This window comes from Callithrix jacchus, chromosome 18 (genome assembly GCF_049354715.1).
Source record: "Callithrix jacchus isolate 240 chromosome 18, calJac240_pri, whole genome shotgun sequence".
NCBI lineage: Eukaryota > Metazoa > Chordata > Mammalia > Primates > Cebidae > Callithrix > Callithrix jacchus.
Window position 1 is genome coordinate 16533628 of NC_133519.1, and position 268528 is coordinate 16802155.

The 268528-nt window shown below is 49.4% G+C and overlaps 12 protein-coding genes, 1 non-coding gene and 3 pseudogenes across 39 annotated transcripts; 7 read left to right on the forward strand and 9 right to left on the reverse strand.

Moving 5' to 3' along the window:
• Positions 1-8469: 8469 nt before the first annotated feature.
• Positions 8470-39646, forward strand: SEMA4A (semaphorin 4A). Of its 11 annotated transcripts, XM_054247614.2 has the most exons (17): positions 8470-8527; positions 9939-10056; positions 14540-14657; positions 16193-16360; positions 18066-18226; positions 19638-19700; positions 19960-20058; positions 20290-20395; positions 21916-22032; positions 22436-22560; positions 22722-22894; positions 24763-24913; positions 34885-35065; positions 36815-36933; positions 37081-37238; positions 37556-37656; positions 38320-39646. In XM_054247614.2, the coding sequence occupies exons 3-17, from the start codon at positions 14627-14629 to the stop codon at positions 38910-38912; spliced, it is 2346 nt and encodes a 781-aa protein (XP_054103589.1). In that variant the 5' UTR covers positions 8470-8527; positions 9939-10056; positions 14540-14626; the 3' UTR covers positions 38913-39646. The 11 variants fall into 11 exon arrangements, with proteins under 11 accessions (XP_054103589.1, XP_035135474.1, XP_035135479.1 ...); XM_035279583.3 differs by lacking the exon at positions 14540-14657; XM_035279581.3 differs by lacking the exons at positions 8470-8527; positions 9939-10056 and adding an exon at positions 11358-11473.
• Positions 39647-46160: 6514 nt separating this feature from the next.
• On the reverse strand, positions 46161-46305 carry LOC118149356 (small nucleolar RNA SNORA26; annotated as a pseudogene).
• A 1317-nt stretch (positions 46306-47622) lies between these two features.
• SLC25A44 (solute carrier family 25 member 44) lies at positions 47623-69037 on the forward strand. 6 transcript variants are annotated; one of them, XR_013529428.1, is made up of 5 exons: positions 47623-47770; positions 51955-53923; positions 62525-62601; positions 63856-63983; positions 66441-69037. XR_013529428.1 is itself a non-coding variant. In XM_035279046.3 (4 exons), the coding sequence occupies exons 2-4, from the start codon at positions 53188-53190 to the stop codon at positions 66630-66632; spliced, it is 1056 nt and encodes a 351-aa protein (XP_035134937.1). In that variant the 5' UTR covers positions 47623-47770; positions 51955-53187; the 3' UTR covers positions 66633-69037. The 6 variants fall into 6 exon arrangements, 4 of the variants coding, with proteins under 4 accessions (XP_035134937.1, XP_078212109.1, XP_035134936.1 ...); XR_013529429.1 differs by having other exon boundaries at positions 53286-53923; XM_035279046.3 differs by lacking the exon at positions 62525-62601.
• A 202-nt stretch (positions 69038-69239) lies between these two features.
• PMF1 (polyamine modulated factor 1) lies at positions 69240-96718 on the forward strand. Of its 2 annotated transcripts, none has more exons than XM_002760094.6 (5): positions 69240-69414; positions 86941-87046; positions 88896-88996; positions 91803-91998; positions 96228-96718. In XM_002760094.6, exons 1-5 carry the CDS (start codon positions 69257-69259, stop codon positions 96279-96281), a joined length of 615 nt encoding a protein of 204 aa, XP_002760140.2. In that variant the 5' UTR covers positions 69240-69256; the 3' UTR covers positions 96282-96718. The 2 variants fall into 2 exon arrangements, with proteins under 2 accessions (XP_002760140.2, XP_008982843.1); XM_008984595.5 differs by having other exon boundaries at positions 91864-91998.
• Positions 96719-98601: 1883 nt separating this feature from the next.
• BGLAP (bone gamma-carboxyglutamate protein) lies at positions 98602-100006 on the forward strand. Of its 2 annotated transcripts, XM_035279048.3 has the most exons (5): positions 98602-98660; positions 98917-99063; positions 99281-99319; positions 99481-99550; positions 99724-100006. In XM_035279048.3, the coding sequence occupies exons 2-5, from the start codon at positions 99000-99002 to the stop codon at positions 99851-99853; spliced, it is 303 nt and encodes a 100-aa protein (XP_035134939.2). In that variant the 5' UTR covers positions 98602-98660; positions 98917-98999; the 3' UTR covers positions 99854-100006. The 2 variants fall into 2 exon arrangements, with proteins under 2 accessions (XP_035134939.2, XP_054103428.2); XM_054247453.2 differs by having other exon boundaries at positions 98602-99063.
• A 92-nt stretch (positions 100007-100098) lies between these two features.
• PAQR6 (progestin and adipoQ receptor family member 6) lies at positions 100099-104736 on the reverse strand. Of its 5 annotated transcripts, none has more exons than XM_078355979.1 (8): positions 104638-104736; positions 103413-103488; positions 102855-102982; positions 102514-102719; positions 102247-102373; positions 101799-101895; positions 101419-101569; positions 100099-101067 (listed from the first exon to the last, which is right to left on the reverse strand). In XM_078355979.1, exons 2-8 carry the CDS (start codon positions 103461-103463, stop codon positions 100793-100795), a joined length of 1035 nt encoding a protein of 344 aa, XP_078212105.1. In that variant the 5' UTR covers positions 103464-103488; positions 104638-104736; the 3' UTR covers positions 100099-100792. The 5 variants fall into 5 exon arrangements, with proteins under 5 accessions (XP_078212105.1, XP_078212104.1, XP_078212106.1 ...); XM_078355978.1 differs by having other exon boundaries at positions 101419-101683; XM_078355980.1 differs by having other exon boundaries at positions 104588-104736.
• Positions 104737-105599: 863 nt separating this feature from the next.
• On the reverse strand, positions 105600-149380 carry SMG5 (SMG5 nonsense mediated mRNA decay factor). Of its 3 annotated transcripts, XM_035279042.2 has the most exons (23): positions 149276-149380; positions 142859-143013; positions 135771-135869; positions 134770-134893; positions 134285-134441; positions 131152-131241; positions 129923-130012; positions 129179-129257; positions 124032-124157; positions 123857-123925; positions 123235-123443; positions 122314-122451; positions 121554-122153; positions 119683-119858; positions 117907-117982; positions 117027-117202; positions 114958-115116; positions 109785-109844; positions 109257-109416; positions 108741-108831; positions 107756-107830; positions 107226-107364; positions 105600-107048 (listed from the first exon to the last, which is right to left on the reverse strand). In XM_035279042.2, exons 2-23 carry the CDS (start codon positions 142900-142902, stop codon positions 106965-106967), a joined length of 3021 nt encoding a protein of 1006 aa, XP_035134933.1. In that variant the 5' UTR covers positions 142903-143013; positions 149276-149380; the 3' UTR covers positions 105600-106964. The 3 variants fall into 3 exon arrangements, with proteins under 3 accessions (XP_035134933.1, XP_035134934.1, XP_008982846.1); XM_035279043.3 differs by lacking the exon at positions 142859-143013; XM_008984598.3 differs by lacking the exons at positions 142859-143013; positions 149276-149380 and adding an exon at positions 139800-140018.
• TMEM79 (transmembrane protein 79) lies at positions 142192-150291 on the forward strand. Its single transcript, XM_002760098.6, has 4 exons — positions 142192-142300; positions 143096-143895; positions 144156-144369; positions 149258-150291. Exons 2-4 carry the CDS (start codon positions 143139-143141, stop codon positions 149469-149471), a joined length of 1185 nt encoding a protein of 394 aa, XP_002760144.2. The 5' UTR covers positions 142192-142300; positions 143096-143138; the 3' UTR covers positions 149472-150291.
• A 946-nt stretch (positions 150292-151237) lies between these two features.
• On the reverse strand, positions 151238-154568 carry GLMP (glycosylated lysosomal membrane protein). Its single transcript, XM_008984601.3, has 6 exons — positions 154417-154568; positions 153655-153912; positions 153272-153472; positions 152904-153125; positions 151887-152143; positions 151238-151774 (listed from the first exon to the last, which is right to left on the reverse strand). The coding sequence occupies exons 1-6, from the start codon at positions 154534-154536 to the stop codon at positions 151609-151611; spliced, it is 1224 nt and encodes a 407-aa protein (XP_008982849.2). The 5' UTR covers positions 154537-154568; the 3' UTR covers positions 151238-151608.
• A 1433-nt stretch (positions 154569-156001) lies between these two features.
• Positions 156002-156108, reverse strand: LOC118149301 (U6 spliceosomal RNA). Its single transcript, XR_004736691.1, has one exon. It is a non-coding gene; the product is annotated as a U6 spliceosomal RNA (small nuclear RNA).
• A 5396-nt stretch (positions 156109-161504) lies between these two features.
• Positions 161505-166326, reverse strand: VHLL (VHL like). Its single transcript, XM_035280312.1, is given in 6 exon segments — positions 161505-161736; positions 161738-161821; positions 161823-161854; positions 161857-161911; positions 161913-162003; positions 166317-166326. Coding segments are annotated over 6 exon segments (423 nt in total). The 3' UTR covers positions 161505-161585.
• A 3944-nt stretch (positions 166327-170270) lies between these two features.
• Positions 170271-193748, reverse strand: CCT3 (chaperonin containing TCP1 subunit 3). 2 transcript variants are annotated; one of them, XM_002760099.7, is made up of 14 exons: positions 193600-193748; positions 191186-191247; positions 189333-189383; positions 189179-189241; positions 188017-188113; positions 183218-183335; positions 180551-180737; positions 178462-178611; positions 176705-176837; positions 176456-176537; positions 172991-173171; positions 171906-172151; positions 171527-171658; positions 170271-170605 (listed from the first exon to the last, which is right to left on the reverse strand). In XM_002760099.7, the coding sequence occupies exons 1-14, from the start codon at positions 193628-193630 to the stop codon at positions 170501-170503; spliced, it is 1638 nt and encodes a 545-aa protein (XP_002760145.1). In that variant the 5' UTR covers positions 193631-193748; the 3' UTR covers positions 170271-170500. The 2 variants fall into 2 exon arrangements, with proteins under 2 accessions (XP_002760145.1, XP_017821846.1); XM_017966357.4 differs by having other exon boundaries at positions 191145-191247.
• Positions 193749-193976: 228 nt separating this feature from the next.
• Positions 193977-206895, forward strand: TSACC (TSSK6 activating cochaperone). Of its 3 annotated transcripts, none has more exons than XM_035279053.3 (4): positions 193977-194191; positions 195314-195370; positions 202268-202396; positions 206668-206895. In XM_035279053.3, exons 1-4 carry the CDS (start codon positions 194161-194163, stop codon positions 206880-206882), a joined length of 432 nt encoding a protein of 143 aa, XP_035134944.1. In that variant the 5' UTR covers positions 193977-194160; the 3' UTR covers positions 206883-206895. The 3 variants fall into 3 exon arrangements, with proteins under 3 accessions (XP_035134944.1, XP_035134945.1, XP_017821847.1); XM_035279054.3 differs by having other exon boundaries at positions 206679-206895; XM_017966358.4 differs by having other exon boundaries at positions 193977-194040.
• A 27101-nt stretch (positions 206896-233996) lies between these two features.
• On the forward strand, positions 233997-251202 carry RHBG (Rh family B glycoprotein). Its single transcript, XM_035279052.3, has 10 exons — positions 233997-234221; positions 243834-244020; positions 244527-244677; positions 244785-244932; positions 247154-247320; positions 247929-248066; positions 248192-248325; positions 248882-249003; positions 250572-250645; positions 250763-251202. Exons 1-10 carry the CDS (start codon positions 234035-234037, stop codon positions 250829-250831), a joined length of 1377 nt encoding a protein of 458 aa, XP_035134943.3. The 5' UTR covers positions 233997-234034; the 3' UTR covers positions 250832-251202.
• On the reverse strand, positions 241707-241828 carry LOC118149292 (5S ribosomal RNA; annotated as a pseudogene).
• An 11484-nt stretch (positions 251203-262686) lies between the features above and the next one.
• LOC100406176 (ribosomal protein S27 pseudogene) lies at positions 262687-263041 on the reverse strand (annotated as a pseudogene).
• Between the last annotated feature and the right edge of the window lie 5487 nt (positions 263042-268528).

Genomic DNA, 268528 nt, shown 5'->3' on the forward strand with positions numbered 1-268528 from the left:
CGGTGGTAGCTGAGGGAAAGGCTTTGATAGAAGCATCACTACCCGCTGCGTGGCTCTCCCAGTGAAAGTCCTTCAGAGAAGCGGAGCCTGAAGAAGGGCGTCTGCTAACCAACTTCCCTTACCCACCAGCAGTTACTGAGTGCCTTCTCCGTGCTGGGCCCTGAGCGAAGCCTGAATCTAAGACATATGATATAGACCCAGTCTGAGGATGGTGACCTTATCAGGACGTAGGGACAAGGACACCCCGGGGAGGAGGGAACAGAAACTACAGGAGAGGGCAGAGGAGAGGAGCAGTTAATGTCCCTTTGTGCCACGTTGCGCTCAGTTTGGGGGATTGGTAAATGAACAAGACAAGATGGCCAGTGTCCTCAGGGAAAGTACACCCCGGTGGGAGTCAGAAAACAAACTGTCGACAAAGGGAGGTGTCCGGACAAGTAGCCTCAGGGTGCTCGAACCTGGGGGCCAGACTGAGGGAGGGGTCCCAAACAGGAAAAATGAATTCTATAAGCCAGCCTTTCTCTGGCCCTTCCTAGTTTCCAAAGCATTTCTTCAACATCTCATTTGGCCTTCATTCTTTCTTGAGAGGTAGGTATTGGCTTCTAGGCCACTGGAACTCAGGCCTCTCAGCTCGAAGGTGGCACAGTTCCCAAGATTCTGGAAGTTTATTTATGTTCCCTGGGCAGAGCTGAGCCTGCCATCAGGAGTCAGTGAGAAAAGGGCATGTCTGGCTAGGGTCATGGGAAAACGTGAGAAAGCAGAATGACTGAGAGCAGAAGGGCCCCTGGGGTCATGCTGGACACTCCTGATTACACCATGGGCTGAGACCCCACCGTGCCTTTGGGGAAGGGAGGTTCAGAGGAGGAAGGTAGGCCGGGCGCAGTGGCTCAGGCCTGTAATCCCAGCACTTTGGGAGGCCAAGGTGGGTGGATCACAAGGTCAGGAGCTGGAGACCATCCTGGCTAACAGGATGAAATCCCATCTCTACTAAAAATATAAAAAATTAGCTGGGCGTAGTGGCATGCACCTATAGTCCCGGCTACTCAGAAGGCAGGAGAATCATTTGAACCCAGGAGGCAGAGGTTGCAGTGAGCCAAGATCACGCCACTGCACTCCACTTGGGCGACAGAGGAAGACTCCGTGTCAAAAAAAAAAAAAAAAAAAAAAAGGAAGATTTGAGGAAGGGGTCCCTGTTTGGGTTGGGCAGTTTCAAAGAAGGAAACCCTTCCTCTCCTAGGCCTCAGCAAAGACCCTGAGGCCCCACAGATATGGGGTCTTAGATGTCAGCGAAGGAGTCGCGTGTCTCAAAGCGAAGACGCCCTCCTGCAGTTCCTGAGCTGGGGGCCTGGGGGCGCCAGAGCCCCATCACGGCGGGCGAGGCGCCTGCACATCCTGGGTGGGGGTCCTTCGCTGCTCGCTGAACCCTGGTGGGCTGACTGCGCAGGCACTGTGGGCTGGGGAACGCTGGGGGCAGTAGGCGACGTTCCCAGCTCTTGAGGAAGAGGGCTGAGGGCACAGGGCCGCACGCAAACACTGCCCCACAATCTGGCAGCACGGCGGGGGCGGCAGCCGGGGACTCAGCAGTTAAGGCGTCCGCACACGTGGTCACCTCACATGATGCTCACAGCACAAGTCAGCACCCAGCAGCCACATTTCATTATGTTTAAAAAAAAAAAAAAAATGTTGTTAAAATGTAATACATGCTTGGCCTTGGGCGGTGGCGCGCAAGCCGGTAGTCCCAGCGACTCCTGGCCTGAGGCGGGAGGATTGTTTGGGCCCAGGAGTTCGAGGACAGCCTGGGCAACAACAACAGCAAAATACATATCATATAGTAAATTTCAAAACACAGGTAAGGGCCACGCGCGGTGGCTCACGCCTCTAATCCCAGCACTTTGGGAGGCTGAGACCGGCAGATCACCTGAGGTCAGGAGTTGGAGACCAGCCTGTCCAAGTGGCAAAGCCCCATCTCTACTAAAAATATAAAAATTAGGCTGGTGTGGTCATGCATGCCTGTAATCCCAGCTATTCGGGAGGCTGAGGCAGGAGGACTGCTTGAATTGGGTAGCAGAGGTTGCAGTGAGCCAAGCACGCGACACACTGCAGCCTGGGTGACAGAGAGAGACTCCCTCTCAAAAAAAAAAAAAAAAAAAAAAAGTAAATATATGTTGCCCAGGGCATTAAAAAAATTTGTTTTAGGCCGGGTGTGGTGGCTCAAGCCTGTAATCCCAGCACTTTGGGAAGACGAGGCGGGCGGATCACGAGGTCAAGAGATCGAGACCATCCTGGCCAACATGGTGAAACCCCGTCTCTACTAAAAATACAACAATTAGCTGGGTGTGGTGTTGCGCACCTGTAGTCCCAGCTGCTCAGAAGGCTGAGGCAGGAGAATTGCTTGAAGCCGGGAGGCAGAGGTTGCACTGAGCCGTGATTGTGCCACTGCACTCCAGCCTGGTGGCTGGTGACAGAGTGAGACTCTGTCTCAAAAAAAAAAAAAAAAAAAAATTTAATAAATTTTTTTAAATAAAATAATTTTTTAAAATCCCTTTCCTTCTTTTTCGTTTGTGTGTGTGTGTGTGTGTGTGTGTGTGTGTGTGTGTGTGTTTTTGAGACTCTTGCTCTGTCACCTAGGCTAGAGTGCAGTGTCTCGATCTTGGCTCACTGAAGCCTCCTCTGCCCAGGTTCAAGCAATTCTCCTGCCTCAGCCGCCTGAGTAGCTGCCATTACAGGCACACGCCACCATGCCTGCCTAATTTTTGGCATTTTTGTTAGAGACGGGGTTTTGCATGTTGTTAGTCTCAAACTCCTGGCCTCAAGTGATCTGCCCAACTCGGCCTCCCAAAATGTTGGGATTACAGGTGTGAGCCACCACACCTGGCCTGAAAAGATTATCTTTTTCTTTTCTTTATTTTTGAGATAGAATCTCATTCTGTTGCCCAGGCTGGAGTGCAGTGGCCTCACAGATCCCAGGTCACTGCAACCTCTACTTCCTAGGTTGCAATGATTCTCGTGCCTCAGACTCCAAAGTAGCTGGGACAGGACATGTACCACCACACCTGGCTTTTCCTTTTTCTTTTTTTTTTTTTTTTGTATTTTTAGTAGAGATGGGGTTTCGCAATGTTGCCCAGGCTGGTCTCAAACTCGGCTTCAAGCAATCCACTGGCTTTGGCCTCCCAAAGCACTGGGATTACAGGCATGAGCCACTGAGCCCAGCAAGATTATGTTCTTCATGTTGCATTTTTGTTTATTTATTTTTTGTGAGTTTTTTTAGAGTTGGAAGCTCACTATGTTGCCCAGGCTGGTCCTGAACTCCTGGGCTCAGGCGGTCCTCCTGCTTCAGCCTCCTGAGTAGCTAGGACTACAGGCACCCCAGCTTCATATCAGTCCTTAAGATTAGGAGAAGGCCAGGTGTGGTGGCTCACACCTGCAATCCCAGCACTTTAGAAGGCCAAGGAGAGTGGACTGCTTGAGTCCAGGAGTTTGAGACCAGCCGGGGTAACATAGTGAGACCCTGTCTCTATTAAATTTAAAATAATAATAATAAAATAAAAGGTTAAGAGAGAAAGCTCTCACTTGTATCTATCTATAGCTATTAGACCATATGATCTGCAGACATTTTATAAAGGTTTATCATATAAACATAACCCCTTCAGCTTTATTAAGGTATAATTGATAAAAGTTGTATATATTTACAGTATTATACAATATGATGTTTTGATATATATGTTGTGAAATTATGAAATCAAACTAATATATCCATCACCTCACATACTTCTTTTGTGATGAGGACATTTAAGTGTAGTATTTTAGCAATTTTCCATATGAACTACATAATTACTAACTGCAGGCACCTCGCTGTGCATGCTGTACTCCAGAATTCACTCATCCTGCCTAACTAAAACTACAACCTTTTGGTCACTATCTCCCCATCCCCACCTCCGACATACTTTTGTTTTTGGAGACAGAGTCTTACCCAGGCTGGAGTGCGGTGGTGCAATCAGGGCTTACTGTAACCTCCGCCTCCTAGGTTCAAGCGATTCTTGTGCCTTAACCTCCTGAATAGTTGGGATTATGGGTGTGAGCCACCACTCCTGGCCTCCTCCCAATTTTTTTTTTTTTTTTTTTTTTTTTTTTTAAGGAGAGTCTCATTCTATCACCTAGACTGGAATGCAGTGGTGTGATCTCGGCTCACTGCAACCTCCACCTCCTAGGTTCAAGCGATTCTTGTGCCTTAATCTCCTGAATAGTTGGGATTATAGGTGTGAGCCACCACTCCTGGCCTCCTCCCAATTTTTTTTTTTTAAAGGGGAGTCTCATTCTATCACCTAGACTGGAACGCAGTGGTGTGATCTCGGCTCACTGCAACCTCCTCCTCCTAGGTTCAAGCGATTCTTGTGTCTAAGCCTTTCCAGTTGCTTTGGCCATAAATCCTGGAGTCATTGTTAACTTCCCCTGTCCTCTCATACCTCACATTCAGTCCATTAGCAAAACTCCATCTTTAAAATGTATCTGGAATCCGGCCAGGCACAGTGGCTCACGCTTGTAATCCCAGGACTTTGGGAGGCCAAGGTGGGTGGATCACCTGAGGTCAGGAGTTCAAGACCAGCCTAGCCAACATGGTGAAATCTCTAAAAATACAAAAATTAGCCAGCTACGGTGGAGCGTTCCTGTAATCCCAGCTACTCAGGAGACCGAAGCAGGAGAATCACATGAACCTGGGAGGCAGAGGTTGCAGTGAGCTGAGATCGTGCCTCTGCACTCCAGCCTGGGTGACAGAGTGAGACTCCACCTCACAATAATAAAATAAAATAAGATAAATACAATAAAATAGTCTGGAATCCAGGCCATTCGCATCACCACTGCCGCCACTACCATCCTCAGTTGTCTGGATTACTTAGTTTCATAACTGGTCTCCTGCCTTTGCTCTGTGTGGTTTATTCTCTGCACAGCAGCAGAATGATCCTTGACCAGTTTGGTCACTGTGGTTCACGCCTGTAATCCCAGCACTTTGGGAGGCCGAGGCGGGCGGATCACGAGGTCAAGAGATCGAGACCATCCTGGCCAACATGGTGAAACCCTGTCTCTACTAAAAAAAATACAAAAAAATTAGCTGGGCATGGTGGCACGCACCTGTAGTCCCAGCTACTCAGGAGGCTGAGGCAGAAGGATTGCTTGAACCCGGGACACGGAGGTTGCAGTGAGCCGAGGTCGTGCCACTGCACTCCAGCCTGGCGCCTGGTGATGGAGTGAGACTCTGTCTCAAAAAAAACCCCAGTGTGGTCACTCCTCTGCTCAAATCCCTGAGTCTTCCCAAAGCATGAAAATGTCAAAGCCAGAGTCCTCACAGTGGCATACAAAGCTGCGCCTGATGACCCCGCCCACCTCATCTGTCACTCTTCTCCCTTGTTCTCTCCCCACTGGAGCTACCATGGCTGCCTAGGTATTCCCAGAACACACCACGCACACACCTGCCTCGGCACCTCTGAACTAATGGTTCCCTCCGCCTGGACCATTTTTTCCTATCAAATATCTGAATGTCTTGTTTTCACTCTTTCTTCAGATCTCTATTCAAATGTCACTGTCCAGTAAAGCCTTCCCTGACCAAATTAGATTATGTATTTTATTTTAGTTTTTGAGGTAGGGGCTTACACTGTCACCCAGGCTGAGTGTAGTGGCATGATCATGACTCACTACAGCCTTGACCTCACAGGATTTAAACAATCCTATCCTGCCTTGGCCTCCCAAAGTGCTAGGATAACAGGCATAAGCCACCATGCCCACAGCCCTCTCACCATTTTTTTTTTTTTAAGATGGAGTCTCACTCTGTCATCCAGGATGGAGTGCAGTGATGCAATCTGGCTCACTGCAACCTCTGCCTCCCAAGTTTAAGTGATTCTCATGCCTCAGCCTCCTGAGTAGCTGGGATTACAGGCATCCACCTCCATGCCTGGTTAATCTTTGTATTTTTAGTAGAGACAGGGTTTCACCATGTTGACCAGGCTGGTCTTGAACTCCTGGCCTCAAGTGATCCACCTGCCTTGGCCTCCCAAAGTGCTGGGGTTACACCACCATGCCCAGCCCCCTGATGAAATTTTCTAAGAGTAGCATCCTCCTCATCCAGAGTTTTACCACCTTCCAGCCACTCCTTCTGCTTTATTTTTCTCCAGGACATTTAATTGAACATACATTGCACTTGTGTGTTTATGTCTTCCACCAAAATGCATGCACCTGAGGGACAGGTCTTTTGTTGCTTTTTTTCATGCTGTGTCCCTGGTACCTAGTGCAGTGCCTGGCTATATTGTAGGTGCTTTGTAAGTATTTATTTATTTATTTATTTAAATTTTGAGTTTCTTTATTTGGGTGCCAGCGATTGATTCCAAATAAACCTTTTTTACAAAAGGGATATAAAGTGGTTCATGGTAACATATGAAATATAACAGGACAACAGGTAGTTGAGAAAGTAAAATGAGAAAATCACGTTAGGAGACATAAACTAGACCCAGGAATGAGGCTGGCACATTTATAATTTGGTGCTGATGCTATCGTCTGATAGGGGATGTTGCTTATACTATTGCTCTGAGGGAGCACATCTTAAGTATTTTCAAATAAAGATGTGAAGTTCGAGGTAGGTATTTTTCCAGTGTTCTAACTTTTCTAGAATTAGGTTAATAAGCTTTTGTCGTGCCTTTAACTTTTGTTACATAGAGATTTAAAGAAAAAGAAAGCAGTACCTCAGTATGTACTGCATCCTTCCTTTCATCAGCCACCCTTTTATTTCCCTTCCATTCTTAATTTGGCTTTCTTCCTTCCCTGTCTGCCTTCTGCACTTTGTACGTATTTCAAGTAAATGCCTAGACTCAGAAATGGAATCGCTCAATGTGAGCACATTTTTTTTTTAATTTTTGTTTGTTTGTTTTGAGACGGAGTCTTGCTCTTTCGCCCAGGCTGGAGTGCAATGGCATGACCTAGGCTCACTACAACCTCCGCCTCCCAGGTTCAAGTGAGTCTCCTCTCTCAGCCTCCCGAGCAGCTGGGATTATAGGTGCACACCACCACACCCGGCTACTTTATTTATTTATTTTTTTTTTTGAGACAAGTTCTCACCATGTCGTCCAGGCTGGAGTACAGTGGCTATTCACAGGCTTGATCATAGCACACAGCAGCCTTGCGTTCCTGGCAGCATCCCAAGTAGCTGGAACCGCAGGCAAGCGCAGCCACCAAGCCCAGCTATGGGAGCACTTTTGCAGAACCTGAGACCTATCGCCAAGTATCATCCAAGAGACTGGAACTAATTTTCACTTTCACCACTAGTGGGCAGCTTATTACCATTCTCATTTTAATCAAGGTGGCGGAGAACCAGGGAGGGAAGAGGTTTACCCCAAGTCACCCAGGACTCCAGATCCTCAGAAAATACCGTGGCAACTCAGGATACTGTGGGAGGACCCAGGAGGGCCTTGCAGAGGAAAGGGTTGTTTGGGCATGTGGAAATGAGAACTATCCTGGAAGAGTACATCTTCCAGGTGGGAGATCCAGCACCAGCAGAAACGTGGAGAAAGGCCGAGTCCAGGCTGACTGGGGAAAAGCACCCCCCCAATCCTCCTGCACTAAAGGATTGAGAGGGGTCTACAGTACCCTGTGGGGAGCGTGAAATTAATTCCAGGGCCCTGGGAAGTCAGGGAGCATTGGGAGTAGAGGAGTGATATGAGAATTGAGGTTCTATCTTCCGTTTCTATTTATTTGTCCCTCTCTTCTGCCGTGGGCTTCTCTCAGCTGCCCCAGACCCTCCTGGCGTAACTAAGTCATTTTCCTTTTCCATATCACAATCCCGACAGCTCATCAGAGGGAGCAGGTGAGCCAGGGTCCTCCGCAGAGCCTCGGTGCCCCCTTGTTCTGTGTCCAGAGGGGCAGAGAAAATAAGACTTGGAGAGGCAACTGGGAGGGAAGGTGCTGCCTACACCCACTGACTGACTCTGGCGTGCTGGCCTCCCCCCGCCTTCGGGGGCCAGGACTCAGGCCCTTTCACTCCTTGGGCTGATTCTCCGTGCCTAGTACCAGGCAGTGCCAGCTGGCAGCTCTCACCGGAGACTGAGGTGGCACGCATATGGAGGGAGGAGGGGAGGAAGTGGGCAGGGGCCCAAAGGGAACAAGGGCCAGGATCCGAGGAGGTGGAGTCAGAAGCTGGGTGGCCAGCATGGGGGTCTCATGGGATGAGGAAAAATCGAGGCAAAGAACCTTGGGGGCTTCCAGGGGAGGAGGGGAGGTATCAGGTGGTCCCCACTCTGGCTCCCCTGCCCCTGGAAAGTCCAGTCCTCTCCCCACCACCTACTTTCCTCTACACTCAACCCCTTAAGCTGCCCCTGGCTAATTCTCCTTGGTCCCTTTAAGAGCTGCCTGGGAACTGGGGCACTGGAGGGGGCTGGCAGGGTCCCTACCCCCTCCCTGCCATGCCTGCCCCAGCTCCACCCCCTGTCCGGTGCAGACTCTGCTGGAAGTCTTGGACGCCTGGGTTAGGGTCTCCACTTCTGGGCTGGGGGTAAGGCTTAAACGTGGTGGGAAGTGGGACTGTGGTCCCTGGTGTGGGAGGGAGGGGTGGGATGCCAGGACCCTGGGACTATGGACATGGAGTGTCTGTGTGTCAACTCCAATGGACAATGCAGGGGGTGGTCCTCTGGCCTCAAATCGGGGAGAGGCAGCCTCAGGGATCTCGAGGAGCATATCCTAAGGAGCAGGATGCCTGGGTCTCCTCCCTCCACTCCCCCATATCATTTCCCCAAGACCATTTTCTAAATTCCGTCAGCTGTGCCTTGCTCCCCTGCAATCAAAGACACAGCGCCCCCAACACCCCATCTTTCCACGGGTAGGGAAATTGAGGCTAGACAAACTAGAGGAAATAGAATTATGTATACTACAGCAGGAGAAATAGAGATTAGCTTGTGGAAAGGCTCTCTCTCCCCTCTCCACTACACAGAACTGCAAACAGGAGGCCTGGGTGTCCAGCTGACATCAGCGAGTTTCTAACTGTGGCTATGGCCACCACCCTAGACTATGTCCCAACTCTCTCATCAAGACCATTTAGGTCTTTCTGGAAGTTTGGACTCTCATATGGCAAGGCCAAGGGAGGTCCCTGAAGTCTGGCTGGGTGACCTGGATTGAAGTGGGGCCAGGTGGGATCTGTAGGCTCCCGCATTCCCTTGGGTTATTTCAGAAATGCAGCTCCTTCCTTCTCTGCTACAGAGACTGGGTCCAATTCCCCTAAAAGGGAAGAATATAGGGGCAGGGACCCAAGGATGTTCAATGGGGGTGTGAGGGCTTCCTGCTTCCTTCCTGTTACCACACTAGTTCAGGGTCCTCTACACCCCACCATCTTAATCTCAATTTCTCCCCATGCTGCCATGTGTCTCAGTCCGAGGGGAGAGAGGCCTGGACAAGCAGGCCCTCTCTGAGTCCCCACGGCCAAGGTGCAGAGGGGCAGTGAGGTGGAGGGTCAGGAAGCAGTGGGGACATGGTGTCCCTGCTCAGGGTCCACTTCTGCTTTGAGTGCATGCCATGCCCTTCTTGCCTCGCCCCAAGGCTAATGCTCAACCACCACTCCAACTGAGACCTAAAGAGGAACCAGTCTTGGTCCATAAAACCCTCTACCCGGGGCAGATACCGGCACATTCATTTCCTTCCTCTTATAGTTACTATGAAGCCTGCTGGAGCCAAGCTGCTCCCAGGTGGGCTGAAAAGCCATTATTTTACCAAGGTGAGGCAGAGAGGGCAAGTGCCCTGCCCGGCTCACACAGCAGGCTACAGGCCTCCAGGCCTGGGACCCAAGACCCTTGTCCCAGAATCATGGTGCCTTTTCTAGTGCCCCTGCCAACTGAGAGAGGAAAGCCTGGAAGGGACTTTTTTTTCTTTTTCTTTTTTTTGTTTTGTAACGGAGTTTCTCTCTTGTTGCCCAGGCTGGAGTGCAATGGTGTGATCTCAGCTCACCGCAACCTCCACCTCCAGGGTTCTAGCGATTCTCCTGCCTCAGCCTCGCAAGTAGCTGCAATTACAGGCCTGCACCAGCACGCCCAGGTAATTTTGTGTTTTTAGTAGAGTTGGGGCTTTTCCATGTTGGTCACGCTGGTCTCGAACTCCCAATCTCAGGTGATCTGCCCGCCTTGGCCTTCCAAAGTGAGGCTGTGAGCCACCACGCCAGGCCTGAAGGGGCTTTCTCAACTCCTCATTTTACCAACGAACTTAGGGCCCAGTGGAGACAGAAGGGAGCTCTAGTAACAAGGCTGTTTAGGATCAGGGCTGTGAGAGGGCACAGGCTCGGCCCCCAGAAAGGCGCCACACAAACCTCTGCCTGCCTGTGCTCCTCCCCAAAGGGGAAAGAATCCAACTCAGTCTTCTTTCTCTATGCCCATCTAGTCTAGACTCTTGGAAAGTCCTCTGAAGTCTGCCCCCTACCCTTCCTCCTCCAGCACAAACCTTTCCCTCTTTTTTTTTTTTTTTTTGAGACGGAGTTTCGCTGTTGTTACCCAGGCTGGAGTGCAATGGCACAATCTCGGCTCACCGCAACCTCCGCCCCCTGGGTTCAGGCAATTCTCCTGCCTCAGCCTCCTGAGTAGCTGAAACTACAGGCACGCGCCACCATGCCCAGCTAATTTTTTGTATTTTTAGTAGAGACGGGGTTTCACCATGTTGACCAGGATGGTCTCGATCTCTTGACCTCGTGATCCACCCGCCTCGGCCTCCCAAAGTGCTGGGATTACAGGCTTGAGCCACTGCGCCCGGCCACCTTTCCCTTTTAATTAGTCTTGGAGGGTGTTAGCTAGAGAGGCTTCTGGGGCAGCCACCTTCTTCTCAGGCAGCTTAGGAAGGAAAGGCAGAACCTGAACGCGGCGTGGCTCCCCTCCCTCAGAAGTCAGGAAACTGATAGGAGAGGGCTCCTTGGGCTTCTTGACAGAGTCTGTCCCTTGGCTCATCTGCACAGATATTTGTGAGTTCATTCGTATCCTCATTGGCAATCTGAATTTGCATGGGGTCGGGCTGTGTTTCCCCGGCATATACACAGTTCCCAGGAAAGAGGGAAACGCAGAGGAAGTGGCCCTAAAGGGGAATTGGCCCCATCTGACCCCCGTGAACCCAGCTGGGGACATCTGTATCATGGTGCCTGCTGAGGGTGGGTAAGGGAGCTGAGCGGGGACGGGGGCCACTGTACCCCCCTTTCACCTCCTCCCACATCTGGAGCCCCTCCTCCTCCACACGTGTGAATCCAGGAACCACAGAAGGTGGGGCGCAGTGGGACACGGGTAGGAGGAGGAAGAATATGGGGAGATTCTAGTCCCTCCCACTTAGAGATGCTGTCGCCATGGTGACTGAGGACCAGTGAGGCAGGATGGGGTTGAGGATGGGAGTGGGGGTGTGGCAGGGGCTGAGGCACTGGGAGACCGGAAAGCCTGGCATTCCAGAGGGAGGGAAACGCAGCGGCATCCCCAAGCTCCAGGTAAGGGAGCGGGAGAAGTGACAGACAGTTCTGAAGGGAGAGGGCGGGGCCACTGTCTGGTGCCGGCTCTGCCCTAAGGAGGGGACAGACAGAGGGGTCGGGCCATTGTGTGTGATACTCAGCGCAGCCTTCCAGCGCTAGTCAGACTGGAGGAGGGGTCCTAGGAAGCTCTGGGTAAGGGGTTAGGAGGGACTGAGCTGGCGGGAGGCAAAATGCTGGGAGACTGTGGGTGGGAAGAGGTGGAGGGACACTGGGGGTGTAGAGGCTTGGGGACGTCCCTAGTGCCTACACACGCTAGGCACTCAATACATACAAGTTGACTTGACTTGCTTGTGATCATAACAAGAAGGCAGATCAGGGCCAGGGCAGGTGGAGCTAAGTCTGGGCAGCCAGGAAGTAATGCTCCCCAGGACTGGGCTCTTCCGTGGGCTGCCCCTGAGGCTGAAAGGGAGAAGGAGGCGGGGGAAACTGGACCTGCCAGATCCTTGGTGAAGCCAGCAGTGGCTTCTCTCCTGGCTCCAGGAGCCGCTCCTTTAGTAAGGCGTCCGTGCTCTGCAGGGGCTCTGGAGAGACTGAGCCCCTGGGGCTGGTTGAAGCTTAGAGGTAGCATGGAGTAGGGGCGGGAAGCAACTTCTTCTCCCCTCCCACCTCCACATTTAGACCTTTCCTCTGCACAATAAAACCTGTCAGGAAGGGGCTACCGTTGGATGCTATGTAGAGGCTGCAGGGGAAGAGCTGGATCCTGGCAGGGTAGAGCGTGAACTCAGTGTTGTCATGGCAGGACCCAAGGCTGAGCTCCAGGGCTTGGGGAGAAATGGGCTAGTGGAGGTGGGGGGAGGGGGCGGTGGCGGTGGCTCACACCTGTAATTCCAGCACTTTGGGAGGCCGAGGTGGGTGGATTACCTGAAGTCAGGACTTCGAGACCAGCCTGACCAACATGGTGAAACCCCCATCTCTACTTAAAATACAAAAATTAGCTGGGTATGGTGGTGGGCGCCTATAGTCCCAGCTACTGGGGAGGCTGAGACAGGGGAGTTGCTTGAATCGGGAAGGCGGGGGTTGCAGTGAGTCGAGACTGCACCACTGCACTCTAGCCTGGGTGACAGAGCAAGACTCCGTCTCAAAAAAAAAAAAAAAAAAAAAGAAAGAAAGAAAGAAAGAAAGAAAGAAAGAAATGGGCTGGGGAACCCTCAGATTGGTGCTATGAAAATGGCACAGCCCCTGTGGGTGGGTCCCTGAACGCCTGACCCCTTCCCACTGTCACCCTACCTGACCCGCTGCCTGACGCCAACCCCAACCAAGGACTTCCTCTTCTTGGCCTTGGTTTCCTCATTTGCATGGCTGTCAGGAGGGCTTCTCTGATGCTGTGTGCAGGACCTGATATGTAATCTGTGGGGCCCAGTGCAAAATAAAAATATAGAGCCCCTTGTTTAAGTATTATGAGGACTTTCAACAGGGCAACAGCAGAGCATTAAAGCAAGCGTGGTCCTTCTGAGCACAGGCCTCCTGTGGCTGCACAGGTCTTGTACCCGTGAAGCCAGCCCTAGCTGGGGCCCTGCCAGCTGAAGCAAGGGAGATGGCAGTGGGGCCTGGGGTCTGACTGCAGAGGCTCTGGTGTGAGGGGTGCACTGCTGGGGGCAGGTGCTCTTCCATTTAGGCTCTTTTTGACCAGGAGGCCTTTGCAGAGGCAGGGGGGTGGTACTTCACAGCTTTCCATCAGGGAGGTTTCTGTTACCTCTGAAATGATTTATTGACCCAAATAAATGTGCTCAGAAGGGCCACGCTTGGAGTCAGGCACGGTGGCTTATATCTGTAATCCCAGCACTTTGGGAGGCCAAGGCGGGCAGATCACTTGAGGTCAGGAGTTTGAGACCAGCCTGGCCAGCATGGTGAGCATAGTGAAATCCCATCTCTGTTAAAAATACAAAAAAATTAGCTGGGCTTGTTGGCACATGCTTGTCTGTGGTACCAGCTACCTGGGAGGCTGGGGCGGCAGAATGGCTTGAACCTGGGAGGCAGAGGTTGGAGTGAGCCGAGATCGCAGCATTGCATTCCAGCCTTCATTCCAGCAGACGACAGAGAAAGACTCTGTCTCGAAAAAAAAAAAAAGAAGAAGAAGAAGGGCCACGCTTGGTTTAATGCTCTGCTGTTGCCCTGTTGAAAGTCATCCTCAGAAATCACCCTGGAGATCTTGCTTCTTAACATAGTGTAAAGCTCACCACCCTCCCAGCCCAACCTTGCCTTTTCTATCCAAGTGGCTTAGAACTGTTTACTAGACGGGGGCAGGAGGGACGATTGAGGGGCCAGGATTCTGTAGAGTCTATGTAGCTAAGACATTTGCTATTGAATGAGGCTGATCTGAATTTAACTTGGCTTCCTGTGTAACCTCCCTTCTTTATCTGTAACGTGGGATTTTGGTGGTACCTAGCTGCTAAAATTGTTGAGAGGACTGAAGCCTGAGAGTGTGAACTATTCATATTGGCTAGAGGGGCTGGAAGAGGACGTCTGGAGCTGGGACAATTCCGGATGTCTAGAGGAAGAACTGGGGGCAGGACATGGAGCCTGCCACTTCCAGGATGGTGGGAATAGGGCAGCGGGCTGGGAGTGTAGGGCTGGAACTCTCTCAGCCTCCCGTATCAGAACTCCTCCCAGTGACCCAAATAAGCCAATCTGTTTAAGCAGGGAGGCCCAGGGGCAGATTGGCTTCCCAAATCTGAGCTGGGGGTTGGGGAGACACAGAAGGTAGGGTCTGAGTAGACGGGGAAGCTGGAAGGGCCCTGGCAACCAGTCTCTGGGAGAGTCTGGGGGAGTCCTAGGCAAGTCTTGACAGAAATGATTGTCAGGAGGGTTCTGTCTGAGACCAACCCCTGGGGAAACAGAGAGATGAAAGAAGGCTGAGTAGCTCAGATGAGTAGAATGAGCTGTAACATCCCCGGAGTTGGCTGGTGCTGTAGCAGGAGGGATGGAAGTTACACTACAGGAAGGACTTTCCATAATGTCACATGGAAGTGGATTATTTATTAGAGGTGGATTAACCCTGGGATGTCTGTGCTCTTTAACCTGCAGTCAGCTGACCGTGTTGAGTGGGCAGGAACCTACCCACTTTGTAGGCCATGGAGTTCTTGGCGTCAGATGCCTCATTAACTCTGCATTATGAGGCTCCCCCTGGAGCTTTTGGGGAGAGGTGAGCAGCCAGCTACCTTTGGGGGACGGGTGCCTCCGAAGTATGGTCAGTGATAATGAGTTCAGATGGGAAACGTTCTGGGCTTCCTACTGGCCTGATGCCAAACAGTGATGGAAATCACACTACAAGGGGGACTTCCTCAGCAAAATCACAGATAAGAGCCTAATACAATTCTTTTATTTTTTCAAAAGATTATGGCCCAGTTGAGAGTGGGAGGTTTAAAGGTTAGACCACTGCAGGGACTTTCCAGTAGGTAGGAGTGGAGAGACCCCACCTTGTGGGTAAGTGAAAAGAGGAATGTGTCATGTCCCCTATCTGTGAAATCTGAAGCAAGAGGAGAAACCGCTGCTAGGCTGGTTAGACTGGCTGAGACATGATGGAGAGGCAGGGAAATCGCTGAAATGACCTAGAAGGGCCTCTTAAACTCTCTGGATGGACTGAGCAAGAGAAGGGAGAGGTGTGTCTCTTGTGAGGAGGGTGAACCTCTTTTTATTCCCTCCCAATCCACCAACTTCCGCCCAAGCCAGGATCTGTCACAACTCGAGAGGTGGAAATTCCGGTTTCCCTGGCCCAGAGCTTCCAGTGCTGGCTTTGGCATGATGGGCACCTGGAGGGCTGCACTCCCGTTCCAGCCAGGCTGAGCTTTCTGTCCCGTGCCTCTGGGGCCTGGGAACCCCCCTTCTTCTTTCTCCTGAATGGCACCCCCGCCCTAGAATCCAGACACCAGGTTATCCACTGTGTCTGGTTCAAGGGTATGTGAGGTGAGATGGGTGGCTTGGGGTGGGTGGTCTTGGGGAAGATTATGTAGAGAGGCCCAGGGAGGCAGACAACAGGAACAAGAGACAAGGGGGCCGGGGAGCTGCAGAGGCTGGGGGCCGGCCAGCCACCCCGCCCAGGCTGCTCCCCGGGAAATGCTGATAGCCAGCTTGGCGGGATGGACTCTGGCCTCACTGGAAGAATCGGGCCAGGCAGGCCTGAGTCTCAAAGACCCTGAGCCCAGCTGGGGCGGATGGGGGAGGTTAGAGCAGGCCAATGCAAACCTGGTCTGCCCACCTGGGTCAGAGCTGAGTATGAGGCACAAAGTGTCAACAGATCTGAAAGTGACAGGAGAGTAAGGTCTGAGGAATTTGTATTTTGGGTACGGGAACCTGCTTCCCAAAACGTCCCTTGCCCAGAGCCAGGCAACGATTTGGGCTTGGGCTGTGAGAAGAGGGAAGGCAAAGGAGGAAAGGCAGGAAAGACTTGAGAGTAAGGCAAGAAAAGGCAGAGCAGAACTGTTGGTGAGAAGACAGCAGAACAGGCAGGATGGGGGACACCTGGGCTCCTACCCAGAGGGGACAATGAGGTGACAGGCTGAGGATGATGAAAGTGAGACTTTCTTAGGGCCCTTCCAGATAGGGAACCTTCCCTGCCCTGTTGTCCACCCCCCACCAACATACACACACTTCTGCTGCCTGGGGCTTTGTGATTGGTCCCCAGGGGGGATGTGGTAAGGACAGCTCACCCAGCAAGTGCCCGGGTGCCTGTTTCCCCAGAGCTCCCTGGTGACAGCCTGTGGCTGAGCATGGCCCTCCCAGCCCTGGGCCTGGACCCCTGGAGCCTCCTGGGCCTTTTCCTCTTCCAACTGCTCCAGCTGCTGCTGCCGATGACGACCGCGGGGGGAGGCGGGCAGGGGCCCACACCCAGGGTCAGATACTATGCAGGTAAGTGTCGGACCGCAGGAAGTATGGGGATAGCAATGCAGAGCTGGAGGGGGGTGGAGGAAGGAGAGAGGAACAGAGGAGGGGAGAAATGGACATGGAGAAACAGAGACACAGAGAGAGATGCCAGGGAGAAACAGAGGGCTTCAGAGAGAGAGACACAGTCAGAAATAGAAGTCCAAATGGAAAGAAAAGCCACTCAGACTGAGGAAAATAGGGGGCCATGCATGGGGCCAGGGCACCGCTTCTTCCAGTTCTCCAAAGTTGGTGATTTTTCTTTTCTTCCTTAAATATTGCTGTCACCAAGCTGGGCACCTCAAATCCCTAACTGCTTTCACACTCCCAGGTTCCCCAAAGTGAAGGCCCATGCTAGAAGGCCATGTGTAGACCCAGTGACCCGGGATATGCCACACCCATGCTAACCGCATAGATCGCACTGGACCATACCATGTCCAGGACCGCAGGGTGGCCGGTCAGAGAATGGGCCCTGGAACACACACACACAAGCACAGCTTGGCTGGGTTCTTACCAAGACTGTGGAGGCTGCTGGCCCCCTCATCTCCAGGGAGAAGATTCTGGAAAGGACATAGATCATAGATGCTGCAGGATTTATAGGTGGCTGGGCCTGGCTGTGTCTTTAGCATCTTTCTGGGGCAATTGGTAAAGGAAATGTATGTTGCCCATTGATGGGGAGACCTCCTCTGTGCTGGATGCCAGGCGTACGAACATATGAGCCTCAGCCCCTGCCCTCAGGTGTTCACAGTCACAAGGGGGAAGCACATGAGCAATCAGACCATGAATACAGGGTTATCTGTTCAGTAACTGAGGGGTTTATGCAGCTCTGGGAGAGGCCTGTCCTCCAAGAGATGCTCGTCCCTGAGGCCGGCCCTTCCAGCCTGCAACTGCACCATATTCCGCAACTCCTCCCCTCTGTCCTGTGTAAGATTCCCTGAGCCTGCAAAGGTATCAATTAGTTAGTCAGCCTTCTAACTAATGCAACAGTGCAAGTACTAATGAGAGAGGATCTGAGGAGCTTCTTCCTCCTTGCTGATGCGCCAGTGGGACAGGAACATACACCCCCACCCACCCCACCATACTAAGGCCATGGAGAGGACCTAGGTGAGCCTCCCACATCTGGCTCACCATCCCTGCCCAGGTGACATCCAGGCATGCCCACATGGATCTTTGAAGAAAAATGTTTCCTCTCTGTTCATGGTGATTCTACTGGTGGGAATTTCCTTTAACAGAAGAGGAAGAAAGCAGGGGTGGTTGGGTGGGTGGCAAGAGCGACCCTCTGACACACAGCCTCCTGTCTGCATGGAGCTTTCCTGCTTGTGGCTGCCAACACTTTTCTGTCTGTCTGTCTACCTGCTGCTCCCCCTCCTAGTGAGGACCAAGGTGTCCTCCCCATGGCAGCCCTCCCTGTCCCAGGCCTGGAAGAGCATCCATTGTGCCTCACTTTATTTCCTGTCCCCATTACCCTGTCTCTGGCTGCCTCTCTCTACTGTGGGCTCAGAACACAAAGCTCTTGTGGCTGCCAGCACGGTGGGCTGAAGGGGCGAGCTGCTGGTGGAAGAGAGTGGGTCTAGTTGCCAAGACCTGGGGAGCACACTCAGGCAACCCTTCCCCTTCCCCCACTTTTATCTCAGGAGTCAGCTGCCTGCTCACCAACCACTCATCACCCTCTCCTTCTCACCACCTCCAACAGGAGATGAACGTAGGGCACTGAGCTTCTTCCACCAGAAGGGCCTCCAGGATTTTGACACTCTGCTCCTGAGTGATGATGGAAATGCTCTCTATGTGGGGGCTCGAGAAGCCATTCTGGCCTTGGATATCCAGGATCCAGGGGTGCTCAGTCTAAAGAACATGGTGAGGAGTGTGGGCTGGGAGTGAGGAGGGGATCAGCAGCTGCCCTGGGCTGGGGTGCCTATTAGTGCATAACCGCTCAATTGCTCTTATCTGGAATCAGCAATTCTCTTTATATGTATATCTTGACAATATAACAGACAGGAAATATTATTGTGGCCTCATGTCTTTTTTTTGAGACAGAGTCTCACTCTGTCACCCAGGCTGCAGTGCAGTGGCATGATCTTGGCTCACTGCAACCTCTGCCTCCTGGGTTCAAGTGATTCTCCTGCCTCAGTCTCCCAAGTAGCTGAGACTACAGGCGCATGCCACCATGCCCAGCTAATTTTTTGTATTTTTAGTAGAGATGGGGTTTTACCATGTTAGCCAGGATGCTCTTGATCTCCTGACTTCGTGATCTGCCCGCCTCGTCCTCTCAAAGTGCTGGATTACAGGTGTGAGCCACTGCGCCCGGCAGATTGAATAATATTGATTGCAAAAATGATCGATATGCAAATCACTGATATATTTAAAAAAACACTGACTCAAATTATATCAATAATTTGATATCCACTCACTAGTAGAAATCACTGATGCTTCTGTGTTTAATAGGGTAATAAAGTTACCCCATTAATGGGAACAGCGTGAGGAAGGAAGGAAGAAAGGGAGAGGCGGCGCTAGCAATATACCGACCACCTCCATGGTTCGTGTGTCCTGATGTGTAGTCTGCTGATCACCTGCATACATGAGATGCTGGCTAAAAACGCAGATTCTCAGGCTGGGTGCGGTGGCTCACGCCTGTAATCCCAGCACTTTGGGCGGACAAGGCAGGCAGATCACGAGGTCAGGAGTTCAAGACCAGCCTGGCCAACATAGTGAAACCCCATCTCTACTAAAAATACAAAAATTAGCCAAGCATGGTGGTAGGTGCCTGTAGTCCCAGCTACTCGGGAGGCTGAAGCAGGAGAATTGCTTGAACCCGGGTCAAAAAAAAAAAAAAAAAGCAGATTCTCTAAGGTGTGACCCAGGAACCAACATTTTAAACAAGTCCCCCAGGAAATGTGTGGTTTTACAACTGCTGCCATGTATAGCATGCTTCGTCTTAGGTGTTTTGTATATGCCACCTGGTTGTGTCTACTACCAGTAACCTATGAAATTGACCACAATCTCTCAGTCAGGAAATGGCCAAGTCTAGATTTAAACTTGGGTCCGTCTGTTTCCTCAGGCTGTGTTCAACCATGGAGCTATGTCTGATATCAGTATCATCCGAGTAATAGCCATCGTCACAAACTGGTGTTATTCCTGCCCATCAGCATGTCACTAACCACCATGCCTGCTGGTGATTTCACATTAGAGTAGAGAAGGGAGGCAAGTCACAGCTAGAACTGAAGACCTTATTTCTTTAAATCTCGCCCTCCCAACTCCCCACTTTCAGATACCATGGCCCGCCAGTGACGGAAAGAAGAGTGAATGTGCCTTTAAGAAGAAGAACAATGAGGTAAGTGGAGATGGGGGAGTGGGGGCTCCGGGTAGAGAGCCCTGGCATCCCTAGACCATCCCAGATGACCTCAGGTTGAGCGGCAGTGAAGGGTGCTTGTTTGCATGGTTATCTCCTGGATTCTGTTCTATGGAGAGAGACAGGGACTGCCCCCGCATTACCCAGCCTTTCTCCTCACTAGGAAGTGAGGGGGCAGCCTCTGGGGGCCCAGGAATTTCAGGCAAGTGGCCTGGAGACCTGAATGCTCTGTCTCCTTCAGACACAGTGTTTCAACTTCATCCGTGTCCTGGTTTCTTACAACGCCACCCATCTCTACACCTGCGGCACCTTCGCCTTCAGCCCTGCTTGTACCTTCGTTGTGAGTTCTCTGGGGTCCAGCACTTAGTCCCCAAGCATCTCTTCTCACATCAACCCCCGCCTTTCCTCTGCAGCTCTGGAAAACTCTGCCCTTCCAGATGCAGGACCCTCATGAACATCCTGGCCCCAGACCAATTTCCCTCTATGTCCCACTCCCTTCCTTCCTCAAGCCCCTAATTTTCCAGATGTGAGACCTTGGCGTTCTGGCCCTCCAGCCTCTTTCCCCATTTAGGAACTTCAAGGTTCCTACCTGTTGCCCATCTTGGAGGACAAGGTCACAGAGGGAAAAGGCCAAAGCCCTTTTGACCCTGCTCACAAGCATACAGCTGTCTTGGTGGGTGAGTATCAGGTGTCGCAGTTTGTCCCGACATCTGCTTTCTCCAGTCACACTGTGAAATACAGAATGTTACAGAGTTTTCCAAAAGGCAGGGGAAGCTGGGTGTGGTGATGCGTGCCTATAGTCCCAGTCATTTGGAAGCTGAGGTGGAAGGATTGCTCGAACTCAGGGATTTGAGTCTAGCCTGGGTAACACAGTGAGATCATCTTTTAAAAAAAAAAGGCCTCGGTGGCTCACACCTGTAATCCTAGTAGTTTGGGAAGCTGAGGTGAGTGGATCACGTAACTGCAGGAGTTCGAGACCAGCCTGGTCAACATGGTGAAACCCCATCTCTACTAAAAATACAAAAATTAACCAGGTGTGGTGGTGTGCGCCTGTTGTCTCAGCTACTCAGGAGGCTGAGGCACAAGAATCACTTGAACCCAGGAGGTGGAGGTTGCAGTGAGCTGAGATCTCACCACTGCACTCCAGCCTGGGAAACAAAGCAAGATTCCGTCTCAAAACAAAACAAAAGAAGAAAGGCAGGGGAAAGAGAGAGAGGGAAGCCAGAAGCCCCAGAGCACAAGATCGAGGGAGAATTAGGCACCCCAGCCACGAGCTCCTGCTGAAATTGCCACAAAAGAGGTGGAGAGAGATGCACGTGGAGGGACACAGAAGCACGAGGGTCCAGGATGTGTGAACACTTCTTCTGGTGCACGAGGCATTGTGTTGGGTAGTATAGGAATTATAAACAAGAAATTAGGCTGGATGCAGTGGCTCACAGCTGAAATCTCAGCACTTTAGGAGGCCGAGGTGGGTGGATCACTTGAGCCCAGATGTTTGAGATCAGCTTAGGCAACACAGCATAGTGAGACCTCGTCTCTACTAAAAAAAACAAAAAGTACAACAACAAAATTAGCCGTTCAAGTGCCTGTGATCCCAGCTACTTGGGAGGCTAAGGTGGGAGGATCACTTGAGAAGGTCAAGGTTATGGTGAGCTGTGATGGCATCACTGCACTCCAGCCTGGATGTGAGCAAGACCCTATGCACTAGACCTATGTCTCTGCACTACTGGTCACCACCTATCACAGACTTCCCACCTGGCTTCCTGGAGGAGATGGCCTTCGGGTTTTCAGCTGGGCCTTGAAAGATAGGTAGACAGATGGCAGGGAAGGCATTCCAGGGAGAGAAGAGTAGGACTCAAGCTGTGGAAGTGGAAAACACAGTCACCTTCCAGGATCAATAGCGGTTCTACTTGGCCAGTGGTTCAGCTAGGTATGTGAGTGAGTAGCCACAGAAAGGCTGGAAAAATGCCCAAACACGGAGAGCCACACAGGATGGCCATTTCCCGTGGTGAGAGGAAGCTAAGAGGCGTGCTTGGTGAGGGGGCGGAGCTGGGCTTTGGGGCTCCCCAGGAAGGCGCAGAACTGATGCAGGGCCCCCCCGAGACTGATATGGATGCCAACCCCATTCAGAGGCAGGTCTGTGGAGGGCAGAGGAGCCCTTCAGCCCATCAGTTCTCTCTTCTGTCCCCGACTCTAGATGGGATGCTCTATTCTGGCACCATGAACAACTTCCTGGGCAGTGAGCCCATCCTGATGCGCACACTGGGATCCCAGCCTGTCCTCAAGACCGACACCTTCCTCCGCTGGCTGCATCGTAAGGACCTGACCCCCGCTGGCCCCTTTCCTGAGTCCCAGAGACCTGGCACTGCGATTGCTAATTCGTTCAACTCTCATTTATGGAGGGTACAACGTGTGCATTACTGTTAGGCGCAGGGGATACATAGCAGGGAAGACCAAGCTCCGGTCCTCTTGAAGCTTTCGTCTTACGGAAATACATTAAATAAGTACCAGTCTCCTGTAGTGGATATAAAAAAAAAAAATAGAAGTACCAGTCATCCCACCCCGCCATCGCTACCCCTCGACAAGCTGTGGGACCCGAGCTTGGTCCCAGGACAAGCTGTCCTGCCCTCCAGGCCAACCCAAGGGTTACCACCACCCAGGCAAACCCAGGGCATCCAGGGGCTCAGTCCCTAAGCCCAGCTGCCTCTCCCCCGCAGCCGACGCCTCCTTCGTGGCAGCCATCCCTTCGACCCAGTTCGTCTACTTCTTCTTCGAGGAGACAGCCAGCGAGTTTGACTTCTTTGAGAGGCTCCACACATCCCGGGTGGCTCGAGTCTGCAAGGTAGGCAGCCTGGGCGGGAGGCGGGGCTAACTTGAGGAGAGCCAATAGGGAGATGGCAGGGGTGGGACTGAGTGTTGAGCGCCCAATGAGAGCGGGGAGCGGGGAGCGGGGCGGGGACTCGCGGGTCTGGGGGCGCTCTCTGACTCTCCCTGTGCTCCCAGAACGACGTAGGCGGCGAAAAGCTGCTGCAGAAGAAGTGGACCACCTTCCTGAAGGCCCAGCTACTCTGCACCCAGCCGGGGCAGCTGCCCTTCAACGTCATCCGCCACGCGGTCCTGCTGCCCGCCGATTCTCTCACAGCTCCCCACATCTACGCAGTCTTCACCTCCCAGTGGTGAGCAGCAGGGCAGGACCATGGGGGCTGGACACGGGACCTGACGCCAGGAAGGCCCCAGCTGGTGAGCGGAGGCAGGAATTGACATGAGCCAGCGCCTGTTCCAGCACTTTCACATAGGAAGGCATTAAATCTTCACCACCCCTCAGGAATTTGACTCATGCCCTTTTTGTAGATGGGAAAAATAAGGCTCAGAGAGGTTCTGACTAGTTTATATTCTGCCTAGTTCCAAAAGGGATAGGAAGCATTTTACAAAAAGCAAATATTAAAATCAATACAATAGATGAAGAAATGGGAATAAAGGAAGAGTATGAGACGCTAGGGATAAGTGCAACACACTACAAATGCTTGTCATGGTCGGGCGCGGTGCTCAGGCCTGTAATTCCAGCACTTTGGGACGCTGAAGTGGGCGAATCACGAGGTCAAGAGATCAAGAACATCTTAGCCAAAATGGTGAAACCCCGTCTCTACTAAAAATACAAAAATTAGCTGGTCATGGTGGTGCGCCCCTCTTAATCCCAGCTACACGAGAGGCTGAGGCAGAAGAATCACTTGAACCCAGGACATGGAGGTTGCAGTGAGGCAAGATCGTGCCACTGCACTCCAGCCTGGCGACAGACAGAGACTCTGTCTCGATAGAAAGAAAAAAGAAATGCTTGTCATAAGATGTAGTAGTATAGGCCCTGGATGCCCGCCACTTTTTTTTTTTTTTTTTTTTGAGACAGTCTTGCTCTGTCGCCAGGCTGGAGTGTAGTGGTGCAATCTCAGCTCACTGCAACCTTCACCTCCAACCTTCACCTCCTGGGTTCAAACGATTCTTCTGCTTCAGCCTCTGGAGTAACTAGGATTACAGGCACCCGCCACCATGCCCAGCTACTTTTTTGTATTTTGTATTTTTAGTAGAGATGAGGTTTCACCATGTTGGTCAGGTTGGTCTCAAACTCCTGACCTCGTGATCTGCCCATCTTGGCCTCCCAAAGTGCTGGGACCCTGCCTGGCCACTAACCACAAATTTAGCTCTGCACGTCCTTTTTTTTTGAGACAAGTCTGGCTACATCACCCAGGCTAGAGTGCAGTGGCACCATCTTGCCTCACTGCAACCTCTGCCTCCTGGGTTCAAGCAATTCTCCACCTCCCTGCACTCCCTAATGGCCAGGGCAGAGAAACACCATCTGTATCATACGATAAAAATAAAGCCATTGCTTGAAGGTCAAGAAAGTTTAACCAATTTGTCCAAGGTGCCCCAGCCATGGTCTGGCACCATGGTGTTTAGGTACCTGCTGACAATGTATCAGGTCCCGAAGGTATCTGGGGTAAGTGGGGTCTGGTGTCCACAGGATCCAGAACTGAGAGCCTGGTATATACAATAGTCAGGTTCAAGAGAGCAGGATAAACAGACCTCCGGTCTCCACAGTCCAGGCTGAGGGATTAAAAACAGTCTGGTAGTCAGGCATTGGTCGGTTCTCTGAGGACCAGGCATCTAAGAGACTCAGAGGAAGAGAGCTTTGTGTGGAGCCAGGCTAGAGCCGGTTACACTGCCCCTCCGATGGGTGCAGCCCAGTCTAGGCAGGACAGGCAGGGGCCACCCCCAGGGCCTGAGCCCTAATTAATTCTCATTAAGGATGATCAGACTTCAGATCCCAAGATGGGCGTAGAGCCAGGCCCTCAGCCAGAGTCAGGGAATTCCATTCCATGGGGCTCCCTTGGTCCTTATCACATAGCAAGGGGAAGGAGTGGTAGTTGGAGTTTGGCCCAGCTCTCCACACTCTTGCCTGCTGGGCTTTTTCACTGGGGGTGGGTCAAGGCTGGAGAGAGAGCTGCCTGGCATGGCAGAGACTAGAGACAATGTTCCCTCTGGCTGTCTCTAGGCAGGTTGGCGGGACCAGGAACTCTGCGGTTTGTGCCTTCTCTCTTATGGACATCGAACGTGTCTTTGAGGGGAAATACAAAGAGTTGAACAAAGAAACTTCCCGCTGGACTACTTACAGGGGCCCTGAGACCAACCCCCGGCCGGGCAGCGTGAGTACTACCCCCATACTGAGCACAGTCCAAACACATAATGTGCCTGAAAAAGCACCTATCATGGCAGAGTAAATGCCCAATAAATGTTAGTGCTCCCCACCCCACCAGTCTTGTCTGCCTAGACATACACCTGGTACGCTGCCTATAGTCCACGTGTCCAGCACCTTCTTATATACAGAGCAGTTGCTAGAGCCATCTCCCTCCACCAAGGCTAAGTACACACCAAATATCTGGGTATATCACTGTGGAAACAATGGGCTGTGTGCCAAGTACTGTCTCGGGCATTGCCACCTGCATTAACTATTTAACTTTTTTTAAAAAAATCAGAGGCCAGGCCAGGCGTGGTGGCTCACACCGGCACTTTGGGAGGCCGAGGCAGGTGGAACACTTAAAGTAGGGAGTTGGACACCAGCCTAGCCAACATAGTGAAACCCCATCTCTACTGAAAATACAGAAATTAGCTGAACATGGTGGCACACGCCTGTAATTCCAGCTACTGGGAGGCTGAGGCAGGAGAATCTCTTGAACCTGGGAGGCAGAGGTTGCAGTGAGCAGAGATCGCCCCACTGCACGCCAGTCTCAGCCTGGGGGATAGAGTGAGACTCAGTCTCAAAAAAAAAAAAAAAAAAAAAAAATCAGAGGCCAGGCATGGTGGCTCATGCCTATAATCCCAGGACTTTGGGAGGCTGAGACGGGAAGTTCACTTGGGGCTAGGAGTTTGAGACCAGCCTGGGCAACATTGTAAGACTCTATCTCTGCCAAAAAAAATTTACCTGGGCATGGTGCCATGTGCCTGTAGTCAGCTACTCAAGAGGCTGAGTTGGGAGGATCACTTGAGCCTGGGAGCTCAAGGCTGCAGTGAGCTGTGATCACGAGAATGTACTCCAGCCTGGGTGACCAGAGCAAGATGCTGTCTCTCAAAAAGTTTTAAAATTAAAAAAAAAAAAAGAAAAATCACAGCCTGGGCAATTTGGTAAGAACCCCATCTCTACAAAAGAAAACAAAATCAGAGCTGTTATATGCGCATGATTTGAAGAATCAAATAGATCTACAAGGTTGTTCACAAAAAGCAGTCATATTTCCCATCCTCCCCTTCTCTCCAACCGTGTTCAACCCTTTTTAGCTGGTTATTTTTTCATATTTATCTCAAAATCTCTAAGTAACTGGAGCCTTTATTGCTACTTATTGATGTTTCAGTTTCTGATTGTATCTGCTGACTTCCCATTCTAGAAGGTGAGGGTTTAACTGTTCCCCAACCCCCACCTCCACCCAATGGTGTGCTAGGGCTGGGTTGCAGCAGCTAGCAAGAACTGTTTTTGCATATCTTCCCCCCCTCCCCGACCCCCCAGGGAGTTTCGCTCTTGTTACCCAGGCTGGAGTGCAATGGCGCGATCTCAGCTCACCGCAACCTCCACCTCCTGGGTTCAGGCAATTCTCCTGCCTCAGCCTCCTGAGTAGCTGGGATTACAGGCACGTGCCACCCTGCCCGGCTAATTTTTTGTATTTTTAGTAGAGACAGGTTTTCACCATGTTGACCAGGATGGTCTCTATCTCTTGACCTCGTGATCCACCCGCCTCTGCCTCCCAAAGTGCTGGAATTACAGGCGTGAGCCACCGCGCCCAGCCCTGCATATCTTTTTCCAAATTCACGTTCAGTGATATGACATTGGTAACTTGAAATTAGCCATGGTGGAAGTATACGCCACAGAAATCAGCAAACAATGCAAATCGGGCTTTCTAACCCTCTTCCACAAAAGCTGACTTGGACCAACATACAGTAATTAGAACCACCCCCAGTCTCCCAGTGTAGTTTTCCAGTAATTTTGGTTGAATTAATATTTATATTATACCCCAAAACCTAAAATGCAATAAAAAAGAATAAAAAAAATAAAATTAAAAAAAATATATTTATATTATGACTCTTCTAATTCACAGCTAAACCAGGTAGTAAGCCATGATTACTTATCCTTTTTTTTTCTCCCCGCCCCTATTACTTACCCTTTTTTTTTTTTTTTTTTTTTTTGAGATGGAGTTTCGCTCCTTTTACCCAGGCTGGAGTGCAATGGTGCGATCTCGGCTCACCGCAACCTCCACCTCCTGGGTTCAGGCAATTCTCCTGCCTCAGCCTCCCGAGTAGCTGGGACTACAGGCACGCGCCACCATGCCCAGCTAATTTTTTGTATATTTAGTAGAGACGGGGTTTCACCATATTAACCAGGATGGTCTCGATCTCTTGACCTCGTGATCCACCCGCCTCGGCCTCCCAAAGTGCTGGGATTACAGGCTTGAGCCACCGCGCCTGGCCTACTTACCCTTTTTGCATAGTTTTGTTTGTCCTGGAGTTAATAATTATCTTGACTTTTTGCTTGCTTTGTTTTCTAAGCTCCTATCTTTATTTATTTATTTATTTTTGAAACAGAGTCTCACTCTGTCGTCCAAGCTGTAATGCAATGGTGCAATCTTGGCTCACTACAACCTCCACCTCCCGGGTTCAAGGGATTCTCCTGCCTCAGCCTCCGGAGGATCTGGAATTATAGGTGTGCACCACCACACCCAGCTAATTTCTGTAATTTTAGTAGAGATGAGGTTTCATCATTTTGGCCAGGCTGGTCTTGAACTCCTGACCTCAAGTGATCTCCTACCTCGGCCTCCCAAAGTGCTGGGATTACAGGCATGAGCCACCGTGCCTGGCCTAAACTTTTATCTTTAATCAACCCCAAACTCTTCCTAAATTATCTGAATTTCTTCTGAAGACAGACTATTAGCTTTTCTAACAGTTTCATCTTCCTGGAGAGCCTTACTGTCTGCTCCAGTCTAGACTGGTGCCCTCTACTCCCCAAGCACAGATGCCATCCTGGAATCCCCCTTCCTCATCATCCTGGGGATTCCCTTTGCCTCTTTCCTGTGACAGATCTCGTGTTTCTTGCATCCCATGGCTTCCTCTTTTTTTTTTTCTCTTTTCTTTTTAACTATCTTATTTTAGTGGAAGTTATCCTTTGTAGATTCCTGGAAAAAGATACACGGCAGGTAAAAAATTTTAAGACCTTGAGTGTCTGAAACTGTATTCTACTTTCCCATTTGATAGTTTGGCTAGGTACACGTACTTCTAGAATAGATATACGTTTCTTTCAAACTTTGAAGGCCTTGCTCTATTATCCTCTGGCTTCCAGAGCTGCTGTCGAGAAGTCCAAAGTTATTCTGATCCCTAGCCCTCTGAATGTACCTGTTTTTATTTCACTGGAATCTTCTTTTTTTTTAAGATGGGGTTTCACCATGTTGGTCAGGCTGGTCTCAAACTCCCAACCTCAGGTGATCTGCCCGCCTCGGCCTCCCAAAGTGCTGGGATTACAGGCATGAGCCACCGCACCCAGCCTTTTTTTTAAAAAAAATACTGCTCCTTGTGGAGCAGGGCTACCCTGTAGGCAGTGTGTCCAGTAGCCCACACTGGAATCTTGCAGGAATTTTTTCTTTGTCCTTGGGTTCTGAAATTTCATGGTGTGTTTTGCTGGAACACTACTCATTTTTTTGTGCTGGTTGCTCAATGGGCCACTTCAGCCTGGAAATTAGTTCTTGTAGTTTTTTCAGTTCTGAGACGTTTTCTTGAACAGTATCTTCCTATCTTCTTTTTTCTTTTGAGACAGAGTCTCACTCTTACCCAGGCTGGAGCACTGCTGCAACCTTCCCCTCCTGGGTTCTGGTGATTCTCCCACCTCAGCCTCCCGAGCAGCTGGGACTACAGTTGCGCACCACTATTCCTGCCTAATTTTTTTTTTTGAGACAGAGCCTCGCTGTGTTATTCCTCATGTCTCTCTTAGGCTGGAGTGCAGGGGCTTGATCTCGGCTGGCTCACTGCAACCTCCGCCTCCCTGGTTCAAGCGATTTTCCTGTCTCAGCCTCCTGAGTAGCTGGGACTACAGGCGTGCACCACCATGCCCAGCTAATTTTTGTATTTTTCGTAGAGACAGGGTTTCACTATGTTACTGCAGCTGGTCTCAAACCCCTGATCTCAGGTGGTCTACCCACCTTGGCCTCCCAAAGTGCTGGGATTACAGGCATAAGCCACTGGCCGGCCTTTTTTTGTATTTTTAGTAGAGACTGGGTTTCACTATGTTGCCCAGGCTGCTCTTGAATTCCTCAACTCAAACAATACACCTGCTTTAGCCTCCTAAAGTGCTGGGATTACAGGCCCGGCCCTATCTTCTTTTTATTCAGCAAATATGTTTTGAGGACACATGCTACTATTCTGAGCAGGGAATATAGAAGTGAGCAAAATGGATGAAAGTCCCTTCCCTCATGGGGCTTACATTCCAATGGAGTGTTTCCTCATTTCTTTCTGGACCTCCTAGCCTGGTCCTCTTACTTTTTTAAAGCTTTTCCTATTGTCCAAGTCTTTGGTTGTGTTCTATTTTTTTGGAAGAGTGTCTCAACTTTGTCTTCCAATCTTTCTGTCAGATTTTCATTTCTGACAGTGAAAGAAAAAAGAAAGAAGTGCCGGCTTGGTGGCTCATGCCTATAATCTCAGCACTTTGGAAGGCTGAGATGTGTGGATCACCTGAGGTGAGGAGTTCAAGACCAGCCTAACCAACATGGCAAAAGCCAATCCCTACTAAAAATATAGAAATTAGCCAGGTGTGGTGGTGCACCCCTGTAGTCCCAGCTACTTGGGAGGCTGAGACTGGAGAATCACTTGATCCCAGGAGGCGGAGGTTGCAGTGAGCTGGGATCATGCCACTATACTCCAGTCTGGGTGACAGAGTGAGACTCCATCTCAAAAAAAAAAGAAAGAAAGAAAAATATTTTTTATTTCTGCCAAACAGCCTTAGCCTCCCGGGTTTAAGTGATCCTCCTACCCCAGCCTCCCGAGTAACTAGGACCACAGGCACCCACCACCACACCCAGTTAGTTTTTTAATATTTTGTAGAGTCAGGCTCTCAGACTCCTGGGTTCAAACAATCCTCCTGCCTCGGTCTTTCAAAGTCCTGGGATCACAGGTGTGAGCCACCATGCCTCACGTGGGATTATATAGATTAAAAGAAATTTAAGACCAGGTGCAGTGGTTCAAGCCTGCAATTTCAGCACTTTGGGAGGGTAAGGTGGGAGGATTGCTTGAGCCTGGGAGTTTGAGAGCAACCCAGGCAACATAGCAAATCCCCATCTCTACAAAATATTAAAAAATTAGCTGGGTGTTGTGCCATGTGCCTATAGTCCTAGCTACTTAGGAGGGTGAGGTAGGAGGATCACTTGAGCCTGGGAGGTTGAGACTGCACACCATTGTACTCCAGCCTGGGCAACAGAATGAGACCCTGTTTCAAAAAAAAAAAAAAAATGGCAGGGCGCAGTGGGCCAGGCCTATAATCCCAGCACTTTGGGAGACTGAGGCGGGTGGATCACGGGGTCAAGAGATCGAGATCATCCTGATCAACAAGGTGAAACCCCATCTCTACTAAAAATACAAAAATTAGCTGGGCATGGTGGTGCACGCCTGTAATCCCAGCTACTCAGGAGGCTAAGGCAGGAGAATTGCCTGAACCCAGGAGGCGGAGGTTGCAGTGAGCCGGGATCGCGCCATTGCACTGCAGCCTGGGTAACAACAGCGAGACTCCATCTGAAAAAAAAAAGAAAAAAATTTATATAATCCCTTTCCATCTTCTATTTTTCTCTTGCAATTTGTTTGTCATTTAGAGTCTTCCACCGCCTGGACCTTGATGATTGCATCTCTGTAGTGTAGTTTAAGTATTTCCTGAAAATTGTTTAGTAGTTGGATCTAGAGACTTACTCAGATTCAGGTTTGGTTCGGGGGAGAGGCAGGATTACTTCATCATGGTTGTGTGCTCTTTTTTCTGGATGCCTGGTGGCCCTCTTTGTGTGAAGGAAAGACTCTTCTTCGGCAGCATTCTGTTCCTGTTTCATGGGTGCACTATTTTCACATATCTCTCTTAGGATAGTAATGATGGATTTCTGTGAAGTTTTCTTCTTTCTGGTTCATTTCTGGCTGGGCTGTTTGGCGGGAATCTTCAATGTCAGTATCTTTACTATATCTTAGGTCATTAAGTCTTTCCTCTTAGACCTTCAGTCAGTTTCCCAGAGCAGCTGAGATCGTGTCACTGCACTCCACTGAGGTCAGACCGATCTCAGTGGTGACAAAGCAGAGACCCTATTGCCAAGCCTTAGTTATGGACATGGACCTCCAAATGGCTTCAAGGTCCCCCATGGTTAAATATGAGTAGACATCCAAGGACTACCAGACGTGAGTAAAACCACCAACATGAAAGAAAGAAACCAAAATAAAGAAATAGCAAAAAAAAAAAAGAAGAACCAACAAAAACCTAAGAGGAAACACAAATGAATCAAAAAGAAGAAAACGTCACAGAAATCCATCATGACTATCCTAAGAGAGATATGTGAAAATCTGGTCTTCTGCTTGGAGGCCAATGATCTGACTTCTGGTGTCTGGGAGCCACGGGAAGAGGGATGGGTTTGGGAAAGAGTCTCATGGTGTCGTGTACCTACCTGCATTCCCTCCCTCTGCTTTCAGGATGGTGTCCCCATCAACTGGGCCTGCTGTCCTCCATCCAGAAACCCTCTGTTTTACTCTCTCTGGCAGATAAACCTCCAGTCTTGGGCCAGAATGTGGAAGGGGCAGTCATCCAGCTCCGTGGAGTTGGGGGAGGATCTGCCTGTTCCTTAAACAGACTTTCAAATAATCTTCCTTATTTAGCCTCCCCATTAACCTCACTTCCAGAGGTGGCTGGGGTTACTAATTCATGAACGTTCAATCCTGCCTTCTAAATGTTTTGGGGCCTCCTCCAGGGCTGGCTTGAGAAGATTCTTGTCTCTTTCTCTCTCTCTCTTTCCCCGTTAAGTCTTTTCTGTTTGTTCATTCATTTTCCAGTTTCCAAAATGCCAATGCTTTTGCACTTCTCTCTTGTTCTCCCCATCCCTGTAGGTTTATGTCTTTTTAAAAATTATCTTTGAAGGCCAGGCGCAGTGGCTCATGCCTGTAATCCCAGCACTTTGGGAGGCCGAGGTGGGTGGATCACGAGGTCAAGAGATCGAGACCATCCTGGTCAACATGGTGAAACCCCGTCTCTACTACAAATACAAAAAATTAGCTGGGCATGGTGGCGCGTGCCTGTAATCCCAGCTACTCAGGAGGCTGAGGCAGGAGAATTGCCCGAACCCAGGAGGTGGAGGTTGCGGTGAGCCGAGATCACGCCATTGCACTCCAGCCTGGGTAACAAGAGTGAAACTCCATCTCAGAAAAAAAAAAAAAAATTCCCTTTGGGTCAGGTGTGGTAGCTGATGCCTGTTATCCCAGCATTTTGGGAGGCTGAAGTGGGAGGATAACTTGAGCCCAGGAATTGGAGGCCAGCTTGGGTAACATAGTGAGACCCCATCTCTACAAATAATAAAAAATTATCTGGGGCCAGGAATGGTGGCTCACACATGTAATCTCATAACTTTGGGAGGCAGATCACTTGATGATCACTTGAGGTCAGGAGTTCGAGACCACCTTGGCCAACACGGTAAAACCTTGTCTTTACTAAAAATACAAAACTTAGCTGGGCATGGTGGCTCACAGCTGTAATCCCAGCTACTTGGGAGGCTGAGGCAGAAGAATCACTTGATTCTCCAGGCAGAGGTTGCAGTGAGCCGAGATTGTGCCACTGCACTCCGGCCTGGGCAACAGAGCAAGACTCTGTCTCAAAAAAGAAAAAAAAATGTAGCCAGGCATGGTGGCACAGACCTGTGGTTCCAGCTTCTCAGGTGGCTAAGGTAAGAGGATCGCTTGAGCCAGGAGGTCGAGGCTGCAGTGAACCAAGATCATGCCCCTGCACTGAGTGACAGAGACCCTGTTTCAAAAAACAATTAAAAAAAAAAAATTAAAAACCCCTTTGACCTGTAATCTTAGCATTTTGGGAGGCCAAGGTAAGAGATCCCCTTGAGGCCAGGAGTTTGAGACCAGCCTGGGCAACACAGCAAGAACCTGTCTCTATTTGTAAAAACAAAAAACCCTGTGGGAAAACATGCGAGTAGGCGCATGTGCTCATTCCTGCATCAAAATGAGATGTAGATGTTATTGCCTTATTCCTTGCAGATGAGGAAGTTGAAGGTCAGAGAGGTGAGATAGCTTGTCTAAGGACACAGCTTAGAGGTGACAGAGTTGTGCTCTTGGAGAACGAGGATCCTGACTGAAGATCAGGACACAGGTGTCCCAGAGCCACAGCATGCTCGTATTAGCAGGGCCTTTAGAGAACAGCTGGTCCAACCCCCTCATTTTATGGGTGAGAAAAAGGAGGCTCAGAATGGAGAAGGGATTCTCCCAGAGTCATGCAGCAAGTTCGTGCAAAACCGTGATGAGAAATGCTCCGTGCTACACCACCCCTTTCTGTGACATTCATTCAGTCATTGACTCAGCAAACATTCATTGAGCACCAACTGTGTGCCAGATCCTGTGCTATGCCTGGAAATATAGCCATGAGTAAAACTTGGTCCTTTAAAAAAAAAATTTTTTTTTTGAGACAGTTTCACTCAGTTGCCCAGGCTAGAGTGCAGTGGCGCAATCTCAAGTTACTGCAACCTCCACCTCCCGTGTTCAAGTGATTCTCATGCCTCAGCCTCCCAAGTAGCTGGGATTATAGGCACCTGCCACCATGCGCAGCTAATTTTCTATTTTTTATTTTTTTGAGATGGAGTCTCCCTTTGTTGTCCAGGCTGGAGTGCAGTTGGCATGATCTCTGCTCATCTCAAACTCTGCCTCTCGGGTTCAAGTAACTCTCCTGCCTCAGCTTCCCAAGCAGTAGGGAATACAGGCACTTGCCACCACGCCCAGCTAATTTTTTTTTTTTTTTTTTGAGACGGAGTTTCGCTCTTGTTACCCAGGCTGGAGTGCGATGGCACGATCTCGGCTCACCACAACCTCTACCTCCTGGGTTCAAGCAATTCTCCTGTCTCAGCCTCCCGAGTAGCTGGGACTACAGGTGCTCGTCACCATGCCCAGCTAATTTTTGTATTTTTAGTAGAGACGGGGTTTCACCATGTTGACCAGGATGATCTTGATCTCCTGACCTTGTCATCCACCCTCCTCGGCCTCCCAAAGTGCTGGGATTATAGGCGTGAGCCACCACGCCTATAATTTTTGTATTTTTAATAGAGACAGGATTTCACTGTGTTGGCCAGACTGGTCTCGAACTCCTGACCTCATGATCCACCTGCCTCACCCTCCCAAAGTGCTGGGATTACAGGCATGAGCCATTGCGCCCAGGCTGTATTTTTGTTTTTTGAGACAGAGTCTCTCTGTTGCCTGGGCTGGAGTGCAGTGGCACTATCTTGGCTCACTGCAACCTCTGCCTCCTGGGTTCAAGTGATTCTCCTGCCTCAGCCTGCTGAGTAGCTGGGATTACAGGCGTGTCACCATGCTCGGCTAATTTTTGTAGTTTTGGTAGAGATGGGGTTTCACTGTGTTGGCCAGGCTGGTCTCAAACTTCTGACCTCAGGCGATCTGCCTGCCTAGGCCGGATCCTAAAGTGCTGGGATTACAGGTGTGAGCCACTGTGCCTGGCCATAAAACTTGGTCCTTGCCTATAAAGGTCCTTTGTCCTGCTTCCTGCCGGCTGCCAGGCCTCCCTGCTGGAGGTGCTAAGGAAGAGCAGACAGTTTTTTGAGTTTGCTCAAAACATTTGCTGCCTGCTTGCTCCGTGCCAAGCACTGCGTGAGTTATTTTTCATGTATTAGTGCATTTCATTTTCCCAGCGAGCCTACGGAAAGGTCCCCACTTCACAGCTGAGGACCCTCAAGCATGCAGAGGCTGGGAGGCACAGCTAGGCAGCTCCAGAGTCGGAGCTTTTACCACTGCCCTGAGATAAGGACTGCCATGAAGGAGGGGGCGAAGGAGGAGAGCAGGTGTGGTGGGGGGGTGAGCTGAGGGAAGTGGGGAGCCAGCCTGATCTGCCTCCTTCCTCCTTTAGTGCTCGGTGGGCCCCTCTTCCGATAAGGCCTTGACCTTCATGAAGGACCATTTCCTGATGGATGAGCAGGTGGTGGGGACGCCCCTGCTGGTGAAGTCTGGCGTGGAGTATACACGGCTTGCCGTGGAGACAGCCCAAGACCTTGATGGGCACAGCCACCTTGTCATGTACCTGGGCACCAGTGAGTTCCGGGACATCCCTCAGAAGACCAGAGTAGGGGCTACCCCCAGGTTGGGGAGGGAAACTCTTGAGTTCATTCACTTATTCAACAACTGTTTACCGAGCACCTGCTGTGTTCCTGGCATTCTGCTAGGCTCTGAAAATACAGCAGAGAAGCAAACAGTATACTTCCTACCCCTTCTGAGCTTTGTGTGGTGAGGGAGGCAGACAGGGAGGTCTTTGGTGGCCTTATCAAGAACTGTGTGTCTTACAGGGGAAGGTATGTTAGAAGAATGAAAGGGGAGTGGGTGGAGGGAGCTGAAAACTGCACATGTAGAGATCACTCCTACAGGAAGCTTGGCTGAGAAGGGAGAGAGGGAGGTGGTGACTGGAGCAGGGAGTGGGGCCCAGCCAGGGTTCTTGGTTTTGGATTTTCCCCTCCTTGCCCCCAGGGTTCTTGTTTTCTCCTCCTTGCCCCCTTGGCCTCTTACTTAGACAGAAAGGACTAAGCATCTAGTAGACCGGGGGATGGTGAAGAGATGGGTAGAAGAAGGGATAAGTGGCAGGTAAAGTTGTGGAGGGCCAGAGACCAGGACATACATAGAGCTGGGTAGCTGCGGGTGGCGGAGGGACCGCGCCTGAGCTGGGCTGGGAGTGAAGTTGTAGCAGCAGGGTGTGACTTGGTGAGCGTGTAGGCTCTGGGAGACGAGAAGCCAAGAGAGATCTTATCTGAAGGCTTTTGTATTCTCTATAAAGGAGGAGGACACAAGGTCATGAGCTTGGAGTGAGGGGGCAGGAAAGGTGGGAGGTTTGAAGAGAGAGGGGTAGATTCAAATAGCCATTGTGGACCAGGAGCAGTGGCTCACACCTCTAATCCCAGCACTTTGGGATGCTGAGGGAGGCAGGAGAATCACTTGAACCCAGGAGGTGGAGGTTGCAGTGAGCCAAGATGGTGCCACTGCCCTCCAGCCTGGGCAACAAGAACAAAACTCTGTCTGAAACAAAAAACAGCCATCGTTGAGAGAGGGAGAGAGAGTCAGTGCAGAATGCGGCAAGACTGCCCGGCGTATGAAGGGCCTGGCTGAGGAGGGTAACCCTGAAGGCCAGTGGAAGACACCTGCCAATTCATTCATTCCTTCAGGCCATATTACTAGTCACTGTTATCAGCTGTGCATGTATTGGGTCTACAGCAGAAAACAAAACAGTCAAAAATCTCAGTCTTTATGGAGTGGGTGGAGATAGACAATAGCATCCTGAATAAGTAAATGACATGACACATGAGATTTGAGTCAAGTAGAGGTGTGTGCGGGGAATCAGGAATGCCAGGTGGGGAGATTGCTCCTGTTAAAAGGGTGGTCAGGTAGACCTCACTGAGGTGCTTGATGGAAGTGAAGGAGGCTGGTGATGTGATTTCTGTAGCTGACTGTGAACAATCCATTGACGTTACTCACTAGCTTGGGGCCAGCCGGTGATGGGATTTTCTCCCAGCTGCCCACTACTTCATGCCTATGGAGAAATAGACGGTTGGGTTTCTCCAGGGACAAAGTTTTGTCAGGGAGTTGCGAAGGAAGGACAGGGGTCCAAGTGATTTTAACCATGTATGAGACCTGCCACCTCCATGGCACAGAGGAAGGTGAATGGTCTGGCTGACCTGTGCCCAGTACACATCACCCTTAGAAGGAGGGTTCTTATAGCTGGGGAGGCCATGTGAAGTTGGGAAGGGATCTGTGGATCAGGTGAGATGACTTCCACTCTCTCTGTCTCCCCATAGCCACGGGGTCCCTCCACAAGGCTGTGGTGAGTGGGGACAGCAGTGCTCATCTGGTGGAAGAGATTCAGCTGTTCCCTGACCCTGAACCTGTTCTCAACCTGCAGCTGGCCCCCACCCAGGTGGGAAGAAGGGACCTGACCGTCAACTGGCCTTCCAGTGGGGCTGGCCTTGGGGGCCTGTTGGGCTGGCTCCCTGGCCTGCACCAGGGTGCTGGGACTTTGCCAGATGTGGCTGGGGCTCCCTGATAATCTCCGTCTCTCCTCCAGGGTGCAGTGTTTGTGGGCTTCTCAGGAGGTGTCTGGAGGGTGCCCCGAGCCAACTGTAGTATCTATGAGAGCTGTGTGGACTGTGTCCTTGCCCGGGACCCCCACTGTGCCTGGGAACCTGAGTCCCGAACCTGTTGCCTCCTGTCTGCCCCCAACCTGTGAGTGCCAGTCCTGGATGGTCCTGACAATGGCCAGCCAGGACCCTTCTTCACCAGCTTCTGCTACTGTTCTTCCTCTCTCCAGGGGCTACTGACACATTCACTCCGAGAGTCCTCCCATCCCGCAGTGGGTTCCTCCAGGGATGGAATTTGGCCAGGCAGTTTTGAAGCTGCCCTGGCCATCCTGGGTTCCTGCCCTCTCTGTTCCTAGTCTCCCCCAGCCTACCTTCTTCCCTACTGCACTTCCTCCCTTCCTCCTTCCTCTTCCCACTTCTGGCTCTTTCAAGGGATAATTTTTGCTTTCTCTGCCATCGTAGGAATTCCTGGAAGCAGGACATGGAGCACGGGAACCCAGGGTGGGCATGTGCCAGTGGCCCTGTGGGCAGGAGCCTCCGGCCTCAGAGCCTCCCGCAAATCAGTGAGTGTGGGACCAGGGGAGGTGCAGAGGCGCTGGAAGACTTTTAGGTAGGGGTGGGCATTCCTGCTCCAGTTGGGACAGATTTGGGTCCTGGCTATAGGGAAGAGGGATAGGAACTCTGAGCTAGAGGCCAAGCTGGGATTCAGGATTGAGGTTACAGTTGCTTTCGGTGTCAGAGTTGGAGTTAGATGGACTAGGGCTTAGTTTGGGGTCCAGACTGGAGATTAAGGAGGGGTGAAATTTGAGTATGGAAGTTGGAGATAAAAGCTGGGGTCCAGGCCAGGCTCTGTGGCTCACTCCTGTAATCCCAGTACTTTGGTAGGCTGAGGCGGGACTCCCTTCTACCATCACTTGAGCTCATGAGTTTGAGATCAGCCTGGCTAACATGTGTAAAACCCCATCTCTACAAAAAATACAAAAATTAACCAGGAGTGGAGACACATGCCTATAGTACCAGCTGCTTGGGAGGCTGGGGTGGAAAGATGGCTTGAGTCCAGGAGGCAGAAGTTGCAGTGAGCTGAGATCATGCCACTGTACTCCAGCCTGGGCAATAGAGCCAGACCCTTCCTCAATTAAAAAAAAAAGGGTTGGGGTCCAAAGACAGGTCCTGTCTTCATCCTCCACCCCTCCCTTAATCCTTTTGCTCCTTTCCTTCTCCTGCAGTTAAAGAAGTCCTGGCTGTCCCCAACTCCATCCTGGAGCTCCCCTGTCCTCACCTGTCAGCCTTGGCCTCTTACTATTGGAGTCATGGCCCAGCTGCAGTCCCAGAAGCCTCTTCCACGATCTACAATGGCTCTCTCTTGCTGATACTGCAGGATGGGGTTGGGGGTCTCTACCAGTGCTGGGCCACTGAGAATGGCTTCTCATACCCTGTGGTCTCCTACTGGGTAGACAGCCAGGACCAGCCCCTGGCCCTGGATCCTGAACTGGCAGGCATCCCCCGGGAGCACGTGGAGGTCCCGTTGACCAGGGTCAGTGGTGGGGCCGCCCTGGCTGCCCAGCGGTCCTACTGGCCCCACTTTGTCACTGTCACTGTCCTCCTCGCCTTAGTGCTTTCAGTAGCCCTCATCATCCTCTTGGCCTCCCCATTAGGAGCGCTCCGGGCTCGGGGCAAGGTTCAGGGCTGTGGGAACCTGCCCCCTGGGGAGAGGGCCCTGTTGAGCAGAAGGCAACACCTCCAGTCTCCCAAGGAATGCCGGACCTCTGCCAGTGATGTAGACATTGATAGCAACTGCCTAGGCACTGTGGTGGCTTAACTCTAGGCACAGGCTGGGGCTGCAGGACAGGCACCTGGCCATGCTGGCTGGGTGGCCCAGCACAGCCCTGACTAGGATGAGAGTAGCACAAAAGGCCACCTTCCTCCCCCGAGAGGAGCTTCGGCTACCCCTCATCACCGATGGCACTCAGCAGGGACATGCACAGCAGTCTGCCTCCTCTGTGGGACTCCCTTCTGCCAAGCACATGAGCTCTCTGGCAGAGTGGGGGCTACAGACCTGCTCCTGTGCTGATACTGAAGAACCTGGAGAGGATCCTTCAGTTCTGGCCGTTCCAGGGACCCTCCAGAGACAGTGTTCCAAGAGACCCTAAGAAGCCTGCCTGTCCCAGGACCCAGTGGTAATAAACACCAAACATCTAAAGAACCATATGCCAGGCCACTCCTGGAAACTCCACTCTGAAGCTGCCACTTTGGACACCAACACTCCCCTCTCCTAAGGTCATGCCGGGATCTGCTCCCTCCTGCTTCCCTTACCGGTCATGCACCTCGGATTCCCAAGAAGTCTTTGCTGAAGTATGACTACCTTCCTTCTTGCTTCAGTTGGGGCAGACTGTGATCCCTTCTGCCTGGCAGAATGGCAGGGGTAATCTGAGCCTGTTCACTCCTTTACCCTACCTGATCCCTTGACCTCTCCCCCTCCCTTTTCCTTTGTTTTGGGATTCAGAAAACTGTTTGTCAGAGACTGTTTATTTTTTATTAAAAAGACAAAGCTTATGTATGACGGGTGCTGTGTTTGTTGGAGCAGAGTGCTCTGGCAGAGAATTGCTGGGATGTGTCGAGGGAACAAGCCCTCCAAGCACATCAATGGGGAGAAGGACTAGGTTTGTGGGGGGATTGTTCTCTGTGACTCCAGACTACGTCCTCTGCTCTGCCAGCTCCCCACCCAGAACCAGCCCACAGCCCTTTCCTCCACTCTGAGCATTGCTGGAGGGTGCTGAAAATTTTGCCTTTTGGGCCAACCGCAGGTTGGTGTTGACCAGGCTCAGCTTGTATCTGTCTGCTAGACAAGCGACACCTCATCCATCACTGACTCCCCTGCTTCGGCCCCCACAGTTGCTGTCCACAGCCCTCCCACACTTCTCGTGACTCCAGCTCAGCCTGATTCCTCACTGCAGCAGTTGGCTTCAATTCTTGGTAGACAAATTTATAGAAAGACTGTGCATCCACCTCCACCCTGGCCACATCCTTCTCCATATCTGATGATGCTCTGTCCACACCTCCACACCACCTTCCCCCTCTCCCCTCTGTCACAAAGGCACAGGTCCCTCTTCCACCAAGACCCATCAGCACATCTGTGCCCCCATCATTGCTAGCGATCTGTTCTCTCAGCATCTGAACCCCAGCATCCCCACTGGCTTTACCCACTTCCTCATCTTTCATCTCCCCCTCCCACCTACAGGTGTAATCAGGTGTTCTCAACATAAAAACACAACAAAACAGGCTGGGCGTGGCAGCTAACCCCTGTAATCCAAGCACGTTGGAGGCCAAGGTGGGTGGATCACCTGAGGTCGGGAGTTCAAGATCAGCCTGACCAATATGGTGAAACCCCGTCTTTTTTTTTTTTTTTTAAGATGGGGTTTCACCATATGGCCAGGCTGGTCTTGAACTCCTGACCTCAGGTGATCCACCCACCTCGGCCTCCCAAAGTGCTAGGATTACAGGTGTGAGCTACCGTGCCCAGCCTTAACCCCATCTTTAAAACAACAACAACAACAAAAAAAACCACACACACACACACACACACAACAAAACAATAATCTTTTCCCAAACTCTGTCCATTCATGTCACCCCCACTCAGTCTCTCTTTCCTGGTACCACCAAACATGGGAGCAGGTCTGCTCTGGCTGCCCCCACCTCCCTGCAGTGTCGCATGAGCTTGCTCTAATCCCCTGAGTTCTGGTTTCTTTCCCCGCCTTTTTGCTCAAATGGCTCTCTCCAAGGCTACCCATAAGCCCCTAATGCCAAATTCCATCTTGGTGTTTGTATAGTCCTCACACATTGGCCACCCATTCTCACAATTTTCTTCTATGGGTTCTTAAGCTTTTTAAAATTTAAATTGTGGTTAAAAAAACACATACTATGCAATGTACCCCCTTAGCCATTAAAAAAATGAAAAATAAATGAGGGCAAGGCATGGTGGTTCATGCTTGTAATCCCAGCACTTTGGGATGCTGAGGCAGGCAGATTACCTGAGGTCAGGAGTTCAAGACTAGCCTGGGCAACATGATGAAACCCCATCTCTACTAAAAATACAAAATTAGCTGGGCATGGTGGCACACGCCTGTGATCCCAGCTACTTGGGAGGCTGAGGCAGGAGAATCACTTGAACCTGGGAGGCAGAGGCTGCAGTGACCCAAGATTGCACCACTATATATGTATGTGTGTGTTTGTGTGTGTGTGTGTGTGTGTGTGTGTGCGTGACAGAGTCCCACTCTGTCACCCAGGCTGGAGTGCAGTGGCACAATCTTAGCTCACTGCAGCCTCTGCCTCCCAGGTTCAAGCGATTCTCCTGCCTCAGCCTCCCGAGTAGCTGGGATTACAGGTGCCTGACACCATGCCCGGATAATTTTTTGTGTGTTTTTAGTAGAGATGGGGTTTCACCAAGTTGGTCAGGCTGGTCTTGAACTCCTGACCTCAGATGATCCACCTGCCTTGGCCTCTCAAAGTGCTAGGATTACAGGGGTGAGCTGCCATGCCCAGCCGACAGGCTAATTTTTGTATTTTTAGTAGAGACAGGATTTTGCCACATTGGCCAAGCTGGTCTCAAACTCCCAGCCTCAGGTGATTTGCCCGCCTTGGCCTGCCAAAGTGCTGGGATTACAGGTATGAGCCACTGCGCCCGGCCTAACAAGTATATATATATATATATTTAAATTAGAGACGGAGTATCACTCTTTCACCCAGTCTGGAGTGCAATGGTGTGATCCTAGCTCACTGTAGCCTCATGCTCCTGGGCTTAATGGGTTCTCCTGTCTCAGCCTCCTGAGTAGCTAGGACTACAGGCACATGCCACCATACCTGGCTATTTTTTTTTTTTTGAGATAGAGTCTCAACTCTGTTGCCAGGCTTGAGTGCAGTGGCATGATCTCCACTCACTGCAATCTCTGCCTCCTTGGTTCAAGCAATTCTCCTGCCTCAGCCTCCTGAGTTGCTGGTATTACAGGCACATGCCACCATGTCCAGCTAATTTCTGTTTTTAGTAGAGATGGGGTTTCACCATGGTGGCCAGGATGGTCTCAATCTCCTGACCTTGTGATCCGCCCACATTGGCTTCCTAAGGTGCTAGGTTTACAAGCGTGAACCACCGCACCCGGCATTTTTTCTTTTTTTTCTTTGTAGAGATGGGGTTTGATATGTTGCCCAGGCTGTCTCAAACTCCTGGCCTCAAGCAACACCCTGTCTCAGCCTCCCTAAATCCTGGGATTATAGGCATGAGCCACCATGCCCAGCCCTCTTAGCCATCTCTCCCAAAAAGAAAAGCAAACAAACCCATATATATATATATGTATGTGTGTATATATATATGTATATATATGTGTGTATATATATGTATATATATGTGTGTATATATATATGGTTTTTTTTTTGAGACGGAGTTTCACTGTTGTTACTCAGACTGGAGTGCAATGGCACAATCTTGGCTCACCGCAACCTCCACCTTCTGGGTTCAAGCAATTCTCCTGCCTCAGCCTCCCAAGTAGCAGGGACTACAGGCACGCGCCACCATGCCCAGCTAATTTTTGTATTTTTAGTAGAGACGGGGTTTCACGACCGGGTGCGGTGGCTCAAGCCTGTAATCCCAGCACTTTGGGAGGCCGAGGCGGGTGGATCACGAGGTCGACAGATCGAGACCATCCTGGTCAACATGGTGAAACCCTGTCTCTACTAAAAATACAAAAAATTAGCTGGGCATGGTGGCGTGTGCCTGTAATCCCTGCTACTCAGGAGGCTGAGGCAGGAGAATTGCCTGAACCCAGGAGGCGGAGGTTGCGGTGAGCCGAGATCGTGCCATTGCACTCCAGCCTGGGTAACAAGAGCGAAACTCCATTTCAAAAAAAAAAAGAAAAAAAAAGAGACGGGGTTTCACCTTGTTGACCAGGATGGTCTCGATCTCCTGACCTCGTGATCTACCCGCCTCGGCCTCCCAAAGTGCTGGGATTATAGGCGTGAGCCACTGCGCCCGGCTGATATATATTTTATACATAATATAGATAACATTATACACACACACACACACACACACACACACACATATATTAGCCAGGCATGGTAGGTAGCCCATGCCTTTGGACCTAGCTACTCAGGATGCTGAGGTGGGAGGATTATTTCCGCCCAGGAATTTGAGGCTGCAGTGAACTATGATCATGCCACTGCAAGCCATCCTGGGCAAGAGAGCAATCCCCTGTCTCTAATAATAATAAGTAAAATAAAATATATTTACTATTCATTAAGTGGAAGTGGATCATCACAAATGTTGGCTGAGTAGGCTGAGGAGGAGGAGAAAGAGGAGGGGGTTGGTCTTGCTGTCTCGGGCAGAAAGGTGGTAGAAAATCTGCTTAAAAGTGAACTTATGCAATTCAGACTCATGTTGGTCAGGTTCAGGGCACATTAGATGGTGATGTACTATAGGAAAAAAATGGCTCTGGGGAAAGCAGTTTGGGAGTGGGAAGGGTGTCTACAATTTTTTATTTTTATTTTTTTTGAGACAAGGTCTCGCTCTGTCACCCAGGCTGGAGTGCAGTGGCTTGACTGTAGCTCACTGCACCCTCAGTCTCCTGGGCTCAAGTGAGCTTCCTGCTTAGTCTCCCAAATAGGTGGGACTATAGGCGTGTGCTACCATGCCTGGCTGATTTTTTCATTTTTTGTAGAGACAGGATCTTACTATGTTACCCAGGCTGGTCTTGAACTCCTGGACTTAAGCAATTAAGCATGAGCCACAGTGCCTACCCCCTCCTTTTTTTTTTTTTTTTTTTTTTTCAGAGAGTGGGGGGGTCTCACTATGTATCCAGGCTGGTCTTGAAGCAATCCTCCCACCTCAGCCTCCCAAAGTGGATATATATTTAAGATACAGCTAATGGGCTGGGCACGGTGGCTCATGCCTATAATCCCATCATTTGGGAGGCTGAGGTGGGTGGATCACGAGGTCAAGAGATCAAGGCCATCCTGGTCAACATGGTGAAACCCTGTCTCTACTGAAAATACAAAAATTAGCTGGGCATGGTGGCGCATGCCTGTAGTCCCAGCTACTTGGGAGGCTGAGGCAGAAGAATTGCTTGAACCCAGGAGGCGGAGGTTGCGGTGAGCTGAGACTGCGCCATTGCACTCCAGCCTGGGTAACAAGAGTGAAACTCTGTCTCAAAAAAAAAAAAAAAAAGATACAGCTAATGGTATTTGATGATACATTGCACATGGTGTGTGAGAAAAAGAGACCAGCCAAAGGGTGACTCCCATATTTTTATCCTAGTCAAATGGAAGATGGTGTTGCTAATGAACTGAGATGAAGACAGCAGGTAGCTGAGATTTGGGAGAACAGGAGTTCCAATGATGCTATCAGTTCAGGTTCTCCGAAGAGCGTGGTGGTGGGTGCCTGTAATCCCAGCTACTAGGGAAGCTGAAGCAGAATAGCTTGAACCTGGGAGGCGGAGGTTGCAGTGAGGCGAGATTGTGCCACTGCACTCCAGCCTGGGTGACAAAGCAAGATTCTGTTACAAAAAAAAAAAAAAAAAGTAGGCCCGTAGGTCTGGCATGGTGGCTCACGCCTGCAATCCCAGCACTTTGGGAGGCTGAGGTGGGTGGATCACCTGAGGTCAGGAGTTCGAGACTAGCCTAGCTAACCTGGTGAAACCCCATCTCTATGAAAAATACAAAAGTTAGCCAGGCTTGGTGGCAGGGACCCGTAATCCCAACTGCTCGGGAGGCTGAGGCAGGAAAATCACTTGAACCCAGAGGCGAAGATTGCAGTGAGCCCAGATGATCCTATTGCCCCCCAGCCTGGTGACAGAGGGAGACTCCATCTCAAAAATAATAATAATAAAAATAAAAATAAAATAAAAATAGTAGGCTGGGTATGGTGGCTCACACCTGTAATCCCAGCATTTTGGTAGGCCTAGGTGGGTGGATCATGAGGTCAGGAGTTCAAGATCAGCCTGGCCAACATGGGTGAAAACCCATCTCTACTAAAAATACAAAAATTAACTGGGCATGGTGGCAGGCACCTATAATCCCAGCTACTTGGGAGGCTGAGGCAGGAAAATTGCTTGAACCCAGGAGGCGAAGATTGCAGTGAGCCAAGGTTCTGTCACTGCACTCCAGCCTGGGTAACAGAGCAAAACTCCGTCTCAATAAATAAATAAATAAATAAAATGAAATAAATAAAAATAGTAAAATACACACAACATAAACTTTGTTATTAACATTAATACATACACAATATTGTGCAACTATCACCACTATCTAGTTCTGGAACATTTTCATTGCCTAAAAGGAAACCCTGGACCCGGTAGTCACTTTCCATCCCCTCCCTCAGTCTCCACAGACTCTGGCAATCATCTATCCACTAATCTGCTTTTTGTTTCTATAGATTTGTCTATTTTGGTTATTTCAAATAAATAGGATTACATAATACGTGGCCTTTGTATCCAGTTTATTTCACTTAGCTTAATGGTTGCAAGTTTCGTCTGTGTTGTAGCATATATTCATTCCTTTTTATTGCTTAATACTATTCCACTGTGTAAATATACCACATTTTGTTTACCCATTCGGCTGATGGACACTTGGGTTGTTTCTACCTTTGGCAATTGTGAATAGTGCTGCTAAAAATAAACATTTGCGTATGAGCTTTTGTTTGAATATCTGTTTAAAATTGTTTTGGGTGTATATCCAGGAGTAAAAGTGCTGAGTCAATGCTAATTTTATGTTTAGCTTATTGAGGATCTGCCAATGTTTTCCACAGCAGCTGTACCATCTTACATTCCCACCAGCAATATCTGAGGGCTCCAATTTCTCCACATCCTTATCAATGCTCATTTTCTGTCTTTTGTTTGTTTTAATTTTAGCCATCCTAGTGGGTATAAAGTGATATTTTATCAACTTGGTTTTGATTTGCATCGCCTTAATGGCTAATGATGTTGAGCATCTTTTCATGTGCTTCTTTTCGTGTGCATTTGTATATCTTCTTTGCAGAAAGGTCTATTCAAGTCTTTTGCCCATTTTTCTTTCCTTTTATTTCACCTGTGACTATAGACAGGATCCAAAGAGGAGTTTTCCAGTCTCCTCCCTGAGTTTAATGGAGACTAACTTTACCCCTCTGTGTTTTTTTTAATTTGGTTGTCTTTTTGCTGTTGAGTTGTAGAGATAGCAACTGTGAAAGGAACTGACTCTCCAGCCCAAGCCTTCTAGCACCTCATTTAAAGTGCTCCTCCTCTCCTTTTAAGTCTATATACAGGCAAATAGCTTCAAAAGCTGGGAGAGGCCCTTGATGACATTTTCTTGAGACAAAGCAAGACTCCGGGTCAAAAAACAAACAAACAAATTAAAAAAGGAGGCCCGGCATGGTGGCTCAGGTGTGAAATCCCAGCACTTTCGGAGGCTGGGCTAGTCTCCAACTTCTGACTTCCAGGTTGTCCCTGACTCCTGCAGTTTTTTGCGTTTCCAAATCTCAAAATTGGCTATGTATCCTCAGTTCTTCTGCACTTTGGCCTCTACTATTTTGGCTCTATTAATAATGAGAAAAGTGGCCAGAGCGGTGGCTCATGCCTGTCATCCCGCCACTTTGGGAAACTCAGTCTGCAGCATCGCTTGAGCCCAGGAGTTCAGGTTACAATAAGCTATGATGTTGTCACTGCACTCCAGCCTGGGTGATAGAGTGAGACTTTGACTCTAAAAAACAAAAAAGACGAAAGAAGAACAAGTTACACGAAAATTCATACAGGCCGGGCGTGGTGGCTCACGCCTGTAATCCAAGCACTTTGGAGGCCAAGGCGGGCGGATCACCTGAGGTCGGGAGTTCAAGACCAGCCTGACCAACATGGTGAAACCCCGTCTTAAAAAAAAAGAAAAATTCATACATTAGATTTGTTCATTTTTTTTTGAGAGAGTCTCGCTCTATCGCTGTGCAGATCTCAGATCACTGCAACCTCTGCCTCCCGGGTTCAAGCGATTCTCGTGCCTCAGCCATCGGGTAGCTGGGATTACGGGCGCGCGCCATCACTCCTGGTTAATTTATTTCGTATTTTTAGTAGAGACGGGGGTTTCGCCAAGGCGGCCAGGCTGCTCTCGAACTTCTGACTTCAGGTGATCCGCCCGCCTCGGCCTCCCAAAATTCTGGGATTACAGGCGTGAGCCACGCCACTGCGCACATTCTTGATTTGAATATGAAGGTTCCAACACCCCCAAACACAAGGTGACACCATTTACAACTGGATCTTCACGAAGCGTCTGGTGATTCAATTTCTGCCAATTAGAAAGAGCAAAAGCACCACACGCAGGCGCCTTAACGCTGAGGGCATAACGAAGGTAAAGAAGGCGTGGCTACTGCCCAAATCCAAGATGGCCGCCAGGAGGCAGTCTGTTCTCGGAAGGGCCGCCCATCCTCGCTCCTGGGGAGGCTCAAAGGCTCAAACACCATTGGTGGAATCGCCGACTGTTCATCCTCGGGGGGCGGTATTGAAGGAGTCCAAATTTCCGGTTCCGGTAGTACCGGGAGCCGAGTCGAGATGGAGGAAGATGCGACCGGCGGACGGCATTCACTGGGAACGGCCGATAGAGTGGGGGCTGCGGCCTAGAGGTCCGGGCTTGGAGTTTGCCTCAGACGCGGTGAAGCCGCCGGAGTCTGAGAAGGTAAGAAGCCACCGGCTCGGGGTGCCTGACAACTCAGGTCTCTGAGGATCTGCACTTGTCAATGAGGCAAAGGATATCTACGGTGCCATGCAGTTTGGGGAGTAAAGGACAACTCCAGTGAGGCATCTCTTCCTGGCAGAGGAGCATGAGATTAGCTGACAGCGGAGGAAGAAGCACGGCAAGGTGCATGTTCGAAGACCCAGAGTGCAGGGGTGGGGTGGGGGGCCAGAACAGAGGCTGCATAAAGGGGTTGTCCCATGGAGTACATGGAGAGGATTGTCATGTGGTGTCTGTGATGAGGGATCACGTGGATACCTACGGCAGACCAAAGGAAAGATGGGAATCTCACCATGTCCGAGGTAGGGAGGAGATTATCTCGAAGGAGAGGTCGGAGGCATCCCCAGGGACCTCCCTTAGGGAAATGTATATTCAGTAGGACAAGAGGGCAAACACGTAAATATATTCATGTTCATGTGGTAAATAGCTCCCAGGATTTAGATGCAATAGGGAGAACAGAAGGAATAGAGAATGTTGGTCTCTACTCTCCCTGTTTCCAGCCGAGAAGTGGGGACCCATGGGTGTCTTGTCAGGAGTTGTAGAAGATGATTTGATTAGAAAAGGTATGAATCGATCAAGTGGTCATCATTTGTGCTCAGTTCCAGTGACAAGTTAGGATGGAGTCAGAGCGCTCCTAACCTAGCCATTAATGGTCCCAGAGTCCTGGAGTAGTTGTTATAATTCTTATAATACTGACAATCCTTAATATTTAAAGCAGTGCTTTAAATATTCTTATTCAGCAGGTCTGGGTACACTCTGAAATTCTGTATTTCTTTCTTTCTTTTTTTTTTTTTTTGAGATGGAGTCTTGCTCTGTCACCCAGGCTGGAGTGCAATGGCATGGTCTCGGCTTACTACAACCTCCACCTCCTGGGTTCGAGCAATTCTCCTGCCTCAACCTCCTGAGTAGCTGGGATTACAGGTGTGTGCCACCATGCCTGGCTAATTTTTGTATTTTTAGTAGAGATGGGATTTTACTGTGTTTGCCAGGCTGGTCTTGAACTCCTGACCTCGTGATCCGCCCACCTCGTCCTCGCAAAGTGTTGGGATTACAGGCGTGAGCCACTGTGCCGGCTGAAATTCTGTATTTCTTTTTTTTTTTGAGACGGAGTTTCGCTCTTGTTACCCAGGCTGGAGTGCAATGGCGCGATCTTGGCTCACCGCAACCTCCACCTCCTGGGTTCAGGCAATTCTTCTGCCTCAGCTTCCTGAGTAGCTGGGATTACAGGCACGTGCCACCGTGCCCAGCTAATTTTTTGTATTTTTGGTAGAGACGGGGTTTCACCATGTTGACCAGGATGGTCTCGATTTCTTGACCTCATGATCCACCCGCCTCGGCCTCCCAAAGTGCTGGGATTACAGGCTTGAGCCACTGTGCCCGGCCTGAAATTCTGTATTTCTAACAGATTCCCAGGTGATGTCCATGCTGTTAGTCTGTGGCACTTGATGTCCATGCGATAGTCTTCCTTGGGTAGCAAGGAATTAGAGCATCACTGTCCGGTAGAACTTTTTGTAATGGTAATGCTTTCTGTTAACAAAATGCCTCCACAATTGTTAACTCATATAAGTTGCACCACAACTCGTATACAACATTGATAGGCTTTATTAGCCTGATTCAACAGATAAGGAAACTGAATTTCGGTGAAGTGACTTGGTTCCAGTTTTACAGTAATGAGTAATGGGAGTGAAACTCAAACATGGATCTTCTGATTGCTGATATTCTTCCCGTTGTATGACCTTGCCTTCCAGGTGACACTTACTTCTCTTGAGCCAGAATCTTATCCCAGAACCTAGTGAATAGTCCCATGTGAATTTTCTTGTACAAGGAGAGTAGAGGTGGGGAGGAGGACGCATATGCCCCTGGGCCAATTTGTCCTTTTCCATTGGTAGGGTCTATAGTGGGAGCTCTGCCTTTAATATATCACTTGATGACTTCAAGACATAGTGCTCACCAATTCTGGGTCACCTGTTAGGTTCCCAGAGAAAGCACTTCAACATTTGTGCCTGAGCAGTGTGAAAAAGTGGAAGAAAATCCAGAATTGGAGCCATGCACATGAGGGTCTGAGAAAAAGCCATGAAGAAGTTGGGCTGACCGAATAGGGAGAAGGGAAGGCTGAAGGAACTTTGCATACAGGTATCTGCAAAGAGGATTTTTCAGCGGGTAAAACAAGAAGAATGGGATTGATGTTTCCGCAAGAAGTTTGGAAGTTACGTAACAAAGAGCAGGCTGAGATCCCACCTTTTAGGAGCAGCCTGCCCCTTTTGAAGGGGTAAAGGGAGTGGGTGCAGTGCCCTCTCTCCTTCTGTTGCATGACTCTTGGATAGGAGTTACCTGCCTCAGAAAGTCCTCACTTCCTTGTGGGAGTTTAAAATAGATTAGCATATGTGAGAAATGGAGGCGAGCGGGGAAATTGGATCCTGCCTTAGGATTTCTCATCAGGAGATGCTGGTACTTGGTGGTTCAGCTTGATAAACTGAGAAGGTGCCATGAAGCCAAGTCCTGGAACAGAACCCCTGGTTGCTCTGTGTTTTAGTTGCTCTGACCCTCTGCCCTGCAGAGCACGCATTTCGCATGTGCCTGGCAGGAGGCCCTCCTGCTTGAGTCCTGCTGTGTTTGTCTTGTGTTGACAACGTGACTGCTCAGTCACTAAGTTTGGTCACTCCACAGACACACTAGGAAAGCAGAGGCAGCTCTTGGTTTCTGTGGAACCGAGCTGCAAGAAGTCTCCGAGCATCTGCATGGCCAGGAGCTTACGCTTAATCGTTGAGTGACCTGCAGTGATAAGGGCATTAATTTTGCCTCCCAGAGGTGGGAATGACTTGGCTTTAAACAGTGATTTGTGTTAGAATTCTTCAGATCCCATGGGGTAGAAGGCATGGTGGAGTAGAGGAGAAATCTTGGCTCATATCTGCCTTTCCATTGACCTGTTATGTGACCTTGGGCCTGTTAGGGTAAATGTATCTGATCCTCCATTTCCTCATTTATCAGAAGTGTCTAACTGTACACAAGTTAAATTGTGAGGATGACATGAGGTAGTAGTCAGTCAATCCTAGTGTTTCTCCGTATCTTCTCACCAGTGTTGGAAATATGATCTTGCAGCCCTGGATGGTAGCCCCTCTGGGGCAGGAGAGGCAGTGACCACCTTTTGAAGGGCTCAAAGGAGAATATTGTCCCACAGGACTTAGTGGGTCCCCGAGGCTGAGACTGGGGAGGAAGGCCACCTTTGCCTACAGCAAGTGGCATATCATTGTTCTAGGGGTTCTCTTGAGGCAGAACTTTGCCTCTAGCTCGATTTCCACAGCCTAGAATTTCCAATTTTTCTAATCCAGTTGACTTCTGTCTCCTCTTTTCCAAGCCATTGTCTTCTCCCTTTCACTATCTACGTGGATTATCCTTTGTTCAAAGGGCTTTGTCCTGTAGGAAGCCTGTGCGGGTTATGTGCCCCTCCCTCATTCCTTACCTTGAAGCGGAGGTTTTCCCTCAACTCTCAAGTATTCAGTTTGCACTGCAGGTTGTCCCTATTTCAATGAAAGTGATATTGCCCAGCTCAGGGAATCCTGAAAAGCTGCCCTTGCTTCCTTGGTAAACCAAAGGTGGTTCTCATGGAATAAAAGCTACCTGAAACCTGAGTTGGGACCTTTGCTTGGGGAAGGGGGTTGAGGATGGACTCTGATTAGATGCTTGGCACGAGGTTTACCACTGGAATTGCTAGTGTAGAATGTTTCAGCCCCCTAGAGTTGTCCCTGTGATGTGGCCACCTCCTTTCTCAGCTGTTGGGATTTCTCTTTAAGTCTGGGGAGCCCCTGCTTCCCACTTCCTGGGATTTATCTTCCCACTGTCCCTTTCTGGCTGAAAATTTCTAGTATCTTACCGAACAGCGGTGGGCTACACTGGAGCACATCGTATTACCACATGTAAGTATGTTTAATAAATGATATCCTATGGTTTGACATTTCCAAAATGTGAAGCTCCTGATTTTATATAGTTTTTAAGTTAGTAAGCTTGCTAGTTTTGTTTGAAATTCTAGGCATTGGATACACTTAACATGAGGGCTACATGTGCATTAACATGCTCTGGTTTCCATCCCTTTCTATGTTTTTCTTTTCTTTATTTTCTGTGTCTCCCAGGCTGGAATGCAGTGGTGTGATCACGACTCACTGCAGCCTCAACATCCCAGGCTCAAGCGATCTTCCCACCTCAGCCTCCCAAGTAGCTGGGACCACAGATGCATGCCCCTATGCTTATTTTTATATACTGTTGAGATGGGGTCTCCCTATGTTGCCTAGGCTGGTCTTGAACTCCTGGGCTGAGGTGATCCTCCCACCTTGGCCTCCCAAAGTGTTGGGAGTATAGGCATGAGCCACCGCGTCCGGCCTTTCCCTCTGTATCTTGTGTCTATTCTCCAGAGCAATATGGTGTCTCCTTGAACAGACGGTTTCTTGAAGTCAGAGTCTATCTTCTCTGTCACTTCTCCGCCTTCATTGTCTAAGACTGAGTTTGTGGTTTATGTGCTTAGAGTTAAAAGCCTGGGGTCCAATGTGTCCTGTACTCTGTAGTTCTCCAGACTCTTCAGGGAAACTACTGAGCTCTCAGGTGGTTCTTTTCTGTTTTTCTCAGAGTGAGTTATCTAATAACCAAAGAGGACTCTGCCCTTTGGCCTGTTCCTGACTTTCTAGCTCCTTTTGCTGGAGGAGAGGGAGGTGATGGGGGGTGCCCTGTGCTGTGAAAGCCCCACTTGCCCTCTTCCCTACACTTTCTTCCAATGCAGATGGGAGAAAATATCATATAAATGTAGTAAGTATGGATCAGGGGAGCTCTGAGGGGCCAGCAAGGGAAACCAGAGACAAAATGAGTTGGCTGGTAGGTGGCGATCACAGGAACCCTGCTGACTGCAGGGCCAAAGGTGGTGCCTCCTCAGTGGGCCCAGGAGCATCAAAACTGAAACAGTCCCTTTCAACCTTCAGGAGCCCCCTAAATGTAACTTACTGACATCTCATTCACCTGCCTAAAGGCCCTGCTTCCTGCCAGGTATTTAGTTGTCCATAGCATCCTGAGCTCTGCCTGGGTGAGCCAGACAAAAAGAATACTCCCTGGCCAGGGTGGTGACACCAGGGCCTAGACAGAGGCAGAGAGTCAGGATAGAAGATCCTGTAAGCTGGGGTAGGGAGCTGAGGAGGGCATGGAGCCAGGAGAATCACTGAAGTGAGGGACAGTTTCTAGGGGAGGGAACCTGAGTAAGGAATGCCTGGCCAAGGACAGAGAAGGGGACATTCTCCTGATCTATAAAGGAAGATTCAAGTGGGGATTGACAGAGCCAGGCTGGGTAGAGTCCAAGCTTTGGGCAGGTGACTGTCCAGGAGATGAGGCCTGAGAATGGGGCTTCAGAGCCCAGCCAGAAGGGGAAAGCACAAAGTTCCAGCCTCCTTCCTCTCATCCCTCCATGCTGCTCGACTCCCAGGTCTTCAGACACCATGGAGGACAAACGAAACATCCAGATCATCGAGTGGGAACACCTGGACAAGAAGAAGTTCTACGTGTTTGGTGTGGCAATGACAATGATGATCCGTGTCAGCGTCTACCCATTCACCCTCATCCGCACCCGGTTGCAAGTGCAGAAGGGGAAGAGCCTCTACCATGGGACTTTTGATGCCTTCATCAAGATCCTGCGAGCAGATGGTATCACTGGCCTCTACCGGGGGTTCCTGGTCAATACCTTCACCCTCATCTCTGGCCAGTGTTATGTCACCACTTATGAGCTCACCCGGAAGTTTGTAGCTGACTATAGCCAGAGCAACACAGTCAAATCACTGGTGGCTGGTGGCTCAGCCTCCCTTGTGGCCCAGAGCATCACAGTGCCCATTGATGTAGTCTCCCAACACCTGATGATGCAGCGCAAGGGTGAGAAAATGGGCCGCTTTCAGGTGCGGGGGAACCTAGAGGGACAAGGTATAGTTGCCTTTGGCCAAACCAAGGACATCATCAAGCAGATCCTGCGGGCTGATGGACTGCGTGGCTTCTATCGAGGCTACGTGGCTTCACTGCTTACCTATATCCCCAACAGTGCCGTCTGGTGGCCCTTCTATCACTTCTACGCAGGTAAGCAGGGGCCAGGACAGTGGGGAGGAAGGTGGGATTTCTAATCGGGTTGGTGCATGTTAGAGTGGAGGTGAGATTTAATGGGGGAATGGGACATTCATTCAGCAAATGTTTGAATCCAGGAGGATTTAAAGCTGCATGAAACATGGTTCTTACTTTCAAGGAGCTTCCAATGTAGTGGGGGAATGGAAAGACTAAAACGGTGTGCAGCATATGCTCTGTGTGCTTTGGAGTCACTGGAAGGTGGGGGAGGACAAAAGCCGTGTTTGGGATTTGAAGATGAATCTGATGGCTAATAGTAAGCTTTTGAGGTGGATGTTTTTCCTCAGCATTTTTTTCTTTTTTTTCTGAGACAGAGTCTCACTCTGTTGCCCAGGCTGGAGGGCAGTGGCACAATCTTGGGTCACTGAAACCTCCGTTTCCTGGGTTCAAGCAATTCTCTGCCTCAGCCTCCCGAGTAACTGGGATTACAGATACCTGCCACCACACCCGGCTAAATTTTGTATTTTTAGTAGAGATGGGGTTTCACCATCTTGGCCAGGCTGGTCTTAACTCCAGACCTCGTAATCCATCTGCTTTGGCCTCCTAAAGTGCTGAGATTACAGGCGTGAGCCACTCTGCGTGCGACCGGCCCAGCATTTTTTTTTTTTTTAGACCGAGTTTTGCTCTTGTTACCCAGGCTGGAATGCAGTGGCGCGATCTCGGCTCACCACAACCTCCGCCTCCTGGGTTCAGGCAATTCTTCTGCCTCAGCCTCCTGAGTAGCTGGGATTACAGGCACGCGCCACCATGCCCAGCTAATTTTTTGTATTTTTAGTAGAGACGGGGTTTCACCATGTTGACCACGATGGTCTCGATCTCTTGACCTCGTGACCCACCCGCCTCAGCCTCCCAAAGTGCTGGGATTACAGGCTTGAGCCATTGCACCCGGCCCGCATTTTTTTTTTTTTTTCTGAGACAGAGTCTCACTCTGTCACCAGGCTGGAGTGCAGTGGTGAGATCTTGGTTTGCAACCTCCATCTCCTGCATTCAAGAGATTCTTGTGCCTCAGCCTCCTGAGTAGCCGAGACTATAGGTGTGTGCCACCATGCTTGGCTAATTTTTGTATTTTTAGTAGAGATGTTATTTCACTATGTTGATCAGGCTGGTCTTGAACTCCTGACCTCATGATCTGCCCACGTCGGCCTCCCAAAATGCTGGGATTATTGCCATGAGACACTGGTCCCTCAGCATCGTTAAATTCAAGGTGTGGCCGGGCGTGGCGGCTCACTCCTGTAATCTCAGCACTTTGGGAGGCTAAGGTGGGTGGATCACCTGAGGTCAGGAGTTCAAGACCAGCCTGGCCAACATGGTGAGACCCTGTCTTAAAAAAAAAAAAAAAAAAAAATTTTAAATTAAATAAATAAATAAATAAATTCAAGGTGTGATATAACCTTGAACCTCTCTACTCCTATAATGTATCTTTGTTCATAAGACATTTTACTTTTTACGTATTTCCTATTTCATAGAAATGGGGTTACTGAGTCAAAGATAACATTTTTGAGGGCTTTTGTAAACATACTGCCAGACTGCCTTCTTAAAGGGCAAGAGCAGGACTTGTGTGTACCTGCTACCCTGGACATCCATCCATAGCTTTGAGTAACTACGAAACTCCCATGAGGGCAGCCTACGTTTGCAGCCTCCATAAGCCCAGCTGTTGGCTCCTAATCCTTGGTAGTGGGCATTCTGTCCTACCCCACTGGAAACTTTTCTGACCAAAATTTTGATGTCTTCTTAACCTGTAATGATTTCGGTTTTTTTGTGGCTCTGTACTTTCCTGGTGCTTCTTTTGTTTTTCTGATTATTGCTGCTGCTGCTGACTCTTCTTCCTTCTTCTTTCTTCTTTTTTTTTGAGACGGAGTTTCACTCTTGTTACCCAGTCTGGAGTGCAGTGGCGCAATCTCGGCTCACCGCAACCTCCACCTCCCAGGTTCAAGTGATCGTCCAGCCTCAGCCTCCCAAGTAGCTGGGATTACAGGCATGAGCCACCACGCCTGGCTAATTTTGTATTCTTAGTAGAGGTTCTCCATGTTAGTCAGGCTGGTCTCCAACCCCCAGTCTCAGGTGATCTACCTGCCTTGGCCTTCCAGAGTGCTGGGATTACAGGTGTGAGCCACCGCGCCCTGCCCCCACCTTTTTTTTTTTTTTTTTGAGACGGAGTTTCGCTTTTGTCGCCCAAGCTGAAGCGCAGTGGTGTGATCCTGGCTCACTGCAACCTCTGCCTCCTGGGTTCAAGCTGTTCTCCTGCCTCAGCCTTCAGAGTAGCTGAGATTGTGCCTGCCACCACACCCCAGCTGATTTTTGTATTTTCAGTAGAGGCAGGGTTTCTCATGTTGGCCCGGCTGGTCTCGAAACCTTGAACTCAGGTGATCCTCCTGCCTCAGCCTCTCAAAGTGCTGGGATTACAGGTGTGAGCCACTGCGCCCAGCCTTTCTTTTTTTTTTGCTAGCTCTATTACTTCTGTTTAGCACAGTGTTTCCGCTGGGGTATTTGTTAAAAGTCAGGTTCCGGCCGGGTGCAGTGGCTCACGCCTGTAATCCTAGCACTTTGGGAGGCCGAGGTGGTTGGATCACCTGAGGTCAGGAGTTCAAGACCAGCCTGGCCATCATGGTGAAACCCCATCTTTTTTTTAAAAAAAGGGTATGTGTATATATATATATATACATCTATAGACATATATATATATAGTTGTATATATATATATAAAGTCAGGTTCCTGGATTCTACCCTTTAATGTTAAAAAAGCTTCTCAGGAAATGTGGGCATTTTCTCTGGAGGCGTCTTTAGCCTTCTCTCCTCACTTGACTGTATTCACAATTAGAGCTGCATTTTTCCGATGTGTCCATCATCTCTACTTCCATTCTTATACCAACCTGTTGAGAGCTCTGCACAGACATTCTGACTGTGGGACTTCTCCATCTAGACGATCTACTTATGTCTAAAACTTTCTGAATTAACTAGTCCTCATCCTGAGCTGGCTCTCTTTTCTTACTTACTTTCATCTGTCAGTGGCCTTGTTATTCTCCAGATCACCGAGACTGAAGCCTTAGGATTGTGCTTGACCACTCCTTCTTTCTTGTCCCCATATCTAGTCCTGGTGACTGCAGAATTTCTTTCCCAACTTTTATTCCTACTGCCTTCCCTGACGGGAAAACCCTTCCCAGAGGGCCTCTGTTACCTTCCTCCCAGACTGCTGCATCAGCCTTGTAGCTGTTCCCTCCTAAGTTCTCTTTCTTCTCGTCTAATGACATACATGTCTAATGGACTGATCTTTTCAACTCTAGTTGTCATGTTCAGTGGCTTCCACTGCTTACTGAATAAAATCCAAACTCTTCAGCCTGGCTTCAGCCTCCCTTAACAGTGAAATCTCTTACTTCTCCCCTAGGCATATGCAGTCCGTTCTGAGGCCTGAGCAGGTGGTGCACAGTTCCTCAACCGTACATCACCTCTCCTACCACGGTGCCGAAATGCCCCCCAGGTTCATTTACCGTTGGTGCAGTCATGACTTACCTTAAGTGCTCTTTTTTTTTTTTTTGGAGACAGAGTACGCTCTTGTTACCCAGGCTGGAGTGCAATGGCGCGATCTTGGCTCACCGCAACCTCCGCCTCCTGGGTTCAGGCAATTCTCCTGCCTCAGCCTCCTGAGTAGCTGGGATTACAGGCACGTGCCACCGTGCCCAGCTAATTTTTTGTATTTTTAGTAGAGACAGGGTTTCACCATGTTGACCAGGATGGTCTCGATCTCTTGACCTTGCAATCCACCCGCCTTGGCCTCCCAAAGTGCTGGGATTACAGGCTTGAGCCACCACGCCCGGCCTTTTTTTTTTTTTTTGAGACGGAGTTTCGCTCTTGTTACCCAGGCTGGAGTGCAATGGTGTGATCTCAGCTCACTGCAACCTCTGCCTCCTGGGTTCAAGCAATTCTCCTGCGTCAGCCTCCCGAGTAGCTGGGACTACAGGCGCGCACCACCATGCTTGGCTAATTTTTGTATTTTTAGTAGAGACGGGGTTTCACCATGTTGACCAGGATGGTCTCGACCTCTTGACCTTGTGATCCACCCGCCTCGGCCTCCCAAAGTGCTGGGATTATAGGCGTGAGCCACTGCGCCCAGCCTTAAGTGCTCTTTGTTGCCTCCTCTTCCTTCCTCTCCATGTAACCCTTAACCCAGAAGTGATCTTTCCCCCTTTTCATCCCCACAGCGTTGAATCTTAAGGCAGTTATACATTTGCCTTGATGTTATTTGTGTGTTCCTTTCCTCTACTACATGGAAAGGTTCTTGGAAAGGGGAGGAAGGTAACATTTATTGAATGCCCACATGTGCCAGGGCTCTGTGTAAGGGCTTATATATCTCATAATTCCAGTCTCACAATAACCCTGCGATGTAAGTGTTCTATAAGAATAGGGACCATGTCTGCTTTTGTTCACTATTGTACCTCCCAACACCTGACTTAAGGTCTGGTAAACCTTAACTGCTTGGTAAATATTTTTGAATTAATAGACTGGTTCTTGCCACTCCCTTTTGCTTAAACTCTGCCAGTACTGGCTTACTGGCATCTAGAATAAAATCAATTTTCCTTTCCACTGTCTATACCTCTCCATTGATCTGACTCCTGTCTGCTTTTCCAGCCTCACTTTGTGCCACTCTTCTCTCCCTCACTGCTCTTTCCTCAGTTCCTGGTACACATCAAGCTCTGATCTTACCTCAAGGCCTTTGCAGATAATGTTCTCTGCCCAGACACCCTTACCCCTGTTCTTTATGTGGCTGGCTCCTTCTCATCCTTCAGGCTTCAACTTACATGTCATCTTTACAAAAAGGACTTTATCCTATTGGAAAGAGGGCTCTTTCTGTTTATATATATTTTAGTACCTTGTTTTCTTTTTAGTACTTGTCATAATTTGCAGGTATTTTACCCTCAACTCCTAGCTCTTTAGTTAGAATATGATGAGTTCCATGAAAGCATCTCCCTGGCCACATCTCTGTTGTATGTCTGGTACTTGTCACGGTGCCTGGCATCTAGTATTAAGTAAATTCTCATTTAGATCATTAAATACTTGTCCAAGGTCAAGCCAGTCTTGGCCAAGAGGGACTTAAACCAAGTCAGCCTGGATTCATCTTTTGCCTGGTAGACAAGAGATTCTTCAGTGTTTCTTGAATGAATAACGGAGAAGAATGAAAGATGTGGAGTTCGTTCGAGCTTTGTTTTCTTTTCTTTTTTTTTAAATAGAGACGGGGTTTCACCATGTTGGCCAGGCTGGTCTCGAACTCCTGACCTCAAGCAATCTACCTGCCTCGGCCTCGAAAAGTGCTGGGATTATAGGCGTGAGCCACCGCACCTGACCAGTTTGTTTGTTTTGAGACAGAGTCCTGCTCTGTCATGTAGACTCTAGAGTGCAGTGGCATGATCTTGGCTCATTGCAGCCTTGAACTCCTGGGTTCAAGCAATTCTCGTGCTTCAGCCTCCGGAGCAGCTGGGACTATAGGAATGGGGACGATGTTTGTTTTTGTTCACTATTGTACCTCCCAACACCTGGCCGCAACCTCACTCATCTAATTTTTTGTATTTTTAATAGAGACAGAGTTTCACCATGTTGGCCAGGCTGTTCTTGAACTCCTAACCTCAAGTGATCCACATGCTTCGGCCTCCCAAAGTGCTGGGATTACAGGCACGAGTCAATGTGCCTGGCCTAACATGAAGTTATTTCTACCACTTTCTTGCCTTTGTGTTTCATCCTCTCCCCAAGGCCCAGGAAAATGGCATATGTACATGATTAACATTGGAATCTGGATCCTGCTGTAGCTTGCAGGCCTGGAGGCCAGTATACACAGGCCCAAGGAGGCAGGCAATGCCAGTTCATATGCTACAGTTTTTTTTTTTTTTTTTTTGAGATGGAGTCATACTCTGTCGCCAGGCTGGAGTGCAGTGGTGCAATCTCAGCTCACTGCAACCTCCGCCTGGGTTCAAGCGATTCTCCCGCCTCAGCCTCCCAAGTAGCTGGGACCACAGGCGCATGCCACCACGCCCGGCTAGTTTTTATATTTTTATTAGAGACAGGGTTTCACCATGGCCAGGATGGTCTCGCTCTCTTGACCTCGTGATCCGCCCGCCTCAGCCTCCCAAAGTGCTGGGATTACAGGCTTGAGCCACCGTGCCCGGTCTATTTTTGTCTTAATATTTTTTTCTTTTCTTTCTTTTTTTTTTTTTTTTTTTGAGATGGAGTTTTGCTCTGTTGCCAGGCTGGAGTGCAGTGGCACAATCTCGGCTCATTGCAATCTCCACCTCCTGGGTTCAAGCGATTCTCCCGCCTCAGCCTCCCAAGTAGCTGGGACCACAGGCATGTGCCACCAAGCCTGGCTAATTTTTGTATTTTTAGTAGAGACGGGGTTTCACCACGTTGGCCAGGATGGTCTCAATCTCTTGACCTCGTGATCTGCCCGCCTCGGCCTCCCAAAGTGCTGGGATTACAGGCATGAGCCACCGCGCCCGGCTAATTTTTTTTTTCAAATGGAGTTTCCCTCTTGTTGCTCAGGCTGGAGTACAATGATGTGGTCTTGGTTCACTGCTATCTTTGCCTCCTGGGTTTGAGCAGTTCACCTGCCTCAGCCTCCCAAGTAGCTGGGATTACAGGCACCTGCAACCACACCTGGCCAATTTTTTTTGTATTTTTAGTAGAGATGGGGTTTCACCATGTTGGCCAAGCTGGTCTTGAATTCCTGAGCTTAGGTGATCACTCACTTCACGCTCCCAAAGGCCTGAGCCACTGTTTAATGATTGCAAAATGCCTTTTCTTGGGAGAAACAGGACACATGTGAGGCGGAACCACCAATTCACTTTGTTCTGTTTGTACGCTGATTCTGGGGAAGAAAGTAGTTAGAACTGGGGGAGAGGTGGTTCTGGTAAGGCTTAAGGAATTCTGCCATGCCTGCTGGGACTTGGAAGCTCTCACTTCTGCCCTGCTAGCCTCCACCTCCCTGCTTCTCCCTGGCCACAAACTACTAAAAGTAGGAGCATGAGGAGAAAATTCTTTTTTTTTTTTTTTTTGAGACAGAGTTTCATTCTTGTTACCCAGGCTGGAGTGCAATGGCGCGATCTTGGCTCACCGCAACCTCCGCCTCCTGGGTTCAAGCAATTCTCCTGCCTCAGCCTCCTGAGTAGCTGGGACTACAGGCACGCGCCACTATGCCCAGCTAATTTTTTATATTTTTAGTAGAGACGGGGTTTCACCATATTGACCAGGATGGTCTCGATCTCTTGACCTCGTGATCCACCCACCTCGGCCTCCCAAAGTGCTGGGATTACAGGCACGCGCCACCGCGCCCGGCCGAGAAAATTCTTAAAGGTATGACAACTGAACTATGGAAGAGAAAATCCTAAGTGACTTACTTCTTGAATCTCATCTATTGCTCCTTCCCTCACTCATACTGCTCCAGGATACTGGACTTGCTGCAGGGAATACTTTCTGTCTGCTCGCGCCTCAGGGCCCTTGCATAGGACATTATCTCTTGCTTTGAAAGCTCTGTGCATAGATCCATATGGCTTGTGCTGTCTTCTTCAGGTCTTTGCTTGGACTTGACCTTCTTGGAATGGGCTTTCATCCTTTATCCCTGCAAGATCTGAGAAAATAAATAAATAAAATGACAACCCCTTACCCTCCGCCCTTGGTCTCCCTATCTGCCTTTCCTGCTTTATTTTTATCTATAGCACATACCTGCCGGCACAGCTATGTATTTGCTTTTTCTTTGTTAACGTCTCCTCATATTAGAATATAAATTTCCTAAGCGCAGGAATTTGAGGCTCTTGTATTCACAGTTAAATCCTCAGGACCCAAGATGACCCACTCATCGTAGTTACTCAATAAGTCTTTGTTAAATAAATGAATGAACGCTTGTCTTTGACCTCCAGAGAGAGAAAAAATAAAATGCAATTGCAGGTAGACCTCTCAGTGGTACTGGGATGGGTGACTCTGGGTACCATTCTATCTTCATTAGCATTTTGAAAGATGAATTTTTCTTTCTTGATACAGGCTGGAGAAAAGTGCTCATTGTAGGATGTGACTATTTTTATTTTTGATTTTTATTTTTGAGATGGAGTTTCGCTGTTGTTACCCAGACTGGAGTGCAATGGCGTGATCTCGGCTCACCGCAACCTCCGCCTCCTGGGTTCAGGCAATTCTCCTGCCTCAGCCTCCCGAGTAACTGGGACTACAGGCACGTGCCACCATGCCCAGCTAATTTTTGTATTTTTAGTAGAGGCGGGGTTTCACCATGTTGACCAGGATGGTCTTGATCTCTTGACCTCGTGATCCACCTGCCTCAGCCTCCCAAAGTGCTGGAATTATAGGCATGAGCCATCGCGCCCGGCCTGGATGTGACTATTTTTAATATTAATTGTTTTTATTTTTTAAAACATGAACATGGTTTAAAATTCAAAAGTTAAAAAAGGGTATGTAGTATGCAATGAAAAGGCTCCTCACTCACCACAGTCACCTCGTTCCCTTCTATAGAGACAGTCAGTGTCACTGGTTTTTATTTTATTTTTTATTTTTTATTTTTCTTTGAGACAGGGTCTTACTCTGCTTGCCCAGGCTGGAGTGCAGTGGCATGATCATGGCTCACTGTAGTCTCTACTTCCAGGACTCAGGTGATCCTCTAACCTCATCCTCCCAAGTTGCTGTGAATACAGGCCTGTACCACCATGCCCGGCTAATTTTTGTATTATTGGTAGAGGGGGGGTGTCACCATGTTGTCCAGTCTGGTCTCAAACTCCTGGGCTCAACTGATCTACTGATCTGGGCCTCCCAAAGTGCTAGGATTACAGGCGTGAGCCACCACCACCTGGCCATGTCACTGGTTTCTAATGGATCCTACCAGAGTTACTCATATAGTTACTCATATAGAAGCAAATATTTACATTATGCTTTTCTAGCCTCTGAGTTAGGAGAAACAGAGCAAAGAGGCATAAGGCTTTTACATCAGGAAGGATTTTCTGCTCATCAGATGAAAGGAGTCAGCAAGCAAAGAGATCTGAAATCCCCCTCTCCAAGGAATTTTGTTCTGTTTAAATGGATGATGTTGGCTAGGTGCAATGGCTCACACCTGTAATTCCAACACTTTCGGAGTCTGAGACAGGAGGATTGCTTGAGTTCAGGAGTTCAAGACCAGCCTGGACAACAGGGTGAAATCTGTCTCTACAAAACTTTTTTTTTTTTTTTGAGAGTCTTGCTCTGTCACCCAGGCTGGAGTGCAGAGATGCAACCTTGGCTCACTGCAACCTCCACCTCCTGGGTTCAAGTGATCCTCCTTCCTCAGCCTCCCCAGTAGCTGGGACTACAGGCATGTGCCACCACACCTGGCTAATTTTTTGTATTTTTAGCAGAGATGGGGTTTCATTGCGTTAGCCAGGATGGTCTCAATCTCCTGACCTCGTGATCCGCCAGCCTCGGCCTCCCAAAGTGCTGGTATTGCATGCACGCACCACTGTGCCCGGCCTACAAAACATTTTTTTAAAAATTAGCTAGGCATGGTGGCACAAGCCTATAGACCCAGCTACTGGGGAGGCTGAGGTGGGAGGATGGCGTGAGCCCGGGAGATTGAGGCTACAGTGAGCCATGATCACACCACCGCACTCCAACCTGGGTGACACAATGAGACCCTCTCTAAAAAAAAAATCAAAATAAATGGGTGGTGTCACCAAGATGACTTCTGGAAAGAGCCTGAGACTTAGAATTTTTTGAAGGAAACAGAGAAAAGAAAAGCCAGGAGTTAGGTGTGTAAGGTGGCAAAGGGCGGAGGGTTTGTCCGGGTTAGGAAAGCTACCCGGTAGAAGCAGCAAGCGCAGTAAGGGCAGACCAGTGGTACCTTGTGTCTTGAGGCATTGTCTTTCCCTGGATTCCAGAGCAGCTCTCCTACCTGTGTCCTAAGGAGTGCCCTCACATTGTCTTTCAAGCCATCTCGGGACCCCTGGCTGCAGCCACTGCCTCCATCCTCACCAATCCCATGGATGTCATACGAACCCGTGTGCAGGTAAGACTGGCCACTTCCCTCACCCTTCTCCTGGAGAAGCCATTAGAAGCATGACCTTTGAGCCCTCCAGTGTTGCCCTGACCTCTTTGTGTCCTAGCCCCCTAGTCCAGTCAGTCTTCTCCTGAACATCTAAGCCCCTTCTGTGTGCTTAGCATCTACAGAAGCCATCCCATGGCTGGGCGTGGTGGCTCACGCCTATAATCCCAGCACTTTGGGAGGCCGAGGCAGTCAGATCACCTGAGCTCAGGAGTTCAAGACAAGTCTGGCCAACATGGTGAAACCCCGTCTCTACTAAAAATAAAAAATTAGCTGGGTGTGGTGGTGGGCGCCTGTAGTCCTAGCTACTCAGGAGGCTGAGGCAGGAGAATCACTTGAACCTGGAGGCAGAGGTTGCAGTGAGCCGAGATCGTCCCACTGCACTCCACCCTGGGTGACTGAAAAAAAAAAGTTAGCCTAGCCCTTAAAGTACCTGGAATGCTTCTGGCTCTGTCAACCACCTTACATACCTCTCCTCTATCACATGCCCGTGCCATAGCCTGTCAACGACTCTTTCCTTTGCAGCTTTGTAGTTATAAGAAATATTGATTTCAGTTAATTCGTAAGTCTGTCTGGTTTTTCCACTAGGCAGTAAGTTCTCTACGGATTATGAGGGTGACTGTTCTTAAATGGCTTTCACAGATTGTATGGTGTGGGTGCAGCAAAACCACCCTTAGTAATGCTTGTCTTCAGTCAGCTCAAAGACAGTTACATAGCCCCTAGATCAAGGAAATAGAATCTGAATGATGATATACAATGTGCAAATAGTAGGTATTGCCATATAAATTTTTTTTTTTTTTTTTTGAGATGGAGTTTTGCTCTTGTCACCCAGCCTGGAGTGCAGTGGTACGATCTTGGCTCACTGCAACCTCCGCCTCCTGGGTTCAAGCCATTTTCCTGCCTAAGTTTCCGAAGTAGCTGGGATTACAGGTGCCCTCCACCATGCCCAGCTAATTTTTGTGTTTTTGGTAGAGATGGGGTTTCACCATGTTGGCCAGGCTGGTCTCCAACTCCTGACCTCAGGTGATCCACCCGCCTCGGCCTCCCAAGGTGCTAGGATTATAGGCGTGAGACACTGTGCCTGGCCTCCGTATAAAGTTTTATATCTGATTCGCAGAGAATCAGACATAGTGGAGAATCAAAGATGTACAAGAGAGTGAAGTCACTGGGTTATGGTGAGGGGAGGAGGGAAGGAAAATAAGTTTAACAGGTTGGGGATAAAATCAGCTTCCCTAGTACCAGGATGTTGGGAAGGAGATAGGTTATAAATACAGGTATTTTTGTCCCTAGGAAAGAGTGCCCCCCTCCATTTGAAAATGAATACACTGGCATCTGGTTGGTTTGCAAATAATAAAGTGCACAGGGTCAGTCCTCATTTTTTCCTGAGCCTTGTTCTGAGTGTTCTAGGAGGAGATCCAAGGGAAAGGACAGGTCTCTACTTTGAGGAGCTTCCAGGCTGGAAAGACCCAGAGGCATAGCTGAAAAAGTCCTTGACATGGCTGTGGATAAAGTGGAAGGGTTATGGAAGCAGAGATGGTCACATGAGAGAGTACTGGAGAGGAAGAAGGGGAGTGTAGAGGAGGTGCTGAAGGAGGCAGGGTAGAAGAGGGAGATGTTCTTAGCCATGGCTGGGATATCTTGTGAAGGTCGTACCATATAAGGGGAGGTATGAACAAGGAGTGCGTCTGTCCTGTATTGGCCGAGGGACTGAGGGCTGGTTTCTAAAGGTATAGTTTGGGGTGGGAGTGTGTGTTTGGGACTGCTAAGAAAGAAGAGAGAAGTGATTCCTGCCTGGCCGGGCTTTCACTGTGATAGGGAAGATGCCTATATTCGTTCATGGGTTGTGTGAAGAAAGATGGCAGCGATGGAGAGGAAGAATCTAGCTCTGGGGCTTCAAGGGATTGAGATGATCAGAATCAAAATCATAGACTAGCACAGCTACAGAGGTTCTTAGAGAGGATTTAACCCAGCCTCCCTGACACCAAAGAGCACATCCAGTCCAGAGATTCATGGCTACATAGCTTATCTCATGATATCAGCGATAGCTAACATTGATTGTACATTTACTGTCTGCCACCACTTTTGTTAGTATTTATGAATATTATTTTCTTTCTTGCTTATCACAACCTTGTGGTGCAGGTACTGTTATCACTGTTTTATATTTGAGGAAATTGGAGCACAAAGAGTTAAGTAAATTACCCAAGGTTATGTTGTTAGTAGGCTGGGGAGCAGAATTCAAACTCTGGCAGTCTGGCCCCAGGACTCATACTAAATCACTGTGCTGTACCGTCCCTCACAAGCAGAGTCCACTCCTTCCAACACCCAAATTGGTTCTCTGCACTTTAGCCAAAGACAGAGGGAGATTGAGCAGAAGGGCTCTGACTATAGGCAATGGCCCCTCCACTGTGTTGACTTTTCCAGGTTGAGGGCAAGAACTCCATCATCCTGACCTTCAGACAGCTGATGGCAGAAGAAGGGCCTTGGGGCCTCATGAAGGGCCTCTCGGCCAGAATTATCTCAGCCACACCTTCCACCATTGTCATTGTGGTGGGTTACGAGAGCCTCAAGAAACTCAGCCTCCGACCTGAGCTGGTGGACTCGAGACACTGGTAACCATCGGTGGGGAGAGAAGCCTGCTGTTTTCTACACTATTGTGGGTCAGGGACAGAGTGGAGAGGACAGCACCGTCTCCAAATGCCCCCACCACACACCCGGCCCTGCCCTGGGCCAGGTGGCCTATCTGGGATAGGGATAGAGACTTTGAACTGCTCTTGCTGACGAGGCTCCATGCCTGGATCCCTTGCCCCCACTATTTAAAATTATCTTCTGAGCTGGGCTCCCTCACTCAGTCCCTGTATTCGATACTGGCCTAAAGACCCCACCTTCCACCCTACCAGCCCTTCTGGCTTCCCCCTCCATCTGTGTCCCTGCGACCCTGAGAAGAGCTGTACATAGAGCTTGCTTACTACCACTGGTTCTTCCTCTTGGGCTTTCAGCCCAGACTCCAAGCTGCTGCTATCACCCCTCTCGCCCTTCATCTCTTAGCCTTTCTTATTTTTATTTTGGGACTGAGCTGCCCGCTAGAGGACTCTGCTTTTCCCTGCACTTGGGGCTACGGTACCAGGCACTTATTTGCACAAGGAGCAGGAGCAGCAAAAATCTCTGGTTCTCCAGAGCACTCTTCCTCTCTTTGGAGGGGTTATTAGATTGGGGAGAAATGTTGATACTTTATTTTGTGTGTGCGTGTTTGTGTTTTTTAACATCTGTGAACCGGGCTACTAGTCCTGCTAAAGCGCCAATCCTGCTGTCAGAGCCCACCCCTTCCTAAGACAGGTAGAAAAATGTAATGTAGCATTTTCCTCAATCCAGTTCCCTGTCCCTTCAGTCTCAGGAGCCCTAGGAGAGTCTAAGCTGGGGTGTCCCCTAGCCCAGAGGACTCCCATGGTGGGCACACTTCAAAGTGGATCAGGCTGTCTTGGGTGCACTGGACTTGGAGCACCCAAGTCTACTTTTCTCAGGTTGAGAAAGTAGTTGATAGAGAAGACAGCAGGAGGGCATGTGTTCCCGAGCACATCCACCCAGGCCAGCTAGATCCTGGATAGAGCACATCCATCCAGGCCAAACCTAGGAGAGGGCAGTAGAGATTCCCTGCCCCGGGCAGCCATGACATACATGTCCCCAATCACTCAGACTCTTGGCAACAAATGATGTCTCACAATGGGGATCTCTAAGTTCTACATCGCTGGATGTAAAGTATCCCAGTCATGGTACCCTGTGGAGGGATGCTAGAAGAACATAAAGAGCAGTTCAGGAAGTCACCCGATACCAGGACCACTGCATCTACCAGCCTGATACTGCCAAGATTACCTGATGCTTTCCTCAGGAGATAGGAGAGGAGTGCTCCTTCTTCCCTGCCTCATCCTCCCTACTGCTACTCCTTCCAAGCCTGTGATGCAGGTAGAGAGGTGCAGCAAATAGACAAGAAGGCATGTCAAACCCTGCATTTCTACCTGAGACATTTGGCTTGGATGGTCCTCCAAACCCTATTGGTCCCACCCCCTGGGAAAGGCCATGGTGCCAATTTGAAAGGTGCTAGCTACCTGAAGCCTTGATATTTCTTATGGCTGCTGCACATTCTTCCACCTTGGCCAGAACAGGTTCTGAAAACCGTTTCTCTACCTTCACTACCACCACTGCCCATCTCGATCTCTGAGGGTTTTCCCCTTTCACTTGATTTTATTTCCCCCTGCACCTTGTGAAGAGAGTCCTCCAATTTCTGTCCAGGAATGGAATGTTCACATCCAAAGGGTTGGACCCACTCATCATTCTGAATCTTCCTGCCCCTCCTCACCTCTTTACCCTGAGAACCACAAATATAATGGAGCAGTGGGCCCCTCCCATCTCTTTAAGCTCATTCTAAGGAAGCCTCTGGAAGTTGGTTTTTGTCAGCTTCCTTCCTCCCCTAGAGACTGGTCCCAGTCCTTCCCCCTCCCTGGCACAGTGGGGAAAGTGTCAGTAGGGAAAGTGTCACCGACAGGAGGTAGGATCCTGCCGCTGGCGTCTTAGTGTGTTTCTCCCCCGAGACTTTCCTTCTGTCTTGTCTTGTGCAGTATTTTACAGCCTTTCATATGTCTGTCGTTCTGTTTCTCACACACACGCAGTTTTAAGGGTGATGTGTATAATTAAAAGGACCCTTGGCCCATACTTTCCTAATTCTTTAGGGATTGGGATTGGGTTTGACTGAAATATGTTTTGGTGGGGATGGGACGACGGACTTCCATTCTCCCTGGAGTCCAAAACAGAATCTTGGTTGTATTGGTTGGTAACTAAAACTAAAACTCTGGAAGACTGGCCAAGGCGGGAAAACTGGTGGGAGCATTGAGGAACAAGGGAATGAAAAGGCAGACTCTCTGAACATTTGATAAAATGGACTCCTGTGAACATTAACAGTGAATATTCACTGTTGCACTGTACGAAGTCTCTGAAATGTAATTAAAAGTTTTTATTGCGCCCCCCGAGCTTTGGCTTGCGCGTGTTTTTCGGGTCGCGTACATCCCAACGCGCACAGCCACGCCTACCCGCGTCCCTCAGCCTCCGGCAACTTCCCAACCCCCGCCCCGCTCGGTGACAGACATTCTGCCGCTTCCAATCGGAGGCGCTCGTTGTGGGAATGGCCAATCGGAGGCTTCGGAGGACGGGGAGGCCGGACCAGTTAGACTTGGCGGTTCAACTTCAACATGGCCGAAGCAAGCAGCGCCAATCTAAGCGGCTGTGAGGAAAAACGGCATGAGGAGTCGTCTCCGGAATCTGTGCCACCCGGCACTACCATTTCGAGGGTGAAGCTCCTTGACACCATGGTGGACACTTTTCTTCAGAAGCTGGTCGCCGCCGGGAGGTAAAGTGGAGGAGCCGCAGTAGGAGGGTTTGTCCGCGAGATCAGGACGGCCGCTAACCGGCGTGCGATCACGTGGGTCTGCGGCGGGGGCGGGCAGTCGGATCAGAAGACCCTGTCAAATCCTGAGCCGGAAGTGTCAGGGTATTCACGCACCGATAACCTGTAGCGGACCGGGATAGCTACCTACTCCTTCCAGGAAGCCCCGTTTTCACTAAAACCTAAGGTGATTGGGAGGAAAGATAGAGCCTTTGCAAATTAGAGCAGGGTTTGTTTTATTTTATTTATTTATTTATTTTTTTGAGACAGGGCCTTGCGCTGTCGCTCAGGCTGGAGTGCAGTGGCGTGATCACTGCAGCCTCGACCTCCTGGGCTCAAGCGATCTTCCCGCCCCAGCCTCCCAAGAAACCGGGACTACAGGCTCGGGCTACCGCGCCCGGCTACAGATCATGGTTTAAATCCCGGCCCACGACTATGTGAGCAAGACATAAGCCCCCTGTCCCTCGTCGGCTTCTCATCAGTCAAGTGGCAACCATAGTATCACTTTTGAGAATGAAATGAGTAAATACACCTAAGGCGCCTGGGACAGGACCTGCCACTAGAAAGATTTGTTATCTATTATGGGAATATCTTCTTCACTGGGAGATTGCCGGGACTAAATGTATTACCATAAAAAGAAACATTTTTCCTGTCTCGACTTCTACATAATGTATCTGATTCAAGAGTTTTGCCCATGATCCCACCACCCCAGCACATCAGCGTTGAAATGCTTCCAGGAGTTTGGTGCCCTGACCACAGCCTCTCCTCCTGGAGCCCTCGCTGTTCCCACTTCCCCATTCTTTGGCTTCACGAGGACTCCCATCTTTCCCAGTCCATCCCTCCTGGGTTCAGTACTTTACTACGCGTTTTCATCTTTCTTTTCACTCATGACTCGTCACATATTTGAGTACCTTTTCTGTGTCAGGTGCTCGGGATACCATAAGGCAGACAGGCCTCTGTCTTTTTCGAGCTTGCATTCAATGGGCAGAGGCACCAACAACTTCATCACACAGCCTGGTAAGATAAGGCCAGCACAGTGACTCATGCCTGTAATCCCAGTGCTTTGGGAGGCTGAGGCAGGAGAATCATTTGAGCCCGGGAGTTTGAGGCTTCTGTGAGTTACAATAGCCCCATTGCATTTCAGCCTAGGTGACGGAGCAAGACCCTGCCTTTAAAAAAGAAAGAAAAAAAAAAATAGGATGGGCCCCCATCTCTAGAGTGCCCATTCTGAGAGGTGACATTTTAGCTGAAACTTGAAGAATGAGAAAGAACCATTTTTTCTTTTCTTTTCTTTTTTTTTTTTTTTTTTTTTGAGGCAGAGTCTAACTCTGTTGCCCAGGCTGGAGTGTAGTGGCTTGATCTCTGCTCACTGCAACTTCCACCTCCCAGGTGATTCTCCTGCCTCAGCCTCCCAAATAGCTGGGATTACAGGAGCCTGCCACCACACCCAACTAATTTTTGTATTTTCAGCAGGGACAGGGTTTCACCGTGTTGCCCAGGCTGGTCTCAAACTCCAGAGCTCAAGCGATCTACCTACCTTGGCCTCCCGAAGTGCCGGGATTACAGGCATGAGCCACCATGCCTAGCTGGAACCAGCTTTTTGAAGCATTTCAGAAAGAGTATGTAGGCAAAGGGGACAGCTTGTGCAAAGTCTCTGAGGTGATCAGATATTCCAGGAACTGGCGGAAACCTTGGCTACAGCATAGTCATCAGAGTAAAATGAGATGAGGCTGGAGAGGCAGGTGACAGCCTTATGCAGGGCCTAGTTCGCCATAATAATGAATTTGATAAACTAATTTATAATTACTTTTATGAACCAGTCATGGCACATCATCATATGTCCCGGCAAGTTCCCGACCTCGTTTATTTTTCCCTACTCATTCTTGCCCTTGTTTGTCTCCCCTCCCATAGTCTCCACTTACTCTTGGTTATATGTTCCCCATTTTTAAAATTTTATTTTATTTCTTTTAGAGATGAGATCTAGCTTTGTTGCCCAAACTGGTCTCAAACTCAGAGGCTTAAGTGATTCTCCCACCTTGGCCTCCAAAAGTGCTGGGATTACAGGCATGAGCCACCATGCACAGCTTATTTATTTATGAGCAGAGTCTTGCTTTGTTGCTGAGGCTGGAGTGTAGTGGCGCAATCTTGGCTCATTGCAACCTCTGCCTCCCAGGTTCAAGTGATTATCCTGCCTCAGCCTCCCGAGTAGCTGGGATTACAGGCGTGTACCACCACACCCAGCTAATTTTTGTATATTTAGTAGAGATGGGGATTTGACCATGTTGGCCAAGCTGGTCTCAAACCCCTGACCTCAGGTGATCCACCCCACTCAGCCATTTATTTATAATACAAATATTTATTGACCATTGACAGTGTCCCAGGGTTTGTTCTAGTTGTTGGACGTCTAGCACTGATCAAGATGGACAAGGTTCCAATCTTCATGGAGTAGACATTCTAGTACTGTTAAAAAAAAAAAAAAAAAAAAAGTAAAATTGAGCCTGGCACGGTGGCTCGCACCTGTAATCCCAACACTTTGGGAGGTGGAGGCAGGTGGATTACTTGAGGTCAGAAGTTCAAGACCAGCCTGGCCAAGATGGCAAAACCCCATCTCTACTACAAATACAAAAATTAGCTGGACCTGGTGGCACACCTCTGTAATCCCCACTACTCGGGAGGCTGAAGCAGGAGAATTGCTTGAACCTAGGAGGCAGAGGTTGCAGTGAGCCAAAGTCTCACCACTACACTCCAGCCTGGGCAACAGAACAAGACTCTGTCTCAAAAAATAAATAAAATAAGGTGGGGAGGGATAGCCTGGGGAGAAAAGCCAAATGTGGGTGAAGGGGAGAAGAAAAGAAAGCACACTGCCATGTGTGTACCTACGCAACTGTCTTGCATGCTCTGCTCATGTACCCCAAAACCTATAATCCAATAAAAAATTAAAAAAAAATAATAATAAATAAATAAATAAAATAGAATCAGGGTAAAGGAATAGAGAGCAGTGGGGAAGAGGAGTCAGGGTGAGGAGGAGGGTAAGGAAGTGGCATTTGACTGTATCCTTGTAAAATGTGTTATATTTTTGTCTATGTATGTTTTAAATGTATATGAGTGACATTGTGCCATATATGCCTTTTTTACTCAACAACATTGTTTTCAAGATCTAACCATGTCAGGCCAAGTGTGATGGCTCACGCTTGTAATTCCAGCACTTTGGGATGCCGAGGCAGGCTGATTACTTGAGGTCAGGAGTTCGAGACCAGCCTGGCCAACATGGTGAAACTCTATGTCTACTAAAAATATAAAAATTAGCTGGGTGTCATGACACCCACCAGTAATCCCAGCTATTCAGGAGGCTGAGGCAGGAGAATCACTTGAACCCAGGAGGCAGAGGTTGCAGTGAAGTGAGATTGTGTCACAGCACTCCAGCCTGGACAACAGAGCGAGTCTCCACCTCGAAAAATAAATAAAATAAGGTGGGGAGGGATAGCCTGGGGAAAAAAAGAAAAGAAAAGAAAATAGATCTAACCATGTCGTAAAAGTGCACATGGCTCATAGCTTAGTGCTGCATGTCGGTCCTTGATATGCTTCCACCACTTAGCCATTTCCTGTCACTGACTCCTGGTTGCCTCCAGCTCCTCATCCATAAATTCTTCCAGGGTGAATGTCCTTACATATTTCCTCATGAGCTAGTACTGGAATTTCTCTGAGACATATAACTGGGAGAGGGATCACTAGATCCTAGAGTTTACGCCTACTTGTGTTCCGTCAGATTACTTTCCAGAAAAGCTGTTCTTGTCCCCTACATCCTCAACATTGATGGGTTTTTATCATTCTAGTATTTGTCATTCTGCCAGGTATGAAAGGGGTGTCTCATTTTAATTTGTATGTCCCTGATTCCTTGAAGATTGGGGATTTCTTCATGTACTTAGTCATTTTGGCTTCCTCCTCTGAGAACTGCCAGCTCATTTCCTCCAGCCTTTGATTTTCAGATTTTTTTTAAAATGGGGGGTTTTACTTGTTGATGTACTGGAGTTCCTAGTATAGAGGAAATATCTGTCTCTTGGTTGCTAACTTTGTTGATGGTGTCCTTTGAGTAACAGAAGCCTTTTTTGTGTGTGATTTTTTGAAACTGAGTCTCACTCTGTCAGCCAGTCTGGAGTGTGGTGGTGCAATCTTATCTCACTGCAACCCCCACACCGGGTTCAAGCGATTTTCCTGCCTCAGCCTCCCAAGTAGCTGGGACTACAGGCACGTGCCACCACACTGGCTAATTTTTTTGCATTTTTAGTAGAAATGGGGTTTCACTGTGTTAGCCAGGATGGTCTCAATATCCTGACCTTGTGATCTGCCCACGTCGGCCTCCCAAAGTGCTGGGATTACAGGCGTGAGCCACGGTTCCCAGCCAGAAGTCTTTAATTAAATCAAAAGCAGCACACATTTTAACTGTTTCCACTTTCCCCCAAGAGGATGATGCAGAAGGGAAATGCACTTATCCCTGCAGACCCTTCATGAGCTGTATGGATCCTCGTGACTCTCGTTCTCTCAGCCTCTTTTTTTTGTTGTTTTTTGTTTGTTTGTTTGTTTGTTTTTTTCTTGAGACGGAGTTTCCCTCTTGTTACCCAGGCTCGAGTGCAATGGTGCGATCTCGGCTCACCGCAACCTCTGCCTCCTGGGTTCAGGCAATTCTCCTGTCTCAGCCTCCTGAGTAGCTGGGATTACAGGCACCCGCCACCATGCCCAGCTAATTTTTTGTATTTGTAGTAGAGACGGGGTTTCACCATGTTGACCAGGATGGTCTCGATTTCTTGACCTCGTGATCCACCCGCCTCGGCCTCCCAAAGTGCTGGGATTACAGGCGTGAGCCACCGTGCCCGGCTCAGCCTCTTGACTAACTCAAAGAGATATTTAAAAAATGCCAGATACTGCCTAATCCATTTATTTTTTTATCCTAATTTTCATTTAATTACTTCCATTCTTTTTTTTTCACCTTATGATTTGTGCTTTTAGGGTCTTACTTTATTTTTATTGTTTTTTAATTGTTTGAGATGGAGTCTCACTGTGTCACCCAGGCTGCAGTGCAGTGGCGTGATCTCGGCTCACTGCAGCCTCCTCCTCCCAGGTTCAAGCAGTTCTTGTGCCTCAGCCTCCTAAGTAGTTGGGACTACAGGTGCACACCACCAACCCCGGCTTATTTTTGTATTTTTAGTAGAGACGGGGTTTTACCATTTTGACCAGGCTGGTCCCAAAATCCTGACCTCAGGAGATCCGCCTGCCTCCACCTCCCAAAGTGCTGGGATTATAGGCGTGATGAGCCACCGCGCCTGGCCAATATTTTTTAAATCTTTAACCTACTTGCTTTCCTTGTAGTCTTTAACACTGTCAACCACTTCTCTGTTCTTCAGATTTCTCCCTTGGCTTCCGACATCATTCTCTGCCCCTTTACCTCACTAGCTGCTCCTTCCTGGCTCCTCTTCCTCCTCCTGTCCTTTAAACGTGTGAATGTTGCCTTCTCCTTACTTCACCCCCTCATCCCATCTGATGTCTCGCTGCTGCAGAAGGCCTTGGTGACTGTCCCTTGTTTCTCACCAGGGCTCCTAGGCCGTGCCTACCTCATGTGCCCTGCTGCAGTCATACTCAGTCATACTGCCCTCCTTATTGCCTGGACCTTCAAGTGCTTTCCTGCCTTTTTTTTTCGAGATGGAGTCTCACTCTGTCACCCAGGCTGGAGTGCAGTGGTATGATCTTGGCTCACTGCAACCTCTGCCTCCCAGGTTCAAGCACTTCTCTGCCTCAGCCTCCCATGTAGCTGGGATTACAGGCGCCTGCCACCATGCCCGGCTAATTTTTGTATTTTTGGTAGAGACAGGGTTTCACCATCTTGGCCAGGCTGGTTTCGAACTCCCGACCTTGTGATCTACCTGCCTCAACCTCCCAAAGTGCTCGAATTACAGGCATGAGCCACCACACCTGGCAGTTAATACAGACTTTTAAGATGTATGCAAATACTTGACTCTTCCCCAGCCCCAAGCCATTAAGTTAAAAGCCTTTATAGTCCTCAGTCCCAAGAATGAAGTACTTATACCTGCGACTGGAGTCTGAACATAGTTAATGAGAGTTTATTCACATTTTTGTTATCCAAAGGGATATTTTAAGCCCCAGATAGAATTTCCCTGCAGTTAAGCATATTTACCATATGCATGTCAGTTTGAGAGGGTAGATTTTATGAAGCACCCCAAAGTGATGAAAGATTATTGGCCACGCTGGGCTTTCAGATCCCGTGGATCCACACCCTGCTGTCTTCCTTTAAGACATCTTCCTTTAAGGTATCTTGTCTTGGCTGAGGCAAAGACTCCCCAGTACGTTCTCTCTCAGGCTTCAGAGCAGAGAAACATGGCCCTGTTGGAGCCTACCCTTTGTAACCTCTGTTCTCTGGAAATGAAGAGTACTTTTCTATCCCTATGGCCTCCTGAGCCATGTGAAAACCATTCTCCCGTTGAGCTAAAGCAAGCAGACAAGGGTGCTTCCTTTTTGTGTTTTGTTACAAACCGAAAGGCACCAGGAGAGTCAGTCGGTTAGAGGCATCGTTAGTGGGGCTCAGAATGTGGACTATTCAGAGAGAAGCTGGGTCTGCTACAGCTGCTTACAGCACCCTGGCAGCTGTGCCGCATGTGCTGGTTTATGGGGGCTAAGGGAGCAAGAGACCTTTGACAGTTCCTTTTTTTTTTTCTTGAGACAGAGTCTCGTTCTGTCATGCAGGCTGGAGTGCAGTGGCTTGATCTCTACTCACTGCAACCTCCACTCCTGGGATCAAGCAATTCTCCTGCCTCAGCCTCCCAAGTAGCTGGGATTATAGGCGTTCGCCACCACGCCTGGCTAATTTGGTGTTTTTAGTAGAGATGGGGTTTCTCTGTGTTGGTCAGGCTGGTCTTGAACTCCCGACTTCAGGTGATCCACCCGCCTTGGCCTCCCAAAGTGCTGGGATTACAGGTGTGAGCCACTGTGCCTGGCCAACAGTTCTTTAACTCTTAGATGCCATACTTAGAGATGGCCTTGTGGTCCAGTCTTCTGGCCTGGGATATGCCGCACGTGGTAAGACACGTAAAGTGACTTAAAGTCTACCTCTGACAGTGACCAAGAGCAGAAAGCTAACTGCATTTGTAATGAACTCATCGAGTTTTAAACTAGTGGCGAAGACTGTTGGTGTTCATAGGAAATAGTTCGTCACAGGAAAAAAGGGTGGTTTAATATATAAACTATTCTGCCTGTAAATGCCTCAGAAATATCTCATCCTCTCTGAATGTGCAGGCGACGTGTGCTACTGGTGGTGATTTGTTTCTGAAGGGTGGGCATGAGTCATCAGACTGTGGTGTGTGGCTCCAGGCCTGGCATGCTCATACTCTCTCCTCCGCATGTTTCCAGACCATCCACCTCTTTCTGTCCCTGCCGTTTCTGCCTTGCTCTGGGCTGTTGTCATCTCAGCTGTGCTTCCTGAGTCCACCCCCACACAGCAGCCGAGTGTGCGTCCTAAGGTGTAGATCTGTTCATATCACATCTCTGCTTCAGACCCTTTTCTAGCTCCTCTCACCATGATACATCCACGCTCTAGACTCTGTGTCTGGCCCGGCATGGAGGCCACCACAGCCAGATAGCCTGGATTGAGTCCACCTGGCTCCATCACATGCTGGTTGTGTGTGACCTTGGGCAGGCTTCTCTCTGCCTCAGCTTCCTCGTCTGAAAGATAGGGGTGATGATGATAGAACCCATCTCATAAGGTCATGGTAAGGATTCAATGAGTCATGTAGAGTCCATAGACAGGTGCTGGCACTAGGCAGTCCTTGGTTTCCGGTTATTACTTCATCTTCACACACATGCACATATATGCACACACACACACACACACACACACACACACCCCGCCCTTCAGCTACACTGCCTGAGCTTACTACATGCTGCTCTTCTCCTGTCCTGTAGCCAGCTCCTGCTTCTTTCTCTGACATTGCTTCCTGTAGGGGGCCTTCCCTGAGCCCTTGCTAGGACCCCATGCTGTCTCGTACTCATTTTCCTGAAGGCTGATCTGCAATGCCTTTGACGGCAGGAATTGTACTGTTTCCTTTGGGTTTGTACCACCGAACTTGGCCTGGTACCTGGTCGGTGCTCAGTAAGTGTGTTCAATGAATACAATTATCCTGCTGGCTTTTTTTTTTTTTTTTTTTTTGAGACAGAGTCTTGCTCCGTTGTTGAGCTCAGCTCACTGCAACCTCCGCCTTCTGGGTTCAGGCAGTGCTCCTGTCTCAGCCTCCCGAGTAGCTGGGACTACAGGCGCGCACCACCATGCCCAGCTAATTTTTTTTTTTTTTTTTTTGAGACGGAGTTTTGCTCTTGTTACCCAGGCTGGAGTGCAATGGCGCCATCTCGGCTCACCGCAGTCTCCGCCTCCTGGGTTCAGGCAATTCTCCTGCCTCAGCCTCCTGAGCAGCTGGGATTACAGGCACGCGCCACCGTGCCCAGCTAATTTTTTGTAATTTTAGTAGAGACGGGGTTTCACCATGTTGACCAAGATGGTCTCGATCTGTTGACCTCGTGATCCACCCGCCTCGGCCTCCCAAAGTGCTGGGATTACAGGCTTGAGCCACCGTGCCCGGCCCCTGCTGGCATTTTTTATTGTCATGCTAGTATTTATCAAACCACAAGGCTTTCTCTATCTTTTTCAGGAAAAGTATCCCAATTTCAGATTTTTAAAGTTTTACAGCAGTTTCCAAAGGAAGAAGCTGAACAATAAAAGGTTAAGTTAGTCCAAGAGACCAAATCTGGCCGGGCATGGTGGCTCAAGCCTGTAATCCCAGCACTTTGGGAGGCCGAGGCGGGTGGATCACAAGGTCAAGAGTTCTAGACCATTCTGGTCAACATGGTGAAACCCCCATCTCTACTAAAAATACAAAAAATTAGCTGGGCATGGTGGCGCGTGCCTGTAATCCCAGCTACTCAGGAGGCTGAGGCAGGAGAATTGCCTGAACCCAGGAGGCGGAGGTTGCGGTGAGCTGAGATTGCACCATTGCACTCCATCCTGGGTAACAAGAGGAAAACTCTGTCTCGAAAAAAAAAAAAGAGAGACCAAATAACCTAAAGATATAATTAAGATTAATTTTAAGTATTTATTTATTTATTTATTTTTTGAGACGGAGTTTTGCTCTTGTTACCCAGGCTGGAGTACAATGGCGCCATCTCAGCTCACCGCAACCTCTGCCTCCTGGGGTCAGGCAATTCTCCTGCCTCAGCCTACTGAGTAGCTGGGATTACAGGCATGCGCCACCATGCCCAGCTAATTTTTTGTATTTTTAGTAGAGACGGGGTTTCACCATGTTGACCAGGATAGTCTCGATCTCTTGACCTCGTGATCCACCTGCCTTGGCCTCCCAAAGTGCTGGGATTACAGGCATGAGCCACTGCGCCCGGCCTTAAATATTTATTTTTAATGGACACATTATAATTGTACTTATTTACAGGGTGCATATCAATGTTGTATAATGATCCAGTCGGGGTAATTAGCATGTCCTCTCATGGGTTGATCATTTCTTTGTGTTGAGAACCTTCACAAGCCTCTCTTCTAGCTGTTTTACTGTTAAGCGCAGTCACTTTACTGTGTAACACCAGAACCTGTCCCTCCTATCTAATTGTAACTTTGTACCTGTTGAAAGACTAATTTTTAAAGGCAAACTTTTTTTTTTTTTTTTTTTTGAGACAGAGTCTCACCCTGTCACCCAGGCTGTAATGCAGTGGTGCCATCTGGCTCACTGCAACTTCCGCCTCCCAGGATCAAGCAGTTCTCCTGCCTTAGCCTCCCGAGTAGCTAGGACTACAGGCATGTGCCACCACACCCAGCTAATTTTTTGTGTTTTTTAGCAGAGACAGGGTTTCACCGTGTTAGCCAGGATGATCTTGATGATCTCTTGACTTTGTGATTCACCCGCCTCAGCCTCCCAAAGTGCTGGGATTATAGGCATAAGCCACCACACCCAGCCAGGAAAATCTTTTTTTTTTTTTAAAGATGGGGTTTCACCATGTTGGTCAGGCTGGTCTTGAACTCCTGACCTCAGGTGATCCATCCGCCTTGGCCTCCAAAGTACTTTGATTACAGGCGTGAGCCACCGCGCCTGGCCCAGGAAAATCTTTTTTTTTTTTTTTTTTGCTAATCAGTTTGAGCTTATGAGGTTAGCCTTGAACTGATGACCTTGCCTTCGAGAGCGCCATGACCTCCGGTGGGAGCCACTTTGGACCCCGGAAAATCTTTTAATACAGCCATCCATCTTGAATCACTGGCCTGGAGATTTTCCTCTTATTTTTGTTGAGACATTTCTCTACTGCTTCTTTCCTCCTCTCCCTTTCTCAGTCCTGGGGCTGCCTAGTGTACACAGGACTACAACAGAGAAAAAGGCCAAATGGAGACACTTTTTTTTTCCTTTTTGAGTCAAAAGTCTCGCTCTGTCGCCCAGGTTTGAGTGCAGTGGCGCGATTTTGGCTCACTGCACACTCTGCCTCCTGGGTTTAAGCGATTCTCCTGCCTCAGCCTCCGTAGTAGCTGGGATTACAGGTGCCCGCCACCACACCCAGGTAATTTTTGTGTTTTTGGGAGAGATGGGGTTTCGCTGTGTTGGCCAGGCTGTTCTGGAACTCCAGACTTCAGGTAATCCACCCAACTAAGCCTTCCAAAGTACTGAGATTACAGGTGTGAACCACCGCGCCCGGATGAGAAGCATTTCTTAATGAAAAGGACAGCTGTATAGTTGGTGAATAGAGGATAAAGAGCAGGAATTTCTGTCACTCCAGTCCCCAGCCTTTTTTTTTTTTTTTTTTTTAATTTTTAAATTTTCAGTAGTTTTTGGGGAACAGGTGGTGTTCGGTTACATGGATGAGTTCTCTAGTGGTGATTTCTGAGAGTTTGATGCACCCATCACCCGAGCAGTGTACAATGTAGCCAATTGGTAGTCTTTTATCCCTCACCCCCCTCCCACCCTTTCCCCCCAGTCCCCAAAGTCCATCGTACCATTCTTCTGCCTTTGTGTCCCCAGCTTCTATTTATTTTTGTTCTCAGCCTTCCTGGCCCTAAACTCCTTCACTGGGACTGAAGTGCTGGTCCCCTCCTGCCCTCTGGTGGACAACCTGTGAAACAGGCCTTCAGTTGGGCTGCGTGTAGGTTACCCCCGGGGAGGAAGGCGAGCCCTGGCTCCTTTTTTGGCTCCCTTAGCACTGTCTACCATTTTTATCTTTCCATGTTGCCCTGCACAATTATCTGCATATGTAAACCAACAGAGAAACGACCAGAGCCTGATTCTGTACGTAAATATTTTGAAGTCAAATTTATTTACATTTATTTGTTTATTTATTTTTGAGATAGAGTCTCTTTGTGTCTCCCAGGCTGGAGTGGAGTGGCACGATCTCCGCTCACTGCAGTCTCCACCTCCTGGGTTCAAGTGATTCTTCTGTCTCGGCCTCCGAAGTAGCTGGGATTACAGGCGTGTACCACTACATCTGGCTAATTTTTGTATTTTCAGTAGAGATAGGGTTTCACCTTATTGGCCAGGCTGGTCCCAAACTCCTGACCTCAATTGATCCCCCCTCGCCGCCTTCAGCCTTCCAAAGTGCTGGGATTACAGGCATGAGCCACTGTGCCTAGCCAATTTTTTTTTTTGAGACAGAGTTTCACTCTTGTTGCCCAAGCTGGGAGTGCAATGGTGCGATCTGGAGGCTCCTGCCTCAGCCTCCCTAGTAGCTGGGATTACAGGCACCCACCACCACACCCAGCTAATTTTTGTGTTTTTGGTAGAGATGGGATTTACTGCAATATCTGGAGGTGAGCCTCCCAGGTTCAAGTGATTCTCCTGCCTCAGCCTCCCAAGTATCTGGGATTACAGGCATGCACCACTACACCCGGCTAATTTTGTATTTTTAGTAGAGATGTGGTTTCTCTATGTTGGTCAGACTGGTCTCAAACTCCCAACCTCAGGTGATCCGCCTGCCACAGCCTTCCAAAGTCCTGGGATTACTGGTGTGAGCCACTGTGCCCGGCCTCAATTTATTTATTTAGTGGAGACAGGGTCTCATTATGCTGTCTAGGCTGATCTTGAACTCCTGGACTCTAGGGATCCCCCGCCTTGGCCTCCAAAGAAAAAACAACAGGTTAAAATCAGAGTTAATATAGTCATCTCAGTTTTGAAACTCAGTAAATGTGGTTTTTAAAAGTTACTTTCGGCCAGGCGCGGTGGCTCACACTTGTAATCCCAGCACTTTGGGAGGCTGAGGCGGGTGGACCACAAGGTCAAGAGATCGAGCCCATCCTGGTCAACATGGTGAAACCCCGTCTCTACTAAAAATACAAAAAATTAGCTGGGCATGGTGGTGCGCACCTGTAGTCCCAGCTACTCGGGAGGCTGAGGCAGGAGAATTGCCTGAACCTAGGAGGCGGAGGCTGTGGTGAGCCGAGATTGCGCCATTGCACTCCAGCCTGGGTAACGAGCGAAACTCTGCCTCAAAAAAAAAAAAAAGTTACTTTCATTTCTGATAAATTTAGCCTTTGTGGGGCCATAGTTTGGCCTTTTCTCTCTAGCGGGAACAAATCCTGTCAGCTGGTTTTTACCCTGCTGGGTTGGTTTCTGCACATGCAGTTGCCACAAGCCTCGTTAACTGGCACCTGCCCTCCACCAGGGAGGAGACTTCTTGGCTCTGGGGAGCCATGTTACTGACCATACCTCGGAGGGGCAATGAGGACTGTTATTTTGAGATAAGAATAATTGTAGCTAACATAGAGCATCAGTATTCTGGGCACTGTACTGAGGACTTTATATATTTTACCTCACTTAATCCGCACAGTAATTTTTTGAGGCCTAGATGGTTATTATCTCCATTTGACAGAGGAGGAAACTGAGGCCTATAGAGGTAAAGCAGTTGTCTGAAGTCACTAGCTGATGAATGGTAGAGGTGGGATTTGAACCCAGGCAAAATGACAGCCAGTCTGTCCAGAAAACCGGTAAAGTTACCCAGTATGCCCTGGGTAGCTGGGTGGCCTCTTTTATACCCTTGGAAGCCAGGGCCAAGAGACCGTCCCATCATGGGGTGAAGAGGGGCCTTGACAGAGAGGTTGCAAAGGAGGCTCCTGGGGAAGGACTCCTCTTCCCAGGCATTTCAGGTCCTGGGATCCAGGGCTCCAGGGTGGGCAGCCCAGGCTTCACCTTAGTCCCAGTTACTCAGTCTATGGAGTGTCTTACATGCTGTTGTGGATTTAACACAGTTCTGGGGACCCTGGAGATCCCAGCAGCATTGCAGAGGCATTCCTGTCCACAAGGATATTATAATTTGCATAAGAAGATAAAATTTGATACTTGGGGCAACTGGTCATGATTTAAAAAATTTGTTTGGCTGGGTCCGGTGGTCCACACCTGTAATCTCAGCACTTTGGGAGGCCGAGGTGGGTGGATCACCTGAGGTCAGAAGTTCTAGACAAGTCTGGCCATCATGGTGAACCCTCATCTCTACTGAAAATACAAAATTTAGCTGGGCCTGGTGGTAGGTGCCTGTAATCCCAGCTACTCAGGAGACTGAGGCACGAGAATTACTTGAACCTGGTGGGTGGAGGGTATAATGAGCTGAAATCACAGCACTGCACTCCAGCCTGGGCAACAAATTGAGACTACCAATGTTTTTCAGATGGAGTCTGGCTCTGTTGGCCAGGCTGGAGTGCAGTAGCGTGGCCTTGGCTCACTACAACCTCGCCTCCCGGGTTCAAGCGATTCTCCTGCCTCAGTCTCCCGAGTAGCTAGGATTACAGGTGTGTGCCCCCATGCCCAGCTAATTTTTGTATTTTTAGTAGAGACAGGGTTTTACCATGTTGGTCAGGCTGGTCTTGTGATCTGCCCACCTCAGCCTCCCAAAGTGCTGGGATTATAAGCGTGAGCCACTGTGCCTGGCCAAAAAAAAAAAAAAAAAAAAAATTTAATTTTTTTTTTTTTTTGAGACAGGGTCTCCAACTCCTGGGCTCAAGTGATCCTCTTGCCTCAACCTCACAAAGTGCTGAGATTACAGGCATGAGCCACTGCACCTGACCATGGAATTTTTTTTAATTTTTATTTTGAGACAGAGTTTCGCTCTTATTGTCCAGACTGGAGTGCAATGGTGTGATCTCAGCTCACTGCAACCTCTGCCTCCTGGGTTCAAGTGATTCTCTTGCTTCAGCCTCCCAGGTAGCTGGGATTACAGGCACGAGCAACCATGCCTGGCTAATTTTGTATTTTTAGTAGAGATGTAGTTTTACCAGGTTGGTCAGGCTGGTCTCAAACTCCTGACCTCAGGTGATCCATCTGTCGTAGCCTCCAAATCCTAGTGCTGGGCTCACCAGGTGTGAGCCACTGCACCTGGTGAGTTTTTTTTTTTTTTTTTTTTTTAATGTATCACTTTCCTACTACTCGCTGAGTATATTTTTCAGAAAATCTACAAGGGCATTCAAAATGTTCCCAGTCTGCATTGGCTCTCAAGGAAGACGTCGCCTTCCTCCTGTTCTCGCCACCGTTGGTGCCAATCTGGCTGCCTTTCTCCTTGGTTAAGCCACATTGTCCTGTTGGCATATATTTCATCATGTGTCTTTGTATGCACGTGTGTATTTCTGTGGTCCTTCACTTTTATTGAGTTATCACACCATGAAGGAGACTGCAGAAGACTTCACAGGCAGCACTGGAGGTCAGAATTTACTTCACCCCTGCCCTGGGCCCTATCCAATCTCAGCTGCCTGAGCTGAAGAGAGAAGCCTCCAGCTCAGACCCTCCGCCTGCTGTGTAGATTAGGAGGAGGAACAGGATCTCCCATATCTAAGCCAAACCTGTTTCAAGCCACAATTACCCGGTTTCGACTCCAGCCCCGCTTGGTCAGGCATCATGTGTTCCTCCCGGTAGCCACAAACTGTGTGGCTAGTTGGGCCGGCAGCAAAACAAGATGTCTGTGAGTCTGCTGAGGGTTGAAGGAATGCCCATCATCTATTCTGTATACATTATTGTTTTTTAGGTACCTAAGTTTAGCTTCCAGGGTGTACTCACATGGAATGTGTACCACTGTGAAGGTGAGAGACTGCCACCCCGACCCGGAAGTGTATTGGTAGTTGCTTACAACCAGCTCTCTGAAAAAGAGAGCCCCAGTTTGCAGTGTTTGCCAATTTCCAAGGTATAAATACTCCTAAGCCACCAACATGGCATCACTATACACAGAGTTGAGAAAAGCTGGGCAGCAGCATACCTTGATCCAGTATTTGAAACAGAGATGATACATACAAATTGCCAAGAGCAGAGTAAAAGATGGTAGAATGGTTAGGAAGTGGTATGTTTGGAGGTTTTAGGACCTTTGTTTTCAAGATAATTTATTGTCAGTTTATGTAATTTAATTCTTAATAATGTCTGTTTCACACTTGGCCCAGAGTTCCCAGAAACTTGGCCGTTCTCTCTTGCAGGCTACCATGAGCCAGCTCCAGTTACCGCTGCTCTTAGTCTCCATGTTTCCAGAAACATGGTTTCGGGGTGGGTTTGGTGAGGAGGCTTAAAAAGCTATGAGACAGGGAGGACCCAGCAGTGACTCCTGGCTGGGGGTGGGGCTCTGCATTGGCGGTCAGGGCCCTAATGCCCTGTTTACCCAGTGGCCCACCAGCCTGATCCTCACAGCCAAGGAGCACGCTGACCTATAGTAGAGGATCAGTGTGAGCTTTTGTGTGTTTGAGACTCTTCCTTGGCTCAGACACTTTCTGCAAGTCACTTGAACAGGGCTTCCTCTGACCACACCTGCTCCCAATTTAAACATCCTCGTGATACACTGTTAGCCCTATGACTCTGACCTTTTTCTTTTAAATCACTCTCCACAAGTGATGATGATCACATACATGTGAGTTTCTGCATCTCTGCCATCTCTCCTTCTCTTCCTCCTCCCAGAAGCTCCGGGAGGACCGTGTCAGTCTCATCTACCCTGAATACCCAGTTCCTGGTGGGCAATCAGCATATAGCAGACACTCAGTGAATATTTGTTGAAGGGGAAGGGCCTGAGAGAGTGGACAGAGAAACAGACACGGGAGAGGGAGAAAACAGCGGGAGGGAGAAAAAGAATTTAACGTGAGTTTCTTTGTCCAAGAGGAATAAGCTGTTGGGAATATACTGAATACCCTTTGATCCTTCCAGCTGCAAGGGATTTATCAGTGAGGAGCTCTCAGCTGCTAGCTGAGACCTCATTTAAAATCAGGCTTGGCTGGGCATGATGGCTCACCCCTAGACTCCCAGCACTTTGGGAGGCTGAGGCAGGAGGATTGTTTGAGCCCAGGAGTTTTTTTGAGACCAGTCTGGGCAACACAGTGAGACCCCGACTCTACAGAAAAATAAAAATAAAAGAATTAGCTGGTCATGATGGCGAGCACCTGTAGTCCTAGCTACTCAGGAGGCTGAGGCAGGAGGATACCCTGAGCCCAGGAGTTGGAGTTGAAGGTGGCAGTGAGCTCTGATTGTGTCACTGCACTCCAGCCTGGGTGATGGAGTGAGATCCTGTCTCAAAAAGAAAAATAGAAAATCAGGCTTCAGGCTGGGTGCAGTGGCTCACACCTGCAATCCTAGCACTTTGGAAGGCCAAGGCAGGTGGATCACCTGAGGTCAGGAGTTTGAGACCAGCCTGGCCAACATGGTGAAACCCCATCTCTACTAAAAATACAAAAATCAGCCGGGTGTGGTGGGGGCACCTGTAATCCCAGCTACTTGGGAGGCTGAGGCAGGAGAATTGCTTGAACCTGGGAGATGGATGTTGCAGTGAGCCGAGATTGCACTCCGGCACTCCAGCCTGGGTGACAGAGTGGGAGTCTGCCTTAAAAAAAAAAAAGAAAAAGAAAATCAGGCTTCAACAGTAAGAGAAATATATTACCTTGTGTAACAAGAAGCCCCAAAGTAGAGCGGCTGCAGCTTGGTGTGAACTCTGCCCTCAGCCCAGGGGCTCATGGCTGCCAAACAGCATCTCGGGTGTATAGTGACATCCTGCTGAGAGCCCCGGTTGCTTTCTATGCAGCTCTTTTTAGGAGTAAGCCAATCTTTCCCAGATGTCACATGCCCTGTCCTAATTCAAGTCCTTCAGGGGCACTGGAATGACCAGAGGCTCTCAAAGTGCGGTCCCCAGACCGGCACCATCAGCTTCACTGGGGAGCTTGTTAGAAACTGTGGAAGGGGTGAGAAGTAATCTTTAAGGGAGAAACACTTAGACTCACCTGGGGCTCTCCTAAGAGGGAGTGGGGATGCTGATAGGGCATTGATGGGGTTGACCCATCCTCAACAACTCATGCTTAGATGAGAGACTTGTATCCATTGCCTTTAACCAGGGCTATGAGTGGACAGAGCTCAGAGTCCTGTGATGCGAAGCAGCGGTTCGCAGGCAGGCAGGCTGATGGCCGGCGATATGCGTGGCCCTCCTCACCTGTGCTTCTCTCTTTCCCGCCAGCTATCAGAGATTCACCGACTGTTACAAGCGCTTCTACCAGTTGCAGCCTGAGATGACACAGCGGATCTATGACAAGTTTATAGCTCAATTGCAGACATCTATCCGGGTGAGTGGCAGGAAGCCCAGCAGGTGCTGTTGACTTGGGCTCTGTCTCCAGATTATCAGTCCCCTGAGGGCAGGGCCCCACCCTCTGCCCCTCTGTCTCCTCAGCCCCTAGAGCTGTCCAAAGAATTTGTTTAACTTCAGTTTCTTTGTCCAAGAGGAATAAGCTGTTGGGAATATACTGGATACCCTTTGATCCTTCCAGCTGCAAGGGATTTATCAGTGAGGAGCTCTCAGCTGCTAGCTGAGACCTCATTTAAAATCAGGCTTGGCTGGGCATGATGGCTCACCCCTAGACTCCCAGCACTTTGGGAGGCTGAGGCAGGAGGATTGTTTGAGCCCAGGAGTTTTTTTGAGACCAGTCTGGGCAACACAGTGAGACCCCGACTCTACAGAAAAATAAAAATAAAAGAATTAGCTGGTCATGATGGTGAGCTGTAATCCCAGCTACTGGGTACCCAGCAGGCTGCAGCACCCATCATCCCTCCCTCCAAATGATGCAGGTACCTTAGACGCAGCCTTCACTCACTGTCCTGTATTGTAATTATGTGTTTTATGTTGTCTGCCCTCTAGATCATGCAGACTCAGCAAGGGCTGATGGGGTCTTTTTATTTTTAAGTCAAGATCTTGCTCTATCACCCAGGCTTCAGTATAGTGGCATAATCATAGCTCCCTGGAGCCTCACTCTCTGGGCTCAAGCGATTCTCCCACCTTGGCCTCCCAAAGTCCTGGGATTACATGAACTACCAGCCTACAGGCTCTTTTAAAAAATATTTCCCACTTTAGGTTGGTATAGTGGTCTAAATTTTTAATTTATTTTCACCGGACGCGGTGGCTCACGCCTATAATCCCAGCACTTTGGGAGGCCGAGGCGGGTGGATCACAAGGTCAAGAGATCGAGACCATCCTGGTCAACAAGGTGAAACCCCGTCTCTACTAAAAATACAAAAACTAGCTGGGCATGATGGTGCGCGCCTGTAATCCCAGCTACTCGGGAGGCTGAGGCAGGAGAATTGCTTGAACCCAGGAGGCAGAGGTTGTGGTGAGCCGAGATTGCGCCATTGCACTCCAACCTGGGTAACAAGAGCGAAACTCCATCTCAAAAAAAACAAACAAACAAATTTTTTAAAATTTATTTTCTTGAGGCAGAGCCTCGCTCTGTTGCCCAGGCTATAGTGCAGTGGTATGATCTCAGCTCACTACAGCCTTTGCCTCCCAGGTTCAAGTGATTCTTGTGCCTCAGCCTCCCAAGTAGCTGGGATTACAGGCTCATGCCACCACGCCCAGCTAATTTTCTTTTTCTTTTTTTTTTTTTTAGCAGAGACAGGGTTTCACCACGTTAGCCAAGCTGCGCCCAGCCTATTTTCTTAATTGTAAAAGCCACATGTAGAAAAGTTGGAACGTTAAGGAAAACATAAAGACCCAGAACAAAGGCTGGATACGATGGCTCACGCCTGTAATTCCAGCACTTTGGGAGACTGAGGTGGGTGGATTATGAAGTCAGGCGTTTAAGACCAGCCTGGCAAACGTGGTGAAACCCCATCTCCACTAAAAGTACAAAACTTAGCTGGGCATGGTGGCACACACCTGTAATCCCAGCTACTGGGGAGTCTGAGACAGGAGACTCGCTTGAACCCAGGAGGCAGAGGTTGCAGTGAGCTGAGGTCATACCACTGCACTCTAGCCTACCCAGGCTAGAGTCACCCACAGAGCAAGACTCCTTCTCAAAAACAAAAAAAAAAGACACAGAACAGAAATCAGCCAAAATCTTACCAAGTGCTGTTAGCATTTTAGCATATTTTTCCCATGAGCTCGTCTAGTGTCATTACAGCTCTTTCCTCCTCTGTCTTAAGGAGGAAATCTCTGAAATCAAAGAGGAAGGGAACCTGGAAGCTGTCTTGAATGCCTTGGATAACATTGTGGAAGAAGGCAAAGACCGCAAGGAGCCGGCCTGGTGAGAGCGGGGCAGGGAGGTGAGAAGGCATGGAAAAGAGGCAGCAATTCAGCTTTTTTTCCCCTAGAGTCAGGGTCTCACTATGTTGTCCAGGCTCGTCACAAACTCGTGGCCTTAAAGCTGTCCTCCCACCTTGACCTCTGGGATTACAGGCTTGAGCCACAACTCCTGGCCAATTCAGCTTCTGGAAGGAGACTTTAAGACTGACCTAAGCAGGGAGTGGTGACTCACGATGCTTGTAATCCAGTTCCTCAGGGTGCTGAGGTGGGAGGGATCATTTGATACCAGGAGTTCAAGAGTTCAGGACCAACCTGGGCAATATAATGAGACCCTGCCTTTAAAAAATTTTTTTAGCCGGTGGCGGTGGCTCAAGCCTGTAATCCCAGCACTTTGGGAGGCCGAGGTGGGTGGATCCCGAGGTCAAGAGATCCAGACCATCCTGGTCAACATGGTGAAACACTGTCTCTACTAAAAATACAAAAAATTAGCTGGGCATAGTAGCGCGTGCCTGTAATCCCAGCTACTCAGGAGGCTGAGGCAGAATTGCCTGAACCCAGGAGGCGGAGGTTGCGGTGAGCCGAGATTGCGCCATTGCACTCCAGCCTGGGTAACAAGAGCGAAACTCTGTCTCAAAAAAAAAAAAATTTTTTTTTAAAGGCTGACCCCATGTTCACCATATCCATGAGACTCTGGGCTTGTTGCCCCTGAGAGAAAACCTTTTGACAGGGACAAGTAGAGCAGACACCAAACAGTAACCAAAAACAGCTGTACCACACAGTTCCCTTCAGGGTAGGAGAGGCCCAGGTAAACCATGTTATCCAGGGGATAAGGGAGGAATGGGGCCAGACCGAAGAAGCCTTCCTGAGGGAGCTCATTTAAGGACCTGTTGGGCCTGTGGGAGAAAGGGGTAGGGGGGTGAGTGGAGGCAGAATCCTGAGGTTTGCAGTCACAATGTACATCTTCCAGGTGTAGATGAGGCTGGCCGGGCAACTGGTTTTTATTCATTTATTCATTCAGCAGGTATTTAGGGAACACCTACTATCTGCTTGATGCTGTTTATTTATTTATTTATTTTTGAGACAGAGTCTTGCTCTATCACCCAGGTTGGGGTACAGTGGCATGATCTTGGGTCGCTGCAACCTCCACCTTCTGGGTTCAAGCGATTCTCCTGTCTCACCTCCCTAGTAGCTGGGATGATAGGTGTGCACTACCACGCCCGGCTGATTTTTGTATTTTTAGTAGACATGGTTGGCAAGACTGCTCTCAAACTCCTGACCTCAGATGATCCACCTGCCTTGGCCTCTCAAAGTGCTGGGATTACAGGTGTGAGCCACCACTCCTGGCCTCAATACTGTTTTAGATGCCACAGACTTAGCAGTGAACAAGAAATACCGCTTTCCTGGAGCTGACATTTCAGTGGCAGCCGGCTGCCTGATACACCAAGTATAAGGTGGAGAAGTGGGGCCTTGGATGAGCAGTGGAGAGCAGGGGCCAGCAAGACCCCAGCAGCTGAGCCCCTGCCTCCTGCAACCCTCCCTCCCTTAGTAGGATCCTAGGCCAGAGGGAATAGAAATCTTTTTTGTAATATCCAACTTTTTTTTTTTTGAGACAGAGTTTTGCTCTTGTTACCCAGAGTGGAGTGCAATGGCACGATCTCCGCTCACCACAACCTCCGCCTCCTGGGTTCAAGCAATTCTCCTGCCTCAGCCTCCCGAGTAGCTGGGACTACAGGCGTGCACCATCATGCCCAGCTAATTTTTGTATTTTTAGTAGAGACGGGGGTTTCACCTTGTTGACCAGGATGGTCTCGATCTCTTGACCTCGTGATCCACCCGCCTCGGCCTCCCAAAGTGCTGGGATTATAGGCGTGAACCACCACGTCTGGCCGGTAATATCTAATTTTTTAAAATGCTTTGTGACCTTAATACTTAAGAGAATTAAGCTTCACAACTGAAAAAGAATTTTTTTTTTGTTTTTTTGAGACGGAGTCTCACTCTGTTGGCCAGGCCAGGCTGGAGTGCAGTGGTGCGATCTCAGCTCACTGCAACCTCTGCCTCCTGGGTTCAAGCAATTCTCCTGCCTCAGCCTCCCGAGTAGCTGGGATTGCGGCGCCAGCCACCATGCCTGGCTAATCTTTGTATTTTTAGTAGAGATGGGGTTTCACCATGTTGGCCAGGCCGGTTGCAAATACCCAACCTCAGGTGATCCACCCGCCTCGGCCTCCGAAAGTGCTGGCATTTCAATGATGCCCAGCCATTGAAAAAGAATTTTTAAAGAACTCACAGTGCCTGCAGCCCTTGTGTAATCTTGCCTCCTCACTCAGACTTGACTTTATCTTCCCACATCAGCCGACACTTCTGGGGCCTCCCACAGTCTGGGCCCTCCCTCAGGAGCCACCCTCAACCTCTCCAGCTCAGTCTAATGGACTGGGTGCACCAGCAGGGCACATGGTCACAAGGACAGAGGCAGGGGATAGAAAGTCACCTCTAGCCCTGAAGTGTTATAAATGGGGGCGTGTCTGTGGAAGAGAGGAGGGGAATGTGGGGCATGGTCGGGAAGGCTAAGATAGGGGCTGAAGTGAGAAGGGGAGAGGGTGGACCCCTAAGCATTGAAACCCAGGGACAGGAAGTGAGCATTCCTATGGGGAACAGGTCTTGGGAAGTGAGAGGGACCACAGGAGAGACCTTGGAAGCCAGCCCAAGTTGGGACAAGGTGGGCATGTCACCGAGTGGCCAGAATTTGAACCCTCTTCCACGAGGGCATTCCGCCTCCCTCCTGATTCCTCTTGCCCCCTGTGGCCCTCCAGGCGCCCCAGCGGGATCCCAGAGAAGGATCTGCACAGTGCTATGGCACCCTACTACCTGCAGCAACGGGACACCCTGCGGCGCCACGTGCAGAAACAGGAGGCTGAGAACTGGCAGCTGGCAGATGCCATCCTGGCAGGGCGGAGGGAGCTGGAGGAGCTGCAGCTACAGGTCCAGGCCCGGCAGCAGGCCTGGCAGGTCAGTATCCAGCCTCTTCCTCTTCCTCTTCCTTCTCTAATGAGCCCTCCGAGATCCCCAAATTGGTGGTTTCCTCCCTTCCAACACAAGGGACCCCCACAGGGAGTAGGAGAGCTTGCCCCCTGGGGATAGCCACCCATTACCTGTCCTTGAGCATGTGTAGTGGTCTCTGCCAGCCTCAGCAGACAGGCTTCCCCAGATCCTCCACCAGGTACAGGTTCCCCTGATGGAGGAGGTGAGGACACAGACCCAGCAAGGGCAGGTGACTCACCCACGGTAACAGCACCTCCATGTCAGATTTGGAGTTAAACCTGGTGGTCATTCTACTGCTTCATATCACCACTGCCCAACATATATATATATTAAAACGGGTTCGCTGGGCACGGTGGCTCACACCTGTAATCCCAGCACTTTGGGAGGCTGAGGCAGGTGGATCACGAGGTCAGGAGTTCAAGACCAGCCTGGCCAAGATGGTGAAACCCCATCTCTACTAAAAATACAAAAACAACAGGGTGTGGTGGCAGGCATCTATAATCCCAGCTACTTGGGAGGCAGAGGCAGAGAAGTGCTTGAACCTGAGAGGTGGAGGTTGCAGTGAGCTGAGACTATGCCACTGTACTCCAGCCTGGGTGACAAAGCCAGGCTCCATCTCAAAAAAAAAAACCCAAAAAACCGTATGTGTGGTAGGGGGTTGGGTAGAGAACAAGAATAGAGGATGGGGCAGTATGTTTTTAAGTTGATACATACTATTTTACATATTTAGGAAGTACATGTGATATTTTGCTACATGCACAGAATATGCAGTGATCAGGTCAGGGTATTTGAGGTGTTCATCCTTTGGGTATTATTTGTGTGCTGGGAACAATTCAAGACCTCTCTTCTAACCACTTTGTTTTCGGTTTTGTTCTGAGGTGGGGCTCTCACTATGTTGCCCTGGCCAGTCTCGAACTCCTGACCTCAAGCAGTCCTCCTGTCTCAGCTTCGTGAATAGCTGGGATTACAGGTGCTCATCACTGCACCAGGCTCTTCTTAGCAACTTTGAAATATATAGTACATTGTCACCTTACTCTGCTGTTGAACGATAGAATTGACAACTGTTACCTACCTGTATGTTTATACATTTAACTACCTCTCTTCATCTCCCACCTCTTCTCCCAGCCTCTGTTAATCATCATTCTACTCTCTACCTTTATGAGATCAACTTTCCTCTGCATCCTCACCTGCATGTTGTTTTTTGTCTTTTTAGTAATAGCCATTTTAGTTCGGGTGGGGTGGCTCACACGTTTAATCCCAGCACTTTGGGAGGCTGAGGCAGGCAGATCATGAAGTCAGGAGTTCGAGACCAGCCTGGCCAACTTAGTGACACCCATCTCTAAAAACACAAAAATCAGCTGGGGAGGCTGAGGCAGGAGAATCGCTTGAACCTGGGAGGCAGAGGTTGCAGTGAGTTGAGACCACACCATTGTACTCCGGCCCAGGTGACAGAGTGAGACTCTGTCTCAAACAAAAATGAAAATAAAATAAATAATTTTAATAGCATTCTAGGCTGGGTGCAGTGGCTCACACCTGTAATCCTAGCTCTTTGGGAGGATCATTTGAGCCCAGCCTAGGCAACATTGGGAGGCTGTACAGTAATAATAATAATAATAATGTTAGCCAGGCATGTTGGTGCACACCTGCAGTCCCAACTGCTCGTGAGGCTGAGGCAGGAGGATCACCTGAGCCCAGAAGATTGAAGCTGTAGTGAGGCATGATTGTGTCACTGCACTCCAGCCTAGGTGACAGACCAAGACACTTTCAAAAAAAAAAGAAGTAGCCATTCTAACTGGGCTAAGTTTGGATCTCATTGCATTTTGTTTTTTGTTTTTCTGAGATGGAGTCTCGCTGTTTCTCCCAGGCTAGAGTGCAGTGGTGCAATTGTGGCTCACTGCAACCTCCACCTCACGGGTTCAAGCAATTCTCCTACCCCAGCCTCCTGAGTAGCTGGGATTACAGGCACCCGCCACCATGCCCAGCTGATTTTTGTATTTGTAGTAGAGATGGGGACATGGGGACTCACCATGTTGGCCAAGCTGGTCTTGAACTTCTGACCTCAAATGATCCACCTGCCTCGGCCTCCCAAAGTACTGGTATTACAGACGTGAGCCACCTCACCCGGCCCAAAAATGTTCTATTTTAACTTTTTTTTTTTTTGAGACAGTCTTACTCCGTTACCCAGGTTGGAGTGCAGTGGTGTGATCTGGGCTCACTGAAACCTCCGCCTCCTTGGTTCAAGTGATTCTCCTGCCTTAGCCTCCCAAGTAGCTGGGATTACAGGCACCTGCTGTCACACCTGGCTAATTTTTGTATTTTGAGTAGAGACGGAGACCGTGTTGGCCAGGCTGGTCTCGAACTCTTGGCCTCAAGTGATCCACCTGCCTCGGCTTCCCAAAGTGCTGGGATTACCCACACTGTATGTTCTTGACGCCTTTGTGGCAATCAGTTGACCATAAGTATATGGATTTATTTCTGAGTCTGTATTCTGTTACACCATCGGTTCTGTGTCTGTTTTTATACCAGTACCATGCTGTTTTGGTTACTATAGACTTGTATGATTTGAAGTCAGGTAGTGAGATGCCTCCAGCTTTGTTCTTTGTGTTAAGGATTATTCTGGCTGTCTGCCATTGCCCCAAATTTAGATAATGTGTATATTAGAATGACTTGTAGAACCTTCACACATCTAACACACATTCTCCATACAACAACTGTGTCCTTTAAGGCTGAATTTAACTTTTGAAAGTGGCCTGACGTCACTTGTGGCCACATTGGGTGAAGAAGATGATGATGATCAGGCTGGGTGATGCAGTGGCAGCTTGGCTGCACTGCGATGAGACAGATTTTCCTATTGGCTCAGAGTGCATTTCCAAGAGAAGCTTTCTAGTAGGGCTCTGTCGGACTCTCTCCATCCATCATGTCAGTCTCCAACTTATATCTACTTATAGCCTCTTGACAGCCCCAACCCCTCATATTCCTGAGGGGTACAGATCCCCAAAATTTATGCCTCCTTGATCTCCCTGGTCTTCTCTTCCCAAGACCAGTTAGCTGCAGCCTAAAGGCCCTTCCTGGGGCTCAGCTCTCCCCACTCCCTCCGCTCTCCCCACGTCACAGAATGGCCTGGGGGGACTGGGCAGCAGGCATGAAAGTGGTAGTGACTGTGGCCCCCCCAACCTGGTGCCATCTTGCAGAGCAGGCCCCATGGCTCCAAATTGTGTAACTTGAGCACTTGCAGAGCCCCCTGCTGGGTCCTCAGGCAAGGCGCTGCTCCACCATTGCCACTCAGTCACCACGAGGCCATGGGTCACTCCTGTCTCTGGGTCCTGGCTTCCAAACTGGCCAGATAATGATCCCAGGGCCTCACCAGCTCTGAAATTCAATGCTATCATAAGAGGAACAAAGCCCCCTGCTCTTAAAAGCCATGCCAACCAGGCACGATGGCTCATGCCTGTAATCCCAGCACTTTGGGAGGCTAGGTGGGCAGATCACCTGAGCTTGGGAGTTTGAGACCAGCCTGACCAACATGGTGAAACCCTATCTCGCCTAAAAATACAAAAATTAGCCAGGTGTGGTGGCAGGTACCTGTAATCCCAGCTACTTAGGAGGCTGAGGCAGGAGAATTGCCTGAGCTTGGGAGGCAGAGGTTGCAGTGAGCCCAGACAGTTCCACTGCACTCCAGCCTGGGCAACAAAGTGAGACTCTGTATCCCAAAAAAAAAAGTCACACCCCACCAGTTCCAGCCACAGACCCTTACATTGTCTGACATGGGCCTATGGATTGAGTGTTCAGTGCTGAGACCTGAGTGGCCACTTCACAGAGCTGTGTTTTTCTCAGTTTCTATGCCTAGAACTGAACTGAAAGTTTACTTAATTCAAGAACGTTTCTCTGCTGGAAAGCTCTGTTGAGGTTAGAGGATCAAAAGGCCACTTTGGGGACCCTTGCTGAAGATGTGCTCTGCTCTGGGGATTCTCAGCCTAGGTGGTCACAGAACCCAGCTTGCCATAAATACCTGCCCAGTGGTGGGGACTTCCTAATGTGCCTTCGTCCTAACCCGCCCTGTGGGGCCCATGACTTGATCCATGGACTCCATCCATATTGTGCTGGGGGAAACCCCGGCCTGGAGTCAGGGGCAGTGGAGGGCAAGGATTTGGGTTTTCTCATATTCCAGTTTGTCTCTTGTCTCCCATTGATTTCAGACTCTACACAGAGAACAGAAGGAGCTGGTTGCTGTGCTGAGGGAGCCTGAGTGAGGAGACAGCCAGGCCCAGAAGCAAAGGGCAGTCAAGGTCAAGAGCCTGTGGTCCAGCATGCCTGGCCTGGGCAGGCTGCCTCTGAGAATGGCTGAAATGGTGCCCAGTCCCTCAGCAGTGATGGCATTTGGTGGAGGACTAGGCCAGAGCAAGCCTCACTGCCACTGTGCCTTTGGGGCACCCTTGGGGTTAGAAACACACACCCCCTTCAGATTCCTGTGTCTTCTACCTGGATCATTCTTGGCCATGCTTTCTCCTCTTGGTTCAGGTCAGCTCTGCCCCTCCGCCCACTCTTGCTGGCTTCTGAGCCCTTTTCCCTGGGCCTGGCTTGGAGAATCTGTTTTCAATCTCCACTGATTGCCCCCTTGCTGGCCAGCCCAGGGCCCTTACCATGTTCTCCCCACATCCGTAAATAAACTTCCTCTACCACACTGTAATCTGTGAGGATGCCTCCTCTGCCTGGGCCTCTTGGGCCAAGATCTGCTCTTGGCTCCCAAATGCTGGCTCCAGTCAGGCTTCAGCTGTGGTCCTCTGGGAACCTCCAGGCTGGGGCAGGTTGGCAAAGAGCTTACTAGACCATCATGTGCAGAGAGCAGCAGAGCCCCTTGTACAAAAACCAGGACCCCCAGGTTCCCTTTGGCCAAGATGAGCTGCCAAAGAGCTGTCACTATTGTCATCTTCCAAGAACCACTATTGGCCGGGTGCAGTGGCTCATGCCTGAAATCCCAGCACTTTGGGAGGCCAAGGCGGGTGGATCACCTGAGGTCAGGAGTTCGAGACCAGTCTCACCAACATGGGTGAAGCTCTGTCTCTATTAAAAATACAGAAATTAGCTGGGTGTGGTGGCACGCATCTGTAATCCTAGCTACTCGGGAGGCTGAGGCAGGAGAATCGCTTGAACTCGGGAGGTGGAGGTTGCAGTGAGCTGAGATCACGCCACCGCACTCCAGCCTGGGCGGCAGAGCGAGACTCCGTCTCAGAAAGAAATCGCTGGGCGTGTTGTTTCTCTTGCTACTTCCACTTCACTCTTCACCCAGAGTAGCCAAAGGCAGGGCGCTTTCTGGATCGACCAGGGGGGAAAGGGGTTGGTTGTGGCTGGGGGCAGAATTTTCCCTACTGAGGGTCTTGGTGAGGTCTGCTGGAGGCACACTGGGGACACAGGTGGCTGCCGCTTCCCACCTCCCTCCTACAAACAGTACTCGGCTCTGTCTCCCTCTGCTCGCCTTGTCACCATGGAGCTGTGGCATTCACGCATCCAGACGCCCTGCTCCTGTCGGCTGCCCCAGCAGGTGCTCTGTTTTTTCGTCAGGTTGGGCAGCTGGTCTCACGCCCTGGTTGGTGGGCAGGTGAGTGAGGACACAGGTTACAAAGGGGAAGGTGTCAGAGCCGGGCACGGTGGCTCACGCCTGTAATCCCAGCACTTTGGGAGGCCAAGGCGGGTGGATCACGAGGTCAAAAGATCGAGACCATCCTGGTCAACATGGTGAAACCCGTCTCTACTAAAAATACAAAAAATTAGCTGGGCATGGTGGTGCGCGCCTGTAGTCCCAGCTACTCGGGAGGCTGAGGCAGGAGAATTGCCTGACCCCAGGAGGCGGAGGTTGCGGTGAGCCGAGATTGCACCAGTGCACTCCAGCCTGGGTAACAAGAGCGAAACTCCATCTCAAAAAAAAGAAAAAAGAAAGGGGAAGGTGCTAGGTCACTCCTCCCTCTCTGGGCTGACCTGAGGCAGTGGAGGCGTTTTCACGCTGGAATGTTCTGTCCCGTAGAGGACATGCCTTCCTGTCACTTACAGGAGTGCTGCAGGTCCCTCCTGCAGGGTAGTTAACACTGTGGAGGCTGCAGGGGCAGAAGGAGAATCGGGGTGGGGGGCGGTGGTCAGGAGGTGGGAGGCACACTCTATCTCTGTGCTCCTCACCGGCCCTGCCACCCTGTCTGCTAAGGACATGGGGAAGGGGTCCCCACCTCAGTGAGTGCCCTGCCTCCCTGCCCTGTGCCTTTGTGTACCTGACAGTCACAGCCACCCAGTCTGTCCCAGAGATGAACCAGCTGACCTCATCTCCTGCCCGGCCCTACCTCCGTTGGCTTTGGCTCTTGTCTCTGTGCTGCCTGACCCTTTCTCCTGTCTGGAGCCATCGAGCTGCGCCCACAGCAGGCTGCCTTTGGCATCTCATGGGGTGAACGAGGGCACTGTGAGGCATTCCCTCCCTGGGTTTGGCTCCTGCCCACAGGACCAACAGTAGAAATCACGGGCTGTCAGACAGCTGGAGCCCAGCTCTGCTTGAACCTATTTTAGGTCTCTGAGCCCCTCTTCCTCTCTAGACTCTTCCCTAGAGCTCAGCCAGTGCTCAACCTGAGGCTGGGGGTCTCCGAGGAAGAGTGAGTCAGGGTTGGGGGGTCTGGGGCTGCCCCCTGGGGAAGCGGCCAGAGGCAGTGTTGAGAGCCGGGCGGTCTCTGATTGTGGCTCACCCTCCATCACTCCTAGGGGCTCCTGGCCCAGCAGCCACAGCTCCCAACCACAACATCCGTTGGGGCTTGGCCTACGGAGCTAGGGCGGATGACCCCCAAATAGCCCTGGCAGATTCCCCCTAGACCCACCCGAACCATGGTCAGGCGTGCCCCTCCTCATCTCCAGGGCATGGCCCAGAGGGTATAAACAGTGCTGGAGGGTGCCGGGGGCAGGCCAGCCGAGCCCTGAGCAGCAGCTGCCGAGCCGCCATGAGAGCCCTCACACTGCTCCCCGTGCTGGCCCTGGCCGCACTTTGCATCGCTGGCCAGGCAGGTGAGTGTCCCCACCTCCCCTCAGGCCGCACTGCAGTGGCCCACCTCTTCTCACCCCATGGGCTGGCAGTCCCTGTTGCAGGCTCAAGCCATTTGTCCTAGCTGTGCCCTTGCAGAGGGAGAGGAGGGAAGAACACGCTGCCTGAGATGCAGGGGAAGGAGGACGAGGGCCCTAGGGGCAAGCGGGGTTCAGAGGACCATGCTCCCTTCCTTTGCAGGTGCGAAGCCCAGCAATGCAGAGTCCAGCAAAGGTGCAGGTATGAGGTTGGGCCCGGCAGGGGCTCCTGAACCCTCCCCTCTCACCCTGGTCCCTCAGTCTCATTCCCCCACTCCTGTCAGGCTGTCAGGAAGGCCACCCTGCTCCCTACCTTGTCCCCCAAACCCAGAGCCACCTGATGCTTGCCCCTTTGCCCCACAGCCTTTGTGTCCAAGCAGGAGGGCAGCGAGGTGGTGAAGAGACCCAGGCGCTACCTGTATCAATGGCTGGGGTGAGAGAAAAGGCGGTGCTGGGCCATGGGGGAGCTATAGCAGCGGGTGGCCTCTGGGCCGCGGTGGGGGTACAGGCAGCCTGCCCTGGTGGGGACCCTGGAGCCCCATGTATAGTGAGAGGAGGGATGGGCATTTTGCACGGGGGCTGATGCCACCATGTTGGGTGTCTCAGAGTCCCACCCCCTTACCCGGATCCCCTGGAGCCCAGGAGGGAGGTGTGTGAGCTCAACCCGGACTGTGATGAGCTGGCTGACCACATCGGCTTCCAGGAGGCCTATCGGCGCTTCTACGGCCCGGTCTAGGGTGTCGCCCTGCTGGCCCGGCCGGTGACCCCAGCTCTGCTCCTCTCCAGGCCCCCTTCTTCCCCTCCCCCTTGCCCTGACCCCCTGGCCCTGGGGATGTGGGGTCCCCATCATCCCAGCTGCTCCCAAATAAACTCCAGAAGAGGAATCTGAGGGCCTGTGAATCTGTCCAGTTTATGGAGTGTGGGAGGGAGGTGTCAGGAGGATGGGGCTGAGGAGGTTTTACCTTCTTCAGTTCTAGAAAGTGCTTTCCAAAGTTTTATTTTTTAATTTGTACCTGCCTTGTTCCAGAAGTCATTGACGGTGGCTTCCTAGGATGCCTAGGAAGTCTAACTAGAGATCCCCCTCTAGCCTAGCACCCTCCTCCCCACACCTCAGTCCACTGAACCATCCATGATGCACCCAGATAGGCCCACCCCCAAAAGCCTGGTCACCTTGAGTACACAGTTGTGTCCAGGACAGACTCATCTCCACAGGCAAATAGCTGCTGGCAAACTGGCATTACCTGGCTTGCAGGCATGGAGGCCAAGTGTGTTCCCTCCTGGCCTGGTTAGCAAGAAGCATTCAGGGTAGCCGGAGGTTAGTCATGTTAGTTCTTCCCTGTGCTGAGCAGAGACTTCCAGGAGCACCAGAAACAGAGCCAGACAAAAGGGCCCAAACACTCCCAACCTCTCACAGAGTAGGGAGGCATCTTCAGCCTGGACACGAACCCGCCTCCCCTCTCAGACCCTCAGCACTTCCCTCAGTCCCATCAAGAGCCCCTCATGGTCCCTCACACTGCCGGTCCCCACAGATATTCCTCCTCTCCTCTGCCCTCTGTCCTCTGCCCTCTGTCCTCAGCCACTGTTGGTTCCAGGCTGAGATGCGTCCCTACCTGATGAGACCTGGGTCTGGGCTCCTCCCCAGAACTGGGGCCTGGCCTCTGCCCCCTCCAGGGCCTCACTGTTGTTTGGCCTGGGTACCCCCCTCCAGTGGGCCACCCTGCAACAGAGGGCATGTACTAGGGGCCCGAAGCAGGGTGACTGTGAATGCAGCAATGATGAGTACGTTCCCGGCTACCACCAAGACCAGTGTGGCCACTGTGCCCGCCAGGCCCAGGGTGGCTTCCTGTGTGGCCAGCCAGGCTCTGCGAGATCCCATATCAGCCAGCACTGCCTCCAGCTGGAAGTGGGTACCCAGCACTGCACAGATGTGGAATAGCTGGTGGCTGTGGCCTGTGGAGATGATGGGCAGGTCAGAGCCACACCTTTCCCAGGGCAGGTCACCCTGTCCACTGGGCCTGCTCCTCCCCTATAAATTCCCAGAGGGACTGACAGGAGTGAAAGGGCATTTGTGCGTGCGGCCCCCAGCACACAAGCTATTAGTTTGCTACCTGAGAAGTGGCAGGTGGAGGACCCTGAGGACTCTTCCAGTGATGCTCACTTGTTATGGGAAGACAGGGAAGTCCCTCTCCTGTAATTTGCCTCCATGCTGGGGTTGTGATACCCATTTACCCAGTTCATTCTGTGCCCTGGGAAGCCATCAGCCCCTGCCCTTTCCTGGGCTGGGCCAGGCATTGCTCTTACCAATGTAGTCAAAGCGTCCTGGTGCCAGCCTTTCGGGCAGGTGGGAGGCGAAGAGGAAGCCAGTAAGCAGTGCGCAGAAGAGGTGGTAGCCATGGCTGGTGCTCAGGGCCTCCTGCCCACAGCTGTGGCCCCTGCCCCAGCACAGCCCAAGCTGGCAGAGGAAAAGCAAGGCTGGTGGGGAGGGCTCCGGAGCAGAAATATGGGTGTGTGTCGGGGTCTGGTGAGGATGCAGCGCAGGTGGGCACAGCTGGGCGGGTGGCTGGGCCTGAAGAGAGGTGGCTGGGCTGAGGCAGGGACTGAGGGGGCAGGGCTGGAAATGGGCACCTTGAGGGTCAGGACAGGAAAGCAGGAGTCTGGGCAGGGGCCCCAGGCCTCCTTACCCGATAGAAGAGAGGTAGGTTGTCGAACAGGAAGGGATAGGTGAAGGCTGCTGTGCGGAGGACCTTACTGAGCCCAGGGCTTTCCAGCTCCAGGAAACTGGGAGGTGGGAGGAAAAGGCTGGTCACCATCCCTGTGCTCAGAGTAGGGGTCAGAGAAAGGCAAGGGCTCCTTGGGCCAAGTTGGAATATCAGCGCAGCCTGCGGCTAAGAAAACCCTTAGGGCACACGACTTGCGGTGTAAAGGACCACATCTGTCTGTGGGGATAAAGACACCTTTTATGGAGGCTTGAGATTTGAAGGAGACAGCATGGGTATGAGCATATAGGGTCTGACAGGAAGTCCTCAGTACAGGGTCCTGATGTCACCCATGCTGTTCAAGAGCAGTGTGGTATGTCCTCTCCTGTGCCTCCGCCTTCCCCGTCCCCACTGGAGGGGCCTGGGAACCCACCGGGAGTAGCAGGAGAGGCCGGTGCACAGGAAGGAGTTGAGTGCGGCGGAGGGTACAAAGAACTGGTGCAGGGGTCCGTGCAACCAGGAGGCCGGCATGGAGTAGGCGGCGTAGGGGAAGGCGCAGCCTGCGGTGAGGTGGGGGCGTGCAGCTGAGGCCCGAGGGGCGCGCCCCTCCCTCCAGCGTCCCAACCCTCGCCCCGCGCCGCCCCGCCCCGCCCCGCCCCGGGATGCCCAGACCCCGCGCTCCTGCGCCTGCCCGACTTACCCAGGCTGTAGAGGCTGAGCGCACCGTAGTCCAGGAAGTAGCAGATGTGGCGCGCGCGGGGCGACATGGAGCTGAAGGTGTGCGCGCAGCACGACGCGAAGGGGTAGAGGCAGGCGGGCAGCAGGAAGACCAGCAGCGGCCAGTGGTACGGCTCCGCGCGGAAGCCAGGGCCGCCCGCCAGCGCCAGGAGCCGCCACAGGAAGTACCTGCGGCGGGCGCGTGCTCAGGCCGCCGCGGACCCCCGCGACTGCCGCTGCAGCCCGTGGGTCTGGACAGTCCCTGCCCGCCTGGGTACCCCCTTTGAGCTGAAGGTCGCGGACTGGGGCAGAGCCTCCCCTCACCAAGTGGGCAGGAAGTGAGTCCAGATGTTGACCGTCTCGTTGGTCATCTGGAAGGAGCTGAGGACACAGTCCAAAGCCGAGCTGGTGGGGCGGCGGTAGCCAGACATGATGCCATCTTCCCAGAACACCTGGGGTAGTGGTGGGAAAGGAGAGGAGTCACTGTGCCCGGACCCTCTCCCTTCATTTGAGATCTCTGGAAGCAGGGTCAAAGCAGATGGGCTGGAGATCAACCTGGCCCCCAAGCCAAACTAAATCTGATCCGCTCTTACCACAGGTTCCAGTGCCCACAAATCAGATGGGAAACCGAAGAGGCCGATTGGGGCGGGGTGGGGTGGGGTGGGGGTACAGCACACCGACAGGGCGCTCTGGGGGAGGGGACTCAGGATGGAGGGCCACAGCTTGTTCCTCAGAGAACAGAGGAAGAGTCTCACATTGGAATGGGAGGGTAAGAGTTTGCCTGCAGGAGGGGCTGCCCCAGTAGCTAAAAGAGAAGCATCTCTGCCCCTAGTCAGTCCTCTAGGAGTGGGGGTTGGTGGGTCAGTGGGTGGAGCCCCTCACCCTGGGGACCTGGTGGACTCGAAGAAGTTGGGGCAGCTTGAGACTGAGCATGGTGGCCTGGCACCTCCACGTTGACCTGGAGACAGAGTCGGGGTAGGGGATCAGATATTTGCCCCCATCCACAGGCCCTTTCACCTGGGTTCAGCCCCAGGATGGGCTGCGTGTGTGGGAGGCACTTGGCACCCTCCCCTCCTGGAAATGCTTCCTTCAGCCCGGGGAGGCTGGTCTAGCTTCCCCAGCCGTCGCACCTCTTAACTCCATCCCCTGCCCCTGTGCTCCTTGGGGTATTCAGTCCCCACACTGAGGGGCTAGGCCTCAGCCCAGCATGGAGTGGTGGGTCCTCCCAGCTGGGAGGCTGCCTCAAATAGTGATCCAGCCCCCCAGGCCCCAGTTTTTATCTCGGGGAGAATCCTGATTTGAGGCCAGCACAGAGACAGCCCGAGTACTACACCCCACCCCACCAGAATGCACTTCAGCCCACAGCACCGGGCTGAGCAGAGATTCTAAGCTTGGCACTCAGAATCCCTGGAGAAGCCAGGGACTACACTTGGGCCTCGGCAGTGTTTTGGGGTCCCTGCCTCTTCTGAGCCCCCTATCCCTGAGCCCCAGACCTGTGCGCTGCCTCCGGGCGGCGTGGCTCTGCTGCCCCACCCGCCTCTCCTGGCACATTCCTTGGCACAAGTGGAGGGGCTGGGCCAGCTGGGCAGGAGGAGCTGCCCCAGAAGGAGGAATAGGACACTCCCCCAGGCCAAAACTTTGCAGCAACTCTATAGCCTGGCCCCTCCTCTTCCTGCCACCAGCTTTGCGCATCCGTGTTTGTGTCGCATGCACTCTGGGGCTTACACCAGCAGTCACTCCCCCAGCCTCTGCCCCTGGGAAGGGTGCTGGGGACCCTACTGGGCAGGAGGCAAACTTGGCCCTAGTCCCTACACCCCAGCAGAACAAAGATGGATGAGGGCCTCCCAGGGTATCCCTTGTCTGCTCTCACAAGTGGGATGGGGGATGTCTCCCCTACCCAGAGTGCTGCCCATCTCTCTGGGGGAGTGAGAAATTCGCTGGGGTCTAGCTTCCCTCCCGGTGCCTTCCCTTAGCAGTAGGGTTTGGAGAGCTCCGGAGTGGGGTGTGTGCAGTTGCTATGGAAATGGGGGAGGGACTGCTGGAGCAAGGTGTTTTACCTCTATTTCCCCAGGAGAGGTGTGTCAGAGCCCCAGGTGAGCTTCCTTACCCAGAGCTTGGTGGGTGCTCCTAAGCTGATGGGTCAGCAGGCCCAGGGCTCCACGGGCGGAGTCCAAGGCTGCTGCCAGCCAGGCTGATGAAGGAGAGTGGCCAGGCAGGCGGGCCAGGCCTGGGCGGGGAGTGGGGAGACAAAGGGGAGCCAGGGAACAATCCCAGCCTTGTCCAGGCTCCAGGGAGCAGCACAGGGTGGCCCAGCCCCATTAGCAGGCAGCTCACTCTGCCGCCTGCACACAGCTAGCTCCTCCAGCACAACCTAAACTCCCTGTGCTCAGGCTGGCTAGAACAGGCTAGGGGACCAAGCCAGGACGTGGCCGTGGTGCTGTAGAGTCCACCCAGAGAGGTGTTCCCCTCTTCTTGGTTCTCCCAGCAGCTGAGGACAGCTTTGCCTTAGGCTGGCAGAGGAACCCAAATCCCCGAATTCTGACCAGATTTCAGAAGCCATCTCACCACGCTTTGCTGCCTCTTAGCATCTAGTGCGGGGTAAGGCTCAGAGCCAACTGCCTTTGGTAACTGTTGGTTCTCTCATGGCGGACTTGCCAAGCTTATCACCTCCCCACCTCCAACCTGAATACGATTTGAGGTGCCAATCCTTGCAGGACAGGCATTGACTCAGGCTGGTTTCAAGGCTCACCTCCCCAGGCCCTTGAGGAAGAGACAGTGGGGGGCAGGGGATCAAGATATCAGGTGTCATTCCTTCTCCTGGTGATAGCAAACCAACTGCAGGCTGCGCTATTTGCTGGCAAGAGATTTCCACCTATGGCCCTTGCAAAGGCACACCTCAGGGACAGGGTCTACAGAGAACCATCTCCAGGGCTCTCACTCAAATTGTCTGCTTCTTGTTCTGTTCCGTCCACTTCAAAGAAGTCTTTCCAAAGTGCATTTCAGGATGCCCTCTTCAATGTCCCATCTCCCAGTAAAACTTCCATACAGAGAGGCACCAGGAGACAGGGATTGGGCTTGGGGGTTTATTAAGTGATGCTTTAGTCTCAGTCTCTGCCAGCAACTGGGGTTGGGGTGACCCCACTCACCCCAGGATTTCCCAGACTTGCTGTTTTAGAGGAAAGAGGCAGGAAGCCAGCTATCCTCCAAGCCACAGCTTGGGAAGGCAGGCTAGTACTGGGGTGGGGGCAGCAGAGCTGAGACCCTCCAACCCCAGCCCCCAGCCTGTGCTATCCTCCCAGCCTGAGGGGGAGGAGCCGAGGCAATCCTGGCCACAGCCTCCCACACACGACCCTGCTCTTGGTGCGCCATTCACTGCCCTGAGCTATTCATGATCTCTGCTCCCACATATTCACCTCGACACTCCCAAAGCCAGCCCCTCACCCAGCCCCTCCAAGTCTTTAGTCCTGGGAGGGCAAAAGCGGGGACAGGGGACCCCTGACTGAGCAGTTTCAAGGGGCCTCTTCTTTCTGCTGCTCACTGAATGCCAGCCCCTTGTCTTCAGCCCTCCCTTAGATAGGAAGCGGGGTGGTGGCCTCGGACTGCACCCCCTTTCTTCTCTGTCATCTCATTCTGTCCTAGCACAGCAGCCAAGAGAACAAAGCACAGTGCCTGTAGAATTGGTAGGCACAGGAGCCCATGCTGGCACAGGCCAGACTGCCTGCAGCCCTAGGTGGAGCCTGCTCCCTGCCCTGGAAGCTAGGCAGAGGAAGACAGAAAGCAGAAGTGGGGCAATGGGATGTGCGGCCCCTGTGGCAGGAGGAGCACACGAACCCTGACCCTGCTCCTCGGTGCTGGCCACTCCAGGTCTCGCTTCTGTAAGAGCCCGTGGCTGGCTACAGAGCTGCCCAGCCCCCATAAAGGGGGCTGAAAGGAGTATGGGTGGTCCTTAAGGAGGGGAAGGGTCTGCAGAGAACCACTCAGATACCAGCTATTACCCAGCTCTTTCCACAAGACCTGGAGGGTCCAAACTTCTGGCCCCAACCACCCTGTATCTTGGGTGAGGAAGAAGGGCCCTCTTCTGCTGTTCCTTCCCCTCAGAAATCCAAGAACCCACTCCAGTGAAATGCAGGTACCCGTGCCTGCCACCTGCCCCTGGGGACAGCAGGGGGCTGAGGCAAGAAGGCTGGCCAGGGGCCCACAGGACTCTCCTGCTCGAAGCACTTTCCTCGCTTTCCTAACGTCTTGGCAACAAAGGGACCCCACCCTCCCAGCTGGCTCCTGGGCCCTCCCTGCAGCCTCTGAGCAGCTAGGCCTCCCTCCTGTGTGCGTGCATGAGTCTGCGTGTGGTGGGGTGACTGCAGGTGCTAGTCCTGGCTGCCAGGGAGGGCAGGAGAGATCTGGAGTCAGCCCCACTGCAGGGCCTGGGGGTGAGTCTCAACCAATCTCCTTCCACTGCTTGTAGAAGTCCAGAACATTCTTGATGTCAACGCTGGCATGGGCAGCGGCCTGCAGGGCTGCCTGTGGAAGGGGAAGAGGAAAGATGGAGAGGGCCTGACCTCCTGAACTGAGGAGCAAGTCATTGGGGGGCTGGGGAGGGAGTGATGGGAGAGAAAAAGGCAGCTATGTGGAGGGTCTGGGGACAGAATCTACCTCATCCCTATTCCACGCCATCCCCCCACCCCACCCATGACCCACCTGCATGGGGCCTGAAAGCACGCTGGGGTTGTCCAGTGGAAGGCCTGTGATGATGGTCACCATGCCACTTGGGTCCTCCTCACCTGTTCCCTGGGCCACAGTCAGCTGTTTGCAGCTGTCCAGGATCTTATAGAGAGTCCTGGGGATGGGGACCAGAGGGGAAGATGGGTCATGACCCAGCATTAGCACAGCCCACCAGGGGACAGGGGCAGCTGGGGTCTGGAAGGGCAGCAAGCAGCAGTGGGCCCTGGAAGCTGGCCCTGAAGGAGACACTATGGGGAACAGGCAAAGGTACACTGAAGGAAAATACCAGCCTGAGCATTGCAAGGCCCGAAGAGGCTGCCCCATCTACAAAGCTCAGATGCTGGGGCAACTTTGAACTCTCGAAAGGTGAGGCCTGCAGGAGGGCCCTGGCAGGCTACGTGTGGAGCCTCAGAATTCTCCAGCCCTGCCTGTTCTCCCTGGGAATGCTTGCGGAGGAGCAAGGCGGGTGGCCTGACTGAGGTTCTAGGGGTGAGTTGAAATGTTACCAGGCATCTGCATCCTGCCTCTTCAGCTTATGCCGCTCAAAGCTCTTTCCCACCTCTTTCTGGCAGCGAATGTACCTGCAAAGGAGACGTGCGAGTGGAAGTCAGGAGCAAAGGCCAGGCAGGGCCTTACACAAAGCAGGCCGTTGTGGCTCTGGGGGCCTAGTTCTGCAGGCGGGGCAGGAAACTCGTCTCCCCCCACACAGCTCTGTTAAAAACAGTTTCCAAGTGGCTTCCTGGCTGCTTTTCCTCCTGATAACAATTCTTTGGTTCCTCCCAGGGGAAGAGCTGAGAGGGGAGAATTAGCAGATGCTTTTCAAGTCAGGGCTTCTGGAGACAAGGTCCAAACAATCAGGCCTTGTACAGCTTCCTGGCCAGGCAGAGCAGATGCAGAGGAGGGGGTGGGCCAGCTAGCAGGGAGAGGGAAGCTTTCTCCTTATTCCCTACACCCTCTTGCCTAGTCCTCCTCTGGACCCGAAGACCAGAAGGGCAGGCCTGCACCGGGCTGAGCACCTGCACATGCTGCCATCTGTTCATCCCTGGCTGGCTTCAGTCTCACCACTGCCTCAGCTCAGTGGAGAGGTGGGCAGCCCAGATGAAGGCCCTCACGCTCTGAGAAACCTGATCACCTGTCCCACCCTAAAGCAGGAGAAACTCCTCCTGTAAAGGAGTTCACAGTCTAATGTTGGGGGAAGGAAGTCTGCTCCCTTCTCCCCAGTGGGTGCTGATCACAGGCTTGCCCCAGCGGAAGGACAGCAGCTCAGTGCTCCCCCCAGTGCTCCTGGCTCCTTTGGTCACCTGTCATTTCAGCACCTACGACCTTGACTTCTAATGATCTCTGGTATCACTTCCCAGGCAGTGAGCAAACTGTGAGTAGAGACAGGTGTGTGTGTGTGTCTTACCCATAGGGAGCAAGGGGCTTATAAGCATGTGTTGTCCAAAAGATGGACCCAGGGCTCAGCATAGGTCCGGCCAGGCTTGCACTCACCTGTTTCCTTTTTTAAACTCTGCCTCCAGGTACCGAATCCCATCCCGGGCCCCTGGGTTTTCCTTCTTCAGCAAATCCAGGCCATCAATCACTGGTGAGCAAGGTGAGGGTAGGGAAGGACAAAACAGATAAGCTCAGACTGCTGTGACAAGAGGCTCTGGAGGAACTATCTGAGCTCACCTCAGTACACCCTGCAGGCAGAGAAAGGACCCTGGCTCCCTAGAGGGCTCAAAAAGTTTTCTGAAGATGGTGACCTTCTGCCAGCAATATATTTGGAATTTACCAAGTACTTTCACATTGTATTCACTTCCATTTTCTGTTTCTCCCAAATATCTTGTGAGGCAGAATAGGGACTGTTATGTCCATTTCACCATGAAGTGACATGTTCACAAAGGTGGTAAGACTTGACCAAGGTCACTGTATAAATTGAGCCCCAAATAAGGGTCTCTTAATCCCAAGCCCAGAATCTCTTTTACCCACACTCTATCTGTCCCCTTACCTGTCCAATGTACTTACCCGTCCTTGGTATGATGACAATGAAGCGGCCACTGGTGGCCAGTTGGCGGATGACAGGGAGATGGTGGCAGAGGGCCTGGGTGTCAGGGACGAGGTAGGGAGACATAGCCGACTGGGCCCTGGGCTGCTGCAAGCTGCCCTCCAGCTGAGAGACCTCGAGCTGGTGAGAGAGGGCAGGGTGGGTACAGCTGCGGGGGACCCCTTCAGCCTGGGGTAGGGCAACAGTGGTCCTCAAGGTAGCTCTTATGGGGCTTCTCCTGTTGCTAAGGGGATCAGGGGACCTTTCTAGCAATGGCTTTGGGGAAAAAACAGACAGAAATAAGAGTTAAAGAGAAAGGGAGAGACAGAAGTGAAAGCAGAAAGGGGGCTGAGTGAAGAGTCAGTAGTAGGGACGGTGAACTGGGAGAGGCGGAGGGACACAGAGGCAACAGAGCAGGGGGCTAGAGCGGAAGGGGGAAGACCTGCCCGTGGGGTTTAAGCAGAAGCTCTACCAAGTGCAGAAGAAGCACTTGGGCCTTGATTTCCCACCTGAAGTCGTAGCTGAGCCATGTCTCTCATGAGCCTGTTGCGACGAGCTTCCTCCTGTGCCTGAGGGAAAAAGTTAGTTATAAGGAGTTAGGGTATAAATGCCCTTCTCTGGTGATCAGGAAGACCAAGAGGATTTCCTGGGGTCTCAAACAGTGTGGCCCCATGTAAAGTCACTCTAGCACTGCTGCTAAATGAGGGGAGGAGAGGCATGGAAGAAAAAATATTCTTCCACCGCACTCTGAACCTCCATGACCAACCCAATGCAGGTCATGACGTTCCAGGCCCTGCAGGGGAGGGGAGCAGACAGCCATGTGCCAAGCAGGACTTCCCCTAGCTGTGCCTCAGGGTTTAATTTCCGCTCTTCTCAGTCTGGTCTTCCCTCCCAGGAGATCCTCCCTATGCACTGCCTCACCTTCTACCCCCACCTGCTTGCCAACTCTTCCAAATCTGCAGATTCAGGCCAGGCCTGACCATCCTGAGCTCCAGATCCACACATCCAACTGCCTACTCAGCAGCCCAATCTGCTCCTCAGAACCTGCTTCTCTTCCTCTAGTTCCCTAGCCTGGTAAATAAACTACAGTCTGCCCAAGTCAGAAAGCTCAGGGTTGGCTCTGAATCTTCCCTCTCTCAGCCCCAGAAGGTATTAGCTTCCCTGTCCTGTCAATTGTGCCCCTAAACAGTATGCAAATCCTTCCACCTTCATTGTGAAGCCCTAGTCTAAGTCAACACCTCTCCTTCACTACTGGTCTCTGCCTCTAATTCAATCCCTTTCCTCCACCTACAACCAAGGCAATCTTTTAAAAACCATATGATGCCCATTACAGCCCTGCCTAAAAGTCTGCCGATGCCTTTCCTCTGTATTCTGGGTAAAGCCCAAATTCCTTAATGTGGTCCAAAAGATGAGCTTATGGATGGGGACTTTATCCTGTAAGCTATGGGGAGCCAATGAAGACTCTTTTTCCTGCTTTTCTTTTGAGACAGGGTCTCAATCTGTCACCCAAGCTGGAGTGCAGTGACACGATTCCCGCTCATTGCAACCTCTGTCTCCCAGGCTCAAGTGATCCTCCTGCCTCAGCCCCTCAACTAGCTGGGACTACAGGCACATGCCACCATGCCTGGCTAATTTTTGTATTTTTTGTAGAGATGGTGTTTCACCATGTTGCCCAGGCTGGTCTCAAACTTCTGGGGCTCAAGCAATCTGCCCACCGTGGCCTCTCAAAGTGTTGGGATTACCAGCATAAGCCATGGCACCTAGCCCACTGAAGACTCTTTGATAAGCAAAGTGGCATCATCAAAGTGGTACTTTAAAATATTCATCTTGGCCAGGCATGGTGGTTCACAGCCGTAATCCCAGCACTCTGGGAGGCCGAGGCGGGCAGATCACCTAAGGTCAGGAGTTGGAAACCAGCCTGGCCAACATGGCAAAACCACATCTCTACTAAAAATACAAAAAGTAGCCAGACGTGGTAGCAGGCACCTGTAATCCCAGCTACTCAGGAGGCTGAGGCAGGAGAATTGCTTAAACCCAGAAGGCAGAGGTTGCAGAGAGCCAAGACTGAGCCACTGTACTATAGCCTGGGCAATAGAGTAAGACTCTATCTCAAAAAATAAAATATTCATCTTGGAGCCAGGCATAGTGGCTCATACCTGTAATCCCAGTACTTTGGGAGGCTGAGGTGGGAGGATCACCCTAGATCAGGCGTTCGAGACCAGCCTGGCCAACATGGTGAAACCCTGTCTCTACTAAAAATACAAAAATTAGCCGGGTATGGTGGTTCATGCCTATAGTCCCAGCTTGGGAGGCTGAGGCACGAGAATTGCTTGAACCCAGAAGGTGGAGGTTGGAGCAAGCTCTGGAGTTTGGGACCAGTTTCAGCAACATAGCAAGATCCCATTTCTTTTCTACAAAATACACACACACACACACACACACACACACACACACACACACATATATATATATATGGCCAAACTTGGTGGTGCAAGCCTGTAGTCCTTGCTACTCAGGAGGCTGAGGCAGGAGGATTGCCTGAGCCCAGGAGTTCAAGGCTGCAGTGAGCTATGGTTGTCCCACTGCACTTCAGCCTGGGTTGACAGAGCAAGACCCTGTCTCAAAAAAAAAAAAAATTCTCATTCTCATCATGAGACATCACACAAACCCAAACTGAGGGACACTATGAAATAACTGACCAGTACTCTTCAAAAGTGTCACATCAGGAAAGAAAAGGAAACACTGAGAACAATCAGAGATTGCAGGAGACTAAGGACATGAAAATCTAACATACTGTGGGTCCTGGACTGGATTACAGAAAACAGGCACTGGTGGGAACACTAGGGAAATATGAATACAGTCTACAGTTGCAAGGTCCACTCCCAACCTCTGCAGAGTGCGGCACAACAAATAATTGTTCTGCCCAAAGTGCCAATAGTGTCCCCTTTGAGAAACAATGTGGTCAAATGAAAGAATGGAAGCAGAAGACCAGAGCCTAGGTAAGAGCCATTTTCCTTGAGGCAGGGTCTCACTGTCACCCAGGCTGGAGGGCAGTGGCCAGATCTTGGCTGACTGACTGCAGCTCAACTTCCTGGGACAGCCCTGTGGGCAAACTGGTAAGAAAGGGAGGCACCATAGACAAACTTCTCCTCTTCCTACAGAAGAAATCAAGTCCACGGGTTGCTTTTAGACTAAAATGGTAATTGTGAAACCCCATATTCAAGAGAGGGGGATGGGGGTACTTGTGTAAAATCCCCCCAACAAAACTAGTACAGGTAAGTGGGATCCACCTAGACCCAAGAAGAAGGAGCTGTGCTAATCTGAGGCTCTGACATCACCAACCTAGCATTTCAAACACGCGGGCTGAGCCGGGTGCAGTGGCTCACGCCTATAATCCCTTTGGGAGGCTGAGGCAGGTGGATCACGAGGTCAGGAGTTCGAGACCAGCTTGGCCAAGGTGTTGAAACCCTGTCTCTACTAAAAATACAAAAAAATTAGCTGGGTGCAGTGGCACGTGCCTGTAATCCCAGCTACTGAGGAGGCTGAGGCAAGAGAGTCCCTTGAACCTGGGAGGCGGAGGTTGCAGTGAGCCGAGATCACGCCATTGCACTCCAGCCTCTATGACAGTGAGACTCCCTCTCAAAAAAAACAAAATAAAACCAACAACAAAAAAAACAGATGTGGGCCTTCATGTTCCTCAGAGGGAAAGCCTACCTTCAGAGGTCCCATCAGCAGATCTTGCAGCCCCAGCGACTCCTAGTGCCCACTTGGCCTAGAGAAAAGCTAAGTCTCTAAAGCAGCAGGAAAGAGCCAGGATAAGAACTCCACAGTTTGTCCAACTCCAGAGCCCTGGCTCTACTACTGACTATACTTTGTGATCTTAGGACTATTTCTTTGTCTTTCTATATTTTCTTTTTTCTTTAAGACAGTCTTGCTCTGTTGCCCAGACTGGAGTGCGGCAGCACGATCTTGGCTCACTGCAACCTCCACCTCCCAGGTTCAAGCGATTCTCCTGCCTCACCCTGAGTAGCTGAGACTATAGGCACCCGCCACCATATCCGACTAAGTTTTGTATTTTTAGTAGAGATGGGGTTTCACCATGTTGGTCAGGCTGGTCTCAAACTTCAGACCTCAAGTGATTTGCCTGCCTCAGCCTCCCAAAGTGCTGGGATTACAGGTGTGAGCCACTGCACCCAGCCTACATTTTCTTATCTATAAAATGGAGGATGCAAGCACCAACCTCACTGGGCTGCTGCAAAGTTTAGATGAGATGTCCCATGTAAACCAGGCTGTGCATAGAGAAAGCTCTTGATAAACATGACAAGGACAACACTCCTCTGGCTGAGGATAAGCCCCTCGGGGGGTGGAAGCCTGTGACTCAAGCAGAGCAGGAGGCAGCCCCAGCTAGCAACGTGGCCAGTGTCAGGCTTGGCTTCTGGAGTCTAGCACCACATGGGGGAGGCTTGCAGGTACTCCCTGGCCCCCTAGGAGGAGTCTTCAGGAGCTTTAGGCCAGAGGAAATGCCTGAAAAAATTCTAACATTTTTTGAAACTGTCCAACTTCCTCATAATTATTTTTGGAACCTTCCCACATCTTCCCCTATGGACTAGCAATAAAAGCCTTAACACCAAAAGGTTTGTTTTTAACAAAGTGTGTTTGTTTTTAAAATAGCAAGGAAGGGAGTTTCTGGGGAGCTTTTGCCCCTTCCCAGCCAAGCAGAATGCCCATAAGAAATGGGACTCAGAAAGGGTGGGGAAGTTGCTGGCCCTGGGGCGGGTGGAAAGAAGAATGTGGGGGAGGGGATTGGCTTAAGATGAAGAAGAAACCCTGAGGGCTTGCTGAGACACATGAGCTACACTTCCTATGCCAGACACTAACAACCCAAATGTACTGGTGCCACTTCGCAGGAGGTGGTGTGTCGGGAAACATGCCCAGGGCTGTGCAGATCCCACTGTGAAACCCAGATTGCTGCTCACAAAGTATTAGCCCCCCCAAGAGAAGGGACTGTCTTGTTCACTGCTGTAACCCCAGTGCTGAGAATACTGACATGTCTGGCACAAAGCAGACTCTCAATAAATATTTGTGGAATGAATTACTGGATGGAAAAGAGGTAACATAGGCCACTTTCTATCCTTTGGGACCCCGGTGGGATGGGACCATATCTGGAATGGGAAGCTTCCTTCACGGCCCCTTATATCAGGAGCACTCCACTGCCTTCTATTCCTCAGTCTTTTTCCCTCTTCATGAACGGGAAGAGAGGGAACATTTACTAAGCATACACATGCTCCATAAGACAATGTGCAAGGCACCTCCTATCCACTATCATTCCATCTTTAAAAATCTACATAAAGTTGATTCTATTTATTCCCACATTAACTGACAAGTAAACTGGCTTGGCGAGGTTAAGTGACTTGCTCAATTCATAGACTAAGAGGTGACAGAGGTGGCCTCAACCCCAGGTCAGTCTGGGTACAGGTCCTGAGCCAGGCAGCCTCTGCTCAAAGCCTCTCTCAGTCCCTATCAGTCCCATCCCTTAGTCCCTCCCAGCCTCCCCTTCGCTCTCCCTAGGCATCTTACTATGCCCTTCAGGTGGAGACCACCAGAGGGTCTGAGCATCTTGCCTTGGTTTCTCAGTGAGCTAAATGGGAGCAGAGCTGACAGGGATGGGAAGGCCTGACTCACCATTCGGAACTGCGCCTGGGCCTGCTGCAGCAGGCTCTCCTGCTCAGACTGGGCAATACTGACGAAGATGCCAACCTCTGCGTTGAACTGCAGAATGCTGCCTTGCAGGCGGGCGATGAAGTGACCAAAGCTGCGGATGCAGCAGACGCGCACCACTGACTGTGGGAAGAGAGGAGCCCAGCGCCACTGAGCAGGCCCTCTAGCCCCATCCTGCCCTCCAGGATCCCCTCCCTCCCTCCCTCCATCTCTCCCTCCCACCTCCCTGCTGGCCCAGCCACCTCGGCAACAAGGGCTCCAGGGAAAGACTTGTGGTCTATGGGGTGGGAAGAAGAAACACTAAGGCCTAGAGCCTTTAACTGCCACAAAATGAGTAGGTACAGCAAGGAAACTCCTAGGAGGACCAGAGAACCAGGACTTGAGCTAGGAAGCAAGAAAAAAGGGCACTAGGCTGGAAGTGAGGAGACCTGGGTTCTAATCCATCTCTCTCCTAATGCTTCTCATATGCTCCATGGGACCAAACTAGATCACATTTTCCAACTTAATATTAATTTTTTGTTTTTTGAGACATAATCTTGCTTTGTCACTCAGGCTGGAGGGCAGTGGTGTGATTATAGCTCACTGCACCCTCTACCTCCTGGCCTCAAGCCATCCTCCCGCCTCAGCCCCCAAGTAGCTGGGACTACAGGCACACACCACCATGCCCAGCTAATTTTTGTATTTTTTTTGATAGAAATGGGGTCCTGCCATATTGCCCAGGCCATTCTTTATTTTTTGAGATTGAGTTTTGCTTGTTAGCCCAGGCTGGAGTGTAGTGGCGTGATCTCGGCTCACTGCAAGGTCCACCTGCCAGTTTCAAGCAATTCTCCTGCCTCAGCCTCCTGGGTAGCCGGGATTACAGGCACTCAACATCATGACAGCTAATTTTAGTATTTTTAGTAGACACGGGGTTTCCCTATGTTGGTCTCAAACTCCTGACCTCATGATCCGCCCATCTCAGCCTCCCAAGGTGCTGGGATTACAGGCATTACATCCACTGTGCCCAGCCTACACAGGCTGTTCTTAAACTCCTGAGCTCAAGCAATCCACTTGCCTTGGCCCCCTCAAAGTGCTGGGATTACAGACGTGAGCCACTACACCTGGCCCCAACTTACTTTTGTGGTCAGTAAAACCCTTCTTCTCTCTCAATTAAAAATCTTATCTAGAACTCTAAAATATAAAGCCAGCCAGGCATGGTGGCGCAGGCTTATAATCCCAGCACTTTGGGAGGCCAAGGCAGGCAGATGACAAGGTCACTACTTCGAGACCATCCTGGCTAACATGGTAAAACCCCGTCTCTACTAAAAATACAAAAATTAGCTAGGTGTGGTGGCAAGTGCCTATAATCCCAGCTACTCGGGAGGCTGAGGCAGGAGAATGGCTTGAAACTAGAAGGCGGAGGTTGTAGTGAGCTATTGTGCCACTGCACTTAGTCTGGGCAAAAGAGCAAAAACTCCGTCTCAAAAAAAAAAAAAAAAAAAAAAACCAGAGCCAAGCGGCTCCGGCAGGAGAGGGAGCAGCCAGTTGGGTTTTGCGTGTCAGGACTGGGTGGCCTGTCTGCTTGGCTTTCCTCTGCTGCCCCCAAATGGCCCATGTGGTGATGGAGATTCAAGGGTGAGAGTTGCTGGACTAAGCAGGCAGCACATTCCCTTCCAGCTTTAACTTTCTATGATTGCTTTATGTTCAGCTCAGAGCAGGCTGGGCCCAGAGTTAAAAAAGGGCTGATAAAGATTTCAAAGCCCCAATAACTATCTGTTCTGCCCTTTACAGAAGACAGAGAAAAGAAGGGGGGTAGTTGTTCTGTAGAACCTACCGGTGGCACCAATAGCAGACCTTTAGAAGGACATCCTGCCAAGGTAGGAAAAAAGCTAAAATGGCTCACTGAATGATGGGTGCACGGCCTGTAACCCCAAGGACACTGTCCCTGTCTAGGGGGAAGAGGGTGTCTTGCCCCCTTCCTCCCCAGCCCTAAGCCCGTTTGTTGCTGTGTGTGACTAACAAACTGCTGTGGCATTAAGAAATTATATCCTCACCTCTTCTAAAGCGCTGAGGAGGGGCCGATCTGTGTCAAAGTTAAAGCGTCTGTGGGCAGCTCGGAGGGGAGGCAGGTTACGAAGGGCCATGTCCTCCGGGAGCAGAAGGCTAGAGGGGAGGTCAGGCAGCTCACAACCTTCAAGAAGATCCTGAACCTCAGGACACAAGGCCAGGCCTGGGCAGAAGGAGGACATATCAGACCATCCATCCTGTGGGAACTCCCAGTCAGAGAGACATAGCCCTTCCCTTTGGGAATTATCAGGTGGATGAGACAATGAGACAGGACATACCCTAGGACAGTGGGGAGACATGGAGGGAGTGATGGAAAGAGATGGACACATAAGAGCCAATCAAGCAGAGCAGAGAGGCTCAGGAATAACAAGGATGGCTCAGGTCGGGAAGACTCCCTAATAGAAGGGACAATTACATTGGGATAGAAATGAGAGGAAGGGCTCAGGATGATTGAATAGCCCTTGGCAAGTCTCAAGAAATAGGAACAGGTGGAGTTTTCCATCTGGAAGGTGGTGGGAGAGAATGAGCCAGACAAACAAACTTGGCAGGTCAAAGTCAATTCTCAATGACCGCAGGCATCAGTGCAACAGCGGCAGCGAGGCCTGGCTCCCGGGCCCCTCTCACTCTGCTCGTCTTCCCCAGGGAAAGACTCTTTGCTGACCAGGCCACCTGCGCACAGTACAGCAGTGTTGGGGTGGGAAACCCGAGAGCTCTAGACCACACAATGAATGCTGTGTGCTAGGGAGGCTGGGAGTGAATCCCATTAACCTCCTTACCCCAAGGGCTGGGTTACGAGGAGGGGGGACGGGCTTAGTGAGGCCAATTCGGGAGGAAAGAAAGGAGGGTAGTGTCAGGGACCCCCCTCACCAGACTCCTGGAGTTCGCCAGCAGCTGGCAACAGATTCAGCAACACAGACAGGCGGTTCCACAGACTTTGAGAGCTCTGGGGAGAGAGAAGGAAGAGGAAGTCTTTAGCCAGAGACAGTGGGAGAGAACAGCAGTAAGCAAGAAAAGCACCCCACTAGGGGATATGGCCTATGTTCAGAGCTCTATGGGGGTTTGATTTAAAAATTAACAAAAGAAGCCTGGGTAACAAGGCAAAACATTGTCTCTACAAAAAATACAAAAATCAGCCAGGCAGGCTAGGCACAATGGCTAATGCCTGTAATCCTAGCACTTTGGGAGGCTGAGGCAGGTGGATCACCTGAGGTCGGGAGTTTGAGACCAGCCTGACCAACAGGGAGAAACCCCATCTCTACTAAAAATAATAAAAAAAAAATTAGCCAGGCATGGTGGTGGGTACCTGTAGTCCCAGCTACTCAGGAGGCGGAGGCAAGAGAATCACTTGAACCCGGGAGGTGGAGGTTGCGGTGAGCTGAGACCACACTATTGCACTCCAGCCTGGGCAACAAGAGCGAAACTCCTTCTCAAAAAAAGGAAAAAATTAGCTGGGTGTGGTGGCACGCATTTGTAGTCCCAGCTAGCTACTGGGGAGATAGAGTTGGGAGGATTGCTTGAGCCTGGGAGGTTAAGGCTGTAGCGGAGCTGAGATGTACCACTGCACTCCAGCCTGGGCAACAAAGTGAGAACTTGTTACAAAACAAAACAAAACAAAAACAAAAAAAGCCACATTTGGACCAGACTCAGTGGCTCATGCCTGTAATCCCAACACTTTGAGAGGCTGAGGCAGGCAGATCGCTTGAGGTCAGGAGTTCGAGAACAGCCTGGCTGAGCTTTTTCACCAGCTGAATGCTTTACGAAAAGAGAAAGCAGTTAAACCACAAGGACTTTCTGGATCTTGGTAGTGGGGAAATTCAGGGTGTTAAAGGATGTGGCTTCTCTAGTAACTTTTCCTTCCAGCCCTCCCATGTGCCCATACTGGAACACCTCTCCAGGAATGTGACCCAACATCTCCGTCTTCACCACACCTCCCTCAATGACTAATGACTGAGTAACTGTCATCAGACATAAGCACACACCCAAGGGTGCACCTGGCCCTGACCCAAACTCTCTCATCTAGGGAATGGGGCAAACCAAAGGGAAGAGGGTCTTCCACAGCAGGGCAGGTGTGCCCCTAGAAGAAAACACTGAATAAATGCCTCTGGGAATTAGAGGCTGAAGACTGACAATGAATCTGAGAAGGAAGGGAAAGCTACCATGGCCCCACCCAGCCTCCATGGCAGCCAGTCTGACAGCTCAGTCCTGCTATGTGACTCTCCTTAGGCTGTTTCCCCTGCCTAGTACATCTTCACAACTCCTGTCAGAAGTTCCTATCTCTTCTGTCACTATCCTCTACTCGATGCTGTCTCCTTTCTCTGGATTCTTTGGTATTTATCAAGTTTGGTCCTTGAACACATACTTCTACTGGCCTTATTCATAATGGCAGGCATTATGCCCAGCATTGGGAATATAAAGCAAAATAAGCAGCTTGCTCATTGTTCCCTGGCCACAGGCTTTGTGAGGGCCAATATCATGCCTAATCCTTCCCTGTCAGAAGCAACAGGGCCCAGCACAGATAGGTGCTTGGCTGCCTGGAGTAATTCTTGTCTTGGCCATCTGGGGGGATTCTCAGGCCCCATCCTTGCTCATCCTCTCCTCCAAGACCCTGGGACCTGACAGGGGCAATGGGGTGAACCAACACACCTGTGCACACACAATGATGAGGTCGGGGTTGGTCCGAAGCCAGTCCAGGAAGACTTTCACAGCAGGAAGCAGGCCTTCGGCCATCAGGACCTGAAGCTTCTCCTGAATGCTGCGCTCATTCCGACAGGAGCGTCCACTGGACTCACTCCCCTCTGACTCAGAGCCCTCTTCAGAGGCTGAGGGGTGGGTGAATGAAAGAGAAAGAACTGGGATAAACAACTAACAGGCACTGGCAACGGTCCTCAGCTCTGTGTAGGGAGCATGCTTCCACCCAGCCTGGGCCCTTCTGAAGAATTCTGATATGAAAAAGCTGGGGAATCACTAACAGGCCCTTGTTTAATTTTTCCTGACCCACTAACTGTTATTTTCTAATCTCCTCAAATTCATTTTACTAAGGTTGCTTTTTAAATACGGCACCTTTTAAATTTAAATATAATTCTTACAGATTCAATTTGTAACACTGATCTATAGCTATTCATTCAACCAGTATTTATGAAGTGCCTACTCTGTGCTGGAAGGCAGGACAGACAATTAGAGGGAAGCTAAGGGAGGGAGAAAAGCAAGGAGTACAGTTTTAAAAGAGTTACTTTCAACTCCTAGCTCTTCTACTTTGCAAGTGAGAACACTGGGCTGCTTGCTTCACACCTCTGAGCATCAGCTTTCTCATTTCTGTCATTCACTCAGTCATTTGATAGTTCTAAGTCCCACCCACGTGGCAGGCACTGTGTTAGGTGCTGGGATACAGCAGTAAGTAAGACATATTCTGTCCTGCCCTCAAGCAGTTCAGAGTCTAATTGGGAAGGCAGGCAAGTCAACAGGCAACCTCACCAGAGTGGGAAAGGGCTGGAGGCTGCAGAGGTACAGGTGGCCACAGGAAGCAAATCTAACATAGCCTTAAAGGAGTCCCAGAGCAAATGACTTTTAAGCTAAAATCTAGGGGGGCAAGTAAGAATTGGCTAAGTGACAGGCTGGGGGCAAGGGAGGAAAAGCACATGCCAGACAGACAGAACACCATATATAAAACTTTCGAGGTGGCTGGGCATGGTGGCTCACACCTGTAACCCCAGCACTTTGGGAGGCTGAGGCGGGGTGATTGTTTGAGGTCGAGAGTTCAAGACCAGCCTGGCCAACATGGTGAAACCCCAACTCTACTAAAAATACAAAAAATAGCCAGGCATGGTGGCACGCACTGTAATCCCAGCTACTCAGAAGGCTTAGCAGGAGAATCACTTGAGCCTGGAAGGCAGAGGTTGTGGTGAGCTGAGATTGTGCCACCACTGCATACCCACTGCACTGGGTGACAGAGTGAGAACCTGTCTCCAAAAAAAAATTTTTTTTGGAGGTGAACAACATGTAGAGTAGGGATGATAACTCCTGTACCACAAGACTGTTAGAAGGTTAGATAAGACAATACCCTAGGACAATGCACAGAGTAGCCTTAACAAATGGCTGCTGCTACTAAATGGGTACTCTTTGCAGGAAGATCCTCATGGGAGAAGTCTCACTCTAATATACCTGCCCTGGTGGGTTTCAGTTTTTCTAGCTTCCAGGAGCCCTGGAAGGACCTGGGATGGCACCAGGGAAGGAAGTTCCAGCTGCAATTGCTGTGTGGGGAGGAAAGCCCCAAACAAACAGGGCAGGAAGAAGTGCGAGAGAAATAAAACCAACAGATGGGCTGGGAGCTGGGAATGACATACTAAGCAGGAGACAGGATCTTCAGGGAAAAACTCATGGGCTACACCACAGGCAGAGGGCCAAAGGTAAGGACAGAGATGAGAGGTCACTCACACAGAGAGGAGAGTAGCCTCTCAGGTGAGTGTCTATGGCATGGAGGTGTGGACCAGAACGGGATGATGAAGGGGTCGATATACCTGGCTCTGAGGGCTTGTCTACATCCCCATTGACACAAGGCCTGCGGCTGGCTGAGGTATGAGGGTCGGTGGTGGGCTGGAGGAGCAGGTTGCTAAAGGTGGGGGCCAGCCGGAAGCAGCGCTTAGTCTGGAACATCTGGGTGGACATGGCTTGTAGATTGCTGGCAATGCTAGCCTCACTGGGGCCCAGTGGGCCATTGAGGGAATCGGAAGCCTCTGATCTGGCCCGAGGGGGCTCCAGGGCTGGTGACCTTGTCCCCTCCTCTTCCTCCATATCTTCCAAGTCTGATCGGGACTCCTGGCTATTCATTTCTGAGTCTGTTTCAGCATCAAAGGCCGTTCCCCGACCTTCAAGACTCTTGTCAGAGCCACTGTCCGAGCCTTCACTGGCCCGGGCTGAGTCACGGCTTGAGTCCGATTCAAAGCCTTCACTCAGGTCACTGTCATCGCCAGCTTTCGGTGGGTGGCGGCGACGGCGGAGGCAGGAGAGGCGGGAGAACTTACGGCTCTTTCTGACCTCACCTACTTGGGGTGCTATAGGAGGAGGCTCAGGATCTGGCTCCTCCTCTTTCTCCAGAGGTTCCTTCGACTCTGGTTCATCTGTGGAAAGAGGAAGGTCAGGTGGAACCCAAGGAACAGGTGGAGCCTGGAAGCTGGAACATGCTCTCCAACACCACTTTCCTTGTATCTGTGTTCCTTTCCTTGATCCCCATGCCCCACACCAACCTTTCCATAGTGATGACCTCCCCCATTCTCCCACCTGTGCCATCACTCTGGAATGCCGGGACGGGATTCTCGCCCTCTTCCAGCTCGGCCTGCAGCCGTATGTTGACATGATTGACGAGGTGGGAGAAAAGGGCCAGGGTGAAGGCAATGGCTGCACTGTACTGCTTGGATCCTAAAGTCAGGAAAGCCAGGCATTAGGGGCCTAGGGCCCAGATGAGGAGAAGGCACCATCAATTCCAACCCCATCTCATCTGTTCTCAACTCTTCTAAGGATCAACTACTCGTCAAAGATTCCTTTTTTTTTTTTTTAAACTTTTTAGAAACAAGGGTCTCACTATGTTGCCCAGGGTGGTCTTGAACTCTTATGCTCAAGCAATCCACCTGCCTTAGCCTCCCAAAGTGCTGGGATGACAGGTGTGAGGCACTGTACCTGTCCTATTATTCCTTCCATAATCTAGAATGTACCATCTCACCTTCAGATAAGTATATCATTTTGTCCCATCTCATCCTCCCTTGCTTTGAGGGCTCCTCCCCATGCCTCGAGCCTTCATATCCAGCCCTATCCATCCTTACCTCCCAATCTTGCTCTACATACACGTCTGCCAGAAAGGCTTCCAGAACTGCCTAAATGCCTCCAATAGCAATGTCTGAATTCTGTCTGGATCATCGCTAAGTATCCTGACCCTCGTTTCTGCACAGGCCCTGACCAAGGGTGTGCGTATTTATGGGAGGTGGTAAGGAGAAGGGGGAAGGAAAAGTGCTGTTGCTTATACTCAATTACCAGGAGCTCCTTTAGGGTAGGATCCCTTGGCCCTTACTCGCCCACAGCCAAGCAGCGACACAGGAGTGAAGAGACTGCTTGTGGAAGGAAGTTTATGAATAATGAGCTGCAGAAAAGGGGAGTGAGGATCCCCAAAGCCAGTGGAGGAGAAAAGAGGAACACAGGGAAGGTTACCTGCTCGCTCTAAGCTGTGCACACACATAAGGCAGATGATGACCATTTGAAAGATGAGAAGGTCCGGGAGGAAAGCATATCCACTCTCATACTCCTCCTCATCCTCACTGGCCAGGCTGAGGTTGGGTGAGGAGGGCAGGTAGAAAAGGCAGAGGTTGAAGTCCTCCAGGACTGACTGGCAAAGTGAGGTCAGCTCTGAGTCCACGGAGCTACAGACGGGCAAGAGTAACAAGGGAGGTTAGTGGTGGGGGCTGGGGAAGGAGAAGAGCAGGGAATACAAGATTCAGAGAAGGGCTATGGGACGCTGCAGGGGAGACCTGAGAGCACAGCAGGGAAGGGCAGCAACTAAAACAGGGGAGAGATGTGAGGATCCTTCATTCAGCCATTTCCTCTTCAACATTTCCTAAGCACCCATTCTGTGCCACACAGAGCTGCTGGGAGGAGGATGGGCACAGGACCCTTGGGAGAAACAGTGAGGAATGCCAAGAAAGGACAAACTGGCTAGGGAAGTTCCAACTGAGGGCAGAACTCAATAGTCCGCTGTCGTCAAGGCACCTTTTGTAAAGCAGTCATCAAGGCTGGGGCTCACAGGATAGTCCGAGTTCATGTCTCTTCCACTCACCTGCTTTTGGGCTGTAGGAGGCTTTGCAAATACATAAAGTTCACCAGCAGCCTTTTAATGTCTTTACATCTGGAATGAGAGGAGCCCAAAGTAAATGCTGATTGGCCCCACAGTCCCTATGGTCCTTCTGCACCAACTGCAGAAAAACCCCCACCTCCTCACAGGCCCCACTCACCGCTTTTTGCCGGGAGACAGTTTCCGAGTTTCACACTTCTTGAGTTGGTGGTACATTTTGGCTGCCTTGTCATACAGGCGCTTGAGGTTCCCATAGGCCCCCTCAAAGGACACTTCTGACTGGATGCTGTAGGAGATAGAGGTGAGCTACTGAGTCTTGGCAGGGGGAAGATAATGTTACTCTGCTGGGGCTTTGGGAAACAATGTTACTAGAAAAGATATGCTTGGCCGGGAGTGGTGGCTCACGCCTGTAATCCAAGCACTTTGGAGGCCAAGGCGGGCGGATCACCTGAGGTCGGGAGGTCAAGAACAGCCTGACCATGTTTTTAAATAAAAAAATAAAATAAATAAAAGAAAAGAAAAGATAGGCTGCTCCCAGCCTCAGCTTCCATGTACATACTCGGGGTAAAAGGCTCATGAGTTATTTATCTTTCCTGATAAAACACATACACATAACTTCTAGATTAGTCAGAGGAAAAAGGAAGTCTCAATTTTCCTTCTATCTAGAAAGGAGACAATCAATCCTCCTCTGCTGCAAACTTAACTTAGTTGTCATCCCTGAAATACATTATCCTTCATCTTTTTTTAGCATAGAATACTTCATAATGGATAGCATTTAACAAGCATTTACTATGTGCAAGGATATTTACATGCACTATTTCAATTAATCCTCATCCTCCCAAAATGAAAACACAAACAGGTACTGAGCACCCACTGTGTCAGGCAATGTACCCTAATACTGTCCACATTCACAGATGAGGACATGGAGCCTGTGAGAGAACAAGTACAATGACCAAGGTCACACAGCTAATACATGGCAGAGAAAAGCCTCCAACCCAACTGTCTTTTTTCTTTAAACTGAGTTTCACTCTATCACCTAGGCTGGAGTGCAGTGGCATGATCTCAGTTCACTGCAACCTCCTCCTCCTGGGTTTAAGCAATTCTTGTGCCTGAGTCTCCCAAGTAGCTAGAATTATAGGTGCCTGACACCACGCCTGGCTAATTTTTATATTTTTAGTACAGACAGGTTTTCACCAAGTTGGCCAGGCTGGTCTCAAACTCCTGACCTCAGGCCATCCACCCACCTTAGCCTCTGAAAGTACTTGGTTTACAGGTGTGAGTCACTGTGCCCAGCCGCCTTTTTTTTCTTTTGAGACAAGGTCTTGCTCTGTTGCCCATGCTGTAGTACAGTAGCTCAATCTCGGCTCACTGCAGCCTTAAACTCCTGGGCTCAGTTGATTCTCTTGCCTTAGCCTCCCCACTAGCTGGGACTACAAGTGCATACCCATGCCCAGGTAATCCTTTTTTTTTGGGGGGGGGGCGAGGAGATGAAGTCTCACTCTGTTGCCAGGCTGGAGTGCAGTGGTGGCGTGATCTTAGCTCACTGCACCTCCACCTACCAGGTTCAAGCAATGCTCCTGCCTCAGCCTCCCAAGTAGCTGGGATTACAGGCATGTCTGGCTAATTTTGTATTTTTAGTAAAGATGGGTTTTCGTTTTTTTTTAATTTAAAAGATGGGATTTCACCATGATGGCCAGGCTGGTCTTGAACTCCTGACCTCAGGTGATCCACCCACCTCGGCCTCCCAAAGTGTTAGGATTACAGATGTGAGCCACCATGTCCGGCCAGAGATAGGGTTTCTCCATGTTGGTCAGGCTGGTCTCAAAATCCCAAACTCAGGTGATCCCCTGCTTTGGCCTCCCAAAGTGCTTGGATTATAGGCGTGAACCACTGCACCTGGCCTGTGTCTTGTTTCTTAAAAACATGTTTTTAATGATAAAAATTGAGGTATGACCAGACTGGCCAAAATGGTGAAACCCCCGTCTCTACTAAAAACGCAAAAAAAATTAGCCCAGCATAGTTGCACATGCCTGTTGTCCCAGCTACTCAGGAGGCTGAGGTAGGAGAATTGCTTAAAGCCAGCAGGCAGAAGTTGCAGTGAGCCTCAACTGTGCCACTGCACTCCAGCCTGGGTGACAAGAGCGAAACTCTGTCTCAAAAAAAGAAAAAACAACAAAAGGTATAAAATGAAGAAACCAATATCTATGGTGAATTAAAGATAGCCACAAATTACCTGACACTCCTTCCATTGAGAACTGTGGTCTACATCTCCTTCCCTTAAATCTTGCAGGGGGCTAATGGAGGAAGGGCTATGACCAACAGAATATTATAGAAGTAACTCACAGTTTCCAGCCCACGCTGGAAACTGGCAGATACAACTTCCAAGTCTCTTAAGTCATTGTTCACTGTTAGAGCCTTGAGCCACTACATAAGTTCTTCTATCCTGTGGAAAACAACATACATGGTCCTAAGACCATATGGAGAGGGGAGGGGCCAAATGCGCCAACCCTCCAGACCTGTTAGACCTTCAGATCAGCTGAATACCAATGACTAACCCTAAACAATGCCACTAGGAGAAGGCGGATTGCCCAACTGAGCCCTGCCCAATTGTCTAACCCACAAACCAAGAGAGAATTGTTTCAGCAGAGTCAGGTATGCCCTTAGTGGGCACCTCCCAAACTTGGATATGCCTGGCTCTCTTTTGGAAGTGACCCACCGTAAATCATGCTTATAAGTGTAATGAGGGACCCAGGACAAGTAAGGAGGTGCTTTCTCTGGAAGACCTTTAAGAAATGGGAAAGATACACCCAGGCACGGCAGCTCAGGCCTGTAATCCCAGCACTTTGGGAGGCTGAGGCATGTTGATCACCTGAGGTTGGGAGTTCGAAACCTGTTTGACCAACATGGAGAAAACCCATGCCTGTAATCCCAGCTCATCGGGAGGCTGAGGCAGGAGAATCTCTTGAACCTGGGAGGCAGAGGTTGCAGTGAGCCAAGATCGCACCATTGCACTCCAGCCTGGGCAACAAGAGCAAAACTCCATCTCAAAAAGAAAGAAAGAAAGAAAGGAAAGAAAGGAAAGAAAGAAAGAAAGAGAGAAAGAAAAAATGGGAAAGATACAACAGGTTATAAATCTAGTAACGATATTTAAGAATGAACAAATGTTTGGATACATCTTTATAGCAAAAAATAAATAAATAAAAATAAAAAAGAATGAACAGGCCGGGAGCAGTGGCTCACGCCTACAATCCCAGCACTTTGGGAGGCCAAGGCGGGTGGATCATGAGGTAAAGAGATCCTGGTCAACAAGGTGAAACACCGTCTCTACTAAAAATAGAAAAATTAGCTGGGCATGGTGGCGCGCGCCTGTAGTCCCAGCTACTCAGGAGGCTGAGGCAGGAGAATTGCTTGAACCCAGGAGGCAGAGGTTGTGGTGAGCCGAGATTGCGCCATTGCACTCCAGCCTGGGTAACAAGAGTGAAACTCCGTCTCAAAACAGAAAACAAAAAATGAAAAAAAAAAAGAATGAACAAATGCAGTGGTGTATATAGAAGGCCAGCCTGTACTGATCTAGACAGGAGAGGGACCCCCAACAAGCTAATACTTAATACAGGGATCAGGTTTCCTTGACCAAGTGAACCAAAAAATCATGGCACATGGAATTACTTCAGTATCTAATTATTTTACTATTTGGATATACTTTAGTACTTGACCACTTCAGCTATGAAGACCACCCTACTCCTTTTGTTTGAAGCCCAAGTTCATTATATAGCTTCTTCTGAGAATGAATTTGGCTCAACTTTAGCTCTGATTAGGTGACAACGGTGAGTTTTTCTGTTTTCCTGGCAGTTTCTCACTATAACTTAAAAGCATTTCAGGTGAAATATTCTGTTTAGGTAATATCAGTCTCATGTGCTCTTAGTTACAGCCACCCAAAACCCTATGCTTAATCAATTTTGGGTGCCCTGAAAATGTTTTTTGTTTTTTTTTGAGACAGAGTCTTGCTCTGTCACCCAGGGTGGAGTGCAGTAGCAAGACCTTGGCTCACTGTAACCTTCACTTCCTGGGTCCAAGCAATTCTCCTGCCTCAGCTTCCCAAGTAGCTGGGATCACAGAAGCTCACCACCACACCGAGCTTAATTTTGTATTTTTGTTGTTGTTGTTCTCGTTTTAAAATGGGGTTTCACCATGTTGGCCAGGCTGGTCATGAACTCCTGACCTCAGGTGATCCACCCACCTCAGCCTCCCAAAGTGCTAGGATTACAGGCATGAGCCACTGCGGCCGGCGTATTTTCATTTTTTGAGATGGAGTCTTGCTCTGTCGCCCAGACTGTAGTGCAGTGGCATGATCTCAGCTCACTGCAACCTCCGCCTCCCGGGTTCAAGCAATTCTCCTGCTTCAGCCTCCCGAGAAGCTGGGATTACAAGCATGTGCCACCATGCCCGGCTAATTTTTTTGTCTTTTTAGTAGATGGGGTTTCACCATATTGGACAGGCTGGTCTTGAACTCCTGACCTAGCAATCACCTTGGCCTCCCAAAGTGCTGGAATTACAGGCGTGAGCCACCACGCCCTGCCGAAAATGTTATTTTATATCCTTTTTTTTTTTTCTGAGACAGAGTTTTGCTGTTGGTACCCAGACTGGAGTGCAATGGCACGATCTCGGCTCACCGCAACCTCCGCCTTCTAGGTTCAAGCAATTCTCCTGCCTCAGCCTCCCGAGTAGCTGGGATTACAGGCATGTGCCACCATGCCCAGTTAATTTTTGCATTTTTAGTAGAGACAGTGTTTCACCTTGTTGACCAGGATGGTCTTGATCTCTTGACCTCATGATCCACCCGCCTTGGCCTCCTAAAGTGCTGGGATTATAGGCATGAGCCACCACGCCCGGCCTATTTTATATCCTAACAGATGAGAGTGAGACGCAGGAAAGCAGTGGTTTACCCTGCTGGTCCCTCCATGTGTATTACCACATTAACACACTCTAGAATTCTGATGCTCTTGTCAGAAGCCACTTTGGTAACATTTTACCAACTGTATCAAGTTTATTTCCTTCTTCTGGAAAACAGCAATCTTGTATTTTGCATAAGATAATAAATATTTTAGCTGCCCAAGTGCATACAGATCCAGCAGTTAGGTGAAAAGCAGGAGGGCTGTGTCAGAGTCCCTCTGAATGGAGGGACCCTTCAATCTTAGCATTCCCCTATCTCATCCACAAGCTAGAGCAGAGAGGAAGGGAAGATGGAAAACAAAGCAGGAATAATATGCACACAAAAGCAGGCTGGAATAAGTGCTGGCAAATACTCACCAGCGCAGGTAGCAATACATGGCTTCCACATTATAGTACTTGCTGCCTGCCAGGGTGCCCAACTGATTGAAGGGCATTCCTAAGGAGAAAGAAAATTCATGCAGTCTAAGGCCACAATACTCATTCAAAGCTGCCAGGCCCAACCAATGTTAAGCATCAAAGAACTTGTGGGGAAAACAGCTGGGTCTGCAGGTAACACTGGCATCTCAGTTGATTAGCAGCTTTATCTTGTTCCTCTAGGGGACTACTGACCTCTTCTTATGTCTACCAGCTTGTTCCTGCCTGGTATGCCAGGTGTTACCTGAAATGATGGAGTACCATTCCTTTGGCTTCCACTATGGCTCTTCCGAGGTTGATGGAATGCCATGAAGCCCTCTATCCCAGCTCTGAGTGCTCATTCCTACATGCAAATCCCTATCTCTCTATATAATAGAGTCTGATCCTTTATCTCACTGTGCTCCTCTTTCTACAAGAGACCTCAGGGACAGGAAAGCCATCTTCTCTTTTCCTTCTATTCTGCCTCACTCCTTCTTAGATCAAGACTTTCCCATTCATCTTCCCCTTCCACCATTTTCTGAGTGTGTTACAAGAGGGAAAAGGTATATACAAGGTAAAGTATGAGAGAGCTGAAAATGAAGAGGAGCTGGGGAAAATGAGAATGAACTGCCTGCCATCTCAATATCATCATCATCTTCCCTAGGAAAATCCTACTGGATTGGGAGGCCCAAGTTGGGGACAACTTACCAATCTGAGGAGCTACTGACAGGGCTTGGTAGTAAAATCTCTCGGCCAGTAGCTCAGTATCTACACCAGCTAATTCATTCTGATATCGTGCTGCACAAGAGAGAAAAGGAAGGGAAACTCAATGATTCTAAGTTTGAGAAAACCCTCCCCCACTTCTGGGAGTCCACTCTGAGGAGCTGTCACAAGAGCCTAGAAGGAAGGTACCTGAGCTAGGAGGCAAGCTGCTAGGGTCTCTGGCATAGTCCTAAATCTGCATGACTATGGGCAAATTGTTCAACTCCCTCTTCCTTGCTGGTAGGTTCAAAATGTAAAGAATATTTAGTGTTTGTGAAGTAAAAAAGCTCTTTTTTGTTTTCGTTTTCTTTTCTTTTTAAGAGACAGGGTCTTGCTGTCATCCAGGCTGGTCTCAAACTCCTGGGTTCAAATGATCTCCCACCTCAGCCTCCCAAGTAGCTAGGACTACAGATGTGTACCACCATGCCCAACCTGAACAGGCTCTGCTTGACAATCTCCTCACAATGAAGGGGAGCTGCAGCACACATAAATGCTTGCAAACACCTCTGATATTTAGTTCTGAAATGCAATTGCTCAATTCTACAGAGAAGACATTACTAATGACACTCTGGTCCATCAGCTATGAAACTGCTGACTCTCTGTACACATTGCTCAATGAGGGGTCCAGGAGTGGGCTGGGGGCAGGGATAGGAGACTTAGGTCAGTAAGAGACAATGCACCCAACAGTCACACACCAACAGCCTAATGAGGAACCACCGTCTATCAGGAATGAGAGACCCCAGGGACCATAAAGCAAGAGAGTACTTTTCCATCCTTAGAAACATCGGTTAGGGAGATAAGTCCTCCTTGATGTCTAATTACAATCCCTGTGCTGAAGTTTCTATTCATGCAGGAGTCAATAAAGATAAAAGAAACACTCAAAGAAGAAAAATATCCAATTAAAATCTTCTCAACCCACTACTGAAACAGAATTATTATCCTGATTTGCTCAAAGATCAGTCAATTCCCTTTTTCCTGTATTCACTGATCCTCTCTGACTCATGGAAGGGCAGTGAAAAGAAGGAATCATTGAAACACACGGGAGGGAAAAAGTTATCAGAGGCTAAACTATCCCTCCTGCTCTCCAACCATGTAATGGGTGTTACCAACAACTGAAGCAGCCTGGGACTGTCCTGTAACCCGAAACAGAGAAAATGAAAGGTACAAATTCTTACACAAATCCCCCAGGTACACTAGACATCGGTGGCATGCCATCTGTGCCCAATCCATCTCCTTCCCTGAGGCAGACACTGGCTTCTTGCATCCTATGAGATAAAGAGAAAGAGATTTATGAGCCATTCTTCTGCTTCCCCACACCTATGGGGAAATACCTCTCCAATGTGTAGAAAGGAGACTAAGAATCTAGGGTCAGTCTTGGAACACTAACTTCCAGGACAGAGAGACACTCATCCAGGACACGCGGAGAGACACAGAGGAGCACAGGTGGGCATACACAGGAACACAGAGACTTACAGGCAGATTCATTCATAGGACAGGAAGGAACCCGAAGAGGAGGGCTAGGGCCCTCAACCTAGGATGGCACCTTGAGGGAAGCTCATCACAGGAAGGCTTCCAGAAAGGAGGAAGAGATGAGCCTCAAGTATGAAGAGGGTCATGAGTGTCTTGGGTAGAAGTTATGTACATAAAGGTAAAAGGTTTTGGGTAAATATGGGAAACTAATCTGCCCAAGAATGAAATGTGAATGAGGCCAATTAAAAAAAAAAAAAGCAAAAACAACGACAACATTTAAAAAAGGAAAAAAAAAAATTAAAAAATGTGAACGAGGCCAAGGCAGATGCTCTTCTTAGTGGAGGAGGTCCACAGAGAAGGCGGACTATTGGAGAGTCTGCCCATGAAGGAGAAAAGTGAGCTTGCCTTGCCTGAGGCTGCTGATGGCCAAAGCCAAATATGCCTGAACATTCACCTCTCCTTTCCAGTAAACTGCCTGGTAACTTCAGAGAGCTTAAGATCTTTGGGAGGCAGTTTTTCCATGTGCCAGAAACTCATTTAAACATTCTACAGTATTTTTTTTTTAAGAGATGGGATCTCGCTATGTTGCCCAGGCTGGAGTGCAGTGGCTATTCACAGGTGCGATCCCACTACTGATCAGCATGGGAATTTTGACCTGTTCCATTTCCAACCTGGGCCGGTTCACCCCTCCTTAGGCAACCTGGTGGTCCCCTGCTCCCGGGAGGTCATGATATTGATGCCGAACTTAGTGCAGACACCCGATCATCATAGTACACTACAGCCCAGAACTCCTGGGCTCAAGCAATTCTCCCACCTCAGCCTCCCGAGTAGCTGGGACTACAGGCACGCACCTGTAGCCTGGCAGCATTCTACAGTATTAACAATCCTCACAGCAACAGCAACCTTATGAGGTTACTCTTATTTTTTTGAGACAGAGTCTTGCTCTATCACCCAGGCTGGGGTGCAATGGTGCGGTTTTGGCTCACTGTAACCTCTGACTTCTGGATTCACGTGATTCTCCTGCCTCAGCCTCCCCAGTGGCCAGGATTACAGGAGTACCACAACGCCCAGCTTATTTTTACATTTTTAGTAGAGACGTGGTTTCACCATGTTGGTCAGGCTGGTCTCGAACTCCTGATCTCGTGATTTACCTGCCTCAGCCTCCCAAAGTGCTGGGATTACAGGCGTGAGCCATCACACCTGGCCAAGGTTACTCTTATTACGTCCATTTTACAGTTGAGGAAATCAAAGTCGAATAGCTGCTAAGCAGCAGAGCTAGGATACAAAAGGCTCTAGAGACTGTCCTCTTATCCATTCCACCTTACTGCCTCTTGAGTGTATTGCTTCCACTTGGAAAAGCCATTCCCAAAGTTTTCTATAGCTACCTCTCAGTTGGCTGAATGGAGAAATCAGTGAAGAGAAAAACTAAAGTGGTTTGGGGAACTAACCCTCTGAAGTAATCTTTTTTTAAAGCTGTGGATGCCTCTATCTATCTGGTAACCTATGGAGATGGTGCCGAAATAATGTTGTCTTTGTTTTTAGATAACGCGGTTTTTTTGTTGTTGTTGGTTTTTTTTTTTGGAGAGAGAGAGGTCTTGCTATATTGCCCCAGCTAGAGTACCAGTAATGAAATCATGGCTTATTGCAGCCTTAAACTCCTGGACTTAAGTGATCCTCCTGCCTCAGCCTTCCAAGTAGCTAGGACAACATGCACACACCACCATACCCAGTTAAACTTTTTAATTTTTTTGTAGAGATGATGTAGGGTCTCACTATGTTGCCCAGGCTGGTTGTGAATTCCTGGTTTTAAGTAATCCTCCTGCCTTGGCCTCCCAAGGTGCTAGGATTACAGGCATTAGCCACCACTGCTGGTCTAAATGTTTTTTTGTTCTGTTTTGTTTTTTGAGACAGAGTCTCACTCTGTCACCCAGGCTGAAGTGCAATGGAGCGATCTTGGCTCACTGCAACCTCTGCCTGCCGGGTTCAGGTGATTCTCCTGCCTCAGCCTACTGAGTAGCTAGGATTACAGGTGCGTGCCACCATGCCCAGCTAAGTTTTATATTTTTAAGAGAGATAAGGTTTCACCATGTTGGCTAGGCTGGTCTCGAATTCCTCACCTCAGGTGATCCACCCCCCTTGGCTTCCCAAAGTACTGGGATTACAGGCATGAGCCACTGCACCTAGCCTAGATGTTTTTAAATACATAAAACACAGGTGCTCTAATTCTGATCACAGAATTCTTCCATATGGTGACAAGGACACAACCTCCATCTCTGACCCAGAATGTCTGTCCTGGTGATGGAGGGGAGAGAGAGAGCAGGGAGAGCTGGGGAGGAGCTTTAAAGGGTGGCTGAACTGAAAAGAAAACTTAACAACTGGAAAAGCAGATAAAATTATAGCTGCCAGTACCTCAGCTGGTGGAAAAGGGATTTGTACTATCTTGAAAGACAGTCCGTAATTTTCCCAACGTATCTAAAGATTTCAATACTTTCATTAAACATTGGGAAATAATCTTTAAAGTCAAAAGAAACGGTCCTGGCCAAATTCAACTGGAAGAAGAAAAGAAACGTTATTAATACCACCTTTCAGTGGCAGATCTACTCTAGGTCTTTCTGTCCCTCCCTCTGCCTGTCCACAATCCCAGGCCTCTCTCTTTCCTTAAGATTTTTACCCTAACTCATACGACTGGATAAATCCAAACTTCATAAACTATTTGTATGTAGGTCTGCTAGAACTCTCTCTGCCTGGCTGGGTCACAGACTACATGAACCCTGGGGGATAAGGCCAGAGGCAGAAGCATGAGAACCTGCTCAAGTCCACCTTTCAGGTTCCACTGACCTATGAGGGGGTCAGTGACGTGGGTCCAGTCGATGCAGCACTGCAGTTCCAGCTGGTAGTGGGACTGGATATAGAGAAGGAGATGCTGGTAGAAGCCAATACCAGCAACCAGGTGCGTCCTGTAGGCACATTCCAAAGTGCTCCGGCTGTGGATGTGCTACAGAATGGGAAAGGGAAGGGGGCTGGTTAAGCAATAAACTCAGAGTTCCACTCGCCCTCCCCTATCCTGTTCATCTCACTTGGCTCGGGAACTTCGTCTACATCTCCTCTCACTCACAAGTTACTCCCATATTCTTAGCTCTAACTCTCTGGTCTTCCCATCTGGGATGAGACTTCTCTCCTTCTCCAATCCTCATTACATCTGACTCTCTCCCTCCTTTCTGCCATCTTTTCTTGGCTCCCTTACTTCCAACCATGTTCTGGGCCCACTTTCCTAGCTGTCTCTTCCTTCCTTGGCTTTCACTCTTTAGATAAGGACCCCTTACCTTTTTGTTAGTCTTGATAAGCTGGATAACTTCATAGTATACCTTTCTCCACAGCAGCTCCTCAGCCTTTCTCCCATAGTCCACTGGGTGCAGGAACATAAGCTTGACGCAGAGCTCACGAAGCCTGGGAGGGTGCAGGGGAGCATAAGAGACAGCCCATTCCTTGGAGTGGGGACACAAGAACTGAGGGAAAGGAGTCATGCACCAACACCCCCACTAACAAATCTCTGTCCTTCCCAAGAGACATGCAGGGTCAGTGTGACCCAGCACAATAGCAGCCTAGGAAGGTAGTGGGAGCCCCAAAAGATAGAAGCATGAAGCACTAGCATTTTAATAATCCTCACATTTTCCCTCTGTATATTTTGCTCCCTTTTTCTCTGCCTTTTTATCCCTTTTTTTCCCCCTTCATTATGCAATATGGCAGCCTCCCTTGACTCAAGACCCCTCCCTTGGGTCTTTTTTTTGAGACAGGGTCTCACTCACTCTGTGGCAGTGGCAAGATCAGAGTTCACCGTAAACTTAAACCTCTGGGCTCAAATGAACCTCCCACCTCAGCCTACTGAGCAGCTGGGATTACAGGTGTGCAGCACCACAATCAGCTATCCTTTTAATTTTTTTGTGGAGACAGGGTCTTGTTACATTGCCAGGTCTGGCCTCAAACTCCTGGGCTCAAGTGATCCTCCCTCCTGCCTTGATTTCCCAAGGTGCTGGGGTTACAGGCGTGAGCCACTGTGCCCAGCCTTCAATGCAATTCTTTTTATTTTACTCTACTTTTTAGATGTAGAGGCTGTGTTACTTTATGGCACCAATCTATTAGATATAAAACCTACAGATGGAGTGAGGGATCCTAGCTCCTCTCTTAGGAAGGCCAGAGACTTCAAAGTCCATTAAGATATCATGAGGTCAGGAGGTAAAACAGTGTGTGTTTATATATCTGAAAAGGTTTCTTGTAGAAATAGGGGGAAACAGTAAGGACCTATAGTTTAGAGTCTCTAGCTTACTTGTTCCTCAGGCTAATATTTTCTGGTTTGAATACTTCTTGATAAGCGGTTTTGTTGCAAAGGATGAGGTCAAGTCGATGCACAGCCTCCACCACAGCCCTGCAGGGAAATACAGGCAAATACCCCTGAGTCATATGCATGGTCCGGAGGATGATGCCGGGACACTGATTCTAGAGGAAAAGCTAAAGAATTAGCGTTGAGGAAAAAAGAAGGCTGCAGGCTGAGCTCTATACAAAACAAGATGAACACAGTCTCCATCTTGATGCAATAACCCCTGCCCCTCCCCACCCCCACCCATCAGAGACATTTGGCAATGGTGGAAACATTTTCAGTCATCACAACTAGGGGGATAGAGGGTTGTTACTGGCATTTAGTGGGTGCTGTTAAATCTCCTGTAATGCACAGGACAGCCCACCACAATAAAGCATTACCCTACCTAAAATGTCAACAGCCTCAAAGTAGAGAAACTCTTTGGTGAGGAAGGCTCTCCCAATGGAAAGAACACAGGCTGTGATGCCAGGCAGAAAATCTAGGGTTTGAACCCTGGCTGTGTCTAACTCCGTGCCTTTAGGCAAGTTACCCACCCTTTTAAAGTCTTAGTTAACACATCAATAAAAATGGAGACAATAATAGCAGCTACTTCAGCGGACAGTTGTGAGGATTAAATAATTTACATACAGCTCTGGTATATGGTAAACATTCAATAAGTAATGGTGGAATGAATAAATTATGATTCTATAACGCCTTATTATCCCTGACACAAAGGAAAGGCATTTCTAGTATAAAATTCTGCTATGGAATTGTGGGGTATGGGAAAGTAGAGGGAACTCCTAGGCTGCTTAGCTGTAAACAGGATTCTGGCAAACCTGGATTCTGCTGAAGGAATTGAACATAGTGGTTAAGAGTGTAGGCATGAGGCCGGGCATGGTGGCTCACGCCTGTAATCCCAGCACTTTGGGAGGCCAAGGTGGGCGGATCACTTGAGGTCAGGAGTTCTAGACCAGCCTGGTCAACATAGTGAAACCCCATCTTAAAAAAAAAAAAAAGAGTGTAGGCATGAAACCAGACCACCTGGATTCAAATCTTAGCTCTACTTCTTACCAGCTATGTGGTCCTGGGCAAAATACCTTACATCTCACTTCATCGAACCACAAAACGGGAATATTATTAGCTAATACATGACGCACCCGTAACAGTGCCTGGTATACAGTAATCACCCCAAGTCTTAGTCTCCATCCTTCTTGTTCCAAGGCTGAGGGGGAGACTCCAGGCACTAAGAGGTAATTAAATCTGTCATCACAGCAAAGAAAAAGCCACAGAAACTCTACAATGGATGGCCAAGAAGTCCCAGAGGTAGGCCTCATATCTGGAAGGGTAAAACCCAGAGGACATCAGGCAGCAGCTGTAAGAACATTCAAATCAGGCACAACTGTGGACACAAAAGCAACAAAAACAGAGTGAAGATTTCCAAACAAACCAAGAGGTGCTCCCAGGCCAGGAAATGTGGGCCACAACAGTTGGCATCCTGTGGTAGTAGTGGCTCAGGAGGCGCACTACTAAAAGCTGCCCTACACAGAGTGAAGTGACCGCCAGCACCCAGCAGAGTGGCTGGGATGGTAATCGATGCCTTCTCACAGGCAATCATGTTTCTCCAAACACCTGGACAGCCTGGAGATGGATGCCAGGCCTGGCCCTTGATGCCAGGGGCAGTACCAGTGATTTACTTTATACCAGCTCAGTCCCTAGGGCATGGCTTTTATTTTTGGTGCCATGGAAAAATCTAATGGGAGTATACATTTTTATAGACAAGCTCCATAGCTCTCCTTATATCCTTAATCCAAAAGAAGGTAAATAACCACCACTCTAGAAGTTCTCATTGCAAATGCTTAAATGAGAGGGCTCAGTAGTTTTTTCCTCATTTTCCATCAGATCATAAGCTCCTCCACTAAACTATAATCTCTAGTAGAACAAAAACTACAAAATCTAGTCTTGTGTTTCATTCACTATTGTACTCCCAGGCCTAGCAAAAAGAAAAAAAAAATTTTTTTGAGATGGAATCCTGCTGTGTCACCCAGAGTGGAGTGCAGTGGTGAGATCTCAACTCACTGCAACCTCTGACTCCCAGGTTCAAGCAATTCTCCTGCCTCAGCCTCCCAAGGAGATCGGATTACAGGCACCCACCACTACACCCAGCTAATTTTTTGTACTTTTAGTAGAGATGGCTTCTACTCTAAGATGGTTTCACCATGTTGGCCAGCTGGTCTCCTATTCCTGACCTCATGATCTGCCCGCCTCGGCCTCCCAAAGTGCTGGGATTACAGGCATGAGCCACCGTGCCCCGCCAGAAAAATGTTTTTAAAAACACATAACTAATGAATTGGCCTAATTGATTGGTGCTTGTGTCCTTTCCAGGCTCCTTTCTCCTGCTGCCCTTTCTTCTGACTTAAAATATTTCAGATTTTCATATCCGTAAACAGCTAGGTGTGGGAGTTCCCCAAATTTCTGAAGCTTGGGGTGACAAGTCCATAGTCTAACAACACATTTATCTCGAGCAGAGAAACCAGACTTTCCTCCTTCCACTGATCACCACTGCTATAATAAATTATAAAAACAGTGACTGGCTGCCTCAAATTTCTACCCTGCTCAAAGCCAACACCACACTTACAGGCAAATACCCATGTGCACACAGGTAAGCCACACACGCAAATACATCAGCTTAGGTTAGTCCTGTGAATGTAGTGGTTTAAGAAGGAACTACACAACTGGAAGGATGACCAGAGCCATCCCCAAAGGCTGGAGACAAGGAATATTGCAGACACGGCCCATGCTCTGTCTGACACGCAGCACTGACACTGGGCAGCATGATGAGGCACGCGTGCCACCCTCAGCCAACTCCTCACCCCCCTGGGGACTGCTTGGGGCAGCCCACAGTGGAAGTCCAGGGGCTGCTAGATTGAATCATTTTTCTATTTTTGGAGCAGCCTATACTCCCCTCTGCCTCTGGCTTACAAAGTCAGAGAAGGCAGGATGCCTACTCAAAGAGGAAAAGACAACATGCTATGAGAGTCGTCTTCTCATGCAAATATCCGTGTTCTATAACGCCTGAGCTACATGAAAACCCCAAACCCCACTATGTAACAGAAGGCACAAAACTCAGTCTGCAAGCGTTATACGATTTTGATCCAGTTGTGGAGCCCATGTTCTAGTTGACCTACACAACAACTCCTCCACCCTTGATGGGAAGAGCTCATTCTGGCTTGTTCCCAACAGAGGGCTGAAGGGCTGAAGATGTGACTTGTGGAGTGTGGGTGGCATTATGGAAATCAGAAACCAGGAACGCAAGTTGCCTGGCAAGAGACTACAGTCATGAGGCTGGAAGGAAGGCAAGACTCAGGCAGGAGTCCCCAGGTGCCCCGAATTGCCTCCCCAAGTCCCTGGAACGCTCTGGACATAAAGTGGTTCGTGGCCCTTCCAGGCCAAGACTTTCTCATTCAGACTCCTCAAAATTAGAGGTGTATGGGACTTTAGAGCATATCCAATTCAAATATCTCCTTTTAAGGATACAACTGAAGCCCAAGGTCACACGGTGAGAGAGTGGCAAAGAAAGGACCTGAACCTAGCTCTACGGACTTCAGTCCAGGACTCTCCCCTGTAAATCTCACAGGATTCCAAGCACCGTTCCCTTCCGGGTTTTTCTCCACCTGTGACCCCACCTTTACCTACCCAACCCTTCTAGCCTTCAATTCCCACCCTACTACCCCAACTCCACAAAGCTTGGGACTCGTCCCGACCAAGCACACTGTGGAGGGGATTCCTCCACGTGCTTCCCTCCAAATCTCCCACCCACCCAATTCCTCCTTTCAGTTCCATCCCGAGTTACTACGGGACCCCGCCCCGCCTCCAAAATTGCATCCTCCTTCCCCGCCCGCATCTCACCCCAGCTCCGGGTCCCGCCCGCCGGGGAGGCCCCGCCCTTCGCCGTCCCCCCACTTCCCTTGGCGGCTGCTCTCACGCCCCGGCCCCTCTCACCGGTAAAGCCGCTTAGTGTGGAGGACTTTTGCTTCGGGCTCGCTGCTCTCCCCTGTGGGGGGGCCTTGGCTCATGGTGGCCGGGTCCGGGGGCAGCTCCCGGTCACAGGCCCCCGCCACCCACCACTACCGCCACCTCTGCTGTCTCCGGCCGTAGCCGCAGCCGCCGCCGCCGCCGGCCCTGCTCGGCCGCCATCGCTGTGAGGCGGCTGCCCGCGACAGCTCCTCCTCCTGCTGCCAAATCTCGCGATGGCAGCCACACAGTTGCGGACCAGTGGCCTGCTGCTACCAAATATCGCGAAACTCGTTTTCCCTCCCGGGAAGTTGCCAGAACTAACTCTGGGCAGCACGGCCTCTTTCCGGCTTCTCCAAACCCTTGCGAAAAACTTTATTGGCAAAGCTATCAGAGAACGGACAGTTTACCCAGGGAGGTAGCCAAAGCTTAACTGTATCAGGGCAGGTGAGCTCACAGCTAGGAGTGGGACTGCTTTGTCCTACAGTGATCATTTGGTCCATGCTTTTGCCCCTTTTCCCCAGTCCCGCTTGAGCCAAGCATCTTTCAGATTACTGGTGAGAGTGACTCCAGCTCTCCCTTTCCCCCCATAATTTAAACAAACGAAAAGTGCATGTGAAAGTTTCCTTGGAAAGGGCCAAACATCACACAGCAATAAAGCCCTGGAAGAAATGACTCTTCTTGTACAAGCGTCTCGGCCCTTCGGCTCCCCCTCCCAAAAGATTTCCAGTTTGCATATCTCTTTTTTTCTTTTTCTTTCTTTTTTAGAGTCGGGGTCTCGCTGTGTTGCCCAGGCTGGAGTGCAGTGGCTATTCACAGGCATGATCCCACTACTGCTCAGCACGGGAGTTTTGACCTGCTCCGTTTCTGACCTGGGCTGATTCACCCCTCTCCTTAGGCAACTTGGTGGTCCCCCGCTCCCAGGAGGTCACCATATTGATGCCAAACTTAATGTAGACACCCGATTGGCATAGCGCACTACAGCCCAGAACTCCTGGACTCAAGCGATCTCCAGCTTCAGCCTCCCGAGTAGCTGGGACTACAGGCAAGCGCCACCACACCCAGCACATATCTATCCCTTACCAGCCAGCAACATTTATTGAACTCCTGTCTTCCGGCCACAGTGCAGGATTCTAGGGACACAGAAGTGAGCAAGCTAGACACTATCTCTGCTCTCACAAAGCTCAAATGACTTTAGGGATAAGGTCTCATAGGAATGACATGCTACTCCCTCACATTTCTATCTCCTGATCCTCACGCTGGAAATCAGGGCAGGTGGGCTCACAGCTAGGAACATGACTGCTTTGTCTTGCTTTAGCTTAAACCTAAGTTTAAAAAGCAAGAGGTTTTTTTAGGCCAGGCCCAGTGGCTCACGCCTGTAATCCCAGCACTTTAGGAGGCCAAGGCGGGCAGATCATGAGGTCAAGAAATCAAGACCATCCTGGCCAACATGGTGAAAACCCCTCGCTACTAAAAATAATAATAAAAAAAATTAGCTGGGCGTGGTGGCACCCACCTGTAGTCCCAGCTACTAGGGAGGCTGAGGCAGGAGAATCGCTTGAACCCGAGACCCAAAGGTTGCAGTGAGCAGAGATCGTGCCACTGCACTCCAGTCTGGGTGACAGAGGGAGGCTCTGTCTCAAAAAAATAAATTAAAAGCAAGGGTTTTATGCTTTTGTTTTTTGGGTTTTTTTTTTTTTTGGCCTGTGTACACATTGTACTGAGAACATAAATTGCCCTTCCACCGCTATGCTCCTGGCTCCAGCCACCCACCTTCTTTCTGTTCCTGAAACAGCCTAAGTCTTTGCCACCCATTGGTCTCACTCACTTGCTGTTCCTCTGCCTGTAACACTCATACTCTTGATTTCCCATCAGATTTCAGCTCAAACATTACCTTACTAAAGAGGTCTTTCCTGTTAAAATTGTCAAACTGATTTAGTTGCTAGTCTTCATTATGTTACCCTAATAGAATATAAGTTTCTCAAGGGCAGAGACCTTGACTGTCATCTTGTTCTGTTCTTCTGTGTCTGCCTAGAAAAGTGCCTAGCTAATAATTGGTGTTCAATAAATATTTACTGAATGAATAAGTGTACAAATTCCATCTCTTTTCTGGGTATCCCAACCTACTCCGAGCACCCTTTGGTGCACAAATTCACTTTCTCCCTCTGCTTTCCTGAGCTGGGAGCCCTTACACATTCCAGGTGCCTAGAATGTGAACTTACCCCTTTGCCCAGATGCATCCCAACTTTCAGAAAGGATGACATCCTCCTCTAAGGCTTTTTTTGTCGGCAGATTCAGCAGGGCGGGGCCTGCCCCTTTAATCTGGGCCCCACCTGCTCTGGTCAGACAGGTTTTGAGACACAGGTAAAGGGAGGGAGACAGAGAGAAATACTTGCAGAGCCAGCAGGTAGCTGGGCAGCTCCCTCCCGGACGGACTGACAGACTGACAGACTGACGGATGGGACCCTCTACTTCACTCCACACGGAAAGTAAGAGGATGTCATGGGTCCAAACTGCAAGGTTTGGAGGACCCTTGATATGAGGGATGGAAAATCAGTCCCATCCAGAATGAGTTGGAGGGCAGCAGGGAGGGGAGAAAGACAGGAAAGAAGGCATGGTAAACAGCCATGATCGGACCTAAAAGTCGAAATAACAGACCCAGGCCCTGCGGAGATGGATGAGGTGGGCTAGTGAGGAGTTTGGGAACTGACCAAGTGCCAATGAAGAGACAGGGTGCCCTGCAACCGTCAGCTCTTTGGGACAGATTAGTTGGCAAATCACTGGTCTCACTTGGAACCCAGGAAGGTTCCAAGGAGGGATGTGTAGGGAGAAGGGGAGATGGGACAGTGGAGGGGAAGCTTCTTTTTCTACAGGAAGATCCTCGGTGGGAAGGAAACTTGGCAAAGTTCTAGACAACTCCTCTACCTCTACCTCCTATTCCTGCATTAGGGTGGTTATGACTCCAGGGGTTTTGGTGGAGGGGCATAGAAGGCGTGGGTGGGGGCTGACTGAGGTCACAGTGCCAGGGCCTGTGTCCCTTGACTCACCCTCTCCTGTTGAATGGCATTTGATGTCGAAAGGGTGCCTCCATTTCATTTCAGCTGTTCACTTCCTTCCCTCCTCCCTCTGTTTCAGCGTCTTCCTCTGTACCACGTTCTTCCTAAGGCTCCAGAAGGGGCCAAAGCCCATGAAGCCAGTTGCCCTGGAGAGTATGAGTTTTGTCAACCCATCCTAAAAACTAGAAGACCGGGGTTTCTGACAGAGCTTTCCTCTGCTCCTTGCAGGATGACATGACATTGTGGTAGATCCCAGAACTGAGGCTCCAGGATGACAGAACAGGAGCCCCTGGCCCTGCTGGAAGTGAAGAGGTCTGAGGCCCCAGAGAAGAGCTCGCCCCAGGCCTTGGTCCCCAATGGCCAGCAGCCAGAAGGGGAAGGTGGGGTCGAGTCCCCGGGAGCTGAGTCCCTCCGAGTGGGATCTTCAGCTGGGTCTCCTACAGCCATAGAGGGAGCTGAAGATGGTCTAGACAGCACAGTAAGCGAGGCTGCCACCTTGCCCTGGGGGACTGGCCCTCAGCCCAGTGCTCCGTTCCCAGATCCCCCTGGCTGGCGGGACATTGAACCGGAGCCCCCTGAGTCAGAACCACTTACTAAGCTAGAGGAGCTGACCGAAGATGATGCCAATCTGCTGCCTGAGAAAGCAGCCCGTGCCTTCGTGCCTATTGACCTACAGTGCATTGAGCGGCGACCCCAAGATGACCTTATCGTGCGCTGTGAGGCAGGCGAGGGCGAACGCCGAACCTTTGTGCCCCCCCGGGCCACCCACCCCAACTCCACTGAGTGCAAGTGGGCTGAGGCAGTGGTGAGGCCGCCTGGCCGTTCCTGTGGGGGCTGCGGAAGCTGTGGAGACCGTGAATGGCTAAGGGCCGTGGCCTCTGTGGGAGCTGCACTTCTCCTCTTTCCCTGCCTACTATATGGGGCATATGCCTTCCTGCCCTTTGATGTGCCACGGCTGCCCACCATGAGTTCCCGCCTGATCTACACACTGCGCTGCGGGGTCTTTGCCACCTTCCCCATTGTGCTGGGTGAGCCCGTGAGACAAAAGGGGGCATCGGGAAGCCCGGCATGGGGAGCAGGAGGGTTTCCCTTCACTTGGCCTGGGCCCCTCAGTGTCTCCCACCCCCCACCACTCTGCATGCCCATCTCCTCCCAGGACCACCTCCACCCCACTGTGTAAAGCCCATGGCCATGTACCACCCACAGTGAACCTGCCCCCAGCTGACCGCTTCTTGCACGCATCCCTTGCCTATTCTGACCCTACCCTGTATTTCCCAACTCCACCCAGGGATCCTGGTGTACGGGCTGAGCCTGTTATGGTTTTCTGCCCTTCGGCCCTTTGGGGAGCCACGGCGGGAGGTGGAGATCCACCGGCGATATGTGGCCCAGTCGGTCCAGCTCTTTATCCTCTACTTCTTCAACCTGGCCGTGCTTTCCACCTACCTGCCCCAGGATACCCTCAAGCTGCTCCCCCTGCTCACTGGTCTCTTTGCCATCTCCCGGTAAGTTGGGGCAGGGGGTGGGGCATGGGAGAGGGGCATCTGAATGTCTGGAGAGCCAGGGGCAGGAGCTTTCTGGATTCTACACTGGCCCAAATGTGTGCCCTAGAGAGATAAGTCCACTTTCTCTTTCGCACCTTAACTCAACTGGTAGCAGATGGTCAGCTCATATGTCTTCCATAGGAAGCTGATTTCAGAGACACATATAACTGTGTAGAACGAGAAGGCTTTCAGGTGTCATCTAGATCAATGCACCTATTACAGCCACTCCTGTGGCAATCTGGTCAGGTAGCTTTTTTGGTCTCTAGTTGAATACCCCCTGTGACCAAATGTGCAATTTAAAAAATATATATATATATTTAAAAATAGAGACAAGGTGCGGTGGCTCATGCCTATAATCTCAGCACTTTGGGAAGCTGAGGTGGCGGATCATTTGAGGTTAGAAGTTTGAGACCAGACTGGCCAACATGGTGAAACCCTGTCTCTACTACAAATACAAAAATTAGCTGGGCATTATGGTGCATGCCTGTAGTCCCAGCTACTCAGGAGGCTGAGGGAGGAGAATCGCTTGAGCCTAGGAGGTGGAGGTTGCAGTGAGCCAATATAGTGCCACTGGACTCCAGCCTGGACGACAGAGCTAGACTCCATCTCAAAAAAATAAATAAAAAGCTGGGCTTAACAGCTTACGCCTGTAATCCTAGCACTTTGGGAGGTGGGCAGATCACAAGGTCAGGAGTTCAAGACTAGCCTGGCCAACATGGTGAAACTCTGTCTCTACTAAAAATACAAAAATTAGCCAGGTGTGGTGGCAGGTGCCTGTCAGCTACTCGGGAGGCTGAGGCAGGAGAATCACTTGAACCCAGGAGGTGGAAGTTGCAGTGAGTCAAGATCACACCATTGCACTCCAGCCTAGGTGACAAAGCAAGACTCCGTCTCGGGGAAAAAAAAAAAAATTAGCCAGGCATGGTGGTGTGCCTCTGTAATCCCAGCTACTCAGGAGGCTGAGGCAGAAGAATTGCTTGTACTTGAGAGGTAGAGGTTGCAATGAGCCAAGATCACACCATTGCACTCCAGCCTGGGTGACAGAGGGAGACTCAGTCTCAAAAAAAAAAAAAAATTAATTAAAATAAAAAATAAAGACTAGCTCTCACTATGTTGCCCAAGCTGGTCTCAAACTCCCGGACTCAAGCAGTCCCGTTTCAACCTTCAGTGTGCTAGGATTACAGGCATGTGCTACCACTCCTGGCCTCAGTTCTTCAGATAAACCAGTCTTTTTTCATTTTTAGAGGTCCGAATTGTTAGACAGTTCTTTATACTGTGCTAAACATTTCTGCCCAGATTCTGACCTCCAGAACTGAGTAGGACAAATTCAGATATTTACCACCACCTGTCAATCCCCTGACTCTAACACCCTCGTCCCCTAGTGTCTGCTTTGCAAAATGGCCCTGGTTTCTTCATTGTCCTGGGAAGAAACTTCTGCCTGTCAAGGTTGGGGAGCCTGGTTGAGGGTATAGTCCTTCTCTTCCTGTTTGTCAATGCAGGGAGGGACCTGGTAGAGGGTACTGTCCTTTTCTTCATACAAATCAAGGCCATACGAGTTCTCCGGGCAGTCTTCTGACTCTCCTTTCATTCAGTTTGCCATCACCTAAAACCCTTAGCGGTGTTTTCACATGAACTACTGTTTTTTTTTTTGAGACGGAGTTTCTCTCTTGTTACCCAGGCTGGAGTGCAATGGCGTGATCTCGGCTCACCGCAACCTCCGCCTCCTGGGTTCGGGCAATTCTCCTGCCTCAGCCTCCTGAGTAGCTGGGACTACAGGCACGCACCACCATGCCCAGCTAATTTTTGTATTTTTAGTAGAGACAGGGTTTCACCATGTTGACCAGGATGGTCTCGATCTCTTGACCTTGTGATCCACCCGCCTCGGCCTCCCAAAGTGCTGGGATTACAGGCTGGAGCCACTGCGCCCGGCCTGAACTACTGTTAACCTAGAAGGCCCCTTTGAATTTCTGAACCCAGATGCAGGTCTTTCCATTTTCCCTAATACATATAATCTTTTTTTTTTTTTTTTTTTTTTTTGAGACAGTGTCTCACTCTGTCACCCAGGCTGGAGTACAGTGGCATGATCTTGGCTCACTACAACCTCTGTCTCCTGGGCTCAAGCAATTTTCCTCTGAGTAGCTGGGATTACAGGTTTGCCACATCCAGCTAATTTTTTTCTTTTTTTTTTTTTTTAACTTTTAGTAGAAACAGGGTTTCACCATGTTGGCCAAGCTGGGCTCAAACTCCTGACCTCAGATGATCCACCTGCCTTGCCCTCCCAATGTGCTGGGATTATAGGCATGAGCCACTATGACTGGCCTGCTCTTGTTACTTTTGATACAGGACTCCAGGTAGCTTGCTAAAATAAAATATTCTTCCTATTGAGCTAAAATTAGTCTTCCTGTCACTTCTGATTATGGTCCATCAGTCAGCTGTCCCACCAGCCTCCTGACCATCATGCAGCCTTGCAATTTCTCCCAATAGGTTTTCCCAAAATAAATACATTCCTGCTGATATAACTCAGCCTCCCATCTCCAGCTCTTTGGGAATACTGGTCTCAGATAGAAGTTGGCTTAAGTGGTAAAAATCATCAGGGAGCTAAAAAAAGATTCAGTGATTGTCTGGTCCAGGCTTCCCATTTTACAAAAGGGAAATCACAACAGACTAGGGGAGAAGAGTTGCTCAGGTCAGTCCGCAATAGTGGCAGGACTAGAAACCAGGTCCCTTCCCTCTCTTATCCAGGGTTCTTTCTTCTTTCCCATGTATAAATTCCTTAAGCAGTGTGTGCCTCAGTTTCACCATCTGTAAAATGAGCTTGTGATTAGGATTAAATGAGTTAATCCACGTAGAGTGCTTATAACAGTCTGGTACTTGGTAAGGGCTGATTATGCTGTGCTGCTTCCTAGTGCAATAGAGAAGCAGCAGTTACTCACTCTTCCCTCCCTTTCACAGGTAAAAAAGAGTAGAGGCACATGGATGATGTAATAAGTGGTGCTTCATACGTTAAGAAGTGATCCTTCGTATATTAAGAGGGAGCTGCTCTCCCCTCTCTCCATTGAGGGGTGTACATTGAACAAATTTCTACCAAGAAATTTGTGGCTGACCCATCCTCTGGGCTTCAAGCCCTCCTGGAGGTGGCTTCTTTGCTTTCCCTCTGCCCCTCTAAACTGGCAGAAGAGGAGGTAATGAACAGGTTTGGGTTCAAATCACGGCTTTACTATTTCCCAGATGTGTGATCTTGGACCAGTTTTACTTAACTCCTTTGGAACCTTAGTTTCTTCATCCGCAAAAGGATAAATACAGTGGAACACACTGCAGCTATAAAATAATGAGGAAACTTTTTTTTTTTGAGACGGAGTTTCGCTCTTGTTACCCAGGCTAGAGTGCGATGGCGCGATCTCAGCTCACCGCAACCTCCGCCTCCTGGGTTCAGGCAATTCTCCTGCCTCAGCCTCCTGAGTAGCTGGGATTACAGGCACACGCTACCATGCCCAGCTAATTTTTTGTATTTTTAGTAGAGACGGGGCTTCACCATGTTGACCAGGATGGTCTCGATCTCTTGAACTCATGATCCACCCGCCTCAGCCTCCCAAAGTGCTGGGATTACAGGCGTGAGCCACTGTGCCCGGTGAAACTTTTTATATTGATATAAAATATCTCCAGGATATATTAAATGGGAAAAAATAAACATGCCAAGAACAGTCTATGTAGTCTACTGACCTACTTCAAAAAAGGGAAAAAGAACTTTTTGTTCATATATGTACTTAAAAAAAAAATCACTCAGTGTACTATTGCACTGGTATTTTTCCTTATTATTATTATTATTTCTCCAAGAAAAGCACACTGGTCTTTAAAAAAAATAAAAAGAAAAGAAAAAATCTGCTGGGCATGGTGGCTCACACCTGTAATCTCAGCACTTTGGGAGGCCAAGGTGGGTGGATCACTTGAGGTCAGGAGTTCGAGATCGGCCTGACCAACATGGTGAAACCCCATCTCTACTAAAAAATACAGAATTAGTTGGGTGTCGTGGGTGCACGCCTATAATCCCAGCTACTCAGGAGGCTGAGGCAGGAGAATTGCTTGAACTCAGGAGGTGGAGATTGCAGTGAGCCAAGATCTCACCATTGCACTTCAGCCTGGGCAACAAAAGTGAAACTTCGTCTAAAAAAAAAAAAATCAGCTGGGCATGGTGGCATGTACCTGTAGTCCCCGCTACTTGGGAGGCTGAGGTGGGAGGACTGCTTGAGCCCAGGAGTTGGGGGCTGCGACTGCACTCCAGCCTGGTTGACAGAGTAAGACCTTGTCTCTAATAAAATAATAATAATAAAGAAAGAAAAAAATCAGTGCACAAAAAAGCATAATATTGATGCCCGGGGTGGGGGTGGGGGAGAAGAGGGTAGGAATCAGTAAGGGAGGAAGATATTTTCCTATACTCATTGAATTTGCTCAAACATTTTGAAGTTTGTACAGCCAGGTGTGGTGGCTCGCATCTGTAATCCCAGCTCCTCAGGAGTCTGAGGTGAGAGAATCCCTCAAGGCCAGAAGTTTGAGTCCAAACTGGACAACAAATCAAGGCCATTTCTCTAAAAAAAAAAATAAATAAAATAAATGGAAAATAAGAGAAGAAGAATGTACTCAACTTCATAAACATGTGGGGAAGTCAAAATCAATCCTTAATTAGCTCTGTGTCTAATAAATATTAAATGCATAAACTTTGGCTGTATTTGAAGTACCAGCCATACCCACCAACTGCATCCGCCTCCCCGATCTATTCCCCACACCGTCAGCTCAATGCCACGGCTGGCGAGCTTCCCTCCAGAGTAGGCTGACCCTTTTCTTGCCCCCATAGGCTGATCTACTGGCTGACCTTCGCCGTGGGCCGCTCCTTCCGAGGCTTCGGCTACGGCCTGACGTTTCTACCGCTGCTGTCGATGCTGGTGTGGAACCTCTACTACATGTTCCTAGTGGAGCCGGAGCGCATGCTCACTGCCACCGAGAGCCGCCTGGACTACCCGGACCACGCCCACTCGGCCTCCGACTACAGGCCCCGCCCTTGGGGCTGAGCAGTTTCGCCCTGTTGCCCTCGGGGTAGGGATGTGGGTCTGACATCTTTGAACCAGCTGAGCCTGAACTTCGCCCCCAGGCCTGGGACTGCGGTGGGTGGAACCTGCTAACCCGGCAGGGATCCAATCAATCAGTTCTCCCCTTGCCAGGGCTGCCCTTCACCTTTGGGGCCCGGGACAGTCATAACGGATGGACTTAGTTTTCTTGCAGGGAAAAAGGTGGACAGCCGTATTTCTTAAGGATGCTGAGGGCATGGGGCCAGGACCAGGGGAAAGACACAGCTCCTTCCTAAGCAGAGTCCCACCACTGCTACAAGGGCTACCTAATGCTGGACTCTGCTCCACTCCCCGGCTTCCCATGAGGCACCGGGCTGAGCCACAGCCAGAGCCCTGACCACTTCTGTGCCTGCTGTCTGAGCAGAGTGCCTCAAGGACTCTGGAAACGCCTAAGGATAGAGGCTGGGCATCACATCAAATGGGACTTTCATGTTTGGTGAAAACCTTCCTGGGGATCTGGATTCAGGACACTCCATGACTGGCCTTGGGACCCTTTAGCCTCAGTCAAGACTGCTTACAGCTGGCCAGTCCAGAGCTGCTGCTCTTCTACTTATTTAGGCCCCTGTAACTTCCCACCTTTAAATTGCCCAGAAGCCATGCCCCTCCCATGGGAAGAGGGGAGCAGACAGGGAAATCTGCCTCCCAAGAGGGGTGTGTGTGTGTGTTTGTGCCCACACATGTGGTGCTGGGGAGTGGCTGGATGGCACAATGGCTGATGTTAACCTGGTGTGAGTGTGTGTGTAGCAATAAACTACTACCAGTCTTTGCTGGCTCTTTCTTCCTGTTTGTCCCCCAGTCTCAAGTGTCCCTTCCCTGTTTAACTCAGATGACAAGAGAAACCTCCCAGCTCAGCCAGGCGTGATGGCTCATGCCTGTAATCCCAGAACTTTGGGAGGCTGAGGCAGGCAGATCATGAAGTCAGGAGTTTGAGACCAGCCTGGCCAACATAACGAAACCCATCTCTACTAAAAATAAAAAAATTAGTTTTCGGGAACCGCAGCTTGGGTGCAGACATGGCCAAGTCCAAGAACCACACCACACACAACCAGTCCCGAAAATGGCACAGAAATGGTATCAAGAAACCCGATCACAAAGATACGAGTCTCTTAAGGGGGTGGACCCCAAGTTCCTGAGGAACATGTGCTTTGCCAAGAAGCACAACAAGAAGGGCCTAAAGAAGATGCAGGCCAACAATGCCAAGGCCATGAGTGCACGTGCCGAGGCCATCAAGGCCCTCATAAAGCCCAAGGAGGTTAAGCCCAAGATCCCAAAGGGTGTCAGCCGCAAGCTCGATCGACTTGCCTACATTGCCCACCCCAAGCTTGGGAAGCGTGCTCGGATTAAAAAATAATAATAATAATAAAAAAAAATAAAATAAAAAAATTAGTTGGGTGTGGTGGCAGGTGCCTGTAGTCTCAGCTACTCGGGAAGCTGAGGCAGGAGAATCGCTTGAATCCAGGAGGTGGAGGTGGAGGTGAGCCAAGGTTGTGCCACTGCACTCCTGCCTGGGCAACAGAGCAAGACTCCGTCTCAAAAAAAAAAAAAGAAAGAAAGAAACCTCTCATGTCTACCTGGTGGAGCAGGGTTCCGTGGTAAGGAAATAGAGCCTCAAACAGAAACTTGCCTTCCAAGCCCATCTCTTAGCCCTTCCATTCCCTGGAACCACCCCCAGACCAGCCCAACGACACTCACACATCAAGAGACTGGAGCCCTGTGAAAAAAAAAAAATATATATATATTTTTTCTTGCCTTCCAGGGCAGCCAATCAGTCAGAATGCCTCTCATTTAGGCCTGCAAGTCCCATCCAAGGGAAATGTGTGGAGATGCAAGAAGGCAACACCAAAGGGACCTTTCCTTATCAATAACCCTGTCCCCCACCCACCTCCAAAGTGTCCTCCCCAAGGTATGAAGGAAGCCCCACCTGGGGGTCTCCAGAAGTTGAGGCTGGCCTCTGAGGTTCCACAGAAAAGCAAGACAGGGGAGTGAAGGGGCTGGCTGGAACTTGACCCTCAAACCTCCAGAGTTTGGAGGCACAGCAAGGCAGGTCCAGTAATGTCCTTCCCTTCAGAAAGCGTGGGTCTCAATTTATGGACTGGTACTCTGAGTACTTCTTGTGGTGCAGCAGCAGAACCAGGCCGCCCCCCAGTAGCATGAGCCCTGGGGCACCCAGGGCCACCGCCATGATGCCCAGGACTAGCGGGGACAAGCTATCCACTGGAGGGAAGCCCACACCCAGGAGCATTGACCTAGAACGAGCGGAGAGAGACAGGAGTAAGACGGCTTAGGAGGAAAGGGTGGGAGGCTCAGCCTTTGTCCACTTCAACTCCCCAAGCCTCTGTCCCAGGCCCTGGCTCTCACCAGCTGAGGTAGTGTTGGTCCCAGTAGCCAGGGCCTGTGGAAGCACCAAACGTCAGATTGAAGGCACAGAAGTTATTCTGGGACCCAAAGAAGGCTCGGACAATGGGTGACTGGGGGAGAGGGCATGCCAAGGCAGGATGCAGCGGAGAAGCGTGGCAGGGCAGGGCTGATGCTCGGTCCCCCTGCTTCTGGGAGTAAGCCACTGGTCGCCACTGTGCGAAGCCTGATGGGAGGGAGCCCCATAGCAGCTGGTCCAACTGGGAAGAAAGGCAAACAAGGGAGGGTAAAGTGGACCAACCTGTGCCCAACCCTCCCTTCCCTGCCTCTCCCAGACTTTATCCATCACTAGCAGCAGGAGTCCTGAGTCCTAGGCAGGGCCTCAATCCCTCCTCTGTAAAAATGGGGAGTTGGGCTGGGCGCGGTGCCTCACCCCTGTAATCCCAGCACTTTGGGAGGCCAAGGCAGGCAGATCACCTGAGGTCGGGGAGGTCGAGACCAGCCTGATCAACATGGAGAAACCTCATCTGTACCAAAAATACAAAATTAGCCGGGCGTGGTGGTGCGCGCCTGTAGTCCCAGCTACTTGGGAAGCTGAGGCAGGAGAATCACTTGAACCCAGGAGGTGGAGGTTGCGGTGAGCCGAGATCATGCCGCTGCACTCCAGCCTGGGCAACAAGAGTGAAACTCCGTCTCAAAAAACAAACAAAAAAAAAAAAACAGAGTTAGACTGGATGAGTACTGAGTTGTTTTCCAAGCCTGCAAGTCTGGACTTAGCCCCTTCTCTTGGCCCCCAGGCCCTGTGCAGATCTCCACCTGCCACAGTGTGAGTCATACTGCACTGCCTGTCTGTCTGTCTCCACTGAGGGCAGAGACAGGTCAGATTCATCAGTCCAGTGCCTAGCACTTAAAGGAGCCAAAAAAAGTGTTGCTAAATGTCAAACGGTTGAATGACTTTTAGGTCCCAGTGGTGTCCCACCTACATTCCTCACCCATCTGCCTCTCTCCAGGAAGCCTGACCTGGAAGACAGCAGGTGCATATTCATCGTCGATGGAGTGCTGCTCTTGCATTGAGGGGCAGTCAGGGCCCTGGCCCAACGTGGCTACTACCTCCAGCCCAAACAGGGAACGGTTCCCCCGGGGAGAGGCGCCAACCAAGGCCACCTCTAGCTGACAGGTGTCAGCTGTGTGCAGGAGGCGAGGGGATTGGGCTGGTCGGCTGGATCTGGAAAAGGCCTGGACCTAGGAAGGAAGACGCACGGGAGGTGTGGGAAACAGCTGGATGCTGATGCTTAAAGGCCACTCCATAGTTAAATCCCACCTCCATCGTTAAATCCCACCTTCGCAAATAAGCCTTTTTGAGTTCTTTCTGATTTCCCACCCCTTACCCTGAAGGCCAGGCTGCCATTGGCAAAAGTCCTGGTAGGGTCGTTCACGGGGTGGCCTTGAAATGTGGCACTCAGGGTGGCAGGATCCAATGAATCAGTGATGTTGTTCCAAGAGAAATCGGCCAAGGAGTATGGAGGATACGGTCTTCCTGGAGGCTCTGCTGCGGTATCGGACACGTTGGTGCTGTCAAACTCAAGTAGCTGGAGGGTGGGGGTGGGGTGGAACTGGGAATGCCTCCATGTTTCTCCTGGGTCCCCCCTCCACTCGCCCCCCACCCAGGCTTTCGTATCTATTTCACCCGCCTCCAGCCTTCATTTCCACCCTCTAACTGGGATGAACTCTGCCCTCTGCACTCTCCTTGGTTCTCCCCCAACCTCCTCACCCTGGTAAAAACAAGGGCAGAAGAAAACTGAATGCTGTCCTTGGGGAGCACCATCAGACCCCCATCGGGCTCAGGGGACAGCAGGTGGCTCCAGTTGACGCTCAGGGTGCTGTGGGGGGTGTCGGTGGCCACCAGCACCACCGCCGGAGGCCCCAGGCTGCTCCAGACATAGTGCAGCGTGGAGTTGGTGCCCACTGCCCGGATATGAAGCAGGTTCTGTGGGGCGCCCAGCGAGTTGGGGATGACCTCCAGAGACACCTGGAACGTGGAGTAGCGGAGGACTGAGGCAATGGCATCAAGGAGAGACACAGGCAAAAGAGAATCTTGTCGGGGGGAGGGGGGTTTGGAAAATGCTGGAGAAAGGATGGGACCTTGGGGACTAGACAACAGGAATGTGTGCAGGAGCTAAGGGAATCCTGGGGTAAGGGGCAGTGGGTACAGGATGGAAAGGGGTAGGGTAGGGGGTACAACCAGGACTCCCCTGACCCTGGTGGGCAGGTCAGAGGACAAGGCTGGGAAGAAGAAAACATTCCCGGGACCTGGGTCACCCAGGGCTGAGTCAGCGTCCAGACTTCACGTCACATTCACCCTACTCCACAATCGCGTCCCATGACCCATGACCGTCTCCCACACCCTCCAGGTTGAAGAATCCTCCTCTTGAGCAGCCGCCCTCCACTCCTAGCCCCTGGATGCCTGGTTTCAGCCACCCTGCAAGGGTAGCATTTCCTGAAACTTCTATCGCTGTAGCCCCAGGGCCCTCACCTGGCGGGTCTCCTCCCCGAGCAGGCCAAATGGGGCTGCAAACAGAAGCAGAGTCAAAAGGAGCAGGGGGCTGGGGGCACAGCGCCCCCAACCCCAGCCGCGCTCCACAGAGTAGCGCATACGGCCGCAATTCAGCAGACGGAAGAGACGCCGGAGGGTCACATGACTCGGGTTCAGCTGATCCCTTTCAAGGGCGGGGCCGCCAAACCAGTTTTTTCTTTCTTTTTAAAGTTCCTTTCCTCAGCACCGCTTAATGTATTAAAGAACAGCTTTGTATTCTATCTTAAAATAGAAAACTTCACAGTCTCTTACGAGTAATACAATTTAATACAGTTACAAGATTTCAAGTGAAAAACATACAGTATTCATGCTACAAGTTTTCAATCTTCCTTGCACAATGCCAAAAACAGTATTCAGGTCGGGCGCGGTGGCTCACGCCTGTGATCTCAGCACTTTGGAAGCCGAGATGGGCGGATCACGGGGTCAGGAGATGGAGACCATACTGGCTAACATGGTGAAACCCCGTTTCTACTAAAAATAAAAATTAGCCAGGCGTGGTGGCGTGCGCCTGTAGTCCCAGCTACTCGGGAGGCTGAGGCAGGAGAATCGTTTGAAGTAGGGAGGCTGAAGTTGTAGGGGGCTGAGAGCGTGCCACTGCACTCTGGCCTGGGCAAAAGAGTGAAATTCCATCTTAAAAAAAAAAAAGACCCGGCGTAGTGGATCACGCCTGTAATCCAAGCACTTTGGAGGCCAAGGCGGGCGGATCACCTGAGGTCGGGAGTTCAGGACCAGCCTGACCAAAAGACAAAAACACAGTATTCAAACAGCATTTTTTTTTTTGGAGACGGAGTTTTGCTCTTGTTACCCAGGCTGGAGTACAATGGTACCATCTCAGCTCACTACAACCTCCGCCTTCTGGGTTCAAGCAATTCTCCTGCCTCAGCCTCCTGAGTAGCTGGGATTACAGGGGCACCGCACCATGCCCAGCTAATTTTTGTATTTTTAGTAGAGACGAGGTTTCACCTTGTTGACCAGGATGGTCTCGATCTCTTGACCTCGTGATCCACCCGCCTCGGCCTCCCAAAGTGCTGGGATTATAGGCGTGAGCCACCGCGCCTGGCCTCAAACAGCATGTTTTTAAATGAATGTGAAATCTCATTTTGACACAAAGACAGGTTAAAGAAAATAAACTCATCATGGAACTACTCTAGGACCAGCACATTGTCTTAAGTCCCCCACCCTGACCCATTGTGGAACTCGTACAGCTGCCTTCTACTCCAGCACGTGAAACTCTGTGGTTCTTCTTCCCTGTGAAATGTGAAACTCTCTATGGTCCTACTTTCCTGTGGAACAGTGTGGTTCTTCTTCTCTGCCTAACATTTATTTTATTTTTCATATGTATATATTTATGTGTATATATATACTTTTTTTCATATATATATATATATTTTTAAATTTAAAGACGGGATTTCACCATATTGGTCAGGCTGATCTTGAACTCCCAAACTCAGGTGACCCGCCCGCGTTGGCCTCTAAAGTGCTTGGGTTACAGGCGTGGATTATGGACTCTTTTTTCTTTTTTTTAATTTTAATGAAACGCTTCACGAATTTGCGTGTCATCCTTGCGCAGGGGCCATGCTAATCTTCTCTGTATCGTTCCAATTTTAGTATATGTGCTGCCGAAGCGAGCACCTCTGCCTAACATTTTAATAAAAATTGTATTTACAGATGTGTCACTAAATGAGAACAACATACTTCAAAAAAAAGCCAATTTATTTGTTAAAATGTTGAAAGAAGGGGCTAGGCTGAGCACAGTGGCTTACGCCTATAATCCAAACACTTTGGAAGGCCAAGGCTAATGGATCACTTGAGGTCAGGAGTTTGAGACCAGCCTGATCAACACGATGAAACCCTGTCTCTACTAAAAATACAAATATTAGCCAGGCGTGGTGGCAGGCGCCTGTAATCACAGATACTTGGGAGGCTGAGACAGGAGAATCGCTTGAACCCGGGAGGTAAGGGTTTCAGTGAGCCAAGAATGTGCCATTGCATTCCAGCCTGAGCAACAAATGGCGAAACTATGTCTCAAGGAAAAAAAAAGAAAGAAAGAAAGAGGCCAGGCGCGGTGGCTCACGCCTGTAATCCCAACACTTTAGGAGGCCGAGGCGGGTGGATCACGAGGTCAAGAGATCAAGACCATCCTGGTCAACATGGTGAAACCCCGTCTCTACTCAAAATACAAAAAATTAGCTGGGCATGGTGGCACGTGCCTGTAATCCCAGCTATTCAGGAGGCTGAGGCAGGAGAATTGCCTGAACCCAGGAGGCAGGTTGCGATGAGCCGAGATCACGCCATTGCACTCCAGCCTGGGTAACAAGAGCGAAACTCCGTCTCCAAAAAAAATTAAATAAATAAATAAAAATAAAAGGGTTGTGGAAAACTTCACTTTTGTTTACTTCACTTTGCTCTTTTATTTATTTGAGACAGTATCTTGCTCTGTTACCAAGGCTGGAGTGCAGTGACACAGGCAACGGCTCACTGCTGCCTAAAACCCTCAAGCTCAAGTGACCCTCCTGCCTCAGCCTCCCAAGCAGCTGGGACTACAGGCACATGCCACTATGCCTGGCTAATTTTTAAAAAGTTTTTTGCAGCGACAGGGTTACTCTATGTTGTCCAGGCTGGTCTTGAACTCCTGAGCTCAAGTGATCCTCTCACATGGACCTCCCAAAGTACTGGGATTACAGGGGTGAGCCACCACACCAGCCATCACCCTGATTTTAGTGATTTTAGAATGCAGGACCTGTGTGCAAAGGTTAGGATAAAGAACTAAAGATGCCAAAAAATACCCCAAACATTAATTACAAAAGAAAGACTATCCTAATGTTTATGAAAAGCTTATAACATGGAAAAATATTCGTCATAAAAGTAAATGAAAAAGGAGGCTGGCCAGGCACGGTGGCTCAAGCCTGTAATCCCAGCACTTTGGGAGGCCAAGGTGTGTGGATCACGAGGTCAAGAGATCGAGACCATCCTGGTCAACATGGTGAAACCCCGTCTCTACTAAAAATACAAAAAATTAGCTGGGCATGGTGGCGCATGCCTGTAATCCCAGCTACTCAGGAGGCTGAGGCAGGAGAATTGCCTGAACCCAGGAGGCGGAGGTTGCCGTGAGCCAAGATCGTGCCATTGCACGCCAGCCTGGGTAACAAGAGCGAAACTCCGTCTCAAAAAAAAAAAAAGAAAAAGAAAAAGTAGGATACAAAACTATAGAAATAGTAAGATCTCAACTATGTTTAAAAAAAAGGCTAAAAGAAAATAGATCAAAATGCTAGTAGTGGTTGTATTTTAGTAGTGTATCTATAGTGATATTTTTTCTTCCTTTTTACTTTTCTGTCTCTTCCAAATTTTTCTCTTCTACTGGAGGAGTGTTTTTGTTGCTGTTGTTGTCTTGTTTTGAGATGGAGTCTCACTCTGTCACTGAGGGTGGGGTGCAGTGGCATGATCTCGGCTTACTGCAACCGCTGCCTCCTGAGTTCAAGCGATTCTCCTGCCTCAGCCTCCCCGAGTATCTGGGATTACAGGCATGTACCACAACACCCGGCTAATTTTTGTATTTTTAGTAGAGACAGGGTTTCACCATTGTTGGAAACAGATGCTTGGTGCCGCAAAGAAAAATCAGCACTGAGACAAAGGATCTCTCAGCAAAGCAATTTTTATTTCCTGCACTGCAGGAAGGATACCCCACTAGTCATCTTGCCACGAGAGTACAATGAACAGTGGAAAAGCAGATATATTTATTTCTTATGCATTTGGGGTTTTTCTTACTGCTGTGTATGATGTCTGTTGGTTGGAGCCAGACCTCACAATCTAAACTAAAACTTGATTGGCTAATAACTTAAAACTTTTTTAAACAGGTAAGGGACATAGGCTGTGAGCTGGGACATGCCTGTGAGCACATCCAGCACAGATATTTTGGTTAAAGTACAAGGACATAGAATACACTACGTGCCTGTAAGCGTGGCATGTCTAACAGCTACATAGGATAGGGCTTAACAAATAGTTATTAGCAAATTTATTCTTTAACAAGAAAGGAAACGTTGAAGAGGAACTTTACTTCCCCTGTTGGCCAGGTTGGTCTCAAACTCCTGACCTCATGTGATCCTCCCTCCTCAGCCTCCCCAAAGTGCTGGGATTGCAGGCATGAGCTACCTTGCCTGGCCCTGTAAGGATCTGTACATTTATAAAACGATGAAACATTCCAGGCTACTCCACGAATCCACTGTTAGGAGTGACTCACCAGAGCTCCGGAGAGCTTCGGTCTTTTTTCCAGCCAGGTGAAAGTGTCACTGGATCCTGCCTGATGAAGAATGCTGAACCAATCGGAAATGTCATAGATTTACAAAGAGAAGCAGAAATACCAAATTTTTCGAAAACGTATTTGCAGTATACAGCCTGTTAATATTAGAATGAAACATGAGAATGTTCTCTGTTTCTTTGCAGATGTCAAGCTGCAAAAATGCTATTTATCACAACTGTATAAAGCCAGTCCTAGTTTAGAAACAGAAATAAAACAGCACTGCAACAGTAGACTGAGAAAAGCATGTGACTTACAAAATTATAAAAAGAGCTTCCTATAAAAATGATTCCCAGGCTGGGCATGGTGGCTTATGCCTGTAATCTCAGCACTGTTGGAGGTCGAGGTGGGCGGATCATCCAAGGTCAGGAGTTAGAGACCAGCCTGGCCAACATGGTAAAAACCCATCATTACTAAAAATACAAAAAAATTAGCTGGGCATGGTGGCACATGCCTGTAGTCCCTGCTACTCTGGAGGGTGAGGCAAGAGAATTGCTTGAACCCAGGAGGTGGAGGTTGCAGTGAACCAAGATCACACCACTGCACTCCAGCCTGGCAACAGTGTGACACTCTGTCTCAAAAAAAAACTAGCCAGGCATGGTGTCGGGTGCCTGTAGTCCCAGCTACTGAGGAAGCTGAGGCAGGAGAATCGTTTGAACCCAGGTGGCAGAGGTTGCAACGAGCCAACATTACGCCATTACACTCCAGCCTGGGTGACAGGTGAGTCTCTATCGAAAAAAAAAAAAAGATTCCCTTTAAGAGATTTGTTTATTGTACACATTTTAAGGCTGCCCACCACTCCCCAACGAAAAAGGCAAAATCTCTAAGCACTTTCTTTCTTTCTTTTTTTTTCTCTTTTGTGTGTAATCTTTTTTTTTTTTGAGACAGAGTTTCGCTCTTGTTACCCAGGCTGGAGTGCAATGGCAAGATCTCGGGTCACCGTAACCTCCGCCTCCTGGGTTCAGGCAATTCTCCTGCCTCAGCCTCCTGAGTAGCTGGGATTACAGGCATGCGCCACCGTGCCCAGCTAATTTTTTGTATTTTTAGTAGAGACGGGGTTTCACCATGTTGACCAGGATGGTCTTGATCTCTTGACCTCGTGATCCACCCGCCTCGACCTCCCAAAGTGCTGGGATTACAGGCTTGAGCCACTGCGCCTGGCCCTCTAAGCACTTTCTACCAAAGCATCTACTGGTTTGTTCATCTGGCAAACACTGACTTAAGGCTCATAAGATGCCAGGCACTAGGGTCTCGAAGATGAGAAGGACTTGTCCCTGTCACAAGGACACCTCAGTTTTCTCAAAGCAGGAGGCAGACATATCACCAACCATAGTACATCAATTAAAAACAGATGCTGGCCGGGGGCAGTGGTTCACTTTGGAAGGCTGAGGCTGGTGGATCACGAGGTCAAGAGATCGAGATCGAGACCATCCTTGTCAATGAGATGAAACCCTGTCTCTACTAAAAATACAAAAATTAGCTGGGCACGGTGGTGCACGCCTGTAGTACCAGCTACTCGGGAGGCTGAGGCAGGAGAATTGCTTGAACCCAGGAGACGGAGGTTGCGGTGAGCCGAGATCGTGCCATTGCACTCCAGTCTGGGTAACAACAGCGAAACTCCACCTCAAAAAAACACAAAAAAACAAAAACAGATGCCACTGCTTTCTTACAATTCTCACTGAATTGCTTCTACAAGCCTCCTGATGCAGAAACTTCCCTGACTTATTGGGATGCCGAAATGCAACTACCTTTTCCCGATAAATACATCTAGAATGAGCAGACTTTAAATTACATTTTATCATGCTTGTCCCTGAACATCACAATGCCTAGTTCAGTCAGTTAACTTTCTTTTAAGCAATGGGGCCTATTTTACTCCAAGAATGAGACACTTTGAAATCAAGAGTGTGTGACCAGTTCTCTATCTATATCTATATCAAGACGTATCAGTACCATCAAAAGCTAAGATGAAAGAGTGAAAGTCTCAATTAAAAATCTTCAGTCTTCTTCAAAAAAAAAGAGAAGAAGAAAAATCTTCAGTCTTGGCCAGGCATGATGGCTCACACCTGTAATCCCAAGACTTTGGGAGGCTGAGGTGGGTGGATCACCTGAGGTCAGGAGTTTGAGACCAGCCTAATCAACAAGGTAAAACCCCGTCTCTACTAAATACAAAAAAAAATTAGCCTGGCATGTTGGCGCACGCCTGTAATCTCAGCTACTCAGGAGGTTGAGGCAGGAGGATCACTTGAACCCAGGAGGCGGAGGTTGTGGTGAGGTGAGATCACGTCATTGCACTCCAGTCTGGGCAGCAAGAGCAAAACTCCGTCTCAAAAAAAAAAAAAAAAAAAAGGGATCTTCAGTTTCCTCTTCCATCCCTTAATTTTCTTTTCTTCTTTCTCTCTTTCTTTCTGTCTCGATCTGTCACCCAGGCATGAGGGCAGTGGCGCAATCTTAGCTCATTGCAACCTCCACCTCCTGGGTTCAAGCGATTCTCCTGCCTCAGCCTCCCAATTAGCTGGGATTACAGTCACATGCCACCATACTCAGCTAATTTTTTGTATTTTTAGTAGAGATGTGGTTTCACCATGTTGGCCAGGCTGATCTTGAACTCCTGACCTCAGGTGATCCACCTGCCTCAGTCTCCCAAAGTGCTGGGATTACAGGTGTGAGCCACGGCACTTGGCCATCCATTTTCACTGTGCTCCTGTGTCAGTCGCTCCAGGTCTTTCAAGCACATTTGGGTGGTCTTCCAGATCGTCATAGAGTGGGTGATGTCCAGTCTCCTGTAATTCTCAGGCTTGACAAGACCTTGGACAACCTAGAGGCATTGCTGTTTCAGGGTATCCACTGGCAGTGTGAGGTTGGCAAAAGCAGGCTGTCCATCAACACTGGAAGATGGCACAAACAATTCAGTTTGGTGGTTAACCAGAAGCCTATTGTGTGTCCTTAAATCCCTGAAGAGCCAAGGTGGCTTCGAAGCTGTGGATGAGAAAGTCCCTGCTGGGCAGCAGCGTAGAGTAGGGCTGCGGCTTGCCATAGCAGTTGAGCCACAGGCAGCCGAGGGCTGCAGTTGCAAAAGATGACCCGGGGGTGAGCTCGTGCGAATTCACCGAGCGAAGCACAGGCCATGCCACCCCCGCCTCCCTCCTCGGCACCCGACTCCTCCTGGCAGTCCTCTTCTGGGCCTGCCTCCTGGGTGCTCGCCTTGGCCTCTAACCCCACCCCTTTTCCCCATCCTCCGGGGCGTTACCTTCGGAGCCTTGACAACTTGGGCCTAACCATACCAGTTCTTTTGGAGATGGAGTTTTGCTCTTGTTGCTCAGGCTGGAGTGCAATGGCGAGATCCTGGCTCACTGCAATGTCTGCCTCCCCGGCTCGAGTGATTCGCCTGCCTCAGCCTCCTGAGTAGCTGGAATTATAGGCATGAGCCATCATGCTCCGCTAATTTTGTATTTTTAGTAGAGATGGAGTTTATCCATGTTAGTCTGGCTGGTCTCGAACTCCTGACCTCAGGTGATCCGCCCATCTCTGCCTCCCAAATTGCTGGGATTACAGGTGTAACCACCACGCCCAGCCCTGTACCCTTTCTTAAAGAGACTACTTCCCTTCAGGTGGATTTGGCAAGAGTTAGAATGGAATCAGAAAGGCCGGGAGTACATAATCTTCTATCTGAGTGGCAAGCAAGACATCCTAGATCAGACAGACTTACTCCCAGCCTGTCCTACCTAGTTCATCCCACTGAAGAGCTACCTATAGTGAGAGATATCCAAATGGAATCCCAATAATACAACTGTGATAGGAAGATCCAGAGAGGAATTTGAGGAATTCCATGAGATAGCACATCTGAGGGCTATGTCAATCTAATACTGATTGAACACTTTGTGGCTGGGTGCAGTGGCTCACACCTGTAATCCCATCACTTTGGGAGGCCAAGGCGGGTGGACCACCTGAGGTCAGGAGTTCAAGACCAGCCTGGCCCACATGGTGAAACCCCATCTCTACTAAATATATAAAAAATCAGCTGGGTGTGGTGGCAGGCACCTGTAATCCCAGCTACTCGGGAGGCTGAGTCAGGAGAATCATGAACCCAGCAGGTGGAGGTTGCAGTGAGCTGAGATCACACCATTGCACTCCAGCCTGTACAACAAGAGTGAAACTCCATTTCAAAACAAAAACAAAAACAAAACATAGTATTAATTGAACACTTTGCTATTCGGGTTCCGGTTCAGAAAGAGTTCACTATTTATTTATTTATTTTTGAGACAGAGTCTCACTGCATCACCAGGCACCAGGCTGGAGTGCAGTGGTGTGACCTCGGCTCACTGCAACCTCCGCCTCCTGGGTTCAAGCAATTCTCCTACCTCAGCCTCCCAAGTAGCTGGGGCTACAGGCATGTGCCACCACACCCAGCTGATTTTTTTGTATTTTTAGTAGAGACGGGGTTTCACCACGTTGGCCAGGATGGTCTCGATCTCTTGACCTCATGATCCACCCACCTCAGTCTCCGAAAGTGCTGAAATTAAAGGCATGAGTCACCGCACCCAGCCTTATTTATTTATTTATTTTTTTGAGATGGAGTTTCGCTCTTGTTACCCAGGCTGGAGTGCAATGGTGCGATCTCGGCTCACCGCAACCTCTGCCTCCTGGGTTCAGGCATTTCTGTCTCAGCCTCCTGAGTAGCTAGGATTACAGGCACGCGCCACCATGCCCAGCTAATTTTTTTGTATTTTTAGTAGAGACGGGGTTTCACCATGTTGACCAGGATGGTCTCAATCTCTTGACCTGTGATCCACCCGCCTCGGCCTCCCAAAGTGCTGGGATTACAGTCGTGAGCCACCGCCCCCCCGCTTATTTATTTTTATTTATTTATTTATTTATTTGAGACGGAGGTTCGCTCGTTACCCAGGCTGGAGTGCAATGGCGCAATCTCGGCTTACTGCAACCTCCACCCCCTGGGTTCAAGCAATTCTCCTGCCTCAGCCTCCTGGGTAGCTGGGACTACAGGCGCGCGCCACCATGCCCAGCTAATTTTTGTATTTTTTTCTTTTTTTTAGTAGAGACGGGGTTTCACCATGTTAACCAGGATGGTCTTGATCTCTTGACCTTGTGATCCACCTCCCTCGGCCTCCCAAAGTGCTGGGATTATAGGCGTGAGCCACTGCGCCTGGCCTATTTATTTTTAAAAGGAGTCTCACTCTATCGCTAGGCTGGAGTGCAGTGGTGTGATCTCAGCTCACTGCAACCTCTGCCTCCTGGGTTCAAGTGATTCTCCTGCCTCAGCCTCCTGAGTAGCTGGGATTATGGTTGTGTGCCACCACACCCTGCTAACTGTTGTATTTTTAGTAGAGAAGGAGTTTCACCATATTGGCCAGGATGGTCTCAATCTCTTGACCTCATGATCTGCCTGCCTTGGCCTCCCAAAGTGCTGGGGATTGCAGGTGTGAGCCACCGTGCCCGGCTGAGTACACAATTTTATCGTGGAGAAAAGTTAGGATATGAGAAAATGGGATATGGGGCAATACAAGTATTGGTCAAAAGAGGGAGATGACATCTGGTGGGATGCACTTTTTTTTCTTTTTTCTTTAATCTTTATATTTTGAGACAGAGTCTTGCTCTGTCGCCTGGCCTGGAGTGCAGTGGAATGATCTTGGCTCACTGCAACCTCCACCTGCTGGGTTCAAGCAATTCTCCTGCCTCAGCTTCCCAAGGAGCTGGGACTACAAGTGCCTGCCACTATGCCCAGCTAATTTTTTTTTGAGACGGAGTTTCGCTCTTGTTACCCAGGCTGGAGTGCAATGGTGCCATCTCGGCTCATGGCAACCTCCGCCTCCTGGGTTCAGGCAATTCTCCTGCCTCAGCCTCCTGAGTAGGTGGGATTACAGGCATGCACCACCATGCCCAGCTAATCTTTTGTATTTTTAGTAGAGATGGGGTTTCACTATGTTGACCAGGATGGTCTCGACCTCTTGACCTCGTGATCCACCCGCCTCAGCCTCCCAAAGTGCTGGGATTACAGGTGTGAGCCACCGCGCCCGGCCAATTTTTGTATTTTTAAAGTAGAGAGGGGGTTTCACCATGTTGGCCAGGATGGTCTCAAACTCCTAACCTCAAGTGAACCGCCTGCTGTGGGTTCCCGAAGTGCTGGGATTACAGGCAAAAGCCACCACACCTGGCCTACTTTAATCTTGTTTTGACTAATAAATGTACATGGTACAAAATTCAAAAGGTACCAAAGAGCTCAGTGTGGTATCTTACGCCTGTAATCCTAGCACTTTGGGAGGCTGAGGTAGGAGGATGTCTTGAGCCAGGAGTTCAGGACTAGCCTGGGCAACATAGCCTAACCCCATCTCTACAAAATAATACAAAAATTAGCCAGGTGTGGTGGTGCATGCCTGTGGTCCCAGCTACTCTGGAGGCTGAAATGAGAGGATCTCTTAATCCTCCCACTGCACCACTGCACTCCAGCCTGGGCAATAAAGTGAGGATAGCAACAGGAGGCAGACAAATCCTAGGCAGACAGGGGTGGGTTCCTGATGAAACCCCACTTTGTTTCTTTTTTTTTTTGAGACGGAGTTTCGCTCTTGTTACCCAGGCTGGAGTCCAATGGTGCAATCTCGGCTCACCGCAACCTCCGCCTCCTGGGTTCAGGCAATTCTCCTGCTTCAGCATCCTGGGTAGCTGGGATTACAGGCATGCGCCACCATGCCCAGATGATTTTTTGTATCTTTAGTAGAGATGGGGTTTCACCATTTTGACCAGGATGGTCTCAATCTCTTGACCTCGTGATCCACCTGCCTCGGCCTCCCAAAGTGCTGGGATTACAGGCTTGAGCCACCGCACCCGGCTGAAACCCCACTTTCAAGCTGAAAACAGTTGAGAGCCAAGCTACAAGTACTGGGTAAATGCAAAGGTGGGAATGAGAACCCCTCTTCCGGTTTGTCAAACTTTCTTCTGACTGATCACCACCCTTCACCTCTTTTACATATATGTACCTTTCCCTAATTGGTTTGTTACACTGTCATGACCACCTTTGAGTGGGGCCTTTGTTTTAGCCTTTTTTTTTTTTTTTTTTGGTATACTCACAAACCAATCAGCGCGAGAGAGTGGGCACACACACACACACACACACACCACACATACATTTTGAACCCATAAAAGCCCCAGACTCAGTCACAATGGGAGAGAAACCACCTAACTTGGGAGACTACCCTCCTGTCCCCTCTCGGCTGAGTTGTTTTGTCACTCAATAAAATTCTCTTCCACCCTCTTCACGCTTCGAACTGTCAGCATAATCTCATTCTTCTTGGATGCATGACAAGAACTCAGGAACTGCTGAACGTGGGTACAAGCAAAAACACAGGCAGCCTGGGGCATGCCCCAGCCCAGACAAGGGCAGAGCCAGTGTGCAAGCCAGGTGTGGCCAGGTGGGACGAATGGGCAGGACACCTCCAGCAGCAGGCCAGGGGCTCCAGGCCTGGCTGGGAAAGTGGCTGAGACAAATCCTGTGTCACTGAGACCCAGTTGTTAAAAAAAAAAAAAAAAAAAGTACCTAAGGGCATCATTTCTATTCACCAGCAAACTGGTCCCTCCTGAGACAACCATCACTACCAGTTTCTTATTTATCTTCCTAAAGATATCCTATGCTCGAGAATATAAATATATACAGATTACATGTAAATAATATACAGTGGCACCGAAGCACTGTTCTTCAGTTGTTTTTTTTTTTTTTTGAGACACTGTCGCACCCAGGCTGGAGTGCAGTGGCAAGATCTTGGCTCACAACAACCTCCGGCTCCTGGGCTCAAGCAATTCTGCCTCAGCCACCCATATAGTTGGGATTATAGGTGTGTGCTGCCATGCCTGGCTAATTTTTGTATTTTTAGTAGAGGTGGGGTTTTGTCATCTTGCCCAGATTGGTCTCAAATTCCTCAGCTCAAGTGATCCACCCACCTCAGCCTCACAGTGTTGGGATTGCGGGTGTGAGCCACCATGCCTGGCCCCAATTTGCATTTTTAACTCATGTGTTGAGGAATGTTCTGATACTCATATGTATCGATGCACTTGGAGTTATCTCATTCTCCTTGCAGAGGAATGTTCCATGGATCTATTTAGCCAGAACCTTGTTGTAGTAATATTTTGTTGTGAAAAACAATGCTGGAAAAAATAACCCTGATTGAAATTGACCCAACCAAGGAGAAATGCTGAGATCTCAGCATTTCTTATTAATAACCAAATTCAGTAGGATAAGTACCAAGGAGTGGAACTGCCAGGTCAAACTGCCCTTTATATGAGGTTTACCAATTGACACTCAAACCACATGCTTTAGAGCTCATTCCAAGGGTTTACCAAATTCTGCTTACATTTCCCTTTGAATAAGGTTAAGCATCTCTTCATGTTTTAGTCAATTTTTGCTCCTCTGGAGCTTTTTAAATCCTTTGCCTATTTTTCGACAGGTCTTTTCTTAATTGCCAAGTTCTAAAACTATTTTTTTGTTAAAGATAGGGTCTTGCTCCATCAATCAGGCTGGAGTGCAGTGGTGCAAACATGGTTCACTTGCAGCCTCAAACTGCTGGGCTCAAGTGATTCTCCCACCTTAGCCTCCTGAGTAACTGGGACAATGGGCGCACACCATCTTGTCCACCCTAAAATTTCTTAAGGGAAATTAACTTAATATTAGTGCAACAACCTCCGTTTCTGCAGTGCAACCTTTTATGGAGTTCCCTACCCCCTCACATATTTTAAACCCCATGTTTCTTCTAGTGCTCTTATGGTCTCATTTTCTTTTTTTTTGAGACAGTTTCACTCCTGTTGCCCAGGCTGGAGTGCAATGGCCAAATCTTGGCTCACTGCAACCTCCCCCTCCAGAGTTCAAGTGATTCTCCTGCCTCAGCTTCCCTAGTAGCTGGAATTATAGGCGCCCACCACCACACCCAGCTAATTTTTTTAACCTCTGGTGATCCATCTGCCTCGACCTTCGAAAGTGTTGGGATTACAAGCGTCAGCCAGTGTGCCCAGCCTTTTCTTATATTTACATCATTCAGCTGCCGGGAACTAACTCTGTTGTAATTTAGTAGGGATCCAATTTCCTACCTCCACCTCCCTGCCACCAAAATGGCTACTCCAGAAATAAACTCTCCAAAATTTTCTCAGAAATTTTTTGGAGAAAAAAGGTATAGTTGGCCTGGCCCTCTGTATCTGCTGGTTCCTCATCCATAGATTCAACTGTGGTTTGAAAATATTTGAGGAAAAAATTAAAATACTCCAAATAGGCCGGGCGTGGTGGCTCACGCCTATAATCCCAGCACTTTGGGAGGCTGAGGTGGGTGGATCACGAGGTCAAGAGATCGAGACCATCCTGGTCAACAAGGTGAAACCCCGTCTCTACTAAAAATACAAAAATTAGCTGTGCATGGTGGCGCGTGCCTGTAATCCCAGCTACTCGGGAGGCTGAGGCAGGAGAATTGCTTGCACTCCAGTCTGGGTAACAACAGTGCAACTCCAGTCTGGGTAACAACAGCGAAACTGTCTCAAAATAAATAAAATACTCCAAATAAAACAGTCTGACAACTATTTACAGCATTGACATTGCATTAAGTGACATAAGTAATCTAGAGATGATTAAGGTATATGGGAGGAGGGCTGGGTGCAGTGGCTCACGCCCTCCTCCCATATACTTTAATCCCAGCACTTTGGGAGGCTGAGGTGAGCAGATCACCTGAGCTCAGGAGTTTGAGACCAGCTTGGCCAACATGGAGAAACTCCAACTCAACTAAAAATACAAAATAAGCAGGGCATGTTGGCACACACCTGTAATCCCAGCTACTTGGGAGACTGAGGCAGGAGAATCACTTGAACCCGCAAGGCGGAGGCTGCATGAGCTGAGATTGCATCATTGCACTCCAGCCTGGGCAACAAGAGTGAAACTCCATCTCAATTAAAAAAAAAAAAAAAATCATGGCTTCTAGAACCACACTGCCTACATATGAATTCCAGCTCTGCCACTTACCAGCTTTGTGACCCTTTAACAAGTTACATATCTATGCATTAGATTTCTTCCTCACAAAATGGGAATATAACATTACCCGTTTTTTTTTTTTTTGAGACAGAGTCTTGCTCTGTCACCCAGGCTGGAGTGCAGTGGTGCAATCTTGGCTCACTGCAACCTCCGCACCTCCCAGGTTCAAGCGATCCTCAGCCTCCAGAGTAGCTGTGACTATAGGCGCATGCCACCATGCCTGGCTAATTTTTGTATTTTTAGTAGATGGGTTTCACGATATTGGCCAGGCTGGTCTCAAACTCTTGACCTGTGATCCGCTTGCCTCAGCCTCCCAAAATGCTGGGATTATAGGCATGAGCCACTGTGCCTGGCCAATGTTACCTTTTGTTTTTTGAGTCTTACTCTGTTGCCCAGGCTGGAGTGCAATGGTGTAATCTCAACTCACTGCAACCTCCGATTCCCAGGTTCAAGCAATTCTCCTGCCTCAGCCTTCCAAGTAGCTGGGACTACAGGCGCCCACCACCACACCCAGCTAACTTTTGTATTTTTAGTAAAGACAAGGTTTGATCATATTGGCCAGGCTGGTCTCAAACTCCTGACCTTGTGATCCACCTGCCTCCGCCTCCCAAAGTGCTAGGATTATAGGCGTGAGCCACCGTGTCCGGCAACGTTACCTGTCTTGAGGGCTGTTGTGAGGATCCATCAGTTAACATGCAAAATGACTAGAACACATCTGTTACACAATACTTATCGTTATCCTACCAAGTATTCAACTTAGTATGACTAGGTCCCATGGTCAGGCAAGGGAAAAACAAGGCTAAATGTGAGTCATAAGGACAGGTGGGAGGGTCAAAAGCCCAGCAGCCCAGTGGAACACTGAAGAAATCAAAGGCTTGTACCACCTAGCCTGTAGCATCCTGGGACCACTACTCAAACTTTTTTCCTCTCCTTGATAAAAACAAACAAGATTTAAATATTTTGTTTCTGCTAGTAGGGAGGCAGAGGTCTGACGATGACATGATACTGGCATGAGAATAGGCCAACAAGCCAAAATGCCAACTGGAATTGGAAGGAACACTGGAAGAGGACAGAGAAAAAGAACTCCAGGCAAGGGGAGAATTCTGAAAACTACACAATACAAAAGAGAAACAAAAAGGATGTTTTATGTCCTTCAGGACACATGCCAGAGGCCTAGGATATATTGGGTGTTGCTCTTCATACAACCACTTATGGGGAACACTCATGCTTTAGACAGGTTCCTCCTGTTCTTTGGGTGGTGAATGCAAAATAGTTCTTCATAAGCTTTACAGTATTATCCTTTGAACTCCAAAAGGGTCTTTCCAACCAAAATTTACTGAAAAGTCTGAAGAATACTCCCTCAAGATGGCAAAATAGACTGAATGCCCTCATTCCAGGTCTCCTTCCCCTCCCCAGTAAGGTTTTCTGCCTCCTCCTCTTTGCCAGGAGATAAGAGAGATGACCCAAGGTTGAAAAACACATAACAACTTTCTCAAATGACTTAGATTTAATCATCGGAAGCAAACTAAATGGAAACCTTACAATAGAGAAGAATTACATGTCAGTGTCTTTTGGAAACTGAGCTGGGACAGAAAGGGACTGGGGGCTGCCCCCAACCTGATCCCTTCTGAACAAAGACGTCCACAGTGTTCCTGGCACTCTGGCTCAGGAAAAGGGGAGACTGCTGGTTCTGTGCATTGAAGTAGCTTGCCCAGCGCTCACTCCTGGCCAGCATCAGGAGCCCCGCCTTGCCGGCTCTGGTCATCGCCTTTCTTTTTGTGGCCTGAGACAATGTCATCAATTCGCAGTAGCAGAACTGCCGTCTAGAAGGAAAAGCACAGATGCAAAGAGGTCAGCAGAGAAGGAAAGCACACTTTGCTTTCCTTTAGATCACATCACCTAGCTCCTACTACAGAATTGCCATTTTGCCTGAAATCTACCTTTTCAGTCTTGTATGTAAATGTAGTTCTTGGCCAGGTGCAGTGGCTCATGCCTGTAATCCCAGCACTTTGGGAGGCCAAGGTGGGAGGATCACGAGGTCAGGAGTTCAGGACCAGCCTGGTGAAACCCCATCTCTGCTAAAATACAAAAAAATTGGCCAGGTGTGATGGCAGGCGCCTGTAATCCCAGCTACTCAAGAGGCTAAGGCAAGGGAATCGCATGGACCTAGGGAGGTTGCAGTGAACCAAGACTGCGCACCACTGCACTCCAGCCTGGGCAACAAGAGCAAAACTCTGCCTCAAAATTAAAAAAAAAAAAGCAGTTATTCCTAAGCAAGGGATACAGCTTATGCTACGCTATCTTGCTTTCAGTATGAGCTAAAGATAAATAGAGAGATAGAATGCCTTAGAATATTCTGCCTTCTATACCCCTCCCTGCAAGAGTAGACCAGGCTGGGCACAGTGGCTCAAGCCTGTAGCCCCAACACTTTGGGAGGCCAAGGCAGGCAGATCACCTGAGGTCAGGAATTTGAGACCAGCCTGGTCAACATGTACAACTTTAGTACAACTCAGTCTGTACTAAAAAATAAAAAAAATTAGCCAGGTGTGGTGCCGCATGCCTGTAGTCCCAGCTACTCAGGAGGCTGAGGCACAAGACTTGCTTGAACCGTCCCTCTGCTTGGGAGGCGGAGATTGCAGGGAGCTGAGATCATGCCACTGTACTCCAGCATGGGCGACAGAGTGAGGCTGTGTCTCAAAAAAAAAAAATTTAAGCAGCACTTAATGTATCTTAGAGTGCTTTACCTCCACTGCTGTCTTATAAGTCTGCAGCTTCACAGCCAATGGCTCCCATATGCCCAGTTCCTTCATGTCCACCAAAGTACCCGTCTCACCATTTACACCCCAGGTCTCACAGTTCTCCTGGGTGTGCTTGGCCTGCAGTTGAACCAAGAAGAAAAGGGAAAAATAAGTTAACAGAAAACATCAGGTAAAAAATAAAGCCAAAAGTAAATGACTGGTACAGAAGGGGTGATGACGACAAACAAGTCAAAGGCTAAAAGGAGAGAAAGATTTCAAGGAATAAACTATAAGGAGAATTTGGAAAGCCAGATATGAACCTTCCCCTGAGGCCAAACACAGCTTTCCCTACTTCATCAAGAGAAAAGCTTGGAGAGAAACTCACCCTAAGGGAGGTAAGTAGACGGATGGTGCTGGCCCCACAGTTCTGGATCAGGGTACGAGGGATGACCTCTAGGGCCTGTGCAACAGCCCTGTATGGCCATTGTTCCACACCAGTCATGGCCTTGGATTTTTCTGTCAAGGCATGGGCCACAGCCATCTCAGAGGCCCCACCCCCTGGCACCAGCTGAGGGTCCAGGAGAACATTGCGGCACACTTGCATGGCATCCTGGAGATTGCGTTCTACTTCCTTGGAGAAGCAAACAGACAGTATAAAGCCAAAGTTCAATGACTCATGGAGAAATCAGAGCCACCAAAAGGACCTCCTAACTGCAAAGTTAGTAAACCACTGAGGAGGGCAACTAGAAAAGGTCCCTGGAACCCCTACTGGGCAGAGCAGATGCTATTTACCTGAGGCTAGTATAACTCATGCCTAACAGGGTGGCGGGGAGTGGTATCTGTAAAGGGTTTGGGGGTATCACCCAATCATAAAGTTAGGTCTTTGTCCATTATACTAGATTAGAGCAATAACCTATTTCATCCCTTGCTAGTTATCTGGAAATAAACAGCATCTATCTTGCTAGACAGAGCCATAACCCATTCCATCCCTTCCTAGTTGTATCTTTTAGGAGGTTGCATGGTGTTATGCAAACTCTCCTACTTACTAGCTACATGCCTTTGGGAAGGTTACTTAGACTCAATGAGAGAAAAAAAGTAGTATTTATAACCTCAACGTAAAAAACAAGAAAGCAGTTACTGCCAGGTAAGAGGAAATGAGGTATCTTGTTTGATGGGTACAAAGTCTGTTTTGCAAGATGAAAAAGTTCTGGAGATCTCTTGTACAATAACATGAATATACTTAACATTACTAAACTGTACACTCAAAATAGTAAAGATGGTAAATTTTATGCTTACCATAATTTTAAAATTTTTATTTAATTAAAAAAAGGAAGCAGAAAAGGAATTTGTCACTTCAGATCCAAATTAAATAGCTATAAATGGATCACAGAATGATTTTAGGCCATTTGGGAAACTCTTAAGAAGTCCAGTGACCTACTTCATCTGGTCATACATCCAACGTTGACTCACCGCAAGAATCTCTTTGCTAGCCCCCCGGAGAAGAATGGTGCAGGCCTTGGGGTCTTTGCACTCAGTGATGAATGTAAAGTATTCATCGCCAATTTTCTTGATTTCCAACAGGCCTGCTCCCGTTCCAACATCATCTTCTCTCAGTTCCTCTGGTCGGCTGACTATCCGGGCCCCACAGGCTCTATTGGGTGGAGGAGGTGGTGAGAATCAGATGATTTCAGATATTTTTACCCATTTCCCTAGTCTCTAGGGTCTGAAGCTGGGGATAAGGGCAAAAGTGGATTGCTACAAACATCACTTAAGAGGTCTTGGCTGCCTGGTGAAAAAGATTTTCAGGGGCCAGGCACAGCAGCTCACACCTGTAATCCCAGTATTTTGGGAGGCTGGGTAGGAGGACTGCTTGACCCCAGAAGTTCGAGACCAGCCTTGGCAACATAACAAGACTCTGTCTCTATAAAAATATATAAAATTAGCTGGGCATGGTGACACATACCTGTACTTCCAGTTATGCAGGAGGGTGAGGTGGGGGATCCTTTGAATCTATGATATCAAGGCTGCAGTGAGTTGTGATCATGCCACTGCACTCCAGCCTACATGACAGAGTGGGACCCTACCTCAAAAAAAAAAAATCTGTGAAGCCATCACTGCAGTTATAGCAGCACTGTAGTTATGTATGCCAGCAGGTGGGAAAACCTTGAGAAATACCTATTTCATATTGAAAATGCAGCTTTTATGTAGGTAAGAACAGCATACCTAGAGACTTGAATATGATTTGAGAAATCGTGAAATTATGATGATGCCTTATCACAAAAGTTGAAGGATCTAAAACTGGATAATTTAATGCCAGCAAAGGATGGTTTGATAATTGTAGAAAGAGGTTTGGTTTTTAAAATGTCAAGATAACAGGAAATGGAGCTTCTGCTAACCAAAACACAGCAGACATGTCCCAAGATACCATTAAGAAAATCACTGGCTGGGCGCAGTGGCTCAAGCCCGTAATCCCAGCACTTCAGGAGGCTGAGGTGGGCGGATCACCTAAGGTCAGGAGTTCGAGACCAGACTAGGCAACATGGTGAAACCCCATCTCTACTAAAAATACGAAAAATCAGCCAAGCACGGTAGTGTACACAGGTCTGTAATCCCAGCCACTCAGGGCAGAAGAACTACTTGAACTTGGGAGGTTACAGTGGGCCAAGATCACACCACTGCACTCCAGTCTCGGCAACATAGTGAGACTCCGTCTCAAAAATAAAAAAACCATTAGGGGCTGGGCGCGGTGGCTCAAGCCTGTAATCCCAGCACTTTGGGAGGCCGAAGCAGGTGGATCACGAGGTCAAGAGATCGAGACCATCCTGGTCAACATGGTAAAACCCCGTCTCTACTAAAAATACAAAAAATTGGCTGGGCATGGTGACACGTGCCTGTAGTCCCAGCTACTCAGGAGGCTGAGGCAGGAGAATTGCCTAAACCCAGGAGGCAGAGATTGTGGTGAGCCGAGATGGCGCCATTGCACTCCAGCCTGGGTAACAGGAGTGAAACTCTGTCTCAAAAAAAAGAAAAAGCCTTACAAAAGCCATCAGGCCTAAAATGATAGATTTCTGTAGAAGGAAACTATCCAGATGTTGTACATGACTTTGTAGGATTTATCACAGAGCCAGTCAAGGAAATCATGAAAGAGACTATGGCTGTGGCTAAAAAAATTGGCATGGTGGTGATGAAGGGTTTCAATGTAAGGATCTTGGAGAACTTTGAGAGCTAACAGACATTATACCAGAAGAATTAACAGAAGATAACTTGATGGAGATGACTGCTTCCAAGCTAGTGTCAGATGATGAGGAAGATGATGTAGAAGAAGCAGTGCCAGAAAGCAAACTGACATTAGACAATCTGGCAGAAGGCTTCTGATTATTCAAGTCTGCTTTTGACTTCTTTTACAATATGGACCCTTCTGTGATAAGGGCATTGAAACTGAAGCATCAATGTGTAAAATGGAATGAGAGAAAAAAAAAAAAGAAACCGAAGCAGTCGAAGAGGGACTGATATTATACAGAAATTTTTAGAGAAATGGAAAAGCAAAAGTCAGACAAATTACAACGTATTTCCATTGACTTACACTGACTGTGCCTCCTACCCATCCTGCCTCCCCTTCCACCTCTCTCCACCACTCTTCTGCCTCTGCCACCCAAGACAGAAAGACCAGTCCCTCTTCTTCCTCCACCACCTATGCAACATGAAGATGATGATGATCTTTATGATGATCTACTTTCACTTAAGGCACAGTGAACGTGTTACCCCTTTCTTATGATTTTCTTAGTAACACGTTTTTCCTCTAGCTTACTTTATTGTAAAGAAATACAGTATAAAACACATATGACGTACAAAAATATGTGATAATCAACTAATGTGTTATTGGTAAAGGTTTGGGTGAATACTCAGCTATTAGAAGTTAAATTTTTGTGGAGTCAAAAATTATACATGGATTTTCAGCCCCTTGGGGGCTGATTCCCTAACCCCCAAGTTGTTCAAGGGTCAACTGTACACCTACGAAAACTACTCATCACTACTATAACCAGATACAGTTGAATTCAAAATATACTTTGTGGTTACTAAAATTTGGACAAATGAGTTCTCATGCATATCATATCTAACATGTACATATTTCAACCAGAGAATTAGAAGCTGCAAAAAGAAAGAAAAAAAAATTAACACGTCTATACTATATAATGGTAATTTCTTTCTTTTTTGAGAAGGAGTCTCACTCTTGTCACCCAGTCTGGAGTGCAGTGGCGTGATCTGGCCTCACTTCAGTAACCCAAGACAGAGACACTGCATTCTAGCCTGGGCAACAGAACAAGACTCTGCCTCAAAATAAATAAATAAATACATCAATCAATCAGTATTAAAAATGAATGAACTCTGCTGAGCATCATGGTGCATGCCCAGGTACTGGGAAGGCTGAGAACAGGATGACTGCTTGAGCCCACGAGTTTGAGACAGGCCTAGGTAACACAGCAAGACCTCATCTATTAAAAAGAATGGTCTCTGAGCACAGACATCAGTGCAGAAGTAGTGCAGCTAAGGATTTGGCTGGGGAAACCGATGGTTCCGCTATAATCTGGGCTCCTACTCTGGAAATGTTCATTCAAAAATCATCATAATGACATTTAAAAAACCTCTTTGATAAGCAGTTATTTAGAAATGTAACAGACACCCACCAAGGTACTAATTATAGATGTCTAAGCACAAGCTGCTTACTAATGATTAGGGGCGGTACAGATGAGACTCATGCAGTAAATAACTGTTGGACCAGAGGACTTCTCAAGAGGGCAGACAGCTAAGCCTAGGTTCTTTCCACCTGTTACTGTATCCTTTACTAAACCTTTTCAGGTAATAATGACTATGTTATGCAGCAACAGAAAGGAAACACAGCCGAAGAAAAATCTTATTTTTATCTGGCTTACTCACCTAGCAATGCGATTATTGTCTGTCTTCCGGACTCTGCGGATGGCTGTGATATTGGCCCGCATGAGGTAGTGCTGAGCTAAATCTACAAATCCAAGAATAGAGGTGTCAAGCTGGGTTCTAAACTGGTTTTATAATCAAAGTACTCTAACCATCACACTATTATGCCCCTGTCGACATGAGGGGGTAAAACGAAAATTACCCACCCCCATCTACCTCAAAGGTAGGCTGGAAAAATTATCGAAGTCCCACCTGAGATGCCCTTTTCGGTGATGACCACATCAGGCTTCAGCTGGATAATGTCTTCACAGAGCTGTTGGATATACTCTTCTTCCATTTGGAGAATTCGTGTGAAGTCCTCCTCTCGTGTAATCTCAATGTCAGTCTGTGTAGTAAAGAAAAAATACTTTGATTTTAAAATCCTTAGACTTGTGAAGCTCTTAGGGTCATAATACATTCCCTCTACCTACCTCTCCCACATATCTGTTAGAATTATGTTAAAGCTGTGATCTCAACAACTCTGTAAGCCTTCATAACACCTTTGTAAGCTCTTGTTATCATCTAGTTTAACCCCTTCCTTATAGAAACCAGAACCGATAGTCACACAGCAATTGGTGGTGAGTTTGGCCTTTCTAAGGTCTCTGACCACTCAGTCCAATCATACATGTGTCCTAGCAGTGTGTATGAAAATTGTGGGTCTTAATTCTTCCCACTAATTGATTATTGTTCTTTCCAAAGGTGATGGAGCCTTGCAAGCCTCCCGCCCCCTAGAAATTCTTTTTTTTTTTTGAGATGTAGTCTCACTGTCACCCAGGCTGGAGTGTAGTAGGATGATCTCGGCTCACTGCAACCTCCACCTCCTGGGCTGAAGTGAATCTCCTGCCTCCGTCACCCAAACAGCTGGAATCACAGGTGTGTGACACTATGCTCAGCTAATTTTTGTATTTTTAGTAGAGATGGGGTTTAACGATGTTGGCCAGGATGGTCTTGATCTCTCGACCTCATTATCTGTCCACCTTGGCCTCCCAGAGAGTGGGATTACAGGTGTAAGTCACCATGCCTGGCCTTTTTATTTGTTTGAGATAGGGTGTCACTGTTGTTCAGGTTAGAGTTCAGTGGCGTGATCATAGCTCCCTGAACCCTTGACCTCCTGGGCTCAAGCAATCCTCTCGCCTGAGCTTCCTGAGTAGCGAAAACTACAGAGACATGCCACCATGCCCAGCTAATTTTTTTTTTTTTTATAGAGACAGGGTATTCACCATGTTACCCAGGCTGATCTTGAACTCCTGGGCTCACCCACCCACCTTAGCCTCCCAAAGTGCTAGGATTATAGGTGTGAGCCACTGCACCCAACTGAAATTATCCTTTAGTACTTCAAAGCTGAATTAACTCCTACCTTATGTTCCCTGGTGCATTAGGAAAGGTAGCCTGGTAGTATAAAACAAGCCAAACATGACCGGGTTCAAATCTCGACTCTGGCCTATGCTACCTGTATTCCTCAAGCAATTAACCTAACTTGTCTGAGCTTCAGATCCCTCATCTGTAAAACAGAATCAACATCAACTATTCTAAAGGATTGTTCCCTTTTCTTTTGAGACAGAGTTTCGCTCGTTACCCAGGCTGGAGTGCAGTGGTGCATTCTCGGCTCACGGCAACCTCCGCCTCATGGGTTCAGGCAATTTTCCTGCCTCAGCCTCCTGAGTAGCTGGGATTACAGGCGCACACCACCATGCCCAGCTAATTTTTTTGTATTTTTAGTAGAGACGGGGTTTCACCGTGTTGACCAGGATAGTCTCGATCTCTTGACCTCGTGATCCACCCGCCTCGGCCTCCCAAAGTGCTGGGATTACAGACTTGAGCCACCGCGCCCGGCCTCTAAAGGATTGTTCTAAGAGTCAGTGTACACTATGCACCTAGAAGGCATGCAATAAACACACCTTTTATTTCTGTTGTTCATATTTGCAGTCACATTCTTGCATCTACCTAAGGAACAAGGCCAAGAACCTTACCTGGCTTTCTCCTTTCTTGTATTCCAGAGAAGAATCCAGCAGCACAATGCGAGGGTTCTTGATATAGCGCCGCATGCGTGGATGGGTCACATCCTTGTTAATCATGACTCCACGCAAGACACAGGAGTCTTCAATGATGCCCCCAGGTATCTGAACAAAAGACAACCACACTTTAATCCATTTTTAATCCAAATTTAAGATAATTTTTCTTTTTCTCTTTTTAAATAAAGATGGGGTTTCACCACGTTCATCAGGCTGGTCTTGAACTCCCGACCTCAGGTGATCCGCCCACCTTGGCCTCCAAAGTGCTTGGATTACAGGCGTGAGCCACCACGCCCGGCCTAAGATAATTTCTTAATTTTCTTCCCAGATGTTCATCTTTCCCAATAGCCACTGTTTCAAGTTTCTAAATTATCTTTCTTTGATAAAGCTCAAAAATATGGTTGGAATCACATTTTCTTCCCACCAGGAAATATACAAATTTTACACCATGACACTCAACTTGAATGAGTGTCAAGCTGAAATCTACAGAAATGCAGCAGCTCACACCTAAAATTCCAGCTACTCAAGAGGCTCAGGCAGGGGCCCTTGAGGCCAGGAATTCGAGACCAGCCTGGGCAACGGGCAGTGCGACCCAACTGCTATTTAAATAAATAAATAAGGGCTTAGGTCTCTCTGTCTTTAAAAATATTAGCACAGAATTTTAGGCGTGGGACTCCATCTACTGGCCACAAGCTATACGACTAAATCTTTTTTTTTTTTTTTGAGATGAGCCTTGCTCTGTCACCCAGGCTGGAATGTAGTGGCTCACTGCAACCTTCCTGCAACCTCCACCTCCCAGGTTCAAGCAATTCTCCTGCCTGAGCCTCCTGAGTAGCTGGGATTACAGGCGCGTGCCACCATGGCTGGCTAATTTTTGTATTTTTAGTAGAGACAGGGTTTCACCAATTTTGTCAGGCTGATCTTGAACTCCTGACCTCATGATCTGCCTTGGCATCCCAAAGTGCTGGGATTACAGGCGTGAGCCACTGCACCCAGGAGAAGCTTTTTGATCTTAATGAAATTTAGTAGAGAGGATAGAAAGCTTTCAGAGGCTTACTATTATAATAGCACTGTATAAGAGAGCGCTTGTTAAGCTTATATCCTGACCAAATGACTGATGTATGCAAATACACAAACATGGAGACACCAATAAGCCTTTCCCTTGTCCTTATTAACCTTGTGTAGAGATAGCAGTGAAGGTAACAACAAAATTATTTCAGGAAATTCCTACTTGGTAGCCTCTTTAGGTTTCTGTTTCCCAGGCACCATGTACAAAGTTCTTCCCAGTTCTAACTAAAGATGCCTTGCTCTGGGCAGGCGTGGTGGCTCATGCCTGTAATCCCAGCACTTTGGGAGGTGGAGGCAGGCGGATCACCTGAGGTCAGGAGTTCGAGATCAGCCTGGCCAAAATGGTGAAACCCCATCTCTACTAAAAATACAAAAATAAGCTGGACCTGGTGGGTGGAAACCTATAATCCCAACTACTTGGGAGGCTGAGGCAGGGGAATTGCTTCAGGAGGCAATTGATTGGGAGGCTGAGGCAGGGGAATTGCCTGGGAGGCAGAGGCTGCAGTGAGCTTAGATTGTGCCACTGTACTCCAACCTGGGTGATGAACCAAGACTCCATCTCAAAAAAAAAAAAAAAAAGATAACTTGCTCTGATTTCATTCAAGTAGGGCGTGATGGCTCATGCCTATAATACCAGCATTTTAGGAGCCTGAGGTGGGAGGATCGCTTGAGGCCAGAAGTGAGTTGAAGACCAGCCTGGGCAACATAGTGAGACCCTCATCTCTACAGAAAGAGAAAAAAGATTAGCTGGGCATAGTTGCATGTGCCTGTAGTCCTAGCAAATCAGAGGATTTGCTTGAGGCCAGGAGTTTGAAGCTGTAGTGAGTTATGACTGTGCCACTGAACTCCAGGGCAACAAGGTGAGACTGTCTCAAAAAAAAAAAAAACCAAAAAACAATATTAAAAACAATTTCCTCACAAGTTAGATGACTTGGGCTAAGAAATAATTTGACCCAATGTACACAATGCAAAACTTTACCTTTTCCACCTTTGCATATTTTTTTATGTCAATCTCTTTCCGACCATTCTCCTCAAACTGTACTGTCTTGACAGCATCCAGGGCAATGTTGCAAGCCAAAGATGACCACCGACTGATGGCTTTGGTAGTTATGGAGCTATTGATGATGTTCAGCATCATATCACTGTTATTGATGTCAACTGGGATACTAGAGAAAAGAAAACCAGATGATAAGTGAAGAAGGCATGTTAGGTATGTAGAGATGTGCCTCATCTGTATTTCAGTGACTATAATAATGGGCCAAGAGCCAGAACAAGGGGATCTGTTCCTTTGGAGGAAACTAAAAGGACAATCTGCTTTTCAGCAAGATTACAATTCCCCTAGATACAAAGATTTATGTAAAGTAATTTGTTCCTTATCTTCTGCTGCAACCAGGTAAACTCTTCAAGTTTTACAACTCAGGACAATAACACATTTTTTTCTATGAAACCTTATCCCACCGGGTGCGGTGGCTCACACCTATAATCCCAGCACTTTGGGAGGCCGAGGCGGGTGGATCATGAGGTCAAGAGATCGAGACCATCCTGGTTGTCACAGTGAAACCCCGTCTCTACTAAAAATACAAAAATTAGCCGGGAATGGTGGCGCGTGCCTGTAGTCCCAGCTACTTGGGAGGCTGAGGCAGGATAATTGCCTGAACTGCAGTGAGCCGAGATTGCGCCATTGCACTCCAGCCTGGGTAATAAGAGCAAAACTCAAAAAAAAAAAAAAAGTAAACTTATCCCCTAACTAGCCAACTTTAAGAGCATCATCAAATCATTAATCTTGAACAGCAAATTTTATTTTTAACTCATGGTGTGCCAAAGTGGTCAGACAGCCAACCGGTCATCTTTGTGTTTTTATGTTACTGCAAACACATTTTGTGTTTACCTTTTTTACATTACTATCAGTCTCTCCTCACAAGATATTTTCACATAATACTAAAATCCCTACTTTGGTCATGCGTGGTGGCTCAAGCCTGTAATCCCACACGGTGGGAGGCCAAGGTGGGCAGATCAGTTGAGGTCAGGAGTTCAAGATTGGTCTGGCCAATATGGTGAAACTCTGTCTCTACTAAAAATACAAAAATTAGCCAGGAGTGGTGGCACGCACTTGTAGTCCCAGTTACCTGGGACGCAGAGGTTACAGTGACCTGAGATCGTGCCACTGCACTACCGCCTGGGTAACAGAGTGAGATTCTGTCTCAAAAAAAAAAAAAAACAACTCTCCAGCAAAACTAAGCTTCAAATATAAAAAATAAATAAAAATAAAAAAACCCCACAAAATAAACAAAATCCCTATTTTAACTGTGTAAGGCACATAATATAAAAAATAAATAAATTTTCTGGGAGGCCGAGGCAGGTGGATCACTTGAGGTCAGGAGTTCAAGCCTAGCCTGATCAATATGGTGAAACCCCATCTCTACTAAAAAATACAAAAATTAGCTGGGTGTGGTGGCGTGCGTCTATAGTCCCAGCTACTCAGAAGGCTGAGACAGGAGAATTGCCTGAACCCAGGAGGCAGAGGTTGCAGTGAGCCAAGATTACTCCATTGCACTCCAGCCTGGGCCGAGATTCCATCTCAAAATAAAAAGGGTAAAGTGTTCTAGGTAGGCAGTTATTACTTGATTAAAAAAAACATTTTTCTGGGCTGGGCTTGGTGGCTCATGCCTGTAATCCCAGCACTTTGGGAGGCTGAGGTGGGTGGATCACCTGAGGTCGGGAGTTCGAGACCAGCCTGACCAACATGGAGAAAGCCCATTTCTACCAAAAATACAAAATTAGCCAGGCATGGTGGTACAAGCCTATAATCCCAGCTACTTGGGAGGCTGAGGCAGGAGAATCGCTTAAGCTTGGGAGGTGGAGCACTCCAGCCTGGGCAACAAGAGCGAAACTCTGTCTCATACACACAAAAAAACCTTTAAGGGTACAAGCTCCATACAATAAAACCCATGGGTACCTCTATACTCACAGAGCTTACTGGATAAAAATAATTAAATCAAACACCTCATTCCCTAAGTGTGCCAAAGACAGTAGTGTAAAATTTGTTCAAGAACAGGCAATATAATAAGCCTCACCAAATTACTAAATACTTATGCATCTAATGACCCAACCACATGAGTAGAACATTTAAATAAAGAAAGAAAAAAGAAGTAACTATTTCCAGTTGGGCATGGAAGAAAGAATACATTATAGGTTTTATTTTTTGAGATGGAGTTTTGCTCTGTTTGCCCAGGCTGGAGTGCAGTGGTGTGATCTCGGCTCACTGCAACCTCTGCCTTCCAGGTACAAGCGATTCTCCTGCTTTAGCCTCCTGAGTAGCAGGGATTACAGGCATGCACCACCATGCTCAGCTAACTTTTTGTATCTTTAGTAGAGATGGGGTTTCACCATGTTGGCCAAGATGGTCTTGATGTCCTGACCTCATGATCCACCCACCTCAGCCTCCCAAAGTGTTGGGATTACAGGTGTGAGCCACTGTGCCTGGCCCTAAGTTTTATACTGTTAGTAGAGACAAGGTTTCACCATGTTGGTGAGGGTGGTCTCGAACTCCTGACCTCAGGGGATCTGCCCGCCTAGGCCTCCAAAGGTGCTGCGCCTGGCCAGATCCTCTCATACTTGATACTACCTATTTCTTGCCCCGAGATACCTGATTTTCCTTAGGGTGCTGATCATATCATCCAATGCCTTGCGGTAAGCACTGATCACCACTGTTGGGTGCATCTGCTGCTCCAGGAAGTGCTCAGCTACAGACAGCATTTCCCCCGCTGAAAAAGATACAAGCACCATAATAATGTTTTAAAGTATCTGGATTTCAAGGCAACCAACTTCATTCATTATTCTTCCAATCAGACTATCCCAAAAGATGTGACATTTGGCTATTCATACTAATCCAAGCCAATTCATACAAAAAACATCTTTACTGTACATATTTTAAATGATCAGGCTAGGTATCGTGGTTCATCCCTATAATCCCAGAAATTCAAGATCAGCGTGGATAACATAGTGAGACCGTCTTTACAAAAAAAAATTTAAAAATTAGCTTGGTGTGGTGGTATGAGCCTGCAGTCTCAGCTACTCAGGAGGCTGAGGTAAGAGGATTACTTGAGCCTGGGAGGTTGAGGGTACAAGAAGCCATGACTGCACCATTACGTTCCAACTTTGGTGACAGAGTCAGACCCAGTCTCAATAAACAAAATGATGAAAGACTGATTTCAGGGCTTACTTATTCTCTTGATCTTTTTTTTTTTGAGCAGGAGTCTGGCTCTGTTACTCAGGCTGGAGAGCAGTGGCGCAATCTTGGCTCACTGCAACCTCTGCCTCCCAGACTCCCAGGTTCAAGCAATTCTCCTGCCTCAGCCTCCCAAGTAGCTGGGATTACAAGTGTGTACCACCATGCCCAGCTAAATTTTGTATTTTAGAGATGGGTTTCATCATGTTGGTTGGCCAGGCTGGTCTCAAACTCCTGACCTCAGGTGATTTATCCACCTTGGCCTCCCAAAGTGCTGGGATTACAGGTGTGAGCCGCTGTGCTTGGCCTTCCCTTGATCTTTCTAATAAAAAAGAAAGATTTGCCCTAAAGGCTCTAAAATAAAGAAAAATACACAAAAGGAGGCTGGGTTCGGTAGCTCACGCCTGTAATCCCAGCACTTTGGGAGGCCAAGGTGGGTAGATCACAAGGTTAGGAGATTGAGACCATCCTGGCCAACATGGTGAAACCCCATCTCTTAAAAGAAAAGAAAAAAGGAAAGAAGAAAAAAAAAAAAGAAAAATACACAAAAGGAAAACTGGCTTGTTTATTAGTACCTTAATACCTAACAGTCAAACTGCTAGACACAAAACCTTACATCTGAAAGAATATTCAGGGCTGGATGTGGTGGCTCACGCCTGTAATCCCAGCACTTTGGGAGGCTAGGGTGAGCAGTCACTAGGCTTGGAGTTTTTAGACTAGCCTGGGCAACATAGCAAAACCCTGTATCTAGAAAAAAATTCAAAAATTAGCCAGGTAGGGTGGCATGCGCCTGTAACTACTCAGGAAGCTGGGCTGGAAGGACTCATTGAGCCCAGAAGGTCAAGGCTGCAGTGAGATGTGATCACACCATCACACTCCAGCCCAGGCAACAGAGCAAGATTTTGTTTCAGAAAAATAAAAAATTCGAAATAGAAAATGTACACAGTTAAGGCTGGGCACCGTGGCTCATGCCCATAATCCTAGCACTTTGGAAGGCCGAGGCAGGTGAATCACTTGGGCCAGGCTGAGGCAGAATTGTTTGAACCCAGGAGGCGGAGGTTGCAGTGAGCTGAGATCATGCCACTTCGCTCTAGCCTCGGTGATAGAGCAAGACTCCGTCTCCAATTAAAAAAAAAAAAAAAAAAAATCAGCCAGGCGAGGTGGCTCAAGCCTGTAATCCCAGCACTCTGGGAGACCATCCTGGTCAACATGGTGAAACCCCGTCTCTACTAAAAATACAAAAAATTAGCTGGGCATGGTGGCGATGCCTGTAATCCCAGCTACTCAGGAGGCTGAGGCAGGAGAATTGTCTGAACCCAGGAGGCGGAGGCTGCAGTGAGCCAAGATTGCGCCATTGCACTCCAGCCTGGGTAACAAGAGTGAAACTCCGTCTCAAAAAAAAAAAAAAAAAAAAATCAGCTAGGTTTCCTGGTGCTGGCCTGTAGTCCTAGCTACTCAGGAGGCTGAGGCAGGAAGATTGTGTCTGCAGTGAGCTATAATTATGCCACTGTACTCCAGCTGAGATGACAGAGCAAGACCCCATCTCTTAAAATTAAAAAAAATTCATATTATAATGATTTTGATAATGCTTCTAATCCTAGCACTTGTGGAGGCTGAGGAGAAGGATCACTTCAGCCCAGGAGTTTGAGACAAGCCTCGGCAACATAAGACCACATCTCTACAAAAAATAAATAATAATAATGATTTCAATGTCAGAACTTTATTTTTAGGTGTGTGGGCCCACACTGTAAATCAGAATCCCTTGGCACAGTGGCACACGCCTGTAATCCCAGCACTTTGGGAGGTCATGGTGGGTGGATCACCTGAGCTCAGGAGTTCGAGACCAGCCTGGACAACATGGTGAAACCCCACAATTAGCCAGGTGTGGTGGCACACGCCTGTAATCCCAGCTACTAGGATGGCTGAGGCAGGATCGCTTGAACCTGAGAGGTAGAGGTTGCAGTGAGCTGAGATTGCACCACTGCACTGCATCCTGGGCAATAGAGCGAGACTCTATCAAAAAAAAAAAAAAATTCCTTAATTTAAAACAGTCCCTTTTGGGCCAGGCACCATGGCTCATGCCTGTAATCTCAACGCTTTGGGAGGTAGGCAAATTAAATTACCTCAGGTCGGGAGTTCGAGACCACCCTGACAAACATGGAGAAACCCTGTCACTACTAAAAATTACAGAATTAGCCGGGCATGGTGGTGTATGCCTATAATCCCAGCTATTAGGGAGGCTGAGGGAGGAAAATCGCTTGAACCTGGGAGGCAGAGGCTGTGGCGAGCCAACATTGTGCCACTGCACTCCAGCCTGGGCAACAAGAGCAAGACTCCATGTCAAAAAAAATAAAATAAAAAAATAGAGACATGGTTGGAGTGCAGTGGCATGAACATGGCTCATTGCAGCCTCAACGTCCTGCCTTACTGACGCCAGCCTCCCCAAACAGCTGGGACTACAGGTGTGTGCCACCACACCCAGTTGATTTTTTAATATTTTTATAGCAGTGTGGTCTCTCCATGTCGCCCAGGCTGGTGGTGAACTCGGGCCCAGTGGATCCTCCCGCCTTGGCCTCCCAAAGTGCTGGGATTACAGGAATGAGCCACCACACTTGGTTGCAATCAGATTTTTTAAAACCAGTGTTTCTAGTTTAAAAATTTCACTATCGGCCAGGCACGGTGGCTGAAGCCTGTAATCCCAACACTTTGGGAGGTCAAGGCGGGTGGATCACGAGGTCAAGAGATCGAGACCATCCTGGTCAACATGGTGAAACCCCAGCTCTACTAAAAAAATACAAAAAATTAGCTGGGCGTGGTGGTGTGTGCCTGTAATCCCAGCTACTCAGGAGGCTGAGGCAGGAGAATTGCCTGAACCCAGGAGGCGGAGGTTGCGGTGAGCCGAGATCGTGCCATTGCACTCCAGCCTGGACAACAAGAGCAAAACTCCATCTCAAAAAAAAAAAAAAAAAAAATTTCACTATCATCTTGACATTTACACAATAAAGGCAATAGTTCAAGATTTGAAAAATAATTATTTATGATCCTATAGGAAGTAGAAAGATTAGTCTTTAAACTTACACAGCCCAGGGTCACTATCCTCAAGATTTCATTTATTATTTGTGAATTCACCCACTTGCTAAACTTTATTTGTAACCCCAAAATCAATATTCATGACACTTTCATAGTCATTCATGGACATCCACAGGATAGCAAAAAAATCTAGTCACCCAATGACATTCCTAGGTGAGGTCAAACAGGTCTTATTTCAGCGCTCACACTGTAAAAGTGTCCTTTATGCAGTAAATTTAAGGTTATGTTTTTCACATTTTTCTTGATAATTTCAGTATTTAAAATGGCTCACAAGTGTAGTGCTTAAGTGCTATCTAATGTTCCTATGTGCAGGAAGGCTGTGATGTGTCTTATAGAAAAAATACATGTTAAGTGAGCTTTGTATAGGCATGAGTTATATAGCTATTGGCTATGAGTTCAAAGCTAATGCATCAACTATACATATATGTATATAAATATGTGTGTGTGTGTGTGTGTGTATGTGTGCAAGTACATATATTTTGAGATGGAGTCTTGCTCTCTCGCCAGGCTGGAGTGCAGTGGTGCAATCTCCGCTCACTACAACCAGTTCAAGCGATTCTCTTGCTACAGCCTCCTGAGTAGCTGGGATTACAGGCACGCGCCACCATGCCCAGGTAATTTTTGTAAGTTTACTAGAGACAGGGTTTCACCATATTGGCCGGGATGGTCTGGATCTCCTGACCTCGTGATCTGCCCACCTCAGCCTCTCAAAGTGCTGGGATTACAGGCGTAAGCCACCATGCCCGGCCTATCAACTATATATATTAAACGGGTGTCTTAAAGACAGAAAACACATACAATAAGGTATGTATTTATCAGTTGATGAAAGTGTGACCAGAGGCTTATGGGTACCTAACCCTGCATTTCCTGTAGAAGCAATGATTTATTTGCCAAGTCAGTGTTTGTAGTGATTTTATAGAATACTATAACTTACAGTGAATAAAGAGAATTATTACTTTATCAGCCAGATTTGCATAGCTCATTCTATTCATATAAATGTTTTATACCCAATTGGAGAGAATACATAGAAAATTACCAATAAGCCATTTAAACTGAATTTCCTTCTTAAAATATGACACAGATGTTATTTTGAATTTTTCCTTATCAACCTCCCATTCTTCTCTTACCAAGAATAATTACTGATGTGGTCCCATCTCCAACCTCTTCATCCTGGGTCCGGCTAATTTCAATCATGGACTTGGCTGCTGGATGCTGGACCTGAATCTAAAAAAGCAGATCACTACTGAATCCACACTATTCAGAAGCCCTCTTAACTTATGCAGTATGGCCTTAACGCTTGGGCTTCTTGCTTCTATATATACTTATCCTCCCTTAAATGTTTTACCATATCTTGAAAGATTAAAAATGGCACCCAAATAAATTAAGTAAACCACTTTCCAAATCTTTTTTAGGAAAAAATTTATCACATGTACTCAACTATTAAAGCTTCCAGAGGACAGAACAATAATTTTAGCTTATTTACTGGAAGCACTATTGTAGTTGAATTGTGTTCTTCCCAAGATATGCTGAAGTCGGCTGGGCATGGTGGCTCACACCTGTAATCCCAGCACTTTGGGAGGCTGAGGGGGGCAGGTCACCCGAGATCAGGAGTTTGAGACCAACCTGGCCAACATGGTGAAACCCCATCTCTACTAAAAGTACAAAAATTAGCTAGGTGTGGTGGCAGGCGCCTGTAATCCCAGCTACTCAGGAGGCTGAGGCAGGAGAATTGCTTGAACCCAGGAGGCAGAGGTTGCAGTGAGCTGAGATCATACCACTGCACTCCAGCCTGAGCGACAAGAGTGAGTGAGACTGTCTCAAAAAAAAAAGATATGCGGAAGTCGTAATCTCAGAACCTGTGAACTTTACTTTATTCTGAAATAGGGTTTTTGCAGATGCAACCAAGTCAGATAAGGTCATTCTGAATTAGGGTGGGCTCCAAGTCCAATCACCTATGTCCTTGTATAAGGGACACCCAAGGGGAATAACATGAGGACTGAGGCAGGGATCAAGTTCACGCCAAGGAAAGCCAGCAACCATGAGAAGCTAAAAGAAAAGGATTCTTCCCTAGAGACTTCAGAAGGAGCATGGCTCTCCTGATACCTATATTTCAGACTTCTAGCTTCATTCTGCAAGGTAATAAATTTATGTTGTTGAAGCCAACCAGCTTCTGGCAATCTGTTATAGCAGCCCTAAAAAACTAATCAGAGCTTGTATCTTAATAGGTCCTTTATGTTTATAAAACTGTCAGAAAGCAAAAAAAAAAACAAAACCAAAAATAAAACACACCTCTCGAAGAATGGCGTTGCCATCATTGGTCATCACGATGCCTCCCATTGGGTCCAATAGCATCTAAGATAAAAGCAAAAGTTCTATTTAAAGTGTCCTAGATAACAGGAAGAAAAATCTGTAGTCTAAGAGTTTTAGGGAGAGATAAGCCTACCTTCATCATGGACTTGGGTCCCAAACATGTTCGGATGATATCTGCAATAGTCTAATGGAAAGACAAGATAAAATAGGCAAGCACAAATCAGAGGACAGTGTGAGAATGTTGGAGCGATAGGGGAAAGGGGCATGAACAACCCACAGAGCCAGTGTTTTATTTTAATTTCATTTTAATTTTAGATACGGAATCTCAGTATGCTGCTCAGGCTGGTCTCAAACTCCTGGGCCCAAGTCATCCACCCACCTTGGCCTCCCAAAGTGTTGGGATTACAGGCGTGAGCCACTGTGCCCAGCCAGAGTCAGTGTTTTAATGACACCCTTAAAATACTGTTGGCAATCACTTAATTTTTTTGAGACAGATCTCACTGTATCATCCAGGAGTACAGTGGTGAGATCTCAGCCCACTGCAACCTCTACCTCCTAGGCTTCAGCAATTCTCCTGACTCAGCCTTCCAAGTAGCTAGGACTATAGTCACATGCTACCAGGTCTGGCTAATTTATTTTAGTATCTTCAGTAGAGACAGAGTTTTACCATGTTTGCTAGGCTGATCTCAAAGCCCTGATCTCAAATGGTCCACGTGCCTCAGCCTCCCAAAGCTCAGGGATTACAGGCATGAGCCACAGCGCCCCACCAGAGCCAGTGTTTTAGTGACACCCTAAAGTATGGTTAGGAATCACTTCAGATGGCTGGGAGTGGTGGCTCACGCCTGTAATCCTAGTACTTTGGGAGGCCAAGGTGGGTGGATCACCTGAGGTCAGGAGTTTGAGACCAGCCTGGCCAAGATGGTGAAATCCTCTCTCTTAAAAAAAAAAAAAAAAAAAAAAAGTTAAAAAATAAAAAAGAAAAGGAATCACTTCAGACATAGCATACCACTAGCTTTAGCACTAGATCTACCATGCAGGCTAGCTCCTGTTGTTTTTCTCCCCTTGGGAATAGGTTTCAGGATGGATATAGAAATGAATTTTCACAAGCTGAGTGTGGTGGCTCACGCCTGTAATCCCAGCACTTGGGGAGGCCGAGGCAGGCAGATCCATGAGGTCAAGAGATTGAGACCATCCTGGCCAACATGGTGAAATCCCATCTCTACCATACAAAATTTAGCTAAGCGTGCATGGTATCGCACGCCTGTAGTTCCAGCTACTCAGGAGGCTGAGGCAGGAGAATCGCTTGAACCTAGGGGATGTAGGCTGCGGTGAGCCGAGATTGTGCCACTGCACTCCAGGCTGGCAACAAAGCAAGACTCTGTCTAAAAAAAAAAAAAGAAAGAAATGAATTTTCACACAAGACAAAGGGGGAAATGGCTCCCAGACCTTCTGTTTCCCGGTAGTCCTAATTACTACAAGTCCATGTCTTAGTATTTCTTTCTATGACAGTGGCCTCCACACCACCCTAAATCAGAAAGACGGCTAACTTCACTATTTCATTCAAAAGACATATTTACCAAATATCTGTCCAAGATCTACACTGGGCACTAGGAATACAAAAGGGAATTAATAAAATCTTTCTTTATTAGAGAGTAACTCAGTTTAGTATGGGAGACAGACACAAACAGAATGCTATAAAACAATACACAGCAACAGAGTTATGCATAAGTTAATGAGAAAATTATCAATCCTAACTCAGAAGGGGAGGGCTTCCTTTCCCCTACCATCAACAGGAAAATGTTCTGAAAGAAGAGGTCACCTTTTCCTCTGCCTATTTGCATACTCTATATGAATCTAGATGCACAGGACACACAGTGATCACCAAATACCAGGGAAGATAGCTGGAGGCAAACTACCATAAACACTTAAAAGATTTATGACTTACAATCAGAAGGGCAAAAAACAGAACAAAACAAGATTTGTGACCTTGGCAGCATTGATGTTTCCAGATTGAACTTTTCTTCCGGATTCACGCTTTGTGTTCTGGCCTAAAATAGATAAAGACACAAGAGTCAACAGCCCAGGACTGCCCCATCATATACAAGTTATTTATTTCCCAGTCTTTGAAAAATAAGAATGCAGGTTTCATGGTGTATGCACAAAGCAAAGCTTATCAAACTCTACATTTTAAATATGTGCAGTTTATTATATGTCAACCATAACTCAAAAAAACTGTAAACATGTCTTTATGGCTGTTAACTTCTTTATTTCAACCCTCAATATATTAAGGAATAACTTTGGAATCTTGTTATTTCCTTAAAAGGAATACTTTCCTTTTAACCAAATATTCATGTATTAGAAAAAGCAAAATAAAAACGGAAACAAACAAACAAACAAAACAAAACAAAAAAAAGAAAATAAAAAAGAGGAAAAAAAAGAAGAAAAATATTCATGTATTTACAACAGGGATTCATAATCTGAGATCTATGAATGGGCGTTAAGGCGTTAATGGGATAGTGAACTCACTGAGACTCTGTGAGAAAATGAGAGATTGCAATTTTTTTTTCCGGAAAGAGGATCCACAGCTATCATTAGATTCTCAAACGGCTGGGGATCCTAAGAAATGACCAATCATTGCTTATGTAAGCAGGGAAAGTGTTTGGGGATTCATTTTCAGTTTGGATAGGGGGATCATACACTAATAGGTCCAACATAATTATTGATAGTGCCCCCACAGAATACTGTTTAGAACACACTGAACAGTTTGTAAAATAAATTATATAGTCACTCCATAATTGGATGTAACAAGAAGGCCTCAGTAATCCATTTACCATCACTAAGAGCTGACCATTTATTTTAACTGGGAGCCTAATCGGTCACAGCCGACTAATGCCAGAGACAAATGCAGACCTGAAAGGAGCCTTGCAAATATACCACTCACCCCCAGCCCATCTCAGTGGAGACAAGCCAGTGGTTGTAACCAAACCAATATGATGTTTATTTCCTTCCCCTCTCCAAATTACATTCCCTTACAACTTAAGTCTCTACAGCTTTTAGTCTAGTCCCATCAAACCAAAACATCCACAATCCTTAGGATTTACATCTTCTCAGGCAGCTGTAACCAAAAACCTGCATGGACCTACCATCCATCAGAAAGAATGAGGTCCCCCCCCTCCCCCACCCGAAAAGTTATTTCTCAGGTACAGAGATAATGAATAAAAACTCTGAACGGCATTCATTATACAGAAGATGGTAAGGGAGAGGAGATGGTTCGTCGGGCATCCTAGCTGTTCCTGCAGATGAGATACGGAAGTTATACATAGAACGGAAACACATCAAAGAAAGACAATGGAGGTGGTGCTCGCTACAAAAAAAATAAGGGGCCGGGCGCGGTGGCCCACGCCTGTAATCCCAGAACTTTGGGAGGCCAAGGTGGGCGGATCACCTAAGCTCAGGAGTTCGAGACCAGCCTGGCCACCACGGTGAAACTCCATCTCTATCAAAAATACAAAAAGTAGCTGGGTGTGGTGGCGCGTGCCTGTAATCCCAGCTATTCGGGAGGCCGAGGCAGAATCGCTTGAACCCGGGAGGCAGAGGTTGCAGGGAGCTGAGATCGCACCACTGCACTCCAGTCTGGATGACAGAATGAGACTCCATCTCAAAAAATAAGAAAAAAATGAGAAATCTTCCAAAGGGAAAAGATGACCAATCGAGAAATTTGGGAAAACCCAACTGTTTAGTGGGAAAGATTAAAACCACGGGGACCCGGAGGGAACGATTACATCTAAGATCAGTAAAGCAAGTACAGTTACTTCAGGAGCAGGGGTTGCTGTTCAAGCGACTGTTACTGAAAAGAAATGTAACATACAGTGACCAAGGATATTACCTATTTACAAGACCCTCTTTAAGCAGTTTACCTACTTATCTTTTAATTCTCACAATTCTACTAGGAAATACTATTAACTCCGTAATACAGATGGAAACATTTAAATTACCGCTACTAAGGGATGGGCCGAGGATATAAGGCTAGATCTAAATGAAAAAAAAACAAAAAACCCAACGTATTATTCTTGTAGCTGTACAGCGACAATCAGGCAAGAAAGCGTGCAGGGGCGGGGGAAGCGTGGGGGATGAGGTACGGAACGCGTGGGAAAGAGCTTCCCAAGATGAGCACACGTCAAGAAAAGAGGCTCGGGAAGGGGAAGATCAGTTTGAGTTTGTGGAAAGAGGCAAATAGGTTAAGGGAAGAGAGGAAAGCGGTACACCGGGCTTCCAAAATGAAGATGATAACTGGAAGGTTCAGTGGCCGGGTCAGGGCGGGACGGAGCTGGTGCGGCACTGAAAAGTATGGACACAGGAGGGCGAAAAGGGGTCCCTTCCCTGGCATCCCCAAAACTCACTGAGCACGAGCACGGGACGATGGCCCATCATGGCGGCGCGATGCAGAGCCGGGTACCCAGAACTGGGGGAACCGACAGAACCTTCTGGAGAGAGAGAACCAGACAGAAGCCCAAAAAACGCTGCCTCCTCAGGGCTTACACGTTAACACGCTACTCTCAAGGTAGCTGCCAATCACCGCACCCATCTCATTGACCGGCAGAAAAACAGACCAATTGACAGCCTTAGTTCCGCCCCCTACGCAAGAACGGCCAGACAAGTTAGACAGAGAGAGCACTATGGAGGCACTAGGAGGGCACAGGCGCTTGCGCAATAGGGTGGCCTCTCCCCGCCGCGTGCGGCGCGAACGACGGCGCAGGCGCCAAGGCTCTGGCACGCCACTGCGCATGTGTGTCAACTCTAAGGGCGGGTGCTGGGTTTGCGGCTTTCGGTTAACACCGCAGGTGAGGTCATTAAACTGTTTGTTACGACTCGGTTCATATCCGACCGTGAAGGCTAAGAAGGCTTGACTTGTTCCAGCCTTAGCAACAGGTGGACTAGAGAGGCGGGACTCCAGCCAGCAGATGGGGGAAGACATGGCCGGCTTGGCGCAGGGTGAAGTGGGAGTTGTAGTCTTACCGGGCCGGGCTGGGCATTCTTTTTCCGGGCACACTGGGAGTTTTGGTTTATGGCCTCTGGACTAATGGCTGTATGCAGACTTTTTCCTTCTTAGGAAATGCTTTCATCTGAGGCTATGAACAATACTGGAGGGTGATGGCTTGCGTTTCCTTAAGTTATCCTATCTAAAATGTTTTCTCAAGTATTCCCGCCGGGCACTGTGGCTCACTCCTGTAATCCCAGCATTTTGGGAGGCCGAGGTGGGTGGATCACCTGAGGTCAGGAGTTCGAGACCAGCCTGGCCAACATGGTGAAACCCGTCTGTACTAAAAGTACAGAAATTAGGCCGGGCGCAGTGGCACACGCCTGTAATCCCAGAACTTTGGGAGGCTAAGGCGGGTGGATCAACTGAGGTCAGGAGTTTGAGACCAGCCTGGTCAACTTGGTGAAACCCGTCTCTACTATAAATACAAAAATTAGCCTGCCATGGTGGCCTGCGGTGCCTGTAATACCAGCTACTTGGGAGGCTGAGGCAGGAGAATCTCTTGAACCCGGGAGGCGGAGGTTGCAGTGAGCCAAGATCGCGCCATTGCACTCCAGCCTGGGCGACAAAGCAAGACTCCGTCTCAAAAAAAAAAAATAAATAAATAAATAAAAATAAGTATTCCCTGTGGTGCTTTGAGATCTTTTCCCGCATCCATCCCTCTCCCATTCTCCTCACTCAGTCTTGGTTAGAGATGATGGGGAGCCAGAGTTTTAAAATTACCATTCGGGACAGGAGCAGGACTCATCATACCGCGTAAATTAAACTTGGTGAGAACACGGAAAGTAGTTGCCCATTCGTCAGAGACATTTAAGGTTTGGGTTTGGTTAAATTACTATTTTGTCCAGAAAAAAAAAGGAAGCACTAGTATAGAAATAACTGTTTTCCAAACTCGTGAAGGGACTGTGAGAGCATGAACAGTTCAAGAAACATGTTTGGCCATGAAATAGAGTTTCCTACTTTTTCCTCCCCAAATTGGAACGGCCTGAGATCTGATGGAGATAATTTAGGAAATTACCAATAATGGAAATACTAGCACGGATTGTTGATCATGTGATGCTATGATTCTTTCCCAGGCACCACACCTGTTGGTGTTCAGATGGAGCAGCACACTAGTCATCCTAACAGAAAAGGTGTGTGTTGGAGGCCCTGCTTCCCCTTCCTTAAAAAGCCAGACCTCTTGGCCAGGTGGGGTGGCTCATGCCTGTAATCCCAGCACTTTGGGAGGCCGAGTCGGGCGGATCATGAGGTCAGGAGTTCAAGACCAGCCTGGTCAACACAGTGAAACCCTGTCTCTACTAAAATACAAAAAAATTAGCTGGACATGGTGGCACATGCCTGTAATCCCGGCTACTCAGAAGGCTGAAGTGGGAGAATTGCTTGAACCCAGGAGGCAGAGGTTGCATTGAGCTGCGATTGTGCCACTGCACTCCAGCCTGGGCGACAGAGTGAGATTCCATCTCCAAAAAAAAAAAAAAAAAGCCAGACTTCCTTTGCATTCCCCACTAAATGGGAGCATTGCTGTATTTATTTCCAGCACCTAGAACCGGATCTGTTAAATAGTAGATGCTCAGTAATTGTTAAATGAATGTATGATTCTTCCTTTGTATCTCCTCTTAATACTTAGAACAAGGCTATGTACAGTATCTTAGAGGACATGGTGTTAACCAGAGTGAACAGATACTGAATTGGAATGGGACAGTCCCATTGGTGGCCAGGGAGATGCCTGAGACCTTCTGACTCCAGAACCTATTCACTTAACTATAGGTGGAATAGATTATCTGAAAGACCTACTATTCCATAGCTTAAACATAAATTAACTAGCTCTTTTCACAGAGTATATAGTGCAGTGGTAAAGAGCATGACTTTGGAGTCTGCAGGACCAGATTTAATTCCAGCTGCTATTTGCCAGACTCTCTTAAGCAGTTTACCTACTTGGGATCACCGCAACTTCTGCTTCCCAGATTGAAGCGATTCTTGTGCCTCAACCACCAATGTAGCTGAGATTACAGGCGTACACCACCACGCCTGGCTAATTTTTGTATTTTTAGTAGAGACAGAGTTATGCCAGGTCTTGAACTCCTGGCCTCAAGTGATCTGCCCACCTTGGCCTCCCAAAGTGCTGGGATTACAGGCGTGAGCCACTGTGCCAGGCCAGTTTACCACTTAATGCTCACAATTCTACTAGAAAATGCTATTGAGGGGTGGGGTTAAAAAAAAAAAGAAAATGCTATTACCTCCACAACAGATTGAAACATTTAAATTAACTGCTACCAAGGGATGGGCTAAGGATATAAAGCTAGACCTAACTGAAAAAATATTATTCAGCTGGTCACGGTGGCTCATGCCTGTAATCCCAGCACTTTGGGAGGCCTAGGCAGGCAGATCAACTGAGGTCGGGAGTTCGAGACCAGTCTGACCAACATGGAGAAACCCCATCTCTATTAAAAATACAAAATTAGTCGGGTGCAGTGGCTCAAGCCTGTAATCCCAGCACTTTGGGAGGCTGAAGCGGGTGGACAATGAGGTCAAGAGATCGAGACCATCCTGGTCAACATGGTGAAACCCCGTCTCTACTAAAAATACAAAAAATTAGCTGGGCATGGTGGCACGTGCCTGTAATCCCAGCTACTCAGGAGGCTGAAGCAGAATTGCCTGAACCCAGGAGGCGGAGGTTGCGGTGAGCTGAGATCGCGCTATTGCACTCCAGCGCGGGTAACAAGAGCGAAACTCCATCTCAAAAAAAAAAAAAAATTAGCTGGAAGTGGTGACGCATGCTTGTAATCCCAGCTACTTGGGAAGCTGAGGCAGGAGAATTGCTTGAACCCAGGAGGCAGAGGTTGTGGTGAGCCGAGATCCTGCCATTGCACTCCAGCCTGGGTAACAAGAGCGAAACGGTCTCAACAAAACCAAACCAAACAAACAAAAAAATTATTCATGCAGCCATATATTGACTGTGGAATCTTGAGCAAATTTCCTGACTTAAGTTTCCTCAAGTAAAATGTAGGTAAAGCTGCCTACTTTACCTTCCTCAGTCATGTTCCCCAGTTCCACAGACTGGGTCATTTGCTCTCATAGCACTTACTGAAGTGCAATAGTGTGTGTGGCTTCGTCACCTAAGACTCTAAACTGCAAGACTCTCAGTTCCAGGAGAGTAGTGACCCCATCTGTTTAGCAGACTGTGGCATCCACTATGACCCTACTTCAAGGGTCATCGTGAAAAACATGTAAGATGATGTATGTAAAGCACCTTCTATAATCATTTCCTCTGTTCTGCCTCCTTTTGCCTCTCCACCCTCATCCTCTGTATACATTGTCTGTCAGAAATACAGCTCCTTTAGTATAGAGTATGTGTAAAACATTCTCTTTTTTATTTGATTTTTAAAATTTTATTTATTTATTTTTGAGACGGAGTTTCGCTCTTGTTACCCAGGCTGGAGTGCAATGGCGCGATCTCAGCTCACCGCAACCTCTGCCTCCTGGGTTCAAGCAATTCTCCTGCCTCAGCCTCCCGAGTAGCTGGGACTACAGGCACACACCACCATGCCCAGATAATTTTTGTATTTTTAGTAGAGATGGGGTTTCACCATGTTGACCAGGATGGTCTCGATCTCTTGACCTAGTGATCCACCCGCCTTTGCCTCCCAAAGTGTTGGGATTATAGGCGTGAGCCACTGCGCCCGGCCTAACATTCTCTTTTTTAAAATTAAAAACAGGCCGGGTGCGGTGGCTCCAAGCACTTTGGAGGCCAAGGCAGGTGGATCACCTGAGGTTGGGAGTTCAAGACTAGCCTAACCAACATGGTGAAACCCCCTCTTTTAAAAAAATTAATTAATTAATTAAATTAAAAACAATTTTTTTTTTTTGAGACGGAGTTTCACTGTTGTTACCCAGGCTGGAGTGCTATGGCGCGATCTCGGCTCACCCCAACCTCCGCCTCCTGGGTTCAGGCAATTCTCCTGCCTCAGCCTCCTGAGTAGCTGGGATTACAAGGCATGCGCCACCATGCCCAGCTAACTTTTTGTATCTTTAATAGAGACGGGGTTTCACCATGTTGACCAGGATGGTCTCGATATCTTGACCTCGTGATCCACCCGCCTTTGCCTCCCAAAGTGCTGGGATTACAGGCGTGAGCCACTGTGCCCGGCCAGCAATTTTTAATTTCTCATACCACCTTGTCTAAAAATGTGTAAAGCATTCTTCAAACCTTATAACCCAGTATAAAATGCATCCTCATATGTCCAGGAAGGGCTCAAATTATTTAAAGTGCGTTTGCATGGAAATGAACACATTTTGCATGGAAATTAACACATTATTGAGAAGAATCTTGAGACCTTGAGTTTCAGCTTCTATCTCTTTACCACATTCTGCACAAGCCATCAAATAACTGATGATTCTTGAGCAGGAGGGAAAAGAAGATGGAGGACCTACCAGTAGAGCTTGGAAAATCCACAAACCCAGTAGCCCTGTGCAAAAGAAAAAAAAAACAAAACCCAAAAAAATATTTCCCTCACCAAGAGTGACAGACAGAGAACAGATTTCAGTTTTCATAGGCTCGGTGACCTTCCAGACAGAAAGCCTCTCACCCTGGCACCCACATGTGAGCACTTCTTCCTCTTACCAGGCCATTCCTTCTTTCGCCCTCTGAGTAAAGAACAAAAATAAGACGTCTTCCTTCATACAGCCTACTGTTCACATCTCTGCCCCCCAGGCTTGGTTTTTATAAAGAGGCCGCTTTCTATCCTTCAGATTCCAGGTGAGATATCACTTCCTCAGGATATGTTTTCTAGCTCTGCAGACTAGGTCAGCTTTCATAGCACATACTGAGGTGGAATAGCCTGTGTGCTTGATTACCTAATGACTGTACATCGAGACTCACTTCTGTTTAGCAAACTGTGCTATCCCCGGTGACTGATACATAGCAGGCACTTAGCTGTCTCTTACATGTGTGAATGAAAAGGAATTGTTTTTCCGTCCTTTCTTGATTTCACTCTAACAGTGAATTATTGTCTCCCTACTGCCTTGCCTTTTTTTTTTTTTGAGATGGAGTTTTGCTGTTATTACCCAGACTGAAGTGCAATGACGCGATCTCAGCTCACCGCAACCTCCGCCTCCTGGGTTCAAGCAATTCTCCTGCCTCAGCCTCCTGAGTAGCTGGGACTACAGGCATGCACCACCATGCCCAGCTAATTTTTGTATTTTTAGTAGAGATGGGGTTTCACCTTGTTGACCAGGATGGTCTCGATCTCTTGACCTCGTGATCCACCCGCCTCAGCCTCCCAAAGTGCTGGGATTATAGGCTTATAGGTGTGAGCCACTGCGCCCGGCCTGCCTTACCTTTTTAATTCTTACCTAGTTTGAGCTGTCTGACTTTCCATCCATTGCTCTTCTGTCTACTTTGCCACTTCCTTTTCATCTTCTACACCCCTGAGGAGGAATTCCTTAAAGGTTGTTTTTCCCTCTGCTTTTTACCTTGGAGAGTGAATGTATTTTTGCAGCTTCTTCGTCCCCTTTTTGAGGCTGACCTGGCAGTTTGACCTTTCTTTTTTAAATTTTATTTATTTTTGAGATGGAGTTTCACTGTTGTTACTCAGACTGGAGTGCAATGGCGTGATCTCGGCTCACCGCAACCTTCGCCTCCTGGGTTCAGGCAATTCTCCTGCCTCAGCCTCCTGAGTAGCTAGGATTACAGGCGCGCACCACCATGCCCGGCTAATTTTTTGTATTTTTAGTAGAGATGGGATTTCACCATGTTGACCAGGATGGTCTCGATCTCTTGACCTCGTGATCCACCCGCCTTGGCCTCCCTACGTGCTGGGATTACAGGCGCGAGCCACCGCGCCCGGCCTGAGAGTTGAGTTTTACTCAGACTTCTTCAAGTAAAAGCAATTCAGAGGTTTGTGCAATTGGGAGAGATGCTGAAGTAGCTCACAGAGTAATGGGAAGAAGAGCTGCAAAAACCAGGGCCTTGGGGACTAAAACTGGGGATTCAGTGCCTGTTGGTGTCTCTGTATTCATCTGTCTTTCTCCTGTGCTTTTTCTTGTGTCTAATCTCTTGCTTTTATCCACTTCTTTTTTTTTGTATTTTAAGACAGGGTTTCATTGTGTTGGCCAGGCTGGTCTTGAACTCCTGACCTCTGATGATTCGCCCACCTTGGCCTCCCAAAGTGCTGAGATTACAGGTGTGAGCCACCGTACCCGGCCACTTTTATCCACTTCTCATGGTATGTTAGCCAATTAGCTTTCATTGGTTCCACCCATATATCTTCTCAGAATAGGAAATCAGAAGAAAGTAAATTTATTTGACATGGAATCCATATATTGATCCCAAGGAATGACTTTGACCCAAGTTAGCTCATGCACATACCGCCCTGGCTTAGTCACAGTTGCCAAGGTGGATGGGAACACCATGATTGGCCTGTACTGGGTCACAGGCCAATCCTTGTTGGGGAAAAGGGCTTGATTGTGGTCTCACCAGTATAGCCTGACTTCTTGAGGTTTTTTTTTTGTTTTTCTTTTTGTTGTTGTTTTGAGATGGAGTTTCACTCTTATTGCCCAGGCTGGAGTGCGGTGACGTGATCTCGGCTCGCTGCAATATCTGCCTCCCGGGTTCAAGCAATTCCCCTGCCTCAGCCTCCCAAGTAGCTGGGATTACAGGTGCCCACCACCATGCCCGGCTAATTTTGTATTTTTAGTATAGATGGAGTTTTACCGTGTTGGTCAGGCTAGTCTTGAACTCCTGACCTCAGGTGATCTGCCCACTTTAGCCTCCCAAAGTACTGGGATTACAGGTGTGAGCCACTGCGCCCAACCACTTCTCAAGTTTTTAAGGTTCAGGAAATATGCTCTACCTGCAGGGAGCCTTCTCTCACTACTCATAGTTGATCTCTTCTCCCTTTTGTAAAACATTGATTTCTACTTTTTTTTTTTTTTTTATATGGAGTTTCGCTCTGGAGTGCGGTGGCGCGATCTCAGCTCACCACAACCCCTGCCTCCTGGGTTCAAGCAATTCTCCTGCTTCAGCCTCTCTAATAGTTGGGATTACAGGCATGCGCCACCATGCCCAGCTAATTTTGTATTTATTAGTAGAGATGGGGTTTATCCATGTTGGTCAGGCTGGTCTCGAAGTCCTGACGTCAGGTGATCCATTTTTACATTTAATCACATGTATAACTAACAGATGAAAAGCTTTTATTTCCACCCCAGGCTATCAGACTCACTGTTTATGTCCTTGTAAGATCATTGTTTCACCTGTGTCTGATTTGTCTCTGTAACTAGTTAAAAGCACCTAAGAAACCACGTCTTACACATCTCATGTATACCCTAGGATTTAGTAACTGCAAGCCTGTAGTCCTTGTCAGTAAGAACTTGTAAACAGCTGGGCTAGGTGGCCCACACCTATAATTTCAGCACTTTGGGAAGCTGAGGTCAGCTGATCACTGGAGGTCAGGAGTTCAAGACCAGCCTGACCAGCATGGAGAAACCCCATCTCTACCAAATATCTGGGCGTGGTGGTGCACACCTGTAATCCCAGCTACTTGGGAGGTTGACGCAGGAGAATTGCTTGAACCCAGGAGGCAGAGGTTGCAGTGAGCCAAGATCATGCCATCACACTCCAGCCTGGGCAAAAAGAGCAAAACTCTGTCTGCCTCGATAAATAAATAGATAAGTGGCTTGTAAACAAATGAGATTTTAGCTGATCCCACTCCCTTGGTTTGTCTTAATCCTACTATGATTTTTTTTTCTTTTTTCTTTCTTTCTTTTTTTTTTTAAAGACGGGGTTTCACCATGTTGGTCAGGCTGGTCTTGAGCTCCCGACCTCAGGTGATCCACCCACCTTGGCCTCCAAAGTGCTTGGATTACAGGCGTGAGCCACCACACCTGGCCTGTTTTTTTCTTATGTGTCTTTCTGATATGTAACATATTCAGGGCAGGGCCTGGGCACTTGCTTCATGGACCAGGTGCAGGGATCTAATTAGAAAGACTGTCCCTTTTTGGAATGAGCTCTGATTTAGTTCCCTCTGATTTAGTTCCAGCCAAGGAGGAAGCTAATGCTGTGCCTCTTTGTAGAGCAAAACCCTCCCCCAGCTACATTAATCTTCAAGCAAGTTCCCCACCAGCCACTTTTCTGAATATCCAGGCAACAAAGCTGCCCTCAGGTAAGGATGTAGGGAGAGTTTTCCAATGGATTTAGCAGGGAGAAGGGTTTTATGGAGGAGGCGTTGAGCTGTCTTCTATAGATCAAGAGCCAAACCTATGTTAAGGCATCTCTGGATTCGAGTTGTCTTCTACTGATCAAGAGCCAAATCTATGTGAAGGCATCTCTGGATTTTTCCCTGGTAGCTTGTTGATTATTTAGTTTTATTGATTTAATTTTCATCCCAGTTCTACCAATTTGTATTGTTTCCTTGCTTGCTAGACTAGGCAGGAGTGAAGTGAACCTCTCATTGCTTACCGGTAATGTTAAAAGATGGCCAGGTTTACTCTTGTTCACTTGAGTAGGTAAAATTGTTTTAAAAAGGGGGCCAGGAGTGGTGGCTCATGCCTGTAATCCCAACACTTTGGGAGGCCGAAGTGGGTGGATCACCTGAGGTCAGCAGTTAGAGACCAGCCTGGCCAACAAGGTGAAATCCCATCTCTACTAAAAATACAAAAAATTAGTTGAGCTGGGTGTTACACAGTCCCAGCTACTTGAGAGGCTGAGGCAGGAGAATCGCTTGAACCAGGAGGCAGAGGTTGCATTGAGCCGAGATCACGCCACTACACTCCAGCCTGGATGACAACAGTGAAACCCCATCTCAAAGAAAAGAAAAAAAGATGGCCAGAGAAGGAAATGTAGTTATTAGCTCAGTCTCAAGTTCTTAGAATTTTCATCATTTATTTTCCCCTGGAGAGGTCAGTGGGTATTTGGCATACCTATAGGGAACCCAACTGGGCACTAACCAGACAGTAAAACCCCTGTTTTTAAGGACCTCAGAGTCCAACAAAGAAGTCAAGACTAGGCCAGGCGCGGTGGCTCACGCCTATAATCCCAGCACTTTGGGAGGCCGAGGCGGGTGGATCACGAGGTCAAAAGATCGAGACCATCCTGATCAACATGGTGAAACCCCGTCTCTACTAAAAATACAAAAATTAGCTGGGCATGGTGGTGCGCGCCTGTAGTCCCAGCTACTCGGGAGGCTGAGGCAGGAGAATTGCTTGAACCCAGGAGGCGGAGGTTGTGGTGAGCCGAGATTGTGCTATCGCACTCTAGCCTGGGTAACAAGAGCAATACTCCGTCTCAAAAAAAAAGAAAGAAAGAAAAGACTAATAAAAAACAAACAGCAGATAATATAATTACCAAGGTTAACTGGCTGTGTATAGTGTAGCTTAAAAATATTAGAAAAAGTGGCTGGGCACCGTGGCTCATGCCTATGATCCCAGCACTTTGGAAGGCTGAGGTGGGTGGACCAGGTCAGGAGTTTGAGACCAGCCTGGGCAACATGGTGAAACCCTGTCTCTACTACTAATACAAAAATTAGCCGGGCATGGTGGTGCCTGCCTGTAATCTCAGCTACTTAGGAGGCTGAGGCAGGAGAATTGTTTGAACCTGGGAGATGGGGGTTGCAGTGAGCAGGATTGTGCCACTGCACTCCAGCCTGGGAGACAAAGCAAGGCTCTGTCCAAAAAAAAAAAAAAAAGCCGGGCGCGGTAGCTCACGCTTGTAATCTCAGCCCTTTGGGAGGCCAAGGCGGTCGGATCACAAGGTTAGGAGTTCAAGACCAGACTGGCCAACATGGTGTAACCCTGTCTCTACTAAAAAATACAAAAATTAGCTAGGCATGGTGATTCATGCCTGTAATCCCAGCTACTTGGGAGGCTGAGTCAGGAGAATTGCTTGAACTGGGACCCAGGAGGCAGAGGTTTCAGTGAGTCGAGTTCGCGCCACCGCACTCCAGCCTGGGCTACAGAGTGAGACTCCATTTCAAAAAAGAAAGAAAGAAAGAAAGAAAAGACTCACTCCTGTAATCCAAGCCCTTTGGAGGCTGAGGTGGGTGGATCATGTCAGGAGTTTGAGACCAGCCTGGCCAACACGGGGAAACCCCATCTCTACTAAAAATACAAAAATTAGCCAGGTGTGGTGGCACGTACCTGTAGTCCCAGCTACTCAGGAGGCTGAGGTAGGAGAATCACTTGAACCCGGGAGGTGGAGGTTGCAGTGAGCTGAGATTGTGCCATCGCACTGCACTCCAGCCTGGGTGACAGAGTGAGACTCTCTTAAAAAAAAAATTAGCCAGCCGGGTGCCGTGGCTCACGCCTGTAATCCCAGCACTGTGGGAGGCTGAGGTTGATGGGTCACCTCAGGTCAGGAGGTAGACTAGCCTGGGAAACATGGTGAAACCCTGTCTCTATTAAAAATACAAAAATTAGCTGGGCATGGTGGCAGCTGCTTGTAATCCCAGCTGCTTCGGAGGCTGAGAGGGGCAAGAGAATTGCTTGAACCCAGGAGGCAGAGGTTGTAGTGAGCCAAGATCGCACTCCAGCCCGGGCAACAAGTGAAACTCCATCTCCAAGAAAAAAAAGGCTGGGCGCGGTGGCTCACGCCTATAATCCCAGCACTTTGGGAGGCCGAGGCGGGTGGATCACGAGGTCAAGAGATCGAGACCATCCTGGTCAACAAGGTGAAACCCTGTCTCTACTAAAAATACAAAAAATTAGCTGGGCATGGTGGCGCGTGCCTGTAATCCCAGCTACTCAGGAGGCTGAGGCAGGAGAATTGCCTGAACCCAGGAGGCAGAGGTTGTGGTGAGCAGAGATCGCGCCATTGCACTCCAGCCTGGGTAAAGAGCGAAACTCCATCTCAAAAAAAAAAAAAAAAAAAAAGAATGGACTGATGCAGCAAGAATGGTTGAAGTTAGGGAACTTCAGGTCACTGCTAATGAGACACTATGTCAGGTAACAGATGGAGGCTGAGGTATCCCCTGAGCTCTAGGAGTTAGGCCTCCCTCCCAGACCATTTCATTCACTCATCAAATACTTGTTACACATTTATTTTTTCAAGACAGTCTCTTACTTTGTTGCCAGACTGGAGTGCAGTGGCGTGATCTCGGCTCACTTCAACCTCCGCCTCCTGGGTTCAAGGGATTCTCCTGCCTCAGCCTCCCGAGTAGCTGGGACTATAGGTGCATGCCACCATGCCCAGCTCATTTTTGTATTTTTAGTAGAGACAAGGTTTCACTGTGTTGGCCAGGATGGTCTTGATCTCTTGACCTCTTGATCTGCCTGCTTCATCCTCTCAAAGAGCTGGGATTATAGGCATGAGCCACTGTGCCGGACCATATTTGTTTGTTTGTTTTTATAGATGGGGTTTCTCTACGTTGGTCAGGCTGGTCTCGAACTCCCGACCTCAGGTGATCCACCTGCCTCAGCCTCCCAAAGTGCTGGGATTACAGGCGTGAGCCACCTCACCCTGCTCATATTTGTTATATTTATGTGCTGGGCATTTTTCTAGGTGCTGGGATAAAGTAGTGAACAAATCAGAAAAATCCTTGCCTTCCTGTAGTTTACATTCTAGACGGGGGTCTTAGACAAAAATTAAATAAGTAATTACAAAATATGCCATATGACCATACTTTTTTTTTTTTTGAGACGGAGTCTTGCTCTGTTGCCCAGGCTGGAGCACAGTGGTGAGATCTTGTCTCACTGCAACCTCCAACTCCCAGGTTCAAGCGATTCTCCTGCTTCAGCCTCCAGAGTAGCTTGGTGCCACCACACCTGGCTGATTTTTTTTGTTTGTTTGTTTGAGATGGAGTTCCGCTCTTGTTACCCAGGCTGGAGTGCAATGGCACGATCTCCGCTCACTGCAACCTCTGCCTCCTGGGTTCAGGCAATTCTCCTGCCTCAGCCTCCTGAGTAGCTGGGATTACAGGCATGCGCCACCGCGCCCAGCTAATTTTTGTATTTTCAGTAGAGACGGGGTTTCACCTTGTTGACCAGGATGGTCTCGATCTCTTGACCTTGTTGATCCACCCGCCTCTGCCTCCCAAAGTGCTGGGATTACAGGCGTGAGTCACCGCACCCGATTTTTATATTTTTAGTAGAAGCAGGGTTTCACCTTGTTGGCTAAGCTGGTCTCCTCCTGACCTCAGGTGATCTTCCTGCCTCCCAAAGTACTGAGATTACAGGCATGAACCACTGCGCCTGGCCGACCGTAAATATTATGGGAAAAGGAAAACGAGGGGGTAATAAGTTCCAGTGATCAATTTCAAATTAAAGTAGGATAGCCAGGTATGCCTCACTGGGAGGTGACAGCTGGGCAAAGGTGTGTCTGGGTGGGGTTGTGCCTGGAAAGATTGGAGAGGTCATTTTATTAGGGTCCTTCCAACCTCAGGACAATTATAAAATCTCCCTCCTTTGTCCCCTTGCGCCTCCATTGCTGTTCCTTCTGGAGTTGTTCACAAGCCCAAGGAATGCCTAGGACTCCTGGAATGTATGTATGCCAACCTCCAGCTTCAGACCCAGCTCGCCCGACAACAGATGGCTATTTTGGAAAATTTACAGGCATCCGTGACACAAGTGGCTCCTGGGAGGAGAAGCAAGAACTCTTCTCTCCCAGCCTTATCTCCTAATCCACTGTTAAATCACCTGCCCCAGTTCAGTAAATGAAGTGTGGAACAAAGTTATTGTGTTTTTTTCCTCTCTCTTCCCAGTAAACCCTTGTTGGAATCTGGGTGTGTGTATTCTACATATGGTTAGTTTGGCCACAGCTTTATAGTAAGTGCTCTTGGAGTGCAAAGCATGGCACAAGATACCTGGGGTTACATATTTCAAAAGCAGTTTGGGGGTATTACTGTCTAATAAGGCAGACAATTCATTGCAAACCTCAGTGGTGTTCTGAAAGGGAATGGAGGTTAAGAAATAACACTGGAGGCTACTAGGCTACAGCTGTACCAATTTCAGAATCTTGCTGGAAAAAGTGACTATATGATGCCACTCGAAGAAGGGGGAGGTTGGGTGGCATGGACAGAAGAAGTCAGGTAGGTCCATATCAGTTGGGAAGCTTGGACAAAGACCTAGAGGTAGATATATTCGTTCATTCCTGCATTGCTATAAAGGAATACCTAAAGTTGGGTGATTTATAGAGAAAATGTTTATTTTGCCTCATGGTTTGGTTCTGCAGGCTGTACAGGAAGTGTGGTGCCAACATCTGCTTCCGATGGGAGCCTCAGGGAGCTTGGCATCACAATGGAAGGCAAAGATGAGCAGCGTGTCACATGGCAAGAGAAGGGAGCAAGAGAGTGAGGGGAAAGAGAGGAGGGAGGTGCCACACACTTTGAACCAGGCAGATCTTGTATGAACTGCGAGCCAGAACTCACTCAGCCAGCATGGTGGCTCATCCCTGTAATCCCAGCACTTTGGGAGCCCAAGGCAGGTAGATTACCTGAGGTCAGGAGTTCAAGACCAGCCTGGCCAACGTGGTGAAACCCCATCTCTACTAAAAATATAAAAATTAGCCAGGTGTGGTGGCTCACACCTGTAATCCCAGCTCCCTGGGAGGCTGAGGCAGAAGAATTGCTTGAGCCTGGGAAATGGAGGTTGCAGTGAGCTGAGATGGTGCTACTGCATTCCAGCCTGGCTGACAGAGCAAGACTCTGTCTCAAAACAAAAAACAAAACAAAACAAAAGCCCCACTCATCACCAAAGGGATGGTGCTAAGACATTCAGGAGGGATATCCATTCCCATGATCCAAACACCTCACACCAGCCCCCACCTCTAACCCTGGAGATTATATTTCAACATGAGTTTTGGAAGGGACAAATATCCAAACCATATCAGTAGGAGAATAAGTCATCATAAAGAAGGGGAAGAGTCCCCCTCCCCCAGGAATATAGAGTGTGAAATATAATGTAAAGGAGCTGAGGTAAGTCAGCTTTCCCTGCAGAATTATTCTGATGGCAGCTTTTTTTTTTTGAGACGGAGTTCCGCTCTTGTTACCCAGGCTGGAGTGCAATGGCACGATCTCGGCTCACCGCAACCTCTGCCTCCTGGGTTCAGGCAATTCTCCTGCCTCAGCCTCCTGAGTAGCTGGGATTACAGGCACGTGCCACCATGCCCAGCTAATTTTTTGTATTTTTAGTAGAGATGGGGTTTCGCCATGTTGACCGGGATGGTCTCGATCTCTTGACCTCGTGATCCACCCGCCTCGGCCTCCCAAAGTGCTGGGATTACAGGCGTGAGTCACTGCGCCCGGCCCCTGATGGCAGCTTTTAAAAGGTCTGGAAAGTGTCCGGATGCGGTAGCTTACTACTTGTAATCCTAGCACTTTGGGAGGCTGAGGTGGACAGATCACTTGAAGCCAGGAGTTTGAGACAAGCCTGGCCAACATCTCTACTAAAAAAATACAAAAATTAACCAGGCATGGTGGCATGTGCTACTCAGGAGGCTGAGGACTAAGGCAGGAAAATCACTTGCACCCAGGAGGTGGCCGCTGCAGTGAGCTGAGATTGTACCACTGCACTCTAGCCTGGGTGACAGAGTGAGACTCCCTCTTGGAAAAAAAATAATAAAAGTTCTGGAAAGCCATTGTCAGCTTCCAGATAGTGATGAGACACCTAAGATAGTAGAAACACTGTGGGCAAAATATTTTGCTGTGGTAGGAGACTGAAAGTTGAGAGGACTGATGCTACCCAACTTCAAGACTTGATATAAAGCTACACTTATCAAGACAGTGTGGTACTGGTGAAAGAATAGACATATATCAATGAAACAGAATCAACAGCTCAGAAAAAAAATTCACAGATCTTTGACAAAGTAGCAAAGACGATCCAAAGTAGCAGGAATATTGGAACAATTGGACATCACATGCAAAAATATTTGGCCCTGCCTACACCTTTCCCAAAAAGCTGTGCTCACTGAAAAGGCCTTGAAACAGTGATTAACTTGGAAGCAACAGTACCCCTAAGCACCTAGATTATAGTCTCTAAATGCCATTTTTTTCAAGAAATGAAGGAATAATCCTGAAGAAATGACTGTTTCCAGGTCTCAGGCAGGAAAATAATGCAAGGATAACACTAGACTATCTTACCCTATTTGGTAGAAAGAGACTATAAATCTTGCTAGAATTATGTCAAAAAATAAAATTTAAAAAACAACCCTCAGGAGTCAGTCTGATTAGAGATATACTTTAAGTACAAAAATTAGGCTGGGCACAGTGGCTCATGCCTATAATCCCAGCACTTTGGGAGGCTGAGGCAGGTGCATCAGGAGGTCAAGAGATCGAGACCATCCTGGCCAACATGGTGAAACCCCGTCTCTACTAAAAATACAAAAATTAGTTGGGCGTGGTGGTGCGGGCTTGTAGTCCCAGCTACTCAGGAGGTTGAGGCAGGAGAATTGCTTGAAACTGGGAGGTGAAGATTGCAGCGAGCCGAGATCGCACCATTGCACTCTGGTCTGGTGACAGAATGAGGCTCTGTCTCAAAAAAACAAAAACAAACCAGGAAGATTGAGCTCAGGGAAGGAGAGATGCTATTGGGAACGTGGGGCTAATTTCACCTGCAAACAAACCCCAGGGGAAGACCACTCACCCAGCAACCTGACTGAATCTGAGGCAGCCCAGTAGCGCCTCTACAGGCCAAAAAAGATATAGCTCCAACTGCAACAGAAAGGACGTCCACTCAGAGATTTCTCCCAAAATCAACAACTTCAAAGATCAAAGGGAGATAAATCCATGAAGATGGGAAAAAACCAGCACAAAAAGGATGAAACCTTCAAAGATCAGAACACCTCTTCCCCTCCCAGGGATCACAACTCCTTACCATCAAGAGAACAAAGCAAGACAGAAAATGAGTGTGATGAATTGACAGAAGCAGGCTTCAGACGGTGGATAGTAACAAATTTCTCTGAGTTAAAAGACCATGTTCTAACCTAATGCAAAGTAACTAAGAACTTGAAAAATGGTTAGACGAAATGCTAACTAGAATAACCAGCTTAGAGAAGAACATAATGACTTGATGGAGCTGAAAAACACAGCACAAGAACTCCATGGGTCATGCACAAGTTTCAACAGCCAAATCGATCAAACAGAAGAAAGGATATCAGAGACAGAAGATCAAATTAATGAAATAAAATGAGAAGGCAAGATTAGAGACAAAGAATGAAAAGAAATGAACAAAGCCTCAAAGAACCATGGGATTATGTGAGAAGACCTAATCTATGCTTGATTGGCATACCTGAATATGATGGGGAGAATGAATCCAAGTTGGAAAACACTCTTCAGGATATTATCCAAGAGAACTTCCCCAACCTAAAAAGGCAGGCCAACATTCAAATCCAGGAAATACAGAGAACACCACAAAGATATTCCTCAAGAAGAGAAACCCCAAGGCACATAATCATCAGATTCACCAGGGTTGAAATGAAGGAAAAAATCCTAAGGGCAGCCAGAGAGAAAGGTCAAGTCACCTACAAAGGAAAGACCATCAGACTCACAGTGGATCTCTTGGCAGAAACTATACAAGCTAGAAAGGAGTGGGGGCCAATATTCAACATCCTTAAAGGAAAGAACTTTCAACCCAGAATTTCATATCCAGCCAAACTAAGCTTCACGAGTGAAGGAAAAATAAAATCCTTTATGGACAAGCGATTGCTGAGAGATTTTGTTGCTACAAGACCTGCCTTACAAGAACTCCTGAAGGAAGTAGGTACTAAACATGGAAAGGAACAGCCAGTAACAGCCACTACAAAAATGTACCAAATGGTAACTAAACATAGAAAGGAACAACCAGTACCAGGCACTCCAAAAACATACCAAATGGTAAACAGCATCAACACAATGAAGAAACTAATGTGTTAACTAATGGGCAAAACAACCAGCTAGCATCAAGATGGCAGGATCAAATTCACACATAACAATATTAACCTTAAATGTAAGTGGGCTAAATGTCCCAATCAAAAGATACAGACTGGCAAATTGGATAAAAAGTCAAAACCCATCAGTGTACTGTATCCAGGAAACCCATCTCACATGCAAGGACACACATAGGCTCAATAAGGGGATGGAGGAAGATTTACCAAGCAAATGGAGAGCAAAAAAAGCAGGATTTGCAATCCTAGTCTCTGATAAAATAGACTTTAAACCAAAAAAGATCAAAAGAGTCAAAGAAGGGCATTACATGATGGTAAAAGTATCAATGCAAGAAGAAGAGCTAATGATCCTAAATATATATACACCCAATACAGGAGCACCCAGATACATGAAGCAAGTTCTTAATGACCTAATAAGAGACTTAGACTCCCACATAATAATAGTGGGAGACTTTAACACTCCACTGTCAATAGTAGATCAATGAGACAGAAAATTAACAAAGATATTCAGGACTTGAAATTAGATCTCGACCAGGCAAACCTAATAGACATCTACAGAACTCTCCACTCCAAATCCACAGAATATACATTCTTCTTAGCACCACATCACACCTACTCTAAAATTGACCACATAATTGGAAGTAAATCACTCCTCAGCAAATGCAAAAGAATGGAAATCATAACAAACAGTCTCTCAGACCATAGTGCAATCAAGTTAGAACTCAGAATTCAGAAACTAACTCAGAACCGCACAGCTTCATGGAAACTGAACAACTGGCTCTTGAATGTTGACTGGATAAACAATGAAATCAAGGCAAAAATAAAGATGTTCTCGAAACCAACAAGAACGAAGACACAATGTACCAGAATCTCTGGGACATATTTAAAGCAGTGTCTAGAGGAAAATTTATAGCAATAAATGCCCACATAAGGCCGGGCATGGTGGCTCATGCCTGTAATCCAAGCACTTTGGAGGCCAAGGCAGGCGGATCACCTGAGGTCGGGAGTTCAAGACCAGCCTGACCAACATGGTGAAACCCTGTCTAAAAAAAAAAAAAAAAAAAAAAAGCCCACATGAGAAGCAAGGAAAGATCTAAAATTAACATCCTATCATCAACATTGAAAGAGCTAGAGGAGCAAGATCAAAAAAATAAAAACAAAAACCTCAAAAGATAGCAGAAGACAAGAAATAACTGAGATCAGAGCAGAACTGAAGGAGATAGAGACACAAAAAAAACCCTTCAAAAAAAATCAATAAGGCCGGGCGTGGTGGCTCACGCCTATAATCCCAGCACTTTGGGAGGCCGAGGCGGGTGGATCATGAGGTCAAGAGATCGAGACCATCCTGGTCAACAAGGTGAAACCACGTTTCTACTAAAAATACAAAAATTAACTGGGCATGGTGGTGCATGCCTGTAATCCCAGCTACTCAGGAAGCTGAGGCAGGAGAATTGCCTGAACCCAGGAGGCAGAGGTTGCGGTGAGCCAAGATTGTGCCGTTGCACTCCAGCCTGGGTAACAACAGCAAAACTCTGTCTCAAAAAAAAAAAAAAAAAAAAATCAATAAATCCAAGAGCTGGTTTTTTGAAAAGATCAGCAAAATAGACCACTAGCCAGATTAATAAAAAAGAAAAAAGAATCAAATAGATGCAATAAAAAATTATAAAGGGGATATCACTGATTCCACAGAAATACAAACTACCATCAGAGATTACTACGAAAAACTCTATGCACATAAACCAATAAACCTGGGAGAAATGTATAAATTCCTGGACACTTGCACCCTCCCAAGCCTTAACCAGGAATAAGTCGAAACCCTGAATAGATCAATAACAATGGCTGAAGTTGAGGCAGCAATTAATAGCCTACCAACAAAAAAAAAAGCCTAGGTCCAGATGGGTTCATAGCTGAATTCTACCAGACATACAAAGAGGAACTGGTACCATTTCTTCTGAAACTATTCCAAACACTCCAAAAGGAGGGAATCCTTCCCAGATCATTTTATGAGACCAACATCATCCTGATAACAAAACCCGGCAGAGACTCAACAAAAAAAGAAAACTTTAGGCTAATATCCATGATGAACATAGATGCAAAAATTTTCAATAAAATGCTGGCAAACCAATTGCAACAGCACATCAAAAAGCTTATCCCTCAGGATCAAGTAGGCTTCATCCCAGGGATGCAAGTCTGGTTCATCATATGCAAGTCTATTAACATAATCCACCACGTAAACAGAACCAAAGTCAAAAACCACATGATTATCTCAATAGACGCAGAGAAGGCCGTCGACAAAATTCAACAGCCCTTTATGCTAAAAACTGTCAATAAACTAGGTATCGACGGAATGTATCTGAAAATAATAGAAGCTGTTTACAACAAACCCACAGCCAATATCATACTGAATGGGCAAAACCTGGAAGCATTCCCTTTGAAATCTGGCACTAGACAAGGATGCCCTCTCTCACCACTCCTATTCAATATAGTACTGAAAGTTCTAGCCAGAGCAATCAGGCAAGGTAAAGAAATAAAGGGTATTCAGTTAGGAAAGGAGGAAGTCAAATTGTCTCTATTCACAGATGACATGATTGTATATTGAGAAGACCCCATCATCTCAGCCCAAAATCTCCTGAAATGATAAACAACTTCAGCAAAGTCTCAGGATACAAAATCAATGTGCAGAAATCACAAGCATTCGTATACACCAATAACAGACTTAAAAAGAGCCAAATCAAGAATGAACTGCCATTCACAATAGCTGCAAAGAGAATAAAATACCTAGGAATACAACTAACAAAGGATGTAAAGGACCTCTTCAAGGAGAACTACAAACCACTGCTCAAGGAATTACTGGCTATATATCCAAAAGACTTTAAATTATTCTATTATAAAGACACATGCACATGTATATTCATTGCGGCACTGTTTACAATAGCAAAGACCTGGAACCAACACAAATGCCCATTGATGATAGACTGAACAAGGGAAATGTGGAATGGAATACTATGCAGCAATAAAAAATGATGGGTTTGTGTCCTTTGTAGGGAAATGGATGAATCTGGAAATTATCATTCTCAGCAAACTAACACAAGAAAAGACAATCAAACCGCATGTTCTCACTCATAGGCGGGTGTTGAACAATGAGAACACATGGACACAGGGAGGGGAGCATCACACACTGGGGTCTGTTGTGGGGGAATAGGGGAGGGACAGCAGAGGGTAGGGAGGTTGGGGAGGGATAACATGGGGAGAAATGCCAGATGTAGGTGACAGGAGGAATAGAAGCAGCAAACCGCATTGCCATGTATGTACTATGCAACAATCCTTCATGTTCTGCACATGTACCCCAGAACCTAAAGTGCAATATAATGTAAAAAACAAACAAACAAAAACCATTTAGATGAAAGTAAATGGATGGAAAATGATATAGCCGGCCAAGGTAATCAGAGGAAGACTGGAATGGCTAGATTAATATCAGAGAGTGTAGAGTAAACTTTAAGACAAATTGTACTGTCACAAATAGAGACATTTCATAATGATACAAAGGTTAGGATAAACTGTAACATTCATGCAATTGAACACTACTTAGCAATAAAATAGAACAAACTACTCATACATACAACAGCATGAAAGTATCTAAAAAATGTTACATTGAGTGAAAGGAGTCTTACACAAAAGAATACACATTGTACCATTCCATTTATTTGAAGTTGTAGTACAGGCAATATTAATATATGGTAGATAAAACTAAAACTAGGCCAGGCGCGGTGGCTCACGCCTGTAATCCTGTAATCCCAGCACTTTGGGAGGCCAAGGCAGACGGATCACGAGGTCAAGAGATTGAGACCATCCTGGTCAACGTGGTGAAACCCCGTCTCTACTAAAAATACAAAAAAATTAGCTGGGCATGGTGGTGCGTGCCTATAATCCCAGCTACTCGGGAGGCTGAGGCAGGAGAATTGCCTGAACCCAGGAGGCAGAGGTTGCGGTGAGCCGAGATCGTGCCATTGCACTCCAGCCTGGGTAATAAGAGCGAAACTCCGTCTCAAAACAACAAGAACAACAAACAACAAAAACAAAACAAAACAAAAAAAACAGACCCCTGGGCCTCATTCCCAGAGTTTTTAACTCAGTAGGCCTGGAGTTGGACCTGAGAACTCTCTTTTCTACCAAGCTCCCGGGTAGAGGGGCTGCTGCTGCTGCTTAGATCAGCAATCTGCAACTCTGGCTATACATGGAAATCATCCAGAGAGATTAAAAAATATATACTGGTGCTGGGACTCCCAAGCCTATTAAATAAAAATCGGCTGGGTGTGGTGGCTCATGCCTGTAATCCTAGCACTTTGGGAGGCCAAGGTGGGTGGATCACCTAAGCTCAGTGTCGTCTCCATATGCAAGCCTGGAGCCTGGAGCCTAGAAGTCTGAAGTCCTGCTTGCCTCGGCTGATGTCCCCCAACCCTGCCTGCCGTTTGCCATCAACCCTGAGCGCCCAGCCCAGCTTCCCCGGACAAGACCCTCACCCAATCCTGCCATCTTAACTGTTCTTATAATAATGTGAATACCTCTCACTCAACCCTGCCATTGAAACTGAACTTGTGGTCATGTATAATCCCTTGGCCCTACCCCCCGCCACTGTAACTAAACTTACTCTGCAACACCCCACCCCCCAAAACACTACCCAAACCTATAAAACCAACACCTATCCCACTGCCCTTTGCTAACGCCCTTTTCGGCCTTAGCCCACCTGCACCCAGAATAAACAGCCATGTTGCTCACACAAAGCCTGTTTGGAGTGACACAAAGGTCATTCAAAGCTCGCATTTTTTCTTTTTTCTTTCTTTTTTTTGGGACAGAGTTTCGCTCTTGTTACCCAGGCTGGAGTGCAATGGCACGATCGTGGCTCACCACAACCTCCGCCTCCTGAGTTCAAGCAATTCTCCTGCCTCAGCCTCCTGAGTAGCTGGAACTACAGGCGCCTGCCACTATGCCCAGCTAATTTTTGTATTTTTTTTAGTAGAGATGGGGTTTCACCATGTTGACCAGGATGGTCTCGATCTCTTGACCTCTCATGATCCACCCGCCTCAGCCTCCCAAAGTGCTGGGATTATAGGTGTGAGCCACCTCGCCCGGCCAAGCTCGCATTTTCTCAACACTCAGGAGTTGGAGACCAACCTGGGCAACACAGTGAAACACCATCTCTACTAAAATACAGAAAAGTATTAGCCGGGCATGGCGGCATGTGCCTGTGATCCCAGTTATTTGGGAGGCTGAGGCAGGAGAATCACTTGAACCTGGGAGATGGAGGTTGCAGTGAGCTGAGATCGCACCACTGCACTCCAGCCTGGGTGACAGAGCAAGACTACCTCAAAAAATAAAAAAATCACTGGGAGTGGGCCCAAGTATTGGCATGTTTTCAATGTTCTTCCCTCCACGCAGGTTAGAATTAGAGTCATGTGCTGTTGAGGGAGGAGACATTTAATCACCCTTAAGCGTGTAAAACCATCCCCCACTTGACTTCCACACTGCATTTCTTTTTTTTTTTTTTTTGAGACAGAGTTTCACTCTTGTTACCCAGGCTGGAGTGCAATGGAGTGATCTCAGCTCACTGTAACCTCCGCCTCCTGGGTTCAGGCAATTCCCCTGCCTCAGCCTCCTGAGTAGCTGGGATTACAGGCGCACGCCACCGTGCCCAGCTAATTTTTTGTATTTTTAGTAGAGACAGGGTTTCACCATGTTGACCAGGATGGTCTCGATCTCTTGACCTCGTGATCCACGTGCCTTGGCCTCCCAAAGTGCTGGGATTACAGGCTTGAGCCACCGCGCCCGGTCCACACTGCATTTCAATAGAAGAAAAGGCTGGCAGACTGGGCGCCACCCTAATTGCCCTCGTATAGATCGCAGGCATGGTGTGGAGGAATCTTTCCAGAAAGCATTGTTTTTACTTAAACACGATCAAACCCCCACCTAAGTCACTATACCCCATGCCACTCCTAAGCTTTTACATATAAATTCTAGAGCTGTAAGACCAAGACCCTTTCACACGTAATTTCTGAAACTGTAAACCCAGGACCCTTTCACGTGTAATATCTAGAGTTGTAAGCCTATATAAAGGCAGAGGTTTCCTCTGTTAGACGAGCTTGACTCGTCTTTCTTTCTTTTTGAGACAGTTTCACTCTTTTTTTTTTTTTGAGATGGAGTTTCGCTCTTGTTACCCAAGCTTGAGTGCAATGGCATGATCTCAGCTCACTGCAACGTCCACCTCCCAGTTTCAAGGGATTCCCCTACCCCAGCCTCTCAAGTAGCTGGGATTATAGGCATGCACCACCACGCCCAGCTGATTTTTGTATTTTTAGTAGAGATGGGTTTCACCATGTTTTCCAGGCTGGTCTCAAACTCCTGACCTCAGGTGATGCCTCCCAAAGTGCTGGGATTACAGACTTGAGCCACTGCGCCCAACCTTTTTTTTTTTTTTTTTAAGCATATGGAACTTAGGCAATGGGATTTTTCTTTTTCTTTCTTTTTTCTTGCTTGACCAAAATTAAATATTTGAATAGATACTTATTGAATGGATAAGTGGGAAGGATAATATTTTTTACAAATTAATCTGAGAAGAAAGGAAGGTGAAGAGGAATCAGCCGGCCAGGGAGCACAGCCCAGCCAAGGGAATGAGGGGTACCCCTTCCCCTGGGCAACCAGGGGTGTTGGAGAAGGAGGATGTACCCTTCCCCACCCTGCCTCCTTTCCCAGTTCCGAAGCTGTGGGCTGAGCTGCGGCTGCTGGTCCCTGCTTTCAATTTCTGAATAAACTGGCTGAAAGTCTGGGGTGAGGTGTTGGGGGTGCGCGGAAAGCGGTGCGTGGACTTCGCTCCGCCGCTAGGTGGCGGGCTGGCTCAGGACGGGCGAGCAGGGCAGAGAGAGCCAGAGGGAGAGGAGCCCAGCAGGGAGGGACAGAGGGGACCCTGGTGGTGGGAGGGGATCAGCGTAGGACCTCTCAGCAACGTTGGGGGACGCTTCCCTTGGGTGGAGTCAAGGCTGCGACGTCTTTCAAGTAAATATTTCATTCAGGAATCCGGAGCAGGGACCATGCTATGCCCTGTATGAGAGGGAGGGGTGAGGGGATGTCACTTCAAGGCACCCCTGTCCAGAGAAAGGGGTGGAAGTATAAATCCCAATGGGGTGCCCTGTGCTCTAATTTGGGGGAAAATGCAGCAAGGAGGAGTCCAAAGGTAGGCAGGGGTGGTTTCCTAGGGGAATCACATTTGTGGTGAGCCTTGCAGGCAGAGTTCTGTTTTAGCAGAAGCAGCATGTGGGTAACAGCCTGAACAGGTACAGGGCCTGGAAAATAAAGACTCTCTCAACCTGGAGGGAAAAACAGGCTGCACGGGGGAGGGGTCTTCTCATTCCCCAGTGGAGATGGGCCTGCCTGCTTCCATCAGGAAAGTGATGGCGAGATGGGGAGAGCAGTTGGGGGGTGGGAGTTGTGTGTGGGTGTGTCTGAACGTCAGTCAAGAGGAGGAGTGGAGGCCCACCGAGGCTTCCAGCGGCACCTTGACCACGGAATGGCTCTCCAGCATCTGTAGGAATGATGGGGAGAAGGGACGTTCTAAAATGATCATAGAGGGCTGGGTGTGGTGCCTCACGGCTGTAATCCTGGCACTTTGGGAGGCTGAGGTAGGTGGATCACTTGAGGTCAGGAGTTCGAGACCAGCCTGGCTTACATGGTGAAACCCTGTCTCTACTAAAAATACAAAAAAAATTAGCTGGGTATGGTGGTGTGCACCTGTAATCCCAGCTACTTAGAAGGCATCGCTTGAACCTGGGAGGTGGAGGTTACAGTGACCCGAGTTCTCGCCACCGCACTCCAGCCTGGGCAACAGAGCAAGACGCAGTCTCAAAATAAATAAATAAGTAAAATTATCATGGAAGAACTGGGGACCTGACAGTGTGGTTCTGCACCCCCCACTAGTTGCTTCATTCATGCATGCATTCTACAGATAATCCAGAGCACCTACTTCCATCTGGCATTGTCCTGGACACCAGGTAGAGGTCAAGGAGACAGGGCCCCTGCCCGTGAGGGGTTCGTAGTCTACCCAGAAAGACACATAAACAATGCATTACAATACTACGTACTAATGAAGCGGTAATAGCTATGTTCAGTGTTTATTCTGTCCTGGGTACTTGAAACACAGCATCTTAGAATCACAACCATCTGGTCAAGCTGGTAGTGGCATCCCCATTTTAATAAACAGAGAAATTGAGGCCCAGAGAGGTTAAGTCATTATTAGTTCAAGGTCATCCGGTTTGGGCACAAGCAAGATTGAAATCCAGGTCTGTCTGACTCCAAAACTGTGTTCTTTCCACTGTACCATAAGCTCCTACCTAAGGAATATATACCCAGAGAGGGCACAGGAGTGGGTGTGAGGGGAAGGTTCCCCAAGGCAGGGAGGAGACTTGGAGAATGAGTTGGAGGCAGGTGGAAAAAGGGGATGCCAAGCCAAGGGAAAGACATCAGAGATCAGGTGCCCTGTGTTTCAGGTAGAGTGAATAAGCCTCACCTGTCCAGGACCAGGCTGGACCCTCAGCCCTTCAGTCTGGTGGTCTCCATTGACTTCAGGCTCACCCAGGTCTTGAGAAGTGCATTTTCCTGGAATTGTCACAGCAGAGGCATGGCCTATCTCTTTTTCTCTAAAAAGAGAGCTGGCTGTTTCCCAGGCTTCCCCCTCTCCCAGATTGCTCACTCTCTGCTCAGGCTGTCTTTTCTCCCAAGAGCAGCAAAAGGCTCACTAATCTTTGCAATTTCTATTTGGAAGTTACTTCCCTCTTTAGCTGCTGGAATGCATGCTTTAAGAAACAGAAATATTTCCTGAGTATTTTCAGTTGCACTGCCTCTTCCTCTATGGTATGTTTTAAGGATCCTTTAAGATTAGGAGAAGCTGTGGGAGATTTAAGCCATTGCTACTTTACTCCCAAATTCATCACTAGGATTTAAAGATTTTTTTTTTTTTTTTGAGACGGAGTTTCACTCTTGTTACCCAGGCTGGAGTGCAATGGCACGATCTTGGCTCACTGCAACCTCCGCCTCCTGGGTTCAGGCAATTCTCCTGCCTCAGCCTCCTGAGTAGCTGGGATTACAGGCACGCGCCACCATGCCCAGCTAATTTTTTGTATTTTGAGTAGAGACGGGGTTTCACCATGTTGACCAGGATGGTCTTGATCTCTTGACCTCGTGATCCACCCACCTTGGCCTCCCAAAGTGCTAGGATTAGAGGCTTGAGTCACTGCGCCGGCCCGGATTTAAAGATTTTAAGCTCATAACTGTGTTTCCATATGTGAACTGCTCAGAAAATGTTTTACGAGAGCATTTCTGCAGAGGAGTCTTTACTACTCTCATCTGTTTGGTAAGTAGTTTTGTGAACAATAGTTTCTATAATATCTACCAGCATTTTTTTTTTTTTCAGTTGGAATCTTGCTGTCGCCCAGGCTGGAGTGCAGTGGCGTGATCTTGGCTCACTGAAACCTCCACCTCCTGGTTCAAGTGATTCTCCTGCCTTAGCCTCCCAAGTAGCTGGGATTACAGGCACACACCACCATACCCAGCTAATTTATATATTTTTAGTAGAGACAGGGTTTCACCATGTTGGTTAAGATTGCCTTGATCTCCTGACCTTGTGATCCACCCACCTTGGCCTCCCAAAGTGCTAGGATTACAGGCATGAGCCATTGCGCCCTGCTCTAACAGCGTTTTACCAGTTCAAAAGCACTTTTTTTTTTTTTTTTTTTTTTTTTGAGATAGGGTCTCCATTTGTCACCCAGGTTGGAGTGCAGTCATGGTGGAACCACAGCTCACTGCAGCCTAGACCTTCCAGCCTCTTGAGTAGCTGGGATCGCGGACTCATATCACCAAACCCGGCTAACTTTTAAAAATTACGATGACGGCCAGGCACGGTGGCTGACGCCTGTAATCCCAGCACTTTGGGAGGTCAGGAGTTTGAGATCAGCCTGGCCAACATGGTGAAACCCCGTCTCTACTAAAAATGCAAAAATTAGCCCAGCATGGTGGCAGGTGCTTTTAATCCCAGCTACTTGGGAGGCCGAAGCAAGAAAGTTACTTGAACCCGGGAGACAGAGGTTGCAGTAAGCCGAGATTGCGCCACTGTGCTCCAGCCCGGGTGACAGAAGATTCTACCTAAAAAAAAAAAAAAAAAAAAGATGATTTTGGCTGGATACAGTGACTCACACCTGTAATCCCACCACTTTGGGAGGCCGAGGTGGGTGGATCATGAGGTCAGGAGATCAAGACCATCCAGGCCAACATGGAAAAACCCTGTCTCTACTAAAATACAAAAAAAAAAAAAAAAAAAAATTAGCCGGTTGTATGAGTGTGGAGGCAGGGGAATCACTTGCGCCCAGGAGGCGGAGCTTGCCGTGAGTGGAGATTGCGCCACTGTACTCACTGCACTCCAGCCTGGTGACAGAGTGAGACTCTGTCTCAAAAAAAGGCCAGTGTGGTGGCTCCACCTGTAATCCCAGCACTTTGGAAGGCCAAGGAAGGCAGATCACCTGAGGTTGGGAGTTCGACATTAGCCTGACCAACAGGGAGAAACCCCATCTCTACTAAAAAATACAAAATTAGCCAGGTGTGGTGGTGCACACCTGTAATACCAGCTATTTGGGAGGCTGAAGCAGGGGAATCACTTGACTCAGGGAAGGCGGAGGTTGCGGTGAGCCGAGATTGTGCCAAGCGGAGATGGTGCCATTGCGTTCCAGCCTGGGCAACAAGAGTGAAACTCAGTCTCAAAAAAAGGAAATTATTATGATTTTTAGTAGAGACAAAGTCTCATGCCCAAGCTGACCTTGAACTCCTGGGCGGCCCGAGTGATCCTCCCACCTTGGCCTCCCCAAGTGTTGTCAGCCATTGTGCCTGGGCCAAAAGCACTTTTTGGCTATGTTCCACGTAATGGCAAAAAACACAGCCACCAGTGCACAACACCGTATTTTTCATTCTAATGTTTTTCTTTTTTGCATCTGATTTAATTCAAGACTAGCTGTATTTCCCTTAGTCCATTAGCTAATTGCTAAAATAATCTTCCATCACTGAAAAACGAAAAAATATATTTGGCCCCTCATTCCCTTCCATCTACTGCCCCGTTTCTCCATTCCCGTTAGAGCAGAACTGCTCATAAGAGATAACTGAGCTCAACATTTCCCCTTCTCTCCTCCCATTCTGTCTCCATCCCACTTCCATGAGGCTTTTATTACCACCAGTGCACAGCTCGTGCCAAGGCGTCCAGACCCTGTGCCTTATAGTATCCAGTGGGCCGTTCTGAGCCCTCACTCTGTTAGTGGCTGATCATCGTCTTCTTGAAATCCTTGTCTCATGTGGGCTTCCAACACCCTCTCCTGGTTTACTTCCTCCCTCACCGGCTGCTCCTTCTTGGTCTCCTTTGCTGGGCCCTCCTCTCTTCTTGATCTCTACTTGTTGGGATCCCCTCTTTTCCTGTCCGTCTCTCACTACTTGCTTTCAACCTGCTCTCACCCAGTCTCGTGACTAAATGCCAGCTCCACACTGACGACACCCACATTTCCTTTTTTTTTTTTTTTGAGACAGAGTCTCACTCTGTTGCCCAGGCTGGAGTGCAGTGGCACGATCTCAGCTCACTGCAACCTCCGCCTCCCAGGTTTAAGCGATTCTCCTGTCTCAGACCCCCTAGTACCTGGGATTACAGGCACCTGCCACCATGCCCTGCTAATTTTTGTATTTTTAGTAGAGATGGGGGTTTCACCATGTTGGCCAGGCTGGTCTCAAACTCCTGACCTCAGGTAATCCACCTGCCTCAGCCTCCCAAAGTGCTGGGATTACAGACATGAGCCACCACACTCGGCTGCCCGACTAATTTTTTTTTAACTTTTGTAGAGACCAGGTTTTGCCCTGTTGCTCAGGCTGGTCTAGAAGTTCCTGGGCTCAAGCAATCCCCCTGTGTCAGCCTCCCAAATTGCTGGGATTACAAATATGAGCCACTGTGCCTGGCCTAATTTTTTTTTTTTGACACAGAGTTTCGCTCTTGTTACCCAGGCTGGAGTGCAATGGCGCGATCTCGGCTCACCGCAACCTCCGCCTCCTGGGTTCAGGCAATTCTCCTGCCTCAGCCTCCTGAGTAGCTGGGATTACAGGCACGCGCCACCATGCCCAGCTAAGTTTTTGTATTTTTAGTTGAGACGGGGTTTCACCATGTTGACCAGGATGGTCTCGATCTCTTGACCTCGTGATCCACCTGCCTCGGCCTCCCAAAGTGCTGGGATTACAGGCTTGAGCCACCGTGCCCGGCCTAATTTTTTTAACTTTTAAAAACTTTTTCGAGACAGGGTCTTGCTCTGCCACCCAGGCTGGAGTGTAGTAGTGTGGTCATGGCACACTGCAGCCTCAACCTTCCAGGCTTGGGTGATCCTCCCACCTTAACCTCCCGAGTAGTGGGGCCTACTCGGCCCCATGCCTGGCTGTTTTATATTTTTTGTAGAGATGGAGTTTCCCTATGTTGTCCAGGCTGGTATGGAACTCCTGGGCTTTTTTTTTTTTTCTCTCTTTTTTTTTTGAGATGGAGTTTCACTCTTGTTACCCAGGCTGAAAAGCAGTGGCACCATCTTGGCTCACCGCGACCTCCACCTCCCAGGTTCAAGCGATTCTTCTGCCTCAGCCTCCTGAGTAGCTGTGATTACAGTCATGGCCACTACACCTGGCTAATTTTGTGTTTTTAGGAGAGATGGGGTTTCTCTGTGTTGGTCAGGCTGGTCTCAAACTCTCAACCTCAGGTGATCCACCCACCTCAGCCTCCCAAAGTGTTGAGATTACAGGTGTGAGCCACCATGCCCGATGAACTTCTGGGTGTAAGAGATCCTCCCTCCTCAGCTTCCCAAAGCTCTAGGATTACAGGCATGAGCCACTGCACCTGGCAATGTTTTTAAACTATTTGGCTCTTTTGTTTTCTTTGAGACAGAGTTTCGCTCTTGTTACCCAGGCTGGAGTGCAATGGCACGATTTTGGCTCACCGCAACCTCCGTCTCCTGGGTTCAAGCAATTCTCTTGCCTCAACCTCCCAAGTAGCTGGGACTACAGGCATGTGCTACCATGCCCAGCTAATTTTTGTATTTTTTTTTTTAGTAGAGGGGGGTTTCACCATGTTGACCAGGATGGTCTCGATCTCTTGACCTCGTGATCCACCCGCCTTGGCCTCCCAACATGCTGGGATTATAGGCGTGAGCCACCGCGCCTGGCCCTCTTTTATAATAGCACTTAGTTTAAAACACAAACACATTGTATAGCTGCACAATTTTTTTTTCTTTATATCCTCATTCTGTGCTTTTTTTCTACTTTTTTTTTATTTTTTATTTTTTTTACTACCTCTGGAGAGGGAGGGAGAATAACTGGATTCCAGAGGGGGTTAGTAGGGAGCTATAACTGGAACCATATTATTTAATTAAAAAAAATTTTTTTTTGAGAAAAAAGGAATAAAAAAGGAAATATATATTTTTTTTTTTAAGAGGGAAAAAAAGAAAAAGAAGGGGAAAAAAAGAAAAAGAGGGAAAAAGGAATATTACTTCATTCCTAAAATGGGTTTCAATAATGGCCGATCAATATTTTGAGTGTTTAAAGTGGTTAATGCATATTTTACGTGTTTAAAATGGAGACCTCTATTGTGTTTATTTGTTCTGGCTCTGAGTTCAAGTCCTGGATATCGTTAGCAATTTGTTGTCTCTAAATCTCATTTGTTGTCTCTAAATCTCATTTGTTGTTGAATCTAAATCTCATTATGTGTCTTATGTATCTGGGTGTTAAGATCTCTTATTGTTACATTAATCCTTTTACCCTTGCATCCTTGTAGCTTTGAAATCTATTTTGTTTAAGTGCGAGAATTGCAACTCCTGCTTGTTATTTATTTATTTTTGCTCTCCATTTGGTTGGTGAGTTTTTTTCCATCCCCTTGTTTTGAGTCTTTGTATATCTTTAGATATATCGTTAGATTTTGTGGATAATGTATATTTTGTATGTTTAAAATAGAGAGCTCTATTGAGTTTATTTGTTCTGGATCTTAGTTCCAGTCCCAGATATCGTTATCAATTTTCTGTCTCGTTGAATCTAAATCTCATTATGGGTCTTATGTATCTGGGTGTTAAGATCTTTTATTATTACATTAATCCTTTTACCCTTGTATCCTTGTAGCTTTGAAATCTATTTTATTAATTGTGAGAATTGCAACTCCTGCTTTTTATTTATTTATTTTTGCTCTCCATTTGGTTGGTACGTTTTTTTTTTTTTCCAACCCTTTATTTTGAGTCTATGTATATCTTTGGATATACCGTTAGATTTTGTCTGTATCTTTTGATTGGGAGATTTGGTCGATTTAAATTTAGGGTTGCTGCCATTTGATATTAACTGGCTATTTTGTCCTTTCATTGATAAAAATTCTTCTTTATGTTAATGCTCTTTACTTTTTGGTGTATTTTTAGAAAGGGTCATACTGGTTGTTCCTTTCTGTGTATAATGCTTCTTTTAGAAGTTCTTGTAAAGCAGGCCTGGTGGTAATAAAATCTCTGAGTACTTGCTTGTTCCTAAAAGATTTTATTTTTCCTTCAAATGTAAAGCTTAAATTGGCAGGATATGAAATTCTGGGCTGAAAGTTCTGTTGATTAAGTATATTGAATATTGGCCCCCACTCTCTTCTAGCTTGTAGGGTTTCCGTTGAGAGATCTGCTGTAAGCCTAATAGGCTTACCTTTATGGGTAACTTGATCTTTCTCTCTGGCTGCCCTTAATATTTTCTCCTTCGTTTCGATCTTGGTGAATCTAACGATTATGTGCCTTGGGGTTGGTCTTCTTGAGGAATATCTTTGTGGTGTTCTCTGTATTGCCTGGGGTTGAATAGTGTGCTGCTTTGCTAAATTAGGAAAATTTTCCTGGATAATGTCCTGGAGAGTATTTTCCAGCTTGAATTCATTCTCTCCGTCACATTCACGTACACCAATCAAGCGTATATTAGGTCTTTTCACATAGTCCCATATTGTTTGGAGACTTTGCTCATTCCTTTTTATCCTTTTTTCTCTATTCTTGTCTTGTCGTTTTGTTTCATTAAGTTGGTCTTCGACCTCTGATACCCTTTCTTCTGCTTGATCCATTCGGCTGTTTAAGCTTGTATATATTTCACTAAGTTCTCGTGTTGTATTTTTCAACTCCATAAGTTCATTTGTATTCCTCTCTATATTGTCTATTCTTTTCAACATTTCATCTAACCTTTTTTCCAAGTTCTTAGTTTCTTTACATTGGGTTAGAACAAGTTCCTTTAACTCCCAGAAGTTTCTTATCATCCACCTTTTAAAGCCTATTTCAGATAATGGAACACAGTCCTTTTCCATCAGGGCTTGTTCCGTTACTGATGAGTCCTTTTCCATCAGGGCTTGTTCAGTTGCTGATGAATCCTTTTCCATCAGGGCTTGTTCCGTTGCTGATGGGTTCTGATTTTGGGTATACTCGGCCTTCTTAGGCTGTTTTTTTCCCTTCATTGTAGATGAACCGCCTTTCTAATTAGGTTTCTGAGTCGACATCCGACTTGTTGATTCCCAGTGCTGGGATCCGAGCAACCCACTGTGGCGGCCTAAATAGCAGCGATAAGACTGATGGTGCTCTTCTGCCCGGGAATCTCTGGTCTGGCTTCCCTCTTCTTATAGGCATGAGCCACCGCGCCTGGCCCACATCTTTTTATTTTATTTTGAGATGGAATTTTGCTCTTGTTGCCCAGGCTGGAGTGCAATGGTGTGATCATGGCTCACTGCAACCTCTACCTGCTGGGTTCAAGTGATTCTCCTGCTTCAGCCTCCTGAGTAGTTGTGATTACAGCACTTGCCACCATGCCTGACTGAATTTTGTATTTTTAGTAGAGATGGGGTTTCACCATGTTGGCCAGGCTGCCACCTGCACCTCTTGTCCCACTGGAAGGTCTTCAGGGATGGTACGACACATGGAGCTCTCATCTCTAGTAATAACAAGGCCTCCTCTGGATACCTCCTGAAGGACCTGCCTGAGCCTATGTTACAGTTAACCTCTTTTTTTTTAATAAGTAGAAGAAACGTACTCCATTTTTTTTAATAAGTAGAAGAAACAAGCGAATGATAAGAATAGTAGAGTAAATGCCAGGTGTAGGAATTTTTCAGCTTCATTACAATCTTATGGGACCACTGTCGTATATAATAGTTTCTTTTTTTTTTTTTTTTTTGAGACGGAGTTTCGCTCTTGTTACCCAGACTGGAGTGCAATGGCGCGATCTCGGCTCACTGCAACCTCCACCTCCTGGGTTCAGGCAATTCTTCTGCCTCAGCCTCCTGAGTAGCTGGGATTACAGGCACGCGCCACCATGCCCAACTATTTTTTTGTATTTTAGTAGAGACGGGGTTTCACCATGTTGACCAGGATGGTCTCGATCTCTTGACCTCGTGATCCACCCGCCTCGGCTTCCCAAAGTGCTGGGATTACAGGCGTGAGCCACCGCGCCCGGCCTCGTATATAATAGTTTCTTGCTGGACAAAATATCATTATACAGTGCATGACTGTACCATAGGCTGGGGGCTTAAACAACAGAAACTTATTTTCTCATAGTTCTGGAGGCTGGAAGTCCAAGATCGGAGCGCCTGCATGGTCAGCCAGGATGACTGTGCTGAGAGCCTCTTCCTAGCGTGTAGACAGCCACCTTCTTGCTGTGTCCTCACATGGCAGAGAGAGACAGATGGAGAATGAGGTGGGGCAGACAGGGAGGGAGGAGAGTGAGTGTGCACAAGCTCTCTGGTGTCTCTTCTTTTAAGAGCACTAAACTGGATGCAGTGGCTCACGCCTGTAATCCGAGCACTTTGGGAGGCTGAGGCGGGCAGATCACCTGAGATTAGGAGTTCGAGACCAGCCTGACCAACGTGGAGAAATCCCATCTCTACTAAAAATACAAAAAATTGGCTGGGCGTGATGGCACATGCCTGAAATCCCAGCTACTTGGAAGGCTGAGGCAGGAGAATTGCTTGAACCTGGGAGGTGGAGGTTGGGGTGAGCCGAGATTGCACCATTGCACTCCAGCCTGGGCAAAAAGAGTAGGGGGGTTCAAAAAAAAAAAAAAAGCATGAATCCCCCCCCCAATAAAAAAAAGGAAAAAAAGAAAAAGGGGAGGGAGGGAGAAAAAAAGCACTAATCCTATCATGAGGGCCACCCTTCTAGATCTAATCACCTCCCAAAGGCCCCATCTCCAAATACCTTCACAATGTGGTTAGAGCCTCAACATGAACTTTGGAGAGACACAGTCTGGTCCACAGCACTCCTTTCCCTCTCACCCTTATACCTAATCCTTCAATAAGTCCAACAGGATTTACCACTTACCTTCCCAAAATTCAGAACCTGACTGCTTCTCACCACTGTCACCATGACTATCCCCTCTTGCCTGGGTTACTGCAGTGACCTCTTTTTTGTTTGTCTGTTTGAGACAGAGATTCACTCTTGTTGCCTAGGCTGGAGTGCAATGTGATCTCGGCTCACCGCCACCTCTGCCACCCAAGTTCAAACAATTCTCCTGCCTCAGCCTCTCGAGTAGCTGGGACTACAGGCTTGGGCCACCCCACCTGGCTAATTTTGTATTTTTAGTAGAGACGGGATTTCTCCATGTTGGTCAGGCTGGTCTCGAACTCCTGACCTCAAGTGATCTGCCCACCTTGGCCTCCCAAAGTGCTGGGATTACAGGCGTGAGCCACGGCACCCAGCAGGGCCTCAGTGGCCTCTTGACTGGTAAGCAGCTTCCACTGGCTCCTACGATCCATGCTTCCCAGGCAGCCAGGACTTGAACATAACAAATCAGATCACATGACTCCTTTGCTGTTGACCCTTCAGCTGCTCCCCACAGTCCTCACTGTGAAGTCCCTGCTTCTCGCTGTGACCTGGGTGCACTGGCCCTGCTGCCCCTCCTCCCCACATGGCCCTCGAGCTGCTTCTGTTCCAGCCACAAGCTGCTCAGAGCCAACAGCTCCTGCCAGACCTTGAGGACTCATTTCATCATCTGCATCCTGTCTCCTCCTACCCTGCTGTGCCAGGCCCCGGGTGGAGATGATGCATAGCAGGGGTTATATCTTGTTCCATTGGATGCCCAGAGCCTAGCACAGTGCCTGGCATGCAATAGGAGCTCACTCAACACATACATTGAATGAAGGAAGGCTGTACCTTCTTCCAAATCTCCTCTGTTCAAGAGTTGTTATGGTGGCCGGGCACAGTGGCTCTCGCCTGTAATCCTAGCACTTTGGGAGGCTGAGGTGGGTGGATCACCTGAGGTCAGGAGTTCAAGACCAGCCTGGCCATCATGGTGAAACCCCATCTTTAAAAAAAAAAAAAAAAAAAAATTTGTCTGGCCGGGCCTGGTGGCTCAAGCCTGTAATCCCAGCACTTTGGGAGGCTGAGGTGGGTGGATCACGAGGTCAAGAGATTGAGACCATCCTGGTCAACATGGTGAAACCCCGTCTCTACTAAAAATACAAAAAATTAGCTGGGCATAGTGGCGCATGCCTGTAATCCCAGCTACTCGGGAGGCTGAGGCAGGAGAATTGCCTGAACCCAGGATGCGGAGGTTGCGGTGAGCCGAGATCGCGCCATTGCACTCCAGCCTGGGTAACAAGAGCAAAACTCCGTCTCAAAAAAAAAAAAAAAAAAAAAAAGAGTTGTTATGGACTGGGCACATAGTTGCAGCCCTTGAGGAGGCCAAGACGGGAGGATCGTTTGAGCTAGTGAGTTTGAGACCAGCTTGGGCAACATGGAAAAACCCCATCTTTACAAAAAAATACAAAAATTAGCTCAGCAGGGTAGCACGTACCTGTAGTCCCAGCTACTCACTTGGGAGGCTGAAAGTTAGATCACTTGAGCCTAGGAGGTTGAGGCTGCAGTAAGCCAAGCTGTGATCACGCCACTGCACTCCGGTCTGGGTGACAGAGTGACACCCAGGCTCAAAAAAAAAAAAAAGTTGCTGCTGGTCTGATGGTCCTTCCTGAACCTGCCTATCCTGGACCCCAGCCCCTGCTGCCACGTTCCTCCAGTCAATGACAGGAGACTGCATCAAGACTCTGCCTGCCCCTCCATCTGTTCCTATCTTCAGAGACACCATGCACCCCGTAGTGTATTGGAGCCAGCCACCCATTTGCCCTTCCTGCTCAGCCAACCAGAACAATAATAATCCGCACATCTGTTGAATGCTTACAACAATGCCAGTGATGTATAGCAATTATCTGGAATCCTTATATTTCCACAAAGGAACTATTATTACTCCTACAGATAAGAAAAATGAGACCTAAAGAGGGTTCAATTACTCGCCCAGCGTCATACAGTAAAGATGCAATGGTTGGATGGATGGAAGAATGAATGAACAGGAGTTTTTTCTATTGCCTTGCTATTTTTCTCTCTTTTCCACCATAAACACCGGGGGTGGCTCCATGGAACTAAAGGAGCCAAGTGGCTCTGGGGATTCCTGAGCTGAGGGAGCAGGAGGTTGGGTGTTGACGCTGGTAGAGGTTAGATCTAAGCAGCCCCGAGTTACTCAGTAACTGCAGATACTTGGTCCCCAGGGACAAACTGGCCAAGCTGGGCCAGCACAGTCAGCAGACACTGGTTCCCCTTGGCCACCCTTCTGGCGCTCAGCTGGTCCCGGCTGGAAACTGGAGATGGAAGGTCAAAGATGGGAAAGATCTCAGATCAGGCAGATTGAGAGCTGATGGCAGAGTCAGGGGCTTCTCAGAGGAGGCCTGGGATGGAAGGAGGGGCAAGAGATGAAGCCCCTCACTATTCCATCAGAGCTTACCAGGGCCAGAGGAGGCAGGGGGAGGACCAAGGACCTTGACATCACTTCACAATCCAAAAGGAAACCATGGACTAAGCCTTTCCATTCTCTCTTCGTAGCAACAGAGGAGAGAGAATCAGAGGAATTAAGAGACTAAGGGCAACAACAGGTGACAAAGAGATGGAGGAGGCTGGAATCAGGAGGCAGTTCACAGCAGATGCTGGGAAGGCCCAGCCTACTCCTGGTTTTCCCTGGTTCTGCAGCTTTTGAAGGCTCTTCCCATCCCAGGCCTGACTAGTCCCTGCTTGGGCAGCCCTGAGCAACCCCTGACCCCCAAAGAGGACTCAGGCAGAGTCTTGGGGCAGGAGGCTAGGCCTGAGTGGAGCCTCCAGATATGGAATCATTATCCAAAGGATATTGACCTGATATCCCGCCATGCCCCAGGAAGGGCTAGAAACAAGCTTCCTGCTGAGCAAGTAAGGACAGAAGGTCTTTCTGGGACAGAGGCCACTGAGGGCCAGAAAGCCTGCCTGGCCAGCCGGGAGCAGTGCTACCAGAGTCTGCCACCCAGAGTCTGACCCCTGGCTGGCACCTGAGTAAGGGAAACTGGACACCTAGAACCCAACTGTCCTCTAGAGTCCACTCTGTACCAGAGGCTGGAGCCTTTGAGGGGAGGTAGGGAGAGGTGAGCTGGGGAAGGGGCAGCAGGAAAGAAAAGGAGGTTAGGGACTCTACTGTTGACCCCATCCCTGCCCATTCCTGAGAAGGAGCCCTACCCTGCATCTGTTCTGGGGAGTGGCTGGCCCCTGGGGACCTAGGCCATACTCATGGGAGTGGCAGCTTTTCCTTCGGTCTGGGGTTTGGGACACCATTGCACACACTCGCGAGCTCCTTCCACACAACGGCTCCCCTGCGCAGGCAGGCCTGGGATGGGCGGCGGCGTAGACAGAGGGCCTCCCCTCCCACCAGCCGGTCAGGTGTTAGAACCAATAGTGCCAGGGTTCCACACCTGTTTAGAGCCCTTCAGTGGCCCAGCACACACTGAGTAGAGGCCCTGTGGCTTAGCAGGGCCTTTAAAGCCTTCCTGACACCACCCCCACCATCCAGCAGCCTCAGTTCCTCAACACTCTGGATGCTTACACTGCCAGGCTCTGCCTATGTTGGCCCCACTTCTTTTTTTCGGGGGGGACAGAGTTTCACTCCTGTTGCCCAGGCTGGAGTGCAATGGCGTGGTCTCGGCTCAGCGCAACCTCCATCTCCCAGGTTCAAGCAACTTTCCTGCCTCAGTCTTCCGAGTAGCTGGGATACAGGCATGTGCCACCATGCCCAGCTAATTTTTTTTTACTTTTAGAAGAGATGGGGTTTCTCCATGTTGGTCAGGCTGGTCTTGAACTCCTGATCTCAGGTGATCTGCCCACCTTGGCCTCCCAAAGTGCTGAGATTACAGGTGTGAGCCACTGTGCTCGGCCAGTCCCACTTCTCATAATGTTTCCTCTTCCTTCTTCACTTGCCCAATTCATAGGTTGTCCTTCCAGATCACCTTCACACATTCATTACCTTCTCAGGAAGCAATTCTCTGTCTCAGTCCCCTCCCTCACCCCTACCCCTGGGGCCTCTGCAGCCCCTCCTCCTGGACCCCTCTAGTTTCTGTTCTTGTCTGGGTTGCTCGCTTATCCCACTGGTAATCAAATTTCCTCCTGTCTGTCTCCACACCAGACAGTGGTTCCCGGAGGGAGGGGCTATCTGGTTCATCTCCAAAGCCTGTCTCACAGTAAGGGTTCAATAAATGTCTGTCTCCTCCATGTCTATCTACCAGGTTCCCCAGTGGATGCCAGTCTTACTTTTGTAATAAGGAACTCTGGACTTGGAATTGACAAGCCCTCCCTGCATCCAGCCTCTCTCCGCTCCAGCTGCAGAGGCAGCCCAGGCCCACATCCACACTGGGCATGCAGGGAACCTGGGTGTCAGTGTGGCCCCTGCCCAGCCTGCTTCTCTGTGGTGTGGTATAGATTGGGAGTGGGAAGGGGAGGAGGCTTGGAACGTCTAAGGGACTCCACTGCAGAAGCATGGTTAATCATCAGCGCCTGGAGAGCACTGTTTATCTCTGTTCTCCATCTCTGCTTTTCAATAAGGAAAAGAAAGATTGAGTAACCCCCAACTCTCTCTTGTGTTAACCCTAGAGGGGCCAGACCAGGGTCTTTTTTTTTTTGAGAGGGAGTCTTGCTCTGTTGCCCAGTCTGGAGTACAGTGGCACTATCTCAGCTCACTGCAACCTCCTCCACTTCCAGGTTCAAGTGATTCTCCTGCCTCAGCCTCTCAAGTAGCTGAGATTACAGGCGCACGCCACCACACCCAGCTAACTTTTTTTTCTGAGACGGAGTTTCGCTCTTGTCACCCAGGTTGGAGTACAATGGCACATCTTGCCTCACTGAAACATCTGCCTCCCGGGTTCAAGTGATTCTCCTGCCTCAGCCTCCAGAGTAACTGGGATTACGGGCATGCGCCACCACGCCTGGCTAATTTTGTATTTTTTTAAGTAGAGACGGGGTTTATCCATGTTGGTCAGGCTGGTCTCAAACTCCTGACCTCAGGTGATCCGCCCGCCGCGGCCTTCCAAAGTGCTGGGATTACAGGCGTGAGCCACCACAGCCAGCCCAGACCAGAGTCTTTAAGGGCCACTTATTCCTTGGGAGACACTCTAAAGTAACATCATGTATGAAAGTGCGGGTTCTCTCACACCCAGGTCTCACAGCTGTGCCCGAGCCGGGCAGAACACACGACGCCTTTCCAGGGACACTTCCAAGGACCTGGCACAGGAACAATGCCAGGGTCATCGCCAGGAATGTGAGACTCCCTTCCTCCACGTCCTGGCCCCACCTCGGGCCGAGGGTCCAGGGTCCCCGACGCCCCGCTCCTGTCCGGCGGCGCCCTGGGCCTGCGGTAGGTGAGGGCGGGGCCTCCGTGGGCGGGGCATCTGAGGGCGGGGCCTCCGTGGGCGGGACATCTGAGGGCGGGGCCTCCGTGGGCGGGGCATCTGAGGGCGGGGCTCCGCGAAACCTGCCAGGCAGCCGGGGATGGTCAGAGCCTGGAGCGCCAGCCGAGATCGCAGCCTACAGCCATGGCGGGGTCTCCTAGCCGCTCCGCGAGCCGGCGACTGCAGCTGCCCCTGCTGTGCCTCTTCCTCCAGGGCGCCACCACCGTCCTCTTTGCTGTCTTCGTCCGCTACGACCACGAAACCGACGCTTCCCTCTGGCACCGGGGCAACCACAGTAATGCGGAAAATGAATTTTACTTTCGCTACCCAAGTGAGTGCGGGGTGAGGGCGTGCGGGAAGTGAAGACCCCAAGCTTTGCAAAGACCCTCCGGTGTCTTGGGAGGGAGCATTTGGGTGCCCGTATCTAGCTGGGCAGCCCTATGGCTCTGAGGTGGAGGGGCTCTGGGTTTAAAATCGCACCCCTTCACTAGAGCCTGCTATGATCCAGGGTACCGTGCTGGTACATACGCATGATCTCACTTAGTCTATGAGATAGATAAAGGTGGAGAAACTGAGGCTTGATGAAGTGGCTGATTCAGAGTCACACAGTCACAAGTGGGGCAGTTAGGATTCGAAGCCAGATCTAGAGCCCCGCTTTAACCATCTCCCAGTTGGCCTAATTGGGCTTTGCTGGGCTTTCCCAGAGACTGCCTTTCCTAGGGGCTCCACCCTGACCATGGGAAAGAGAATCCTGCTGAGCAGGGAAGGTAGGAGTGGGGGTGCGAGAGGCCATAATGGCAGGTGTTAGGTATGAATCGCCCACATATGTAGGCAGCCAAGACCAGGTAGGATCAGGAATTTCTTCCAAAGTCCCTCAAAGCTGATCCTTTCAGAGACAAAGAGAAATGAGGCAACCGCCAAGTCACAGTGGCTCACGCCTGTAATCCCAGCATTTTGGGAGGCTGAGGTGGGCGGATCACCTGAGGTCAGGAGTTCGAGACCAGCCTGGCCAACATGGTGAAACCCCATCTGTACTAAAAAACACAAAAATTAGCCAGGCGTGGTGGTGGGCAACTGTAATCCCAGCTACTTGTGAGGCTGAGGCAGGAGAATCACTTGAACCCGGGAAGTGGAGGTTGCAGTGAGCCGAGATCGCACCACTGTACTCCAGCCTGGGCAACGACAGAGTGAGACTCCATTTCAAAAAAAAAAAAAAGGAAAAAAAAAAAGAAAGAAAATGAGGCACCCTCTACCTGCTAATCATGGAGCAGCAGCCCCCAGACCTGGGAGGAAGCATGGCAGGTTCATTAGCCCATTTCACAGAGGGAGAAGCTGAGTCTCAGAGGGATTGCGAGTTGTTCACGATCACCCGTCATGTGAGTGGCAGAGCTAGAACTAGAACTTGGGCATCCTAAGCTTTTTGCCCCACAAGTCACCTGCCTGCTGACAAGTTTCAACAGAGAGAGAGAGAGTTAACCTCCCACCCCCACCCTCAGCCCCATGGGAATAGAGCCTCACCTTCAAAGTTGGGGACCCTGCCTTGTAATTCAGGCCCTAGGCAGCTGGGACCAAGAGTGCTAGATCTCCCAGAATTTATCACAAGTGCTTGGGCAGGTATCTCCAAGCCTCAGTTTTCCCCATCTGAGCAAGGGGAAAAAGGATGCATCAGTTTGAAGGAGATACATTCAAACAAGTCCTAGAGTATGAAAGTCTCCTATTAAAAATGTCAAGCTGTTCTTACCCTTTCTTTTCTTTCTTTCTATCTTTCTTGTTTCTTTCTTTTTTCTTTTTTTTGAGATGAAGTCTCACTCTGCTGCCCAGACTGGAGTGCAAGGGCGCGATCTCGGCTCCCTGCAACCTCCATCTCCAGGGTTCAAGTGATTCTCTCGCCTCAACCTCCCAAGTAGCTGGAATGACAGGCGCCCGCCACCACGCCTAGCTAATTTTTGTATTTTTAGTAGAGACAGGATTTCACAGTGTTGGCCAGGCTGGTCTCAAACTCCCGACCTCAGGTGATCCACCTGCCTCAGCCTCCCAAAGTGCTGGGATTACAGGCATGAGCCACTGTGCCAGGCCCTGTTATCTGACTTTCTGTATGCAGAGCTGATGGCAGGCTATCCCTGCCTCACCCTGTTCTAGACCCAACAATATGAAGCTCAAAAGGCTGAGGATATAGAGGGTGGAAACTTGGACTTCTGGCGCAAGGATAAGTGACCCACCCTAGGCAGAAGAGGCTACGGCTCCTCCCTCCCCGTGTTTCATCCACAGCCCTGGCTGAAAAAGAAGGGTAGGGAGTCGGGAGGGAACAGTCAAGAGTCTGAGAGAAGTAAGCTGTTATGTAAGGGTCTAACCTGGCTGCTTGCCATCAACCCCTGACTTGCTTCCCCTCGAAGCCCTCCTTATAAAAAAGCCTTCCCTAGTGTCCAGCCTCTTGCCCCTGTGCTGCAGTGGTGGGCTCCGCTCGGACAGACAGCATTTTGTCCCTGAATTGCTATAAGAGGGATAGAAGAGGTGGGATTCCTACCTCTTTTTCTGCCCTAGGTTTCCATTCCTGTGGACTTGGATACTGTTGTGGGGGAAGGTTGGGGAGGAGGGAGGTTCGAGGTCCTTAGAGCCTGGGACTTTGATGAGCCGGGTCCTCACCTGTCCCTGTGTCCAAGGGAAGGGGTCAGGGCCAGAGGGAGGTGCGGCCACTGCCCTTTGATTTGGGAGATGAAAGGGAGTTGTGTGGCTGTCGTTGAGCTCCAGGACTGGCCAATGCCACGACATGGCTAACCTGTGGATCTGTCTGTTTTCTCTGCTGGAAGGGCTCTGAGAGCCCTTCTGGTTCACCCCTTCAGATGCTGAGAGAGAGAGAGAGAGAGAGAGCGCCAGAGAGGTCATGTCACCTGGCCAAGTCACACAGCAAGTTACAGAAGGAGTCAGGCTAGAACCAGGTCTCTTGATGACCCGTCTGTGGCCTTTCCCCTACACTACAAGCCTCTTCTTCCAGAAAGCAAGTGATGGAAAAATAACAGTCAGAGCTAAAGGGCCACAGAAGCAAATATGAGAAAGTGTTCTGAAAAAATATGGACCGGTTCTTTTTTTTTTTGAGACGGAGTTTTGCTCTTGTTACCCAGGCTGGAGTGCAATGGTGTGATCTCGGTTCACTGCAACCTCCGCCTCCTGGGTTCAAGCAATTCTCCTGCCTCAGCCTCCTGAGTAGCTGGGCCTACAGGCGCGCACCACCATGCCCAGCTAATTTTTGTATTTTTAGTAGAGACGGGGTTTCATCATGTTGACCAGGATGGTCTCGATCTCTTGACCTCATGATTCAACCGCCTCGACCTCCCAAAGTGCTGGGATTACAGGCATGAGCCACCACTCCCGGCCTGGACTGGTTCTTTTTTAATACATCTCAGAGACCTTACTTGCAGAGAGAGGGATTTAGGATCAATGGAATCAGGATCTTCTTGGAAGAAGCGGGGGATGAGGGATGTGACCAGGACCAGGCAGGCAGGGTGGATGGTGGGGAAGTTGGGGGAGATAGCCTCCCCAGCTCCCTCGCTTCTTCTTGCTTATCATATTTTATATCCATACTTTACAGATGAGAAATCAGGCTCAGAGGCTTGTCCAAGGTCATAGGGTCAGAAGGAGGCATGGAGACCTGGAATTGATTAATTGAAACAGGGTCTCACTCCGTCACCCAGGCTGGAGTGAAGAGGCATGATCACAGTTCACTGAAGTCTCCACCTCCCAGGTTCAAACCGTCCTCCTGCCTCAGCCCACAAAGTGCTTGGATTGCAGGCATGACCCACCACTCGAGGCCAGACCTGGAATTAATTAATTAATTTGCGACAGAGTTTCGCTCTTCTTGCCCAGGCTAGACCGCAATGGTGTGATCTCGGCTCACTTCTGGGTTCAATTAATTCTCCTGCCTCAGCCTCCTTGAGTAGATGGGATTATAGGCGCCCACCACCATGCTCAGCCAACTTTTTTGTATTTTTTAGTAGAAACAAGCTTTCACCATGTTGGCCAGGCTGGTGTTGAACTCCTGACCTCAGGTGATCCGCCCGCCTTGGCCTCCAAAAGTGCTGGGATTATAGGCGTGAGTCACCTCGCCAGGCCCAGACCTGGAATCTAAATCAAGCTCTGCTAGATGCCAAAGCCCCAGCTTTAACAGCCGTCTTCCCCCATCATCTTGTCTGGTCCAGGGGCTATCTAGCAGGGGTGTGGAGGGGCAGCAAGGGAAGTAGGGAGAGTAGCAGGTGGCTTTGGAGGGCTTTATCTTCTCTCCAATCAAAGGTGCCTGGGGCTGGGCACAGTGGTTCATGCAGTAATCCCAGCACTTTGGGAGGCTGAGGTTAGAGGACTGCTTGAAGCCAGGAGTTTGAGACCAGCCTGGGCAACAAAGTGAGACCTTGTCTCTATTTCAAAAAAAAAAATTAGCTGAGTGTGGTAGCAAGTACCAATAGTCCCAGCTACTCGGGAGGCTGATGAGGAGAGATAGCTTGAGCCCAGGAGGGTGAGGCTGCAGTGAGCAATAATGGCACCACTGCACTCTGGGCGACAGAGCAAGACTGTCTCAAAAAAAAAAAAAAAAAAGTGGCTGGGTGCAGTGGCTCACACCTGTAATCCCAGCACTTTGGGAGGCTGAGGCAGGTGAATCACGAGGTCAGGAGTTCAAGACCAGCCTGACCAGCATGGTGAAACCCTGTCTCTACTAAAAATACAAAAATTAGCTGGGCATAGTGGCGTGTGCCTATAATTGCAGCTACTCAGGAGGCTGAGGCAGGAGAATCACTTCAACCCAGGAGGCAGAGGTTTCGATGAGCAGAGATCGCGCCACTGCACTCCAGCCTGGGCGACAGAGCGACACTCCATCTCAAAAAATAATAATTAAAATAAAATAGTGCATAGGTTTGGTGGGGGTGAGGTGGGGTGGGGTGGGCATCACACTCTATCTCACCCTCACAAGCATCCTCTAAAGGGAATGTTGAGAACTTGCTTTATCTTCTTCCTCCACCTCCAGCTGGAGCAGCCCCTCACCTCTCAGAGCCTAAAAAGAATTTCTTATTGTGGAATGTTCTCAGAGAAAGAGATTTCTTGATGTTCAGACTCCAGTTGAAAGGCCAGAGCCTTGAGTTGTGATTCCAAACAAAGCTGGGGTGGGAGACATAAACACTAACACCACACAGGACAAGTTCTGGAGAGGTTTTGCATGCAATGGTCAGGAGCCCTGTGACCCAGCGCCCTTCCTTATCTTGCTGTCCTTGAGCACCAGGGCAGACATGGATTCTCTTCACTGTTTGCGCAAGGGGAAAAGCAGCCAGGCAGTGAGGCTGAAAGAAGGGTGCCTCTCCCTCTCTATTTTTTTCCCCATCAGCTCAAACGTTTATTATTTATTTGTGTTAGGAACATTCAGTATCCTCCTCCTGTTTGAAATGATATAAGATATTATTGTTAACTACAGTCACTCTACAGTGCTATAGGGTCCCCAGCCTCTTGGCCGGTGAGGACAGGGCCACACAACAGGAGATGCGTGAATATCACTGCCTGAGCTCCGCCTCCTGTCAGATCGCAGGGGCATTAGATTCTCATGGGAGCCTGAACTCTATTGTGAACTGTGCATGGGAGGGATCAAGGCTGTGTACTCCTTATGAGAATCTAATGCCTGACCATCTGAGATGGAACAGTATCATCCCAAAGCTACCCCCCGCCCCCCAACCATTTGTGGAAAAATTATCTTCCAGGAAACCAGTCCCTGGTGCCAAAAAGTTTGGGGATCGCTGGGTAAAGAACACTAGAACGTATCCTTCTATCTTAGATGTAATTAGCCGTCATTTTACATCTTTAACAATCTCTCCCTATTCTCCCTCCCCCTACTCTTCTGTCTTTATTGTCCTTTGTTCTACTTTTTACTCCTATGAGAGCAACTTTTTTTTTTTTTTTTTTTTTTGAGACAGAGTTTTGCTCTTATTGCCGAGGCTGGAGTGCAGTGGCACCATCTTGGCTCACCACAACCTCCGCCTCCCGGGTTCAAGTGATTCTCCTGCTTCAGCCTCCAGAGTAGCTGGAACTATAGGTTCCAGACACCACCCGGCTAGTTTTGTATTTTTAGCAGAGGTGGGGTTTCACCATGTTGGTCAGGCTGGTCTTGATCTCCCGACCTCAGGTGATCCGCTAGCCTCGGCCTCCCAAAGTGCTGGGATTATTGCATGAACCACTGTGCCCAGCCCCATGCACCTTTGACTGGAGAGAAGATAGAGCCCTCCAAAGCCGCATACTACTCTCCCTGCTTATTCCACTTACAGTTTCCGCCGGTTCTATCCATGTTGCCATGAATGACAGGATTCCATTCTTTTTCATGGCCGAATAATATTCTATTGTGTCTATATACCACATTTTCTTTATCCATTCATCTGTTACTGTTTTAAGATCTGGGTGGTTTGGGAAGTGGGGAGGTCAGGAGAAGCAGTGCAGGGTTGGGGACATTTAGTGTCCCAATCCTAGGGCTGGCAGCTGCAGACCTCTAATTTCTTTTTTTTTCTTTCTTTCTTTCTTTCTTTTTTTGAGATGGAGTTTCGTTCTTGTTGCCTAGGCTGGCCTGCAGTGGCGCGATCTCTGCTTGCTGCAACCTTTGCTTCCCGGATTCAAGCAATTCTCCTGCCTCAGCCTCCCAAGTAGCTGGGATTACAGGCGCATGCCACCATGCCCAGCTAATTTTTGTATTTTTAGTAGAGATAGGGATTCACCATGTTGAACAGGTGAATCTCTTGACCTTGTGATCCGCCCACCTCAGCCTCCCAAAGTGCTGGGATTACAGGCGTAAATTATAGTCCGTCCTGTTTTCTTTATTATCAACCTCTTGATTTGAAGTCATTTACAACCAAAACATGTGTATAAGAAAAGCAAGGCAGAGAAGCAGAACATACACAATGAACCAGGTACGGGGCCTACAGCAGTACAGTTGTGATTCCAGTGGGACTCTGAGCTCCAGGCAGCCCAGGGAGCCTCACACGTGCAGTTCTTTCCCTCTTCCATGTCTGTCTTCCTTGCTCAGTGAGAGCACGGACTGTGGCTGCCTTGATAACGGCTACGTTCCCAGAGCCCCGTCTGTGGCGCTCAGCACCTCGGTTGCCTGAAGGTGGGAAAGCAGACCAGTTCCTGGGGGAAGTAACATGTCCTAGCACTAAGTTCTAAGAGAAATTTTTCATGGCTGGGTGTGGTGGCTTATGCCTGTAATCCCAACACTTTGGGCGGATCACTTGAGGTTAGGAATTCAAGACCAGCCTGGCCAATATGGTAAAACCTCGTCTCTACTAAAAATACAAAAATTATCTGGGTGCGGTGATACATGCCTGTAATCCCAGATACTGGGGAGGCTGAGGCACAAGAATCGCTTGATCCTGGGAGGCGGACGTTGCGGTAGCACCACTGCACTCTAGCCTGGGTGACAGAGCGGGATTGCCTAAAAAAAAGAAACACAGTGTTCACATGAAGCTATAAAATCAGGATTTAGGGTGGTGATAGCTCATTTCTCAGTAACCTATTTACAACAAACGCAATGACAGTGCTCATGACACGCTTTCTCTGGTGTTTCTTGATTAAGGTAAAAAATAAAGCATGGTATGACTCTATACATAGTGGATAGCACAAGACAAAGAAAACAGGGCCAGATGGTCGGGCTGAGCATCAGACTAGGTTGAGTTAAATCTTATTTACAAGTTTACAAATAGATGGGAGGGGGGCAGTTACAGAACTAGCTAATCACCAAAGCAAATTACTTGCATTTAGCTCATTTTCAATATTACTGTATGTTACTATTTTTTTTCTAAGCCTACAGCACCCAGTATTACCCGGCGGTCTCCCATCCAAGTACTAACCAGGCCCAACCCTGCTTAGCTTCCGAGATCAGATGAGATCGGGCGCGTTCAGGGTGGTGGTATGGCCGTAGATGTATGTTACTATTTTTTAGAGATGGGGTCTCACTCTGTCACCCAGGCTGGAGTGCAGTGATGTGATCATAGCTCACTGCGACCTCAAACTCCCGAGCCCAAGTGATCCTTCTGCTTCCCTGCCACCATGCCAAGCTGATTATTCTTATTATTTTATACAGATGGGGGGGAGGGGTCCCACTATGTTGCCCAAGCTGGTCTTAATCTCCTGACCTCAAGCAGTCTTCACCCCTCAGCCTCCAAAGCGCTGGGATTACAGGTGTGAGCCACTGCACCCAGCCTTACCAATTATTATTATCGCTTTAGCTTTTCATGCAGAGGGGTGCAGAACAGAAACCAAACAGAAAAGGCCCCAGATCTTCCTGCCCATAAACTTCATTGACTCTTTAAAAATTTCAAGTAATGAATCTAGAAAGCATGACTTCCTGAGATGTTTAATCTGCATTTTAAAAAAAGTTAAAATATTCAAACTATAGAAAGAAAGTAAAAAGTAAAACCCTGCTTCCCAGGGTCACCGTGTTGCACAGCTCCAGGGGCCATCATTTGCATTGAGGCTGTGTGACAAGGCACCCTTGTCACCTTCTTCCTTTGATTCCTTTTCTCCCACGTCATCTCTCTTGACAGTTTAAAGCTATTTCCTCATTTTTTTTTTTTTTGAGACAGAGTCTGGCTCTGTCACCCAAGGCTGGAATGCAGAAGTACGATCTTGGCTCACTGCAGCCTCTGCCTCCTGGGTTCAAGCAATTTTCGTGCCTCAACCTCCCAAGCAGCTGGGATCACAGGCATGCGCCACCACGCCTAGCTAATTTTTGTATTTTTTGTAGACTGGGTTTCACCATGTTGGCCAGGTCGGTCTTGAACTCCTGAACTCAAGCAGTCCACTTGCTTTAGCCTCCCAAAGTGTCAGGATTATAGGCGTGAGCCATTGTGCCTGGCCTCCTAAATTTTTTTAAAAAAATAGCTGGGCACAGTGCCGGGCGAGGTAGCTCATGCCTGTAATCCTAGCACTTTGGGAGGCTGAGGTGGGTGGATCACCTGAGGTCAAGAGTTCAAGAACAGCCTGGCCATCATGGTGAAACCCCATCTTTAAGAAAAAAAAAAAAAAGAATGTAAAAAAAGAAATAGCTGGGCACAATGGGCCTTATCTGTAGTCCCAGCGACTTAGGAGGCCAAACTGGGAGGATTGGCTGAGTACAGTAGTTTGAGGCTGCAGTCAGCTATGATCATGCCGCTGCACTCTATCCTGGGTGACAGAGCGAGACATCTAATAATGGTAACAACTTAAAAATCCTCAAAAGGAAGAGGTATAGTTTCTGAAGTATGAGGGATGAAGGATGGATGTCAAGAAGGGCTTTCTAGCAGAGAGGAAATGTTGAAAAGAAGCCTGTAGCTAGCAGAATTTTGAGCATGGACTGCAGCAGGAAAGAGCACAGGCTGGGCAGAGGCGGGTGGATCACGAGGTCAAGAGATCGAGACCATCCTGGTCAACATGGTGAAACCCCGTCTCTACCAAAAATACAAAAAATTAGCTGGAGATGGTGGCGCGTGCCTGTAACCCCAGCTACTCAGGAGGCTGAGGCAGGAGAATTGCCTGAATCCAGGAGGCGGAGGTTGCGGTGAGCCAAGATTGCGCCATTGCACTCCAGCCTGGGTAACAAGAGTGAAACTCCGTCTCCAAAAAAAAAAAAAAGAGCACAGGCTGGACTTCCAGCCGGTCTGCTGTAAGAGACCCAGGACGGGGCAAATGAACAGAGCAGAAGGCTTTACTCCCTTTCTCTGGCATGAGGACAGCAGGGATGTCTGGGTCCGACTGCTCCAAACTGACCAGCTCTGCGCAGGTGGCTCCGGGCTGGGAGGCCCTGACATGCCTGGAGAGTTTCATGGGCTCAGCTCATCAAGGCAGCCCTGGCTGGTGAGAGCCGGGGGCACTGGCAGGGTGGCTGACTGGTTTATGGGCTGTGGCTAGAGCAGCGCCCGAGTGCCCCACCTGTCTCTGCCCACTGCAGGCTTCCAGGACGTGCATGCCATGGTCTTCGTGGGCTTTGGCTTCCTCATGGTGTTCCTGCAGCGTTACGGCTTCAGCAGCGTGGGCTTCACCTTCCTCCTGGCCGCCTTTGCCCTGCAGTGGTCCACACTGGTCCAGGGCTTCCTCCATTCCTTCGACAGCGGCCACATCCATGTTGGCATGGAGAGGTGGGCAGCAGCCACCCACCCAGCTCCCCCAGGCCCACTCAGGAGGCTCCTGCCCAAGGGCCTCAGCTCAACCCCTGTCCTTCAAGCCTGCTTCCCGACTCACGATTTTGGCTGTCACTTGGTTTCTTTAGGTGTCCCGCCTGTCCTTATCGCCTGATTTCCTCTCTCGTCCTTGACCCTCACACTCAGCCCCACCTCCTTCATTCTTTAGGGCCCCTGTTCCCCAAGAGCTTCGAGGAGGGTAGACAGCTCTGGTTCTTCCACCTATTGTGGCCTTTGTCAGCAGAGTCACTGAACCTCCTTGAGACTCACTCCATTTTCTTACCTACAAATAGGGCCAGGGGATCCCTTCCGACTCCCGTGGGGGGCTTGAGCTCCCTGTCTTCTCTGCAGAACTCTGCCCACACTCCACCCACCATGTCATGCTGCCCTGGCTGCAGGCCTGGCAGAAGCCCAGAGGCCGGCCTCCTGACCCCTCTTGCTCCCCCTTCTGCCCCCAACCCCAGCATGATCAACGCTGACTTTTGTGCGGGGGCCGTGCTCATCTCCTTTGGTGCCGTCCTGGGCAAGACGGGGCCTGCACAGCTGCTGCTCATGGCCCTGCTGGAGGTGGTGCTGTTTGGCGTCAATGAGTTCGTGCTCCTTAATCTCCTGGGGGTAAGAGTCTGGGGAGGGGTGGGGGTGGTCAAGGTCAGCCTCTGAGCCAGGAGCAGGGGCGGGGCTGGGGCAGGGGCCAGCCTCTCCACCTCCCCGCACCTCCCCAGGTGAGAGACTCGGGAGGCTCCATGACTATCCACACCTTTGGCGCCTACTTCGGGCTGGTCCTTTCACGGGTTCTGTACAGGCCCCAACTGGAGAAGAGCAGGCACCGCCAGGGCTCCGTTTACCATTCAGACCTCTTCGCCATGATTGGTGAGGCCTGCAGAGGGGTGGCAGCATGAGGAGGGCGCTGGTCTGGATGCCTCTGATCTGGGCCAGAGGTAACCGTCTCCTGGGTGCCACCTGCAGTCCTGGGGTTGTGCCTGGGCACCCCCTGTCCATTTGGATTCTGCTGTGAGAGCTCTGGGATCTGCGCTCATCATTCTCAATGGTTTTAGGACATCTTAAACTTCAGCCCTAGGGAATGCACATGCCCTGGGTCCCTTCCTGGGGCCTTTCTGAATCCACCTCAATCCCTGCTTAAAACCTTCCAGGGCCCCCACCAGCTGCAGGTTAGAAAACGGCCTCCTCAACTTCCACGTCAGCCCCTCCTCCTCCCTCCTCACTGGCTCAAGGCTCTAGCCAGACTCAGCTTTTGCCTGCCCTCGCCTCCAGGCCTTCGTGTTTCTGGCTCTCCCAGCAAATAGGCAATCTCTGCCTGCCCCTAGTGCTGCCTTCCACCTCCTAAGGGTATTTCCTCCCGGGAGATTCCCTGGAAGCCCCTGCAGTCTCTGGCAGGGGTAAGGAGAGGAAGGGTCTTGGGTCACCACAGGGACTCATAGGGCCTGAGCTAGGAGCCCTGTCACCACCACTTGCTGCTGCTGCTTTTTTTTTGGTTGAGACAGTCTCGCTCTGTTGCCCAGACTGGAGTGCAGTGGGGCAATCTTGGCTCACCACAACCTCCACCTCCTGGGTTCGACCAATTCTCCTGCCTCAGACTCCTGGATAGCTGGGATTACAGGAGCGTGCCACTACACCTGGCTAATTTTTTATATTTTTGGTAGAGATAGGGTTTCACCATGTTGGCCAGGCTGGTCTTGAACTGCTGACCTCAGGTGATCCACTCACCTTGCCCCCCACAAAGTGCTGGGATTACAGGCTTGAACCACCGCACCCGGCCTGGTTGTCATTGTTTTTGTGATATGTGTATCAAGTACCAAGCATAATACCCGACATACAGTGGCCTCTGCCTTTTTCCTTTCTGTATTTGATACTTTAAAAAATGTCAGTGTTCCAGCCGGATGCAGTAGTTCACACCTACAATCCCAGCACTTTGGGAGGCTGAGGTGGGTGGATCACCTGAGGTCAGGAGTTCGAGACCAGCCTAGCCAGCATGGTGAAACGTCATTTCTACTAAAAATACAAAAATTAGCCAGGCACGATGGCTCACGCCTGTAATCCCAGCACTTTGGGAGGCCGAGGCAGGTGGATCATGAAGTCAAGAGATCGAGACCATCCTGGTCAACATGGTGAAACCCCGTCTCTACCAAAAATACAAAAAATTAGCTGGGCATGGTGGCGCGTGCCTGTAATCCCAGCTACTCAGGAGGCTGAGGCAGGAGAATTGCCTGAATCCAGGAGGCGGAGGTTGCGGTGAGCCGAGATTGTGCCATTGCACTCCAGCCTGGGTAACAAGAGCGAAACTCCGTCTCAAAAAAAAAAAAAAAAAAAAAATTAGCTAGGTATGGTGGTGGGCACCTGAAGTCCTAGCTACTGGGAAGGCTGAGGCAGGAGAATCACTTGAACCCACTAGGCAGAGGCTGCAGTGAGCCGAGATTAAGCCACTGCACTCCAGCCTGAGTGGTAGAGTGAGACCTTGTCTTAAAAAAAAAATTCAAAATTTTCTGTGGTTTTCAACCAATTAGTTTCTTTTTGTGCTAGTGCCCTTCAAGAGCTGCCATTTGTTGGGCATTTTGTGCCTGCTAGGCCACGGGCTATGCATCGATGTGCATGGCCTCATCTAATTGCCGCTTGATAAGGTGGTGATATTATTATTATTAGTTTTGAGATAGGGTCTGGCTCTGCAGCCCAGGCTGGAGTGTGGTGGCACCATCTCAGCTCACTGCAACCTCCACCTCCCAGACTCAAGCAATCCTCCTGCCTCAGCCCCCCAAGTAGCTGGGACTACAGGCATGTGCTACCATACCCGGGTAATTTTTTTGTATTTTTGGTAGAGATGGGGTTTCACTGTGTTGTCCAGGGTAGTCTCAAACTCCTGAGATCAAGCTATCTGCTTGCCTCAGGCTCCCAAAGTGCTGGGATTACAGGCATGAGCCACCGCGCCTGGCCCAAGGTGGTATTACTATCAATCCCACTGAACAGATGAGGAGACTGAAGCTGCTGAGAGTAGGCAACTCGCCTGCAGTCATACAGTTTGTCCCTTGAGTGGGAGCCACTTCCTTCCTCTCACTCCGCCTGCCTGCCCACCATCTAGGGACCATCTTCCTGTGGATCTTCTGGCCCAGTTTCAACTCTGCGCTCACAGCGCTGGGGGCCGGGCAGCATCGGACAGCCCTCAACACATACTACTCCCTGGCTGCCAGCACCCTCGGCACCTTTGCCTTGTCAGCCCTTGTCGGGGAAGATGGGCGGCTTGACATGGTATGGGGAAGAAGGCTTCAGAGAGGCAGGGTGGCCTGGGTGGGGAAGGAGAGGTCTGAGACCCTCAAGAAAGATTCTCCAGGGGAATAGATAAGGGCACAGGCAGCTGGGTGCGGTGGCTCAAGCCTGTAATCCCAGCACTTTGGGAGGCCGAGGAGGGTGGATCACAAGGTCAAGAGATCGAGACCATTCTGGTCAACATGGTGAAACCCGGTCTCTACTAAAAAAATACAAAAAATTAGCTGGGCATGGTGGCGTGCGCCTGTAAGCCCAGGTACTCGGGAGGCTGAGGCAGGAAAATTGCCTGAACCCGGGAGGTGGAGGTTGCGGTGAGCCAAGATCGCGCCATTGCACTCCAGCCTGTGTAACAGGGGCAAGAACTCCATCTCAAAAAAGAAAAAAGAAAGAAAGAAAGAAAGGGCACAGGCATAGGGGCTCCATCCGAGCTGGTGGCTGTGGGGTCAGAATGGGAGATGATATGATAGCAGGAGAGTTGGAGGTTAGATGTCAGAGGGACTTTCAGAAGCAGTAGGTGTCGCCGTGGTGGACAGGGCTGGGTTGCTGTGGGTGTGATGGTCTGAAAGGGCCTTCGACACCTTATCCCTTAGGTCCACATCCAAAACGCAGTGCTGGCTGGAGGGGTTGTGGTGGGGACCTCGAGTGAAATGATGCTGACACCCTTTGGGGCTCTGGCAGCCGGCTTCTTGGCTGGGACCGTCTCCACGCTGGGGTACAAGTTCTTCACGGTATAGATGCCCCTTGAGCCCTGGGCGGAAGATGGAGTCTTCTGTGCCTTTCCTCCCACCTCTCCAACAGGCTGGGGTAGGTGGGGAGTGGGCACAGGAGACTCATGATCTGTCCTATCCTCCAGCCTATCCTTGAATTAAAATTCAAAGTCCAAGACACATGTGGCGTCCACAATCTCCATGGGATGCCAGGGGTCTTGGGGGCCCTCCTGGGGGTCCTTATGGCCCGGCTTGCCACTCATGAAGCTTACGGAGACGGGTGAGTTTCCTCCCAACCCGCGCTGCAATCGTCATCCCTCTGGAATGGCCTCTGTCATTCTCTTTCTCTGTGTGACCCAGAAAAGGGAATGAATTCATTCATTCATCCATATTCTGGGAGCAAAGGAAATTGGAGTGAACCAAACCAAGCCAGAAACTGCCCTCCTGGTTCTCAATCAGGGGCAGCAGAAGGTCATGGAACAAATGACTTCAAGACTGTTACGTGTTACCGAAGGGTCAGTAAGAGATTATGACCCTTAGGATCTATTTCTGTACATCAAGGGTGGGCAAAAGCAACCTGCAAACGGAGTCTTGAAAGGTGCCTGGGTGTCTGCTGGCCTGTGAGGGTTGGGAGGAGCTCCAGGCTGTGGGCCTGGCTTGAGCAACGGCCTGGAGGTGAGAGTCAGCCTGGCACTCACCCTCAAGACCCTCTTGGCCACTTCCAGTCCCCTGGCCTGAGTTCCAGTGAAATGGGCAGCTCTGGCCCTATGCTGCGTCCCTGTCTCTCTCCTACCCCCCCCCTCCCCCGGGCTTTCCACCATCTGGTCTCTCTGCAGCCTGGAGAGTGTGTTTCCACTCATAGCCAAGGGCCAGCGCAGTGCCACATCACAGGCCATGCACCAGCTCTTCGGGCTGTTTGTCACACTGCTGTTTGCCTCTGTGGGCGGGGCCCTTGGAGGTGAGTAACCTTGGATTTTCCAGAGGAAGGGGCATGGGATCCTATACTGCCGACATGGATTCATTCACTCACAGATATTTATGGAGCCTCTACTTTGTGCCATAAAGTAGGGGTTGGGTTGTGGGTTAAGGGGTAACCTCCTGTAGGCACGGAGGTGCATTCGGGTGCTCGCTCCTTTCTGGTGCCAAGGGCAGCAGGGGAGCCGACAGGAGGGGAGCGAGGCCCTCTCTTACCGGCCTGTGCTTGCCTGTGCTGCTCCCTCTGTCCACTAGAGGGAAGCCCGACCTCAGGCTGAGGCCTAGAAGCGGCCGGCTGCGCCCTTTGGGGATGGGACTGGGAGGGGAGGAGACGGACGGCCTGCCACCTCCAGAACCCAGCGCGAAAATCTTTCACAGAGGAAACTGCCCACGGCCTGGGTCAGGCAGCTGCTTTTCATGTGTGGCCTTAGTCTTTTTGGCCTTCAAAATAAAACCTGATTCAGCATCCCCACCCTTCTGCTCTTACCTGGAGACCCACCCTTCTCCCTTCTCCCCTCCTCTTCCCTCCCCTTCCCTCACCTCCCTCCTTCCCTCCCTTCTTTTTGTTTTCTGAGATGGAGCCTTGGAGCCGTGGTCTGTCGTCCAGGCTGGAATGCAGTGACACAATCTCGGCTCACTGCAACCTCCGCCTCCTGGCTTCAGGCGATTCTCCTGCCTCAGCCTCCCTGGTAGTTGGGATTACAGGCGTGCACCACCTCACCCAGCCAATTTTTTGTATTTTTAGTAGAGAGGGGTTTCATCATGTTGGCCAGGCTGGCCTCAAATCCTGACTTCAGGTGCTCCACCTGCCTTGGCCTCCCAAAGTGTTGGGATTACAGGCGTGAGCCACTGTGCCTGACCACCTGGAGATTTTCATTCTCTAATATAGTTTAATTCATTCATTCATTTAATAACTTATTTATGCTATAAGCGTTTTTTTTGAGGCAGAGTCTCACTCTGTCACCCAGGCTGGAGTGCAGTGGCACAATGTCAGCTCACGGCAACCTCTGTCTTCCAGGCTCCATTGAGTCTCCTGTCTCAACCTCCCAAGTAGCTGCCTGCCACCACACCTGGATAATTTTTGTATTATTAGTAGAGATGGGCTTGCTGTCACCATATTGGCCAGGCTGGTCTCGAACTCCTGACCTTAAGTGATCTGCCTGCCTCAGCCTCCTAAAGTGCTGGAATTACAGGCCTGAGCCACAGCACCTGGCTGCAATAAGCATTTTCTGTGCCTCTCCTGTGTGGGAGGCCACAGAATGCCCAGCAGCTGTGGTTCATGATGGAATCAAGAGCTGGTCTATTACCAAATGCACACACTTGAGCAAATTATTTAACTTCTCTGAGTCTTGTTTCTTTGTCTGACTGGTCAAGTACTTTGCACAGGGCCTGGCACATAGTAGATGCTCAACAAATACAGCTGTGTTTTGTCTGCACCGGCATCATGTTGATCTCATGCCTCCCAGACCCCTGTGTTCTGTGGCACTGGGTGGCACCTCCTCCATAGTAGGGGGCAGAGAAGCCTCACAGATCCTCCCCTACCACCACCAGGGCTCCTGCTGAAGCTACCCTTCCTGGACTCCCCCCCAGACTCCCAGTGCTACGAGGACCAGGTTCACTGGGAGGTGAGACACAGCTGGGCCCTCACACCCTCTGAGCCTCCCTTCCCTGCCTCGATGCCTTCTTCCTTCCTTGCTGCTCTTGGAGCTACCCTTTCACCTCTACCCACTCCTTCCTTCCAGGTGCTTGGCGAGCATGAGGATAAAGCCCAGAGACCTCTGAGGATGGAAGAAGCAGACACTCAGGCCTGACCTGCTGCTGGCCCCTGAAAGGACACGCTCCTTTTAGAAGATGCTGATTGGCTACTCTTAGGAGTTCTTTTTGAGCTCCCATTCCTCCAGCTGCAAGAAAGGAGCCATGAGCTGAAAGGAGGCCCCTTTCCACAGGCAGCATCTCCATAGGGAGAGGGGTAGCCGGAGGCTAGGAGATGGTGGGCAGTGGGGCTGTAACTGGGTATGGTGGGGGGAACCTGACCAGCTGCCTGATCCAACTGCCCTACCAGCCTGCATGTGGGTAGAAGGGGCCAAAGTGAGGCACCCAAGTGACCTACTGGCCCCACATCACACAGTTAGTAAAGCCCGAGCAGGGCCTGGCTGAGGGTGATAAACGCCGCCTTCTCTAAGGGTTCCGACTCCTTGTCTTTGTGCCCTGGGAACATGGGAAGTTCCTCTTACCTTCTCACTCACAATGGTAGGACCTCCTGGAGGTTCCTGGCGAGGCAGGATGAGTCCTGATCTTTGGACTCTAGAGTGCCATGTCCCGCCGAGGCACGGGGAGCTCACTCTCTCCAAGAAAACGGGGTGTTTTGTTACAGGATGGCTTGGGCTGTGGGAGAGAGTTCTTCCTATTCCAGAACTGCTGCTGCTCTGACTTTCACCTTGGCCGGCCTCTGAGCAGAGAAGGAAGACGGTGCCCACAGGGCCCAAGGGAGACATAAGTTGTTTGCCACCAACCCTAAGAAGCTAGAAGCAGCAAGCACCTAGGTGCCATTTATATCCCAGTCCTGAGACTGAGGAGTGGGGAACTGTAAGGGCATCACTTTAGGGCCTGTGATTAGGGCTGTGGCAGAGAAGGATGAAGACACTCGCGGACCCCTATCCAAGGGCTTCTGTTGTCCTGAAGTCATTTGACCACCAGAGGGCGCGCCAAACCCAGCAGAGGAAGATGCCTCCTTTCTGCCCCTGCTTGGTCCTCTATGAAGAATGAAAGTCCTTCCTACAGCCTAACCCCCTTCCTGTCTGCTTCAGCTCTGGTCCTCGTGCATTCATGCCACAAGGCTTTTTTGAGCTCATATCCTCCACTACATGTCAGGCAGGTGCCAGGAGTTTCAGATCTCTCATCCAGCAGAAATCCATCCCTCCAAGTAGACTGGAGCCCCCTTTCTAACACGGAAGGACTGGAACCCCCTCTGCCTTCTTCTGCCCTTCCCCTAGGCTTCTGACTACAGCTATTTCTCCCCCAAAACCAAGACCAGAGCCAGGCACAGTGGCTCGCGCCTGTAATCCAAGCACTTTGGGAGGCTGAGGCAGGAGGATCACAAGGTCAGCCTGAACAACATGGTGAAACCCCGTCTCTACTAAAAATACAAAAATCAGCCAGGCATGATGGTGCATGCCTGTAATCCCAGCTACTCAGGAAGCTGAGGCAGGAGAATCACTTGAACCCACGAGGTGGAGGTTACAGTGAGCTGAGATTGCGCCACTGCACTCCAGCCTGGGTGACAAAGTAAGACTGTGTCTCAAAAAAAGCAAACAAAACAAAAAACAACAAAAAAACAAGACCAATCAGACCTAGGAACCCAAGGAGGAAGTAGAGGGATTCCTGGGACCTAGGCCTGGAATTAGGACAAAAGGTGACCCCATTAGGCTCCATGCCCCCCATAGCTGGAGGGACTGAGGGGGCTGGCCGGAGAGGCCAAGCACAGAGGTGAGGAGAAGGAGGTTGAGGGACAAGGCGTCAGTGGAGCCATCCCAGCTCATGTGACCCAGTTGTGCCTCTGCTCCTTCAGCCCCCTGCCTTCCTCCACTGCTTCACGTGCCCACTGTTAGCTGGGGTGGATGTATCGGGAGGAGTCCCTTGTGTGGAGGCAGAAGGACGACAGCTGGGATCACAAAAAGGTTCCTAAGTCACTGTCAGCCCTTGCTAGGAGGAAGGGAGGGAGTTTGGGAGAGCCGAGGCCCCACCTTCCATTCTACCTATAGGACCTCAGTTCCCAGCTCTGCTCTGCATGGACGCAGATACAGCCAGCTGGCCTGTTCTCCCCAAGAGTCCCCAGAGATCTGAAAGAAGACCTTCAGGAAAGGGAGATTAAAAGATAGGATGAGACTCCTCCCTGCCCCAGCCCATTTTGGGTGAGGAAAACTACAAATCTTCATTTATTCATGGCACCAGCTGGGTGAGGTGGCTCACACCTGTAATCCCAGCACTTTGGGAGGCTGAGACAGGAGGATTGCTTGAGCCCAGGAGTTTGAGACCATCCTGGGTAACATAGTGCGGCCCCATCCCTACAAGAAAAAATAGCTAGGTGTGGTGGCATGCATCTGTAGTCCCCACTAATTGGGAGGCTAAGGCAGTAGGATTGCTTGAACCTGGCAGTTCACTACACAACCATGATCGCTCTGCTGTGCTCCAGCCTAGGTGAGAGAGACCCTAGCTCAAAAAACAAACAAAATTCATGGCACCAACATTTTACAACCTGACCCTTTCCCTCTGCTGGCTGATTCCTTCTAGCCTGCAACCAAGCCTTCTCCAAGCCTGAAAAATGGGCAGCTGTAGCCCAGTCTGGTCAAGGCTGGGGGAAGGCAGCCCATCTCAATCCAGGGAGGCTTCCTGGAATAGGGACGACTGATCCCTCTTTAGAAGGCAGTTGCCCAGACAGTTTCCATGGGACAAAAGTGTGTAGGTCTCATCATAGCCCTCCAAGACGTCCTGAGAAAGGGGCAGAGAGAGAGCTAACCCGTCAGAGGGCCCTGTGTGCCCTGGAGACAGACAGTTCCAAGCTCTATCCTGTCTGTGAAGCCTTCCCTAGCCCAAGCAACGATGCTGAGCCCTGCCTCTAACCCCTGCACCCCGATTCCATTCTCATTCAGGGGGCTGTCTCCCCAGAACTGAACTTTCTTTTCTTTTCTTTTTTTTGGGGGGGGGGACGGAGTTTTTCTGTTAGACTGGAGTGAAATGGCACAATCTCGGCCTCGGCTCACCACAACCTCCGCCTCCTGGGTTCAAGCAATTCTCCTGCCTCAGCCTCCTGAGTAGCTGGGACTACAGGCGCGCACCATCATGCCCAGCTAATTTTTGTATTTTTTTTAGTAGAGACGGGATTTCACCTTGTTGACCAGGATGGTCTCGATCCCTTGACCTCGTGATCCACCCGCCTCGGCCTCCCAAAGTGCTGAGATTACAGGTGTGAGCCACCACACCCGGCCTGAACTTTCTTAAACTAGGCTCTTGGTTTTTCACTCTGCATTTCCTCCTGTCCCTCCTCCTACTTTACCTTGAATGCTGGACTCATCCCAGGCCTTCCAGCCCTGGTTCCACTTCATAGGGCTGAGCCATTCTTTGTGGTGTGGGTGTGAGTGACCACTGATTTCAGTCAGGGAGCACAGAGGGCAGGAAAGACAGGTGCCTTTAGCGCCCCTGCTCAAAGGCCACCAAGCCCTTCCCTCCTCTCCCCTGGAGTCCCTGCCTCAGCAACGTCGTCCCCCACACGGTGGCCCATCTATTCAGGCTGGGTCAACAGGGGGACAAGGAGCAGGTCAAGGAGATGCCGGGGACAGGGGCCAAGGGGGCTCCTTCCTCACCCCTTCAGGACAATGAGGCCTCTGCCCCTCAGAGACAGCCCCTCTGATCAGCACCATTATTCCTCTCAGAGTGGGACAATCGGACACTTGGCCGCTCATGAACTCTCTCCGTCCAACCCCAGTGCCTGATCTCTGCGGACAATGATGGACGAGGACACGGCCCCTGCCTGCCTCCCGGAGAAGGCTGATTCCGGGAGACAGGCCGCGCTGGGGTCAGGGTGGAAGCCCACGGGGCCAGCGGCATTGAGGGAAGCCGCCGCTGCTCTGGCCTGGCACAAGTGTGTATGGACCACAGCAGGATTTCCTGCCCAGGGACATCAGGATAGGAGGCCCGATGTCCCCAGGAGCCCCCAGGTGCTTCTGCCTTGTGAGGCCAGAGCCCCTCGGCCAGGGGTCTCTCTGACCTCCAGAGGACCTGGCACTCCGAACCCCGCGCAGCCTGGGAAAGGCCTGAGATCCCCCCTATTGGGATTCACATCACGGCGCAGCGGCCCCAACTCGGGGAGGAATTAGACACGGCGTGGGTGTCCCAAGTGCAGGGCGGTGGCCGTCCCGGGGCAGACGAGCTCGGCAGCCCGGTCCCCCCACCTCACCCCGATATTCCGCTCCCACCGTGAGGATCCCCCCCAACGCCGCCTCCGGCCCCGCGCGCCCCTTCTCCTTTGTCTGGCCCGCCCGCTCCCAGCCGGTCCGCCGCGCCGTCCCGCGCGCCCCGGCCCGTGCGCCCGCCGCCACCGCCCGGGAACAATGCGGGCCAATGTCTCCGGGCGGGCGAGCTGGCTATGCAAATGCCCAACGGCCTGTGAGAATCCCCTTCGCCGCCGCCCGGGCTTCCACGGCCTGAAAAGGGCTGGCGGCCGGGCCTGGGTGGGGGAGGCGGCCACTGCATAGGGATGAGCTGTCGTCCCGGGAGCGCTCGGGACAGAGCGCCATTGTTTGTGCCGCCGGCGTCTGATCACCAGTGGAGTCCGCCAGCCCGGGAGGAAGGCGGAGGGTGGCCGGAACCAGGCCTTGGGGCGCAAAGAGGTGGTCATCTGTCACCCCCACCTACACCTACTCTTATTCCCAAAGATGTGGTCATCTGTCCCCGCCCATCCCATACCTACTCTTTTTCCCAAAAAGCCTTGACTTTGGGACCTGGCCATGGTGGTCCCCATCTTGGCTAGCCCGTCACTACTTGGGGGCCTGCACACGTCTGAGCCTGTGTCTTTGAGTTGAAAGCTGGCTGTGGTTGGTACTCTTCTCACCAGGGAGAAGATGTCACTCCTTTTTAGGCCCCTCCCAGCAAACTCCATCCATTTTTACACATCATATTGACCCAAAAGACTTTGACAGGTGTCTCTGAGGCCAATTTTTTCCAGAGCCCTGAGAGAAATACTTGTGGTGTTCCCAAAGCAAAACAGGTTACTGGGCAGAGATGCCCCAATGCCCAGTCCAGGCCATGGGGCAGCTCCTTCCCTCCCCCGTCCACCACCAGATAAGGGGCCCCAACTTTTACTGGGAGAAAGGGCAGCCACGGCAGGATGAAAACAAACTTCTCCAGTGATGCAGAGTTGGGGGCTTGTCACACAAAGTCCCCTCCCACAAGCAAAAGAAGTGCATCCCTCTACCCCAGCACAGGAGACTGTGCCCATCTAACAGAAGGCACCCATCAAACACTGCAGAACACCCAGGCAATGGGCAGGGAAGCTCTCGGCTCAGAACAGAGCCTGTTCTGGCTGGAAACTTGGCACTCTGGACTCGAGCGCTTCCAGGCTGAGCTCCAGTGAATGGGCTGGAATCTTTGCAAGGCACAGGACCTGAATTCACCTTTTCTTTTTTTCTCTTTCTTTCTTTCTTTCTTTCTTTCTTTCTTTCTTTCTTTCTTTCTTTCTTTCTTTCTTTCTTTCTTTCTTTCTCTCTCTTTCTCTCTCTCTCTCTCTTTCTTTCTTTCTTTCCTTTCTTTCTTTCTTTCTTTTTTTGAGATGGAGATTCACTTGTTGCCCAGGCTGGAGTGCAATGGCCTGACCTCGGCCCACCACAACCTCTGTCTCTGGGTTCAAGTGATTTTGCTGCCTCAGCCTCCTGAGTAGCTGGGATTACAAGCACACACCACCATGCTCAGCTGATTTTGTGTTTTTTAGTAGAGATGGGATTTCTCCATGTTGGTCAGGCTGGTCTCAAACTCTTGACCTCAGGAACTCCCAGCCTCAGGTGATCCCCTCGCCTTGGCCTCCCAAAGTGCTGGGATTACAGGTGTGAGCCACCACGCACAGCGAGTTCACCTTTTCTAAACCCACACTGAGACTCAGGAGTAAGGGCTTCCGCCACTCAAGTGAGATGCTGTTTTGGAAATTGTGCTTGGGCCCTTGAGGCCTTGATGCTTCCTTGATGACTCATAATGGCTTTAGGGGCAACACCAAAATAAGAACTGTCCCAGGAACTCCTGTCTTCAGTGGTAGAAAGGCAGGAGAGGCTGAATGAGGGGAGGAGGAAGAAGAGGAGGAGGGCAGGCAATCTTCTGGAAGGCAGGGCCCCAGCGCTGGGCTCTGAGGTGTGTTCCTTTGTGCTCTGGCCCAGCCTTCCACCTGAGATATAGCTCTTCCCCTCTGTCCCCTGGCCTCTGTAAAGATCCAGGTGCAGCGTCCATATCAGCCATTCTGGGGTGGGGCAGTGGGGCCTGGCTTCTGGAATAGTATTTGGAAATTATTAGATGAGAGGAAGATTGGGAGCAGGGACCAGGCCTGGGAGCGGCCGAGGAGGCCACCGGGGTTTTTTTCCCCTCTATTCTGTTCTCCTCTCTTTGGGGTAGTGGGCCCTCCTGCAGCTCCTCACCTATCCAGGGTGCTGGCCCAGTCTGGAATCCCTCCACAGCATTCTGACCTGGGGCTGCCCACCCTCATGGAAACCCCTCCAGAGGCCCCAAAAGCCACCTCTGAAAGAAGGTAATCCAGCATCCCCACCCCTCTCCTCCGCCCACCTGAGCCCCAGAGCACACGTGGCCCTCCCATTGCCCTCCCTCTCCAAGGCATCTGCAGATGGTCAGCCTTGCTCTGGGCAGGCTCCAGAGCTCCCTGCCCCGAGGTGCCCCTTTCCCTTCAGCCTGGATTTTCAGGGCTCTCTGGGCAGGTCTCTGGGGCCCCAGGCAGGCACCAAGCAGGCCCAGCTTGGCTCTGAGGCTGAGAGAGGAAGTGGGCTTTGTCGTGCCTGGGCATCGTCTGCATTTTCCCACCCTGCTGTTCTTGGCAGGAGAGCCCTCAGCTGGAGAAGTTGCCCCCACCCCACACCAGCGTCCCCTCCTTCCCAGCTCAGCACCATCCATCTCCGTCTCCTCAGAGCGAGGAATGTGCTCCAGGACACTGTGGGGCTTGTTCCCAATCCCCTTCTAGCTCATTTCACTCGGACTTTTATAGACTCGCCTCCATCCCACGGGCTGCTGTCTGGGTTCTGGCGCTGAAGACACAGACAGAGGTCCCCCCTCCTCCCTGCAATTCCTCACACTTCCTTTTGTCCCAGCACCATCTGAGGAGGCTGCACTGTGGGGGGTCAAGGCATCCTGGTGTGGGAGGCGGTAGGGGGTGGGGGGTGGAGGGTGGGTCCCCCTCCCCATGTTTCCAGCCCCTGGCCCTGCTGGGCTGGGCTTTGGCACTGCCCATGGTGGCATCATTCCCCATGCTGCAGCCATCCATCCCCTCACCCACCCTTCCTGTCCACACCCCGCAAGCCTCGATTATTGGTGAAATTAGCGCCGGGCTTCTTGTTGGCGGTTGCTAATTAAGACCATTAATAAACGTGGTTGTTGATGCTGCAGCAGGCAGCAGCCCAGGCAGCTAATCACTGCACCGCTGGCAGGCGCTAGGCCACCGGCTTTCCCCGGCTCCATCTTGGGAAGGACCTGCTCCCTTTCCCAAAGCCATTCACCTCAGGCCCTGCCAAGGGAGGGTAGGGGGAGACAAAGGCACCCAGGGGGGGTTCACTGAGCCCTGTAGAGAAATGGATTGGGGGAGGAGGGGACAACCTGCACTGGGCTGGCCCAGGCCAGGATGTGTGCCTGTGAGAGGCCTGAGAACCCACCTGATGCCAGCAGCACACAGGGTGGGCTGGGTGGTGGGTGCAGAGGCTCTGGAGACCGTGGACGGGCACCCACACGGGCAACCCTGCTCTCCCACAGCCCACAGCTGAGTGCCCTCTGGAGTCCCCGTTTGCTTGCTGCCCTGAGGACCAGGCTGTGGAGTGTGGCCCCTTCTGCGGCGGAGTCACCGTGGTTAGGGGCCATCTCAGCGAGACAGTGAGGTGATCTCTGTAAGAGGGTGGAGGACATCTCTGACCAGAACGTTTCCCTCAGTTACTGGGCACTCACCATGCCAGGCCAGAGGGTACTGTCATAAACAACAGGCGTTCTTTTCCTGGGAGCTGCCCCAACCTCCTCCAACGGCATGCGGTCTGTCCCTGAATGTCTCCCTCACCCCTCTGCATGGCACCCCACCTCACACTGCCTGTAATGAGCTGTTAATTATCTGTTCACCCACACGGGGCTGTGCTCTAAAGGACAGTGGCTGTGTGTCCCCGTGGGCCGTGGAAGCCCCCTCTGGCTTTGGTGACAAAGCCACCATCCTTCTGCTCCCTTCCCAGCCTTGCTGTTCCCTGCCTGACCTCCAGCCTTGGGCTAACAGAGTAGGAGGGGTGGCAAGGAGCCCTCTGGTCCAGATTGCCCAAGTTGGACCCTGTGGAGGCAGGAGAGCCTGCCTGCTCTCCGATGGGACTCCAGGAGGTCAGATGTGGCCTGCCAGGCAGGGTGGGCCCTGGGGGCCTTTCCAGGACCTGTCTGCTGCCTGGGATTCCCCTCTGACCCAACCTGGCCTCTGCACTCCAAGCAGGCTGGGCGGTTTCCTGGAGAAGCCACCTCTGGGCTCAGTCCCACAGTCCACACTGATGGGGAGGGGCCTGGCCTGAGCTTGGCCATGTTTGTGGGCCTAGCCCTCGCCCCACCCCCCATGGACGGGCCCCTGAATCCCAGGCTGCCGGAGACAAGAGAAGGGTTGGAGGCCTGAATGGCCAACTGTTCTCTGGGGAGGTTTGCCCCCTTTAAAGATCCTCCTCACCACCTCCACCTCCCTCCCAGGGTGATTATCGCCAGAGACTCCTTTCTTGGGGGACACAAAGAGACCCTCAACTCCCATCCTCAAGGCAGGATAATGGGCCATTCACACTGAGGGGACCCCAGCCCCACACCTGGCCCTCTCAGGCAGCCCCCAACCGCCCCATTGTCCCAGGCCCGCCTTGCACACGGGTGTCAGTGACAGAGAAGCCCAGGCCCGCAGCTGGGGCACTCCTGGCCCTTCCCCCACCTCTGCAGCCGCCTGGACTCTGGGCCTGATGTGGGGGAGGCGGGCCTGCCATTCATCCCGCACCGCTCACTCGGAATTTCACTCCTCTCGAAGGTCCTTACAGAGCGATGGGAAAATCGGAGGGAATAATTAGGAAAATCATTAGCGTCTCAAGGCCCATCTGAGAGGGATTAAGGGATTAAAAGCCTTCCAGCCAATCTCTCCTGCGCGAAGGTTGTTGTTGGGGTTTTGTTTCAGGACTTTCCTCTTATTCCCTGGGTTGGGACAGACTAAAGTCTTGGTGAATTCTTCCCTCAAAAGCTGTAGTCACGACATTGAAGTTGGGGTGGAGAAGAATGGGGGGAAGCAGGTGTGTGGGGGAGATCCCTTCCCAAGCTCACTTCTTGAGGTGGCTTCTCCAGGAAACCGCCCAGCCTCCTTCTCAACCCCACCTAATGCTGGGTGCCCTGGCCTTCTCTCATTTCCCCTGAGACCCTGAGTTCCTTTGGGGCCGGAACTGCCTGGGAGCAGACATTGACCTTTGACCCTGCCATGTCACTCTTTTATCAAACCTGGGGATTCTCATTCCACTCCTACAAGCTCCCTATGGGATGAGGGCATTAGCCCCATTTCACAGATGACAAACTGAGCACTTAGCAGGCTTGTCTAAGGTTCCACACCCAGTTAGGGGCAAATTAGATGAGAGCCTAGGACCCTTTTTCTTTTTTGTTTGATAGGGTTTTTTTTTTTGAAGGCCTGATACTATACCAGGTACAAGGCTTTGAGACGGAGTTGCGCTGTTGTTACCCAGGCTGGAGTGCAATGGTGCAATCTCGGCTCACCGATACCTCCACCTCCTGGGTTCAGGCAATTCTCCTGCCTCAGCCTCCCGAGTCGCTGGGACTACAGGCGCTCACCACCATGCCCAGCTAATTTTTGTATTTTTAGTAGAGACGGGGTTTCACCTTGTTGACCAGGATGGTCTCGATCTCTTGACCTCGTGATCCACCCGCCTCGGCCTCCCAAAGTGCTGGGATTATAGGCGTGAGCCGCCGCGCCCGGCGGTACAAGGCTTTTGTACTTCCTGTCCTTCTTATGGAAATGCTCACCTCCCAGACACCCCCGGCTGGCTCTGCATCTCCCTTTGCTGTTCGCTGTAATCACATCCTTCCTGGAGGGAGCATCTGCGATTTGCTTCAAAATAACACGGGAAGTGGGGAAAAGGGGCTGGGGTGCAGGTGAAACAAGATTGGCATACGTTGAAGCCAGGCAAGGGATAGGTGGGGGCGCATTATGCTATTCTGTTTGTTTTATATCTATTTTTTAATTTCCACAAGAAAAACTGGAGCAAAACCCGGTTTTCCCTAAGCACATTATTTTATTTTTGAGCCCAATTCTCGCTGTCACCCAGGCTGTGAGTGCAGTGGTGCCATCTGAGTTCACTGCAACCCCTGTCTCCTGGGTTCAGGCGATTCTTGTGCATCAGCCTCCCAAGTAGCTGGGATTACAGGTGCCCGCCACCACGCCCAGCTAATTTTGTATTTTTACAAAACATTTTCCTCATGTTTCACCATGTTGTCCAGGCTGGAGGCACCTTATTTTAAACAGCAACTAACCGCCCCAGCCCAGCCTGGCCTGGTGCCCTTTCCTTGTCTTTCTCGAGATGGTTTATTATGGTCTGACACTAATTATTTCACCTGTTTGTTTTGATGCTTGCCAGTGGGCTACACTAGGTTCAAAGTCATGGGGTCAGAGGTCCTGGGGTTCGTTTGTGCAGGCCGGTTGGCCAGTGCCCCAGCAAGCAGAGTGGCACCTGGCCTTCGATCCCTGAGTGAAGGCCTGGGTGACGCGGTGTCTGGAGGCTCTGGGCCCAGCTGCCAAGGGCAGGGGCAGCCTGTCGGCTTGTGTTTTGGGCCTGTGGGGTTCTTCAGCACCTGGAGACACAGCCAGAGGCTCCTTCTCAGCACTCCCAGCCTGCGATAAGCCCCTAAGTGTCCCATTATGCACCATTCACTCTCACTTTGTCGGCCCATCCACAGCCCCTGAGTTCTTTTGTGAGAGGGGCCTGGGAGGGCGAGGGGCTTTTACCACAAGGCCTCATTATTCCCAGCCGAAGAAGTAATGAGGAGGCCCTTCCCTGAACTAGTACATTTTGTAGGGTCCCTCCCATTTAATAACTATAATAACGGCCCCCGTTTATGAGTCTCCTACACCAAACACTTGACATACATTATCTCATTTAATTCCCCCAACAGCTGGGGGAAATAGCTATTCTTTAGAGCCCCATTTTTCAGATGAGAAAGTAAGACTGGGAGACTACAGTGCCTTTCTCCTCAGCTCAGCTGTCCAGGCAAGGGAAGGGCAGGGACGCAGCAATGTCCCAGTAGGGTCAATTGAGGTTGGAAGAGGGGGCGTGGCCTCAGGAAGAGCACGCTGCAGATTAGCAACAGGGCAGCAAAAGCCCCTTCACCAGGTGCAGGGAAGGGCAAGTGGAAGGCCTCAATTCTCCAGGAGTTCACAGGTGACAGTATGTCTCACCTCTGTCCCCCAGCTGCAGTAGGGGAGTGGCCATCACTGTCCCACCCCTCACGGGCAGGTGCTTCAGTGACTTGCCCATGTGCACACGGCTAGTGAGAATCCAGGTGCTCTGTCCACGGTGCCAACTAGGGGGTGGCAGGTGGGGAGGGAACCATCCTGAGAGGCTCCTGAAGGATGAGGGTGAGTGTGGCCACCATGAGCTGTCTCAGCAGGAGGCAGGAGTAGAGAGATGGAAGGGGGAGGTGAAGAAGGGACTGAAAAAAGGGTTCCTCTCCAATAAGGAGGAGTCTTGGAGGTTTGAGACCGAGTTTCGCTCTTGTGCCCAGGCTGCAGTGCCGTGACACGATCTTGGCTTACTGCAACCTCTATCCCCTGGTTTCAAGTGATTCTCCTGCCTTAGCCTCCCAAGTAGCTGGGGCTACAGGCACATGCCACCATGCGCAGCTAATTTTTGTATTTTTTTTTAATCCAAAATGTGTTTATTAAGATAGTTTCCCACTCATCTTGATTCAGAGTGCTTTTAGTGCTGCTTCCTCCTGAAAGAACATCCTTCTGTAAGCCTTGCTTTTCCTCCTGTAAGCCTTGCTTTTCCTCCTGTAGGCTGGCAGAGGACAGTGGAGCAACCAACACACAAAACTACCGTTTGTGCATGGCTGAAGACCGTGGTGATTTTATAGCATCCTGGGCATTTCACATCCATGAAGTAGGAATTGGGGCTTTGCACCAGGCGTTTCTTCTTGTGTTTCCTCTTCTCCTCTTCTGGAGACGGATGAAGGAGATCCTTTGCTAGAGGCATGTTCTCGTGCGTAGATCGTCACCGCTGGAAAAGCTAATTTTTGTATTTTTAGTAGAGACGGGGTTTCACTATGTTGGCCAGGATGGTCTTGATCTCCTGACCTGGTGATCTGCCTGCCTTGGCCTCCCAAAGTGCTGGGATTACAGGCATGAGCCCCCACGCCCGGCCATACCTGGCTAATTTTTTAAATTTTTTTTTTTTTTGAGACGGAGTTTCGCTCTTGTTACCCAGACTGGAGTGCAATGGCAGGATCTTGGCTCACCTCAACCTCCACCTCATGGGTTCAAGCAATTCTCCTGCCTCAGCCTCCCCAGTAGCTGGGACTGCAGGCGCGCACCACCATGCCTAGCTAATTTTTGTATTTTTAGTAGAGACAGGGTTTCACCTTGTTGACCAGGATGGTCTCGGTCTCTTGACCTCGTGATCCACCTGCCTTGGCCTCCCAAAGTCCTGGGATTATAGGCGTGAGCCACCGTGCCCAGCCTTAAACTTTTTTCTTTGTAGAGATAGGGTTTCACCATGTTGCCTAGGCTGGTCTTGACCTCCTGTGCCCCAGTGATCAGCCCACCTCGGCCTCTCAAAGTGCTGGGATTACAGGCATGAGCCACCACGCCAGGGCCACAGTTTGCTTTTTGCATGAGAGGAAGAAAGCAGCCTCACAAACCGGGTAAGTCTGGACTCCCGTCGCCGGAGGTCTTTGGGCTGTAATCTGTACACTGTTACCCCTCGCCTGTAGACTCTCAGAGTCTAGAGAGCGTTTGATCATCTGTCCCTTCCCGGGAAGAAGGAAGGGCCCGAAAAGGGCCACCCCTGGTCTGTGGGACCCTTGACCTTTGCTTAGCTGCGGGAGTGTGTCTCCTCCTGTCTTTGCCGTGTGATTGTGAGGGTTAAGTCGGTTTGTCACGTGCTCAGTACAGTGCCTGACACGGACTACGTTTTTAGATGCATTCTGTTATTCATTACTCCAAGGACACCCCTCTTCCCCTAACCATCCCCTGTCTGAGTGTCCTCTCTCTGTGGAGACCTAAGCCCCTCTTTGCTCACTCCTGGCTCCCAGAAGTCTTCTCCAGGCCTCCCGTGACCCCGTTAGGCTGCAGCCTTCATCTTGGTTTCCCAGCGAGGGCATTAAGGGAAGGACTGGCCAGAACATGTGAGCATGTGCACTGAGGGCTCAAAGTGAAGAAAAAGACTCCCCTCCTGGCCCCTCAGCTCCGCCTCTTCTCTTCCACTCCCCTCAAAAAAACACCCGACTCATTAGGAGCCCCAGCAGCCGGGCCCTGGCAGAAGCCTGGTGAAGCAGCAATGAGATCATTAGCACCCGCCCCAACCCACCTGCGTGGAGCCCCTCAAACACCTTTTAATTATAATCCCTTAATCTCCCTCAGATGGCAGGGCTGGCTCTAGGGCTTTTGCCCAGCGCAGCCCCTTTCCTTCTCTCTTTCCCCAATTAAGGGGTTCTCTTGGTAGAGAGCCCCTATCCCAGCTAAAGGCCTCTCAGCCCCGGGAGGAGCAAGATCTGTTGCTCTGTCTCTTTTTCCAGGGACAGTGACCCCAGGTAGCCATTCAGGTCCACCTGGAGGCTCCTCTGCAGGCAGAGCTGAAATCCCCACCACCGCATGCCTCCTGGCTGGGGGGCTATTGCTGAGATGCCTGAAGACCCTTTGTCTTCCTGGTTGGTCTACTCTTGTCCTGGTGTCTTTGTGTTCCCTGGGAAGCATCTCCCACTGGCCCTTTACAGTGACTTCTATTCTCCTGTCAGCCCACCGGGGCCACCATGTCTGAGCCAATGGCCTCTTTGGCATCTCCTTCCAAGAGCCACCACCAGGTTGTATCACAGGTGGAATTGAGGCCAGATCCCTGGCAGAATGTCTCCTGGTGACAGCCCTATTTTGACCTCCAGCTGACCTTAGTAGGGGTCAGCCTTGCCCTCCTGCCCCCCAGGTCCACTCAGGGCCCCAGGCACCCTCAGCCACATTGGGGCTGGCAGAACGTCGGGCCGGTCTATATCCCTGGAGCTTCAAGCAGGGCAGAGGCAGGGGGAGGGACAAGATGACCCAGCATGTGGCCCTGTCTGAAGCTGAGCCTGGATGAACCTCTTTCCTGGGAAAGTTCTGTCACTAATTGACTTGCAAATGCCTTGTTTGTCCCCAGATTCATAATTAGTGCTAAGTATTTCTAGGGCCCCATCCTGGAGGGGCTTTTTTTGGGGGCAGCCTGTTCCTCTCCTCCTCTCTGAGGTTGACCGGGCTGGGGGGTGGGCAGAGCCGGGCACCGGTGCCCAGCTGCCATCCAGCATTCCCACGGCTCTGGTGCCAGCGTGTGAAAGGCGAGGTGCGGGGGGCGTGGGGGCTGGGGCTCCCCGCCATCCTTCAGCCGGGACCTCGGCCAAACCCCGAGGCTCCAGGAAACGACAGAGCTGGGGAGCGGGCTGTGGCAGTGGTGGGGGCTGGCTGGCACCCCCAGGAAGGAGAGCCCAGCCAGTGCCGGGGGCTGGCATCAGCTGAGCTCCGGCACGATGAATGGACCAACAAGGGGCCTCTCTTCCCCACGGCTTCTCCACAAAGGCCTTGGCTACGCCATTGGATGTGGGGGGCCGGGGGCCACCAGAGGAAGAGGAGAGGCTATTCTCAGAGACCCCTCCACCCCTAGCCTCAGCACTCCTAGGAAGGGGCCATGGGCTGGGGGCCGAGGGGCCAGAGTTTAGGCCCAGTTTCTATTTGGATCTGCTGAGCGAGTGGGCAACTGTTTCAACCTCTCTGGATCTCAGTTTCCCCACTGGATCATCCCTGGCATCTTTCCCAGCCCTCATGGTCCCCTCTTGGTTGCTGCCCACCTAAGTTCCCCAGTAGCCTTCCCTGACACTGCACTGGCAATTCCCAGAGCTCTGCAGGCCCTACAGGACCTCCCCTCAGGGTACATCAGGCGCCTGCTCCAGGCACAGCTCTCCCACCCCTGGTGCCCTTCCTCCTCTCCCCTCAGGTAGGAAGAGCTGTTCAGTGTCTGCCAGGAAGCAGTGGGAAGGGTCTAAGCTGTGGCTGCCTGCCGTAGAGTCGGACAGGCCAGGGCCTGGCCACTTGCAAACAGTGTGATGTGGGCAAGTCTCTCTGCCTCTCTAGGCCTCATCTGTAAAAGGCCTCACAGGGTTATCACCGGGATCCAGTGAGACTGAGCAGAAGGTGTTCTGTGCCGGGCCTGGCAGGGAGTGGATGCTCAGTCACAGCTCCTCCCCTCCTCTTCCCCAGCCTCCCTCTCAAAGCTTTCTGTCAGTTTGCCTGTGTTTTCCTGTGGCTGAGATGTCCTTTCATGATTCACCCCCATCCTTTTTACCTGGCCCTCTCAGCAGCCCCTCTATATTCCCTATTTCATCTCCAGTTCCTTTCCCAGAACTAGCCATTTTTTTGGTAAGTCCTTCCTGAGATCTAACCTTCTATTGCAGGTTGCCTCTCCCCAGGCCTGGCCTCTTCCCAGACTGCCCTGCAGCTGGAGCCCAGAGGGAAAGGGAGGAGGTGGGCTCTATGGTAACCCTGAGAAGAGAATGCCCTCTCTCCTCATCTGCATACAGACGGGCTCATTTGCATACAGACAGGCTTCATCTGCATATGCTCAGTGGGACTCTGAGAGCACATTCCAAAGTGTCCTGCCTGGGTCCTCCCACCCGAGTCCTGGCATCTCTGTCTAGGGAGGGGCCCTACCCCGCCCCTTTTGCCCCTGTCTGGGTCTGGGTCATTCTGTTTCCAAAAGGCAGCCCACCCTCTGGGGCCCTCTCCTGCTTGCTGTCGACCCTGCCCCGCTTTTCTTTACTGCGCTCCGAAGAATCCTTTCTATCCATCTCCTCCTGCCTGCCCCGCTCCCCTACCCGGGAGCCTCCCCTCCAAGCCAGAGGCCAGGAGAGGAGGCAGAGGGCTGGCTGATTCTCCCTGCTCAGGCCCCCCAACACCGTGGTAAGGGGATCATGAAGACTAATGCTCAGGTTGTGGGGTACAAACAAAAGCGGGGGGAGGGGTGGGCAGACCTCAGAAGCTTCCTTCCCACCGATGACCTCAAGCCAAATTCTGCCTCCAGTCACCTCACCTCCCAAGGGCCACAGTGGGTCCTGGCAAGGCTAGGAGGTGGGGGGGCCCCAAAATGAGGGCTGGAACCTCAGAAGCACTGATGAGCCCCCAGGTGTGGTGAGACGGCTCAGCCCCCTTGACATGGCAGACTGTGAAGCAAAGGAAACTGCCTCCTCCTCCCAGCAGCACCCTCTGCCTCGGTCAGCCCACCGAGTCCCAGTTCTGGGGCTCCTGCATGTACAGGTCAGGGGGGACCCTGGGATCCTTCTCCCAGTGGGCCCCCAGCATGCTGAGGACCCTGAACATAGCCCTTCTCCTCTCTGGCCTCAGTTTCCTCTATAAAATGAGGAACTGGGTAGACCAGGTGGCTCCTGACGTGATCCTTCCTCCTGGAAATAGTGCCCGCCCAGGCGCCTGGCCAGCATTCTGCATGCAATTTTAGAATTTGCAAGCATTCCCTGAGGTCCAGATTGACCTCGGGCTAGGAGGCCTAGTCTAGAACTGAAAAGGCTGAAGTCGGTGTTTAAAAGGAAGGGAGGAATTTATACATATGTGCTTGGTTGTCTATGGAGGAACCCAGGGAGGACAGAGGTACCAGTTGTTGCCTCTTGGGAGAGGAGGTGGGTGGCTGGGGGCAGGGGTAGGAGGATGTAATTTCCCTTTTGTGCCGTTAGAGTTGTGTCATGTCTATTATCTTAAGCTTTTTCATTCAGAAAATTTCTAGGATTCAAAGTGTAGTTCTGTGGAGAGATTATGGAAGGGAGGAAGGACTTTCTCGAGGGTGATGGAGAGCTTAAATGGTGCCAGTAGTCTAGACTCTGCTAACATCCCCAGCAAGGCTCTCTGGAAAGGAGGAAAGGCCTATCTTTTCGGGGAGCATGTTGGATACAGATGTGTTATGGAGAAAATGAGGGCCGGGCGCAGTGGCTCAAGCCTGTAATCCCAGCACTTTGGGAGGCCGAGGCGGGTAGATCACGAGGTCAAGAGATCGAGACTATCCTGGTCAACATGGTGAAACCCCATCTCTACTAAAAATACAAAAAATAGCTGGGCATGGTGGCGCATGCCTGTAATCCCAGCTACTCAGGAGGCTGAGGCAGGAGAATTGCCTGAATCCAGGAGGCGGAGGTTGTGGTGAGCCGAGATCGCGCCATTGTATTCCAGCCTGGGTAACAAGAGCGAAACTCCGTCTCAAAAAAAAAAAAAAAAGAAAGAAAGAAAAAGAAAATGGGGTCAAGAGTACAGCCCTGGTTTTTTGCTATGGCTTTCCTGCCCTCTCAAGTTCCCCCTCAGGCCTTGTTATTGTTGGGAAGTCCTACCTGCTGTCTAATCCGAATCCTCTTAATAGTCATATTCATTCTCTTATGTTTCCACTGAGGGTGGACAGAAAAGCAGCAGGAACGGATGACTCTTTGGGGCAGGGGTGCTCCCTCTATGTGGTCTGTTCAAACCCAGA

Bases quoted from the DNA above. Each gene is read 5' to 3' on its own strand.
- SEMA4A (XM_054247614.2), top strand. From the start codon at position 14,627: ATGAGGCTCCCCCTGGAGCTTTTGGGGAGAG. The intron at 20,396-21,915 runs GTGAGTATCAGG...CCCCGACTCTAG, and splicing joins GCATACAGCTGTCTTGGTGG to ATGGGATGCTCTATTCTGGC. The intron at 22,561-22,721 runs GTAGGCAGCCTG...CTGTGCTCCCAG, and splicing joins GGGTGGCTCGAGTCTGCAAG to AACGACGTAGGCGGCGAAAA.
- SLC25A44 (XM_035279046.3), top strand. From the start codon at position 53,188: ATGAGGCCTGAGAATGGGGCTTCAGAGCCCAGCCAGAAGGGGAAAGCA. The intron at 53,924-63,855 runs GTAAGCAGGGGC...CCTGGATTCCAG, and splicing joins CTTCTATCACTTCTACGCAG to AGCAGCTCTCCTACCTGTGT. The intron at 63,984-66,440 runs GTAAGACTGGCC...TGACTTTTCCAG, and splicing joins TCATACGAACCCGTGTGCAG to GTTGAGGGCAAGAACTCCAT.
- PMF1 (XM_002760094.6), top strand. From the start codon at position 69,257: ATGGCCGAAGCAAGCAGCGCCAATCTAAGCGGCTGTGAGGAAAAACGG. The intron at 87,047-88,895 runs GTGAGTGGCAGG...CTCTGTCTTAAG, and splicing joins AATTGCAGACATCTATCCGG to GAGGAAATCTCTGAAATCAA. The intron at 91,999-96,227 runs GTCAGTATCCAG...CATTGATTTCAG, and splicing joins CCCGGCAGCAGGCCTGGCAG to ACTCTACACAGAGAACAGAA.
- BGLAP (XM_054247453.2), top strand. From the start codon at position 99,000: ATGAGAGCCCTCACACTGCTCCCCGTGCTGGCCCTGGCCGCACTTTGC. The intron at 99,320-99,480 runs GTATGAGGTTGG...TTTGCCCCACAG, and splicing joins AGAGTCCAGCAAAGGTGCAG to CCTTTGTGTCCAAGCAGGAG. The intron at 99,551-99,723 runs GTGAGAGAAAAG...TGGGTGTCTCAG, and splicing joins TACCTGTATCAATGGCTGGG to AGTCCCACCCCCTTACCCGG.
- PAQR6 (XM_078355978.1), bottom strand. From the start codon at position 103,463: ATGCTCAGTCTCAAGCTGCCCCAACTTCTTCGAGTCCACCAGGTCCCC. The intron at 101,684-101,798 runs GTAAGGAGGCCT...ACCTCTCTTCAG, and splicing joins ACCTACCTCTCTTCTATCGG to GCCCAGCCACCCGCCCAGCT. The intron at 101,068-101,418 runs GTAAGAGCAATG...TCATCTCCACAG, and splicing joins AGGACGCTTTGACTACATTG to GCCACAGCCACCAGCTATTC.
- SMG5 (XM_008984598.3), bottom strand. From the start codon at position 139,873: ATGAGCCAAGGCCCCCCCACAGGGGAGAGCAGCGAGCCCGAAGCAAAA. The intron at 117,203-117,906 runs GTGAGGGGGGTC...CCTTCTGCCCAG, and splicing joins TGGCGAACTCCAGGAGTCTG to GCCTGGCCTTGTGTCCTGAG. The intron at 107,831-108,740 runs GTGAGTGCAAGC...TCTCCTTTGCAG, and splicing joins GAGTTTAAAAAAGGAAACAG to GTACATTCGCTGCCAGAAAG.
- TMEM79 (XM_002760098.6), top strand. From the start codon at position 143,139: ATGACAGAACAGGAGCCCCTGGCCCTGCTGGAAGTGAAGAGGTCTGAG. The intron at 143,896-144,155 runs GTGAGCCCGTGA...AACTCCACCCAG, and splicing joins CACCTTCCCCATTGTGCTGG to GGATCCTGGTGTACGGGCTG. The intron at 144,370-149,257 runs GTAAGTTGGGGC...TTGCCCCCATAG, and splicing joins GGTCTCTTTGCCATCTCCCG to GCTGATCTACTGGCTGACCT.
- GLMP (XM_008984601.3), bottom strand. From the start codon at position 154,536: ATGCGCTACTCTGTGGAGCGCGGCTGGGGTTGGGGGCGCTGTGCCCCC. The intron at 153,913-154,416 runs GTGAGGGCCCTG...TCCACGTTCCAG, and splicing joins TCGGGGAGGAGACCCGCCAG to GTGTCTCTGGAGGTCATCCC. The intron at 153,473-153,654 runs GTGAGGAGGTTG...CCCACCCTCCAG, and splicing joins CTGCCCTTGTTTTTACCAGG to CTACTTGAGTTTGACAGCAC.
- CCT3 (XM_002760099.7), bottom strand. From the start codon at position 193,630: ATGATGGGCCATCGTCCCGTGCTCGTGCTCA. The intron at 180,738-183,217 runs GTATCTCGGGGC...TCTTTTCTCTAG, and splicing joins AGCACCCTAAGGAAAATCAG to TATCCCAGTTGACATCAATA. The intron at 172,152-172,990 runs GTGAGTCAACGT...TGCTTCTCCAAG, and splicing joins CTAGCAAAGAGATTCTTGCG to GAAGTAGAACGCAATCTCCA.
- TSACC (XM_035279053.3), top strand. From the start codon at position 194,161: ATGGGGGAAGACATGGCCGGCTTGGCGCAGG. The intron at 194,192-195,313 runs GTGAAGTGGGAG...ATTCTTTCCCAG, and splicing joins CATGGCCGGCTTGGCGCAGG to GCACCACACCTGTTGGTGTT. The intron at 202,397-206,667 runs GTAAGGATGTAG...TTCCTTCTGGAG, and splicing joins GGCAACAAAGCTGCCCTCAG to TTGTTCACAAGCCCAAGGAA.
- RHBG (XM_035279052.3), top strand. From the start codon at position 234,035: ATGGCGGGGTCTCCTAGCCGCTCCGCGAGCCGGCGACTGCAGCTGCCC. The intron at 244,678-244,784 runs GTAAGAGTCTGG...GCACCTCCCCAG, and splicing joins TGCTCCTTAATCTCCTGGGG to GTGAGAGACTCGGGAGGCTC. The intron at 247,321-247,928 runs GTATGGGGAAGA...CTTATCCCTTAG, and splicing joins AAGATGGGCGGCTTGACATG to GTCCACATCCAAAACGCAGT.